Source organism: Anomalospiza imberbis, chromosome 9, assembly GCF_031753505.1.
Source record: "Anomalospiza imberbis isolate Cuckoo-Finch-1a 21T00152 chromosome 9, ASM3175350v1, whole genome shotgun sequence".
Classification (NCBI taxonomy): Eukaryota; Metazoa; Chordata; class Aves; order Passeriformes; family Viduidae; genus Anomalospiza; species Anomalospiza imberbis.
Window position 1 is genome coordinate 16519134 of NC_089689.1, and position 243793 is coordinate 16762926.

At 39.7% G+C, this 243793-nt stretch overlaps 4 protein-coding genes and 5 long non-coding RNA genes across 21 annotated transcripts in view; 3 read left to right on the plus strand and 6 right to left on the minus strand.

Annotated features, from left to right (window-relative positions):
- LOC137479433 (uncharacterized) overlaps positions 1-6475 on the plus strand; it is a 513525-nt gene extending 507050 nt beyond the window's left edge. The window contains exons 24-25 of the long non-coding RNA XR_011002245.1: positions 5423-5586; positions 6342-6475. This is a non-coding gene — a long non-coding RNA (uncharacterized lncRNA). The remainder of the gene's footprint in view (positions 1-5422; positions 5587-6341) is intronic.
- Positions 1-6891, minus strand: part of LMO4 (LIM domain only 4) — a 14967-nt gene extending 8076 nt beyond the window's left edge. Inside the window, exons 1-2 of the mRNA XM_068199881.1 lie at positions 6757-6891; positions 4225-4463 (exon numbers count right to left, since the gene is read on the minus strand). Of these exons, the coding sequence (XP_068055982.1) occupies positions 4225-4460 (236 nt within the window). The 5' untranslated portion in view covers positions 4461-4463; positions 6757-6891. The remainder of the gene's footprint in view (positions 1-4224; positions 4464-6756) is intronic.
- A 2357-nt stretch (positions 6892-9248) lies between these two features.
- LOC137479434 (uncharacterized) lies at positions 9249-19778 on the minus strand. 2 transcript variants are annotated; one of them, XR_011002248.1, is made up of 3 exons: positions 18446-19778; positions 12611-12765; positions 9249-11673 (listed from the first exon to the last, which is right to left on the minus strand). It is a non-coding gene; the product is annotated as an uncharacterized lncRNA (long non-coding RNA). The 2 variants fall into 2 exon arrangements; XR_011002247.1 differs by lacking the exon at positions 18446-19778 and having other exon boundaries at positions 12611-13557.
- A 34-nt stretch (positions 19779-19812) lies between these two features.
- Positions 19813-38754, minus strand: LOC137479435 (uncharacterized). Of its 4 annotated transcripts, none has more exons than XR_011002253.1 (4): positions 38486-38754; positions 33904-34036; positions 22082-22160; positions 19821-19910 (listed from the first exon to the last, which is right to left on the minus strand). It is a non-coding gene; the product is annotated as an uncharacterized lncRNA (long non-coding RNA). The 4 variants fall into 4 exon arrangements; XR_011002251.1 differs by lacking the exons at positions 19821-19910; positions 22082-22160 and adding exons at positions 29919-30457; positions 30856-31058 and having other exon boundaries at positions 38486-38752; XR_011002252.1 differs by lacking the exon at positions 22082-22160 and having other exon boundaries at positions 19813-19910; positions 38486-38751.
- A 12513-nt stretch (positions 38755-51267) lies between these two features.
- LOC137479445 (uncharacterized) lies at positions 51268-94138 on the minus strand. Of its 2 annotated transcripts, XR_011002261.1 has the most exons (5): positions 93416-94138; positions 75118-77823; positions 72279-72465; positions 70823-70966; positions 51268-51518 (listed from the first exon to the last, which is right to left on the minus strand). It is a non-coding gene; the product is annotated as an uncharacterized lncRNA (long non-coding RNA). The 2 variants fall into 2 exon arrangements; XR_011002260.1 differs by lacking the exon at positions 70823-70966.
- A 616-nt stretch (positions 94139-94754) lies between these two features.
- LOC137479442 (uncharacterized) lies at positions 94755-103096 on the plus strand. The gene is made up of 2 exons (XR_011002257.1): positions 94755-99401; positions 99741-103096. It is a non-coding gene; the product is annotated as an uncharacterized lncRNA (long non-coding RNA).
- Positions 103097-107966: 4870 nt separating this feature from the next.
- Positions 107967-181656, minus strand: HS2ST1 (heparan sulfate 2-O-sulfotransferase 1). Of its 4 annotated transcripts, none has more exons than XM_068199892.1 (8): positions 181276-181648; positions 124765-125003; positions 118707-118792; positions 115009-115147; positions 111519-111616; positions 110769-110858; positions 110279-110436; positions 107967-108783 (listed from the first exon to the last, which is right to left on the minus strand). In XM_068199892.1, exons 1-8 carry the CDS (start codon positions 181397-181399, stop codon positions 108557-108559), a joined length of 1161 nt encoding a protein of 386 aa, XP_068055993.1. In that variant the 5' UTR covers positions 181400-181648; the 3' UTR covers positions 107967-108556. The 4 variants fall into 4 exon arrangements, 3 of the variants coding, with proteins under 3 accessions (XP_068055993.1, XP_068055996.1, XP_068055997.1); XR_011002256.1 differs by having other exon boundaries at positions 108553-108783; positions 110769-110893; positions 181276-181655; XM_068199895.1 differs by lacking the exon at positions 110769-110858 and having other exon boundaries at positions 181276-181638.
- Positions 181657-182022: 366 nt separating this feature from the next.
- SELENOF (selenoprotein F) lies at positions 182023-206108 on the plus strand. The gene is made up of 5 exons (XM_068199897.1): positions 182023-182347; positions 184779-184946; positions 195769-195832; positions 203415-203464; positions 205118-206108. The coding sequence occupies exons 1-5, from the start codon at positions 182183-182185 to the stop codon at positions 205247-205249; spliced, it is 579 nt and encodes a 192-aa protein (XP_068055998.1). The 5' UTR covers positions 182023-182182; the 3' UTR covers positions 205250-206108.
- A 13745-nt stretch (positions 206109-219853) lies between these two features.
- Positions 219854-242333, minus strand: SH3GLB1 (SH3 domain containing GRB2 like, endophilin B1). Of its 5 annotated transcripts, none has more exons than XM_068199887.1 (11): positions 242064-242333; positions 239102-239243; positions 236417-236545; positions 234630-234763; positions 234155-234247; positions 232018-232104; positions 230601-230624; positions 226612-226701; positions 226040-226140; positions 220844-221075; positions 219854-220326 (listed from the first exon to the last, which is right to left on the minus strand). In XM_068199887.1, the coding sequence occupies exons 1-11, from the start codon at positions 242133-242135 to the stop codon at positions 220219-220221; spliced, it is 1212 nt and encodes a 403-aa protein (XP_068055988.1). In that variant the 5' UTR covers positions 242136-242333; the 3' UTR covers positions 219854-220218. The 5 variants fall into 5 exon arrangements, with proteins under 5 accessions (XP_068055988.1, XP_068055989.1, XP_068055992.1 ...); XM_068199888.1 differs by having other exon boundaries at positions 232066-232104; positions 242064-242332; XM_068199891.1 differs by lacking the exon at positions 242064-242333 and adding an exon at positions 241426-241574.
- Between the last annotated feature and the right edge of the window lie 1460 nt (positions 242334-243793).

Here is a 243793-nt window from a genome sequence, read left to right on the forward strand (position 1 = left end):
ATCGGTCTCAGACTGGACTTTAATGGGCTCTTTTCTCTTTAACTGCAGCAATGGGTAGAGATACCCCAGGTCAGGCTAATTAAAGCCAGGGGACTCTTTAATTGTGATGACAGAATTGGTTTCAGTTTCCTCTTTGGGTCCTCAGTCCAAGAAGGTCATTAATATTTCAACATTTGGGCAATGCAATCAATCACAAACATCAAGAGGTTCCCTTTACGGACAAGGCAGCTCTTCTACACTTAGCAGCATTTTACTGAGCCACCTTAAATTAACTACTGTGTGGTTCCAACGCAGCATTCCCCGCACCCCCAAATGCTTCTAGTTTTTTTTTTTTTTGCTGGTGGGGTTTTTTTCAGAACTTTCTGTAGGAGAGTGGGAATGAAAGCAGCAAGAAATCTTCTCAACCTAGTTTCCCATCTTGCTGCTCAAAATTCAGAATCAGCAGAAACACGTCTTTAGCAACTTGTACTAACAAAGTAAGGTTCCACTGCTTTCCAAAATCGTGGAGACAGATTTAAGCACTCCGATTCTTGCATAACATGGTGCACATTTGTGTCCACATACATATATCCAAGCCCTAGCAAAGAGAAATGCACATCCAGACCTACTGATCCAGAAGGAATCAGTGTTTTTGTACATTCCTCACATTTAATCTAAATTCTGCACCAGCTATATTAAATGTAACAAAGAAAGGCAACACAAAAATTATGCCTGAAGCCAAGTCCATTAAAGGTACTTCAGAATAACTAGAGACCCAAGCACCTTAAAAGCACCAGAAGCTATTGATACTTAAAAGGGGGGCTGTGCATAATGGCAAGTGCTGCATTAGAGAAGAGGAAGAAAAAAAAAGGGAAAAAAAAAACCAGCCAAATTACGCTTGGTTAATTCAGAGTAACAGATCTGCCCCCAAGTGAATTGGAGGCCTTGAATTAATTCTGTTATGACAAATCAAGATAAACGTTCCCCCTAAATTGCATGCGATTTAATTAATTTTTGAGATCCTGTTTTTTTTTTTTTTCCTAGCTAATAGTTCACATGCTCCTGTGCTGTCATTGTGCTTGAGTGGGCAGACTTCAAAGTGATATTAAATAACCAACTATTAGATTTACCTAGCACGTCCTATTGGAAAAGTGCCATTTAATTACCTAGCCTGTTCAATTAAAGGGACAGCATTCCCTGAATATAGCAGCTTGCCGCTGATTACCAGGGAAATGAACTGCTGCCCGGCGGCCCCCTCCCCGGAGCGGCCTCACTGCGGCGCGGCGGCTCCGGCCGCCCGCCGCCCCCGGGGCTGCGCCCCCGCCGCGCTGCGCGGAGCGGCCGCCCGGGGAGGGGCGCCGGGCGCTGCCCCTTTAAAAGGCGCCCGGGCACTCGTCCCCTCTCCCTCTTCCCCACCACTCCCTGCTCTCTCTTAGAGGCCAATTTTGTTAATTAAATGTTTTGTTTGCGACGCGGCTCTCATTCATTTCGGACACGTCATTCCGAGCAGATCTAAGCCAGCGACCAGATCTCATTAGATAAAACCCATCAGAACTAAGAGAAAATGGAGGAGACACTAATTAAAGCTTTTAATTGTGCGGATTCGCTGCCACGCTGCTGCTTTATCTGGCATCTCAAGGTTGGGAGGGCTGCGCTCCACTCCTCTCCCTGAGCGCGTTGCTCGCCGTGGGGAGGGAGGGGAACGGACCGGGGTTTTCACCTCCCTCTTTTCCCAGGAACCCTGGCCTTCAATAAAAGCTGCAGCTGTAGCTCTACGGCCAATTTGTTTTCGGGCTTTGGGGGGGAGAGGGAGGGAAAGGGGAGCGTTGTGTTGTTTAAACAACAACAAAAAACCCTACATATAGCCTGAGACAGCTAAAAAGCTCATTAATATATGGCCCTGTGGTCTTGGCCCGAAGGAGTCAAGTCCTTTTCACCTGGCGCCTGCCGGGCCAATCAATCTTCTTTCCCATCTTGCCAGTGGTGTCCAGCGTGCCCTGCATCTCCGGCTGAGAACCGTGCCCGTGGCTCCTGCCTGGGGAAGAGAATGCGCCACCGCAAAAGCCCGCCGGAAAACGAAGAGGGGAGAAGGATGGTAGAGAGGAACCGGAGAGACTCGCTGTCAGAGTGGCATTGCCTCCACAACCAAATGTAACCATTTCAAACACGACAAGGGCGAGGGCTTCGCTCGAGCCAGCCTGACCCATGAAGGAAGCCTGCAAAGTCCACTTCCAGCAGGAAAGCTCCAAGTTAACTCAGCCCTGGCAACACCAGGCCATCCTACCCCACCTTGAGTGTACAGTGTCCAGTTCAAGTTTCAGCAAGCATCTGTCAGAGTTATTTTTGCAAGTCAAATTACACAGATCTAAAGAGAAGTCAGGCGACAGGACAAGGAGATCAATTCAAACCTCTCATCTGATAAAGCATCCTATTCATAATTGCCTACATTAAAATAAACGAGTATTAATTTTTGGCAACACAAAACCAGAGGACTGCGATAAGCTTGCCTGAACTTGCCTCTGGGACACAGTGGACACATCTTCTCTTTTTAATTAGTAGCAATCAGACATGAGGGTTTGTTTGATGGTGTTGGTCGAGTGATGAATCTGTACTATTCAGTGCATCTTAACAGTAGTGTCAATTTTTCCACTTCAAACAAGACTCTTTCCCTAACACTGTTCTGCTCTATTTAATTACTATTCTGCCAGACTTAAGCTTGCTGCTTAGGACGATGACCAAAAAGCACCATTGTGCACCCACAGTGTACTGATTTTTTACCATCTCTCTCTAAAAATACCTCTGAAATACCAAAGCTAAGGCTTCAATTCCTCAGACACAGGACAGGACCCATTTCATGTACTTAACTACATGAAGCCACAACCACGTACCGGGTCAGAAACAGCGCTATCGGAGCAACCAAATCTTAACTCTATCCTCTTAACTAGGAGGTCCCTGTGCACAATCTGCATCTTCTCAAACCTAAGTTTTACAACGTAACCAAACTTGTAACATTTGATGGCTGCTTTTGGTAGTTTTTTTTTTCCTTCAGAAAGGAGAAATGTGGAGCTTCTTGGCCATCAGAAAGAAGGGAAATCCTGGGTTAACTCTTGACATTTACTATTAATGAGGAGCCAGAAGCGTTTAAACAGAACACAATTTGTTTTAACTAAGCATTTCTGTGATGCTGGGAAGGTATGGGGCTTTTTTGTTGTTTTTTTTAATTACTGAATGTTGAAACAGAACACCTCCTTGAAGCATTCATGTGCATCAGTCTATCAAACCATTTACTCAAATTAAATGTGTAATCCTTCAAAATGCCTCCTTTTAAATTAATGAGTTTAAGTAGCTTGAGTTCACCTGAAAAGATCGTACGGACACCTGACCTCATGAATTCTATTAATTATATTGGAAACTTGTTGGAAGGGATACTCTGCATAATCTTACTGTACCCCAACAGATGTGAGATTAGTGAGGCTTAGTTCCCCCTACCCAAATCTGTGGCATTTAAAGCAAACAGCTTCAAAAGAGGAAGAGATAAGAAATAAAGAGCAAGAGCATATACCTCCTCTGCTATCTCCTGCATTGTCTACACTGGAAGTTCAGAGAAATATCGGTTCAAAGCTTCTCTGTAACAATGCTGAGACAAACATCATACCACTGGTTTTTTGCTATAAGTAGAATCCGTGGCCCTCCAACTGATGGTTAATCAGCTCTTTCACAAGGAAAACAGAGAATGAGTCATTCTGTTTCCACTCAAAGGAGTTTAAAGGTGCTTATGTAAATATCATAATTAATCAGATACTAAAGGCAGGCATTTCATTATTTAGCACCTCTGCCACAGCCTTATTTAAGCCCTACGATTTTAACATTTACTGTTCAGATATGCACACTTCTCCTTCAACACTACAACAAAGCAGATTAATTTAGCCTCTCTGATTGCTGTTTATTTTTAGTTAGGACTTGTTTTGTGCTGACAAACCACTTTAAAGTTACAGTCGTCGTTCAGCCCCCCCCCACTCTTTCCTCCACTTGGCAGTCGTAACTCGCCCTGGGCGAGGTGCTAACATCCGCACCCGCACGTCTCTCCCTCCCAGTGAAGGAGCCATCCTGAGCCAGCCCACCCCTCTGCCCTGCAGACACCCACCACGAGGAATAAAGGCGGGGGCGGGGGGGAAAGAGAAAAATGGAGAAAAAGGCAGGAGGAAAGGGGGAAAGCTATCTTCACCAGCCTGGCGGTCGCCTCACCTGATGTAGTCGTTTCTGCAGAGAATCATCCCGCTCTTGGTGTAGCAGGAGGTGCCGATGTCCCCCAGCTGGGCCTGGCAGCAGGAGCACTTGAGGCAGCGGCTGTGCCAGTAGCTGTCCATGGCGTAGAGCAGGAAGCGGTCGGCGATCTTCCCCCCGCAGCCGGCGCACCTCTTCCAGGAGAGGGAGCCCGCCGAGACCGGGGGCGGCTGCGCGCTGCCGCCGGGGTTCACCATGGCCTGCGCGGAGAGAGGGGCGGGGGCGGGTCAGCGCCGGGACAGGACAGGACGGGCCGGGGCGGCAGCGCGGGGCCAGCGCCGTCCGGGCCCTGCGGGGGCAGCAGCAGCGGCGGCCGGGCCGCGGGGCAGGGCCGCGGGGCAGGGCCGCGGGGCAGGGCCGCGGGGCAGGGCCGCGGGGCAGGGCCGCGGCCGCGCAGCTGGCGGGAAGCGGCAGGCGCGGGGGGCAGAGCGAGCGCAACCCGCCGCCCCCCCGCTCCGGGCTTGTGCAGCTGCAGCTCACAAGTCAGGAACAGTCCCGGGGTTTGTTTTGCTTATGAAAAAAAGTGTGTGAAGAGTGGGGAGGGGGGGGAAAGTTGTGAAACTGGTTTTTCAGTCTAGGAGAGGCTCTGCAGGCTCGGGGCGGTAACGAGGGGCTCCGGACTAGCCCTCGAGGCCTTGGGATTTTATTTTCTGTAGTTTTATTTTGGAGAACTAAAAGCACCCCAGCTTGAGGACACTGGCCCGAATAATAGATCATTGAACTTTAGGACGCCTGTTAACTTCCTACACAAACATACTCAACTTTTGTCTCTCTAATCTGCCCTCGATCAGCAGTTTAAATGCTAAAGCTTTGTTACTAAAAAAAAAAAAAAAAAAGAAAAAAAAAGAAAAAAAAGGTTTACCGACCCTAGGAAAGCAGTAGAGTAATGAAGTGCATCGCTCCGGCTGCGGTTACTCTGGCCGCCCCCGAAACTGCTACTAAGGGCATTTTTCACTTTCTAATAAATGCTTTATGAAAGCAGGACAACCGAGAGATAATATAGGAATCAATTCATAAAGCTTACTCTAAACCGATTAATTTGTTGCCTTCAATCCAGGGTCCAATAAACTCCCGGTGTTCCTCTAGTCACTTATACTATAAAAAGATCAAGTTATTTACTGCCAATTAAGCAGCATGTTTTGTCTTTGTCCTTTGTAAGCCGTATGTGCTCATGCCGAGGCATCTGGCTATCTGCTAAGGACCTTCAGACTGATACGTCCAGAGCAGCGAGGACGAACTTTTCCTGACACTGGCCCAACTCGGCTGCAGGAGGAGAACTGAGGCCGATTTAAACACACATTTCCTCAGAAAGAGTACCTGGAGGTATGTCCAGTGACCGCACAATAAACCAGGAGAACTGCACCAATTAAGCTGTAACAAAAACCCCGAGACTTTGGAAAGAAAACCACTCTAAAAGCCATTAGCATTGCATTTATCCGAACGCATCGTGTACCTTTATGTAAATTGATTTCTGATGCATTTGTTCAAGGAATTGCCTTTTGTTACAGTTTCCAGCTACAGCCTAATGAATCTGCATTTCCTGCTCCGAGTCTTTAAACGGTTTTCCTATGCTTTAAATCACTTCGGATCTCTTAAAAGAAAGGAAAAGGCTCCATGCCACCACCTTAACCTGTCTTTGTCGAAGACAAATATGTATAAATATAAAATGGGAAACGTTACACTGAGAAAACCATCCAGTAACCCCATTAAGCTAAAGCTCTTAAGGACAAGCAATACCTTAATGCTGATTAAATCTAAAAAGATGAATCAAGAGGACTGACCAGAAAGTGACTCCCTTGATAACTAAGGACGGGCCCTCATCAAGTTTCATTTAGAGTTGAGGGGGGAAAGCTTTTAACTTAAATAGGCTTACTCTAGTAATTACAGAGCCAAGCAATTTTGGTCCTGGGATAGGAGTCAGTGAAATAGAAAGCAGAGCTAGAAGCTAGAGGCAAAATGCCCCCCTTTTAACAGCGTCTCTGGTGCTTTTTTAATGGAGACCAAGGGAGGGACAAGCGGAGAGGTGGAAATTTGTAGTACAAAAATGGATGCTTAATTCATGTCTTGGTTTTAATTAGGTGATTCACCGATTTTCTCCTGGATTGAAACAAAAGACTGTGTGTGGGGCAGGAAGGGAACCGGAGAGGAGAGAAATAGAGAGCTCACTTTGATCTTTTCTGCCACTGTTTCAGAACAGTGTTTACTACTGGGGAAGCGGGTGCCCCAGCCTCCCCCCCCACCTCCCCCCCGTCCCCTTCATTCACAGCCGAGGCAGGCAGAGCCCTTTCCCGGCGGCAGCAGGGAAGGGGGGTAAGGGAAGGCGCTCCAGCGGCGGCCGCCGCCAGGCTTTGTACGGGGGGCCGCGACAATGCCCGGGGTCCGCGGCGCCCCGCTCCGCACCCCTCCGCCCGGCGGGCAGCGGGACGGCGGCGGCGGGCGGGCACCGCGCACACGAACGCTGCGAGACGCGGGGGAGCGACCGGCACTTCTTACCTGCTTCCCCTCTATATTGCAAAAGGCCGGGGAGCGCCGCTCGGGGTGCCTGAAGAGGTCTTCTTGCAAAGAAATAAGCACAGCGCTTGCCCTCTCGCCGGCTGGAGGGAGCCCCCCGCCCGGCAAGGGGCAGCCCAGGCTGGAAAAATATAGATATTGCTATGAGAGGCGTCTGCCCGGGTCCTTCCTCCAGCTCCCGCTTCCCGGGAGGGGAGCTGCAGAGCTCGGTCCCCGCCGCTGAGCTGCACACGCAGGGCGCCGCCGCCGCTCGATGCTGCAATCGCCGGGCAAGTTTGGCAATGTGGCTTCACTTTGTGCCGCTTCCCCCCCGCTCCCCCACCTCCGCCCCCTCTCCGGGCTGCGGCGGCTCCCGAGCCTCCCGCGGCGCGGAGTCGGCCGGCCGCGGCCCGCCGGAGCGCCTCAGCAGAGCGGGCGGGAGCCAGCGAGTTTGAGCGGGGCCGGGCGCGGAGCTGCTGCCGGGATCCTGCGGCGGCGGCGCTGGCGGGGCGCGGGGGGCGGCCCTTGTGCCCGTCTAAGCGTGAGGCTGCAAGTGCGTGTGTGCCCGCACGGTGCGCGTGTGCCCGCTGCCCTCACACATGTGTTACTGACAGAGCAGAATCCCAACTACACTCCGGCTCGGCGCCCTCGTCAGCCCGCCGCAGCCAATCCGCCCCCGGCTTGTTCAGGCGGAATAATAAAACCTGCCAATCCCCGGGAAGACAAAGGAATGAGTGAGAGGGGAGGAAAAAAAAAAAAAAAAAAAAAAAAAGAGCGAGAGGAAGGGAGGGGGCGAGGAGGAGGAGGGGAATGGAGAGGAAGGAGGGAGTCAGGTGGGCAGCGCTGGCCGCACCGTCCGCCCGGGCGCTGAGGGGAGGCGCGCGGCCGTGAGGGCACCGTCCATCCCGCCTCGCCCCTCCCGCCAGCTCCCCGCCACCAGTTGAGAAACTTGGCGGCGAGGGGTCATCCCGGCTGTCCCCGTGGGCAGGCCCGCTCCTCCCGGGGAGCGATGTCCGTCGGAGTCCTTCCCGGCTGCTGGGCGCTTCCCCCGCCACCGCGGCCCTGGCGGGCTGGGGGAGGTGCCGAGGGGAGGCGCGGCCGCAGCAGTCGCTGCTTGCCGCCTTCGTGGCGCCCCCCGCTGCCGCGTCCGGCCCCGGTGCCCGCACCCCGTTCTGGGATCCCGCGCTGGGGCGGGGAGTGGCGACGACGAGCCGTGCCCGGCTCGCCCTGCGAGCGGAGGGGACATGTCGAGCCGCCGACTGTCACCTTCCCTGCGGGAGCTGCGCTGCGGGACTCAGGCGGCCACGGCCCGCGGTGGCCGCCCCAGCGGAGGTTTCGGTGGGTTAAGCAGCCGCAGTTGGCGGCACCGCTCGTCAGCAGGGCAGACAGCTGCATTTCTGAGGGAGAAGCCCTCAGATGCCCTCAGATTTGACGGGGATGACGGCAAATCGGAAGAAGTAATCTTTAGTGGGGACGCTTAAAACTATGAAAAACCCATTAGATATTAACTGCACGCCTGCGAGGCCTAAGTGCGGCACACAGGATAAGCACAGCCGCGAATCGCTGAACACACCCCCGGAATAACAAAGTGCTCCTAAGTGCGGGTGCTGTCCGCGGCGCAGCTCCGCGCCCCGCGGTGCCCGGCACAGGGGACACACACCTCGCTGTCACTCCGCGCACCGCTCGCGGCGGCGGAGCCCCCTCAGTGGCACATTGCCGGGATCTGTTAAAGGACAGAAAAACTTCGTAGCAGGAGTTTCTCGATTCCAGACCGCTGACGTAAGCAGCAGCCAATGCAGCGCTCGCCGGACGGCAGCAGCGCTCGGGCCCCGCTCGACGTGAGCCGCGGGCAGGGCAGGGCGGCCCTGTCAAGTACGTGGTGATGGCAGCGTGACCGAGCTACGAGCTCCGTGAGCCCCCCCGATGTCCGAGACAACAAAATATTTTAAACCTGCCCCTGCCGGCGGCTAACGCAGACGCGGTGCCCCGCACAGCTACACGGACCTCTTCCCGGGAGCACCTCCTGACGAGTAAGCGCCCCGGCGCAGGAATGCTGCCCGCCCGGCCGCCCGGGGAGAGCCTGGCGCTGAGCCCGGTCCGGCAGTCGCAGCCCAGGTGTGCTTTATCCACATCGCCACCTGTGGGTCTCCCGCAGCCCTGCAGCCCCGGCCTGGGCTGGGCACGGAGCCGTCTGCCCGCAATCATTTAGAATTGAAAGGAAAATCGTCTACGTGGGAGAAATGTATTTGGGAAAGCGTAGGATAGCGAAGATACATTTTGCTTATAATTATATAGAAAATAAAATATCGACATTTGAATGGCACCACAGGTATGATTTAAACACGGGAGAAAATTCTGTTTCTATGTTTCTCCATAGACTGGGATACGTTCAGAGTCTGTTTAAAGCAGACTTGGGAGCTCATGGAAAGCTTCCACAGGGAAAGGGGAGAGGACCAGTGTTATGGTAATTTTTTATTTTTTTTTTAGCATAGGTCTGAAATATATCATCTGGATGTAATCTCCATGTACATATTACATTTAAACGTACTCAGCAGTTTTAAATTTGTTATGTAGGATCTGGTACAATTTAAAATATATAAAGCAACAAGGCATGCTACAGATAATCAACAATCACTGATATTTTAGCTCTCTGACAGTTAAGAGCACAAGAACAGAGCAAATGCCAAGCTCAAATAAAATTTACATTGTCTAATTATCTAAGCCTGTAATGGCTGGAAGCTACCAAATTCAGACTCTGGGAGAGCCATTAGGACCTCTCCTTATTGGAAAAGATATTCTACCAAGAAACTCTGCCATAGGCACTAAAATGTTTACTAGTCTTAAAAATGAGAGTGATACAAAAACCAGGAATTACCTTCTCAAGGAGCAGAGTTTTAAATGGCTTAATGATGTCTTCCAAATTGCATTACAATGTTCATATCTTTTTCTGAAATCTGATCATCACTAATTTTTGTGATTAATTTTAACAGAGGAAACCTTAACTGAGAGCATTTTGCAGAGCAATATTTTTCTAATTTTTCTTTTGTGCAGCATCTGCTGTTGCTGTGCTGTCATCTTCGTTATGTTTTTCATTGTCTATGTGCCATAATGTAATTAGTTAGTTCAACATCATCTGTGCTATTAGATGAGATGTTTCTATGGTAAGTTAACATAGTTCTGTGTAATTGGTAGATTTCAGCAGTAGGCATGAATGTATCCATCAACTTTAGGTCGATTTGAGTCCACAAGATTTAAATTCACTTGGCATACGTTATCCTAGAAGACTGTTAATTTTGGCTGAATGGATAAAAAACACAATGCAGAAGAAAATCTGGCTGCTTATATTGCGGTACTGTTGGAGTCAGGGAAGGGAAAGCATAAAATTGCTGGCTCAGTAGTTGCAATCTGAATGTCTGGAAAATGTTACAGCCTGGAATCCAAATAATTCTTAAACCTAGATGTGCCCCTAAGATACCAGGTAGTCCAGAATTCATCAGAGTTATCTCTCCATTCAGGAAAAGAGTCTTGGTTCTCTCCTTAAATACCGCATTCTTATGGGACCTCTAGGTTCTCTCCCTGAATAGTGCATACCTAAGGGACTTTCTTTTCCTTTTCTCATTAGAGAGAAATGTTGAGTCTGCTGCTTTGAGGTCTTCCATGCGGCACTTTGCTAATCCGTGTGTCTTGCAAGCTACACCTTTTGAACAAACAAACTTCTAAAACAAACCTTCTGATCCCAGTCTATCCAGAAAAAGCGATGAAAAATCAACAGCCATTCCTTACTTTAAAGTAAGGCATCCTTTTACTCACATAGGATCTTCTGGTTCAGGCCTCAATCAATTTAAAAATGTGACTGGATTAAGTATTTAAGTTGGATATCCAGTGATATGGCAGTCACATCCTGGCAGAAGCTGGGAAGAATCCTGGATGGCTTCATTTTTAGCATTCTTTTCTGAGCAGTAGGCAGTACTGTTTGCCCAAAAGAGTAAGATAAGTTACATTTAGAAATATGTGTATAGATTTTAACTTGCTTATAAATATATGAGTAACTTTATTTACAGGAACCCAGAACCATGGGAGGTAATTAGTAAGCACAGTTTGCTTAGGTAAGGGCTTGCAAGACCCTTTTATCATCACTGTATCTATAACTTAGGACAGGAGCCAAATAATATAAATGTCAGTAATTACAGATATATATTTATATTAACAATAAAGTCCACTTTTGGAAGAGCTAAGCTGTATTTGTAATGATGTCATATGGCTGAAATTACGTTCACCAATTTGTCCTGAGCACATTCCTGTCAGGAGAAATTGACACACTACCACAAGCCATCAGTAGCAGCAAGTCCTGCAAGTGGGCTCTGTGACTACAGGCAAGATACCAAACTTTGAATTTACATATAATTTTTGTTCAAAATTAGAACTCTTGAAAGGCCTCTTGAACATGTGTATGTAATAACAAGTTCACTACATTAAAAAAAACTGGAAATGCTATGTGAATTTTGAAAGAGGGCTTTACATTCCATAGTCTATAGGCATTTTTTAGGCAAATCAGTTAACATTGATTTGCTACTCTTAAACATATACTGACAACTAATTTTTGTGGTGACATATCTGTAGTGATATTTTGGCTCAAATATGAATATTTTTATCATTCATATGTCTCCATCTTTAACAGGGAAAAAAGTCCTTTGACAAACACCTAATATAAGCTCATATAGAACTTACCTTTTGGAGTAAAAAAAATGTTTACTTCACAAATACTTTTATAGGACTGGCATTAATATGTTACCTCTTTTCACTAGTCACTATAACAAATTGAAGGGTGGGACAGCACAATTTGGTGCTGTTTGTAAGGCCCAAATTATGGGTAAAAGTAGTCACCAAGCTACTTTAAATTTACAGTACAAAAAAGATCAACTGGAAAGGAATTAAAAAAAAAATCTGACTCAATCAGCTGACCAAAATGCACTTACCTAATGCAGAGGTACATGTTTATAACACTATCATTTATGCAATGTGTTGCAATGAAAAATGAAAACTTAACTCTAGCTTGTATTATCTAATTAATTAGCCAAGTAACTTTAAATATGCAGAAAAAATTAGTATATTATCCCTGAGTGAATAAATAGCATGTTTAATATTTTTTCATGGTGTTGTCCACACAAAATACCTTTATAATTGCTTTGAAATTATTTTCAAAGATGTGTGTCCAGTAGCAAATCCTGTGTAATTAGAATATCTGAGTGTATCCAGGAAATTAATTATTTACATGTAGCTCATTGCAGTGGAGAAGTATGTCTGATATCTTTATGAAGTTCTCATGATCTCTGAACAATGCTGTAATGTACAGAAAGGTCCATGACCAATGTTTTCTGCCTATTTTGATCCTATCCACAGAGAAGATGTCTGGCTTGGGCTGCAGGAAGCAGTGCAGGAACATTTGAACAAGCTGTTTCCTCTATAGGTCTTCAGGGGACGTTCTCAACCTAGAACTTCACAAGGTCTTGTGTGATACATCATTAATGGGAAGTCATAGGTTTAGCTAATCCATTTAAATGTTTGTGGTGACTGCTTCTGGTGGAAATTTGACACTGGGCGTTGTTTCAAAAAGCGGAGAGAAAGCAAGGTCCGGGCTGAGCACTGACACACACACATCACAGAGATCCCCTGTTGAAGTTGTCTTTTTAATTTCAGGGCTACCAGCAATGGCATGAGAAAATGGAGGGTTACAAAAATGAAGAGGAAGAGCAGCCTGGTGACTTCTGTCTGGCAGAAATGCCTCTATCGTATTTGATTTGAAATTTACATAGATGCCTGCAGTTATGACACAACTGTCACTTTAAGTTCACTTAACTGGACATGAAACAATAATGACAAACAATCAGAATGACAGTTCTCCTGTTCTGCAGTGAGGTTCTTCGTATCTCAATTCTGCAACATTTCTTCTGTTCACTCCACCAGACAAATGTGTTTCTGTTACTATGATTTCTCTGGCTTGGTGCAGCATTGCTAAAAGGAAGAAGGAGAGTTTCTAAGCTTTCTATTTAGTTTTTCAGCCATACCATTATGAAAGAAAGAGTTTCTTATTAACAGTTTTTAACATTAACTCTTTAATAGCAACCTTCCTGATCTAATCCATTATTTAAAAACATTATATTGCATAAGAATATTACATTATTTTTCATATAAAAATATAGCTTTCTACTCTTAGGTTATTTTTCATAACTGGAGGAACTACTATACTCCATGACCATAACTCTTTTTATCATTCTTCTGTGATTCAGTAGCTTTTCCTGTCTTATAAACAATCTTACAATTAAGAGCTAATGTTAATGGAATAGATTGTTGTCATAGGATAATGGTTTCCTGCTGCTAGATAAATGCTGTGGCAATGCTAGGACATTTATTGAAAGTAATAGTGAAGACAAAGCTAAGAGATTTATTTTTCAAGCAGGTGCCACAGATCCAGTGACACCATTCTGTTAAAATTGTTTTATTTCTATTTCACTAAGAGACTGATGAAGATGGAAGCATTTTGCCTGATGTATGCAAGTGCAGCAAAGTGACAGTGGCTCATTTCACTGTAACTGAATAAGCTGTATTGCACTTGGCTTGGGAAGAGATTTATTGTGTGGCTCATCCAATCCAAAAACAGTTTATCCATTAACTACGGCTTTCAAATAGGTTGTATTTCCATGAACAAGATGGGGCTTGATGCTTTCTTTTATAGAAAGAGTTATACAGGGTTCACAGAAAAGGAGGAAAGTGGGGCCCTTTGGTGCTTGTTCCACCAGTCATTCCAGAAGCTCCCCCCTTTCCTCCGTACCACAGGCATGGCAGGCTGGGGAGAGTGAACCTGTCTATAGTGTGCTCCCCTCCTTCTAAATCAGTGGTTCCTTGTCTCCCTTCTGCATTGGAGGGTGTTGTCTCAGTGTTAGCAATTCAGAAATAGCAGCATTGCTCTTACCAGCACTGCTGTGCAGAGGGTGGACAGGAAAGTTTTTGTGTAGTCTAGTGTTTCCTTTGTCTTTGCATTCACAGGATCTCAAGGTTTTGGAAAATATGCCGTCTTCCTTTTCCATGACTTTCAAAATTACTCACCCCTGAATTCTCCAACAGAGAACTGTGAAAAGCAGAGCTTGTAGAGCTTCATAGGCCCTCCATGTGCTCTTGTGGAATTGTAATAAAACACCTTGATTGCCCCAAATATACAGCTCCTACAAAACTGGAGTCAGTTGTCAGGAAGTACATGGAATCCATTCAATTCAATGAGCTTTCTCTGGGCAGATATGCCCTAATTGCCTGACTTAGGCTTCAACAAATCCTTTGTCTTTTCTTTTGAACTGTGGAGCAGCTATTCCAAGTGGCAGTGCTGTAGCTATGACAGCTTGAGGATATTCCACAAATAATAAAAAACATGATCCCTTCCTACAAACTCTGATCATTCTGAAGCATCTTTAAAGTTGTGTTGTAAAACAGTGTAATGACTTTATATAACCATAAAGTCCCTGCTAGGGTTTCCTTAAGAAACAAACTAATTTTACTTTTAAGGCCCACGGACCTTGACATCAAACCGGCAATTCACTGCTGCAAGGACTTACTACTCTCTGTAGCTGCTGAAAGCACAGTTCTGAATTAACTTCTACGACCAGAGCTTGAAGGCAGTAAACAACTTTAACCTTTTCTTGACCCCAGACACATCTCACAAACAGGAGTTCAGTAAATACAAAAATTTCACTTTAATCCATGTGCAGATATTCTGAGAACTACTTCATTCTTACATTTCTGAGTTTTAAAAAAATGTTTATACCAACAAGTGGGCAAATGTTACAGTACTTGTTCCAAAGGGCCATCAGGTAAGGTTTATAGAGAAAAACGGAAATAGGAGAGACCTGCAATTGTGACAGAATCAACCCTTGCAGCTGTGAGGTCTGTTGGGTCATCTGCAGAGCACACAGTGCAGAGCTCCAGCAAATACATATTCTTCCAACTAAATCTCCATAGCAGCCGATCTGCTCGTGACTTCTGGTATCCATCTCCTATCTGAAGTTTAGGATTCACAGGAATGACCTAGGAGATGGAGAATTTCCACATCTTTAAATCACCGGAGTCATTTACTTAAGTACCTTTAAGGATGTGACTGTACGCATTGTAAAGGCTTATGATTTTATTAAAATATTTGGTGTACCTGTTTAAAATTCCAACTCTGGAGTCGTGGTCTAAATAGAAATCTGCTTTCAACTTTTTTAGTAGGAATTTTGAGTCTTCCTGGTTAGGCAAAACATTAGTTCTTAAAGATCAACCAGAGACAAATGAAAATAATTTGTTTCCCATTTAGTATTTTATTTTTTTTAAATATTCTCCATTTCATCTAATAAATAGTGAGGAGTCATGACTTCTGGATTTTTGGGATTGCTAGTACAGTAATCATATGTCCTATCACCACGTACCGAATCTGCCCAAGAAATCCTCCTCAATTTAAGGAATTATTAAACCTATTTTGATAGGTTTCTCCACCTCACATGGGACTGCACACAATCAATCAGTATTTCATTTCCATACCCCATACTGCTCCCCCAAGAGAGCCAGAATTCCCCATGTCAGTTATCCTATCCTAAGGCAGATCCCCAGCCTCTTGCAGCTCTTTGAACTAAGGAGGCTGGGTATATCCCACCTGGATCTGGCCCAGATGCTTGATTTCTATTGCATGAGGTGATTAATTATGTGGTTTCTTTCTGTTTGTCTGATAGAAGCTGAGGTAAGAGAATGATGGTTGCTTAGTGCACTGTTATTAAAAAGCTGCTTTTGATAGCCCTGAACAGGCTTGAGCTGTGTGCTACAACTAATCATAAAGCTGCTTGCTTGGAAATGTAATGCTTGTTAATAGTACACTGTACTTTTATAAGTAAACGAAATTTTGATTGGCTGGAGTTTAACTATAATCAGTAATTAAGGGTCAGCCATCCAGTAAACTCATTAGTTTACACCAATTACATTTGGTATAGTAACTAATGATTTCAGGGATCAAGCCATTTATTTCTAAGCTTTCAAAGTATAATTATTGTGTAAATCAGATAGAGTGTAAATCTTTTCCATACGTTTTGGTTGGTAATTGAGAAATAAAATGGTTTCCAAATGTATTCTCTGTCCAGTTTTTGTTCTGCAGTAGATCTCTCTGGGGACTCTTTAAAGTATATGGAAAAGGTGATGTCAACAGAAGTGTACGCTGGGCAAACTGAAACAGGATTAATTAATAGACATGAAAGAGAGAAGCCAGCCCCTTGCAAATAATGGTCCAGGTCTCAACTTGGACATTGCACCTTAAAATGATAGTTTACCATCTTAAGCGTGAGTCACACAGATTGACAAGTATTCAAAATAGAAGAGAATTAAAAGTCCTTTATGTTTAATGTATAAAGGCCTTTCCAATATGCAGTCTTTAAGATGGTGTAATCTCTGGAGCATTTTGCTTTGAAGTTTAATATGTAGCTCCTCACATCCACAGAACATTTTCAACACGTTAAACAAATTAGTCTCTGGTTACAGAAGTTTTTAGATATTTACAAGTTGCCGTTTAACTAAATTTAATATGTGCCAGCGAAGTTGCTCATGCACTTGTTCATTTAGAAAAATGCACTTTTGGAATGATTAATAAATAAACCAGCCTTTCCTATGCCTTCAACTTTGGTGTTTATTTGAAAGCAATTTACTTTAAAAAGACATTAATATCCCTAGAATTATTATTAGAGTAATTGCTTTTACTCTTCTTGGAACACACATTTTTTCTCATTTCCCTTCAGCTCAGACAGCTTTTGACTCAGATATAAACTTCCTATTATTATTCCCCACTCCCCACCCCAAAAATGAAGAATAGGAATTATACACTTTTCACTAAGGAATAATTAATTTGTCTCAAGTATTAGAACAGAGAATTGTAGAATGACTTTGAATGGTAGTCTCTAAGGCATAGCATTGTTTGTTCTCTTCAGTCTTTAATGAGCTTTAGTAAATGGCCAGGAAAAATTACCTTCTTTCTGTAATATGAGAGAAGCGAAGAATGAAGGAAGCTATAGAGTCTCGAGGAGAAAGGAGCAGCCACACACACACACACACCCCCTGTACCACATCATTTCTAATGGTTAGTGTTCTTCTTTGGAACTGAGCACTAGAGCTCTAGTTTTCCATTACGGTTAAAACATATAATGTCACTAATATTTCTGTAGGAGAGAAAATTCCTGGATGTCTCCCACACACTGACAGTATCTGGCTTATATTGGGGGACAACTGCCTATAGCTGAGTTCTGGAAGTCATTCTGGCTTTCTCTGTTTTGGCATTGATTTTGTATTTTAAGACTCTTTAGCCTATTTTTATTGTATTTCCACCTTTAAAAGCGATTTGCCTTGTAATGCTCCAGCGTGCTGCCCTGTCTTTTAATAGAGTTCTTTTCCCTCCACCACATATTTGCTGCCACTCCTGTCCAGAATGGTAACTGAGGCAGCACTGGCAGGTGTGTTTCAGCTACAGCTACAAAGCTGCCACCATGGGTAACAGTGCAGGAGCACACTTCCCTCCCCTCTCCAGTCTCCACACGGCCTCACTACCCAGTCCCGTGTCAAATCAGTGGTGCTGAGGCAGCTGCATGCCTGCTCTGGGGTATGAGGGAACTGACCCATGGCAGCCAAGTGAGCTCAGCACAGTTCTAAAAGGATCTTGTTGAGCAGGGTCTTTCTCCAGTCCATCCTGTTGGAGCCGTTCCAGCTCGTATGGAATAATTAAATGGATTAAATTGATTGTTCTGTGTGGTTGCTCTCAAAGCATTTCTGACAGCAAGAAACCTGGGGTTTGCTACTGTCTTCCAGGGAATACCTCCATACTTGCATTTAAGTATTGACTGGGGCAGGCCCTGGCAGACGTGGCTTCCCCAGCCAGGTGAGTGTCTCCACTACAAGACTGAAAAGTCAAGCTCAAGCATTCCCACTCGAAAAAAGGACTCAGGTCACCCTCCTCACAGAAGAGTTGATAATCTCTTGGGTAGGGTGGAAATTCAAGGGGCAAGAGATTCAAGTTCAAACTGCCTCAGGCAGAGCCCAAATAGAAATCTCCCATATCCTGGCTGAACTGCACCAGGAGGCTGAACCACAAAGCTCAGGAGAGTAAGATGGGCACAGGAGCAAGGAGGAGAGACGTGCAAAAGGCGACAGTGCTGTCATTATTATTGTGTGAGAAAAGCCTGGCACAGGTGTGCAGTTCCTAGAAAGCGGCAGAGCAAGCGTGGTAAGTAAGCAGAGCAACACACAGCGTTACAACACCTTAGCCTGATTGTGGCTTTGGATAATGGGAGGTGCTCTCATGGCAGACATCAGATCGCTGACTAGAGCTCAGGGTCACGAGGGATGTGAAGAGAGATGATGAAAGTGGGGAGAGCTGCCTGGACCCATCCCAGACATTCAGGGAAAAGATAAAAGTAAAAAGTGGCTGCCAAAGTAAAAATAATTTCCACCATGGGCTCTCTTCAGTGCAATTGTTGGAGAAGAATAAATGGAGAAAGATGGTTGAAAGATAGATAGGAGACAGTGAGAAAGGGACTAGTAAGTGAGGCAGAAATGTTGGAAAGAAGACAAAGAGGAAGAAACATTAGAGAGCAACAGGAGGATTGGACAAAGAAAATGGAAAAAAAGCATTACTTACCAAGACACTTCACCTCTCATTGCTTCGATCTGCTGGCAATAAAATAATAGCAGTAAGAGAATCACAGAGCATTGCAGTGACTTTGAACTCCATATATATTTAGGAGACACTTACATGTCCTGTTGATTGGAATTGTGTTAAAAAGAGAGCAGGAAAATTTAAGAAAATGTTTTGACAAGTCTAAATCAGGGCTATCAGGAGGAAAAAAAGGAACAGGACTTACATGTTTAATTTTTTTATGTGTAACCAAATATTAAAATCTACACCCAGAATACTAATGCTTCTTAATAGTAGAAAAAAATTGAGCTTTTGTCAGACCAAAAAGAACACATGGTTTAAGGCATACAGCCACTTTCTTCAGTAACAACCCACTGTACCTCCTATAATTTATTTCTCCCAAGATTCATTTGAACATCTGCAGTATCATTATTTGAGTTTGTTATACTATTAGCTTTAAAATTTTATAAGCCATACAGTAGGATAGGTGACAAGTTGAAAAGTTAAGGAGGGTTAATTTAAAAGTTTTGAAGCAAAGCTATTTTTTGAGTTATATAAGTAAAAAAAAAGTATCTGAATCCAAACTTCCATGGTTACATTTAAGTAACTCAGAAACTGCTGAAAGGATTTTCTTCTAACTTCACTCCACACAAATCCCTCTGGGCTAAGACCAAGCATGAGAATTTAACTCAAAAGGTGATTGTTGTCTGAAGGGAGTTTTCTTTTTCCTTTTTTGTTCCCTCCTCTCATTTTGCTTGTTTTATTTTCAATGTTCTGGAAAAAAATAAATATCACTAAAAAAAAAAGTAAGGGTCTGGAGTGTAACTGTTTCATGTCCATTTTATCATTATAGTAAGAAAACTTCTGTGTGTAAAACTACCTTTTCATTAAAAGCAGGCCTCCTGCTTTGCCTTCAGCCCTTCTAGCAGTCCTGGTACCCACCTCTAGTGAGCATTTGATAATGCTGTAACTGCTGGCTGAACAGAGAAGCATCAAGCTGTACTCTCAGCCCCATCTGCAGCTCCTCTGCATGCCTCAGCAGCTCTGAGCAGCTCTGATACTGAGGATTCTCCCTAACAGAAGTCTTCTGAGAGCAGACAATCAGCAGCTCTGCAGCACTCTTCCCCTTGCTCCCCATCCCCAGTTCATGGGAGGTGAAGCATGCTCTGTACCTGCACACTGACCTAAACCACGTCTCCATTTCTCGCTGCTCTAAGATTTGGAAGGCAAGAAAGGCAGCTGGCAATCAGGCTTTTCTCACTCACTGTTAATTTGGGGCACCTGGCACTGTTATTAAGCCTTCCCCTTTACAGTTGCAACCAAGGGACCCACCTCCCAGTTTTGTGGCTAAAATAACCTCTGTAAAGAAAAAAACCTGAACAAAATTGGAAATTTCTATTTTCTTTTTGAAAGGCCTGAAGTCAGTTGTCTTTCATAGCAACATCATGGGTCCTGGTAACCTGATTATCTGGATTTAAAAAAAAAAAAAAAAAAGGCAGTGGATTTTTTTTTTTCTCCTTTTCATTTCAACTCTCTCCCACATTTTGGTTTCTACAAATTGTCCCAGGGCAGACAAAAGCCTTTCCCTCCCCCTTCTACCAGGCTTGTTTCTGATTCTCTGGCAGCACATCCCAGTTACTCACTCATTTGTTTGTTTGTTTTTCCATTTGCAACTTTTGCCCCCTCCAAAGAGCTGGCTTGCCTAGGGAAATTACAGTAACTTATTTCAAATGCATTCAGAAAGGCATTTTAATTGTTTCTTTTCATTTAGAGCAGCATCCACATTTGGAATTTGTGAAAAACTGAAGGGGAATGTTTAGAATGTATTTGCTACAATAATTCACCACATTTAAGCCAGGCAACTCAGATATATGCAGAATCAGCTTCCCTTGCCTCTTCCATATACATGACCTGGATTAAAAGCTGCTTTGGGCAAGGACTAACTCACTGTTTGTTGCCCTAACACAATGTGGCAATACTGTAACACCTAGGGATTTGTTTCAGGAGATCGTGATTTTGGAACCAAAATGCATGTTTCCTGATGACTGCTAACAGTGAACAGTGGGAAATATAGGGAAATATGGGCACACGGAGATATATCAGGAATCCATAGTCTTAGATTCACTTTTTTGTTTTAATTTTGGGGTAGTCTACTGTGGCAAAACAAAGAGGCCTTTGAGTTGGTATCAGGATGTGGTAGCCTGAAGAGGGATAAGCACCTCCTGAAAGCTTGCAGCTGTACCACCCTACAGGCACAGGCAAATTTTGGCAAATGTTGGAAAAAACAGAGAAACTTTTAAAAACAAATCACAACATTTAAGCAATCAGAAAGCTTTTCCATTCATAAATGTCCCATCTACTCTACACTACCAAATTCTGGGTATCATTTTTCAGTCAGCAATTGGCATTCAGCACTTTTAGCTGTCTGCTGCTATCTCATTCACACAGCTTTTTCATTGCAGGTCAATATTATCTGACTAGGTTCAGATTAAATCTTAATACACTGTTCATCTGAAAAACACCAACTCCAAGCACATTGAAAAACTGCAAACATAAACAGTATAGTTTTCATGGATGAGAATTTATTAAAATGTTTTCCAAATGGAAGAGTAGAAGGAAAAAGAGGAATGTGAAGTTATGATCACAGGAGAGAATGCCTCTTTTTTCAGCCAGGATTTTAGGTAAAAGCAAGAACGAATGTGGCAAAAAGAAGAAAGGTTTGTCTCCTCACTGCTGCTTCTCTAGCAAAGATGATTTTCACATCAGCCATGGTAAAATTAGACAGAGGAATAGCAGATCTGAATATTGTATGGGAAGATGTGAAATGAGGAAGAGTTCAGTGCAGTTCAAGGATGGCAAAGTATAATGAAGGCAAATGGAAAGTAAGAGCTGAAACTGGAAGAGATGAACTGAAGGAGCCTAATATGAAGACCCAAGTTTAATTAATAAAGACAGGCAGAGCAAGCTGAACAGAGAAGACTCATTTAAAATGTCAAAATATATCTTTAGTTCTGGCAGCTAAAGTAAAAATAAAGGCAACATCTGTAGAAAAAACACGAAAATTGAGGGGTGCAAGATTGGGTTCAGGATGGGAGTGCTGCGAAAACCTGAGACTATAGGAAAGCTCCTCTCAGAGATGACAGCACTGTTTCTAGTGCTTATTGCTGTCTTCCAAGAACCCAACATACTGCTCCATTAGCAAAAGGGATCACAAATCACCTAATCTGTTTAAGCTTAGGCAGCCAGAGTCATTTCACCTGGTGATGAACATGGATATGAGCTAACCAGGCTGGCTTTACTTGTAGTGCATTAGGGAATGCTTGCTTGGCCTCTTCTGATGGCAGAGATATGGGGAGGGACCAGAGCAAGCAGCAAAATGTGGTGTGGTTTTCAGCTAGTAAAGGTGTCTAAAGGCACTGGTGAAGATATTTGTTTGGACTAAGTGAACACATAAACATGAAGACTGGAACCAATACAATCTTAAGGTTGAATAAAACTCAAGGAAAAAGTTATCATCAGCAATACAGAGAGCATGAAAATATAATCTTTCTACATCTCACTGATATGAGTAAGGAACACTTGCATCAAGTGAATTAATTGGTAGAGTTAGGAAGCACACAAAAAACTAAGTTTCCATACCAATAATTTACTCCTACCAGAGTGGTTCTGTACTTCAAGGTAGGTAGATCATGGGAAGTTTGTTTCACTTCAGCTATTCCTACAACAATTCAAAGAGAGAACAAGAATTTTTGTTCTAAAAGTGGAGAGATTTTAGAAACATTAAAATAACATATTAAACTGAAGCATGGAAATATTCTCAGTAGTCACCCCTGTGTTGATCCCTATAATTAGAGCTGAGAATCACAAATACACGTGTTTTTGAGAGGCCACCCCTTCTGTATTTTTAGGGGGTCTGAAGCTCTAAAACTTTTGCCATTAACTTCATCTTCCATGTTATCATTTATATTGAGGCCCTTAATATCTGACTCAGTAGGCCTTATGTTGTTTAGTTTTCCACCATTTATCTCCTTATTTTGGCTGCCTGTCACTCACATTCCTGTAAAATTCAGCTGAAACCAGTAGTTCTTGTTACTGGTACTTTGCATTGCAAAAATTAAGCAGTAGAATTTGCAATACAAGTCGTTCACAGAACATTCTTATACAGCACATAATTTGCCAACAGCTAAATTAATCTTGCTTCACAATGTGAGGCTGTGTACATGTGGTTTCTGATACAAAAGGCTCCAGTGAAATCAACAGTATGGGCATCATATTAACTCAGAACCAGCTTCTTCAGGTCCATGAAGCTTAGTCCTGTGCCTGCTAATTTAAGAGCTCAAAGGTAAGCAAGAATCTCAGCTCTCCTTTTTAAACAGTGTGAAGTTTCAATCCAATTTACCTTGCGTAGATGAAAACATAAATCAGTAGCTGCTCTCCACTGCACATACTAATTTAATGAGCTGGGGCTCTGACCACATGTGTGTACATGGGAACCTGAGGACCTTTCCCTCTATACTGCATTAGGTTTGGATACATGCCAAGGAACTGTCTATAAGCTCAAGGGAATGGGAAAGGCAGTCGGGCCACCAGTCAGCACCAGGGTCTAAAACAAGGGTATGACATAACAAGTCAGGGGTCAAGCACCATCCACAACCTCCAGCTGATGATCAGTTGAAGACATTCAAGAGCTGCTGCAAGTAGCACCAGAGCCCAGACAGCAGCCCCAAAACGTATCTCAGGACAATGTCTAGGGTCACCACAGCTCAGCTGGAAAGGGCTGGGTCCAGTACAACACAGAAGGTCTGGAAAGAAGAGGGTGACACAACGGTTTCCTCAGACCTACATTTTGGCTCATTGCCTAAGGTACTACAAAACAAAGCACATTTGGGTTTTTTTCCTAGTAGGTCTTCAAAAAAGGTGTGCAAAGACAACTCTGTCAGAATGCAAAACGAAAGAGGATAAATATTCATGCACAGCCACCAAGTCTGCTCTGGCACCATTCACACTGTGTGACTTTAGTTGACCTGACAAGACTGTGACCTGAAATACAGACTCCAAGACAGCAACTCCTGTCTCCTCTCTGTCTTGTCCCAAAGACCACTGACCCAGAGGGATGAAGCCTTGCATTTATCATTCGCAGACCTCCATGCATCTGAGTCCATTCACAAACAGCTCCCTTCTGCAGTTCTAGTCTGAACCAATTGTCTTCACACACTTGTCCAGGCAACAACTCATTCAGTCCCAAACTGTTCTTTCAGACATGCAAAACAGTGAAAATAGACTTCTCTGAGGAGATGTTCCTGAGCAGATAATCTTAAAAACATGACTACCAATGTCAGGTGTCTTTGGCTTCACAGAGAAAATCAAGGTAACACCAGGAAAAAGCAAAATAAAGGCAATGGATATGGGTACAGCATAGAAAACCAAAATGCTGCTGGAACATCAATTCATCATACAAAAGCAGAGATTGCAAGGCACATTCAGATAAGGCGAGTACTGGTCACCTCTGGTTATGCTTACACTCCTCTCTCTGCCACAAGAAGAATGAAATCAATGTCAGATTTTTGCTTAGGTGTCAAAGGAAAAACAAAATTATATTAACCATCTCTGAGAATGTGAACAACAGAATTAGTAATTTATGCCTGAAATTAATTTAAAATCATGTTTATCTTAGCTTATCAAATCATACTTACTAAAGAGAAAAAATTAGAAGTTCTGTGACGTGAGAACAAGTTACACTGGGAATGGAATGTCAGGACATCCCCAGCCTGTGGGATGGTTTGGGAGGGCCATCTGCTATCAACATCTAGGAAACCTACTTTTGGTGGAAAGTTTCCTTGCAGCCTCTGTCTTTGTTAGAGTAACAGATTTTGGCTCTTATTGCTCTGGTTCTATCCATAACTTTAGTTCAGAGTGCCTCAAATCTAGGCCTTGTGAGGACCAAAGCTCAGTGCCCTCTAAAAGGGGGTAGTCCTCTACGCTGGGGTGTCTTGATGGCATCATGCTGAAATCAAAATAACTTCACACAGGGCACAGGAATCCCTGCTGCCAGATCCCAGACCACAGTACAAATAACACTTGTCTAGAAAATACACACAGGTTTTCTGCCTTAAAGAAAAGCCAGCAGAAGCAATTTGATTGTATTTCTCTCTTAGCTACATGAGAGTTTAATTTATTTTTGCATATTTTCATATGCAAAGTCACACTGGACCCAACAGTGCAAGTATCCCCTTCATTCTGTTGGCAGTTTCTTATTAGAAATGTTAGCAGAACGTAAACACAATGCACAGGAAGGTTTGCTGCAGAGTAATGAGGTTTCAATACCACACCACATCATATCGACAATGCAGAAATATTTTAACAGGTTAAAAATATTTTTAGTAATTACAAAGAAACTGAAAGAAAAAACATTCACCTTAAGCTGACAACATACATTTTTTACAGAAAGAGACAAGACATGAGACCATGAAAACTGTACAGACACAAATATTTGAGATGTATCTGAAAGGCAGAAAAACATATTAAAATGATCGTTGATTGAGCAACATGGAAAAATTTTTCTCAGCAGGAAAAAACAGATTTTTACAGGTCTCTGAGAAAGCAGAACAGACGCTGTGTGACATTACATAACACTTTCACCTGAAATTTTACAGCCACGTCTAGATATTGATGACTGTCTCTTTTGATATAGCTACTATTGCTTTTTTTTTTTTTTTTTTTTTTTTTTTTTTACAGATAGAGAAATTAGGTTTCCAGAATGACCAACAGACTTTACTAGGGTCAAACAGTAAGTCAGGGACAAAGACAGAAACAGACTAGTTCTTCCCAATCTTATTCTCAGTCTACCCCATTAACAGACTGTACAACCATGAAAAACGATCTCTTCCCTGTGAAAAGGTAGATTTTGCAAGGAAGATAACAAGTTCCACCCGTCTCTCCAGCTGATACTAGCAATAGTGAAAATTTCATTCTGCAGAAAAACTGCCGATGCAGCACTTGTAAAAAACCTCCAAATTCATGTGCAGATCAGAAACTGCCGGAGCGCTTTCAACAGCTGCAGCTACCACACACTTGCAGAGAGTCATTTGAACTCATCAGATCTGACTCTGGGACAGACAGCAAAGCGCAGATGGCTCGGCTGTACACAAAGCCCTCCAGCCTCACGTGGGATGAGGCACGGCGTGGTTGGGGCCCCGCAGATTTTCGGGGCGCCAGGTTACGATGGGAGAGCCCAGTGCCGCAGCCCCAGCGGCCGCCCGGGGCCGACAGGACACACACACGTGCAAGCGTTTAAATAGTTGTTATTGGGGACTACACGAAAGCCTACAATAGACATTTTGCCCTGGGATGTTTTCACTGCTCTGTTGCAAAAAAAGCAATAAAAATATGTGCTAGTCTGAGGGCTCTTTTTCGCTTAACCAGCCCCTTTATTATTGCCCAGCCTCTCTCAGTACATATACCCTCTCTCCTGACAAGCCTGTACTGTTCCTAAGGGCAAAGCTCGTGTCTCAGGCAGGGGTTCCCGACACATTTTCACGTGCCTGCCTTCACTACAGGTCAGACCGCGATGGATTTGAGGGCGCCTGTCCACAGGCCGGTACAACGCCGACCCTTCAGCCGGACCAGGTAGCTGACCTCAAGCGCAGCCTGGCTGCCCAGGGTGGGAGCGAGCTGCGCCAGCCCCACCGCCCCGCCCGTGCCGCTGGGAGCACCCACAGCAAAAGGGCTTTCAGCAGCGCCGGCCGTCCACATCCCGGCACAAACCAGCTGGAGGAAGCTTGGAAAGCCCGGCCTTTTTATTCTCCAGAATTAAGACTTTGATTAGCTGCTGGCACAAGACCAAAACTCCATCTGAAATGCTTTAGACAACCCATCTGCACTGGGTTTGGGAGTCTGAGGAGCGCATGCTGTGGCCCGCTCCTCACCCGTGCCAGGCGAAAACAAGGGGGAAAGCAGGGGCTGAGGAGCTGGCAGGGGAGGGGCGCCCAGGGGCAGCGGGAGCGCTCTGGCCCCGCACCCCGGCGCCTCATGCCGCCCCTGCGGGCTGCCCGCCCGCCCGCGCGGGGCCTGGCCACCGGGGGGCCCGCAGCCCCTGTGCCTGGGGGAGCCTGGCCTCCGCTCCTCCTGCACCCGACCGTGGCTGCGGGTCCTTCCCTCCCCTTGCCCTCCCAGACCCCTGTGGTTCTTCGTGAGCACCTCACGATGAATTCCATAATTATTCAGCTCTTACTACCAACACCAAAATACATCGCTCAGAGTAAGTTAGCCGAGATTCATTAGAATGAGACATCTAGTAGGCACATGTGCTTTATTAGCCTCTTACACCAATAGTTTTAATTAGGTACATATTTCACAACTCTGAAGCTGCTCGAGTGAAGGGCTCCTTTTATCTCTTTTATTTACAGTAACAAGCTATCAAACAAATACCACCATAATTAAACTCGGATAAAAAAAAAAAAAATCACTAATGGTGACCTACTCAAGCGTTAGGTTTGGTAAACTTTGCATTTTCAATTGATGAAGGAAACACCCTGCGGCCGGACACGGCGCCGGGGCGGGTGTCCCTGGCTCCGGCCCTGCCTCCATGTCACCTTCAGGTGGAGAGGAGAGCGCTGCCTCGGGTAGAGACCGCGGGGATGAGAAAAGTGATTAAAATCCAGAACGTTGCTAAATTATTAATGAGGAATTTAAATGATGTTATAAAAGAGGGAAATACAGGAGAAAATGTTACACATTCATGGAATTTTTACTCATGCATAATAATAAGTTGAAAACACTTTCGTTATAATGCTTCCGACATCGCAGGGCAGCCAGGGGGGTGGGCGCGCTGCGTTTCTCGGGCCCGCCCGCCCTCACGCCACTCGGCGAGCAAGGGCGCCACCTGGCGGACGCTGCGGCGAACGGCGCCCGCCGCTGCCTGGCGTGCGGCCGGCGATGGCGGGGCCGGCGATGGCGGGGCCGGCGATGGCGGGGCCGGCGATGGCGGGGCCGGCGATGGCGGGGCCGGCGATGGCGGGGCCGGCGATGGCGGGGCCGGCGATGGCGGGGCCGCCGCCCGCCCGGGGCCGCGGTGGGCTCTGCCCCGTCCCCGGGGACTCGGCTCCGGCCCCGGCCCCGGGCCGCCGTCGCGGGGGGCAGCGGACGTGGCTGCGGCAGTCCCGTGGCGGGCGTTGCTCCCGCGGCGGCACCCTGCGTTATTTGCTTTCTCACCTGCGGCGCAGACAGGTTTTCACTTCACACGTGTTGGCAGAGCCCGCCTGCTTGGGGGGAGCAGCTTGTCTGCATCCATTCAGCCGCCTTGTCAGACTCTGGGGCTAATGCTGCCTATGCTGTAAATAAATGAATAAATAAATACAATAGTGCAGGGAATAGGCACATGAAAGAGCCCTTTTGTTCCCCCTGCATTCCCGGGGCCCACCTGCTCCTGGGCAGCAGAGTGGGCTGCTTGAGCCCACCAGCCGTGCCAGGGGCTGTGGACACCTATCCAAAACCTCACCAAGCCGCCTCCTCAGGAGCAACAGCAGCAGCTGGGACACGGCCAACAAAAGGTTTCCCCACGGCAAAGCTGCAAGTGCCGCGTAGCCCAGAGAGCTGTGTTTGTGTCACATGTCTATACGGGCTTTTCTGTAAAGACTTACCACACTGTCTCTCGAGAGTCCCCACACCATGGTGCAGTTTGCCTCACCTAAAAGTGTCCCGTGACACTTGAGGGCCTCATCTTTAAAGACCTATTTAAGGTTTTACACAACCAGGCAGGTGTTTTTATCACCACAAGTCCTAATTATCATTTTCCTCTTCTATGGCAGGGGAAGAAACCTGCAAGCTCACAAAACTGGAGCACAACCTTAGTCACAAAATCTCTCAGACCCGCATGTCCCTCTGGATGAATTCCTTGGGGACATCCTGTACTTCCAGGTGCCTTTAAGTCTGATCAAGCTGGTTTTGGTAGCTCTGCAAAGCAGAGAGCCACCAGCTGATTATAGTGGAAGCAAATAAGGCAAGAACAATCCCAGGCCATTCTGGGCTGTAAGGTCTATACAAATCCTGGAAGTCCTGGTGAATGCTAACTGGCAGCGAGCACCAATTACTGAGTAATGGGCTCTCCACATGCTCCTTTACTTAATAAGTAGACACAGCCTGCACTCACTTTTGGAGCTCAGTTGTCTCTGGTTGTAACACTGAGTGAATGCTTTACAGAGGGCCAATCTCACAGTGACTAAAGCTCAGATTGTTATAGCAAAGTCTCAACCAAAAGAAATTGCCATGCTCTTCCCAATTGGAGCAGATGAAATAAAGGCTCTTGGGCATAGTTCCTACACAGGAGCCTGCCAGAGCCTAAAAATTGCAACATGCTGTGACTCTAAAACAAATGTGTCCTGGAGAGATACCCAGGCTAATTCTGAGGGAGTTAAATTTGCCTGGACGAAACTTTTCATTAGCACAGTGTTATTTCTACCAGTGCTCCAGCCACTTGTGTTCCCTTTGCCTATGTCACTGCACAGAGTACATTTGCTATTGTGAGCTGTGGATGGCAGCCATAGGGGTCCCTCTGGGCAAAGCAATGACATTCAGTCCTGAAAAAAAATTGTGCTTTCTTTCCTTTTTTCCTCCCTATGAAATCTCAATTGACCATATTCTCATTATTCCTTTGCCTGGACAACACTATGTAAAATTTCTGCTAAATTTTGGGCACTATGGCCCCTTCACATTTTCTGTCACAGGACAGCCTAGACTTTAGCCAGATGGAGATGCAAACCAGGTTTCACTGAATGCTCAAGCACCACATTTTCTCCCTAGATCTTCAAAGGAATATGCTGAAGAGAAGATAACAGAGAAGATGTCTGTGAAATCATGGTGCAAAAAGAAGTTACTGCCAAATAATCCTAAAGCATCTGAGATCATTTCCACAAAGAAAGCAGCAGGGACTCCTAAAACACAGTTTGTATACATCCTTATTAGGAATGTGACACCATTACTATCACAGCTAACACTATGAAAGACTGCTGAAATGTTCAAAGGAACTTTGGTAGATTTATTTTTTTTCTTAGGGAAACAGAAGTTATCACTAAAGGCCTTATAAAAGGTAGGAAACTTTGACAACCTTAAGTCTCTGCAGGCAGCAATTACATGCAAAAGGTTGCCCCCAGTTTATATCCCTTAGCTGTTTTACATTTTTGACACTGAAAGGAGGGTGTTTGTAGTCAAGTAGTTAGCATCATGTTGTTGTTTAATGAAACCAGCTGCTTAAGTGTAATGCCATGGCTGAGACTTTTTTACATGTAAGCAAGACAGTGGATTCAGAACCATGGTTTTGCAGCAGCCACGATTTTCACCCCATGTATTATGGACTATCTGACAGTATTATAGACAAGGAGCCATCTCTGTGTGTGCCAGAAGTGAGAAACCAGCCACTGCACTGAAGCCCGGCTGAAGTTTTAGGTGTCCCAAAAGACACATTAAATTCCAATGTCATGGATTTATTACCATACATTTAATTGATGTGGCCATTTTTATCTGAAATTAGTTTTGTCCTAATTTTGTATGTAATGTGCAACACAGTGAGGTAATGATGACTGTCCCATACACATATTTTAGTTCTATGCTATAACATCCTGTTAAATATAGTTACGAGGATGGACTTTCCTTTGCTTTTAATTCTGAAGTGCATACAGGAGGTGGAAATAGAACTCACTGACTGCACTAGTTCATTGTGTGAGCCAGGCAGCCAATACAGATGTGGAACTCCATATTCATGCCTCAGCATGGGTATCTCTTCTGTATCACACCTGCAGGCATTTATATGATCACACACTGAAATAAATGCAGCATGTGTGCGTGTGTAGAGCTGCACCTGTACATATAATGAGACATTCAAACAAATACACCAAGTTTTGTTGCAATCCTACTTGACAACATTCTTGTCTGTTTTGTCCTGCATGTTCTGTGTTCTGTAGCCTTATTCCTGCAGCTGCTGAATCTTTTTCTGGTCTGGACTGGACTGTCCTATATACCCACCTGCCTCTGTCATCCCAGGGGAAAAACCCTCCTACTTTGTCAGTTGCTTACCATTTTCATTCTAAAGACTAAATTCTGTGAACCCTCTGCCTATCCAATTTCTGCTAAGCTTGAAGTAGCTGGAAATGAAACTGGGTACAGAAGGCAATTTCCACACCCTTTGGGTTGGCTTATTTGCCTGCTTCATAAAGATCATGTGGGCTTTTCCTATAGGGCAGCTATTGACTGGCAAGACCTGCTCTGGCACAGAAATATTACACATCCTGGGATTGGTTTTGAGAGCTCTTTTGTGTCCTCTTTGAAAGGACTCAAACACAAACCTCATGGGGTTTGTGCAGTGTTGAGCCTAGTATTTAGTATAGTAAAAATATTATTACATCAAAGAGCACAAGGAACACAGACATTGTTCTCTCCATTTTTCAGAGGAGGAAACTGAGCCAAGGTATCCAAGTAAGCTGCCCAAGAAAGCATCAATTAGGCTAAATGTTGGAACATCCCTTCTTACATGGAATTTCAAGCTGTGAAGTAATTTAAAGCTCCTTAAGACTGAACATGTGCCTGCCAGAAAGGTTAGACATCACATCATTGGTAGTAACTTAGACTACAAGAGAAAACACAAAGAAAATGAAACCATTATTGCTATGCAAAAGTTCTGAAGCCACTGGATGGTGACTTAGAAATAAATGTTTGGACGTTGTGTTGTAGCTCCACTCCACCATCAAGACTTGAAGTCTGAATATCTGTATATATTTTAAGGAAACAGGAATATTAAGAAATATAAGTTGCTTCTTAATATTTCACAGGCAGACTCAGCATTTCCTAATGGCAAGTGTAGGAGAAAGTGCTACTTATTCTTTAGGCCAAGGGATTGTGAATAGAGGAACAAATTCCCCTCTGATTTTTTTTTTTTTTGCCTCATAACTGACTAAATCAATCAGTCAATCATTCCATGCCTTAGTTAACACATCTATATCACAGATAACATCTCAAAGTATTTCCTTTTTCCAAAGGGGAGGGCCCCTCTTTGCCCAGTTACTGATTCTGTTTTCCCTTCCCTTCTGACAGATGCTGTGGTGAAAGAAAGATTTGTTTTATGACATTTACTGCATTTGTTGTGCTGACATCACAGAGTCAATGAGAACAAGTATTTATACTTCTATTATGCCTTCATTGAATTGAACAAGGTGTTCAACAGGACATTTTAATTATAATCCCACTTCTAACAGCATGAGTAAAGGTGTTTAAAAAACACAATCAAGCATGAAATAGAACAGTAAACATGCCATTTCAATTACAAAATTATGTATAAGCACATCCTTGCACAGCATAACATTTGAAGACTGCAAGAGATGCTAAAATCCTCACTGAAACCCTGGGAGGTATTGTACACAGGATTGAAGGAGCCAAAATACTCCTTCCTCACACTCTGTAAATTCACACTGAATATTTGATTCCAGAGAGAAATTAATAAAGCCTCAAACTGGCAATTTTTGTGAAGATTTCCATAGAGAAAAAGTAACCTTGAGCCTTTTATTCCCATTGCACTGTCATGTCAAACACCTTTTCTGTTTGCAGAGCTCTTTTTCACTTCCCAGCCCAACAGTGCTCGAATTGAAAAGAAAATGTCCTGTCAGATCCTTGCACTGTTATCTAGCCCACCTACTTGTACCAGTAAAATGCTCTCCAGCAGGAGTGTTGTGTAACAGAGGAAATAGTATTTCATGTTTATAGTTACATGTGAGCCTCCAGAAACTTCTGGACATCTGTGCCCCTCTGGGCACAGGAGGATACTGAGTTGCCCTGCAAAATACTGTAAATCCCCAGGCTGCCCCTGATGTACTGTGACTTCACCTAGTCCCTGGTCCAGGAAACTGATGCAATACACTGTTTTACAGTGGATCTTCAGGGAACTTTGTTTCCAAAGCTGCACCCTGGAAACAGCTGGGAAGCTGCCTTCTGGTTGCACAGACACTCACTCCAGAAGCTTCTAGTGAGCATATATGATGTTCAGTTTGGCAAATTCCACCCTCTCTCTCCCTTCAAGTGAATCAACACACACTGCTTAGAATAATACAACCAGGCTGTCACAGAAGCCTGACAGCTGTGACAGGCTGCTGTAACTCAGATCTTTTCAACATTCTAAACAAAAGAGAATGTTGATGCTTCCAGTGGTTAGGCCGGGGGACAGGACAGGGAGGCCAGTTCTGTCCAAAGTCTTGGGGTGACTGAGACACCGTGTGGAGAGAAGCGTGCAGAAAAAAGGCTGCTGAGGTGGGAAGATAAAGGTCAGGGGCAGATTTCCCAGCTTTCTGCAGCCAGATGAGGACGTGGACACTGCTAGGTGTGACTTTTCCCTGTCCTTCAGGTAAACTCTTCTCTCCGAAGCAGCCGAACAATGCCCTCCTGTTTCTCCACACAGCCCCAGTGAGGAGAAAATTGGAACAACTTGCATTTCTGCCATGCAGATTAGACTTAAACCAATGCTGTATGCATTAAGCTCACAAAGACATCTGGAAATCATAATGTGAAATCTGGTGCTATCTCATGATCTGGAGCATTATCTTTTCCACAAACTGTACTGTTCTGTTTAATAGACTATGTGCTTGTCCATGGTATAGACTCGTCTAGAAAATTTGACCTGAAAATTACTCCATTATTGTAATTTGATATTACTACCTTTCTCAAAAAAATTGTGGTCATTTAAAGGACCCTGTAAATACAGTCAATAATTAGGTGTGGTATGTAAGTATCAATATTCAATAAGCTGCCAAATATGTATGTAAAAGCATTTAATTGACAAGAAACTGTATTGGCATCTTTAGGTATTTAATAGCACAGACAGCATTAAAAGTTTGACTGTCATCCCTTTTTTGAAATACAATTTGTTATTCTTTCATTAGCCTTTGAGAACTGAAGGAAAAACTCAGCGTATTTTTTCCATTTCTGGAAGAGCCTGTCTTAAAATGCCAGAGCACCTCATTAGTGGAAGCCTTGGTTAGCTTGTAGATAGCTGGCAGAGGTGTTTTGTTGTGCTTGTTTCCACTTCATTTTTCTCGGCTATTACGAGTAACTAGAAGTAAAAGCACAGTTTTCATTGCCTTTAATGGGAGCAGAATCTGCTTTTACTTCATGGCTATTTTCCATTCTTCTCCTGGCACTACACAGAAATGCATGTGAGGTGAGATGCAGTAGAGAGGTGACTTGGTGGTGAGGGTTCCAAAAGCCAACACTAAATGCAGATAACATATTTTTTTACTAGTTATGCACATCTACAGGCCCTATATGGAGAAGTCATTAACCAAGATTTAAATTTGGGAAATACAGGAAATATAGAGGAACCTAAAATTAAAGATGCACATTTAACATCTCTCTACTTAAAGCAAGTCAGCAAATGAGGCAAAGCTGTGAAGTTCATTAATACTAGAAGAAATGAACATGAGTCCTACCTGATTCCTGAAGCTTTCCCTTGAATGTACCATTTTTGTTAGAGGACAGTTGTGCTGCTTCTTCTCTCTTTCAGAACGGCTGGACCCAGTTCAGGTCCTCCCCAGCTTCTGGATAAATTGAGAATATCTACAACTACATCTACAACTGAACAAACACACAGAAGGTTTTAAATAATTTTCTTACCACCAGATATAACTCAGGGCATAATTATAAATTGGGATCATAACTAGTTTGTCCTGAATAGTTATGAGAGGTAACGATGCATGGGAAGGAAACATCTCATTGATGAAGAGAACATAATTGTCAGGGTCAATTTTAGAAAGCCACATGTTTTATCTATACATTCAATACAAAAACAAGCATAAAGCTTGGCATTTGAAAGGTCAGATTTTAAATTGAAGGCATTGTTCAAACATCTTCCCTTGCAATGAGAAGCAGAAACAGCTTTGGCAAAGCAGCCTAAGTCTTCCCATTCTGGCTCTCTTGTGCACAAGGGAACTGGACTCAAGAGCAATCTCAGGGCTGGTCTGTCTGTGCCTGTGTCCTGTAGGCATTTGTTTCTCTTCCCCAGGGATGAGTATGCCCAAAGGGTGAAACCTGTGCAGGATGAGTTCCTGACCATTGCTGCTGGGCATTGCTGAGGCCCAGAGCCTGGACCATGGTCACCATGTACTGCTGCAGGGCTGGGCACCTGGAGCACCAGGCAAGGCCACAGATGACAGGGCGAAGAGGGGTGACATCGACTCATCAGCAAGACCAAGAGGTGTCAAGACCTTGCAGGAACAAAGGCAGAGGGGAGTGGAAAGGAATTAGCTGAGAGATGATACAACTGCTCTGCAGAGCACAGCCACCACAGGAACTGTAATCACAGAAGAAACAGAGTGTCTGTCTGAAACACTATTTCTGCTTTTTTTTGTGTGTAAATATAGGAACTATGACTTCATGTCTCGCACTTCGAGAGATGTACTCTTGGGCTTGTTTTCTTCCATATCAGAGCTCTGAGAAATCCAAAATGTGTCTCTCTATTTCAGTTCTGGCTGGGGGTTAATCTCTAGAAACAAGTAATGTAACATTTCCATCTATCTTTTCTACTCTTTTGGCAGTTTTAATTATACTAATATGCTATGACAATTTAAACAAGACACATCTCAGCTTCTGGCCTGCTCTGTAATGGTTCAGCTGCTACATGTGCTCCAGCATATTTTGCTCAGACAGGCTGCTACTGGAGGCAAGGGGGAGGCAGAATAGTGCCCTTCTGTCATGAGAGGTTTCACTGCACTGATCATTGTATGTTTGACAGATTCTTTGTCAATGTCAAGTGTCTTTTGTGGTTAAGCCCAGTAAAGCTAAAACAAAAGGTCTCCTAGATATTAGATATATAGTGACATTACTGAATTCACTTGGAGGCAGTAATTTTTTGTCAGCCTATGAAAAGAAAAATGGAGCTAATGGCAAAACAAAAGGAAGATGCTGGCATGCCTTTTTAGCTATTTTTGTTTATGTCAGACATTGTGATTGACATCTGGCCCAGAACACCCCTTCAACCATTGAGCCTGGTGTCATGAAATAGAACAAAGGGAAACTGCCAGCCAAGAAAACACCACTGGCTCAGAAAGCATTGCTTTTTGTTTATTTTCTCTTAAGTGTTTCATTTTCAGTAATCAGTATTGTTACACAAAAGTAGTTCACGCACATACACCCCCCAATTACTACTTGGACTTTTAAGTTTCCTTCATGTTTGCTTTTTTCCTGCTTGCTTGAATGGCAACAGAATGCTGGTTTGGTTGGATGACAGTCTGTCATAACAGTGATGTTTGAGGTTAGTGAAAACTGACGTGAAAAATACAATCCGCTGGCCTTTAACCGAAATAGCAGCTCTGGTTTTTGTGGACTTGGCAGGCAGCATTTTTAAACCCCTTTCACGGTGAAGGCAGTTACAACATGTTTTTCTCTCTATCAAGCAGTTCCATCATGAAGTACATTATCTACATCTGTTGTCATATCAGGATATTGCCTTTGAAGAGCAGTCTGCTGTTTCTTATATGGGCACTGCTCTTTTGAAGTGTCCTAAAAGGGTTAAGGTAATTTTATGGCCATTCTCCAGGGCCAGGACAAATACAGTGCTTTAAAATTTGTTTAAGAGTGATTTTAGGGAAATACCAGAGAGCAGAATAGGTCCTGCAGACACAACACCAAGGAATCTTTGTCACCATTGTTCTGCAAGTGCTGTAGAATTCCAGAGACCCAGTCAAAATTATGTACTGGCAGGAAGAAATTATTCCTTAAATTTCTAACTCCATCTTGAAAGTATGATGCTGAACATAATAGCAAAATAAGACTTTTCACAAGATGACAGCAAGACAATCCACCAGCCACTTCCCTCCATACACTTATATGCTGAAATTGTATCATATTATTTACCCTAATAAAAAACTGCCTTAATCACTTTAAAAAATTCTATGGAAGTTGGCCCGTGAATACATCACATGTGCCAGAGTTAAACATTCTTGCCCGATTTTAACAGAGTGCCCTTCAGGAACACTGGGGTATATTCTCCTGTAGAAGCAGACACTTAACTCCCCTCAGCATTAACAGCAGATATGCTTACACTTTGAGTGGAGAATTTCTCTCTGTCTCTTTGCACACTGCTCTAAGAAGAACTTTGAAGAAATTGAGAAAAACAGAGAGCACAGTATATTAATTTTAAGGAGATGAAAGCAGTACATGTCATTCCTAAATTTCATGGAAAATGCACCGTTAGTAACAAAGATGAGTAGAAAATTTCAAAATCATTCTGAGCAGCATTAAAATCAGTCTTCCCTGATTTTCTGTTTTCCCCTTCTTTTCAAAGCACATACATTAAACTCATTTTATGCTTATAATGTATATAATGATTCTAGACAACATAAGAAGGACACTGGGATTCTTCCTATTTCAACGTATAAAGTGGCAAGCCAATTTATGCAGCTTAAACCATTGCTAAAGAAGATGTATCAAAAATTGCCTGTGATCATTACAAATAACAGCCTGAAATGTTCACAAGAAGCTGTTTGCTTATCATATTTTCATTAAAACATCTTTTCACCTGATTTTCTTTTCCCATGCCTGTAACCTGCATTGTAATCAGTCTTATTAACTGAGAACATAAATATGATTTATTATGGTCTGATAATGGAAGCTACATGGACCAAGAGAAGGGATATATTGTCCTTTGATAAAATGGCTCTTTTCTCTCAAATAGAGCTCTATCATGAGAGCATGCAGAATGTAGTGAGTGATTATTTCCTGAGGGTGAATGATGGCAGAACCCTACAGAAAATCTTCTTGTTGGCCATGACAGCCTCCGAGTGTCCCCAAATCTCACTGAGTTTGACAACCTGCGGACACTTTTGATGAACTGTATTCTTCTGTCAGAGACAGCCTGTCTGGGAGGAGAAAAGGGAACCTTTATCGTCTGATCTGCTATTATTGTCTTGATCTTTTATAAGCAATCTCTAATGCACATGAATATAATATCCTTTCACAGAAGTGCCAAACATAATAGAAATGTAGTTAAAGGACCCTTTTCCCGGTTATGTAAATGTCCTAAGACCATAATTAGAAAAGATGGGTTGTGAATGATAGCAGCAAGGAAAGGGTAATCAAAATGTTTTAACATTATCTTTCTGTTTTAAAGACCAAAATCTGTGATAAATAGCATTTGTGGTAGATATGGGGAACCAGCTTGTGCTGAAGCTTTTACCTAAAAAGAAAATAGTTTTGAGTGTAAAACTGTTATATTTTCATAAAGCACGTAAATGGCAGCTGGTCTTAAGCCAGGAATGATTACTGGCAGATATGACTTAAAGAAAATGAGTATTCCACTCAAAATCCCTCCATGGCTGTTACAGAAAGAACAAAGCGTTATTATGTTGTGTATTTGAACAAAGGGGTGTTCAAGACTAACTAAGTTAGCCAACAAATCTGTCTTTTATCTACATCCAGAAGAACAAGCATACCCAAATCTTTTTCAATTAACAGCTGTACACATTAGCAAAACACCCGTCTTTCTCAGCTCAAGCAGTCTGGCTTACTTATCAGAAAAAATGAACTGCTTTGGGGGGAAGGTTTCCAAGTTCCCCAGCAAAAGCAAGATACTTGATTTTTCATTAACCTTTTGACATCTGGAGCTGGGATGTCCCAATATTAACTACTAATGGTCTTCTGCATTACCAGTTGGTGTTGAGAGAAGTCCCAATTGTCAGAGTCAAAAGGTTAATCAGCAATTTCACACCGGTGATGTGGTCAGAGTTCACATGTTACTGCCTAAACAGGAGGAAGAAGAAAATAAAGTCATTAACAGAAAATTTCATCCCAATATTATTAAATTTCTCTTGGTTTTTTTTGTTTTTTTTTTTTTTTTTTTTTTTTTTTTTTTTTTTTTTTTTTGCTAGAAAATATTTCATGATCTGTTTACTAAATATTCTGACTTTTCAGAAGATTTTGCAAACCTTTGCTGGGAAGTCCAGGTCCAAATATGTGACCAACTTCTTTGGTTTATTCTATTTTTCAAAAGGAAAAAAAAAGTAAAATTTTACTTACTCACCAAGAACTCAGTCCAAACCAGTGTGAGAGAAAAGTCTTGTGTCTGTAACCCATGGAGATTTTGGTAAATCTCTCCAAATGGCCTAATTCAGCCTGAAAGTTGTGTTCTCTCTGCTGGAAGTAAAGACATCTGATTGTCCATTCAGGGTGAATTTCATAGTGCAGATGCTGTATCAGAGATAAAGAACACTGGAGAGCAAAAGCCAGAGTGTAGACTTTTCCCTCCTACTCCTCTTTCTGTTTTGATTGTAGAAAATAAGTCAACAGCAGCATTCCCTTAACAAATATGGACAGCAATATTATTTAATGAGAAAGTACCCACATAAACAGCCAGACCAGTACCTCAGCTGGTGTCACTTTACCATAGCATATCATAGGCTCAAGAATTCTCCTATACATAGAAAAACCAGATTATTTTCTAAAACAAAATATAAAATATCACTGAAAATATTACAGCTTCGTATTTGCTAACAATAACAATGTTCACTCAAAATTACTTCTTATTTGCCCTGCTGTTATCTGAAATTGTTAACCATTGCTTGTCCTGTGTTTAGCCCTGATCAAAAACCTTCTGGTATCACCATATTTATCAGGCGAGTTCTATGGTCTTGAGACATTATATCTTTTTTCCTGTGTCCAAGACAAATAAGTAATGAATCTTGCTCAAAACAACCACCTTCATCCTAGATATTTTCTGCATCAGATAGTTCCTCTCATCTCTTTTCCTGGTTCCAACAGAATCTATAGATAAAATCTTTCCTCTCTTGATTACTTCAGTTTAAATGGAGACAGGATTTTATCCTAGAATATTCTGAAGAAATACCAGTCTTTCCAAGTGCCCTATTGCTGTCCACCAATTAGGTGCTTATGGAGCCTGAGTGTCCTTGTACATCATCCTAGTCCTCACCTGCATACTTGGCTGCATATGTTTATGCAATTAGAAATGGTGAAAATCTAATAAAATTAGGACAAACCTGAGTGAGCTATAATTCTGTTTAATCTCTCAAACTGGATTGTTGAAAACTTGCTGAATTCCCTAAGCCTCTCTCAGGTGCCAATGAGTGAGTCAATATCATACCAAAGATCTCACAGCATAGCAGACATAAATTCTACTTCCAGAATCTCATACACACCCTCAAATAATGAATCTAATGTCTCTAAAGTACTGCCAGAGGAAAAAAAAAAAAGCAGTTTCCTCCAATTACCAGCATTGTACTCAGTGGCCCAGAGTGCAAAAAAAAGAACACAAGGTACATTTGTGTGGGGAAGGTCACTTTAAAGGCCTGTGCCTTCTTATACTGTATATGTACTGGAGCAGTCCAAGTGTCCTGCCTGCAAGGGAGTTCCACTGACATTAGCATACTGAACATGATGGGAGAATGAAAGTTTGTTTCATCTCAATCTGATGCTTCTCCAGACTTTGCTTTTAAAAGTCTTTTTTGCACTTTGTTTTATAGAGAGACAGTAACTGGTGGCTTGCATGGAAATAATCACCAGTCTAGAATAATCCCAGATCACTTCAGAAGTGTGACTTTGGTTGAAATAAGAAGAAATTTTCCTTGCATGGGAGAACAGAATTATTTAGAGTTGAAGCACAGTAGATCAATTAATAACTCTGTTCTTGGAAGAAAGACCCCAAGCTCTTTTAACTCAAGTTGTGAGGGCTTTGCGTTTGTATCTAAGCCAAACTAGGTATTTGTTGCAGAATGGAGCTGTTCAGTATGAGGAGGAAATGGCAGGTTTTGTGGCATTGGGTCCATAGGTCAGAAGAAAATGTTGTCTGCAGATCAACCAGTTCCTTTTCCCTTTTTTCCCCTCTATATTAATTTTCCTCATAGACTTAATTTCCAAATTTGTGTCTTGTTTGCTCTTTGAGATCATAGAGAATTTTGGTGAGGAGGTGACCAGGTCAGAAACTGGTTTTCCATGACCACACAACTGAGGTACTTCTCCCACTCAGGCATTATGGGATGCTGAGGTCATAGAAAATAGAACTGGAAGGGTCATCCAATAGCTGGCAGCATTCTCCAGATTTTTGACTACTCTGTCATAGAAATACTCCAGTGATAGGTACTTCATCATCACTCCAGTCAATTATCCCAACAGATAGCTCTCCTTTCCTAAGTGACAAATACAGTCTAACTGTGAGACGGACCGATTGCTTTTTTGGGCGTTATATGTTTTGCTCAAATTCAACTTACATGTATTTATGCCTTTCACCTTGTTTATTTATTTATTTCTGTCCCTGTTACCAGTCCTTCACCATTTTTTACTTTATATTTTTCCTTTACATTTTTTACTTTACAAGGTGGACTTTTTCCATACTATCTTACCATTTCTACATTAAGCCACTCTCTTTCTTTTTTGTCTTCTGAACTACATGCTCATTACCCTTGCATTTCTTTTCTTCTTTGTGTTGTTTCAAACCCATGAAAAACAAATTTTCTCATGCCAGCAGCCTCACTACAGAGACCTATCCCTTGACATCTCCCAGAAGGCAGCTAAAATGCCACACTTTTATTCATTGCATCAGAGCCACTTTCCTTAAACAATGAGGAATTAAACAGATGTAGTCAAATTCAGGTCTAAAGGTGATGTTCTTGAGATATGACTGAAGAAAGCTTTGGGAAGCGCACAAAGTGCTCTGAACACACATATGAAGAAGCAGGCATCACACAGCCTCCAAAGAGAGAAATCAGAACTCATGGCAGATATGGGAAACAGATGCTTGCTTCCTGCTGGCTGGTAAGGTGTTTCATGTACAAAATGAGTTACAGCACAGATCTGGACCTGCAGGTTCCAGAGCACCAAAAGACTTTGTATCAAATTTATGCCAGATAAAGTACCACCAAAAAGAGTTAAGACGCAGCATCACCATAGGCATCAAATTGTTTTACTATGGTTGCCTCAAGTCAGGCCCCTTGCAATATTGTAAGGTATAGGTAGTACAGAAGTCCAGTACTGTCCCTGGGGCACTGAAGGCTGCTTAGTCTGACAGATATTTGGAGATACCAAGGTAATGTCCAAAATTCAGAGCAGGTCAAGCACCAGTATTTCTTAAAAAGAAAAAAACCCAAAACTGTTTCAACTTATTCTTTCAAATTTTGACAGAAAATTATTAAAGAGGTGACTATGCTATGTTTCTGCTATGGCAGGAAGCAGTATGGTAAATAAATGGGAGGACTAAGGAAACTTACTGCATGCTTACAAAAGGAAAACAAGTTTGTTTTCCTGCATGTTTCATAGTGAATTGTTGCAACAATGTAAATTTTTAGAACTGCAGTATTTTCCTATCTGCTTTGACCAGGATCTGTGCCTGAGAGGGCTGAATGCAGTGGTCTGAAGCAAGACTATTGAGGTCACCTGAAAGAGGAACAGTTTGCATTAGCACTCAAGATGCACAGCAATCAGGCTGCGCCTCTCCTTGGAAGGTCCACACACAAAGCAGGGAAACTAAACTTGGACTTGGGAGGTAGAGGTTCTTTGTTCCCTGCATGTCTCAAACAACGTTTCCTCTCTCCAAGACTCATTTCTTCCCCAAAATAGGGACTGACAGCTTCCTGTCTTCTCTCTCTCTGGGCTGGTGGCTCTTCCAGCTAGTGGCTGTTCCTGATTATGGGTAGGTCTGATGACTATGTGTCTGACTTCCAGGAGGCCTCTGGACACTTCTGTATTATATTTGATAATGAAGCCTCCTGTCTTATCCAATCAAGACAAAAAAAGAAAGTCAGACCAGAGAAAACTGTCTCAGCACAAAATGGCAGCCTCAGTGCAGCAAAGTCAGAGCCATTAGCTATTGACTACTATAGAAATACTGAAACTGCATCAGGGATTTCTTTCTTTAATTGCTATTTAGGGATTTAAATGAGATTTTTAAAAAGAGAGAAAGACAGAATGTTTAGTCTACAATCACTCTTTGCTGCCAATACAAGCTATCATATAAATTACTTAGACACTTTTAAAAATACATTATTTACTCAATAACCCATAATGGGTCCAGAGCTCCTTTTACACGCTATTATAGAAGTACATAATTGCTGAATTTTCAAATGGATATTTCTTCTAGGCAATAGTCTGTAATGGCTCCTTCAAAGCTCTTAGGCTTTTATCATATGAGGGCCTAAGTAGAAAATGTTTAGTTCACTGATCATTGACCTAATAGAGAGCAACAGCTTCTCTGGAACAACTATTGTCTGTTGGGGCAGATGATGTATGAATGACATTTTAAAAAATTCTTGGAAGTATGTGCTAGGGAAAAATTACTGTTCTGTACAAAGCAAATACTGCTGATGAGCTTCTCAGAATTCTTTTGTTTGGTTCTGCTTGGTTTAGTTTTTTATTTGCTGTGTGAGCCCAAGCGCAAAAGAAAAGAGTTGGTTTTGTGTATGAAATGCAAACTCAGTCTAGGACCCATTCAGAGCAATGAGAGACATTTTGATGTTCTCAGAGATCATTCAGCCCAATTAAAAGTTGTCTCAAATGAAAATGCAATGTAAGAAGCTGAAATCTGAAATTAGAGAAGTAAGAGATGCTGCAGTGGGGCAAATCACATTTCTTAAAGTCATGCTGAACACAGTAAACACACAGGCCTATCCTGAGCTTGATCTAGAAAGGAAGTAGGCAACTTGACACATTTTCAGCACTATTGCTATGAATCTCACAATCACTGAGCTGCTGTTCTCTTCTTACATTTAGCTTTGAAGTCTGCTGCTTCCGTTTCACACACCAAGAAAGGTTCAGGTTCCTAAAAGCTTGGTGTAAGAGAGCACATTTTCTCTTCCTACACACTTTGGGCAGTAAAACCCTTGGTATTACTGGCAAATAAATGTCAACTGGCTCTAAGTACAGGACCAGCAGGGATGAATGTGAGCTGGGGGCATTTAGGCAGAGACCCTCAGAGATGCTGAAGGACACTTCCAGCTGTGAGCCTGATGAGCTAGGGGAGAGCTCCTTGCTGGGTGGCACAGCTCCTCAAGGGCTTGGGGCAATGGGATATGCAGCTCACCAAAGAAGGCTACTGAATAACCTGCTTAGGAGCTGGGTATGATCTGGGTATGGCACTGTGTGCCATCAAACCAGACCAACTATCCCCAGCACAGCACTGTTTTGTATGTGATCTGACATCAGAAGCACTCCTATGCTTTTTATCATTGGATTTCTCCAGCCTGGTAAGGCTGCCTGGGACTCCTAGTATTCTAGCATGATTAACACAAAAAAATACAGTCGCTGGCAATTCTAATAGTTCCTTCTGTTTGATGCATCTGATCGAAGAGAAACTGAAATCACAGACCAATATGCACCCAGGCTGCACCAGTTAGCCTCATCATGCAAATGAGGCACACTTGCAGGTGAACTTATTAGAGATCAAATAGTTTTAGGCACTGCGGATAATGAAGGCAGAGCGTTCATGTTGCAACAGTCAGAGCTGGAATTTAATCATGTTGTTGATACCTACTGCAGCAGTGAATAAACACAGAAACAGCCACAAAAATAAAACTCTTAGAATGAAAGGATGATATAAACCAGACAAATAATAAGAATAAAAAACACACAAACCAAGGAGCACAGTGGTTTTTGAGAAGGAAAAATCTTGCTTGTTATGTCTGGAAAGACTTTGAGCCCTGCTTTTTCAGCTAAGCAGTTGGATAAGTGGGTGTTGCAAGAAAAAGCTGATGGGGTGTCACTGTCTGTTCCAAGAGTTAAATGGCTCCTACCTTTGGAGATGGCCCTGCAAGGAGAAAGAGGAATGCCAAGCAGCACAATGCTTGAAATCAATGAGAGGGTGAAACATAGCCCACACTGGGAAGCAGCATCTACTAGGAAAGAATTAAGAACGAAACAGAGAAATAGCCTCCTGGGATGGAATTTATAACAGAGGTTACACAACTGACAGGCTGGATTAGCAATTTGGTAGACATTAAGAATAAATACATTTTGCAGAGGCATTAGCCCCTTCTGTCTCAATAACCCCTCACATGCACTTACCATCCTTTATGCAAACATCTGGAGAGACCCTGAGAAGGCTCACTAAGGTTTGCTCATTTTAAGAAGAAAAGATGAGACCCAGCAGGTAAAACCTGCAAATGGGAAACATTTGAATTCCTTTTGGCAGACAGAAATGGATAAAAATACAGCTTGGCATTTCTTCTAATACCACTTGGTAGTAGAAGAGCTCCAGAGATATCAACAGGAAGCCCTAGAGGTTAGAGGGAATGACGTAACCATATGTGACATAATGCTTGTTGTAGAGATTTCCTGGAACTGATTAGTGCCATTCATGATAACAGCAGCCAGCAGGAGTGTGAGGACTGGGTGAAGGCCCAGGCAGCATTCAGGTATTGGATATTTTTCATTCTCTTTTAAGGCAATGTCTGGTCTCTCTTGTTTCAGATGCATAACAGAATATCTATGTGGAATTCCCATGCAGCTGTCTGGGAAGACTTGGAAGCAGCACACTTACCAACAATGTGCAGCTACTCCCACACAAAGGGCCGCAGAGAGAGAACTGTAGAGGTGGAAGGACAACGAATACTCTGGGCTCCTCCTTCCTCTAGAATGTCCTCCCTTCCGTTCCTCTCTTATTCTCAGAAAGATAAGGTGCAGTCAGGTCATCCTCATCAGGATATTGGTTTATGCCTAGTCTATATAGAAATGCTATGAAGTGCCATCTGTATTTAACAGGAGGCCTCTGATCTGTGTGAGTGGGTGGAAACTGATAGTGAGTGACATGGATGCTGACAATGGCACACAAACTCCACGACACTCTTAAAACTTTTAATTGCATTTTAAAGTAATGTAACAAGGCAATGTTTAATGAGTACTTTGTTAAAGAAATTCTGACTTTCTAAGCTAATTAAAGAGAAGGGAGGGTTACTGCACTAGGGCAAGAAATCCAGGCTGCTGGATGTCTATACTGTAGCAACATGTAATTCAGATTCAATTGGCAGCTTTGCAAATCTCCAGCCAGCCAGAATGAATGATTACTTTTTTTTCTGATGGGCAAATAAATTATTATTATCATCATAATGATTATGTTAATAGAAAAAAAAGTAAAGGATAGGCAATACTGGGCTGGTAAATTTTGCCAGGGCTGGTAAATTTTCGTGACACTTTTTGCAAAGCTGTCATATGGCTGGCTTAGATGAAACTGGAAGGCTTTATGTGGATAACATTTAACTTTAAACATTCTTCATGGAAACTTACACGGCACATAATTTACATATTCAATACCAGTGACAATTTACTTCTCCCATCTGAGCAGGGCTTTCAACTATGCCACTTGAACTAAATTAATAAACAGTAATTAGAGAATGTTGTGCGAGCGAGCTGTTGATGTTGAGAAGATTCTAATCAACACCTTCTTTTAAGGGCCAATTAAAGCTGAATGTATGCAATATAAACATCTTCTTGTATTTAGACATGAACTGGTGAACAAGGTAAAAAATAAAAATCAGAACAATTACAGCAGGTTAGAGATGATCCAATGGAAAGATGAAGCTTCATTAATAGTGAAAACAGCAGTAATTTCTGAAAACCAATGGCCACCTTCCATGGAGAAGCACTGACAACTTGTACAAGTTAATTCTTACCTCAATGAACCACTGTCAGGCTTTTCTCTGAAAGCAGCTCTGTAGCTGCCTCCAATTTCTACTGCAGTATTCCCCTGTCTGTAAGACAGCCCTGCATCTAAAGTGAGTCCAGAGCTGCAGTAGAAAGAAGGCCTCCCTGGGGGAGACAGTAAAGGTGAATATAACCACCCCATTACTGCTACCTCATAGCAGAGAGAGGCTCCCTGGAAGGTGATCTGGGGAAGAATTTGCACAGCACAGCCCTCAGCAGCACTGCTGCTAGGAATACAAACACAAGCATGAGCCTGGGTGAGATGTAAACTGCCCCACATTTTCTCAATTCTATTACTGGGAAACAGGAACAGTTAGAAACAGTTCCTGAAAGGTGAACTTAAGACAACCCTTGTTTCCAAAATTCCATGAAAAGGGAAGACCATCTTTGACTTAAACAGAGAGGATCCTTAGTGTACCAAAAGGGAGCCTGCAGTAGCAACCGAGACTTGTGTATCAGCACTATGAACTGTCAGTAAGTTAAAAAAATGCATAACTTCACCCAAACCACAGCTCACTGCTTCCTAAAGCACATCTTTTAAAAAATTGTCTAAGCTGGTGCAATGAAGCACATACAGAATTTGTCCTCCAAGTTAGAAGATATAACAGGCTAATAAAGGTAAGGGAAACATCTGTTCCAATACTGCACCAGTATCATTTGGAGAAAATGACTACATCACTTATGGCCATTTGGTATCCAGAAACAATACCACAGTAATAGGATGTTGTCACCTCAGGCTCTACTGAAATCTACAGGAATTTTACTTGTTTAAGAATATAGGATTAAGCACATGATCAGTGTTTCTTTCCTTTGAAAATAAACATTTCCACTTACCATTTCTATAGTGGTGTGAGATCATTATCTTATGACAGTGTTTCGTTCCACTGGCATTATCTCCTAATTAGCTATATTAAAATATATGTAAGGGGGTGAAGGTGGTGAGTGGGCTTGTAAACCTGGCAGGTCTGATGTGTTCTTACAAGCTCTGCTAATCCCAAACATTGAAAATATATTAGTAAAATCAGACTAGCACTTCAAAGAACAACACAGCAAAAGCCTCATGTCTTGAACCCTGTAAGTTCAGCATGCATCAGAAGGGCTCTTACACCCAGAACAAAGCCCTTGGGCAGGGGAGGGGAGCAGGAGCAGGAGCAGGGAGAAGTGAGGAGCAGCATGCCAAATGGGAAATCAGCCCTGGGAAGAGAGCACCACTGAAAGGCTGATAACCTCTACAGTGTGGTCAGCCTTACATTACAGTAGTATCATTACCTAAGGTGTTTGGTGTAAGACTTGGGGACTTCTGAAAAGCCAAGCACAGAGAAGTTTACTATGGATGAAAAGATACAAGAGAAAATATCTAACAAACTGTGTTCAATATCCTCTGCACTTTCTCCATAGCCTGAGAGATTATTGCATTTATAGGCACAAAATCATAAAAGCTTCCTCCAAGATGCTTCATAATATATGAGCAGGTCTTGGGGGGTCTCAGTTGTGGAATGGTAAGAATGAGGAACGAGGGTGTTCTGGTAAGCTGGATTCATTTTTTTTCTCAAGAGGTAGGCTAAATTCCTAACAAACTCTCTTTGCAACAGAAGAAACCAGGACACATATGTTTATGACAGGTCATTTTGGAGGTACTCAGACACATGCAGGAAGCACCCCCTCGGCAACAGTATTCTTCTAGCCAGCAGAGCCAAAAACTACAATTTGTTTCTGTTTCTAAGTTGTTTTTAAAACTCAATTCAGTAGATGTGTTGGTGATTTTCAGGGTATTCTGAAGGAGCAAAGTAAATGTTTGAAGAATGCTGATAGTATGAGACAGGCTCTAAACAGGCATTTACTCCAATGTCTGCAGATCAGTTCAATATGCAGCATGCATTATTACTTTTTTCTGATCAGATGGAACTTCTAGGCCCAAATCTGCTTCCAATAACCATGGTCCATCTGTAACTTCACAGCAAACAAGGAGGTGCAGAGGGAAAAACTCATGTAAGTAGGAAGAGAATGAGTCTACATTAATGTGCTCTGTAGATTTTTGTTTTCCATTGAAAGTTTTCTCTTGCCTAGCATCAATTTATAGAATAAATTGGGTTGGAAGGGATTTTAAACATTATTTAGTCCAAACCCCTCTGCAAGGGGCAGGGACACCTTCCATAAGAGCTGGTTGCTCAAAGACCTGCCCAACCTGGCCAACTTCAGTCCTTTTTTCACACCTCTTCGACTCCATTTGGTGAATAAATTAAATTAAATTCCTTACTTGTTCTTAATACTTTTTAAATGCAAGCCAAACCTCTTTGCTTTTCATACCTGGACATCTACATTTTTAGAAATGCTGTTGGATAATTTCCCTCTCTTTCATAGGCTGGTGCTTTGACCTATATGCACCCTGTGCACTCCCTAAGGCTCATGCATAACTGCAATGGACGATTAGTCCAGCTAAGTCTCCAGCAATTTCAATGGCTTATGCAAGAATAGATGGGGCACAATATGTAATTTCAGCTTTTTTTGTAAGGCTTTTCAATCTTTCTATGAACTAAATCATTTTATCAGTTTCATTCTCTCTTTCTTTCTTTTTTTTTTTAATTTGTCCCATTAAACTACAGAACTGGAACATATTCATGAATAGTTTCTTTCTGCTTTAACTCAAGGAGTTCCTGACATAACAAAAACTGGTAATTAACTGGCTCGAAGACTTTTACAATAGCTGCTTTAAGTAAGTCCTACTATGCAGCACTTGGAGCACTGATTCCCCACTGCTGATACCACTGCAATGTGCCCTGTGTTAAAGCTTTGCTACTCCACCTCAGCAACAATTCTTGGCTGGTTCCATCGCTTCTCTCCTGCTCAGAAACACCAAAGTCCTCCCACACTTCTTTGCATGGAAAAGGCTACTGAGCTCCTCCATGATGATGCCCTGCTCTCTATCCACTTGGCTCTGTGACACTTCCTTAAACACTCCATTATCAGAGGGCCCCTTGCCACCAGCACAAGGACCAAGTGGCAGGACTCCAGAGGCTGAGCACAGCCTGGCCTCCTCTCCTAGCTATTGTCACAGCTGCTGTGTGCTGTTGGCACAGATGCATTTTGGCACACTTTGGCAGTCCCTATGACCTGCTCCTGCCTCACACCCTACTTAGATCAGGAAGGGCTCTTCCTGATGGAAGAATCAGGCTTCAGTTTTTCAGGTGTCACTCAGCAGTGTGTGGTTCGTAGCTGCTGTTGCATGTTGGCTCTAAACATAGCCAGTTTTGCTTACTCATGCTTATCTCCCCTGGTTACAGTACATGCTGTCTCTGATGAAAATATTACTCTGAGGAATATTTGGCTCCACTATACATTTATGCTCCCTGCTAACTAGCCCAAGCCTTATTGTTTCAGTTCCTAATATTTTGCATCATTTGTAGAGCCAGCAATACATTCTGTAAAGAGCATGAAAGAAAACTTTAATATATATCTTTCCCCAGTGCTGCAGACAGATCGGTTCACTGTGGAACAATTACGTGTGTTAGCCTATATTTCTTGTAAAATCAAATCATGTAAGGACATCTCAACCAGAGCAAGCCATAAAGCTAGATGAGGAAAGAAAAAAAAATCTCCAAATATGTACAGCTTAAGTTATAAAACTATAAGAAAATAAAGCAAAATTGAAAAGGGCAAAGGAGACAACATGTAAACAAAACTTTTATACACTGTGTAATACAGAGTGCATGTCATTTTGACATTCTGATGTCATGGGCTGCCAATATAGTTCAGAAAAGAAAGAGATATCTCCAGAATTATGGTAATGCTGCTCTCACATCAAAGCTGGTTACAAGATATATGTTTGTGGTTGCTCAGTCTAACTGCCTGCTTGGAAACTAAGCAAGGAGAAATAATATCCTGAATAATTGTATTTAAAGTGTCCAGAAAGATCATGAATCTTCAGAACTACCTATGGAAATGCAACCCTTTTAGTGGGAGCCCACAACCACACCCCTCCGTGCAATGAGTGCCTCATGGCAGCTGAAAGTCCCCCAGATCTGCTGCACTCAGGCCTTCTGTAGGATGTCAAGGAAGCAATTGTAACACATCACTAAGTTGATTTTTTACCTTTGAAAAATCTCCTCCTTAACACAAATACTCTATTACTGTCAGCTGAACACTTTTAACTTTTGAATTAATATTATTTTTCAGAGGTCAGACATGTGACAGTAACAAAAGCCTTTTGCCAAACCATGTATTTCAGGTCTGCATCTGAATTTCCCCAGAGCCTGGTACTGTTTAAATGCAAGTAACTGCCTCTGGCTCATGGCTAATGCAAAACTTCTGTCCTCTGGAGTCCTCCAAGGCTCTGCTCATGGCTTCCTTCCCCACACAGGCATGGGGAGACACATCCACCCACTGCCCTCTCTCACAGTACGATCTGCTTAGCAGGACAGTCAGAATGTAGGAATGATGGCAGTCATTTTCCCTCCCATTTTGTCCCCAGCCCAAAGACTGCCACGTATTTTGGTGGAGCTTTAGATGGTAGCCACGTGGTTTGTGAGGAGTCATAACGCCACCAAGGGCCTCAGCTGCCAGGCTGCCCTGGCACCACCATTGTGGCTGCTGGTCTGCCTAGCGCTCGTGGGATGGTGGAGTGAAGCAAAAGCCTCTGGGAAGAGGGATAGTGGCTGCCCACTCACACAGGTGGGCTCTTACTCCGCTCCAGAGATGGTGTAGTTTATATTACATTGCAATTAATTAATTTTATATTGCATTGCAATTTGTATGAAATACCAAACCAGCACTCTGTACAGTAACTTTTGGTGGTTATACAGAATGTACAGCATGTACAGAAGTATTTCAGGAAGCACAATTTCTGGAGACACATGCAGCTAAAGATGCCTAGGCTCTGCTTTTTTGCTAGAAACAAGTAACATTCCTGCCCCACCACTCCAGTCCCACCACTCCAGCAGCTGTTGTCAGTTTCAATGAGTTTTGGGACAGGTCTGGTCTGTGAGTGGTTCCACAGCCCAGTTCCCCTGATAAGGGGAGTCACAGATTTCTGCAGTACAGTTTCACAGCAAGCCTGCTGTCACAAAATTAACTATTAACAATACCAAGTAATATTGCATAAGCACTGACATTAACTTTCCCCAAGCAATAATGCTATAAATCCTCCTCTGCTGTGAACTGCTGAGAGGATTTGAGGGACACAGTCCCCCTCTCCAGACCTACGTCCAATGGTACATGGCAATTCCTGTGATTTTTTTCTCTCTGTCTCTCAGCACAGGTGGGGTCCAGATCTTCTGTCTGTTAAATTTTATTTTCCAGCCTGCATAGTAATTCAGATAGTGTTTTGGTTCACTTGGCTGGCACAGAGTATTTTCACCACATCCTTGTCTCTTCAGACAAAAAACATCTTTTCTAACTGCTGGCAGAGCCAAACCTAGTGAATAAGAAGGAACAGTAGTTAAGGCATAATAAATAAAGCCACCCTGAAGAAATACCTACACAAAGCAAGACGAATGGGCATCAACTACCTGGACAGTGTTGCTGCTAAACAAGGCAGGAATAAATCAGACATGTCATGAGCACTAGGATACCTGACAAACGGAATGGCGTTTCTTGAAACCGTAGTTTTATCTCTGCTTATTTGGATCAAACACTTGTAATAGTTGTGGATTAATTTCCTTCCCATAGTCAAAACAATAAAAGCCAGGCACCATTTTATTAATTTCCAAACCAGTGTCAGATAAGCAGAATTGCATTTAAAAAAGTAAACACCCTGCCATAGAATTGGAGGATAGGTAAGCGTTTGGGGTTTTTTTTCCTGTGTCTATAAAAGGAGGAGGGTTTTAACATTATGAATAGATTTCATTTTGTAAGTTGTGCTACAAAGCACTGATAAGGCCACGGGAAAGCAGCAGAGATTGAGGCAGAGCAGGAAGAAATACCACCCATATTAGGAGACAGCCACTTACTTAGTGGCTCCCATTTGAATAAAGATGCCATTGTTCAGCCAGAAGAATGCACATATTCACAGGCCCTGCACAGAATAGCTCAGTGTATCTAGAACTCCAGAAGTGTCCAAATTACAGCCGCGGGGCCAAAACTGCCCTTGAGTCTTTCTGAAGAATGACCCTCTGCTTAATTAATCAGTGCTTTAACTGTGAGTGATCCCAGGACACACTTTTCTCAGGCCTTTTTCTTAGCCCTGCTTGTTCAGAACAAACCTTTAAATGTTTTCTGAGTGATTTTTGACCATTTTTTCCCCTTTCAAGATTATTATTTCCTGTTTTACTGTGAAAGCTCATTAGAAACGAAGACTAGAATCTAGATGATCTCAGTCCAGTTTACTTGGATAGGAAATGACTGACTCGGGATGCAGAGACACTGGCTCCCTTTCAAGGCCTCCCACAAAAGATTAAGTCCACAGACTCCCAGAATATTGCAACTGCAATTTTCATTCCATATATTAAGTGTACAGACTCCCAAAATATTGCTACTGCAATTTTCTATCCATATAACACATAAGAGTTATAGCAGGGCTGATGAGTGTGTAAGTGCCATTCTGTTAGTCATATTTGATCCCATTGCCATAACTCCAGCTGTTGTGCTGTGTGGGATCTACCAAGATCTCTTTCCCATTTACTCTACACATGACAAGTTTGAATTTTCAGCACTGAGTACTCTTTGCTGTCACAGGCCAGGTTGTCTGGATTCTCTAAAGCTTTTTCTTTCTTATCTGGAACAAACCAGAAATTTGATAGCAACTAGAAATGCATGAAGGCAATGAAAATCATTGTGCAAAATTTATCTCCAAATGGTACTCCACCTTGTCCACCTGGCTTTCATGAGAAAATTCCTATTCTAACTGAAATTAAACAAGGAAAGGCAAATGTTTTGCTTAAAATGAAAACAGCAGCATCTTTTTTTAAACAGTGATCTTTATGGTGAAAACTAAATTAATTTTTACCATATTTATAAACTTGTAACAAAATATACAAACTAAAAAATGTTAAGACTTTAAAAAACTTAGCATGAATGTTTTGAAAAGCTATAGTGATAATATAATCTGCAGCTGGGGAAGCTGGAGCCATACTGTTTGATAGGCCCTATCTTATGATATCCAATATTAAGCTAAGTAAAATGATATGACCGGATGTCCTAACTAAATTTAGTAGTCTGGTGAATTGCCACTCTACTAAATTTAGTCGGCCCATAATGGGCATTGAATATCTACAGTCTAAATGATAAAATCTGTCTTGCTTTTTTAGGCTTCCAGCAAATGCACAATATACTATGTTGCACTATTAAGAAATAAGCAAATCTGCAAGGGAAAGCATGAGAAGGGGGAAACCAAGACCTTAAGGAACAGAGAAGGAATGAGGGTGTGTCAATCCACATCCTCATGCTCAACATTATCCAACAGCAGATGAGGGCCATGGGTGCTCCCTGGATATGTGACCGGAAGGAGAGGAGGACAAGGAGGTGGTTCAAGAGGAGGAGGAGAAAGAGTTTCTAGGCATCCTAATCCTCTCCACCATAAAACTGCCTCTCCAAATGTAACTTTGTGTTAGAGCCATGGGAAGAAGATTGGTTACAAACGGTAGCTGGGCTCTCTGAGCCGTGCTGCTCTTACAGAACATATGCTGGCTCTGGTTTCATACCATTCCTTTTGCACTTTCCATTCTGGGCTCTGCAATCCTGATGGTAGACAGGGAAGTATAGCTCCACATAGATTTCCATGTATCTGTGAGCCAGCTTTACAGCTATGAAAACTACTAAGTCACTTTTCTCAAAACCATATTTGAGGTGTTACACATTTCCTGCTGTTTAGGGGGATTTCTTCTCAGTCCATGTGTGTTGTGACCTCTCTACTGGTGTGAAACCATGTAGGACACATTTTTTTATTAAATTTGAAGTATAACAAGGCTAGAAGCTTTTAAAAAAATCTGCTATTCACAAGTAGAAAATAGTAATTTGACATGAAAAGGAATCACCATAATATTATTCTTAAAAAGAGTTACATTCTTCTGTCCTAATATAAAAATCTATTGGATGTCCCATACAATGCAGTGATGCTTTTTAATAACAGACAAGAAATAGTGCCCTTGTCCTCACTTCAGTTCCCAGTGCAGCAACAAAGACACAGACATGATATTCAGGAGGTTCTGCAGACCTAGCAGAAGGTTGAATATCATAAACTGTAAGTGAGCTTTGATCCCCTCCTTAGAACAGGCAAATTTAACCTGTCTGAAGTTCTGTAAGCATCATTCTCTGCAAGAAGCAATTTTATTGATCATAGCTGGGTGTACATGTTCAACAGTCAGAGACTGACTTTAAAGAATAATATATTTCAAAATCATCAGTATAGAAACTCATTAGTTTCTTAACCATTCACACTAAAATGGGAACAAATAGCACCTTGGAAAATGCTTTTTCCTTTTGGCAGGGGAGGATGGGAATCTTCTAAAGTAATAGCTGAGAAGTAGGTATGAAAAAAAGATCATTACAGCTATTGTGTCTGTGTTCTATATCCACAGAATATAGATATAGACACAGTGTTGTATAAACAAGAGAAAGGAGAAGGGCAGGGTCTCAAAATTCAGAGAATTTTGTTAATTTGTGGTGTTCAAATTTTCAGTCAGAATTTGCCCCCTTTCAAGATTTTAAAGTCTGAGTTCCCAGTAAATGGTTGTGGCAAATGAGATCACTGTCTCTGAGTTCCCTCAGAACTTCTGGAAATGTTTGCCATTTGACCCCAGTTGCATTTGGAGGTTGTGTAGGGCTCAAACACACAGGACTATCACAGATACCATGAAGTGCAACCCTACCAATGCCTCCATTGAAGTGCCAGCCCACCCCTGCCTCAGAGGGGCTGTCACAGAGGAAACTTATCAGCCACCTAGCCACAGTACCTAAATACATCAGGAACCAGGGTGTCCTAGTTCTGCTGCTCACACCGTAACTTGTTTTTCTTTTTATAATTATGTCTTAATCATTCTTTATGCTGAAATAATCATAACATATTTACAACCAGACTCTATTTTAATTTTTGTCTTCAGATCACTTTCTATGTGGCCTCATACTGCCATTCTCAGCCCAAATGACACCCTTCCTATCAAAGCCAATTTGGATTTATTTTCTCAAACACAAGTTTGCAAGGTATCTCTGTCAAATGATTTACTCAAGCTCAGATGTTGCAAATAGATCTGCTGGTGTAAAGAGGCAAAGCAGCAATTCTGGATCTGACCCAGCAGGTATTGGGTTTCTCATTGGTGTATTTTGAAACTCTATAATGATACATCATTTGTGTAGCATGGTTTCATAACCCAAAAAATGTGATGCTTGGCTTCATAACCCAACAGACATGTTTCTTGCCTGCTCATTCTAGTTGTGCTTCTTGTTTTGAGTACAGATGAATACTTACTGGCAGGTAATCACTGGCATCCTTTTTCCAAACATCATTAGCTTTTTTTGAGGCTGTTGTTGCTTTTTTTTTTCCCCTGATATGACTTTTTCTTCATCTGACATGGGTAAATATTTGGAAAAATCCATTAGCTTCTCATTGTTCTTTAGATGAGTTTCATCTAGACTTGCTCATTTACACATATTCATGTTTTACAAGTTCTTTCCCCCTCACTTTTTAATCAAACCCCTGTTTTCACAAGGCCTCCACTTCTTCCTAATTGTCAGTCCTTATTATTTTTGTTCAGGACTGATTTTTTTTCTTTAAAAAAAAGCAGCTGTGATGCTCATCCATTTTAAAATCATAATTAACTTCATCTCCTTCCTCATTTGCTAATGGGCCTATTTTCTCTCCAGTATTTCCTTTTCCCCTGGTAGACTCATAAAGTCTCTCTTGTTTCTCTTATTCCCTTTGGCTAACTTTAACTCATTCTGCCTTAAGCTGGGGAAAGGGAGACCTTCACAACATAGAGCTCAGAACTTCCACACCATTTCATACTTTGAAAGTCTTTTGCAGACATCAACTCATTAAATCTCATAACATGCCAGTGAGGTAGAGAAGTATTTATAGCTTTATTTTGGTAAGGAAAGGGAAGGGGAGGTCTTGCATAATTGATGCTGACTCCAGAGGCGCTGCTCCAAGGGCCAAAACCTCTGTCCATGTGTCCAGGCAAGCAGACAATGAAGCCTGGTGGTGGGCACAGCACCATCAACAGCTAAGCTGGAAAGCTGAGCTCAGGGGAGTAAGCAAAAACCTTGCTTTCAGCTGCCTTTATTTCAGTTTAATTTTTAGGTGAAGATTCCACAGAGGTTACACACCTGAGTTTCAGTTCAGTTCTGCTGGTCAGATGTTCCTCCACAATATAAGTACCTCTGACCAAAAAACACCAAGGGTGAAAGCAGTGCAACTGTATGCCTAGAGGATATTTTTTGAAAAGTTGTCACTTATGCAAGTGTCTGACAAACCTCTTTGCTCTTTGATAGCCATTACTTTTAGAAAAACAATTTTAAACCATATGCTCAAGGTGCTTGGATTAAGATTTAACTAACCCATTTTACACAGGGGCATATGATGGGCTAGGTTTATTTTTGCATGCAAATATGCCTTTCCTGTAATTTCCTTTAGTTTCGTTATACCCACACAGCACTGTGAGTACAGGATTTTCACAGTGTTTCTTAGCATGTGGTCCATGGATCACTGGTGGGCTACAAGAAATCAGGAAGTGGTATATGAAACAACTGCACAATTTCCAAGGAAGACCAAGAGCCTAAGCCATACAAGCACGTTCCACAGTGAGCAAACAAAGTGAAGGGGGTGGAATCAAATTAAAAAATGAACAATCAAACCTACATGAATTTTTTGTTGGTTTGCAAATGAAAAGCATTGTGGCTAGGCACACAACAAAGCCTGGGGATATTTTTGTCATGATCTTAAACAGTGGTGAAACAATGCTTTGTATGTCTGGAAATCTATAAAGTTAAATGATTTTCATGAGACTCTTCTCCTAAGCTGATGTCAGCAACATCTTCATCACCCTTGCTTGCACAGTGGTGCATCGCAACACTGCTCCCTGGAGTTTATTGCAATCCTGCCCCCTGCAATTGCTGACCACGGGGATCCTTACTGAGCCCTCTGAGGAGTCCTCTCCCCTCCCATTCTGTCCACACTGCCCTCTTTGCCCACCATGCCTCTCTTTCACAGGCACAGCCCCTGCCCAGGGGCTTCCAGAGGGCAAAGCTGGTGCCATGCTGCAATTTATGGGGCTGTCAACCCCATAAATGAGGTACAGACCTGTGATCTTCCTCTCTCTGGGGGACTTCCCAGGGTGGAAAGTGAGATGTGATGGTCTAGTTCCTTCACCTCCAGTGCCTTTTGAAGAAAATGGACCACTTTAGGTCCTGGATCTCCATTTGTATTCGTGTGTGTGTGTAGGGGAAAGCATGGGAAGCATCCAACCCATAAAAGTGACTTGCAGGAGAGGCTCAGCACATAGTCTGCTTAATAGCACTCCCAAATTGTGCTGGCTAACTACCCAGTTCCGATGTTTATGGAGGTTTCTTTCTGAAGGCTGAAAGTTTGCATCTGTGCTTCTAGTTCAAGTCCTCTCACAAATTTGAACAAAGAGCTTGTAAAGTTCTGCATCTTCCAAATTGCCCCATATAAGTTACTACTGAAACCACATCCAAATGGCTCCCCCCCCGGCCCCCGCCGTACCTTCCACAGAAATGACCTAAACTTTGTCAGGTTCACATGTCCCTAGAGATGATCTCATTTCACTGCTTCAAAAGAGCTTTGGTCTGCACAGCCTGTAGCAGCAAATTTACACTTCAAAAAGCAGACAGCTTTTTCCACATCTTATTCACTTAATGGGTGAGAATGTAAAATTAGTTCCGTTGCTGATGAGGACCTTGAGCCAAATGAAAAGTGTTCATTTGTCAGCACAGACTTACAGCCTAAAACATGATTATATAGGTAATCCAATAATGGATTTTGATGCTGAGCATTTATTTATATACAGAATGTCTTGTTATCTGTTGATAATCAGGCTCTGCAATTTACTCTCTTTTGTGTCATTAGCCATAGCAACATCTTCCAGACATATTACATTTGTGTGTCAACATACAAACACACATAAAATCTTCCTGACCAAAATGCAGTCTTTGCCTATTTTCCTTGAAAGAACACTGGAATTCGAGCTTTTTGTAGTTTAAAATATTAGTAGGAAATGAATCATTTTTGACTGAGAACCTCTCTGCATCTTAGAAGTCTTAATAGATTAAAATTTGAAACATAAATTTTGTTTCCTTATTTATAACATCATATGAACTGATTTATCCCTTTTTTGCCTGATATGAGTGCCAGTACCTAATTATTTCAGGTATAAATTTGTATACCTTACATGGTCCCTGTCCTAAAGTATTCCATGTCCTAACATCAGAGGCTATATTAGACTTTGCTAACTATGTGAACACCATTATTTGATGGCTGAACAGATCCACCTTTTATAGAAAAGTAAGTAAAACATGTTAAGGTCAATATCAGGCATTGATCCTACATCAGGTACATTAAAATCAATCAGAATATCAGAAAGCTGTTTGTGTATCCTTTTTCAGCTTTCTGACTAATTGCTGTTGCTACCTGATACTCCTGCAATTGTGTGTATGGCTGTAGCTATCTAACACTGTAGTTAGTACTTGGATAGTTTACTACTCATTTAAATACAGAATACATAAAATTCAAATATTTAAAATGGGGAGACATTTTAATAGCTATGCTACAGTAACAGTCACCAGATATTAAAAAAAAAAAAAAAAAAAAGTCTGTGGGAAAGTAAAATCACTCCAGTATTAAACTGGGAGTTAATTGCAAATGTGGGGCACACCTGCAAACTCTGTGAACAATCCTACAACACCACACAAAGCAATTTCTGTGCTAAAGGATAGCTCTGCCTGCAGAAACACCCAGGAACACCTCTGGAGGTTGGATGAAGTCTTTTCTAAATTTGGCAGTCAGGAACAATTTAAAAGTAAAGTCATTAAGTAAAATTTACCTCAAAGGATACTGCAAATCAAGGATGCAGGTGAGACGATGTATGAGCCAAACTCGAGCTGTGCCACTGCCTCTCCTCGAAGCAGAATCAGGCCTCCCTGTGTGCTTTTGTTTAGCTGAAATTTAGTCTACAATAAATACTTATATATTGCTGCAACATGATGTTTTATTGGGCTGCACTAGTTTACTAAAAACAGCAGGCTGGTAATAGCAGTGCTTGTGGTTCTGCCTGTAATTCATTTGTGGATGGTAATGCACAGGGAGAGATATGATACAAGATAATAAGGCAAATTAAAAAAACTACTAAACTCAGTACTGGCAATATACAGTATATTAGGACCATGTTCAGACAGGCTGATTCTTTGGATTTTTTTTTTTTTTGTTTTACCTCAGCAAGGTAATTCATTAGATATTCGCTTGGGCAAAGAATAAATGAATATAGCATACATTATATCCTCACTTTAGTTGCAGAAACAAATCTTTCCTGTACCTGCCAATGTAATCTTCAGATTTTTGTTATATAAAGCACCTCAAGAAAAATGCACCTTGGTAAGATTTACACTTTATTACTCTAATGATTCCACAAACACTGCCACAATGTGATGAAAGGCAAAGCAGTCCTGATCTGATTGAGAGCTAATAAAAATCAGTACTGAAAACTGAAAATAGCACCCTTATCATCTTTCTTTCATTTAGACCTGATTACTAGGGGATTATAATGCAATCACAGCTATGTGTGAGAGGTAGCTATGGGAACCAGTTTTAACTGTTTATCTAGCCAAAGATCTTAATTTAAGTTTGAACACTCTGATTCATTTATATGTAAGACACCAAGGAGACAAAATGCAGAAGAAACAGATGCTCACTTGTTCTTTCCATTTAACTTCATAAGCTACCAGCCAATTTGTCTTTCAGGGACAAAATTAATTTTTGATGACAATGTGAGCAAGTAATAAACTAGGAGTTCCTGTCCTGGGAAACTTGTTAAGGCCATGTAATGTTCTGGAGTTATTTAGAAAAAACAATTTGCTCATAGACTTGCAGGGACATCTGTAACAGAGTTTTCTTTGTCCCTGTGCTGTTACTCATTTCTGGGGGCTTTATGACACCTTTTCCAGAGTCTGATTTGAAAAAGTTCAAAAGGAAATATATTGCCCATTATTTCTTTCCTTTGGGGTATTTTCTTTTTCTTAGTCTGTTCCTTTTCTTTCCCCTTCATATTCACAAATCATGCAAACCTCAACCCACTTGCTTTGCTACTTTCACACAGCCAGGGAAAGCAACCACCAGGCAGGAGACCTTCAAAATTAATCAAAAATTATCTGAGGAAAAGAGCTTGTTGGCAATTTTGAGGTAAGTACACACCTGAAAACGTGTGACAGAGCACTATGAAAAAGTCTGTGGCACATTTAGGTGGAAGGAGCTTTGCCCATTAATGCTGTAAACTCTTTCACGTTACTGTCATGAGTAGGGGAAAAAGATATCAAAATGAGGCAGGGAGAGAGCAAAAGAGAGAGAGGTATCTCCCTAAGAGCTGGCATTTTCAATATGGGCTCTGTGTACATGCTCCTGCATCACTTAACCAAAATGTTCTCCATCTTTCAGTATCTTTGCCGGTACTATTTCCCCATTTCAGTATTTATTTCGCATGTACAACTCTTTACTCTGGTAATACTTTTCTATCATTTGGCTCATTTACTGGGGTTTTATCCTCACCTGGCAGGCCCTCCACATCTCAGGTTTTCTCTTAGGTAAATTCCTACAGTGTAATGTCTATCCATTAGCACATTTAAAATCGCTTCTTCTCCTGTGCTTAACACTCATTTATAACTTATGTGCTTCACATGAAATGTTCCTTTTTCAGCAGTTCTTTTGAAGAAAGTTTAAAGTAAGTTGCAAAATGTTTCTTTTTCATCTAAACAGGGAAATGAATTTAAGAAAGGAAGAGAAGAGCCTGAAGGTTTAGCTCTTTCAAAATTTAAACAGAATTCAAAATACTGTTGGAACACATCTGTCAGAGAAAGCATAAGAGCACCTGCATTTTAAGAATGAATCTCATCCCTAACTCCCTCTTTGATAATAGCTTGCATGAACAGCACCTTTAAACCACATCAATCCCAGATGCTTTCCATCCATCCAGTTATTATTTCCCTTGGCATTGAAGTGCAGCTACCTCTAGACTGAAGCTTCTCAGTGATGTGCAGCCTACTGTACAGCACCAGGGCTCACAACAAGAAGTCATTAAAACTATTCAGTTGAAATTATAAAACAAGGGGAATTTTAAACAAGAAATTCAAACCCCAGCTTGGCCAGGATAATGCATAGAAGAGTGTTAACTCTTTATTTAAAGGCCAGATGGTTTCAAACACAAATAATAAGAATGAACTTTGGATAGGAAAAAACCCCTAAGAATTCAATGAAAGTTATAAACTATCATGGCTCTGTATTTACACAGCAGGATCTCACCAGCTCCCTGCTTCAGCATACATGGCTCTGTACCTGCAGTGAGCAGTGCATCACAGCTCAGCTGTTTCCCACTGCTCTGCTTTGCCTTCAGTTAGTTTTCAGTGATCAAGACAGCGCTTCCAGACACAGCCACCCAAGTGTGGTGGCTTGGCCATTAGCACCAATCAGGGTGTCACTGGTAAGGACCACTGCAAACTTCTGATCAGTAGCACCCATAGAAAATTTAATTTCATTGCTTAAAAAGCTATTTCTTTTCCATCTTTGCCACATAGCTTTGAAGGCTTTTATGCAAAGGCAGGATACACACTGAGGCCACACAGATGAAAACAGAGCATTGACTCATGTTTCAAGAACACAGAGTAAGTAAAGTTCACACACTTTAGAAAAAAAAAAAACCCACAACACTTTGCAAATTAAATTAGTGCTTGGGAGAGATGAGATCAGTCAGTGCTCTGGCATCCCCTTTCACATGGATCTGCAGCAGGGACATAAGAGCAGAGCAGTGTTCCTTTAGGGGGATGCTGATGAAATTTCCCACCAAGACACTTCACAGGTTTAGAACATATTGATTAGCAAGGCAAATTTAATAAAAAAGAAGGTAAGGATATAAAAGAAAGACACTGTTGAGAAGGTTTGAGTGGGGGAAGTTTGACTGGTTATTTGTAGAGCTTTGTGACAACTCTGAAAATTCTTGTCCTGCTGGGCAGCCAAAGAGTCACATTGAGGAAAAAATCCAATTGGTTTTCTGGGCTGCAGGTATAGGAAAGAGATGGCTGAGGTAGGCCTACAGTTTACCAAATATTAATCCTCCACAAAACAAAAATGTTAGTTAGCATATAATTAAGGTAGAAATTAGCCTTAGGTTGAAAAAATCCTAAACCAATACTGTAGATTAGTCATAAAGTACAAATGTTGGAAAAATTGAACATTTCAGTCCCCTTCACCAGTTCCTCAGAATCCCTGGCAAACTGACTCAGTAAGAGCAATTTAAGGTGGAGAAGTGCATAAAGGAGAGGGGTGGAGTGTTGGGCTGGGACAATTTTGGGAAACCTGTTCTACAGAATCACATCTGCCACTTTATTTCCTGTGAAAGTCTGAGACCTGACAACACCACAGTGCAGAATTTCTTAGCTATATCTTTTGAAAACTTGCAGATCAGGAAGACATTAGTAGAACAATTAAAACCTTGGCATCTAAATAACTCTATAAAGTATTTCCAAAACCAAACAGATATTTTCCACTCTTCCACAAAACTCAATATAATGTAACTTATTACACATTTTAATGCAGAAAGTCTTACATAACTTGTCTCCATTTCAATAAAGCTGTAAATTTGAGGTCTGTATATATGACACACAATTTTGATGAAATAAAGAAGGGGGAATAGCATAGCTGGGCTGGAGTCACATGAGTTAGAGAAAAGAGAGATTCCACAGGCCTCTTTAAAAAGCTCTCATCACAAAGTGAACCTATAACATTGCCTTTATGGTACTGAGCCCATAAGCCCAGAAGATGACAAGCTTGTTTAGGGTGGGAGATGTTGAAGCAGAATGCCTGTGCCTTGGCCTAGTTTAGTGTTTTACAGATTGTAACCACCATATTCCTGCAAAAACAGAAGCAACATGAGCTCTCTCAGCAGTGCACTAGGGTCTAAACTGACAACAGGAGAAGGAAATGTTTCTTTTAGCTCTAAAAATTAGTGCAAAAAGCATATGTGAGCTACATGCGAGCTGTGTCACTAATATCTCAGTCTTCAGTGAAATGATCCCAGGCTGGTTCACCTCTGATCTTGGAGGGCATCAGTTTTCAGAAGATCAACAAGTCAGCAGATGCTCATCCTTTCTGCAATGCCTCATTAGAAACCAAATCTTTGTTTCATGGTGCATAAAGGCTGTGAAACTTATGAAGCTCAGAAATCTCAAGGACTACAAAATAAACCCACTCCTGTGCAGTGCTAGTACAGGAAATTCCAGTGTGAGGGAATGCAGCCTCTGTCCAACATACCACAACTAGCAGAAGAATGTGGCTTCCCAGGAAAAAAACTTTTAACTGGTTCCCAATGGGCTTGGGAATAAGTTGACTTCATGTTACAGTAACAAGTCCATTGGTCCATTCAGCCATGGATGTATTTCAGCTGGCCTTGCTGTGAGAGTAGCAGAGCCATGGTGGACAGCCTGCTACATGTCCCACATGGGCCTGCGAGACCAGGCCCATGGGACACATCAAAAGGGTGATTTGTTTTTCCTGATGAGCTCAGGGGAGGCAGGCAGTACTGTGAAAGTCTCTCCCTTTGTGGGAAATTAGAACTACCCTGAGGCTACCCCCTTCTCTCCCTCCTTGTGAAGTCAGTAAAAACGATCAATACCTAACATATTAATTTAACTAAGTAGGAAGTACAAATTGAAGCATATCCTGTATAATGAGAAATGGTCTTCAGTGTCTTCTGCAGTTGGCAAGCAGTTATCACACATGATATTGTCTGTACCTGTGCAATAGTAGCCTGACTACTGAGACCTAAGACCCAAACCATGGACACCATACATGGCCTTCAGAGATAACTGTTCTGGAAATTTTGGGGGTAAAAAAAGAGAAAAGATGAGAATTGGACTCTGAACCTGGCACAGTTCTAATAATGACAGCTTAGAGCCTGCCACTCTCATTTTTCCTCTGATAAACAGGTGGCAAGAGAATGCAAAAGATGCAAACATAGGTCTGAGAGTCCCTCTAAAGTGGTCCAAGCACAGTGGCTCCGTGCCCAGAGGCACTGCAGGGTTGGTGGCAGAGCGTGAATTGAGGTGCAGGTCCCAGAGTCTGCCTTTTCCTTCCCTTCCCCTCCAGTTCTACCTGCCTCTGTGGCACAGGCCAGGGACAGCATGGATGCACCTGGTGCTTTGAATTTGTTACTTGCAATAGTTCCTTACAATGATGTGCCAACTCAGCTGTAGTAAATGTAGTCTTTTAGATTTAATCATATTAAAAATGTTAGCCAGCTATCACAAAAGCAAAATCCCCTCCTTTCTTATACAACAGCTCTCTCCATCACCCAAGTGACAGCTAACAACCTGAGAGCAACTGTTACCAACACATGAAAGCTTGGTTGTTCCAGCTAGATGAAAGGCACCAAACCTGAGACAAATATTTTGTCAACCCTCATGGGGAATCTTGTAAAGCCATCTCCCATCCTGTAACCGCTCTGTGGTTAAATAGCAGCTCCAGTTCTCTGATGTTGCAATCCAGCACCTTTCACAGGCATTAAATTCCCTCTAAATTAATTCTAAGGGAAAAAAATGCTTTCTGCTCAGAGTTATTTCTATTGCCCAGTTATTTTATATGAATCTGATAACTAGTTTCCTGCTACAGGGGTTACATCTTGAATACTTAATGCCAATTTGGAAATTTTTTAGACAAAACAAAAATAGATCTAAAACATAACACACACAGTTTAGCTAAGTGTAGAACATTAATGCAAGGCATGATTGTAAAAACAGCAAATAAATTGGAGGAGGGGAGCAGATTCAAAGGATATCTCTCAGGGTTGGTACATGCTGTAACTGGTCATTCAGACATATCTGGTTCTGAAAGTACATTCTTTTTGGCATAAAAATCCCAGAGTTCAACAATTTAAAAAAAGTTAGAATGAAGGACAGAGTGCAGCCAAAGGATAGCGTTTAACAACCATTTCAAAATGAAATCTAAATATGCTTACATAACAGATAAATGTTGGCTTCCAGAGAAGCCTTACAATGCTTTAATTCCATCCTGGACTGGGATATATGGAATTGTTTTGAATTTCCGTAAGTGTTCAGAGCTCTCTGCTAAGCACACAAGCTGATATTTTGATTCTTATAGTAGAAGCTATTTTTGCCCTGAAGTAACTCACTGGGCTCTCTTTGGCAAGCTTCTGTTTCTCCTTTTGAGCTGCCATACAATTTTATTAATAGGACTATACAATAATTAGTCTTCTCATATTTTCATCAGCTATTGATAATTCAACTGCCCTATTTTTTGCTACATGGATTCCAGGATCTACATTTAAACAATCAGTCAGAAGTTTCTTCCCCCCATTACTTAAAATTCAGCAAACATAGGGGTTTGCATATTGGTCACAAAGTTCACTTTCATGCTGCTCCTCCATACCAAGTTCTTTGGAAGGTTTTCTTATCCTTCATAGCCAAACCAGCAGGGCTAGTCCATGACACACACACATGGCCCATCACACACACTGCATGCACACATGCAGAATACCTGTAGAATGGACAAATTAAGGCTCAACTATCCCTAACCTAAGGTATTGCAAGGAGACCTGGTGAGTTGTCTGAATGGTGCAATGAGGAAAGAGCGGGCAATTATATTGCCAGGAACAGATGAGGAAAATGCAGCCCTGAATTTGAAATGATCAGACCTAGCTAAGGTTTGCAGACTCCTGAGAAGAGTACGCAAGTACCTGATCCCAAGACACATTAGGCATCCCTCTATCTGTATTTTGTCCTTGTTCATATACAAGTAAAATGAGTTAAAAGTTCTGTAAATGGCTAAATCAATCAATGGTTGTTAACATGAAACATGTTAATGGTTGTTATCAAGAAATGCCTCTTGACTCTGTACTTGCAGCCTGGTACAGGCAGCCCATTTCTCACTGCTGGTCCCACTGCTGGCTCCAGCCTGCATGCAGCAGCTGGCAGTGCCCCATGCTCCAGCACTGAGCCTGGAGATCTGGAAACAAAGTGGCACCGGTTCCTGCGCAGGGAGGCCTGCTCAGTCACTGCTTCCATGAGCAGCACCAGCAGCTTAACATACAAATACCTCTTGAGGAAAGACAGATGCAGAGTCCTCAGGCTGGTGGGTGCAGCCTGCAGTGACCATAGGCACTGGTGATGACAACCTTTTTATGCACAGACTTACAGTACTAATTTGCAAGCAACAGATAGAAGCAGGGCTGTCGGCCAACATGTAATATTTTGTAGAGCTGATGCCATATGTCATATATTAAAAGTCTTACTTAAGCAAAACACATGGTTTAATTCTAAATACGAGGGTGTCCCAAAGAAGCCAGTTGCACCTCTCATGGTCTTCAAGAGAGCTATCCAAAGAGTTGCACAAATAGGTTTTAATTATTTTACTATAATTTTTCCTTTATGTTAGCATTCTTTTTCAGGCTGCATGTTTAAAGTTGAAGGAAATTACATGAAAAAAAAAAAACAAAACAAAAGAAAATTAAGGTAGGATTCATAGCAATGCAAGTAGGTACTTTGATTTTAAAGGCACTTAAAATTAGGGAGGAACTTGAAGGCCAAAGAAAACGTCCCATATTGCTAAACAGTTTTTGTAAGTTGTCATTGACTATGATGCTTTTAATCAAATCCATTATTGAAGGCTGTCCTCTGTCATTAAACCTAAAACCCTGTACAATGTTTTTATCTAGTCTAGCTTTCCATGGCTAGTGTATTTCAGGACAGGAGGGAGATCTTATCAAAACAGGAGAGATTAGAAAGAGCAAGCAAACATGCTTAGCAAACAGATATGAATCTGGAGAGACACTTTCTCCTGAAAAAAGCATGTCCTACAGAAATGGGTGAAAATTGGTTAAAATGGCAATTTTATAAAGTTGAAAAAACATTTGGTGTCTGCAGACTGAAAGGTGATTCCACATTCTAACTGTTCGTTGGGCAGCGGCATATGCAAACCCTTTAGTACAGCTGCCCAAGCAGTAGCCCAGGAAGAGCAGCGTTCACAACTTGGCAGCTGGATGTGGAGATAATCATGTGGATATGGGCCCTGACCTCTCTGCTAGAACAGATAATAGAACAAAAAAAAAAAAAAAAAAAAAAGAGGAAGATGGTAAGGAGATACTTGATTTCTTTGGGTCATAGTGACTTGCAGTTTGTTATCACACTTAAGTTGAACATCAACGAATTTTGGGGGTTTTGTGAATTTTTAGGGAAAATTGATAACATCGGCAGTCACATATCTCCTATTGCCACTCTCTTGGTTCCTAACACAACTAATAATCCAGACCTGATGGGCTCCTTTTCATCACTTTGAGCCAAGGTGTGGGGTAACAGAAAATGATTGCAAAAGAGAAGACACTTGCCTGGCCATAGCAGTAACCTTTTCTACAGCTGCAAACCCGCACCACAGATAGTGTGTCACCCTCGGTATTCCCTCCGCTGCCAAGGACAGTGACTTTGGCCAGATGGCTTGTTCCCTGGATGCAGGAACCTGCTCTCATCAGCCCTTGCATTCTCCTCAGTGCCAGGAAGAGGTTCCTCCACCTTTGAAAGACTGAAGTGGATACCTCATTAGGTCTTGATTATCCTCAAGCAATTGCTTAGATTTCTGCCCTATTACTGATCTGCCTTTTTTAGCAGGGGTCGTGGAATGGGCAGTGGCTGTCTTGTCTTCGTTATAATGCATGATATGAAACTTTTCAATTAAGCTTCAGATCAGGCCACAGTACTGAGACCACTTTAACGAGGGTGAGTAATGACCTTGTGCTGCACGTGATTTCTGGCACACCATCAGTTTTAATTCTTCTTGATCTTACTGTAACCCTTTGATACTTTGGATCAAGGGTTCTCTTGAAATGCTTTAAGCACATTGTAGGACTTTCAGGGAGTGTTCTGACATGGTTTCTATCCTACTTGTCTCAACATAGCCAGACTGTCACCTGTAAGTTTTCCATATAAATTCAAATTGTCAAAGATTAAAAGGGAGTTGAAAATCTGGCCTGTGTGCAGAACCGGGGAAATCTGGTGTGGGTCCCTAGAGTGAGCGAATCTGAGGAGGATTCTGCTATGAGAGCAAGGTAACCCCTTTGATGTGCCATGCCCAAGTACAGCAGTGCTATGATTAGAACAGAAAGCTACATTATACTGGAGTAGTGAATTTAATAAGAACTACTGAGAGAGAGACTTCCAGAAATATAGACTTCCCAGTTAACACCTATCTTTATGTTACCTATAGGTCAAACTAAAAATCTGTGGTTTTAAACACAGCATAGGCCCTCATCCAGTTACGCCAGTGATAGAAATCACATTGACATCAGCAGGATAAATGTCTCACCTTTGAATTAAGGACTATTTGGGCCCAGATCCAAATCCAAGCCTTGTAGCTGGAATCAATTTCCAAACAGTGTGTGCGTGGACAAAGCAGATCAACCTTGGTGATTTCTAGGTCCTTTCCCAAGCTTGAAGTCTCATTCTCTTGTGAGAAGGAACATCTAAATATAAAAGTAAACCCGGAAAGAGTTTCTAGAAGACCCTTAACTTCTCCTAGGTTTGTAGGCTCCCCACAGCTGACACAAGACTTCCATGAGCATGAGACAATAAAATAGATACAGGTTGGGTCATAAAAAACCATAACATACTTCTGATTCAAACTAATATAAAACTCATATATTGCTTTTAGATATGAATGTTTCACAACGTCTGGATGCACAAATCCTCAAAGCAGAGTTCTTTTCCACAGGAGCAATTGGTTCCTATTAACAGCACAAGACCAAACACCAGATGCCCTGAGTGGCCAGACTCAGCATCTGTGAGGGACAGAAGCAACTGCAAGCCTCAACCCAAAACCATGGGCAGTACCAAGCAACTTACCTATTGAGGAGACAGTGAGAATGGGACTGCAGCCTATGCCTTGCATAAGCATGTGGGAACCTGCACTGCTTGGCCCATAGACCTGCTCTCTCCTGTACCAGCACAGGGACAATGCTTCCTGGACTTGCCAGAGGGGTGAATTTTTAGGTAGCTCTTGTCATCTGAAGTCTTCTCTTCAGACATCCCAAAAGCTCCTTTCCTGGCTGACAGCACATCAGGGCTGTCACTCCTGAGCAGGATGATTTAAGCATAGCTGCTGACAGTCTCACAGGCTGCCTACCAACAGAGCAAGGCAGTGAGACATTCCCCTCCTGCTACAGTTTAGACAATTTCACCTTTAAAAGCAATGGACTGAGCTACTTAAAACCAAAGATTCCCTGTACTTTTTAAAAAAAGAAATCCTTTAAGCTCTTCTTACATGCAGTATGGGGGGTGGGGGGGTATCTGCAGGGGGAGCAGAGAAATCCATGTGTTTTATTGCAGTTGGATGGTACTAACAAGGAAGTGGAAAAGCTTTCAAACTTGCTCTCAGTTATTTGATATATCTAGGAGTTGATTTTTATTGATATGCCTCTAGTCACCAACAGAAATGGTTTGTCTTTCGTTACACTCTTTATAGGAGGCCTTTTTCACTGCACTTGCCTGGTGGCTTCTGCAGAGCTGGTAACATTGAGCAAAACTCATTTCCCAAACCAAGCCTATTGGATAGAAAAACATTTTTTTCCTAGGATGTAGCAAGTAGAAGACACTCTCATCTGACCCTCTCTTGGTTGCAAGGAGAGCCGATCAGCAGTACCATAAGTGTCCTACAAGAGCAGGCATTGAAGAGAGGTGAGGGAATGCAATGGATTTCACTTCAGACAAAATTATCATTGCTATATCAGGATTGACGTTTTTTTACAGTCACACCTATTAGCATGAAAAAAGGCATTGGTCATTTAACACAACCCTCTTTACTGTGAAATAGAAATACACATTCCAGCTCCTGTGACTCTTAACAAAGCTGCAAAGATCAAATCACAGCAGTGTGCTGTATCCCCATCTCAGGTCCTCTAGGCAGCAATTATAGAAAACGTTTCTGTTATTGCCACATTTCAAAGCCAGAGTATGGCCATGCTGATGTGTGGCTCTAAACCCAGTGGAGCTTGATCTATTAAATGCATAAAGGGGTCTGTGTGTCAAAGGAGTCGAGTCTAATCAGGGGACAGAAACCACAAACTTAAAAATTTGAAACTGAGATTTCTTCGGCTATTTGACCAACAATTCAGAGCACATCCATACATTTTAAATTTCACACTCTAACAGGAATACATAGCAATACTCCTTTCAGAGGTGTTGCATTGATTAATAAGCTTGTCACCAAGGATGGAAATTGCTACATAAGTGTTAAGCACTGGTTAACTAATGAAAGACAATTCTATACATTCTGGTGGAATCTAGAGAACTTCTGCAAAAATTATTAATTTCATTTGCATTTGTACTCTGTCTGACAACAGTGATCAAGCTGGTGAAAGTTATTTCAAATGTTTATGCTCCATGACTGCGGAAAAAATTAGAGAGAAAATTCTGGCTCATAAGGCAGAATCGTGCCTGCTGAAAAATCTCTAATTTCTGAAATATATAAAGAGCACAAACAACTAATTCTCTCATCAAATATGCACACACCTCAGTGATATTCATCTTAATAACTGTGCAAAGAAGGAGCAGTATTGATGAATTTAAAGTACAGAACAACATTCGGCAGGGAAATTGCTAATGCCTTCCATTTTAGTCACATGCCCTCGTTAAGGGCTCAGGCTTCCTGGCAAACTAGAGAACATCTGTTTTAGCAACCTCTAGCTCTGTTCTTCTGTGATTCACCTTCAATGCCACATCACCAATGTGAAATACTATGGACTACCTGAGACTTTATTGGCACATGGCTATGGGCACTGCTTTTGGATTCTCAGAAATCAAACTATGCTTTTCCTCAAATAAACCAATTGGATGAATCTCTGTATCTCTAAATTGTATCATCCTTTCTATGAACATTTCCTGTGACAGAGTTTGGGATTAGAAACTTAATCTTTAAACTTCTATTTCTATGCCTTTGTCATAAACCCATGTTTTTTCTTGATCAGATTTGTAAACAAACAAACAAAAGCAGCTGAGCAAGACTGGCAGCTTCTGCCTCTAGGACTTCCAGAGAAGAAGCCTGCTGAGCTTGTGAGCTAGCAGATGGTAGGCTGCAAGAATGTCAAGAACACAGTATACTTCTCTGACACTGGCCTACTCTGTGGTGAAGCAAATAATTTTACCTCCAGATCTTTGCCCTTTTTTTTTTTTCTGGGTCAATGCTGTCTCTTAACTGATTATGGTACTGCATCTCCCCGGTCAATGGGGTTCAAATGGCCCTATGTGCTGTTAGAGCATGGTTTTCTCTCTGTTTCCTTTGTTCTTGCCAACCATTTAGATATAGAGAGAGATTTATCTCTCTTTTCATTATAGTTCTATGGAAAGAAAAAGGGAAAAAAAACACTCAACACGCCTAACTTCTTGACTTATTTGTACATGTCTTTTTTGTCAAGGGATGTGCTGTGCATCTACTGTGAATTGCTGAAAATGTAAGGTAGCTATGAAACACGATGTTCTTGTGCTTACCAGCCCTTTGCCTTTAAAAGATCTGTAGCCTAAACAGGCAGCTTTAAGAACTTTCCCAGCTCAGTTGTAATCAAGATACCATCTACTTAAATAAGCATTTGTACTCCCAGTGATTTTAGGAGATGAATTACTGATCTTATTACCATAGTAAATACCCTTGAGGCAATGTACAGGCCAACAGAATATTGCTTTCTGCTGGTACAGTACCCATTTTCAGGAGAACTCTAGGAGTATTTCTAGTCATGTGGTAATAATAGAAGATTTGCTTTGACTATATTTGCCAGAAAGTCCTATTTGCAGAAGTGGCTTTTAAATCTTTGACACTGTTCATGGGAAACAGCTTGTCAGCTATGAAAATATTCCTACCAGCTCCTGTATATCAGCCTTACCACTGGGAAAAAGAGATTTTTTCAGGTGGCATAGCCCAATAGCAAACAGATAAACTTTTCAGCTGATAGGGTGAGTGGCAGAGTAGCATTACCTGGATAGGCAAAGGTGGTTTTTGCCTGCCAGCAGCAGTGCAGCCTGCGGTGCCCTTTGAGGACAGTCCCCTTTCCTTGCACAGCTCTGTGTCTGGGCAGGCAGTGGGAGCCAGAGGACAGGGAGTGATGGCGTGTGGGAGGCCTCGAGCTCAAGCATACTCCATTTATTTATCACCGAACCATCATCTGGTCAATAGGAAAAGTTGATAAAACCGTTACCTTCGGGGCTCTGTTCTCCTTGGGAATAATGAAAAGGTGAAGCTGGTTAAGGTCAGTGCACAGGAGGCCCTATTGAAGATGGGAGCAGGTTGGCCATGAATTACTGAGCATCATCTGGCATCACAGATAAGCAGAATGGGTAAGAGACTAGGCAGGCTCTACAATAAGGGATGGATTTAATTAACAATTGCAAAGAGGGAGCAGACCGTAGCATTCTGGCACGAGGACATCCTACATCTGACAGTTGCTTAAAGAGACAGGGAGCACCCTATTATAAAAAATATATTACTCCTCAATGTATTTTAAAAATTACATGAGAAACAATAACATATTGTATTACCCCTTCTCTCCAGAACTGCCTGATTACACCAGCACTGAGCACCGCAGGCTCTCTGCAGATACTCTGCACTGGGGCCCATTTAAAAACATCAGTCCAAACTTGGTTGCAAAAGTACAACACTGCTGAAGTCAGGGGGTTGTGCAGATGTAACTAAAGGCAGATGTTGATCCATATTAACTAAACTATTAAATACATCAATCTTACCCAACCATCTGACACCTTGTCCTACTTCCCAATATTTTGTTTCCCTAAAGTTTATTTAAATTCAGCCAGCTGACAATTTGCAAGCTTCTAGGCAACCCTTTTTTATAATTTCTTGCTTTCCACCCCACCTTCCCCTCCCCTTTCTCTCTCTCTCCTCCCCCAACCCCCTTCTCCTTTAAAGTTATTACTTTAATGTTAAGTCAATCTTCTAATTATTTTGAAAGTTCAGCATGATCATCACTGCACAGTTCTAGCTGTTCCTCTCTTCAGTCAGTAAAAAACAACAACAACAAAACACCTAAGGAAAGAAGCTGAAACAAACCAGAGTTCAATTCTTATTTCTTTTCACACAAGTGTTAGCAAAACAATTAACTCCTTAACTCATGGGTCTGTGTTCAAAAAAACACAGACAACCGACTTTGATGGTCCCAGCTTCAGTCCCAGTGGGTGTTTAACCACATCTCACAGATCAGTGCAGCTTCAGTGGATGGACTCTCCCTCAAGGGAGGCAAGCATGGGACATATCACTGCCAAAATGGACATATATGGAAAATAGAAAAGTACATCCCTGAACACATCTGCATGAGTAAATCACCTTTTTTCTTCATTCACCTGAATAAAGCACCACCCAGTCACTGGAAACAATAAATTGGTGGAGGGGAGGGGGGAGGTAATTGTTTACTAACCAATCTAGAGAAAAAAAGGTGCAGAGATTTCAGAGCTTCCCTGCTAGTAATGCATCTGATTTCCTCTGTTACACCAGCTTTGAGACCATACAATATTACTTACTCTGGACTTTTTCACCAATGACAAGCAAGACCCACCACTGTACTACTGCATCCTTGGCCTTCTGTAAATGTATCTGTTTACTAGAGCCCATCCTGTAGTTTTGGGTTTTTTTAATCATACTTAAAAATCAGTGCTGTAAACTATACTCTTAAAAAAAAAAAAACATGGAAAAGGTGTGACTTGAATGCATAAGAATTTTTTGAATGAATAGAGCCCTTAATATTTAGTTTTGCCTAATGAAGTAAGGCATGAATGTAAAAGGATTAGTATTCCCGTAACATTCAATTCACACACACAAAGTGTAATTCATGGAACCTGGCTTTAATTTTTTTACATATAAATAATTAATGCTGCATTTAAAGTATGTTAAAATGTTTTATTTCTTAATCAGCTAATTTGACTGAGAAACAAAGATGCCTTTATTTTCATTTTCCTTGACTAGAGTTACTGTAGTAAAAGGTCCCCTCCAGCTTTTGGCTTTTGACTCTCAAGTTTGCTGCTGCCAATTAGTTTTCTAAAGTCACTATTTTGCAAAATGTTTCTCAGTTTTTAAAAAATGTAATTGAATGTCTGTACATCACAGAGTTTCTTGTGTGCAGACACAGGGTGTTAAACATTCTTTGGGTTGACTTGGGTCAGCTTTAAAAAAATCTCAGACACTGAAACTTGAGAAGCAGTCGTGTGCTAATGTTTTCTCCACATCCTGTTAAGTATTAAGTGGTTATTTAAAATAGAGTTGTTATACTCAGCAACTGACTTAAAGTGCTTGATATAGTTTACAAGACTATTAATTAAATGAGAGCATAGCATGTGATGCACATGTATTTCCATAATCATTCACATTGGCCTATAGTTGCCCTTTAATTTTCATACTAATTAAAGTAACACATTGAACTGCAAATTGTAAATGGCTGCATTTCTCAGTAGATGTTAACACTGATGTAAGCTGAATGGCAAATAAAAAACCTCAAGATTTAAGCAGAGTGTTTTTTGACTCTGATCTATTCAAGTTTTCCTACTCATTCTATTATTGGACCATGTCCACATTTTAACAAGACTGCATTTTTTCCTGTGTTTTCAGTCCCATATTTTTCTGAGGTACAATGTGTGTATTTTTTTGTATTGTGGTGTCTGGTTAGTTGGTTTCCATCTGATACAATAGAGCAGTTATGCAGGGTTTGCTGTTACAGATTAGTGTTTTTAAGTGATGGTGGGGCTAAGGTTTGTAATCTGATGGGCAGAAAGAAAGAGAACATATTTCACCAGTGGTTTTACTTCTTACTTACATCTGAACCATTATACTCCTTGGTCGTTGCTTAAATCTTGACACAGTTGACTTGGAACTTGAAATGCAAACTGGAGGGCTGCACTTTCAGGTTGCATCAAGGAAGGGGGAGTTACTCCTTAGAACACTTACTGGGACTTGGAAAAGAGAAGAAACAGATAGGAACAATTATCCTGTGGCTCACACAGCTGCTGGCACTTTGACTTGACACATGCACTGATGGGGACCACTGCAACCACCTCAAGCAGTAGCTAGTATGTAATGGACATATGGTAATTGCTATTGAATGAGAAGTAACCTTGGATTATAGACATCCTTTAAAAGAAATCCTTGACAAAAAAAAAAAAAAAACAAAAAACTCTGTCAGGGCCAACAGCTCAAAAATTAACAACTAATCACTGCTTTCAATGTGTCCTCCATCTAATTGCTTCCATGATGAGGGAGGGTTTTTTTTCCTTTCAGAAATGAGCATTATAAAAGATTTCTTTTTAATTTAAAATGAAAAATTCCTTCACTCCCAGGTGACCTATCCAAGAGAAAAAATAATAAGCACTCGATTGCTCAGAGAGCATCAGCTCTCACACATATTGCAAAGCTGAGTGTTCATGCTTCCTTCCACCCCACCCTGCTCCCTTCCCACAGCATGTCCTATCTCCAGATCCTAACTTGGCTTGGCCCAAGATGTTATTTGTTAAAATTAACTTTCAGATCAGGCTGGAGTCAGTGTACTTGGCAAGGAGGAGAGGAAGCAAGACAGTAAAGGAGGGAATGGCTTCAGGAGGCAAAGAGGGAACCCCAAGCAGGGTTTTGGGGAGCAGAACAGGCCACAGCAGCATGGCAGCAGGACACAGAACTGAAGCCAATTTTGCCCCCCAGTTTTGTCACTGCCACCTTGAGCATTATGCTGTCCCCAAGTCCATTGTTGAGGGCCACACAAAGGTTTCTCCTCCACCTGCCCCCAGCCCCCTGGGCTGCAGTGCCAGGCAGGGCTGAGCTCCTGCTCCTGCCTTGGTGGGGGCATCCAACATGACTGTTCCCAAGACATGCTTTGTTTCAGCAAAATTCTGAAGTTCAGCTGTGGGCAATGCTGAACAGCCACGCATTGCAAAATGAATGGAGTCACGCTGAGGGAAGACTGATAGACAATGGTAATAATGTAAGACCTTTTTTTCCCCTCATAAACCAAATTTCCCATACATTTCTGGAAGATTAATTTAGATTTAGGGAGGTTTCAACTGAGATACTGGAAAAAAGACTCTAAATGCAAGGCTGGTTTCTACCTGACCTTAACTACTACATCAGCTACCACTGCTCCAGTACATTTATATATAAAATGGTCTGGCACTTCAGCTTAATTACTTAAGGACTCTACAAAAGAAAGCCTTTAGAATGTTTTAATTGCAAATTTAGTCTTTCTGAGTACACAGCAGTGGTATCATCCCTTGAATAATTAACCACATATTTAAAGAAAAAAATAAAATAACTCTCAGCTACATGGATACAGTCCTGCTTGTCTTAAGCAGATGACACTTGTAAATATATGCACATACAGAATTAAGCAGTAATTTGAGTTTGCTGGATTTTGTCTTTCCTTTGAGACTGGTGTAAATGTAACATTAGATTTATTTTCAAGTTTATCCTCAAACTCTATTGTAACAAGGAAGGGATTGTAGAGTGGGGGGAATATCCTAAAAGAAAAAGCTTGTGAAGCTTTCTGACTCCTGTGGTACAAAAGGACTGGTATGTTTCCAAGTGGGAGGTTCAGTTGACTCTTCCACTTGGACACAAATCTCTTCTCCTCTCTCATTCCTCTAACCTTCATTTGCACTCACCTACTAAATACAGCATGGACTTTCTCCTCCTCTGTTGCAGCCTGCAGATTGCCTCTGATGGGACTCTGCTGGTGAGGTGCAAGTGGGTGGTGCCAGTTGCTGGCAGGGCAGTTTGCTGTGCTGGCACTGCAGCCCCAGTGGGACCACAGAGCAACACATAATAAAAGCAGAGCTGAACAGAGCTGCTTCAGCTCAGCAGCATGCTGGCCATCCAGCAAGGGTGCTTACATAAAAGCCAAGGGCCTGGGAAGTCTTTCATCTTTCCAGAATCAAACCCTTTTTTACACACACTCATGACAGCTGGTTATAATGCACAAATTAAAACTAATTTAAAAGTTACTCTCGGGCACAATTGTCAGGCTTTCATTCAGGAAACTCTCTAAACAAGCACTTAAGTTTAAGCAGGTGCCTAAATCCCACTGAACACTGTAGGATTTATACACCTGTTTTAGTGCTTTCCTGGGCAGGGACGGCCCTCAGCACGCAGTATGTTCATCCCATGAGTCCCAAAGTCCAGGTGTCTTATTCTCATCCAGGTTTACTTGTTAGTGCCCAGGCAGCATTGGGATAACACCACTTCTAACTGATGTTTTTTATTTTAGTGCACATCCTGCTGTACTACAAACCTGCCGCAGCCCCACAGGCAGCTCTCCTGCTAATGAGCTGCAGCACAGAAATCTGAGCATGAGAGCCATCTAAGAAGGTTCAGAGACACAAACTGACACTGTGGATGGCAATGCTGTTCTTTCAAGCCATGAATAGTGCATTGAACCATTCCTTGAAGTTGCAGCTGGGGCTTTTCTTCCTGTTTTCTTCTTCTGAAGACCATCATTGCAATCAGCAGGGATAGCACTGGGAGCGCCAGAAGTCCTCTCCTACCAGAGAAGCAGAGTTTGGTGAGGGTGCACATTCATGGTAATCTCCTTTTTACAATGTACAGATGAGCCTGCTCAGTGGCAAAATTAGCATGCTGGAACTGCTCTACTCACCCTAGAGTAGCAAACTGCAGAGATGGTGGGAGGAGAAGGGAAAGGAGAACAGGAGTCTGGCGATATGACAAGTAGTGTGAAGTATTTTTTTGAGCATTAACACCGACCTAGGCAAGACATAGAGTTGAAAAGTAGCAAGTATTTTAAATGAAAACCCCACCATGTTTCCTGAACTTTGAGTCATTCTTGTTACTTAATTGAGAAACAAACCCTGAGTTTTCATTTCTCTTTCTCTCTCTCCATGCTGGCAAGAGGAGGATGGGAAAGGAAACAGAGAAATAAAGGGTCACCACTAAACTTTCTAAGGTCTTTCCTTTTGATACTGTGACTTGTTTTGGTTATTTTTTCATTACTTATTTTCACTGAAGTAGAAGGTCTCCAGGAAAGCATGAGCATTTGGTTAAAATCAAAATTAAATCTGACCTATCACTGAGGGAAAAAAACAACTGAATCTAAAGAAGACAAACTCTGTATGAGTGTGCTCACATGTTAAAGGGGGCATGTGCGAGTCAAATTGCACTGACAGACCAGCATAGGTCAGATCTGGGAAAAAAAAAAAAAAAAAAGAAAAAAAAAGGATTTTTAACAATCTTTCAGCCCTCTCTTTATTAGACCTTAATTAAATCAATGGGTCAAAGCAACAGAGGGAAAAAATAGTTCAGCTAGGGGACACTAATCAACCCCTTTCAGTGGACTGAAAAATATCTTAAGCAAGAAGTAAGCTTTAAATCAACATCTGCCTCATGTAACACATAAACATAGACATTACTGCTTAAGAAAAGAAGTATTTGTAGGACCTTTTCTTGAAAAGAAAAAACATGTATAAAAGAAAATATTGCTCATAACCACTAGGTAGATCAGTGAGCATACCTGAATACCAGGGGAATCCTTTGGGGTTTGGTTGAACAGCATCCTTACACATGTTGTGAATTTTAGGGAACGCAGAGCTGAACTGAGCAGCAGCTCCTGAATCATCGGTCGGTGCTCTTGCAATCAGACAATGACATGGCTGTGTTGACCATCAGACCTCTGAGTAGCAACCGAATCATTTAACTTGATTAATACCAAGTTTGGACTTGCCCTTCTTTTATCCCCACAAATTTCGGCTAGAAACCTGAACACTGTCTAAGACCCCACTCATATGTATGTCAGAAGGGACAAATTCAGTTACATCAATGCAACCTCAGCAGCATTAGGAAAACAAAAAGGCTTCATCCCTGTTACTGAGAGTGGCGCCTGAGCCACCATGGCCAACATGACTGACAGAGTGAATGCTGGCAAGGCTCAGCAACAGTCTGGTCCCCAAACTAGCATGTAACTCCCCTGCAAGAGCTGTACTGCAAACAGACAATGCAGAGAACATACCAAAAGAAAATGGCTAAGATGAGCATTCTGCCTTGAAGACATAAGTGATTACTTTTGAGGATATTCAGCACAAAAACACATTTCCTGATCTTCACAGAATATGTACAGTGTGCTTGCACTGCAGGAGCCAAGCCAAGTGGTGAGACTGAGCCAGCATGCAGCATGGCTGTATCCCTCTGTCCCAGCACAAGCCCAGGCGAAGGAAATATGACTCAGAGCTGGAGGTTTTTCCCCTACTCACTCCTGGCTGGGGAAGCTGAATTCCCACGTGCCTGGGTTGTGGCTGGGGTTGAGGAACGCCTCCCTGGTTCTCATCCCTCTGCTAGGTTTTGTGCAGATTGGGTCATCTTGAATACATTTCTTGTCTGGATTCAGGAAGCTTCTGTTATGGCCCCACAAAAGACAAGATAGATTTTGCCATCTTGATCTATGCTGCATTAAGAGATTATGTTATATCCTAAAGATGAAGTAGTAGTTTTAACTAAAGTATAGCAAACAGTAATGAATAAAGTCTGATTTGCAACACTTACCTATTAAATAACATATAATACTTCAAATTAGCTTAAAATTGCAAATCTGCTGGTTCAGATTTTATTGGTCATATCTGAGTAGGTAACATTACTAAGGGAATCACTTTTTACCTGAAGAGTGTTTGGAGCCACACTCCCTGTACCATTTAGCCAAGGAGAGTGGTGATCACTCCAACCATGACTGGCTCTGTGCAGTTTTCATGACAGGCTGCATCCAAGAACTACCACCAAGTTGCTATATAATATCTTGCTTATTATAATAATTATTCGTCTCTACTGCTTAAACCACTGTTGCATGAGAAAGTTAATATTTCCAAGGCTCTGGGTGGAATACCTTTCCCAGAAAACATGCTCTCAACAGGAAACCCAAACACAGTGCTAGAGAGTTATCTTAAGCAGATTTAAATAATTAAATCCAAAATTCTCAAACCACTTGCTGTTTCAAATTTATTTCTTTAATAACATGCTTGTTTCAGCAACACACTGGATTAGGGTTTCATTTATTTAAAATTTAAGGTCTGTCCCACTCTGAGTGTTATTTTAAGTATTTAGGGGAGTTTTGTGCTTGTGAAAACGAAGAGATTGTTGCATTATAAATTCATTTCCTCTGTTATTGCACAGGCCAGGCACAGTGCAGCTGTGAAAGCGCTGTAAGAGCCCCAGCAATGTCCTCAAGCTCAAAGTAGATGGCCGAGCCTTTGTTTTTGCACAAAGAGGAGCTGGTCCTTTCTTATGTCATCAGCTACAGGTACTTCCTAAGCAGCATTACTGACTCTGGGCAGCCGTGCTGAACGAAGAGAAGGCATTCAATGACAGCGATGACTATCCATGTTCCTCGAGGGCCAGCTGCCAAGAGCCATTTTTGTGCAGGACTTGCAAGAGAGGTTGAGCCCAGTGCCCACAGCCCGCACCAACCCGTGCAAGCAGCTCCTGTAGCAGGTGTTACCTCCTAAGGAAGGGCTTGGTGGCGGTTGCCATCCACACCAGCAATTTTACAAACAAGCGAGTTTCTTATGTGTTCTCCATCACCTCCAGGCATTCATATTCTTTTTAAGTACAGGAACATTAATTAGATTTTGACCACAGACCCCAGATTTGACTTACGCTGACAGGGTTTCCATTAGTGTAATCTGTAGGGGAATTCACTGTTTCAACATCTGTGTGCCTAAGGCCTATCTCACATTTACTGCCACTGCCTGAAAAGCCTCCCTTGTACGGCTGTGTGTTTCTTCATGCTCCCAATTTCACAGAAGTCATTTCAGCACCAAACGGTAATTAGCAAAGGGATGGGCCTCGGCTGACATGAATGCAATTTATTGTTTTCCACAAGGCCCTGAACAGAGCAAACAAAGAACGCAGTCTTGCTGTCTGGCGTTTTATTAACTTGTATTGTGTGATGTACCTTACTGAAGGGAGATCTCCCACTAAATGCAGCAGCGAGGAACCAGTAACATGCATGCTTTTGAAGAATATTAATTTTGGTTCAATTAGGCAAGTTTTGTAGGACCTCAGCCTCTAAAATAGGACAGCCACTTTTATAATTATCTTCTGTATTAACTTTATCACCACCCGACTTTTTACATAAATGCAACCTTTCATCTCTAAAATGCCAACACTTCTTCAATTTTGGCAACCGTACAGCATTGCTAATTATTTGCTCATTATGTGTGGTTAACTGATGAATCATTAATAAATGAATGAATGGCTAATATATTTTTATGGTAATTGGAGATATAACTGATTGCAGACTTCCTTTGCTTCTCAGAACTGCCCTGAATGAGCAGTAGCTGCCTAATTGTTTACAGATGATATTTATGCCACTGACAAGCTCTTCCTATAGCCTTGGTGTCTGAGAGGTGAGCCCTCCCTGTGCCCCACGGTGGGCATGGCGGGGTGATGCTCTCCCTCCCCTACAGGCACAGCAGATGGGCAGGCACATACATTTTGGACAGGTTTCCCAGCATCTCCCCACAATGGCTGGGAGCAGGACTACTGACACCATCCCAGTTATCGCCGGCATTCCCCAGTAACACCAGACCCTAACATGGAAATGATAACTTTCTGCAAGCACTCTCCCGCAGTCTGGGTGCCTGCAGTGAGTACCGCAGATAGGAAAGGGAAATCAGGCTCCAGTGACATTTTGTTTAACTCCATACTGTGCATTACAGTAAATGGCTTACACAACCTCTTGCTGCCAGTGCACAGTTAATGAATTCAGAGATAATTGCAGGGTTGATTTCTTTCTTTCTGCTTTTTTTTTTTATAACCTGTCTTTCCATAAATCATTCTATAGGGTGCACAGTTCCAAAACACATAATTTAAATCTGCTTGACAATTCAAATCAAAAACAAAAGAAGTAAGATGTCCAAACAAGGCTCCTTTAGCTATGCACACGCATCCTGAAGATCATGTTAAAAATGCAAAGGAGATTACCAATTCTTAATTATAATTATTTAACCAGGTGGGTAGTTTCTCTAATGAACATTTCTATGAAAACAGAATAACTAATGATGGTCTTAAAGAAGTCTTTGTCTTCCCATGTACTAATGATCACATTTATAAATATGCAGGAAGGCCCCCATGTACATTGCTAATGATAAGTAATTAAGCACCAGGCGTCAAAAGCTATAGAAAAGGGTCAGGGTAATGCAAGAGAAAATTAAAAATGCAATAAAATAAGTTGTGGAGCAAAATTAAATTTCTGGCTTCTGCAGACCTGGCTATAAAGAAATCTTTTCCCTTTCAGCATAAACCATAGCTGTTGTGGGGTATCCAAACAAAATCTTCTAAGTGCTTTCATTAGATTTTACTTGCCTCTGTGCTTGTACTCATATTAAAACCAAGTGAACCACCAGCCATTTAAAACAGACGCTATATATTCAGTAAAGCTGCAGTTTCTCTCAACGTTTATGAGAAATCACTGTGACTGAGATTATAACTATCACCAGCCTCCTCGGAAGCATTTCAGAACTTCTGATGAAAGAAAACAGGGATGTGTTAAACTTGAAACCTGGTTTTGTGATTATATTTTTAATGTGGAGGTCAACTCATGGAGGGCCTGCAATTCAATCCCTGTCAGGATCTCACCAAGACAACTCAGACCCAGGAGGCACAGAGGGCTGGCTCAAGCCCACACCTCCAGTTCAGCTGTGGAACCCATACCATAGACCATCGCAAAGCACTAAAGGCAGTTTCCAAATTAAATGCAATGGGTTGTCTTTTGTAGGAAAGACATGTTTTTCTCTCTAAATGCAAAGTTGTTAAATTAGGTAACACTGACACTCTTTCCTGAAGGCTCAGCACAGGACTGTGGGAGCCAGAAGGTCCCTATGCTCCTGCTGGCTGCCGCAGTGCCCCTTGCTGGCCTCCCACCAGCATCCCACACCATGGATCCACTCTATGGCTAATGCCCCTGCACCAAAATCCCATTTTCTGCTGCTGCAGTTCAGAGTTCAGTAAGACAACAGTCTGGGTCTGAAGGGAATAATATACTATTATTATTACTTCTCATTGAAAGCTGGATTAAACTTGTTTGTAAAATCATGGTGAGGAAACAGGAAAAAGTAGAGAGAGGGAGTGACGGAGTAGGGGGACACAAACAGGTGCCATCCCTCTACCAAGCACCTCACAAAACAGTGTTTTAGCAGCTGATGGAGCCCTGCCATGCTGCAGGGCCATGGCCTGCCCCAGGGCAGCAAATACACAAGACTTCTTGGCCTGATCTCAGGTATTACCAACAGGTTAGATTAAAGCACACACAGTCTTTGTAATTTAGAGATTGTGGACATTGTGGCACTAATTGCAAATAACACTGTGGCATTTTTTTTCAGGTGAAACCAGTGACTGTCCCAGATTTCTAGCCTTTCAGGACTTCTTTTTAAAAACAATCTTAACATTTACTTCCAAACTGACCTTTCATTGCCTCACACTGGGTATTTCCACCACCACCTTTAGCTCAGCCACAGCCCTGGCTCTCACACGAAGCACCAGGAGCATAAGCCCTGCCGGGCCAGGCGATGCTCGCTGACAAGGCTGCACGGTTTCCACTTTTATGGGCCGTGTAGCCAGCCTGCCTGCTCGAGCTGTTTCATTTTGTCTGCAGCCGAAACTCAAATAACCTGGAGTAAAGCTGTGATGGTGAGACACTGCGGTGCTAGGGAGTACACTTGGCCCTGAGAGTGGAGCATGTGCTCCTGAGTGGCGGCGGGCGGCCAAGCCCCACCTGGGGCCCAAATCCACCCTCCAGGGGTAACTTTTCCTGCAAAATACCTAAGGGGACATCTCTGAAGGAGACAGTCTTAGGGAGTTCATGACTGCCACCTTGTCCCTTGCGTTGGTGAGCCCATGCCTGGGGCCGCATTCGCTCTCCAGATGCTGTGTGGCCCCACGTGCCTCCACATGCCTGGGACAGCCTGCACCACCACAGGGCTGCTGCCATGGCCAGGGTCTGGGGGACAGGGGATGAGTGTCTGCGTTGCTGCTTGCAACCACTAAAATACAAGAGGGGTAGGAAAAGCAGGTATTGGGTTACAGTTATCTTCAATCAAAAAACTGTTTATCTTTGAAAATACATATCTGTTACTGACAAGCTCTGAAAACCACCACTCCAAGTCTGTCAGTAAAACCAAATGTTAAATGGAAAATATTTGCCAGGATTTAAAATTAGACCTACACATTACTTACAGATGTTTCAATGAAAAACACTTGAAACTCAACCACATAGAGTAATAAACCCCACAATGGTCTATTTTTTTTATGCTCCAAGTTAATTTTTATTATATAAGTAGCCATACGAAGAAGCCATTGCATACTGCTTAAATTAAATGTGGAGGAATGAAATCAGCAGTATCCCTTTACAGCATATGGTCCAGCAAATCAAATTATAAAGCTTTCCACATCTCATTAACTGCAATGAGTAGAGTGAGATTTCTAATAAGTCACTTCTTTTTCATGTGAGAGGTGAGCAGTGACTTATTGTAACTATTCTCACAGGATGACCCTTGTGCTGAAATTAAGAACTTATCTAAAATGGGAAAGGTCATTTGGTCAAGTCTGATCATAACATTTCCTCGTTATTGTTTTAGTTGGCATTGAAGCACATGCTTTCCCAGTGCATCAGCTGAAAAATGCCTTTGATAATTTCACTGACAGCAAGTAACCCACACACTGCCATTTAATGAGTTTGGGCTGGATTAGCTGACAATAAAGAATACAGTATAAATGCTTTTATAGAATGAGGTTTTCAGCAGGAAAATTTCATGCAGACGTACTTAACTAATTTATTTGCATTTACCACTAAGATGTCAGTCCAAGTACCACTCTAGTGAAAACTTCTGGTCCCCAGTTAGACAGCAGCCTCAACAATCTCTGCCTCTCCTTGGAAGGAACCTGCTCCATGCCCCCCGCTCACGGGCCACCTGTAGCCGCAGCATCAGTTGCCGTGGGCATGCCAAGGAGAGAACTGCATTCAAAGGCTGACTTCCTCCTCTGCACGGAAAATCAAATCAACATACAATTGTTCATCATGTGGCTTTGCTTTATGTGGATTCCTGATTTAGTGGCAGATCTGATTCAGGAACTGAGGCATTCCTGGCTCCCTGTCCCAGGCTCAAATCTCTAACCTGAATCCAATCTCCCTTCCGCCATCAGCCTGAAATTGTTTGCTAGAGGATATATTGACCATAAAAATACAGTACAGTGCACAATGAGAGAAACATCTCAAGACAGTGGAAAAGAGAAAGCTCAGCCAGGCCAGCTGAAACACTTGGGAGGAAAATCAACAGGCTGTTTTTAGCAATTACAAAGTTGTTGGCTGATCTGATCTAGCTGGGCAGGAAATTCCATAGTTTTTGGAAACCATTGACAAAAATGTTCTGGCAGCTCTATTCGCCATTTTGTGCTTCAAGAAGAGTCAATGCATTGTGCCCAAGAAGTTCAGTATGCAAAGCAAAATGGGAGAAAGCTTTTCAACTGAATATGAAGACACATTTTCTTCCACAGTAGCAGAAAAATCGTGTGATTTACTTGAAATCTCCTGATGTACCATTGTAATGAATGGGCAGTAGTAAGAATGTGATCATTCCTGCCAGGACATTTCACTTAGTTATTAACCTCATGGAAAAATCTGGAGGACTGTAAACCAATCCTCAAAGGATGGATTTCTTGTTTGCTCTAAAAACACTGCCTTACTTTTGTGCAGCCACTACTGAGAAGTCTGAAACCTAGCTACTGTTTAGATTAATTTAATTTCCCCTTAATGTTCATTAAATAGTAAGTTGTTAGTTTAGGGCACCTCAAGATGAATTGTTAGAGCTAATTTTTGGAAAAAGTAGTATTTGAGTGCAAAACACAGCATGCAGGGGATGTTCATGTCATTTCCTTTGGGCTATTTTAAGCATTTTAGCAACAAATCAGTTCAGAAGACCTGATGTCCTCTGGCCCATGAGTGGGGACCAGCAGGCACCTGCAGCCATTCCAAGCCCCAGGAAGAGGGGGACAAGGTCTCTGAGCACCTCCATTAGATGGCAGCCAGCCGTGGTCTTGCCTGAGTGGGTGTTAGGCCTGAGATCAGCAGCAGTGAGGAGGAGACCAGGAGAGGGAGGATGGGCACCATGAGGCTGTCTGGACCCACTGCCCCACAGCCACACTGTGAGGCACCAGCTCCACTGTCAGTCTGTGCTTTCCATGTCCCCTCTGCAACAGCAAAGCCTGTTCTCACTCTGCTTCCAAAAACATTTGCTGGGTTGGATGGTATTTTTTTTCAATTGCATATGAAAATTCAGAGGGTGGGGAAACCTTAAAAACACAAGTTGGAACAGTGACACTCAGACTGCAGAATGCTTGAAATAACAAATTTTTTTGGCAAACATGGACAACTCTCACATCTCACTAGAAGTAACTTTTGACCTCCAGACCTCAGAGAGTCAGTTTCAAAAAACGCAGCTTTGCACAACGTGCACTGAATTACTACAGTTCTCATGTGCATACAGTCGGGTAATTATGTATGCAAAAGTTTAAATTAAGGCCAGAACAGACAATGTACTTTAAAATACTCTGAGTTTAAAAAGTATATTTTGTTTTGCTGCAGTGAGTTAACCTGAATGCAACAAAGGGTTTACCAAATAAAAGCTCTGCCTCTTCCTTTGTGCAATGATTACACTGTCCAAAGTACAGTCCTTGACAACCCCAGTAATACACCACTGCCTTTAGCATCTGATGAAGATCCACTGCAGAAGGAGGACAGTGCATTTTGGCACAGTTGCAGTGAAAAAGGATCTCATTTAAGAGGGCATTTGCAACTCTCCACTGGGTTCATCTGATGCTCTTGATAGTGCCTAATTACTACATTTATCTAACCACATAGCGACATCCTGGGTATATGGGAAAAAACCTGGGAAAAGCCAAAGTGATGATACACTTAAGCAGAGCACCCTGCAGCTGTTCTGGAGGGATTTTCAAAATATGGGGCAAGCCCTTAGAAACTTGTAATTCCTACTTTGAAAACTTGGACAGGCTGGTCTGCATGAAGGTTCAGGGTGTATGGTGCAGAAATGAGGTCACCCTCCCAGGCTCATTAGACCCACGACTAAGCAAAGCTATCACTTTTCAAACACCAAATGTGGGAAAGTGCTATCAGCATTTCCATGCATGTTTTACTTTAAATAGTTGCTACTTGCTCATCCTTCTCTTAGCTGAAAATTACCTACATACCTAAATGCATACACTTGTTATGTGCCTGTATATATTTATTTTAAAATAGCTTATGCATATATAACACAGAGACACAAAAGTTCTCTGATGCTTGCTCCTGGAGGGGTAATAACACAGAAATATTTAAGATGATTCAACAGTGGACGGCTCGGCAGATGTCTCCAGCATGGTGCAAGTCATTAATGTCTGCTGACTCATCATAGCAGTTAATTCGTGCCTGGCTCATGTTCCCGTCATCTCAGCAGCAATTTAGTACTTGGTGAATTTTCTCTCATCAGGAGTAAATGTTATCACAGACTTGTGATTATGTGCTATTTGAAACTGGTAGAGCTAAAGCCATGTGTGATAATAAAAGGTAATTGTTTACCTTTGAAGTTGATATCTATGGCCTTTGCGGCGCTCTGCAGGAAATTGGGCCAGTCCATGACTGCTCGGGCAGTCAGGCTGTGTCTGACACCCTCTCCAGGGCGTGAAAATGAGGTGGGTGCAAATGCAGAAGTTAAAACAAGCTAGTGGCACTTTTATAGACTTGGTTTCCCCTACTGAGTGAAGCTGAACACACTGAAGAATTCCATAAGGGAAAGGTTCCCCTTCTATTTAATGTAATGACGTTGCTGGCTAGAGTGGAGTATTCAAATTTTCTTCCAGTGGAAGGATGAGTGATGCAATACCAGCTATGTACCCATAAGCACACCTGAGCATAGGCCCAGGTGTCACAGACACAATGAAAGGCAGGGGAGCGTGTCAGCGTGGGGGTGCCCAGTGGCTCGAGGCCAGCCCTCAGCCAGCGGCACAGCCACCTGCACAGGGCTGGCTACACTGTGCAAGCAGTGCCTGAACACCTGAGGCCACCACGTCCTGGGACATGGCACAGCCAGCATCACCTCCATGTCTGGGACTTGATGCATGTCAGCTGATGGATAACCTGCAGAAGACAGCATTTTGGGTGCTTCAGGGACAATTTTTCCTTCAGCAGCCAGAAGCTGCGTGCAATTTCATGCCATCCTTAGGAAGTAGACCCCTGAGTGCCCAAACCTGGTTCTGCAGTTACTGGCCTGGCTGTGGGCAGACACAAACTGCATTTACCATGAATTCCCTGATCTAAGAAACAGAGAAAGGTGTAAATCAGGAGTACCAGTTGAAGGGATTTAGTGTTTGCAACATATGCTATTTACATACTGTTAGCTTTCACAACTCATTTTCAGTGGATTATAACTACTCCTAACAGAAACGGCCAGGGAGATGAAGAGGTCTCAACATTTTTGCCTGCTTTTCCTTTTTCCATCTTATCCTCCCAAACAATCCACATTGGAATTCATAAATAAAGACATATGCACATTTGGAGCATGTTCAGATCAATTATCCCACATAATTTTTTTGGAGCTGGGAAGAAGGTATATTGCCTAAACGGTAATGCCTATGGATCTTTAATATTAATGTGATGCTCAAGAGATAATTACTTCTCATGAACCGGAATGAGTCTGGCCAAAAAGGTTGAACACATCCAAAATTCAGCTGATTTGAGTGCAGCTAATTCTGGCTGAGTTTTTTTCCCCCCCTTCTGGACACACTGCCAGATGTAATAGAAATAAACCCCATTGAAACTGGCTGAGGATACGTATCATATTCTGATTGGTAACAGATTTGCAGATTATTGGACAGGGGACGAGAATTTACTAAAATACAAAAGTTAAAATACCATCATAGTTCAAGTATAGCCCCTCCAAAAAGAAAGTCTTTCCCAAGAGGAATCCTCACATGGAAACACAGCTTCTGCCCTGGCAGAGGGTCCCAGAAGGAAGAGAAAGGAAACCATTTACTGCAACCCTGCCCATGGACAAATGCAAGAAAACTCTGGTGCCAATATGATGGAAATGGACTTTTGGAAAAAGAAGAAAATATTAGGTTTGGATTGAATTACAACCTAGAAGTGTCAGGCCTGTGGTAGGATGCTTAGTGGGTAACACATAGAGAATGGCAAGATTCAAAGCCTGAGTTAAAAAAAGCTGCCTCCATCACTTTACAGAGGGAAAAGCACCTCTGTCTCTTGTATGGGAAGGGTATGAGAGCAATTGCATACCTGCCCTGCAAAACAACACTGAGCCCAGCTGACACAAGCACAATTGATTCCTACAGCCTGGAGAACTGCTCCTCTGCATGGGACTGCCTTCCAGAAAGCTGCCCAAAACAGGGCTGGTGAATAAGGAAAGCAGCTCCTGGGCAGCCCAGCTCTGCCCTGGCTCCTCCATCCTGCTGCAGATGAGTCACGGACAGAGCCGGAAAGGAAGTAAATGCAAACACATGGCAGTCAAAATGGCTTTCACAGAAAAGAAAACATTGGGCTGGAGCTGCTGTGGGTGTGCAGCATGGAGCTGGCCCTTGTGGGATGGGCATCTCTCGGTGTGCAGCTTTGTGCAGCCATCTGCCATGGCAGAGGCAGCTACCAACATTTCCTGACTTGCTAAAGCTGTTCGCCAAGGTCAGGTTAAATATATAATTTCTTCATAACTGAGTTTTAAATGTTTAATTTACATGGTTCTGTTTGACATAAAAAAGCCTGGAAGATGGAAAAAGAGGCGGCAGAGCAAAGGATAAAGCCAGCAACCCTGGATATAGCAGGAGTGGAGGGACATAAGGGGGAAAATCTCTCTGGAAAGAATACATCTGTCTACTTCTAGTATTAAATGCAAACATACACTTAAACATATAGGTTACACATTCAAATCTGGAAATACCATATATTTATCCTGTGCCACTTTTATTTCACTTCCTCATACAAGGACTGTTTAATGGCTTTTAAATGCACTATCATGTCCTCACCTCTCCATAGCACCTCCTTGCAAAGGCAGGTGACAGATGAACTGTGGTGTAGCAAATCCCTCCTGCAGGAACCCCCTTTTCTTTGCTCTGGAGGAAGGATTTTGGCTGTGCTTTTTTTACGGCTGGTACTTCTCCTCAAGAAGTACCCCTGCAGCTGCTCTTGTTGAGCTTTGTGCTCTAACAGGAGTGTAAAAGAATCTATAGAACACCCCCATCATTTTTATTTTGGTGGTCTGAAAGCACTTTCTGAATAAATTAGAGGCAAAAGACAACTACATTTTAAAGAAAAGGTCCCAAAATTTGACAATGGGAGAAAAAAGTACTCTCCTGGCAAACTTTGTCTACTCTTGCACCTAGAATGATGTGACTTTTTATAAACCATGTGCCAGTACTGCAGCTTCCTAAAAAGTTTACCTCTAAGCACAGTCAACATAATGATTTTTACTGGTCTCCTCTACCAACACAGTCTGGACCTTGCTATGTGTTCTTGGGCCTTATTCCTTTTACCATCCGGGAAGACCTTTCCAACAAAGAAAGGTCAACACAATGTATCTCCAAAGTCAGAGAAAACACTCATGATTAAAGATGCTCACAGATAAGGGCCATGACTTTTTAAATGCCTGAGTGACAAAATAATTCAACCCATTAATATTACTACTACAAAATTGAGAGTATTTCAGTAGTTCTCGCCAGAAATACTATTCACGTGTATCACGGATCTCGGGTTCTTACTTTCCAATGAATTCTCACATGCATGTCAGGTGTACAGGCATAAGAGAACAGCCAGCCATGGCATGTTTTGTCAGCATGAGGTGAGATGCTCCACTCAGCTTTTGCATAACTATCCAGCCATGATTTTAAGTATTCAATTCTACTTGTATGACTTCTTAAAATTCCCTGCAATATAATTTTACTGATGGGAATGCAGAAAGATAATTGCTTTTAGAGAAAAGTTTCTTTTTTGTTTCATATTCATCTGGCTTCCATAAATAGAACAGGAGACCTTGAACAACAGCAATATGCATTCATGTGTCTCTAGCTATTTATTTACAAAGCTAGACCTTGACAAATCTAATTTGTTCAATAAAATTATAAAGTATGCACAATAATTCATTTAGACAAAAAGGCTTGAAAAGGAATGTCACTGGGAGCGTGTCTCATCACTGGAAGTGATCAGCTGATTCCTGAAGAATTGGCAGGTGCTCTCCTTTTGGAAAGCAGCAGCGAGGTAGTACTTAGGAGAGGAAAAAAGTGAGGTAGGAATCAGAGTAGTTCTTTATTCAGACAATAATTATACAAATTAGATCCATGAAAGCCAGAGAATGACTGTGCCTTGAACCCTGTCTGTGTGCATAGAACAATGGAAAAATTAATAATTAAATCTATTACATATGCTCAAAACTCAGCACAAAAGATACTTCACTAGCTCAAACAATTCTGAATTTTCATTTGAATAAAGCTTTCACACTTTTTTTTCTCATTATATATATGTATTATATCTTAAATTTAATAGCTTATTTTGTTGCCTTTATGCTTTAAATTAATAAGGCACTAATGTTGAATAGCATTAGCATGCTTTACAGTCATTACTTGGGGGGGCAAAAAAATCCCAAGTTTCCTAGTGGTGAAATATCTATTTGCCCATAACTTCCTGTCTCTCATAACCTCTGCTAGCATAGCTTGAAACTTTGTGCTGCTTTTCGTACCAGAAGACTTGTTTATATGTTCTGGCTGTGGCTGGGGCAGGATCTGAAGGTAACACTATTCCGTTAAGTTTGCACAAACAGTTCAGGAACAGACTGAAATCTTTTCAGCCAGTTAAAGCAATTAGCAGCCAGATACACCGACCCAATGCTATTTCCTTTGTAAGAAATAATTTAGCCTCAGAAACACAGATGGCTCAGTGAGTTCTGACCCAGAATTATTTTCCTTTGGCCGGGCGGGGGGACGCAGGCACACGGGGGGGCTGGTGGGGGCGCAGAGCAGGGCGGCGGCTGAAAGACCAGCTGACTTCACCCCTTCGCAGCTGGAAATAAGGACTGGCTGCAGCATCTGAATGCCGAGGGTGGAGGGAAGAGGATATGGGGGAGAGAAACCACTGAGAGACTTCAGATGTAAAAATTACTGAGAGTTCCTCCAAAGTCCTCTTCCTAGATGGAGGCTGACTCCAGGCCCTCACAGCCTACAGCCCACGCAGGCCCTCCGACGGCTGCCAAGTCAAATAACACTAATTGCATTACAGATTGCAAGCAGAATTCGCTGTTCTTTTCAACTAAACCCAAGACTTTCCATTTCCACGTTGTTTGGGGAATTTAAGTGGTGTGCATATTCCTACTGCCAGCCAGGATATGGGGTTAGGAAAGGGGTGGCAATCGCTCACTCAGAGACCAAAAGCAGATCTGTAAACTTGAGAAACCAGAGAGAGTAACTGAAGGAGCAGGCTAGAGACTGACAGCTGTGGGAACAGGAGCCTTGGTGGAGGCTGGCTGCCCCTCACACACCCTGGGTAGTGCAGCCCGACGGGGGCGGCTGGACCCTGCTCCAGTGTGGGGAGTGCAGCGCCACAGGGGCCCACAAACCTCCTGCTCTCCAACACGGGGCACCCACACCCACGCTCCCTGTGCCACTACTATGGGAGGCATCTGTGGGGTCATCCTGCAGGGGACACTGAGCTTAGCCCTCATCCATCCTCCAGAAACAGGAATGTGGGACGAGCAGTGCTGAGGCTGCTCCCTGAGCACCAGTGGGGAAACAACCCATCTCAGGGGGCACAACCACAGCTAGTGGTGCTTCCCCTAGCAGTACATAGGGGAGCGACTTTCAGCATCACAGCATAAAATACTCTCACTTCTCCATAACTTTTGGAGTAAATTTTAAAAGGTTTAAAAACCTCTGTAGGAAAACCAGATGCCCATATTTAACTTAAAAACTTTACGTCATCCTATTATTTCCTCAGAAATATGTAATACAGAAATGCATGCATGTGTCCTGTCTCTTTTTGCTTAGTTGCACATCGCATTCAAAACCCCTAACACTACTCAGTATTAAAGTACTTTGTAATTATTAGGATGGCTCCCATTGTCTGGCAGCCTTCAAAGAGAAATGAACTCCAATTTTTGGAGTGAACAGAAATTCTGACAAACCCTCCCGTCAGTCATTGAACACGGGAAGACTCCAATCCTCTTGAAAACCTCCTCAGGATTGCTCACCCCACTCCATCAGCTGCAATGCAATACACATTTCACACTGCAGCATCCTTTTCAGTGGCATTTCAGCTGAACAGAGATGTTAGACTGTCGCGCTTATTTAAGCGGAAGGGTTATCACCGTTCCTCCACACAATACTATATAGCTCAAAGGTGCCATAAGAAGCCCCAGAAATATGCCAAAAAGGTTTGTGAAAATAAACAACGTAAATTTGCTCCTTTAAGGATCATCATGACAAATTTACCGCGAGGCTGAAGAGATAAAATGCAGCACTTTAAATACCTAAACTAATCAATAGAGAGAGCCAAGCATGCAATCCATTTTCTGAGAAGGGCAACCTTTTAAGGTTAATTCTTCATTCATATAAATACAATGCCAGGGTCATTATTTAACTTGAAGCAGCCCTTCATTAAACTATAATATTGGGCTGAATTTAGCACTAAAATGAGCCAGCCCAAGCAGCCGCCGTTCTGCGAACGCGGGCCGAGCGCGGGAAGGCCGCGTGAGGGCCGCGCTGTGGCGGCGGAGCTGCGGCCCGCGCGGCATGCCCGCTCCTCGGGCGCCATCTAGCGGCGGCTGGGGCTGGGGCTGGGGCTAGGGCTAGGGCTAGGGCTAGGGCTAGGGCTAGGGGCTAGGGCTAGGGCTAGGGCTAGGGCTAGGGCTAGGGCTAGGGGCTAGGGGCTAGGGCTAGGGCTAGGGCTAGGGCTAGGGGCTAGGGCTAGGGGCTAGGGGCTAGGGCTAGGGCTAGGGGCTAGGGCTAGGGGCTAGGGCTAGGGGCTAGGGGCTAGGGGCTAGGGCTAGGGGCTAGGGACTAGGGCTAGGGTTAGCGTTAGGATCAGGTTTAGGGTCATGGTCAGGCCCTTGGGGTTAGGGTTAGGCCCTTAGGGTCTGAACGTTTCCGAACGTTTCCAGGGATGGTGATTCTACCACTTCAGAGCCTCACCAAGACTGAATGCAGCAGCTACTAGTTTATCTGTCCTCAGATTCAACTGAGAACATCATCTGGTTAAAGACTAGGCTTTTTCATGATAAAAGTGATAAAAAGCACAAATGATCTTTCTGATTACCTGCCATGTCCTTGCGACTGTGCGGCTGCCTCCTCCTAACAGGGCCAGGGGGACAGCGAGCGGCCTGCACGGAGCAGTTTGCGCAGCCAGCTCTGCCCGCGGGCGTGCGCTCCCGCTGCAGCTCCGCAGGGACACAGCTCCTGCTGCTGCCCGGCCTCGGGCGGCCGCCTCTGAGTCCCTGTTTGCACAGGGGGTCTGAGCGGGGAGGCCAGGGCCACATCCTGCCCAGACACCACTCTCCAGGGCTCTCTGGCAGCACAGGACTTCAGTCACTTGTTGGCCAGATCATTCCATATGTGAGTGCCAACAAAACAAATTTCCTGTCAGACCTTGAGGGAAGCCACTGATCTTGCCATGCCTCATTTTCTCCCTTTATAAACCAGAGCTAAATACTTCTTTTAACTGTATAATAGTACTATAAAAATCCAGTGCTGTTTCCATTTCTGACTATCCCTCCTTTTGTAACACATTATCTAATTTCTGTCCCGTAATAAACTCAACTGCTACTCCATCACCCTTCCAATATTGCTTGAAGAAGGAAACAAAGCCTCTGTGACTAAACCAGTAAGCTTTTCTCTCACCTTTCTCTCCAACATTGTCCACTGTGATCTAAGTGACACTGGGGAGCACTGGTGTCATCACCATCTGCTGAGGTGCAGCACCCATATGGGGACAGATACAACCATCCCCATAGTCCTGGGACAGACACTGCTTTGGCAGCCACTGGCCCGCCACACAGTTGTGTTCATGCACAGTCAACTTCACAAGGAAAAGGATTAGCAGCGCTTCTGGTCAAAGCAAAGGAGATAGCACGAGTTCAAAATGACTTTCCCGTGACCACACAGGAAATCTGCAGTGAGATGGAGGGCATGACCAGAGACTTGTGACCACGGCTCATGCTGGGCACGGCAAGGGGCCATCTCTTCAGCAGTGGTGGAAAGGCACATGCACATCCTTCTGAGATATTGATACAGAGTAAACTTAATGCCTTTCCTTGGCATAACCTATCTGCAATGTGCTGCTACTGGCCTAAGAGGTGAATTAAAAGTGAACTCTCTCTCAGCACTTGCAATGGATTTCTTTGCTTTGTACTTCATTTCTCATAAGCAGAGCATTACTTAAATCTACTGAACTGAATTTTAAAAAGAAAATAAATCCTTGTGACTATTAGAAAACAAACAAACAAACAAACAAACCCAAACATGAAACAGGTCTTCTGCCTTTTGTGAGAATCATCTGCAACACACAGCCATGGAGGGTCTGTCCCCTGTGTGTACCAAGCGCTGGTGGCAGCCAGCAGCAGTTCCAGGCAGGAACTGATTTCACCGGTTTCCCAAAGGTAAGTGCATTAGCACAGATCGCTGCCTAAGACAACAGAGGGCAAACACAGGAGACACACATCTTCAACAAGAGGGCCAAAGGTGGCAGCACAGCCATGGGATTCTGCTGGGTTGGCGGGGTGGGGATGGCTCAGAAGTGAGGGTAATGGCAGCACGTTCCTGGTGAGCACCACAGATGTCATGTGCCCTGGACACAAAGATTCTTCCATCCCCATAAAAACTGAAAAAACTTATTTTGAAGGGCAGGGGGAGGGGAGCAGAGAGATGTAGAAACAAATGGGTTCAAACAAAGTTTTATGAGGAGAGCTGGAGTGCACTCAGCCTGTAAAACAGCCCATGGTGTGTCAGGACACCACTGGGCAAAGGTACTTCATGATGGTGTATAATCAGGTTTTATGAGAGGGACACCACTGTCAACAGGTGATTGAATGGCTTTTTGCATGATGGACCTTGCCAGGGATCAGCAGGGGGAAGGACAGAGACGGCCATTTACCTTGACATGCTTCTTCCACACAAGCCAAACTAATTGCACACGTCAAAAGGAAAAGGCAATGCATGGCTTTCATCCGCTCCTGATAACGATCAGATAGGGCTCTTCCTGTCTTCTCCAGCAGCCCTTCCTCCAGCATAGCATGCAGAGGAGGAACAAAATACAGCTTTGAAGGTCAGGTAATGGCCTAATTAAAGCAGAATTCCAACTCCAACGCTGTGGCCCTGCCCTTTTAAAGCACAGCACTGGGTCAGGCTGTCAGTTGTGGTTTAGTGCACTGGTGCTGTTAGCACACCCCTAGTAATATGCTCTTTGGCTTAACGCAGGTCATTTGACAAGGAGGTTTCTAAATAATTGCAGCACGTGCAAAAAGACGTGTTAATTTTAAAGCAGTTATTGTCCTGTGAAGGGTGCCTACCCCCAGCCCTGCTGGAGATGGGGAGTTTTCAGAGGCCATGAGAGCAGGTTTCCCCTACAAAAACCAAGGAATAGAGTGGGCAGTCAGGGATGGGGACGTTGCTATAGAGGCTTTTGCAGCAATAGTCGGGCAGAGTTTAAATCTGTTACTTGCCTAGAGTTCCAAAAAAGCGTGCAGTAGTCCTGCAAGTATGGAAAGCCCTAGGAGCTCTGCTCTCTAAAACAATGTTCTACCCCTCAATTTGCACAGGCATGTATTTATGGCCCACTGGTGTTTCTTTGGAGTGTAGGGGGAGGTTATATTCCTTTTGACAGCATTACTGCATGGCAAGGGCACAGGTGCTCTTGGGCTCGTTTTCAGTTAGACATAGGCCTGAATGTATAGTGAAAAGTGAAAAGAGTTTTTTGGCATAATCTCAATCCAGTATCTTCATGCTTTCATTTTGTATGACTAGTCCTTGCTAGGGCAGGGAAAGATGCTTGCTTTCTTTTTCAAAATTAAGTAAAATAACCTTTTTTTACCCTGTTAAATATTAATAGAGTTTGGGCAAGAGAGATGTTGGTCTGGGAACAAAAGTGCACAAGTTCTATATAATATGCTACTTTCTGTGTCTCCCCAATTCCTTCCACCAGCTGCATACTTCAGCACAAGGCTAGCTCAAGACAAGGCTCTGAAACACCACTGTTCCCAACAGCTACAGCTGTCCAAAAGGATCAGATCACCGTCTCTGATATTTTTCTCATTATTTTTTAAAGTGGTTAATATAGCAGGTAAACAAAGAAGCTAATTGTGACATTTCTTTTCAAATCTTCAGAAGCAAGAATCAGACCTGAAGGGAGAAAAGCAGGTGCAATTGCTGCTCTGTAATCCACTAACACTGTCAGCACAGCTAGCTTTTCCTGTTCTGACTCTTTTCCAAATCAGTCAAACAGGTTAGTTGCAACTTTCAGAACACAGTTGTATGTTGCTTTATTTCCCACTTCAGGGCCTAGGATTAATTCTGGAGTCCCAAATAACAGTATCTTGTTTCCTGATACGGCCAACAACAGCAAGTTTGAGGTATTTATAACTCATGAGCAGTGCTGCAAATACAGTGGTCCCCTGACACCTACACCTGTTTTTTGACCCTTCATGGTGCCTGAAACATGACAGGCAAGTACAAAAATTAAATTCCGTATTAAGACATAAATTATTACTTTATTATATTAAAATGCAGAGGTTAGTACCCATTAATTGGGAACATTAGTCATGCCAAGGTAGAAAGCTATACAGGAAGAAGATTAAAGAAACGACCTAAGAGCAGCCTGTGCAGGGCTCAGGAGGTCTGAATTCCCGACTCCTCCACAACGTTCTTGCCTAGCTGTAGGCAATTCACATATATCAACACCAGTGCTATATTTGCAGACACCACACTCTTGGCTTAGGAGTGCAGTGAAAAACCCAATCTTGCTGTTATCTCAGCACACATCAGTATCAAAACAGCTCAGCAGGCAGACCCACCAGGTGTAGGCCTCCTTCCTCTGAACTGTTCCAGGCTGCTGTACCTGACAGCCGGCAGCAGCGTTCTCACTGCCAGCAGAGAGGGGAGTCCAGCGCGCCATTCCCTCCCGGGCACAGGGCAGCCCTGGGGAGGCACTGCCTGCCATGCTGCAGCTGGGCGAGGCTGCTCAGGCAGCAGCAGCAGCAATCAGAAGATGCAGCTTCTCAAGACAGGTAAACCCCACCAGAGTTTCAGTGCCTTACTTCTGACACAGGACAACAGTACCAGATTTTCTAACCAAAACATTGTAAAGGGTAAGGGGACTTTATTCAATACTATCCAGTAATAAACAGATATTCTGGCAGCCACATGGCAATACCAACACAGGCTTCCCTTGGATCTGCAGCACTACTGCTTTATGTGCCAATAAAAACATTTCTGTGCAGTAATACTAACACAGCTCTTTATCTAATTGATCTACAAAGAACAAACATCTATAACTGCCCCAAAATAGGTAAAGAACGTGCTTACCTGATGGAGGGACTTTTCTCCGCTGGACAGATGATGATGACAACAGGTGCCCAGAGATGAGTGGAAACATGAAATGTGCCAGATGCAGCAGTTCACCTCTGGCACCTGTGTTTGTCTACTTGCTTTGCACGTGCAGGGTGAAACATCTGTCTCTGATGAGTAACTGTGGGGAAGTTACTTAAACTTCTCAGTTATGCTCTGTGTCATCTAAAAGACTGGAAAATCAAAATTCCTAAAACCTGACACCAATATCTCACAACTAACCTTTCTCCTGCCTTCAACAGGCAAGTCTTCAGCCAGCAGTCAGTTTTTACCATCTCTTGGATATTCTTCACAGGAATTGGAGACATCAGCAAATGCTAATAAATCTCATTATTTGATGCATTTATTGAGAGTTGATGCATCAGCAGATGAAGCCTAGAAACCAATCTGCAGAACCCTAAGAAACACTCCTCATCTGAAAGGACATTCAGAGAGTGGAATTCTATCAGTTTTGAAGTGATGTGAGTAAGGATTTGTACCAGCTTTAGGCAGGGTGAAACTTTGCTTTGTTTTTAATTTACATTGCTTAAATTTTGTTTCTCAAAAATCCTTTACGATTCTGTTGATGGCCTGTTTTTTGTGGTGGCAACATCACATGAAAACCAGCTATTTATTCCTTGAGGGTTCTCCCTGCCCCCACCTGACTTGGGAAGAACAGCAGTATGGGGTTTTTTGATTTATATGGAAAGAGGAAACCACCCTGGGCAAAAAGTCTACAGTCAGCAGAAGCAGCACTTTTTCTTCAAAGACTTAGACACTAGGCTCCCAAATGATTAATGTTTCTAATTCACATTTTTCTTGCAGATGTGATTACAGAAGAGAATATGAAGAGGAAATGATTTTTTAAAAAACTGTTAGAAATGTATATATGTATTTTCATAACAAGGCATGAAACAGCAGAAACCAATTTTCTGGCTGGTTTTAAAATAAAAAAGTCAACAATTACAAACTCAGATGCCAGAGTGTTGTGATGTTAATACCTTGTCACAAAACTAGATATTATGTTTTCCTAGAAAGCTACAATACTTGCCCAACCTGAAAGAAAACCACCCAAGAACAATTTATTATGTAACTACATATTAACATAAATAGCTAAAGTCAGGCTCCACACTTGACAAATGGACAAATACTGTCAAATACCACAACATTTAGTTTGCATTGCTTTTAGTTATGGAGTATCACAGACTTCAAGAAATTTTAGAACATCCGGTATGGCTGTTGTACCCAGGTCCCCATTTTCTAGTCTTCTGTAGTACCTTTGGAACTAGACAGGAAGACTTCCAGTCTTCCGTCATTATTTGAATTTGGATAAACATAATGAGATTGGCATGGGAGAGAGTCTAGTTTGGATTTTTAACACATCATTTCCATGCATATGATAAAGGACAAGAAAGAGTTTAAATTACCACACACAAACCAGACATGAAATGATGCAATTAATTTGAACAATCATCTGTGAATATCTATGATAAACCATGAAGACATCAGGGATTCTCTCTCCTCTCTCAGTCACAAGTTACACAATTGCCTTGGAAAACACTGTTGTCAAAGGAGCAACAAGCTTTGACATCAGGATCTTTAATTGCAGAAAACTCTTATAAACTTGTTTCCTAGGTACTTGAACTGAGTACAGCCCCAGCTGTACTCAGATGCTGAGAGACACGAAGAAGCTGGGTTTTGAAAGCACATCTATGCATCTGCCTGTGCCTCTGACTACTTACAAGGTTTTCAACCTTGTCTTCAAAAGCTGCCTTTGGCCTTGTAATTCACTCCTCATTTTTCTTGAACATTCCTGGTTGGATGAGTTGGGGAGGAGAGAGTATAGAACCAAAGATAGACATAAGCTTACTGCAAAGCTTTGCTCAATAAAACCTGACTGCAGCCTGATTCTCATCTTGTCAGGCACTTTTCCTGCACAAAGTATAAAAAAAAGAAAAATATCCCCCCCCAGGTTAAGTATCCTCGCCAGATACATGGGGTAGATGTATCCAAACTGTCCTGTGCGCTGTCAGCAGCGCACACGAGCTAATGCAGCACAACATGTGAGTGCTGCCCCCACACGCAGGACAGGGACCTCCACTGCCACCAGGCTCTCAAAGGTGACCCTGAGTAAATACCAAGTTTGATAAACTCCATACTGGAGTGTGATCTCATGTCCCACAACAATACCTGCAAGATAAGACTTGTCCTTTTGAAGGCTTGTGAAGGAACAAAAACTAGCACACTATCTCACAGAACCAGCTGAGAAAATGGAGAGACTGAACACAGATGTCATACACTCATACATATTTTTCCACACACTTGGGGGATAAAAAAATAAAAGGACATTGACAAAGAATGTTTGCTGGTGTGGGGAGGGCACTGACACATTCCTGTTTTGCTCTGTTTTAAGGGGAAAACTCCCTGTTTGTCTTACAAAAAACCCCTCAAAGACCTTATTGAAAAGTTTTGTGGAAAACATTTACAGCCATTTTTGCTGACAGTAAAACTCATGTTTCCAACCATCTCTCTGAAGTAGCCTTTAGTATTAACAGATGTCTTGTTGGAATCTGCCTGAGCCAGTGAACTCATTCTGAATGGACAAAAAAAAGCGCAGCATTTTTGCTTCACATAATCTGAACATTAAGTTGCTTTCTCCCAGACTTTATGGATTTGACTTCTATCATGCAATTATTATTTTATCTTCAAGAAGCAAAGACCTCAGATGCAGAGCACATGAGCCTACCAGTCAATGTAATTTACTTTTCCAGATCTATAGCTTAGCTGTAAGTAGTACTGCAGCAAAGTGCGGGAAGTCGGTATATGGTCTGGGTTATAAATAGGAGCCATTTCATTTGGTGGTGTACAGGCCTTGCTTATAATAGCAGCAGCCTCGATGGCTGCAGCTTTAAGTTCATTAATTCAGTCAGGAGAAAGCACTGAAGACCCTAAGCAGATAATTAGGCCAAAGACAGCCATCATAGCTGTTAATTTACACAATTACTGCAATATTTAGTGGTCTATATTTCTGCCTGTACTTTCCTCTATTCTTTACAGACTGTCTTCACAGATATAAATACACTCCTCCTTCCCTATCGACTGCTTTGCATGATGTTTGCCCATATTTACATCCATTGTTACACACTGCTGTGAGGCAGTCTTGACAAAGCCAGCCTGTAACTGCACAAGTTTCTAGCATTCCTTCTCCTCTTGCCAATTCTCCAAGTCATACAACATTTTTAAAGTTATTAAATTCTAAATAAAGGAGATTAAGGATTCCAAATTCTATTCTGTGCTAAAAACAGCAATCAATAATTGTCAAGACAGTAATAGTGCCTTTAGGCCCTCTAGGCCATTATTCTCTACACTAGCTTTTCTCTTTTTTTGGTAAAGAGACAGTTTATAATTTTTTCCAGTAACTGCTGCATCAAACTCAGAGTTCTGGTAGAGTTAGAGCATTCAAATTATCATACCAAATTAGGTATGTTTCTCTTTCAAAAGAGAACAAGGTTTTCCATTATTAGTACTGAAACTATGTTTGAAATAACACATATATGTATACAAAACAGCAGTGAATAATTTCTTAAAACATCAGAGGAATGCAATACCTGTATACTTGAACTATAACCACAATTCCCAAGAATCACCATTTTAACCTAGTTTGTTCCCAGATTTTAATTTTTTTCAACAGGAAGATTATTCTCTGTGCAATTATTTTGACAGTCATATTTATTACGAAAGGTTAATGTCTCTGCAGCAAATACGAGAATGGATTCAGGATCACCCTTGTAAGTGTGCAGAAAAGGGGGAGAGAATGTTTATCACAGTATTTTCCATTTTTATGAGGATGCAGTTGGTATTATGACAAGGTTAAAGGTCTCAAAGCCTTCATTTTTAGGCCACAGGTGTTCTTTGTAGAGGTTTTTTTTTAATAAAGAAAATTATTAGTCTTTTAAATTAGCTCTTATTGAAAGTTACCACATCTGTGTTATGTGGTGATGGAAGCTGGGGGAGGAGGTCATAGCAGGGGACTTGTGCTTGAAGAAAACATCTGGGTATTGCTTTGACATTCACTAGGAACTTTTTTTATTTTATTAAAAAGTAAGGAAATTATATTGAAATCAACTGCAAGATGCAAACAATAAATAAAATGAAAATACAGGATCTGAAAAAAAATAAAATTGGTTGGAACAAAAACCACCTTTCCCTTCTATTCCTCCCCTCCCATGAATTCCAACTGCTGAGATTTATTACATGGGCAAATGGCAGCATCAGTTAAAAAATGGCTCAACCCATACCTACCACATGCACTAGTCATTCTGTCTTTCAGAGGAGGAGCTGCTGTCATTTTAAATAAAGCTTTTTGTTGTATTGCAACTTATTTTGGCTGTCATTCTATTTACTACATCCTAAGGTACAGTGACCTTAGGAAGTCCTCTACATAGGCATTTTTTTCCTCCACTTCCCCCAGCTGATAAAAGCAGAGACACTTTGTTTCCTGTGCACAATTATACCTATCACTTCCATTCACAGGAGCAAGGAAAAGTCTATTTTCAGCAAAAGGGGGATTTAAAAGCCATCAAAATCCTCAAGTGGAAGTTGCTGAGTAATTCCATGATGGTTCTTAATTGTTAAGGCTGGTAATTACATATTTAGGAACTACTGCATTAAGAAACTTGGCAGGGTGAGATGATGTTCAGCTCCATAGCACACACAGCTATATGGCAGTGGTTACAGTATGCCTCAGAAATCCTAAACAGCAGCATACCCATGCTCACTGTGTTTTCTTGTTCTAAGTCCTTGTTTACAAATGCAAATGACACTTCTAGTCTACTCAAGTTCTTACACCACTCTCAGCACTGCAGTAACTGAGGGTGTTCCCATACCACAGCAATTGCTTGGTCATTTGTTTCCTCAGGCAGGGAAGCACAAAGGTATAAATCCTCTTTTTTAATGCCAGTTTTCTGTTCTTACAAATCTTGGCTTTTGTATCAGGAACCTTTCAATGACACCTTCAAGCACAGTGTATAACCCCTACAAACTTAAAACATATCTGGTCACAAAGACCACGCAAGTTCTGAGGGCCTCTAAATATATTTGGTTATAGCTGTATGAAATGATTACAGACGAGCTACACTCCAGCTTGCCTCTCCCCTCCAAAATCACAATAGCTGCCAATAAAGTTCACAATACTGTATAGCAACATGCTCCAGAAAAAAAGCATTCAATGTGAATGTGACATGCAAATATTAAGACAGGACACCAGACTTCTTTTCTTTCCCCTTCCCAATGGGTGTTTTATTTTATAGCATTTGCATTAGGTAATCAACTGAAACACTTAAACAACAGAAAGCTGGCAGCACAGTGAGGAAAAATGGAGATTATTTCTCAAACAGCTGTGACAAAATTGTTTCAAGTTGGAATAGTATTGCACAAATGAATCAATTTACGGAGGGTGAGTGGGAGCAAGCATCTTCAACATGGATTGTGAGGAAAAAAGGCACTATTTAGCTGTGTGTGTGTTTAAAAATAAAAAGGTCATGAAGCACAATCCATGTTTTTCAAAATTACATTCAGTACTGCTTTAGAAATGCTCACAAACCTGTCTCTTTTGCAGAAGCTACGGAAATCTGCTGATGTAAGTATCAGACAGTACAAGTGTATGAACATTTATAATTATGCTCCAGAAAAGTCTCAGGAAGAGAGGCTCTTTCTATAAATACTGCTGCAAAGGTTACACAGTTGCATAGGCTTACAGTAAAGGAAGCATCCATCCAACTAAGCAGCCTTAAACTTTCTTTAAATTTAATCTCTAGTAGTCATAAAACATGCTCTAATTTTGAAGAGCTAGATTGGCAGTGCACTTCAATCAGGCTTTTCCATTGACTGCTTAAGCAGCACAGTTCAGACAGTGTCATCCACACACCTTTTTGTCACATACACCTTTAAGTATACATATACACATCAAGCCAGGTAAGCTTAATGGAAAACTTTAACAGAAGTGTAAAAGAAAATAACTGAATTTTTCCCCAATATAAGATAGAATTACTCTGAGATCATCAATAAGCGAAAGTTTATTCCGGTAATGTAAAAATAGCTAGGTATCTTCAGAAAAACTAAATACCCAGAAAAGGCATTTCAAATGATGAGGATGGGCTGGTTCTCCATCTCCTACATTGTATAGCTATAAATTTTAATGTGTGATTGAAAATGAAGCCATGATCAGCATACCAATAAAAGAGAGACTGCTAGAAAATCTACCCAGAACAAGCAGGAATGTGCACAGAGGACATTCTGCATCCTAGCCTTGGGTCTGCTTATAGATGCACTAACAAAATAAAAGTGAAATTCTTGTGTGGCTGCAGAATTATTAAGGGAAGGAGCTAAAACCACTGTTGCTCTCCCACCAGCACTGCCCAGAGTATCACAAATGCCCCAGGCATACTGTGGGCATGGCTGCGTAGTCACCTGCACAGCAGGACCTCGCGTCTCGTGCTGACATCAAGAGTTTCAACAGGGCTAAAGTTCTGCACAAAATCTGGGTGGGACTTTTGTACAGAAAGTACAGACCAGTGTAACAAAATCTACTCTCAACTATATGTACATATATGAGCATTTCAGCACTTTTCAAATGAACTTAGCCCTGCAAAAAGCCAATCTCACTCCTCTACAGAGAGTACAGTGACTCCAATTAAAAGATCTGTGTTCAGGAGGCTGCATAATAGTTTACTGATCATACAACCTGCAAAAAACAAAAATTCACATATTGCTGCTTTCCTCTGAGTCATGAAGGGAAAATAAATGAGATAGATCATATTTATATACTGTAAAATATTTTTAATGGCAACAACTTGGATTGTTTCTGTTTCCAAACAGAAGACAAATAGAACAGATTATTAAAAACCTGTAAAGCTCCTTTTCTTAAACTGTCTTTTAGGAAATCCAATTTGATAGTTCTAAATTCAAATTATTCTAAGTTCACAGTTGTCCTTAATGGTTGCACTAGATATACAAGTAGACAGTCTTGGTTCCTTCTGTGTTCTACAGATGATCACATTTTCTGAGTACATCTGAAATTAGTACCGCTCCAATTGTTGTTAGCATTTCTAAAAAATATTCCTAAAATTCTTGTTTGTCTCAACCTTCACAGTTCACAGCAAAGAACAGGAAATGATATCTGATTAAATAATATGTGTTATCTTACATGAACTATGAAAAATATATTCTCTTTTAAAAGTAAAAAAAATTGCATTGTTTTATTGGTTTTGTTATTGGAGTCTTGTAATTAAGAAATTCAAAACCCTGGAAGGAAAAAAAAGAAACATAACTTTCAAAACTGCTTATAGAATAGAAGAAGTTTCTGTAGACCCTACTAAAATCAGTAGTTTTGTCTATTGTTTTCTTGTCAACATTTGTCTACATACCTACTTAGATGAATATTTTGCATTTTCACTTAGCAAGCTCTTCAGCCCTCTTAGAGGTGCTCTGCTGAAAATTCTGAAGGAGATTCAAGAAGATAAACTAATCTGAATTAGAACAACATAGTAAAAAAATCTAATATAAAACTATCACTGAGCGGAAATCTTTCCTGGGATTGTAAATATTTATTTTACTTTGAAAAAAAGTGTCTGCTTTTTCAATGAAAACTTTTAGATCTCCATTAACTACTTTTTGTGTATGACTCCTCAGTTCCTTTCAATGCCTTCATGTGTGACCTAACACATCCTATATCCAAACATGTTGGCATTACTATTGATGTCAACAGACAAGAACAAGAACAGGAAGTCTTATGCATGGTTCATGCTATATAAATGGTAACTTATGAGAAGGAACTTCCCTGATTATTTGGGAAGAACAAAGAGAAATCTATTTTTAAAATCAGAGGGGAAAAATCTAAAAAAACAAAGAAACTGCAAGATGTACTTGATAGTCTCTCATTATCCCCTCTGTAATTGGGCTGTTACTTTTGGCTGCAGACATCCAGTTCACAGACCATTTTCCATTTCCTTTGTTTTCATTACAAGAACAAGCTGGTTAAAGAAACTCCACTCAGTAATTTTAAACTAAACCTTCAGCATCATACCTTAAGAATTGAAACCTTTCCCACCATTCCTTTCTTTGTCTCCTCAGTGCCTTCCCAATCAAATCCTTCTAAGAAAAGGCAGGTGGAAGTTGTGTAAATACTCGTCTCTTTAAGAAAATTCAATAGGAAAAATTCTTGCAGTGCTCCACGGCCATTTGCTATATAATGCAGTGGCCCCAAACATCTGTTCTCAAATTTCAATTTACCTCATTTGCCAGGTGTTTCACATTGTTAGTAATTGCAACTCACAAATTTACAACAGTCATGTAAGGCAGTTACATAAATACAATTATGTCAATCAAGTTCACTGCAACTTTCCCAACCAGACTGCATATGGCAATTTTCATCCTGTTCTCTTACCCTAATAAAAAGATGAAGACTACTTTTCTGTAAAGAGAATCCCTGGAAAACATTCTGGTATTGAAGTCAGAGAGGTCACTGAAGTGTGTTTCAGCAATGTCCAACAGTTAACTCAACCAGGAAGTAGATGTGATGTTTTTCACTTCACACATAACAGAACCGGTGCAAAAAACCCCACTTTAAACTAGTTACTTTAAACCTTTTGGTCCAAATACATAAAATAAGCAGTATTTACAGCATTTTACTCGTTTTGTAAATGCAATGCTTTAAAACACATTATAAAGCACCTCAGTAAAAATATTCTACAGATAAAAGTACTGAAGTAGTAGGAAAACCCTAGCCATACCACAGCTCACTAGGAGAGTCATAATATGGATTCACCAATACCTCCATTTACAATTATTACAAAGAATCCATGGAGAAACTTACAGAATTTACAATTTTATACCACTGCATAAGGATCAACTAGAACTGCAGACAATACCAAATTTCTTTCCCAACCTCAGTCAGTGGTGGTGGTGATCAAAAAAAACAAAAAATAAAAATCCCACTGCTCCGATTCTTTAACTTTTTACAATATTAATGTGAAAATGACATTTGAACACTAATGAGTAGTTGTAATTTTTTAATAAAACCACATATATAAATATGGGCAATTCCAGCAGCAGCAGCATTTCTCAGCAGAACATGATTAACCATCCCAATTAGTATCATGTGACATGATTCACTAAAACAAAGCACAGATGTCAACCAGTTATTAGGACTACTCATACTGTATACAACCAAAATTTCCATGTTGAAAGCTGGGGAAAAATTATTTCCTCTTCACAGAAGTATAAATGAAAATAAATTGCTCTGAAAATTAAAAAGAGCATCAACAGAAGTGGTTTTTTTTTTTGATTGTTTATATTTTCAAATAGAACTGCTGTGTATTAATTGCTCTGAATTACAGTGTAGATTTCTTCAGGTTAAGGATATTGACTCCCACTGAAAATATTAGTTAGATAAAAGAAATGAAGCCTTTGCTTCTGGATTACCAACACAGCTATATCCAAAGCCCTGGAGGTGATCCACAACCCACTTTTCTCGTATAAAGAAATGTCTTGGAGGGCTACAAGCATTCTAGTTTCCATGGCTGAGGACTAAGATGATGATGTGGCCAAAGATTTAGGTCCATAAATCTAACAGTATAGCATTCTTAGTTTGATTTAGGGTAAATCTTTTCATAGAAAAAGTTTTGAGCCAGAATATACAATTCTCCATCTTTTTCCCGAACTGCATGTGCTCTGACAAACTGAAATTGCTCCAGTGCAAATTCATAGAACTCATTCTCCATTTTCCAGATTTCAGACTGCTGTAGCTTGGCAATAGTTTCTTTTGTAGGCAGTTTTTTCTCAGTTGTTTTCCTAAGATGCGACTTCTTTCCTAAATGCAAAATGAAAGCAGTAACTTCACTTTCAAATTCATGTGCTCAAAAATGTTTACAGTCCTTTGTTATTTACAGAGATTTTATACTCTCAGTGTGTTGACACACTGCAGTAGAAGGAGCAGGCTTTAATCCAAAATTTATTAACACAACATGCAGAGTTGGAAAACTGCAGCCTCTCTCACTAAATGTTTATGAATTTTGCATCCACTCTTTCAGTTCTTCCTGTTTGCTCTAATAAACCCAGGGAATGAACATTCATTTAAGGAATTAGATTACTCCATAATATATAATCTACCTGGAGCAAAACTGATCTTTCAAAATTAAATTATTTAGATGTTAATCTGATATCAAATGTTAAGAATTTTAGAAACTGCAGAGACTTCTTTCATAGAATCTTAGAAACATTTAGGTTGGAAAAGACATTTAAGGTCCTCAAGTCCAACCACAAACCTAACACTGCCAAGTCCCAGTCAGCCATGTCCCTGAGTGACACACCTACATGTCTTTTAAATACCTCCACCACTTCTACACATCTTTTAAATACCTCCTGGGAAGGTTATATTCAACTCAGACTACCAAAAACCTTCCTGTTCTGGTGTAGCTCTCTGTAGCTCTCCATAAAAGAGAAAAAAAATCTTGTTTTCTCATTATTTCAATTGTCTGTTTCTAATCAAAATATAATCTCTACTAATAGCATTTAAATCATTATTCTCCCATCTTAATAGGATACTATAGTCTTATCACAGATGATACATAAGCCACATCCCTGTTGCAGAGTTTCTGAGACAAAGATGACCAAAATGATGACCAGATTTTCCCTACGGAGTGCTGTTGCTTTGTAATTAACTTGTTAATACTGTATATCTAGGCTCTGTACATCAGATCCTTTTTTCTCCTCTATTTGCAGTTAGAAGTCCTGCTAAGATAGATCTTTTCTTCATTATAAATTGCATGGCCAGCCCTAGAAACTGAGCTACATCTCATAGCTAGGAGCCCAGGAAGGTAAACATCTACTTGGGTCTCTGCATCCCTCAGGCTTTATTGCTCAGCAAACCAGGCTGCATTGAGCACAGTTAATTTCAGCAGGGCTTCTGAGGAAATGGAAATCTGCCACATCAGCCACTTTAAAAAAACTGAAGCCACTGTAAAACCTTAAAAAAAATTTCTGTTACAAACACATCACAATGTTACATGCAATATACCTATACACCCACCTTTACCCCAGCCATAAATATTTATCATTTGTGTAAGGCAGAAGGATACTTGGACTAGCATCACCCCCAAGAGAGAGAAAGAGAGTGAGAGAAAGAGAGAGAGAGAGAGAAAGAAAGAACTGAAAATCTTCGAAAAGGAGTTTCTTCTTTAGGAGCATCATCCAGCTGAGAGGCAAACCTGGCAGAGACTCAAAACTATTCATCTAGATCTAAAGAATTTACACTAAAAAAGGCAGTAAGTGGATGAAAAATCCATGGAAATCAACTATTTTAATACCTGTCCGGTACAGTTCTGTGGCACCCCTGAAGAACCGGGGCAAAGCTGCCTCCAATAACATGATAAAGTCTTCAAGCTCTTCAGTAACTCCCACTAGGAAGTATTCATTAATCAGATTGTATTTGGCTTGTTCCAAAGCCCATCTGCTTCCCACATTCCTAAAATGACAGAGAACAATTATATCAAGTTCTGATGTCAGCCAACAATCTTTAGTCCCTAGATGGAGATTACTTCACAACAGGACATTTGTGTAGGAAAGGCAAGACTTATTCTAAGTTATAACTATTCCTAACTTCATTTCTCTTTCCAGTTCCTCTTACCTAAAAATGTGACTCCTCTACTTGTAAAATAGTCTAAACAAAAATACCCAGTGTGTGTGTATATGATTAATGTTTCTATTCAAGCAATTTTTCGAGGATTTACACTATCTCAACATTAATACTCTCTCTCTACTTTCACATTAGATACCAGAAATCTGGCAAGAACATACCTTCCCTTTTGCACCTTCTTTCTTTCTTTCTTTCTTTCTTTCTCTGCTTCTCCACATGGCCAAAGAGTAGACAGGTCTGAACAACAGGCACTGAAAGAGGAGCTCCCAAGTGGCCATTTACTTTGCTTGTGTTTGAATGAACAAAACCTTTGACAAATAATTGCCCTTGCTATCACTCAGAGTCTTTCAAAAACTCTATGGGATTTTTTTTGGTTTTTTTTTTTTTTTTGCTAAAGAGTTTTTTTAAATCTTTGCCATTATTATAAAATATTTTGCATTGACAGATGGACACTATTTGCTTTTGTTTCAGTTTCTGCTAAGTAGCATTGACTACTAGATATCTGTTAAATGTTTAAAAGCATAAATTTATCCTGATCTCAATTATTGTGTACTCCCCAGGAATTTTACGAGCTTGAACTAAAATATCTCCATTCTAAAAAAAGGACACTTTAGTCTGACATAAGAGAAAAATGTCAAGACTCTAAATCTGCAAAAATGATTTTTAAAATTGAAAACATGTTTTCCCTCACAGTACTGCTGACACTGTATTGTAACATACTGCTAGTTTAAAGAACTGCAAAAGTGTTTCTGTAAATCCATCTTCAACAGAAAATACATTACTCAAGTATCCACTGCTTCACTCTGTTCAGTCCCTCACACTTCTATCAACTGGACTACATATTGTAATTTGTTAAAGCTGAGATTTCAGCACTGATGTACTTGACGAACAAGCCACATTTATCTCCCTACCAGCATTCTGAGCTGTGGCCACAGAAGAATGGAATTTGAAGCCAAAGTTTCTCTGGAGCACAGTCGGAACCTCCAGCTGCCACACATTCATCAAAGGTCTGGAACAAAGACAAAATTGAGCTGAGCTTTAAAATCTCATGTATGTATCAAACATCTCAAACTGGTTAGCTGTTAAATGTAGTGGGGACAGAAAAACACATATATGATGGTCTAGAAAAAAAAATTCAAGCCTTGCTTTCACAGTGTTATTAGGATGATCTACTGTCTCAGCTAAATAGTACTTGGACAGTCCTTCATGGTTACAACTAATGAACAATTGATCTTACCTGATACATTGATATACCTTTGATATAACTTTAGCAAAGGCTATTTGTCAAAACTAGCAAGAATAGTCAATAAGTGTTGGTATAATTATTTTCCCCTATAAATGAAGTCACTAAAGATACAGCATCAAATGCCATAAGGAATTGTGTGATCCTGCAACAGCTGGATCTTTTTTAACACAGAACATTGTGCATTTTGTGTTTTAGATAAACAAGCTTCTAATACATTTGAATAACGACAAATAACTGCCATTTCAGAGGCTAATTTTGTTTTGGCAATCAAAAGAACTGAAAAGAAGTTGTTCACAGCATAACAGAATATTCCATACAATGTTACTCTCTATCTGGATATACAGCTGTAGTAACAGAATTTCAACTGCAGTAACACAGTTACAATAGGAACTCCATTAGTACTGGAAGGGATTTGTAAATGCTTTACTGTGTCACCATAAAGGAAGTATTTATGATATTTCTAATCAAGATATAAGGCCTGTATTTAAAAAAATAATAGATCCCATAGACAACTTTTGAGATTCCTTCTTCAGTATAATTACAAGTTTCTGTTCAAAACAACTATGTAAAAACACATTTGTGTAACTGTTTGGGGTTAAGAACAACATAATTTGCTTCTATTTTGAGGTAAAGTTTATGAGATAATCTGAAAAAATTATTGATACTATGCCAAAGCAGGGAGTAAATTGTGGTGCCTTAGTTCACACTGAAGTCTGAGTTTAGAATAGCTTGTACATGTCTCATATCATAGATAAAAATGCAGCTGAAGTAGGGAAACAAGACATTGGCATGCTTTCCCTAGCATAGTTCTCTAGGGAAATTCTGCACTCATCTATTGTTAAATGCACCTCCTAAATTATGAATGTTTATACTAAAAACGAACTGGCATCTGTGCAAAGAAAGATTTCTTTGCTTATACCTGCAGGTTATTTTACAATTAATAAGCAAGAGGAAGCAAGCCATTTTCTAAGTAAGCTGAAATAGGACAGACTTCCTTCCCCACTTCCTCTTATGCACCTACCTTGGCTGCTCCATCCAGAAATTTTATTATAATAAACCCTTGCCTCTACAGACTCTGCATTTGGAGCCAAGCTAACTATGACTGCAAGCACAGGGATACAGAAAACAACCTAGTTTAGAATTCTTCTATATAAATGCCATGGCATGGACTAGGAGGGGACAGGAGTATAAAATACATTGAGATTCCTTTCCACTAATAAAGGAACCACTGAGTTTCACTAGAGGTAATTTCTGATCTTCCCTACTTTTCAACTGAAGAGCTTTTCATTCATCTACTGTAACACATACTAGAATAAATACACTGCAATTGGCTCAATCCATTTTTGAGCTTACTGAATTTTATAACTAATGCATGGAAAACTTACCTCATCTATACATGGACAGCTCCCCAGGGACACTATGGAAAAATAGTACTACCTGATTTACATGAAAGAAGCCAGAAGCTTGATATAGTAAATCAATTTCACTTCAAATGAACTTGAAATGCTTACAGAACATGTTAAATCTGTACAAAAACAACTAAGTCTCTCAGACCTAAAGAAAGGGGTATCTTAGTGACAAAATGTAAAAAGCACCTTTAACAGAAAAGCATTAAATTAATAATGCAATGCATTACAAGCATTATAAACAGAAATGCATATGACCTTTCTCCCAGCAAATCACAGCTTACAGTGCAGTCTACCAAGCAGCAACACTAAGGGTTTTTGGCATGTTTCCCAGTGACTACTGAACCAGGTTGTTTGGATTATAATTCAAAATTAAAATAAACACTGTTAAATTTCACTCTTTTTAATAAGTTGTATTTCCTAGAAACAGCTCAGACTTAGCAGCATGCTCAGCTTTCCAAGTGACTGATCTCCAGCAGGAAAAAGGAAGACAGGCTACAAAAGATGAGATCCTATCTCTCTTTTTTTAAATGCCTTTATGATATCATATCACATCACCTGTTCATCTGTTTAGCCAGTTCTATAAAGACAATTTTTAAGCTTAATTACAATTTATTCTTGAAGCTTTCCTTTTCCTACGCTGCTGTGCTTCAGGATACCCGGACAAACTGAAATGCAGTAAACTGAAGATGGCGCTAAAGCCTAAATAACAGAGGACCAGTTAGTTCCCAACTGGAAAGGAAAGAGGAATGGTTTGCTCCCAATAGTTAAAAAGCATTATTTGAATGGGGGCAGCACACAAAACGATTACTCACGATTATTAGTTATTATGGTGTTTATAGACTAAGCTGTGTATTTTGTGTGACTTTTGCTTGTTTTTTCAGTGTCTCTTGGTACCCACACAGCACTACACTAAATTGTCAATGTTAGAGAAAAACAGCATCAGCTTAAGAAAATATCATCACTGAAACTGTATAAAGTGTTTGGCTTTGTAAAGTACAAAAATTCATTACATTTTATAGGATTCCACACTGTTCAAGCTACAGTTTTGTAAACCATACTCATATATTAATACCCTGCTTTTCTTCCCAATATAAGAAAAATCCAAACCAACATGCCCAGAAAGGTCATACTACAAACCATCACAGTGGATGCATAGATTCTGTCTGGAACAAATCCATTATGGAGCCTGAATGATGTTACATCCTGAAACTGTGTTAGTAGTCAATGTTTGAATGTGCTAACATGAACTTGTCTACAGCCACCTAAGACATGAGGAGGAAGTACAGAAATTTATGTGTCATACTCCACAGTTTCCAAAAAGACACTGCAATGTTTACATTAAAAAAAAAAATAAACTGGGTTGCTAATTATATGAAAATAATCAACAAAGCCAAAGCATCAGCAGTTCTACAGCTTTTGCTGAAAAAATATGTCTCAGTCATCAAAAAAAAAAGACATAGCCTTCTTACACAGAAGGATAAGCCTAATCTGATAATTATAATTCTGGATACCTAAACAATTTAAAAAAATATTTTATTTAATTTTTTAACAAATTGCAATATACAGTGAATTTATAAGAGTACGGAGAACCTACCAATGTCATGGACAGGAAATGGAGAATGTAACTTAAAAAGCCACCACTATCACCAAGGCTGATAAAAAACGATTTGGCTTTTATCAGGGCATTTTTAAAATTGCTTTCAAATTCATTTTACTAAGTTCAGCATATTATTAGGTGTACTTTACCTTTTTATCCCCCTGCTTTCGCCTCCGTAGCCCTGGTCTGTAATCATCTCCGAAGCGCAGAAAGTAATAATAAGAAACTAGGCGTTCTATAGGATCTCTTATGACATTTATGTAAATTGGTTTCTTTTTAACACCAAATCTAAAGTAAAAGAGGAAAAAACATCTTTCAAAGGACAAATCAAAGCTTCTCATCTAATACGTAAAAGCCTGTCTTTATTGCTACAACTGAAATCCATATACAGAATACGTGATACTGAGAGGAAGTTTAATGATCACTTCTTTTCATCCTCATATCCAGTGCATTACATGGATGTGAAAGTAAGTTCAATTTCAGTCTGCCTAAGATTATGATTTTAGGGATTTATTATTAAAGAAACAAACAAAACAGACATATTGTCACACAAATAGATACTAAAAATGTTGACACAACCATCCTGACTCTAGAAATGCCTTAACTAGTTTAGCAGCCACATACATGTTTATAATAAGTACAAGGAAGTTTGATATTGAGTTCCTGCCCTTGTGAACTGGGCTTTGCAATGCTGTGAGTGGTTTTCCTGGCAGGTCTCCAGGAAATGTTAATGTCAGAGACATTAACTCTAACAGCAGGAAGACAGAGCTCAGAGCCCATCCATTGCCTGGGTTGAATGCATACAGCTATGCTTATTAAATATAAGTCTAAGATAGAAAAGTTAATATGGTTATAGATGCTATCTAAAGATATTAAATTTTTCCATAGACGTTTACCCTAAGCAAATTTTGATACACTCCACTACAAACAGAAGCCTGATGAAATGAGGTGCTAAGCTCATACACAGGAGAAAAATTTAAACCACCAAACTATTTTGTGCAAATGCTACCTTTCAGTGATCTGTGTTCAAGTCAGCTTTTACAATACATTTCTCAGTTTTATTTTCTTTTCCATTTGAGACATGCTGTAGAAAACAATTATGGTATTCAAATATTAAAGAGTTTATATCACAATGGAAATTGCAAGAGTGTCAAGTGCCCTTAAGTAAAGCTAGAAGCTGGAAAAAAAAGTTCTGTTCCTTTGCAAACTGGGAAAGCGTTCTCTATCAAAAGAGAGCCGTTCATCCTCCTAGCTTGGCTAAAACAGAGCACTCATAGTTTTAAGATGCAGTACCATGATTTTTAAAGAGGTAAATTTTACTACCAGATACTGTGCAAATGAGGAATGTTAAGTTGAAAAGCTGAAGAACAGAAATGTAGCAAAAGCAGCAGAAAGGAGGAAGTTAGGAAAAAAACAATTAGCAGGCATTGCTTTTGCCAAAAGCAAGCACTACAGACAGAAATTGTTAAAGGCTACAGAAAGAGCAATTGATTCTCCAGTGCTGCCAGTAGAGTACCAATGATTCAGACTGGAGCACTCTAAGGCAGAATTGCTGACATCTGTCTGCATGCCAGCTCTGACTTCCCAGAGTCAGCAGAGTAGAGAGGGTGTGAATATTTCAACCATTCTGATGCAAAGTCCAGGCTTTGAACTTCAGCCTCTTTAAGCTCCAGTGAAGTGCATGAGACATGCACGTGTCCCCTTCCACAGGCTACTGCAAATGCTGAGGAAGCTGTAACAAACATTTCCATCCGGCAGCAGACCAAACCAATAAACTGCACATATGTGTGGGTTAAATGAAGATGTCCAAGTCCTTAGAAATGCTTGTGCTGGATTGTACAATAGCCTGCATTGGCACACGAGCTTGAAGAACTCATTTCAGTTCCAGCAACATAAACCTACTGGTAACATAAATTATTACTGTAACTTTATTAATAATGACAATGAATTGGCAATTGCATTGTCAAAGAACTTTTTTTTCCCAACTATTTATCAGAGAAAATAGAGACTAAGTGGATAAGAAATTTTAAAGACAAAAAGAAAAGGGAAAAAATTTAAACTTTTTTTAGCACAATTTCTACATGGATGGATTACAATAACCTGTCCTCAATACTGTGAGTTATCAATGGAATCCAGTACTTCAATTTTCAGCATATTTTAAGAGGTATTTCTGATATTTGACAGTGCACCTAAATCTGACGTCCATGTATAAGGAAGCACTGACTCTTCTGAAATATTTTACACGTCTTAACTACAAGAATGTTCATTACAAGAACATACCTCACAGCCTTAAAGGTGTGGGCCTTGCCAAGCACAACCAGCGTATTCAAGATATTATTTTAATAATGAAAACCCAAAGTATGAGAAAGCAAGCTGTTGTGGGGAAAAAAAAAAATCACTCAGGTGAAGGATAACAAACAACAAAGACAAGGATAACACAGTCCCGGAGGGAAGATGCAGATGAAAGAAATCTGTAAAATTGCTTAGATGCTTTCTAGATGTAAAATATTTTAGTTTTAAGAGTTCCAGCATCTGAAAATGTTTTCAGCTTTACAAACTAATGTATAAAATAACATTCAGATTTTCTGCACCAGAAAGCTGTTGCTCAGTTCAAGTGTTTATTAATGTTGAAGCATTTTAATTTTAAAAAGGCAGAAAGGAAACTAGTGAATTTTGATATATTTTATTTGATTGACTAATTTGTCAGTAACATTTTTTGCCTGTTACTTTTTGTAAACTTGGTGCCACTGGTCATTTTCAGCTACTACTGTAGCTTTTAGCATTTTCTGATCATGTACTATATTGGGAATCTGCACAGGTCTCTCACTTCCTCATCTAATTCTTTGTAATAAAAAGTCCAAATTAAAAATCAGTGTACATGACAGAATGAGTAATTAAAAGGAATGACTGAACAAAAGGAATTATTACATACAAAAAAGAATTTAAATAAATACTTTAATGCACAGAAACATAGAAACACTGAGTGACCATCAGCAAGAGGTAAAAGGTAAAAGTAGTGGTTACTCTCTCTTGTGCAGTCATATGTAATGAAATCTGAAAATCCCACTTTCCATTTTAAATAGTTTTCTACATGCTCCAAGTGCAAGATAAAGCACTGCCTAGTAAGCATCTTAAGCAAAACTGACTTGTCAGTTCAAGGGAAGGTTTCATAAGACTGAGCTACTGAGGATCACAGCTTTAGATCCAGAAGCAAAAATAAGACAAGAAAAGAAACATATGAAAGTGGGAATAAAAATATGATCCTGAACCTTTGAAGTCAGTGGGACGATTTTTAAGATATTTTATTTTATTTAACTTTAGAAGTAGCAGCATTTAACTCCACAATAATTATTTCAATGCTTTTTCTAGCCAAACTATCATAGACCAGAAAACTTCTTCAAAAGATAACTTTTCATATTTCGATAAAGTGTAAAGGGATACTAAGGTAGAGAAGAATTACATAACTTAAGAGGCAGGTGGTTACTCTTTATATGAAGCATTTTTGAGAACAGGTGTGTTAAACTTCTCCAAATGGGAAGCCAATCCTAAACCAGAACTGCCAGTGTTTCAGAGAAAAGCCATGATTTTCAGCAAAACAAGCTGGAATTTAGCCAAAGAACACTAATCCCAGTATATAAACGGTTTCTTTTTTAGATGAGACTCGGCTACATTTAATCATGCAAGGAAACAAGAGAAATCGGTGAAGATGAAGGCCCAGTTCTGGCCGCCTGGGAAGGCCAGGGTGCGCGCTTTGCCCGAACGGCAGTTGCGGGGCTGCGAGCGCTGGAGGGCGCCGCAGCCCGGCCGGAGCCCGTGGCGCCCCGCGGGTTCCGCCGCGGGAACGTACTTGGCGAAGTCCAGGTACGAGACGTGGCCGTGGTAAAATCCCGGCTTCATCTCCTTCCACGAAGTCACATTCTTCACAAATCGCACCTGTGAAAGTGGGCACAAAAAGCGTTTCTGTACGGCTCGTTACATTTACACCCATACACGGTGTTTCCTGGCTTTTAATCCAATAATGCATTCGATTAAAAAGTCTATTTTGAGTATTATAAAAAAATTGTGCCCCCTAAAATAGACTTTCCTGCAGCATACAGATGACTGATTTTAGGTCAGCAGAATTTAATGATAAGAAACTAACAAAGGCAGAATACGGCAATCAGAAGGACAGTCCAAGGAAACCTATCGTAAAAACATCAACAAAACAAACATTTGTATTTTTGTCAGTCCATTTTATTTGTAATTGGAAAGGAATGCAGAATTCTTTCTGTAGAAATGCAAGTACATATTTTATAGAATTGTCTGATCTGTATTCAGTCCCTCAAGTAAAAGTGTACCAGATTTACAGCATGTTCTTAGACCTATTTTACTGGGACATAAGAAACGAACCTGATGGTTCATTTCCTCCTCCATCCCAAAATGCAATGCACAAGTAATCCAGAAATGTTATAAAATGCAGGCAATGTAAATCAGATCTATAGTTTGCTATTTTGAATAGTCACCTTCAATCTAACATTTCAGTGAAAGTTTCATGCTAAAGCATGAAGTAGTCCTTCAATGTGGGCCGATAGAGCACATTTTGGCAAACCTCACAAGAACAGGAATAGCTTTACATTTCAAAGAACAAAATAAGACACGTGCCCCAAACCAGAGAGTATGATCAAATTAAGTGGGACATACAAATCCTGATAGAGCTTTGCTTTACTAGATGAACAGAGTATTTTAACATCAAAGCATGTAACTGAAAGTTATTCCAAAACTAGTGAATTGGATAATAAAGAGAGGATGATAAATTTGTTCTGCCTGAGGTGTCTGACAAAGATCTGACATTTCTGAGGCTGTGAATTAAACGATAGTGTTCTCTGCACATCTGCAATATATTTTCTGTTATACAGAGAAACAGATAACCACAAAGATTCTAAGGTGAGACAAGAGAGACAAAAAAGGAAAGTTTGAGATCTCAAGACAACACACTAACTACCATTCTGTAAGGTCAAGTGTATTTAGAGTGTCCTGAAGCATAATATTTGCTACTTATTATAACCTACCAGTTGAATATGTTAAGAGGTGAGACTGGCTGCTGCTGTTTCTTCAATTGTGCAAAACTCATGGTCTATGATTTAAGAGGTTGGTAACCTTATTTCTTTAAACACTGGCTCTTGGATTCTCAGATAACAGAAATTTGTACTACTTTTTAGTAACAGGCAACATTAATTTTTTTAGTGTACAAGTTTCACAGTCTGTGGCATTACAAAATTTAAAGCATATATGGCACATCAAAATGGTGGCAAATCTAGCTGAAAAGCACTGCACAATGTTACACAATGGTGCTTCATAAACTGCATTGGATTTCTGTCTGGTTTTGTCCATAGCACAAACTGATAATATGGGACTTTGAATCTAGTTGAACTACCTTTACCTTTACAGCTACTGAAACAAACCACAATTCCATTGACTCTATCTTTCCAAGATTAATGACAAGATATTTTCAGAGGACAGCCTCAGCTATAAATACTTCTTTACCTGGCAAAGATATTTCCTAAATACAAAATATCAATCACCCTTCCTTCCTTCACCCAAACCCCAAACTGCCATGGTTTGTTGATACAACTCTGCAAGTAAACCAGTTATGCTATTTAGGCTGTGCAGTGCAGCCCACATATTAAGGTGTACATTTACGTTTCCATGAATGAGCCTTTTGAAATCTTACATCATCTAGATTTCAGTTTCTAATAGACTTAGACTAGACAGGCTAGGAAGGTTTTATAACACACCTGTGACATTTACATCTGTCTTAAGATGGACCTGCAACATGCTGAGCCCCTGAGAACTATAGTTTTAACACCTATAACTAGCCTGCAGGCAAGAGATTATTTTTTTTCTCCGACAATTTGCAGCATTCCAAAAGCCAGAATTGTTCCAGGTCACAGACTGCCTAATGAGTCTGGATTCACACATTTTAGGTCAGAAATGAATACTGCTCACTGCTTCATACTGTTAAATATGATCAATTTTACTTTTCTTTTCAGGGCTTAGCAGGTACTGTAGCTTTCAAGAGACAGAGCAAGCTTCTGCATCTGAGCCCAATTGAATAAAATTTGAGGTGACTTTAAAAGTTCAGAGAGATGTGAATGGAATCCCTGTGAAGTTGTTTCACAGTGCTTTTATATAATCAGCTACAAAGTTGCTTCACAGCCTTCAGTAGGTGGGAAATCAGCTGAGGTTCACTGAATTAAAAAGCCAGATCAAACGTACTCCAGGGGCATAAGATGTCCTGAAAGGTAAGTTAAACACATTCAGTTTCTAGGACAGTAGGACTTTAAAACAAAGTCCTAGTGAGCCAAAAGAAGGAAAAACCCAACCAGCATACCTGGTCTGAGAAAAAGCCATGTGTGCAAACTAAAGTGATGCTGTAAGTTCTGATCTCTGTCCATTAACTGCAACCATCAGTGCCTCTTCTCTAGAGTCTGACTGCACACTCTCACATGAACTCATGCACACTCAGACACACTCACAGTCACACTCGTAGCCACATGCACACACACATGCATGTGTGCAAATGTGTGCAAGAGTGTGTGTGTGAGTGTGTCTAAGTGTATCTGACGGTGTGTGCTTGTGGCTGTGCTTGTGTCTCAGTGCAAGAATGTGTCTGAGTGTGCAAGAGTGTGTGTATGTGCTAGAGTGCAAGAATGTGTCTGAGCGTGCATGAGTGTGTCTGAGCTAGCTCTGAACCAGAGGGTCCGGAATGCTAGAAACAGGCAAGCAGCACACCTTTGGCTGCATGCCATGAGCAACCACAAGCAAGCTCAAGGCAAGGACAGTTGAGAATCAATTTTGTGAGATGGTGAAAAGATTGAGTTCAGCAGTTCAGCCACAGTACAGCCGGGATACCTGCCTTGCACTAATAGCTCTTTCTCAGAAGGAAAAATACAATTAGCACACATGCAGCACTTGTACTCAGTAGACCATCTAACTCCAAAAGAAAAATTCTTAAATGTTCACAAGCACATGACAGTACTTCCACTTCTAGCAGAGTTGCTGCAGGCTTTTCACTTGTTCCACTTCCGACAGTCACTGAAACCTGCCCTAGCAGAGGAAATAAGCACCACTAAAGCCACTATGACTGTACTGTCCTCTGAGAGACCAACTGTTTTAGAATGCACTTGGAAGCAAGATAATATATTTTCATGCTGCTCTTTTGAGAAAAATTGAGAGAGAAACTGAAGGAGAAAAAAACCCAAAAAACAGAAACCAGCAAGCTGAGGGACTAAAACACTGGATAATTGTAGCATTCATAACAGTATAGAGAATGTTCGCACACCCACTTTTTAAATAATATATCAAGAGTACATGCTGTAATGCAGAACAGTAATTTAATTTTAAGTGTCTTCAATGACAACTTCACCATACAACAAAAACAATAAAGTTTGTGTGGCTGGTATGCCATCCTGATAGCTGTAACACAGGCATTCTTGTATGGACAAAGTGTCACTGCTGAAACATGCAAGCAGCAAGTAAAACTCAACCAAACAACTACTCTTACTTAATTAAGAAAATCACACAGGTCAGAAATGCAACATGAGCAACATGGCACTCAGCTTGCTGCAAATAAAAGGCCCAGGCTGGGGAAAGAGGGGCAGCTCCCAGGATCCTGCTGCGAGAGGTGCTGCAAAAGAAAGGAGGGCTGCTGGGACAAGTTACACCTGAAACTAAAATGGGTGTTAGGAACTCTTGTCAGATTATCTCAAATCAGATACAGACTATATTTGGAGTGGATTTTAAATATCATTTTTTCATACTGCATTCAAGAAGTAAAGGTTTCACATATGGGCTGAGAACTTAGAATCTGTTACAGAATTACAGTAGTTTGGAAAAAGTACAGCAGAAAAACTGCACAAAAGAACACTCACTAATTTACAAATTTCGGCCAGGCCCAAAGCAATCTTCACCTTACTTAGGGAGATTTGCTTTAACAGACAGTATCACTAAGAGAACAATTTTGTTTCTATGATATGTTTATGTATTTTACTACTGGCACATATACACCTAATGCACCCAAATGAGTTATACTGGTGAAGGTGGCATATGAATATGTCATGCTAATCCAAGCCCACGCAGAGTCAACATCATCAGCTACCACTCAGCACCCCTGCCATCTCTTGAATTATGCATTATGACTTACAACGGCAAGGTGTTATCTCCATGTATTGAAGATGAATAATTATTTCTGCATCTTTGAACAACTATGCAATATATGAAGTTCTTCACTGTCAGCATCTCCCAGTAAATGGCCACCAAAGAACAGTATCAAGTGTCAGACTAAACTACATCATTTACCACCTTGGACAAGAGCATAGTATCAAATGAAGGTAGGACTGACAGTGTTGTGTACATGCTCAGCACAGACAGATTTTCATTTTTCAATAGATTATTATTAGAGGGAAGATAAAGAGTTACTATTTTATAAAACTAAGCCAGCAAAGATCAAATTTTATTTAAGTTCAAACATAAGTAGAAATTTAAGGTAGCCTGTGTTTAATTTATACCTATTCAATGACTAGCTCTCCTATCCTTTAGGACAGACCTCCATTTCAAGAGACATCTTGACTTAAACAGAATTTGGTGGGAAGTGCAGTACTAGGTATATCTGACTAGAGTATGATTTTTAATTAATAATTAATAGGCTTAATAAATCTTTCAAAAAATCACACTGCTCTTAGTGCACAGGTCTTTAGTACTTGTTCTGTGCAGTGGACAGGACTATTGTGATGACTACCAGATTTTATAAACAGAGTAATCATGTATGGCAGTGCCACCTTAATATATAGGAAACAATTTTACAGGAGGAAATACTCCACAGTAGCATAACTTGACTATCACAAAACAGATTCCTCTATCACCCAAGTCCATTATTTCTTCTGCACAGAGATCCCTACCTCAACCTTTCTCCCACATACAGAACTGGAAATGGAGGGCCTTTAGCATCTGCTTCCCCTGCCCCAGTCCAGCTGTGCTGCTCTGCTTCAGCCTGCAGACATGCACTTGGAGGAGCTGGAAGGCTCAGTGCTGACATGCTGCAATGCAGAGCAGCTCCTGCCTCTGCTGCATATCAACTTAAGTGATCAGCATACATCCGGCAGTAGAGAGTTCAGAAACATTTGTTTTACAGGCAGGGATGATGACAGTGATGTTTCAGATATCTAACCTGGATTCTCTGCAAGTGCACTCATGACAGCCAAGGAAATATTAATGAAAATAAACCAATAAACCTACTTCCTCACCCCAGCCTAATAAAAAACACAGCACTGAACCCTCATCATCTTTTTAAAATACTCTTTTTAAAATACAGCAGCTATGATCATTACTAGTCTGGTACTACAGTGATTTTAGTGAGAACTTTTAATGGATGCAAAGTGACCTGTCCTTTGCAGAGCAAGCTATTTACAAGCACTTTTCTGTATGTTTTTTATCACCTGTGAGACCTGACCAGCCCCAGTACCAAAGACACAAGTCTAGCCCTGACAACATGGCACAGTGCCTGCACTACTCAGAGAGCAAATTGCCTAAGACTGCATTCACTGCAGATGGAGATGGCAGGCAAGTTGTATTACACAGCCAAAACAGTTATAACAACAAAGGTCATTTCTACCCCAGTCATGCCCCGTTTTAGCTTTTTGTCCAATAAACAGACACTTACCACCTCCAGTAGCCAAGCAAAAACCTCAACCTATTAAGAAATAATATTAATTCTCTACAAAGAAAATATGAAAACATTATATTTCACTTATATTGGTATATGTGATGAAGAAGTTCAATACATCAGATCACCCAAGTTTACAAGAGCAAACTTTCTTTCCTGTGCTCTTCCCTAGTTTCATAAAGGCATCCCAAATTCAGCAGCTTACCTGGTCTTGCAGAGACATAACAGGGTTATTTTTGGTTGTATTGATATGTAGAACATGGTATTTGTTCTTTGCACAGAGATCATAGGCAATATTTGTGAAGGATGTGCTGGCAGTCTTGGGTACTCTGTTGTAAATAATCACCACATCATCTTCTTCATCCAGTGTCACATCTTGTCGGGGACCATCAACTGTATGACGTTGCTCTATTTCTCTGACTTCATGCCTTGCAATAGCCCTTTCTGTTAAGGAAGAAAAACACAGAATTTCAATGTAAGTCTCAACAGTTCTGAAGTTCAAAGCATAGAACAAAATCTGGTGAAAAGCAGTAACTCCTGAGCAATAAAGGAAACACTGGCTGAACTATGTATTTCTGACCTATCTGAACAAAACTTCATCAATAAAAATGAAGGAAAGACAGTCCAACACAGAACACAAAGCCTAGAAAACAATATGCTGAAGGAACACAGACCATACTCTGTGACTCACAATGATGTCATTGTCTTTAGAGTCACCATGTCTAAAGGGAAGTCTGTAATGCACTAGGAAAATGGTGACATCCCTGAAATATCCCACATTATTTCTATAATACCCCTAGTTAAAAATTATAATGGAAGAAGATTCTATTAATTTGAAGTTTGACAAGAATAGAAGCAAGAGGTGCTTACAAAACAGGTAATAGACTCATGTTTTTTTCTATTCCAGATAAGTATGTACTTTAGTACAATTTGTAATACAAATGTCAAAGCACTTTTTTTTCAATGCAATCATGTATTGAAAGGTATTAATAATGTATTAATAGAGATCTGCATTAATCAACAGTGTAAGCTGAAGTCGATATCACAAGAGTAACCTGTAATTCTCTGTATTGTGTTCTTTTACAGGGCACAGCTCTTTATGGATGACACACTTTTAACAGCAGCAACAGCTCTTGACTTTTTCTTCCCTTGATTCTTTAGCCCAGCTTCTTCTATTCTCTTTCACCAAATCTCTTTAATTATAACATAAAATCACTTCTAAAGCAGAATCATCAAGCTGTGAATAACCTACCCTGTAATTCCACGTAAATTGTCTTAACCCACAAACTTCCATCTGCCTGAAATGCTTAAAAGCTTAAACTCACTCACTCTCTCATATGCTCATATCTCACACCCCATAACTAAGTTACATCAGTAGGAAAACGTTTGTAGGAAATGCTTATTGAGTGTATCTCAATTTTCCACATGACATCTGTTGCTCCCCACTACATCAGTCACAGTTTTTGCTCCTTCCTTTCTCATTTGCTACCTCTCCCATCAATGCTGGAAAACGTCCTATTTTGGAAAGAGATGAGGCAACAGACTCAGGTTTCATCTCTCTGAAGATGGCTACAGAAGAATGGGGCTGGCAACTCCCCTTCCTGCCAGGTAATAGATTACAGGAAGCATTTGGTAGGGAACACAGTTAACCATGTGGCTGCCCAAGGCTACATGGATAGTGAATACCACCTAGAGAGGCTGAAATGAAACAAATTTGATTGGTATTTTCTACACCAGAGTAGAAGATGTAAGCCATATTTAATCATAGCTGCACAGAACCCCAGGGCTGATGATGCTTACGTGGAAGAGAGGCACATTTGTGAGAAAGAGATATGATTTGCAAGAGGATTGATGAGAAGCATTCTCTAATGAGGTATTTTAAACCTTGATGATTCAAGAATTAGTGTGATAAGGGCACTTTAAAGACCATACCTAAGATATAAAAGCTGCATGATTGGATGCAATAGCCTTTCTGCTAATTGCATCCAACCACCTTCAGCTTTCCATTGCAAGGGGGAAAGCAAAAACTCGGGTAAGGAGCAGACCCTTCACAAGCCTGATGTATACAGACAATCCTATTATGAAAAAAGGAGGCTTTAAATTTCAAACTAAAACAAAAACTGATCTTTAAGATGAAGCACTGAAATCACCTTTTTGAAATAACTGCAATAGTTAAAAAACAAAATCTGAAATGAAGTGAAGGATATAAACTGCTGAAGTACAAGAGGAAGCACCTAGAAGTGTCTAACCTGGTCAGCCATCCTGAGGGCCTGTTTCATTCTAGTCTAGTCATTACTGAGTAATACAGTAATGCAAATTGCAAATTTTGTAAAAGTGCACATTTTTTCCCAATCACAAACAGTTGGCAGTTTTTCCTCTGAAGTTAGGAAGCTTTTCTGCTACTTACTGAAAAGTCAGTTTAATTCTTAAAATGATGCATATCAATTTTTTATTTTTAAGGTTAGTTAATTTATTATTTGGAGAGGGGAAGAGATCCAGTAATGATAAGATGCAACTGAGAATAGTCTTTGAGATATCTATGTAATCAGAAGTTAGAGAATTAATTGATTAACTACTTCATTTGTTCTATAAAATTTAAATAATCTTGGAAGTAAAAGCCCTGTAATGGCTGCAAAATGAAAGATACTTATATGTTTTTAGAAATATGGTACAAAATGCAATGCTTTAAAGACATTTTACATGTGGAAGATAGGGAGGTGTATTTACTAAATATATCGCGTTTACCAAAAAATCTCCTTAGATGATAGCCCTGCAAATATAACTTTGATTACAAGAACCTGTCTACATATGGTTGGACTGATTTCACTGAAATCAATTCTTAGAAAATTCTAAAAATCAGGATGAGTGATTTCTTTCCTCTCAAGAGATTCAGTGAACAAAATGTCCAACAGTCTCATTGTTTTCCCTGCATTCTATTTAAACTTTGTGTTGTAGGAAAAGCATTTATGCAAAATTATTAAAAGCCAAATGCTTAAACAGGGTTAAGATCATACACTCTAAATTTCACATCACATAACTACACCCATTTTAAAAGATATGTGGCATTTAAGTAAGTGATACCTTGGAGTACAAGACAGGTTTTCATAAAACTAAAATACAGGATAATTTTAAGGCATAAAATCTTCTGTTTCACACTTTTTTATTATTTCTTGTTGAATTTCCCCGTAATACACAATATAATTGCTATACCCTTGGGATAAACTCTGTTCTGTCATCTGCAGCTCTCCTGCAAGCAAACTTTCATCAACTGCAAGGACAGTTTGCACACAGGCAGTACCAATATGATCAATGTAATACCAGTTGCCGAACTGATGATTTACCAGCATACGAATTACTTGCAGAAAATACTTAGTTGGCTGAAGTAGCTGCTTTGTAAACAATAGAACAAGTTTGTTTTCTCACCTATTTGTCTACATGTTCTTCTAAATCCACCTTCATTCTATTTCTGTAACTCAGCCTCTTGGCATGACATAAACCACAAAATATCATGGCTAGCAAGAAATTGGTTTGCCAGTCACATGCTACCAGAAAATAACATATAATGGGCAAATTATGTCTCCTCCTTCATCAGAAGTGCTAATAGCAACATTTCATCCTATGCCATCACTTCAAGGTCACTGCCCTTTCAAGTCAAAGCAGTTTTTCAACTAGCTCAAAAGTTATTAACAAGAAACACTTGGAGAGAAATGGACAGACCAAGGATCTCAACTAATAAAATCACCTGTGAAAATGCAGTGGACCCATACATACTTCTAAAAACATTTGAAAACCCAGCTGAACCATATTTACATAATTACAGAAACAAATCATCCAAATGAACAATATTTAAATAATTATAGAAACAAATGACTGGGATCATAAGCAGTTATTAGTCTACATTCCTTGCACATTCAAACAGATAAATGTCTCAGGTAAAACAAGCTTATTAGCATTTACTTCAAATCCAACTGTTAACTGCATAACTGCATACAAAATCTTCCCAAAGAAAATAGTGTGTCATGGATTCTAACAACTTAAAGATTAACGAAACCAAACATTTCAAATTCCTCACATTTTTCACAGAAGCACAAGAACCTCCGGGGATTTCTGAACAAAGAAATCTATCACAATCAGAAATTCTTCTTTACCCTCTAACTTAGCACTTACCACTCTTGATGAAAGACACATTTAGAGCCTTGCTGGCTGTCAAAATCAAGTTCAAGTAACTGGAAGAATAATTCAGAGCATACAGCTCCACTTTCACAAATGATGTTCTTTGTCCTCTACATCTATTTTCCTTCTGTATGTATCTACAGATATTATTCAGGGTCTGACCAAGTACTTGCTTTCTTTATATTTTTTTCTTAAGACTATAGTTAACATACAGCCTTATATATTTTTCTTCCAGCATTTCACTGCACAAAATATCTTAATTAAAGAATCTGTCGTGCTCTTATTGGATTGGTCTTATTGGACCAGGCATACAATGCATGTAGTACTAAGTCAACCTGTCTCTTAGTAATACATAGGACAGGTAAGGGCCTACATCTCAAAATGTCCCAGGAAGGGCAAAACTAGACAAAATCCCATGGGAAGTTAGATATCAGGTGAATTGCGTTTATAAATCAAAGTTTAGGTACCCCAACAAGCAATGTTATTTCCAGAAATAATAAGGCTTACAGCAAATACTTACCAAATCCTTTGATAAAACAGCATCCAATAAAACAGAAAAAAATAGAAGACTTAATTCCATCAAATATGAAATTTCTAGAGTTTGTAAGTGCTTTAAAACAGAAGGTGCATAGTTAAAACACATCTTCAACTCTAACTACAGCATCAATGCCATGACTGCTGAATACTGCACATAATGCTAGCTATCAAGTTAGGTAAAAATCTACAGAAGCAAAATGTTTAGGCACCATGATGTAGTATATTTAAAAATAACCATATGTCAAGCAGCTCCATAAGCTTTCCAACTTCAGATTTAACTGTTTTGCTTGACCCAAGCTTGACTTCAAGTTGAAGAGTTAGCATGAGAACAAACACAACAATCACCATTCATCTCCCAGTCACTTGCAATTCCTTGTTTCCTTGGGACAAGTAAACAGATAGCTGTAAACGATGTAATCACCCAAGGAAAAGGTTTGTGACTTTTCAGAACGCCAAAACTGTCAGTAAACTGTTATGAAGCACTGTGACTATGATAAGAGCAAAGAATAAGTTGCAAACCAGGGATTTGGTCTCTAAATAATAAACATCAGCTGAGTATATAACAGTAGGGTTTGCTGTTATTTATACTGCCTTAATATCTTAATGCAGGTCTCCAGTGTTAGCAAGAGAAGTTAATGGAACTGTTTTCTACACACATACAGTTGTCACAAGCATTTCACTATACAAATATGCATGTCACTCCTTCAAGAAAAATCCAATTCAAATAGTGAAAAAAAGCAAGATCAATATAGAGTGTCTGACTATTTAGTAAGGCAGCCTGGAGACTGGTACTTATCTATATATATTCATAATTTATATTATTACATGAGCTTTCTGCAGCCATATAATCATTTACTTTTTAAAAAGGGTATTGACTAACAAAAAAGCAAAAAGAATCACTAAACTACCTGTTAAAATAAATTAAAGGCCTATATGTAAGGACAATACAATAAGGACTCACAATTCTAGTAAGTTGCATCAGGTATAATAAAACTAATTGCTAAGACATACTGTTATTTGCAACATAAGGCACTTATACCCCTGCTTGTCTTCACACATCTTGGCTAAATTAACCTAATCTGGAAAACAAGCTATTGCCATCTGGTCTAACCGCCAAAAAAAGGAAGACAGCAAACAGCACTGCCTTCTGATCAGAGCCGCAGCTGACGTGGTTAAGGTAGAAGAAATAAACATTTTACGAGGAATCTTAGGAAGTCAGTACCAAGAATAACCCTACAAGAACTCTGTGTAGCACCAACAGATAGAGCGTGATATTTGCTGAATTGACACCGGCTATGTATAGATGAAGCATTTACAGTGATAAACATGATTTCTAACCTTAATGTTGTTATAGGAGTTTGTGTAAAACAGAAGTTTTGAAAGAAGTTTTAGAAAACCAGAAATGAGCCTGCGTGCTGCATGAGCCCCACGGTTGGTAAGTCATAACAGAATTAATTTTAATTACATTCTTAAAATACTGATTAGATAAACTCTCAATTTTTTTTTTTTTTTGTTTTCTTTATGGAAACCATTTATCTTGGTCTTAGCTTTCTTTATGGAAACCATTTATCTTGGTCTTAGCTTAATTTAAGAACTTCAGTTTAATTCTATACCTTGGCTGCTTTGTACATAAATCAGAAGTAAGTTTTATTTTTCCCTCAAAAATGTGAATTGTTAATCAAGATATTTGCTACTTCATGTAGGTAAAATATCAACATAGATTAAAAAATACTGCTTTATCTTTTTTCCAGTCTAAGGTTTGCAGCCTAAAGACCTAATCTGCAAGATCAAAAAGATAAGCATGAATAAAGATAAGCTCTAACAACATACAGACCACTTAAAAATCACGTTTCAGGAACATCAAAGCCATTTTAAGTAAATGAAAGTACAAAAGCCACCCTATTTTTAATTAAATGCTAGAAGTACAAACATGAAATTAAAACGTTTTAATTATCTCTGGAAAATTCTTTTTGCTGTATCCTTCCCCTCTTCACACTTAAGTCCTAGCTATTCTCAGGTAGAACTAGGAATAAAAATACAGGCAGTATCAAGTTGGTTCCTTTATGAATAAAATAATCACCTGCTTTAAGAAGGGGAGCCCTTCCCTTTTGACTTTCAGAGGATTCAAGGGAGCAGAGACCCTGTGCACTCAAGAAGTCCACAGAGAGAATGTTACAGCATCCTCTCAGTGAACACCCTCCCTGGCTGTACTCTGAATCTCAGCTGGACTTTCATGAGAGAAGCCCACATGAAATCCTCAATACATGTTTGAAACCATGCATTATAGAAAATTTGTGACACAACTAGCAGCAAATACAAACCTTCCAGAATCATCTTCTCTGTGCTAAGAAACAGTGGCAATCATATTTCAAATACTTGCATATCAACATCACAACTATAAATCTCTTTGCAGCAGTCATTGATTAGCAAAATCAAAATTATACAAGCAAGAGCTTGACCTCATTTCATGTCAGTGTGATATAGAGCTCCTTGTGCTTGGTAAAAACAGAAACAGTCCAGGCTAGTGATGTATACAGTAAGGTGGTTTTGTACAAAAAACTTCCCTCTGGCAGTAGAGCCAGCTGGCTCATTGCAAGCCTCTTGGTGTTAATCCTGATTTAGACTGGATTAAGCATTTTAATTAAAAGGAATTCTTTTCCTACAGGCATGAGAAATATTCTGATCTTCTCCCAGATCTTTTTTTTTGAACAAGAAGGACTATTTGATGAAAATTTGTCCAGAACAAAAGGGCAAACAATTCCTTCAACTGCATCTCAGGTAGCTGTTACAAAAAGCTAAAAACAATTCCAGCCCGCTGCTCAGTACTTTGGTCCCACAGTAGTGAGAGATACAATAGATTTGTATTCATCAATCTCTACCAATGCTTCCTAACACAATACAGCACAATTATTCATTATCAGAAGACATACCATCAGTGAACTTAGTAAAAGTCTGAACTGCCAAATGTTATGCTGGGTAAGGCAATGCCACTCAAATAAAAGACAAAAATAATTCCCCCAGTAAGTCCAGAGAAAAAGAGGAATCAGGATTCTCTTTTGGTATTTCAAATTCATTAAAAAACTCATTTTATGATGAGAAAGTTGATTTAGCTTTAGATACTGCTTTGTTAGCAGTCAGAATTCCAAAGGATACAAGGAGTTGACTGGTCTTGAGAAAAAACCAAACCATCCCAAACCAAACACTAGGAACACCCACATGTCTGGTCAGATTATCCTTTGCAGACATTAAGACTTTCAGTAGTCAGATTTTATTTTATACAAGCAAAGTAATCTGCTTCCAACAATAGTCAATAGGCTAAAATCTAGCATTAACCCATTTCTAATAAGGCTGAAACCCGCAGAGCTCTATAAGGGTATAATCCTTTTGCTACCATTGAGAGCAGAAGTGTTTTGAACTGTCAATACCAATGCAATGATGATATTTTAACTTGATTTTAAATAAATATTACACAGCACAGGTATGAATAGCAATACTAAAACTTGATTTTAAAGAAAAGGTTTCTGGAAACTTCACAGGCCAAGCCCCCAAAGGCACTGTGACACTGAGCAGTCGGTGTCCCCACCAGAGGTGCAGGTATTGGTCTGAACTCAGCTTTCCCCAGAGAAGCTGTACAGCCATAACACTTGCTTTCTATGAAAGTATGAAAACTACTGAATTAATCTAAAACATTTCCTTTCTATTCTTCACAACTCCATTCAGGAACTCGTATTCTCCTGAGGTGCTTTTGGTTTAAGTCTCCAGTGACCATTGATGATTTCTGTATATACTATTTAAATTTCCCTTGTTGTTGCATTAAGTGTCCATCCTCAAATTCCATAAGCCTCAATTACTGCTTTTGCATATATGAACAATAAGGTTCTAAAGTCCATTTCTATGTTAACAAGCTGCAACCATGTAAGGATGTATATGTATATTAATATTTGTTGGTAATTCTAATAAAGCATGTATGAAAAAACACACAAGTCTTCCCTTCTGCTATATGAAAGGGAAGTTACAACTTTAGAATTTTAAATCAGAAATATTTTAATCCAAGCCACTACTAGGGGGAGGGGCTACAAAAGTACTACTATAAACTTCTGTGGGAGGATATACTGACTGCTAGAGTTTTTCATAAGAAATGCATTATTTATCTGGGATACTGCAAAGCAAAAAATACCACTGGTGAATTCTGAGGACACATCACCTTCCAGATACATGTTAAATAGTGAAGTTGCTCTTCAGACTAAGTGAGCAGAGGGAAACTTGAAAAGGACTTCTTTGTCATGATACAGACTCTCTGGCAACATTGTTACATAAGGAATAAAATAAGTAAATTTTAAAAATAAATAAATGGAAATAAAATAATTTGAACTTTGACTGATGATACTCAGCAAATTTAATTGCAGTGGTTGAAGAGGGAACTACCCATGTGACAACAGCGCTCAGAAGACATCATATTATGGTAGGAACAATTCATACACAAGTTTGGGCAGAAAAGACGGAGGGAAAATCAAGAGGCAACAGTCCTCTATAGTATGACGTGGTGCAAAGGAAGCTCTGTGATGAGTGAACACTGAAAATGCACATACTCTCATCCTTCAACTCCTCAGTTACTGTTCTATATCTATTCCATCATTTTATCTTCTCTTCCAATTCACAGTTTATCTTTAAAAAGGCAGAAACACTGTGGCTGTATGTAAGTTGTAAACACTACTGCTCCCTTGTGCATATTAAAATAATTTCTGAAGTCTTATTACTTCTACATTCCTAGATTAAAGTAACTTCTCTTGGTTTCCAAACAGCCACCTTAAAATATTTTCACACCTCTTCTGACACCTAGTTCATACCTACTTATCTTCTTTGGAAGGCAAGGATATCTTGGGCTGACATCAATATGCAGGGTTAAAATTGACTCAGAGTAAAAATTCTCACTACGTTTCATACATCACACTATCAATGAGAAAATGGGTCATTTTTCATCAAAGGGAAATTCTGAATCTAAATTCTTGTAGATCAGGACTACACATACCTGTACACTACTAGCCTATGACCAACTGAGAAGAGAACTCTTAAGCAAGATACAGGGTGAACCGCAGTACATATGTATAGTGATTTTTTCAGCAAAACTATGTAAAATTTTAAAGAGTTTATTTTGTCCAAGTAGCTTACCCTCTGTGTTCCCAAATGTGAACATATTATCCCAATGGTAATTTGGATAAAGTAGGAGCCATTTATTCCAGAGGCTATGGAAGAGGCCCCTCTCTTATAGTCACAAGACTGCAACTACAACAGGTAGTAGAAATTTCACGTGACTTTTCATGTGGCACTTAAGAAATATCTGCAACTTCAGTCATTTTGTATGCCCCATGAACTATTTTAACCTGTTTTTCTCCAAAGTACAATTTCTGTAATATATGGACTTCTAGAAGCTGTATTTACAATTACTTACTTACAGAGTAAGTCTTATTTCAAAATCCATTTCCTGTTGAACGAAAAAGCACGGAGCTGCCACAGCTCTGTTCTGCTTTTGCGCCTTCCAGCTGTTCAGAGGGGGAGAAAGGGTTGGTTTAGGTATTGTGAGGTTTTGTTTTGAAATCACGCCTCTCAACACCTTAGAAGCAAAGGAGTTTCTCGCTGCTCCTCCCCGAGAAGGAAAGCTGACAGGGCATCAGAGCACGGCACAATCCCGTGCCAGCAGCGGGAGGCTGCCGCACCACGCTGGGACGGCACCGGGCTAACGGACACGAGCTCAACGGCTCGTCCGGCCCAGCAGAGCCGCGGGACTCACACGGGCTGGCTGCACATCTGCTGTGGATAGAAGCATTGGAGAACGATCCCTGCTTTCAGCCCACATACAAACTCATCCAGTATATTCATCAAAAACGCAGCTGAATCCAATGGCTTCCGTTTTCCAAAATGGTAAGAGACCCACTCCCTCATGACTACAAACGTGACTAGTTCCAGCTTCTGAACCTGAGATGGAATACCCCCAGCTCCTCTGCGAAGGGCCACGCTGTGCAAAGCACACAGCCACGGGAGGCAAACCATAGGAAATCAGCTTACCCACTGAAAACAGCTCTGAATTGATAACAACTGAGCTGCAAAGACCCATAGAAATTCACATTATGCCACTGAAACAACTGCAGCAAACTGTCTTGGTGAAAGGAAATTCACCATGGATATGAAACACATTCTTTTCAGGAAGTGAGAACTCTTGATAATAATTATTTAGGCTATTACAAAGCTAAACCTCACTAGGCTGAGCACCATTCTGCCTCTCGGAGGAACTTTCAGCCCAATTTGGAAGTCACAGAGAGCATCCTGGCTCATTTAACACACAATACAGCTGTCCTTAAAATAGTCCTAAACTGACAAATATTAAAATGATTTGTTATGTTAATTTTATAATTCAGATCATCATCACATGTGAAAGTAGGAAACTCTCAGGCAGTACATGTACTTTAAGATAACTTGATTGCAAAGTTTATAAAGAAAAGCAACTATAATTTACCATTTATCACAGAACAGTTTGGGTTGGAAGGGGCCTTGAAAGGTTATCTAGTCCAACTCCCCCACAATGATTTACAGTCAGTTGTGAAAAAAATCAAGACTGATGTGATGAAGAGCATGAATAACACAGGTAAGGTTTTTTTATTCTCTGCCTTGTTTTCTCACCATACAGGAACATGTGGTTCCCATTACCAAGTCCTTCCTCCCAGCTGGGAAGGGTAGAAATCTTCACTGTAAAACATATTCTGACACTTCTTTCAAAACCTAAAGTTTTAACAGTTTTATTAATTAGTTTAAATCACCTGAGTTCTCAGAATTAAAATTATATGTTACAATAAATCTAGTCACAATAAATCTAGTCACAATAAATCTAGTCGTCACTAGCTGAGAAACACACTGCAGAGATCAAAGAGGTTTGCAACTAAAAAGCATTTCAGCATTTTTCCTGTTTCTGTTGCCTACCTGAATCTAAGGATGTATTCTATTTTCTTATTTTACCATAGTAGTACAACTATGCAAACCTCTCTTTTAAAAAATACTGTGTCACTAGAAAAATGAGGCACTATCTTTGCTAATTAGTGGAAATTTTTGCATCAAGAGAGCAGTCTTTAAAATGAGTTTTGTGCCTTCAAAATTATATGAAGTACTAATTTACAAAAATAATTAGTATGTACAACAATCACTTGAAAGCCTATCTCCTGCTATAGGACATTTCCATTGGGCAGCAATCTGGACCACATTATAAGACACTATTTTACATGAACAGATGGAAATCATAAACTGATATTTAGCTACAGATTTCCTGTCAGAAACTTACATAAAAAGAAAAGAAGGAAATATGCTTAACATTTTCCATTAGCCAACATCAAATCACTGAAAAAAAACAGAGGTATCCATGTAATGCCTATGAAACAGCAACCTATTTTAATCCATATCTTTTCATGTTCCTTACATACCAGATAATCTTATTTATGCCTATGTTTTTATCCTTAGGCACACAATATAGGATCAAAACTAATAAACTACCCATGAAAGAACACAGATACATTTCAGTTACAGTTAAAATTTAAGACTTCTCAGGTTTGAATTCTTACTTTTGTCTGAAATCAGTAGAATCAATTGAAGCACTACAGAGCTTCACAGGTTTTTCAGAACTGATTATTGTATCACAGGCCAAAAATGTATTAAATTTTCCCACGATAAGCTGTAATGAACTGTCTTGGCTAAAATAGCAAACACATTGTTTATATCATGCAGATATGAAAGAAACTCAAGTCGCAAGGATTAAGGCATATAACACCAAACTACTATGAAAATAAACTGCTCCCTTCATTTACGGACAAAGTAATATCAGCTGTTGTAATCAATATGACTATGCTGAAATACAGTATTGTCTTGTATTACACTTAATCAGAACCTTCTGCTTCACTGCCACGACTTAAAAAGAGATCATCAGTTGCTGAACATGCCATCCAAGAGGAATGGGGAGTATGGGAGATAAGGTACAGCTGTCATCTGGGTCATGGGAGCTGTATTTCACAACTGACAAAATTGATAACTTCAGCTACCTGGAAACTAAAAAAATCTCCAAAATATTATTTCATAAAACATCAGAACACATTAAGTACATTAAGAAGGAAACATGAATGTTTCCTTCTGCATGTAAGTCAATAGTAGCAAAAATTTTTAGTCTGCACATAGACTGAATTTGCTATTTTCTTCATGAATTTACCAATGAAAGCTTGTAATATTATTCTTCTACACGTTCAGCTTCTTTAATTTCATTTTCTTTCTGCACAAACACAATACAAGCAAAGGAACATACAGACTTCCTTCTCTTTCAATACTCTGAGAGACAAACCAACCTTCAGGATCACCGATGACCTCCAAAAGGATTTGAATATTGGAGGGCCTTACTATTAATTACTCTAGGCTAACAACAATTAGGAATTCAGGCACAACCAAGACAACATACTTAATGCCTCATTTCATGTAGTGAATCCACGAGGTCAAACTGTGTTAAACATGGGGAAGAAGGAAACTAATTGGAAAGAAAAAATAATGTTTAAGTTTGCTATCAATTAGAGTATGTTGTGCTATTCCACACTCCACTAAAGAGCCAACACTTAATCCAGAATTTCTTATTCGCATGTCAATTCACATATAGTTGCATTAAAGTTCAGAAAGTCTGTGTTATTATTTACTGAGAGCTGGGAATAGTCTACACAAAATAAACCTGGCAGCTCACAGCTATCTCAAACTTACCCTTGGGAAGGGCACCAGAATTCTGTAATATTTGTCTGGACACAGCTAATAAGCCGAGTCATTCATAATTAACAATGTTCTCCTTTAATTTACATTATGCAGCTGAGTAAGAACTTGTCTATTAACCCAAACTGGAGAGAAGGAGTCTGAAGTTTTACTGAATACCACCATTAAGACATAACCACAGTTCTAGCAAGTGAAGTTAAAATAAAAATAGCCATAAAAAAAACTCCACAAAAAAGGTGGGAAACCATCTTAAGGAATAGAAAAGTATACCCCTGTACACTGCAATGAAAGAACACCAGGCACTCTTGATGGTTAACCAGATGCACTTGAGGTAAATAAGGAGTGCTACTTTCAAACAAACAAACAAACAAAAAAATCCAACAGTTTCAAAAGCTTTATAGTTTTTTTAGGTATCTTTTAATAGACTTGAATGGGAACATTCTGAGGCCAGAAAGCAGTGAGCAGCCTGAGGATCCCATCTTCCAACCATTAGGCTTATGCAATCTACTGCCTCAGCCTTTTTTATATGGCTGCTTTATCAAAGAATAAACACAAATATTTGTTTATAAAGCCGCAGGAATTGGAGGGGAATGGACATGTGGCTTTCTCTATCAGAAGAATGATAGTCTTCATCTATCTTTTTATATGTAAGGCAGTTGAGCTAACATTAGGTCTTGTCCTAATGGATTTTGTTTTAGTATCTTCCAGCTCAGAGGTAATACAACATGACATACAAAAGGCTTGTGAACAGGCTGAGAACACTGGGGACATCACTTCAGCTCCCCTTAAACTCCCTCCAAGCACAAACTTCTGCTCTACAGAACATACCTATTATTATAAAACTACTCAAGGTATTTCTTTGTCCATTTATTAGAGACTGAATAGGAACCAAGAATACAGAGCCACTGGTCTACTCAGAGAAGGTTTACTAGCATGCAGCAATACATTCAAGTGAGGAATCAGAGGATCTTCCAATACACTTGGTATTTGTGCTGGCAGCCACAAATAACAGTAAACAAGTTTTTTAATTGCAGACCTGTGAACTAAAGGGGAAGAATATATCATCCAATTCCTTTCTTCTCAAAGCTCTGCCACTGGGAAGACAGAGCACTTACTTCTTGTAGGGGAAAAAGGACCTGGTACTCAATTGCAGTACACCCTATAAAAAATCCCAAATAAAAAAAACCCCACCCAAAGTAACTCCCTGCCACCAACACCAAAAACTGCTGATCAGTACATGATTATGCCAAGTACTTTGTAATGAAGTTCACAGTTATGAGTTTCCAGCTATGACGGCCCTACTTGCGTTCTGTTCACAGCTATCAGGGTCTTCTCAAACACACCTTGTCACCTCTCACTGGTGTCATTTTAAGCACCAAGCCTGCAGCTGTTCAGTTTCCTGTGTCAAATCTCCCTAGTACTTCCTAAACCCTCTGAAGCTCCTACTCGTCTGTCTTAAACACACCCAAATGTTAAGATGCCCACATACAAGTTGCTGTTGCCTAGTTTCCATTAACAACTACAAATAAAGTAACAGGAGTAAAGCTAAACACTTAAGAATAGAAACACTATTATTCTGATCTAAGAAAATCCACATTTATCAATTGATGCAGAAACAGTCTCCAGATTAAGTCAACAGCAGTTGAAAGACACCTCCCCCAGGTCAATCACACCTATAGAAAGTAAACAAAAATTATTTTTTTATTTCAGGTAAGAGTTTTGTTCTAGTTTGCATTTCACAAATTCTATCCCTTAGCCAAAATTTGCTACCTCAACCTTGTTAAAGTTTATTCTGCTTTAAAACCCAGAAGGAAAATTAAACCCCTTCAAGCTGTCCCCTATCCCCTGCCTCCTTCTGATAGTGGAGGAAACACTGGGAGAAATTATAAGATGCAGTCACAATTTACTGAAAAACTGCAATAACCACAACAATATTAATAAAAGTGGGTTCACCACAGAACAACCAAAAACGCTTCCTGAAGACAGCACCTAGTGTGGTTTGCCAAAAGCAAAATGGTGACTGGCCCCGTGCTGGGCCGGCAGTAATGGGAAAACAAAGGCTTAACTTCCCCCAGCCCCAAAACAGCAGGAAGAACCAGGTGGGACCCAACATGGCTCTGAACAAGTCAGCTGAGGCCTCTCCCGGGCCGGACTTTGTGGAGCGGGACTGGAACATTCAGTGTTCCAGTGTTCCGGCTGCGGCTCCAGCAGCTGCAGCTCGGGCCTCAGGCGGCTCCTCTGGGCTCCATGCCGGCCTCTCCCTTTTCCCTTGCTGGGAGCCACATCTTGGGCTTGCCAGCGCTGCCTTTCAGCACCAAACCACAAAACCTGCAGCTCAGAGGAACAGGAGGAGGAGGCACCAGTAGTGGAGAGTGGCTTGGTCCACCAGGCTGACCCTGTGCCAGCAGAGCCCTCCCTCGAACCTGACCTTTCTGCTTCCAGCTGCCTCCTGCAGACACCACACCCGCGGTGGTACGGAATTGAACGGCACTAGAAACTCCAGCCCTTTTCTCTATACCACAATAATGTTTCACCAAGTATTTACCTCTGGTAATCCATATACACTACCTGAAAAAAATCTCACTTTCACCCTAAAGAAGCTGTGAACACTAGACAAACAGAAATCACTTGGAAGCATTTCTTCTCAAGCCCTCTTATATATGTCAAAGTCTAGATAATCACTGCACTATGGCAAATAAACTATTTGGGTTTGTTTCAGTGGCATTTGTTTTCTGCTCCATGCTGTATTTTTAGAGATTTATCTCTCAATCCAAGTTAGTCATATGCAATTTTATACCTATATTTTGCTACAGAAAAAAAAGAAAAAAAGAGAATAAAACATTGATATAGCAAGATGCAGATGACTAATATACAGACTAGGTGCTTGAAACAGCTTCTACTTCAATCATCATTTCCCTATTCAACTATTCTGTAAAATGAAACCAACCCTTGACTGACAAAAAATACAAAAATGTCAAATTATAGGAGTTTTTCAAGTTCCAGACATGTAATATTCTGCTGCTCGTACTGGTGGTCTATAATTATGCAACACAGATATAGCATACTTATGCAAATTAAACTTACACTAAGGGATCAATTTCTCCATCCTTGAAGAGCAGAGACCCAGCAGAAGATCTTATAGCACCAAAATCAGAACTTTGTGTGGAAAAAAATTTGTCAGTAAAAAAAATAAAATATGCTCATGTATATTTGAAAGAACATTTTCAGGACACTAGAATTCTGATTTGAAATTGAAAATAATCACTCTTCTGTCTCTCACAGGGAGAGCCTATTGTCAATATCTATTTTGGAAGCAACTATTATATATCAGCTTGCAATGCTCTTCCTGGCACTGAATGAATGCAAAGGTTCACAACAGTAAACTGTTAATTCATGCCCCTTCAGAAAGAATCGGGACAATTAAAACATTGCTCTTCCTTCTCAAAACAAAGCACACCATCACATTCTCATCATATAACTTCAACTAATACGTACACTTTGTACACCAGTCAAACTCTCTATAAAATCAAACCCAGTAATAATCCTTATGAAGCTGGTAATTAAACTTGTGCTTTACTACAAGAGCTGTCTGCTTCCTTCGATGTATTTGTAGAAGAGGTGATAACAGATGTCTCCTGCTTTTGTTTAGCTTTCCTAAAATTCCAGATGCCAGTGCAATATGTGTCAACTCCTTTGGCCTCTCAGTTACTGTAAAAAAGAGCTCAGGTAGACACACAGCAGAGCCTGAGAAGGACCATCCCTTAAGAGGAATGAGGAATGGGCCATGTGGCTGCTCCTCCTCAGTCCTACCCCCCATCTTAGCTTCCTGTCACAAACCTATCTCCATCAGTGGCTTAAGCCAGTATGGTAAACCACAAAAAGGTGACTGTTTTCAACAGAGACACAGCAAAGAACTGAAGGAAACCAAGGACTGATGCACATTTTCCATGGCTGTATTGAAATATAACACAATTCACCTCCGCGGGACAAAGGCTGATTCTCAGTTTGATCCTCTTATGATTTTTCCTTTACCTGGAAAGCAATGCTAGACATTCTGGGAGAAAGGCATTTTGTCTAAATTCTCTGATGCTATGGAAATGTCATAGTCATCAAGAAGAAAAGGATGGAATGGTAAAATTCAGACCACTATTTGTTTTGCATAAAGGCAGTTGAAAGAAAAATTGGTAGTTTCTCAGTAAATTCATAGGCTTTAATCAAACAATTCACAGGAATAAAGTCACTATATACAGATGAATATTACAAAGAGAAAGCAAGTTATCATTGTTTTGCTATTACTGGTATCAGTTCTTTTTTTCCCCTGCTGTTGTCCTACAGCTGTACACACAGACATGCTATTTATCCAAAAGAAAATTAATTGTGCAAGGTTACTGCAGAATAAAGGGTGCAGTCCAATGGTCTGAGTTTTAACACTAATAACAGATGGCTTACCTCAGTCAGAAGCTCATAAAAAACTGGTTTCTACCTGTGTGAACCAAGTTCAGGGACAGATTTGCTTCATACAGTCTGCATATGAATTTTATGACAATTGAACCCTGGGAGACAGTTAGGAGTACTGCATTAACTGAACCCACAGGAATGGCACTGAAATTTCAAAGCAGGCCCAGCAGTACCGTTATGGGCACAGTCAGTGCAAAGGGATAAAAGGATAAAATATGCTGTCACAGAAACAGGAAAGTGATCCTTTGGGGTTTTTTTAGTCCTCTTTTTCCTATAGTCTCATCTTTCTCACTTTTCCATTCTACCTCCCTGTGCTCTGACACATCATCTTTTGGCCAAAACATTCCATGGGAGCCAATACACATTTCTCTTACCACAAGACCTCCTCCTGATTCCAGAAAGGTGAATGCTAACTTTTGGGCAGTCAATTAATGAAACCAAGAAATATACGACATTCTTGGAACATGAAGAGAAAAAACCCAACCAAAACACAAAAAACCTAACCTACCATAAAAAAAACCCCACCAAAATTACATAGCCAGTACAGGTTGCCCGTGACTGACATTTTAATTAAGAGTGTCACAAATTATTTACTTATGCCTCCTTCCATAATTTTTAATATAAAATACCATTATAAGGAACAGAAGCAGTAAACAAATGAGGTTTGTCATCACCTTGCCTAAAAATAACTATTTCTACCTTTATATGTATATTTCTCTGTTCCTCTTCAGCTTTAAGCTGACTGGGTTTCTACTTTAACAATGGAGAGAGGAAACAAAGCAACACAAAACGAACAAAAAACCTGCTTCCTTTAGGATGCAAGCCAAAAATCTTCAATGATCTTTATAAGCACCTGTTACTTTTTGGTTCCAAAGAAAAAGTGGTACCAAACCAGCAGAAGAGAATTATGACTCCATGAACAGCTAAAAATGGATCCTCTAAATTAAAAAGGTTGAGAAACATTAGGGAAAGTTCAGGTAAGATTTATGTCACAAGACCTAGCAAAAGAAATGAGTTATAAAATGTCAATCTATAAAACACTGTAAAAGAACATTTAATACAGAACTTGTAGTAGGGATAGTTAACATCAGTTTTCATCATGACAGCAGCTTGCTGTTTAAACTAGTTGTTAAATTTGCGTTAGACGTGCACACAGTAAAAATTAAATAAGACCTGCCCTTTTCCAAATGTTAAGAACAAGTACTTGATTAACATTATGTAAATGCATTCCTATTTTGATCATGACCAAGCAGAAAATGCTCATTAAGATGCAAACACAATATGCTGAGAAACTGTCAGTCCACCTCTTCTGCAAATACATTAACACAAATTTCTATGACAATAAATACATGTAGATCTGAAGCTTAATGCGGGATGAAATGATGGAAACATTCACATTTTGAGTGGTTTTAAATGTGTAACTTTAATACACTGCTACATAAAGTTTCATGACAAGGGATGGCCTGATTTATATTTTGTGAAGCAGCATATTTGATAAGATAGAACTTTTTGGCTGTTCCCCACTAACACTACTAACTTAGTCAAAAGTTTGTAAAACATTCCAATAAAAACTCCTGCATATTTACATTTTTACACACTGTAAAACTACTATTGCTAGAGTTTAGTCCAATGTTTACTCTGCACTGGAAATGAATGTTTATTAGTGAATATGCTTATTAAGATTAAATAGACAATGTACTTTTTCATAGCTTTAAATGAACATTAAAAGAAGAGAATGCCAGTTGCAGAACAGGTATTTCAAAGTAGCAGAAAAATAAGTACAGGTTTTTGTTTGAAGTTGGTTCTTGTAAAAATCTTCATAGATGTGATCAGAGAAGCCATTTACCACATCAAAGGAATCTACATGAACACTTTTTAAAGCAGCTCCACAAGGATGGCACGAAGTTTTCATGTTTAGCCAACATAAAGCAGTGGTTCCTTCCCTGTTCCTTCCTCCAGCTACCCTCCCAGATTCCACAACTGGGGGAATAATCAGAGGGAATGTACTTGAGCTCAGACCTCAACTGTAGTATCACAGTTCTCTGTAGCCCTGACACAAAAGAGCAGCTAATATTTCAAGAAGGGTGTCCTGAAATCTTATTCAAGTTTGTTTCTCAGAAGAAAGACTTCAGCTGCACACCAGAATGCACATTTTATTTTCTACTTCTTCAACAGAATGTTTTGTCAAATAGCTAGATAGGATTTATTTTGCTGCAGCATCACCTTATGCCCTACTCTGATACTAATGCAGTTTTCTAATATGCCTTAAATTACCTGTTTGGGCACTTGACACTGAGGTAGCTGTAGCAAAAGGACATTCTGTGTTAGGTTTGAATCTTGCATACTGCAGAGGGTCAAGATAGCAATGAATTATCTACTCAGTGTAGATAATTCAATTACATTATTGCATTATTACATTATTGCATTGCATACCTTATCAAAATCTGTTTAACCAATGTCCTTTGAGAATGACAATAGACATACAACTATCAGGAAAATAAAAATCAGCCATTAAAAGCTTACCTTTCCCTACTCATTTCTCTGGTGTGTATCAAATGACACAAAATTATATACCTGGGGGTCAAAAAACAGATGAGCAAGTATCCACTTCCTGCAGTATCAGGTCTGACAACAAATGACACTTCCCAAACTAATTACAGTTTAAGAGAATTGTGTTTAGTTAAACCTAACTGTTGTAATTTGGCCCGTTGAGAAAAAAAGGATAGCTGCTTTTCAGAGTATATTAGAATGGGACCAAGCTGCCAGTAACTCTATAAAGACACAGAAAGATTGTTACATATCTGTTCATGAAGGCTACTCCACTAAGCATGAATTTCATTCAACAAAATTTTAGATTTAAATTATCACACTTACCTTACCTAGACATCTTGTAGTCTGCCCTGAGAGTAAGGCCCAAGATATCAGTGATGCCATCCTATGCTGCAATTAGACATTATCCATTTATCTCAATTATGTGAGAATTCATCCTCATATTTTAATTCCACCAACATGGTTTCCATGTGGAAAAATGGAGTAGCAGACTACCTCAAATACACAGTTGTGACTGTACACATACCAAATTCACTTACTTTGATGTATTTTTCTGAGAGCCCCTTGAGACATGCAAGCTCTGCAAGGTCTGGCACTGTGTGATGTTAATTGCTCTTCATCAGTGTTATGGTTGACACTGGTGCAATGCCAGCGCCTCCATGAAAATGTACTTTCCCAAATAATTGCTGTGAGATGTGATCAGGAACAGAGCAGAGCAGTCCCAAGCTTAATAACAAAAGAAAAAAACTTTATATAAACTACTACTACTATAAAAAACACAGACACTAAATCTAGGATGAAGACTCTCCAAAACACTCCTCCTCCTCCCACCTAATTTCTAAACAAACCTACAGTCAAACACCACCCAGGATTCCTGATCAATGTGCCACCCTTCAGATAATCAATACTCAGTCCCTCAAAGGAGACAGAAGACTCTCTTGCACCACAGACTCCCCCAGGAAACACAGTTGCCACCCTTGTGTTTCCATGTCACACATGGCAACCGCCCGGAGAAAATCTGCCAGTGTGACACTTTCTTTTCCATGTCACAGTGCTCTCACCACTGTGCATGGACAGACTGCTCATAGGGTTCCTTTAAGGATGCTTTACCACGCACCAAAAGAAACAACAGTTCAGCATCTCATCCTGGGACTACAGTCCCCCCATTTTCTTCCTCCCCTGGGGCTAAGGGTCTCAAGAACAGAGATCTTCTTCTTCTTGAAGACAGAGGGCATCACTACAAACTCTTCAGCTTTATTCTGTTCTCTCCATTCCTCTGTTGGTAGTCACTGAAACAGGTCTCTTGGCCCACCACTGCATCCCCCTAAAATGCAGTCTCTGTTGCAGGAGAATTTGATTCAGTCTATGGCTAAAAAGGAAAGTCCAGCCACAAGCCACTCCATCATCTCCTCTCACTCAAAAATTTCTTCTTCTAACATCTCAGATCCCAGACTGTCTCACTGTACTTCAAATCGAGGAGGAGTAATATTTTACAAAGCCTTCATTTCCCAGGAAAGGGTTAAAAGTTCAGACTCCCTGGATGGCTGAAATCTCTGCTCAGAAGCCAATTCCCAAGGCCAAGGCTGCGCACCTCCCCCCTTTCTCCTTCTTCTCTGCAGGCAAAGTTACAGGCACCGTCTGGACTCTCTTGTCTCTTCCCTCGGGGGGGATGACAAAGGCATCTTCACTTCTCTCCACCCTTCTGTCCACAGGAGTGGCTTGGTTCCAGTCCTTCTACCCCTCGGCTCACCTCGACCAGGCCACACAGCTTCCCTTCCCCCACCCAGCCCATGGCTGGGCGAAGGAGATCTGCACTGCACTCTGACCAGAACTAAAGAGAGAGCTCCCCTGGGAGTTCTTGCTTTTAACCCCCTGAGTTCTCAGAGGCATGTCTATACCTTCAGTGGTCACCCCAAGTGCCAATATCCAAACCTGACCACTGATTAGTTTGACCCAACTTCCTGAAAAAAATCACTTCCATGTCAAACCACGACAGTCAGTCGTGATTCAATAAAGTAGGTGAAAGAAGCACTGGCAGATCCATTTAAGATATGTGCTTCCCCTCCCCTCCAATACAAGTACTAATTATATAATGACTTTTGTAGGTATTTTTAATTGGGAAGTATACGACTGTTAGAGATGAACATTCTCTTTATCAGTAAATTTATTTCACTTTTTAAAAGAAGAAGCTTTATTTCCCTGAAAGAAATCCTTGTCAGGTGAAAGTCACGCCAAAATTCCAAAGGAAAATGTCAGCAGCACTATTAGCCTCATTAACAGATGCAGTGCTAAGTAAGAACCTGGCTATATTCCTCAGCCTGTTTCATGGACAGCAACTAGTTTTGAAGAGGTAGGTTTGCTGGCTTTTATAAGCATCCATTTTGTTAGACTTAAGCTCATTATTGCTTGGGTTTTCAACTTTGATACTTGATGTTAAAACTGATCCTAAAAACACTGCAGTCACTTCTTTGTGCTTTTGGAGATGAAAACAATTTTTTTTGCATCTTGCAGTTTACATGCCTGATAATATGATCTGTTCTACCACATATATATTGTGATTTTTCTTCTTGGAGGCATTGAATAAAATCATATTCTAAACATTAGATACATTTTTTTAAAATACACCCACATACCACTGTACATTCCCCTTCACAAAATTAAGAACTGAATTAAGAGCGTTAATAAAAACTGTAAAACATGTTGAATACTGACCACACTTTATCATCAATCAGGTTTCTCCTGCTTACTAGAATAAGAAACCATCAATCTGTAATCTCTTTTATCCAATGAATTATACAATACTAACTAATCAGACTCTCATAAAATGAAATCATAGAAGTTTAGGTTCTGGAACTACATGGTCTCTCTCAAACTATGTATTTCATCACTCAAGATATTCCAGGGTCTAGTGATAGGAAGATAACCCCCTCCTGTTCCCAGCTTCCATATTCACTACAGTGCCTTAGAAGCTGTGTAACCCTTCAGCTTTCTCAAACAATTACTGCTCTAAGAACATGATAATCTAACTCACTGTTTTGACACTACATGACCCAAAAGTAGATTTTTATCCTAATATTTCACATTTAGAGGAACATACCAGTTTATGACCAGTTTCCCAATTTTCAGGTTTTTCTGCAATCCTGATAGCAAACATTTACAAGTAGGAATCAACAGGCCCACTGCAGACCCAATCAATGAGATGAAGGACTATAATTTATCTGCTTGAGAATCATCTTCTATACCTGGCATTCTGCACATAATTACTCAATTGTTGTTTAAAACAAATACAGCATTACTGGAATGAATGCCATTAATCAGCAGGCAGCCTCTGCCTATACAAATCAGCCCCACTTGACTTCTAAGTACAATACACTAATTATTTATATTAATTTTTTATTAAGAATTTAATGGTATTATAATGCACCATACCAACAAATCAGCACAACTAATATAGTTGGAAATACCACTATAAACTCTACTGAATTTCTCTGGCAGCAAAAAAGAAGCTGAGCTGGTAAAGTCAATGTAAAAACCAGGCCTTAGTTCACCACTATTCTCATGAGGAAATATTGTTATGACTAGTTTACTGTACATTTTCAAGTAACAGAAAATACCCCATGGAAAACAGCAAGTGTTTTAGTGCAGGCCTATTGATGCACTGAAGAGCCTGTAAATGTATTCTGGAATTTCATTAAAGATTATAGTAAAACAAAAGGTCTCTCTTCTCATCTCATTTTGTGCAAGAGCCACAGAATTTAACTTTATAATCCAAAACTCTATTAAGAATTTAAGTGTTACTCCACAGCAAATATGATCTGAATGTTTTTATTCATATCTTCTTCCCTCACATCAATAGAAACAAACATATTTCCATTTATGTTCAATAATAAATTTTAAAAACTTTTTTCCACTTTTTCTAGGCAAATCAATTGTGAATGTGTCAGCAGGAAAAGCTGACATTCTAGTCAGAGAAAGTGAGAGAAAGCTGCAATAGGAGTCAGAAGTAAGAGGCCACTCATCTATTTGCAGCAAATATCCAGAGTATCTCTTTCATAGATATGTTCGAATCTAATTACTCTGCAGTGGCCAAGCCGTTCCTTACCAGGGACTTCCTGCTCACCACTGCAGTAGAATGATATTTATAGCCATAAACTGGAGTTGCTTCTTTCTTCCTTGTTTTCCATTACATTTTAGGTTTTTTTTTTTTCCTCAGAAAAATAATTTCTTTCAACAGTTGCTCTGTTTCCCATATTGTTTCTTACCAATAGATACATCAGAAATGTTTCTGTGTTACAAGATGCGATAGAGAACTTTTTTCAATGTACTTTCTCTGGAGACTGAGGGAATCAGCTCATATGATTTTAAAAACAATAGTCCGTAATGTGACAGCTAAAGAAAATGCAGAGAAATAATGATAAAAATGTAGCAAGCTTCAGCCAAGGGAAGGTAAAGGTCAGGGACGTTCCCATTATCAACATATTAAAGGTGAAGATTAAACCAAAAGCACTGTCCTACAAATGCAGACACTATTTGCATCAGGCTATTTTTCACAATTTCTGTATCTTCATTCTTGTAACCAAATGTTGAGGGCCATTCTTTGCTGTCATTACCCTAAATAGATGAAAACTGAGTAGCATTTGACTGCAAGCACAGAGGAAAACTTGAGTTAAGTAAAGGACACATTAAAACATCTTCAGGACAGCTAGGGCCAGTAATGAATAACATTTACATTTTACCAGTAAAATACATTTACGATCCAGATGAACATACAGCAGTCAGCAGCATCCTTTTACAGGTCAGTGGGTTTTCTATAGAGCCAGTGTGAAGAAATATTTCTAAAGTACCTCCTCAAATACACTTGTCTAAATCTGTATGTCCAACTGCACAAGTAAGCTGTCAGGCCATAAATAAAGCAGACTATTTGGCAAGCTATTTATTTATTTCCTCAGACACTGTTTATACTGTTGCATTTCCTTCTGAAGTGCTACAGCTGTAAAGGTATTTCAGGCTATGTATGTAAGGAAGTACAACTCAAAATATCAACAGTTAAATTGGCTGTTCTGTTCTTCTACTGGCAGTCTCAGTATTCATAGACCTTACGAAATTTTGAAGCCTGAGAAAAGACTGACATCTGGTTTGAGGGTCTTGGCAGTGGGATGGGGAGAGTGTGTGTGGTGGTGAAAGCAAGTGTGCATAAAGAATCCATGAATATAATTTTAAGTAATGCAAGCAGCATCAGATACAATCCCCTATGCTCTTCTATTTTTATTGCTGTTAAACTGAAGGCTTTTTTATTAATAAGTGCGGAACTTCAAATATTTTCAGAGGCTTAAAAAACAGTATGATTCTAATCATAAGTATCTGCAAGAGATTACCAGCTGCATGATGCAAAAAAACAACCAAGGAAATTCTGTTCGAGCTAGAAAAATGATGGAAGAGATCTCAGTAAGCAAGGAGGCTAAAAAAGTTATGAATCCACAGAGACAGTTCAGGTCCACCTATCAAGACTTAGAAACAGTAAGATTCAGGCTCTCATGAATTAAGTAGGCTGCTAGTGTGCCCAGATATATTTCAGTATATGCTCCATAAAGTCAGTCTTCAGGTATATAAAATGTCAGATAGTCAAATATGTAGCAATTCCAAAATAAAACTTGTAAATAATGCAAAATACAGAGCATGTTAGTCTAGCAAGCCCAATTACAACCAGTTTCACTTGAAAATGCTGACTGGAGCAAAATGTCAGATATAAAGTATGTAAAGAAAAAGTGTGCTATAGTAATCAAGTCTAAAGATGACAAAGATGGATGCCTGCAGTTTTGTTCAAATCCTTAAAGAAAAGCTGCAATCACTTGGCCAGCTGGAGACAAATATATTTTCCTAGCTACCCAGGCTATCTAAAGAACAAGCAGTAAATATCTCATCACTCAGACTGCAGTGCACCTTTCCAAGTGAAGTCCTTAGGCCTCCAAGTAAGCAGCCCAACTAATTCCTAAAACCACTGAACCTTTTCCCCAAAACCATCACTGTCCTTAGTGAAGCTGAAGTGCATGCCAGGCAGCCTTCCAGCTCCCTATCTTTTTCAGATACTGGGAAGAGAAAGAATGTTCATCCAACAGCTGGACAGGAAAGCTTTAGTAGAGCATCTTTACTGACTTCCCACAGAAGATGGAAGATGCAGCTGTGATAATGCAGCAAAATGTATGAAATCATTCCACAGATGAGGAAACAGGGACTATGGAATAACCCACATCTAACACTGGAGTGAAAACATTGTAGCTCAGTTTAGGCTTTTTCCTGAGTCCTGAACTGCAATCTTACAGCTTTCATGAGGTCTAGAATCCAGTGACTAACAATGTGACAACTTCAGACAAAGGACAGTTAGAAATAAACACCAATCCAATCCTTGGTACTTTTCTATCCCCTCTACTTACCACCCTTTACTCTTCACCAGAACTCCTATACCATACACACCTTCTATAATGCTCTCCTTAGTTCAATTCTACTGGGCGGTGAAGGGGAATCTGATCTTACAGAACATTCATGCCTAAAATACTTTCACGATTTATTTTTTAATCTTCTGTAAGATCAACTTTGTAATTTCCTGTTCCAATGTCCAGAAGCAATACTTCAGCAGCCAGCTTCTATGTCCAAATATTTATTTTCAGAGAAATAAAGGAGTGAAACAGAAAAAAACCAACCACCAATATACCGATATTAATGCAATATCCACATTCTCCGTGGCTCTTTCAGTTCTTATACCTCTGAGTACCAGTTTTGGTACATGGTAAAACAAGTCTGATTCACTTTACCTCTCTATCCCATAAAGATTATACAGATTTGGAACAAGCATCAAGGGAAGGAGTAGTGGGGTCTGCCTAAGTCAGCATTGCTGCCAGAAATAATGAATGTCAAAGAACGTCCCTAAGACATCTAGAACATTGAGGAATGAATAAGTAATAGGTCTGAATTTTAGCCTGCTTTTCAAAAAAGCAGCATTCTTCTCAAATCCTCTTCTCCTTCACTGTAACATTAAATATAACTTAAAGGATACCTGGAAACAGAATATAGCAAAGTTAAGATATCTTAACAAAACTAATTAAAAACAAGCCAAACCAAACAAAACACAACTGTGCCCCCAAGCCCGAAAAAAAATCAAACAAAATCCAAAGGCATGAATTAAAATAAAATTCTTGTGCATTTCAGTGTAACTCAACTTTCAGGAAAAAACCTTACCAAAAACTGAAAACTATTTCATTACATAAGTGACAAACATTTTAATGGAAATACAAGCAAATTTCATTTCTGTATTTCAAGATTTTTGTAACATTACTTCCTAAAATTAGAAAAACTAAACCAGAAACATATAGTTAAAGGAATTTTGCAAGCTACTTATAGAAAAAAAAGCTTTTTTCAGTTTTCCAGAAAGGGAGGAGAGCCCAGTTAGACAATACATTCACCACTATACCCCAGGAGTTTAATTCTTAGACCTCTGTATCTAAGAGAGAAACATCTAATCCTGTACTAGCTGACTACTAATGGCTCAGTTTCCAATTCAGCAAGATAATTAAGCAAGTGAGTATTTCCACTCAATTGTACAAGACTAGTCACAGTTTAAATTGTTACTGGAAATCTTAAAATTCTGGGGTTTCTTTTTCACTTTTTTCAGGGGTACGACTTTTGTTAAATCTTGTATGACAGAGAGGATCACATATCCTGTACATCAAATAATGCTAGTAACAACAAAAAAAATGTGTTAAGACCCTTTTAGGAATACACTGTAGAAAAGTTAAAGAATTTGCTTGTAAAATTAGTATAATTTTGTCCATCACTAACAAAGCAGACACTGATGTTCGATGTGTTTGCACAAAATAAACAAAACCACCAATTTCTTGTCATAAATACTGATTATGTAAAGACAAAAATCCACAAATATAACACTCAGAAGAGCTATACCTTTGTCTGTTAAACATGTCAGTCAGCACCTGCTGATTCACTGAAGAGAAAACTAGACTTGAAAAATTATGTAACTTAACTCCTTACTAATGAAGAAAATCATCAGATTATATCTGCCTAACCCTACTTTGCAGCCAGATATTTCAATAGAAATTTAACTGGGTTGTTTTCCTTGGGTCCTAAACTCATATTCACCTAAAAAGCTCTACAGTTCTTCACTGCTCACCTCTATCAGCTGTTACTCACTTCTCTGGAAAAATCATGTTTAAGGTTTACAAGCAGCCTTAAGGAAAGTCAGGTGAGTTAGGTCTTATTAGTCTCCATCAGATGATTAAACTAGGAGCCTAAAACAGATGAGGAAGCATGTACATAATCATTTTCTGCCAAAGTAAAACAGCAAGGGTAGCAACCCCCAGCTGAGCAGCAGCAGCATCTTCTTTAATCCCAGCTAGGTCCAGAGAGGGACCCCTGTCCCAGGCCTTCGCCTTAGCTACATAAGCACCCAAAGACTGTTGATTTTACAGTCCACAAAGTCCTGGCCAGGAGTCTCAGACTGATAAAACGTCAAAGGGCATAAAGAGAAGCAATGTGTGTCCTTGCTTAAGGAAGACTGCATCTTGTCATTACTCATCCATCCCTTCTGAGCATGTAATCATATGTATTTAATCACTAACTTTCTCAGGGCAGAGCTTTCATTCCCCATTTTCCTAATCACAGCTGTAAAGCTACAACTGTCTTGTGTTTTACTCCATATTCAGCAGACTTTGTATTCTGTTTTTAATGGCAGAGCTTCTCAGTGACACCTACCTACATATACAAAGCCCTAGAATTTCACCCTGTGTGAAAACTGAAAATTTAAAATAGCAATGCAGTTCAAAGTAAAGAGCATCTGGTTAATTTATAAGGCACTTGTGATACTTACATATCTATTACTTCCTCTCCTCTGTCTCCACATGATTACACCTCATTGCAATAGCAAAAACCCTTTCATGACAGGGTTCTAGCTCCTTTGGCTAGTTGCCCACATTAGAACATCTACCCCTGTTACAGTAACTGCAGCTAGGAGATATCCCTATCCTACACAAACATGCTGCAAAATCCTAAATACACTAGAGTGTGTAGGAATCAGTATTATAGCCAGTAATACTCCATATTTCTTAAGAGCTATGTCATGCACAACTAGGAAAATTACACTGAGATTTAAGCTACACTTAAATAATCTACCTGACAAGTACCTTTTTGTCATACTACTACTCCCAAGATTTAAGCTATTTTCTTGTCTTTATTCTGTATTAAATTAGGAAATAGTTTTTTCACCACACACCAAAAGTAACTTTCAGATCTCAAATTCCTTTTGTCACCTTTTCTGCTCAAAGCTTTCATACATCACTTTGAGATCTCTTCAGATGCAAACCATTCTGTAATTCCATAATTCTATTACATCTAGAACAATAGAGAATCTAGACACTTAAGCCATCAGCAACAGATCTAATCTCCATGAAAATACCTGCACAATCTGAAAAGGTCATTAGGGAAATGTGTCCTAAACTGAATTAAATATAAAAAATATTTCTTACAACTTCTGAAGTCAAAAAGCCACCCAAAACTAACTGAACACATCACAGTAAGCAAGCAACTCTGTTTCATATTCACCCAAACTCCTATTTACTAAATTGCATCAAGGGAGAAAATATAATCACAGTGAATTGATTATGCAATTATGATATGATTATGTTTCATTTTCCCTCTTGGTACAATTTGGTAAATGTATGTTTATACAAATGTTAAGCAATATTCTGCAGGTAATGCAAGTTACACTTATATTTTAGTGGGAATATCACCAAAAAGCAAGAGCCATGAGTGCACATTAATGCCTTAGTATAGCAGATTATTTCAAATATACATGACTGTGAGATTGGAGACACTGTCTAGATTATTACTACGACAACTTACAAATTAATAGAAGCACAAACTTACTGTGTATGGTACATATTTTATAAGCCAGAAATGTAATAACAAAGGAAGACCACAGAAGTGGACATGAAAGGATGAGCTGGGTTGCATTTTTAGTAGTAACAAATACACAAAAATTGTTTTGTTAATAAGTTGGTCTGGTGTACTTTTAGACTTAAATGCCTGTTTTCCTCATCTCTTTGCTTCTAAAACCATAGATTTGTAAAGTCCTAAACCAGAAATTAAAAAGATATATGACATCAAGTCATACATCATAGAATAGCATGAAGTCTGAAAAGCACACTTCATATTTTCAACTTCTGCTCTGAAAGGAAGGGGAAATAATCTGCCAGATAATTTTCAGGATAACTGTTTTGCAATATCCTCCTTTCCAAATACTATTAATAGGAATCTGTTACTTGCTTACAAGTTCCTCTTTCCCCTGCTAATTAAAACCACATTCTAGACTAGTCAAGGAAGGCTTAAACACTCCTCAGACAAACTGTGCTCATCTTCACCCCTTTCTCCCGTTTCTTCCTTGGATAGTCCTTATTTAAACTGATACAACACAATAGCAGAGCTATGAATCCTTATGTTTTTTATGAAGGGGATCCCATGTCACAGCACAATGTGTTCCTAAGTGATCCCAACTTTACTCCTAGAGCAATTAGTTTCAATGGTTTAAGTAATATCACAGACTCACAGAGATGTTTGGGTTGGAAAGCACCTTAACGATTATTTAGGTACTACCCCCAGCCATGGACAGGGACAGCTTCCACTAAACCACGCCACTCAAAGTTCCATCCAGTGTGATTTCAAAGCACTAGTAGTTTTGAGTTTTTGCCCACAAAGTTCAAAGCTTCATTCAGTGTTCTCCACCAGGACATAAACTCACATGGCATAAGGTTATGGTCAAGATAGTGCATTATTTAGATGGTGACCACCACTAGAAAACAACTCACAAAGCAAAAAGTTGATCTTGATTGATCTAGACTATTGTTAGAAAACTCACAATTTATCACTGCATTAAATATTTCATTGTCCAAGCTTAGCTACAGGAAGGCCCAGGCTAATCTTGCCAAGATCAAATTGCTATTTGAAATCAGCATTAGATAATATAAGTATTCTAAAATATTTCAAAGTATCTGTCCCATTCAGACTTCCAAATTCCAAAATAGAACTGGCATGCTTGTACCGATTATACCAGCCAATAATGAAGCAGTTAACCTACATCTGTGTAAAGGATTCTTTTCAGCAAAAAGCCAAAGATTACAACATTTCTTTTTCCAGCCAGCTTCCACCAACGTGCAGCATTCACTATCTAAGTCTGTGTATTAGTATTTTATTTTTCAATGGTTCACCTAACCTTGACTTGCTTTAAAACTAATGAATCAGATGATCACCAGATTTCTGCTCAGGACTGAAGCTTGATGGACTTTACTGGAAGAATTCTTATAAAGTTCCACACAATAAAAAAAATATCTGTTCCTAGTAGTAATGTACCAAGCACTGTAACCCCACTGTACAATGTGGTGGTTGGCAGAACTACATCAATACCAGCAACTTGATGTGTGAATGTCAGTTCTAAATAAGATTCTAAATTGCAACTACTTAGATAACCAATAAATATGTTTGCATTATAAAACTACAGAAGAGAAAGCCTTTGTATTCCATTTATCTTTCAGTTTACAATGAAGAATACAGGTCTGGAATTCAGACATCCTGCATTTTTAAACCTCTAATGAACAAAAACATAGCTTGAATTTAAATTGTTTCGTCCAGACTTCACTAATGCTGATTAGAAAGATAAAGATTCTAAATTGTAAAATAATTCCTCATGTTAAATAACACCCTGAATGAGGATGTGGAAGGTTTAAGAGCTGTTCTCATTCACATTCTCCCCCAGAAAAAATAACTTTTTGGAATGTCTGAAAGCATTGGCAATTGAACACTGGAGTTGTTAAACAGTTGTATTTCCATAATTATAAATACCCAACCATCCCAAACCATCCCCTAACCCCCTCAAAAAAAAGGCCCCACAAAAATCATAGAAGGTATGGAAGTCTTACAGGTACAAAGAGCACTGGGATACATACAATACATACATACCATACAATCTGATATGCTGGAGTAGCGGTTTGTAGAGAAACACTTCAGAAGAGGGAAAATGCTGCACATACAGAACCCCAGGGACAGAAGGTTCAACCCAAGACAATAACTCAGGCCTATCTATGCTTTCAGTACTTAAATCCAATGCTAACGGTTTTGTCAATGCCAATAACTTCCTTCTTAGCAACCCCTCTCACTTGTGAATTAGGCTGGGTAAGAGGATTTGTCTCTTACTAATCAATGTTTTACCATTTAACAGAGATCTTTAAATTCTATGTTTAAAGATTACTTTCAATGGATGTTTATCAATTATGCATTGTTTGCTAAAACACAAGATAAGATATTCTCAAAAGACTTTTAGTCTGCAAAACAGAACCTGGAAACCAGTCATGAAAAGTCCATTTTGAAATCTAGCAAAACTGAAAACAAAGAATAGAAAAAATTATGCTCTTTTATAAAAGAATCTGCAGAATTGTGACGGATGATGGAGCCTGCACAATCTAAAACCCTGCATTGCTCAGAAAACCTACAACTTTGCTGTGATGTGGTCTTATATACTTTACAGGAATTGAAGAATTTCACCTGGACTTGCAGGTAAAGAAAAATTGAAGTGAACGATCATATTTTCCAGTGTTCTGCTTCTGAAAATGGTATTTAAGAATTCTGCTTTGGTGACATTTATGTTCAGCCTGTGATACATTTGTAGCACTTAAGGAACCAGAAGAAAAATGTTTCATTTGGGTGGCACTTTTTCCAAGAGTGCCATCTACAAATTCGATTTCCAAACTTGATGCATGAGCCAAGACATCAATGACAGATATTATTCTGACGTATATTTGGTTGTTTTAAGTAATAAAAAAAAAAAATTAACCGTAAATCCATTTGCCAGGAAATACAGCTCCATTTTTATATATGTCCCCAAAAGCAACGTCACTTAAAAAGCCAACTCAGAACTGCTATGGCAATCTTCACCTATTTATTACTTATTATATGAAGAGGGTGCCCTCATGACTAACACAAAGCACTAGATTCAAGAACAGGGTTAAGTGGCACTGTCCACAAACATTTTTCAAGTTGTGGAAGCAGAAGAAAATTTGCTGCTAGGCTTTGCTAGTATTTTAATGATTTTCCTGTTTTTCCATTAATAGAGCTTTATTTATGAATTCATATTGTATTTGGAAATTCCTGACCGGTGAAATCTAGTCAGACACTTTACATGCCCATGCCCTGTGAAGTCCTTCTTTCCCTCCATCCCTAATCCGCTCAAACAAGCAGTCAGTGATAGAACTGCCTGGATGTGTCTGAGTGCCCAATCCAAAGCCTGATGATCGCGTACGGTGCCGTTCCTTCTGCTGGGACTGTGCTTCTGCTGCAGCCTGAAGTTCATGTCCAGCCTTGAAGAGTACCAGTGCAAATGGCTCCATGAGCTGGTGCAAAGTCCCTTCTACCATCTGTGCCACGCAGCTCCACCTCGGGCAGATTGGAAGGTCAGGCCCAAGAGGCAGAGAATCAGTTAAACCAAGACAGCAAAATCTGGGAATATGAATCAGAGCTCTTTTATGAAGGAGAGGCACTGGATTTCTAAACACTTATCTTCCATCCACTGTGCTAACATTGACTGCCAACCACCACCAGCTCAGCTCTCATGTGGATTTATAACAGCACATTTGGAAAGGCTAAGTCATATCACCAGGGGATTAAATTTTCTTGAATTAGTATTCCAGAAATATGATGATCAAACTCCATTACTGGCACTGAGATTAATATAGAGAAGCCAGAGCAGAAGAAAGGAACAGTTCTATTATTATATAGGCTGTCCTGTAGAAAAGGTTTGAACTATTCAAATCAAAGTAATGGCAACAAGTCACAGTAATGGGTTTATAGAAAGTTCAATTACATTTTTAAGAGTTTTCATGAATTAAAAGTGTTACTTTTTAATTGGGGGGGTGGGGCCCTATGTGGTATCTTATAGCATCATTATTATCCTCCCTTTTTAAGTAATAGGGCTTTTATCTGGTTTTAAATTAGAAAACAGGTAATCTAAACATATTTTGATTAAATTGGAAACTAGCCAAAAAATGACTGGAAATATTTGCTTCAATAGGGTAAAATAAAGCTTCTCTGCTGGGTAGCCTGGAGGAAGGAAAATGACTTGCAGACAGATTTGCTTAATCCACATTTTGCTTATCTCTATGTCTGGATACTCAAAATAGGGTAAAATATTAACTAATGTCATAAAATTTCTGTTCCCTTATCAATCCAAAATCCAAACAAAATAGGAGTTAAGCACAATAAATACACCAGTGCAACCTTGTGTTTATACAGAACTCGCCATAGTTAGGATATTGGTTCACTTGCTTTCAGTATCTTTACCACCTGTGATCAAGATTTACTTTTCCTATTTTGTGACATGAACAATTAACATCAGAGAGAAGAAAAATTAAATTTCCACCTGACACGACCAAAATATAGTGGCACTAGAGCTGAAAAGTTGAATAGCCAAATTTTTCTAGTAATCAACATCAGAGAGTCTTTGCACAGAAAGAGTCTGGCTATAAGTATTCATACAAACAGTTCTCATCAGCAAAAGCCACAGGTCAAAGCCCTCATCATTCCTCATCCACAACATTAAAGACAGAAATCCTCCCATCTTCCATTTAAAATTCCTCTTTGCCAAGGTTGCATTACTTCTTAGTTTGCTATTCCCATCTGCAACATGTCAGACAACTCAATTAGATATCACAAAAACACTCTACTCCCATCAGTGTGTTTTGTAGGCAGAAGCTGGGAACAAGTGACACTCTTAAGTTCTAAGTGGATACAAACATAAATAGCACCTCCCTGTAGATCTATATGTAGATCCCAAAGCATCCCAGGAGTCAGGTTCCCAGACTCTGAACTTTCACTGTGCATGACTGCTGTCTTTATGAAAAGAACTCTTTGGCTCAGCTACAGTTGTCATGGAGACAGCAACTTTGATTTTTACATCTTTAGTGTATGTGATATTTCAGCCATATGTTGCATACATTTAAGTTCTCTACCTATTCCTACTCTTTAAAACTGTGAGAAGTAAGACAAACTGAATGATTTCAACATTAAAGTAAAATCCAAGCCACATACTTCTCATTGTAGAGAAACATGCATACAATCTAGAATAACTACTAATTTAAGATACTATAAACATATTTGGTCAATGTTTTTTTCCTCTTGTCCAAGCAGTTCCATTTATGACAAGATTTCACCTGAAAAATTAAGGCTTCATTCTTCTGATAAAGCCATAAGATGGGCTTAATTTTGTTCATTAACACAGCAAACTGTTTGTTGTGCTTTAGTCCTGCATTAATAGTATCTGACAGAGGTTCCAATTCCAATCACTCCAGGGGTACTGCTGGGCAGACATCAGACTTTCCAATATCCCAACTGGTTTGCCTGTGTCTCTCTAAACTCAGACCAGCATGGTCCTTTACCACACCTTAGGAGGCACAGTAAATGCAGTCTCAGCCTCACAGAGTGGTGATTGCTACAGTAAACATCAGATACACATGCTCATGTAAAAAACACTCTCAAATACCCAGTGACAAAGGACTGAGCTATGGTCTGGACTCCAGCAAAACAAAAAACCTAAAAATTACAAAATACTGCTTAACTTTAATAAAACAGTTACATAAATAAAGCAGTGCAACTGCTCTCACATTTGGCATTACAACCGTGATTGGCTGTGCTTCCACATTTTCAATTTCACAAAAAAATGAACAGAAGTATAAGCTGCTCTACTTCAACATTCAACAAATCTACATAGGCAACCAAAGGGACAAAGTGCATCCACTTCTATCTCTCAGGGTCCTCAATACAGAGTGACAATTTCAGTCCAAGCAAAGAGCACTCCAACAATATTTCTTCATAAAAAAAGAGAGCACTTTATAACAAGCTGGTAATTGTTTTCTAAGCTGCATCCAAGCTCTTAACTTTAAAGCTAGGAACACAGATACCTCATCAAAAATTCTAAAAGTTTACATCTGGAGCAGCAATAGACAGCAACTTGCTTTGCCATGGGAACAATTCTTAAAATTTAAAAGAGCTCACTTCTCAAATATAAATATAAATATAAATATAAATATAAATATAAATATTAGTGTAAAGCAGGTGCTACAATACATAACTTGTTTGCAATGTAGAGATACTACCACAAGGGTTTCCAGTCTCTAGTGTGAGACAATACCAGTTATGGAATAGAAATACAAGCTACAAATGACTCCATCTCCAGCTTAAGCACATCACAAAAAAAATCAAAACACTGAGGCAGAAAAGTAACTTGCTCTCCTCTCAAGAAGAAATTACATTTCAAATATTTAATGTAGTCAAACATTAGTAGTCAATCAGAAGTATGACCGGTCAAGTACAAAATCTAAAAAGCCTCAGTACTTTCTCAAGGAAAAATAAGGGAAACAGTTTTCCTTATGGCAATATGAAGAAAAAAAGCAAAACCTGAGAGATAAAAGTGTGAACTGCTTTCTCTTCCACTGCAAGAAATAAAGAAACATGTTATCTTAACATGTTATTTATTCCACCAGGACACGAAGAATGTAAATCATCCCTCATCCTAAAACGTGTTCTATCACGTCTCATACCGCTGTAATACTGGGAATTTTGCAGTGTTTCAAGTAAATACATTCACACACATTTAAACACACTCCAAATGCTACTTAGACCTTTACAATTAAGATCTGGGTTTCTTCCTGCTTTGCCTTCCATAAAGAAATCCTTCCCAATCCCTGAGTATCATGTGGACAAACCTGAAAACAACTCAAAAATAAAAGCAGCATGGTTGAACAAATATGGCTCCATGCCAGTTAAAATATAGCTTGGACTGGAACTAGAAACTCCACATTAAATATATTCACAGTGTTTGATAGATTTGTTTGGTAGATGCTAGATTTTCCTACCAGTAAAATAAATCATTAAAAACTGCAAGTATCAACTCTTCCAAGAGTTTGGGGGTTTTAGCTATACTATTATCTTCATATTATAAAAGCTCTGTATCTTAATTACAAAATAAGTTACTACTATCTAGCAAATAAATTGAAGGCAAATCTTTGTTGTCATTTTTAGTTTGGAGATAATATGATAAATTCCTTGCTTGCAATTTCATATAATGCTGCTGTTATCAGAGCCCTATCTGCTATTTGATTTCAGTAAAAACTGGGAAATGTCAGAATGTGGCATCTTGCTAAAACAACCAGCCACTTCAGCCATATCTGCAGCTGCAGAAGCAATCACAAACAGGATCCACTGATGGGTCAAGGAGGGCAAAACAGAGGAAAAACAATGAAGTGCATGGCAGGGAGGAGCCTGCTGCTGAAACATTCCATACATTTTTTGTTCACATTTTAAAGTGGTTGGTGGAAAACTATGAGGGTGCAGAAGTGCCATAAAATGATTCAAGAATCAGAAAGGTACTTTACAATGAGAGGCTTAGGGAATTCAATGAGTTTAGTTTTTCAGAGAAGTTGAGAAGTGAGGATATAAGTACCTTCACAGGGGAAAAATACTGCAGGGTGGTGAGGAGGGAATACAGAGAACACTGTAAGATCCAGCAGCTTTAATATGAGACCAACCATATCCAAATTTTAAGACACTGTGGCTTTATTTCAAAATACTGAAAGGTTCCAAATGAACAAGGAAAATGTTCCCTTTCTTGATGACATTTTCAAAGCAAGACTACATGCCTTCCTGGAAGAAAAGGATTGACAAAACTTTTCCTAGATCCGTCTTGAAATTTAAGGGACTAATGATAAACAAAAGTCTTTCTATGCCTTCAGAAGAGGCAAAAGCTATAAATCAACACAATGCTGAAGAGTTGTCAGGCATACCCTGAAAAGGATGAACGGGGACATTAAGGGACACATGGTATTTTAAGGGAAGTGTCCTGGTGCATATATTACCTAAAGGGCTTTACTGGTTCAGACCAAGGTTCTAATATCCTGTTTCTGACAAAGGCCAACTGATATCTGGAGAAGAAAAAAACAGGTCAAGCACAAGGTTCTATGCTCCTGATACTTAACATCACCCACCTACTGGCAACTTAGAACATTAAGGAATTTTCAGATTAATGATTTTTCTACCCCTAGGTTCTTCTAAGCATTTCAGTTATCATTTCATGCTGTGGCATTGTGTTCTACAGTTCACCAGTTTGTTTCAGCATTTTTGAGGCTATCAAGCAATAGTTAATATTTGATTGTTTCCTACTAGTTGTATAATAGGGATTCCTTGCTCACTTTATCCATAGTTACAGGCTCCTATCATTCCTTTCCTGAGATATTTTCCCAAGTCTGGCGACCCTTGGTCTTCTTTATCATTCCCCATATAGAGAGAGGCTTCATTTCTTTAATTATTCTCAGCAGTCGCAGATCTTTTCCAAGTCTGCTATAACCTTTTCCATGATTAAGGGCAAGAAAGGCCAACACAGCAGAACTGCTGCACCCAATAGAAAACAAAATATTCTCCTGTGGTTCGTAATTTGTTTTTTAACATGCAATTTTGACCATTGTTGAGAATGGCTCAGCAGTTTCCATAGAGATAACTTCTGTAACCCCAAGAACTCCTGCCTCAGTGAGGATAGCCAATTCAGAATTTAACATATGTAAATCTGGGATTGTTTTTCTCTTAATACATTTAGATATGACAAGTTTCACCTGCCATTACCCAGTCACTTGGTATTGTGAGATTCTTCCCCTGAAAAGCTCATTATCACCAAACAATGCACAATAATCTCTAAACAAATAGGAAAGTACACATCACAAGTTCAAACTATGAATTAATGTTCAGTAAAATATACGAGTAACAATTCACATAACAGTCTTCAAAAGATCCAGATTTTTTCCTAGCTAATTAACAACCAAGAAACACTTCTAAAAAACATTACCAATCTCATTCAGCTACCAATCAGCCCTCTCTCTAAAGCATTAGAAGGAGCAGAAATCAGATGTAAATAAGGAGATACCTGCAGAGGTCACATTATGTGGTCATTTTTAAAAAGCCCACACAGCCTCAACACTCAATGACCTAAACTCTGCTATTCAAAATACATTAAAACTGTTCCCAAACAATAGCACTTTTTTTTGGTTGGGTTTTTAAACAGACTTCTTTAGAATTTAAGTTTAAACATGCATATACACTTGAATAAAATGCAAAAGCATTCCCTGGGTACCGCTGTACCTAGTGTGACTATATTAGAAACTTAAGAAATCTAATTTCAGAAGGATACTCCAGATAATCAGTTTCACTATTAACAACTGTCTACTCCTCACAAGTCACCAAATCCCCCAGATTTAAACCAACCCTACCAAGTGGCTTTACTGACGACTGGTCAAGCAATGGGGGTTTTTTTACAGCTGAAAACTATAGCTAGAAAAACTTTTACTCTGTAATGTTACAATTTTGAGACCATACAGTTTCAGTCAGCGTGGCAGCAACATTGTCCTCCTCAGTGAAAGTGCTGTGAAACCATACAATAACAATTTATTTTGGGATGAACACAGCAACAGCACAAAGGCAATGGGAAAGGAGAGGAATATAAATTCACTGTCCAGTTCCTAACTCATTTCAGTAAAGCTGTGCCTAAGTTGCCTTTATAATTTGTATGCAATGATACATCTGTTTAGTGTTTTATGTTCTCCTGATAACACCACTTTCTGCAAATATTTATGATACACAAGAGTGCATCATCCTGAATTCATTTTGTTCCCAACCATTTGTGAAATTATTAATCAACTGTTTTTTGTGTGCATTGGATAAGAAACAACCATTCTGCACATTTAAAGTTTTCAGAACTTCAAGCAGAGTTTTTCATAATGGGCTTTCTGTTTGTCTGTTTGATTGGAGGCCCATTTTCCTAGCATAAATTTCACTACAGTAGAATTTAAAAACATGGTTCATGCAGACATGACTACAATTATATTATTTGTTGATTTAATGTTCAATTTATATTGTGTAGTTTCCAAAACAGAAAAATTTGTTCAGAGACTAAATTTAACAGGCTCTAAATTACTTGGACCTAGTGAGTTCCTATTCTTCCCTAAAGCCAAGCTTGCACAGACTCTTGGCATCTTTCAGTTGTCTATCCTCAGCCTGCAGGTTATGTCTAAAAATACAGTAATTGTATTACTGCATATACAGTGCTGTGTTTGAGTGCCCAGGCCAAATTAGCTTAAGATGGTATTTGTAACTGAAACTCATTTCCTCTGAGGGATTACAAACACTCTGTCCTGTTCTGAAGCAACAGGTTTATGACAGTAGAGTTAAGAGGACAAGTGAGACTGGAAAGCATCAAAAATTCTATATTGTTATTCTGACCTTCTGTACTTCCTCTGTTTTCAGAACCAGACTTTGAAAAAAATCACCCTAACCCTTTTTTAATGTTTTCTTATGAAATTTTTCACCCTCGTTTTTTTTTTCAGAAAGAGGGAAAAGTTCTCTCATTAATTTTAAGTCCTGACTTCATTAAACTTACAATGTTTTTGGAGTAGCAGTAAGGCTTTGCAACAACCCCAACATAGTTATCATGGGGAACAATTAATACACAGCAGCTTTTCATTTCATCATCTGGCAAACAGAGCAAGAGAGAAGGAGAAATTGTCTCTTGTTGTGAGATAAGTTTCTTATATTTATCATTACTGAGAAACCTAAAGTTGCACTAACAAAACAGTGTTCATTAGTTGCCCTGTGATAAGTGGAGCACCAGACCAAAAAGAAATCACAAAAATTTGTATTCATTCATACAGGATTATTCAGTATCTTTCCTCTCCCGTCACTTTATTCTGAAGCAAGCTGGCAGTATGCTTCCATGAATCATGTCTACAAAGGTCTGCTATTCATTCACACAAATGTCAGCTGAGTATTCCATTTGCAGTATCTCATAAGGGGTTTTTAGTGAAGTCCCTCCCTGACTGGTCCACAAATTCCAGTAACAGAAATACTGCAGCAAGATTCCCACTTAAACATAAGGCCATATATTGTCATTAGAAAAGGAACACCGTTAAAATATTATCAATTTCAGTTCTGTGGTTTCAGATCAATACAGCAAGTCTTCAACAAAGAAATAAAACTCCTTGAAAGACTACATCTCATATTTGCACAGGGGGGATAAAAAATATGGGAAAAAAATCAATATATGAGAGGTTGTTTTCAAGAATGTTATGAAATACTATCATCTTACAAGCAATTTTACATGCCTTTTCTGTTACCAGCAACATTTACTGTATGCTGCTCTCCTAAGCTGATTTTATTTTACTTACTGCTGAGTAAGTGGCATTCAAGTTGCTCACAGGAAAAAGCCATGGAAGTGTCAAAAGGAGGTTAAATTCTTGAAATAGCCAGTGAGCTCCTAAGACTGACAGACTACTGCTTATTTGAGGAGTAGAATAATATGCGTAACATATTTGTCCATATACAAATTAAAAACTGGAAAGTCTTTAACAGCATGACTTGATTATGAGGTAGTGTGCAGAAATTATACACTGTCCCTAAAACAGTCATCCATCTTCTCAACATATGCTCTCCTCTGAAATAATAGTTTAATAAGCTTACTTCCAATTAATATAAAAAGTACCTAACTCCATAAAGGTTTCATTTCAATGCATACTGAACATAATTTATTAAATAATTAACAATCCATATGGACTAATAACTAAAAATATGTCATTAAATCATTTAAGCCAAACTATAAAGATTCTCTCAGCACAAGGATGACTACAGGACTTCAAGGGAAGAAATTTCTCCTTATTTCATGTGAAGCAGAACAAATGATACAGAAAGAAGACCTGTAAATCTCTACTTGTAGTCACTTCAGGACAACACACATCATGAACAGACTCACGCTTAAACCTACATCATAAATGCGGCACTTCAGAAAAGTAAGTGAGCTGTGGATCAAAAGCTGGTCAGAACAGGCTTAGAGAAGCCAAGTCCATGACCCCAGAGAGGCTGCAGTGGCCTGAGTAAGCATCCTGGCTCATTCAAACCCAATTCATGGAGCTTTAACAGGGTAAGGGAGACAAAGCAGTTCTCTCGCCAGTGGCACAAGGATAGCAATACAGTTTATTCTCCATAGCAACATGTATCAAATTTTGTGAAGAATTACCAATTTTAAACTCAAATATAAATACAAGCAGTAGCTTTTAGTACATATACAAGTTTGTAATGTCACATACCTGCAATGCACTTGTGAAGGACATGGATCAAACACAAACTGTACTGTTTCTGTATTAGGATGGCTCTTTTGGGTATTTTAAAAATACAAAGACTTTATCATTTCCATACACACACATAAGCTGATCAGCTACATCCTTGTGACTGCACAGAGAGGAGAGTAGAGGCAGAAGAGCTACTGAAGGCTTCCATGCTTGATGGCCTATAGTGACCCACAGCATTAGCAGCAACCTCCTACCATCACATCATTGCTTTTCTTGCTGTGAATCATGCCAAGGCCCACAGCCCCAGCCATCCTCCTGCTTCACATACAGACTATGTAAAACATGGGAAAATTACTCTGCCCAACAGACTCTGTTTTATTTGATTGTTACTCCATGTTAAAGGCTGCCCTTTACAGTCTGTAAAAGTTGTCCTGTTCAGTCAGTGGTTCACAAATTAACCTGTAAAATGGCAAAAAGCTCAATAAAATTGTTCTTACTTATAGCATCATACCAAGGCTCACAAAGCATAAAAAGCAAAATTTCAACAAAACACACAAACAAAGACATGTGCACTTTGTTGATCCAGTGGTTGTCAGACCACTCAAGGCAAGAAATCTTAAATTTTCATTAGAAAATGTCACGTCAGCAGTTGGCATTCGCAAATGTTCTTCTTGGATGCCATGTTAAAAAACCCAGAAATAACGCACGCCCCCTGAACACAACCCCAAGAACAAACACCAAACCAAACAGTCATTTTTACACCAACACAAAGTTTAGCTCTTTATCAACTAATCATAAAAGACAGTGTCACTGCATAGTTTCATTCCAACTATTAGAAAATAAAACCCCCTAGTCACAAGACTGCCACGAGAATCTGCAATATGTGCATTTACCACATACAACTGTCAAGTACAAGACATTTACACTGACATTTTCTGGTCACAACAATCCCTTTATTTAAAGAAAAACAACAAAAAGAAAAAGTATTCTAAATTCACCTGAAATAAGCCTGTAGATCAAACAAGCCCACCTCAAAATCAAATTCAGAATACCAAGAATCCTGTTAATGCTTTAACTACTACCCCATACAAAATGTCAGTCTGATTCTAGTTTGGAAACACAACTGCTTCATGTAACAAACACTCTGTGATGAGTACTGGAGGCTACAGTGACAGAATGCTTAGTGAGTACTGAAGTGCAATTTAGTTAGGATGATTCTTTTACATCAGGCTATTTTTTATTAAAAAAAAATATCAAAGCCTAACCAACTTTTACCTTTATAAGATCACTACTGCTGTCGAGGAGTAATAAAATAATATCACTAAGATATGTAATGATTGTAATGAGCTTAGTCATAGTTTGGAAAAGAGCAAACTTACTTGTTTTCTAAATAAATTGTTAAACAGCTACACTTACCAAGAATGCTTTTGGCAAGTAATTGATATGCTCTTTGACACTCGCTAACAATTCTTGGATGACAGACCTCCTAAAAACTTTGCATTTGGTAATTATTTAAAAATTATTAAAATTATTTACTCCATTGTTCAAGGAACATTGCAATACTTTTAGATAACTTTGACCATGCACTTAGCTCAAACAGGAAGCAGTGATAACTTAAGAATATAATTATCCTCAAACCATTAAGTTCTTTCTACCTACAAATTTCCCCAAACCAAGATCCTTTGCTCTGAAACCAAACTGAACACTCAAAACCTCTATGAGGGTCTCCCCGGGACAAAGAGACACAGACAACTCATTAGCAAACACCACGTTCTCACATTCCATCTTGGACAGCATGCAGTTGTTTAAAATCAAATCCCCATACAGATTACATACCACAGGAAAATTATGAAGGATGCAACTGAAATTACACAATAGAACAAGATTAGACAAATTTGAAATCAATGCATTTTGATTCTTAAACATCAGAGGCTTTTTAGCTCCTCAAATTCATTGCAACAAGGTTTTGACCAAATGAAAAAGAACATTCCCTTTTTATGGTTTAACACTTCTACTTAGTTAACTGTTATCCACTGGTAAAACTTTAAACTACCTGGTAGTTCTGCCTGATGTCTATTTCTACGGACTAGGCCTTTTTCTGTAGAGAAGCTAACTTAGGTTCCTATTTAATTGTGGAACCTGTTACAGCAAAGGTTGAAGGATTTTAATAGAATTTGCAGAGTTTGTATACAAGCAATTCCATCAAGGCCAGAAAACTCATTGAACTCAATTCCTGGATATCCGAGAAGATGTTAATATATGCTTCTTTTGCATAGTAATTATCTCTAGAGTGCCATATCATGATTATATTTACATTCAAATACTTTATATATTAAGTAAAAGAAATGTAGGAACAATCACAACAATCACTTTATTTCATATTCCTGCTGCTATATGAATACTTGACAGATTTTGTTGCTTAAGTGTCATGTCAGACATTCAGCAGGTTCTCATATTTAAAAAGCATATTATTTGTTATTTTTATTTCCACAGTGTTTTAAGATAAACAATGAGAAGAAGCAAGTCTAAAAAAAGTTTGCCATTTTCCTAGATTCATTCTTGAAAACTAAAATTTCAATCTCACTTAACATTTAAAACCTTTTCTCATTATTTCCATCAAAACAACTATCTTGTATGAATATTTTATAGCACCAGTTTAAGAAATTTGTCACATATCATTACTTACTTAGTATGTGTTTTCAACTGCAACCTTGACACAAGCTTCCATCCCCACGGCATGCACATATTTAAAACCTCCACAAAATCACTACTAATGCTCCTTAGTCACTCAGTTTCCAAGGGCTTTTCATTATGGATTAAAACAAGGAAAAAAAACTTGTTTTAATTTCAATATCTACATTCTTCCTTCACACATTTTTTTTCTTTAAAATTGGTATGTGAATAATTTATAATCTATTTCTCTTTCTTAATTCTCCTATTAAGACTGCCTTGCCATCTGCACTATGCAATCACACTTAAGTAGGCACAAAAATCAGTACAAATAATGCTTTGGGTTGCTCCAGCAACCACAAATGTTTAGAAAAATGCCGCCACAAGCATAGCAGCAAGACCGTATTTTTCAGAGTATGGTTTGGAAAGCACAGACAGGAAAACCAGAAGAGGATACATTTAAATGTTTGGCTGTTTGATTTATCATTTCTTTGTGCTAAACCAATACCTCACTTTTATGCTGATTTTTCGTATCAGAAAGGAAAGAAGGGTTTAATGGTATTGTAGAGGGTAAATGACCAAGCAATAGAAATCAGAAGCAAGTGCATTTTCAGAGTGTTAAACTAGTGAAGCCAGCCTTGAAATAAGCATATTCCGCAATACTCACTGGCTTTTTGTTGGGATCAGAAGGACTGTGGGCAGCTCAGAAATAACAAAAGTTGCACTGATCCTCACATACACGACCTTTCTTCTTCTCCTACCCTCTCCTACCCTCTGATACTAGTCAGGCTTAGTCCATAAGCCTGACTAGTATCCTGTACCATATTTTTCCTGGTTTGGACAAAGGGGTGGCTGACCCTTCCTGTCCAGAAGCAAACATATGCCATCTCTGCAGCCCAAGGCCCAAAGCATTACACACAACTGACATCAAGAGTGCTTTAACTTCATGCTCCAAGCTCCGATTCCTGCTGGTGGAGGAGCTGGGCACAGCTCTGGTTGCTACCCTGGTCATCACTGGGGTGATATTCTCCCACTAGAGCGCCAGGCACACTGCTGGGAGAGCACTTCACACATCATCTGCTAACTTCAATAGCTATTCTGTGACTTCTCCAGTCCTCTTATGCCCCTAAAAAGAAATTTTACTTCATCAACCATTCCAAAATCTTCCCTCAAAATGCAAAAGTTTTTAATAAAAGCAGCTCCAACTGAATTCTGTGTAGAAGGTTTTACATAACACTAGCTGCATTGGCCATTGAATAGTTTCAAAGATAAAATTCAAGCTTGTACCAGACATGACAGGTCATCAACACTGCTGTGTTTAAGTGTAAGCTTAGACAGGTATTTCTGGTCATTTAGCCTGTGCTTTTGGCTCAGAATGCATGTTTGTGGGGCAGTTCAAGGACTAGAATGAATATTACTAGTCCAACTAGAAAGTAAGGCATTGTGGCACTTTTAGCCCAAACCAGGTAGACTAGTGCATACACATTCAACACAGACAATAAGCCCTTGTTTACAGGTATAAATCAAGCAATATGCTAGAAATTTTATAGCGTGGTTTTTTTTGCTTGATCAAACAAAAATATTAAAGACACTCCTGCTGAAGTTAACTTTAAACCTAAAGAGGCTCTGAGAAACACCAGAGCAAGTTCTGCCCTCACTCAAATCGAGAGCAACAGTGCAATTAGCACATTGGATAATAATGTGGACAGCAAAGGGAGAGACACCCAGAAAAATTTTTTTAAAATATTTGTTTTGATAAAAATAGAAAGACAGTAAATTTAAAAAATTTACTACTAAAAAATTCCTACTAAATGCTTATACACCAAAAGGCCATTTGTATGACAGGAAGTCTTCAATCAGCAAATACACATCTACTCTTGAAATGCTGTCTTTCAAAGTGAAATGGAGCTCAAAAACACACTCAGTCCAATCCCACTATACACAGTCTGAAGTCATCAAATTGGACATGAAGACCTAATCACTTCATCATAAAACAGCAAACTATTTATTAAGTATTTATCTTCAAAAGCTTGCCTTGTTAGCAGAATCAACAAACTTAATAGAAAATAGCTACTCTGACTAAAAATCTATTAAAACAGTGTAAATTCTTCTCAGATAAGGAGGAAGTCTTTGTAAGGGTCTTTTGTTTGGTTTAAATTTAAAAAAAGGTGGGGGAAGTGGGGGGGAAGAGGGGCAAACTCTAAGGCATTTAATATTCCCAAAGGCGCTAACTTGATTACAGGAAAACATTTTAGTGCTATGGTCATCTCCGTTCATAGGATAATGTATCAAGAATATTATTATATTCCAGATATTTTGCCAGGAAAATAACTTTTCACAATTTTTAAGAGTGCAGACTGCTGAAAGTTTACTGACAAGTCAGATGCTGAAAAGCCTTGGCTCTGAAGTTCTCACTGGGAGTGCAGCTGAAATAAGATTTTACCAATGAAACACTTCACTCAACAGCAGCATACAAAAAACCTAACATTATGGCTTTGTTTCAAAAAATTCAGATCCTCATGCAAGCTATTTTGTGTGCCACATACAAAACCACATCTTCAGAAAGTGATCATACAGTTGCACTCAAGTGTTTTGGTCAGGAGACAGGGTATAGGGTTTTTGTCCTTCAGCTTGGGAATAACACCCTGGGAGATCTTAGTTTTACTGCAAACAATGGAAGGACATGGCTGGACTTAGCTTTTGTAAATATTAATGCCCTTTTCCTGAAAGAATAAAAACTTTCGAATTACACAGTACAAAAAAAATCTGCTCCCCAGTTTACGTCTGTCACTCAAATGCTGAAGGAGCCAAAATCGTAGTGCTTTGTTTCATTATGAAGGCAATTTTTAATCTATTTAATGTGTCAGAATAAGAGTCTATCATTTTCACATCCTATCTTTTGACTTTCACTCTAAATTTCTAAATCCTTCTTAGAATTAGTGAAATCCTTTGCTTAGAATGAATGATCAATACCAACTCTAATATAATCAATTCTTGATTAAGATTTTGTATGTTAAAATCCATTACAAATTCCATGTTTTGCAAAAAGTGACTTCTCATTCTTCCCTAGCTCTCCATAGAATTAATGCAAAGAAATGGAAATATCTCAACGAAAATACAGATATGCTATTCATGCAATCATCCTGAATATGTTCAACAATAATATATCCAGAAAAAAAGATAACAGAAATACTGAAAGAGGAAAGATACACAGGGAAAAGATTCAAGGGGGAAAAATAATTAAACTGGATTTCCTCCTTCATTTTGCGAAAGTGAGATGCATAAGCATAATCTGTCCAATTGCTTGCCTTTTTGCACCTTTTCAAAGTGAAATGCAATGCTATTGCCTTTCAATCTGCTGTGCCAGAAAGATCAATCCTATATTACAACATGGGGAAAATATAGACAATCAGGGTGAGGAATATATACATAGATCATATTTATATTTCAAAGGATTATATGTATGATAAATTTATATATTTCATACTCTTTCTCACCTATGTATTTTTTATATATTAGAAAAAAAGAAGAAGAAATAAGATCGTCTGAGAGAAAAGCAACTACAGAAGTAAATGGAGAATATATGCATTTTAATTTAAGGAACCTAAGAACCCATCCCCACACTCTTTACAGCTTTACAGCAATTATGCACAAGGTTTGCATAAACACTTCAAAATCATCAAAAGCTGTTTTATCAAAACAGCACTTAAGTTTTACATATGTTTCACCACAAATCAGTATTCAGAATTAAACAGCAAACTGATGAAAAAAAAAGGATGTCAGCTGTCATTTTAAACTCTAACCAGATATAGGAAGTGGACATGAAGAAGGAAGACAAAGACTGGGCCAAAGTGATAGAAAGGTTCTTTCCAAATACCCCTTGTAATTTAATTATCTTATTAATTCTTTCACTGTCCTGGACTTTTAGCTACTCATGATGAATTTTATCAGTACCAGAAAACTTGAATAATAATTATTATTACAGTAACGTTATTGAAACCACTATGACACAAGGATATTGCAAAGTAAGGACAGCAATAATATGCTGAGTACTAGAGACAATAAAAAGACACGTGGATGCAGCTGGGTTCTCTGCAGACACATCTGTAAACAATACCTGTATGGTAAAAGTATGCACTTAATTTATAGCCATAAAAAGTTTAACTATAGCAATGAAATAATCCCTTGGTAACAAACAGACACTCAATATGAAGCCAGTCCCTGACACTCAGAGGCACATCCTGCAGTAACACTGGTGTCCTGATTGTCAGCATATTCCCGACACAGAGCCATACAAATCTGTGCCACAGGAATGCCGCCTTGAGTATTGGCACTTGGTATCTTCAGGGAAGTGCCTGGGCATACCAACTATAATCAGCATTTGAAGTTATTCTGATAAAGGTAATTACTGATAGGAATGCCAAATGGAGGGACTTGAGTTCTCCAGAACTTAAAAGGTCAAGTGGTGAGGAGCTGGGGGGTGAATAAAGAACCAGCTGGGCCAATTCCAGCAGGGAAAGAGGTTTGCTTTTCTCTCCTAAATGGGTGAAGTCTTCTCTGAATGCCACAGTTCTCAAGATGCTGGGCTTTGAACACAACTTCACAGAGCGACGGGTTTTCAGGGGAGTGGGCGATCCAACACAATGGATGGGCTTGAGCATCACATGAAGCTGAGGGTTTGAAAAAGATACTGCCTATCCCCCAGACTGCAGCTAAGAGTCTGCACATATTTATGAAAGGCTGCAGCCAGCTGGCCAAATTTCAGATACCTCTCTCAACACTGGAGTCCTTTCACTCAGTCTTTTATCTTTTATTTCCAGTTGAAAAAATAATGCAAATACATGTACTAGTTCAGCTATTTTTCTGCAGCATGGAATTCTCATTATGCTTGCCAGCTTAGTATTTCAGATACATAAACAGATTTCAAGCAAAGCTCTTACCACTAGTTTAATACTGCTTTGACAAGGTTTAAATACACTTTAGTTAGGAAAACTACAGACTGCACACAGTGTTACACAAAAAGACTGTCTTTTGATCCATTGAAGTGATAATACATGGAGGATTCCACATGCAAAAGCCATATATTTCCTACAGAGAAGCAAGAACTTGAGAGAAGGTGCTCATTACTAGAAGACAAGACCAGTCTGGCCAGAATAAGTCTAGCAGTGAGTGACTCATGGTTGCCAGTCAGTAGATAAGGAAATTACTTCTTCATGAACTGCTCAAACGTCCCTAACTTCAATAGCCAGGGGCAACACAAATCTATGCAAAGAAAACAAAAACAGCTTCAAATATGTCAGTTTTCTGAAATACGAAAGAAAAAAAATGTCTACAATTTTTTTCACTTGACATGTATACAGAACCATAGAATGGCTTGGGTTGGAAGGGACTTCAAAGATTATTTAGTTCCAACACCCCCACCATGGGCAGGAACACCTCTCACTAGAGCAGGTTGCTCAGAGAGGTGTCGAACCTGTCCTTACAACTCCGAGGGATGGGGCATCCTCAACTTCCCTTGGCAACAATGATGAACTGGAAAGCAATGGTTTCATCTGTTATATTAAATCCAAGGTCTGTGTAGTTCACAAGGTCTCTTTTGGACAGGTAGCGCATATATATACATACATATACACACTAGCCTCCAGTGAGAGCTAAGGAAAAGACAGGAACTTCCAACCATTGGATTTTAGAGGTATACTGCAGATATGAAAATTTTACTTACTTTTGCCATGTTCAGAAGTAGAAAATAGGCAAGAAAAACAAAGTGAGCACTGGCTGGCATGCCATTATGCTATAATGCTGTTGTTTCAGTTGCTTTAGCACAGAGTAAATAAAGGCATCAAATGTAGTTTTTTTTCTGATTTCCAGTCGTGTTACCACTTCTCCTTTTAGAGCGCTAAGCACAGTAGAAAAGTCTGACAAGTATTTCAGTATTAAAATAACCCAATCTATCTTCCTAAGTAAAAAAACAATGATATGGAAGAACAGCATGCAGAACTCCTTTGAACACTTTATCCTGAAGTTGCCAGCCTCGAATTCACAGCTGAGCTACCTCACAGCTATCCTTACCAATTTTTAATACTGCATTAATTCACAATGAAGAACAAAGTACTCACATTCCTTTGACTGTCCCACAAGCCTTTTCTGTCCTAAAGAGGTGGCTGCAAATATGTCTCTTTTCCAGAATTTCCATGGAGAATGGTATTGTAGTTCTATGTGCTCTTCAACTTAAATTTGTCCCTCACTAAGTAACATAGGTATGTAGTGGCTCAAATCTGACCTTTTTCAATAGAGAACCCAGAAAGATAGAGTGCCTTACCTGGTGATTACTTCATCCACTGCCCATGGCTGGAGGGACTGGAGGTGCTTTATCTGTTTTCTCGAGTCCACTTAATCTTTCACAATTGCCCTCAAAATATCTCTAACAAAATATCCCCCTGCCAGATCACCAATTTTCCAAGTTACTTCACTAAAAGCACAATGCCTGCAAAGTAGGTCCAACAATATTGTAGTTTCTCACATGCAGTCTTTCAGAAGGGGAAAGATATTTTAGAAAGTTATGCCTCTTATTGCCACTGTTAGAACCAGCTGTTGGGGAACCAGCAAACAGGGGTGAGATCAAGTCACAGGCCCCATCAGCAAGTCTGAGCTGCCTTGATGTGTGCTTGGGAATGTGCACAGTTCTGTACTAGTCAAAGTTCAGACATTACCAATTTCACAGAAAATAGAACACCAACAGCTGCAACATTTATTCCCCAAAAAGCTATAAAGAAATATAAAAACCACAAACAACAGCATAAATAAAAAGCAGAACAAAAATTATACAATTGCTCAATAACACAGTTTTCAATGGGAAGTACAATTGTAGTATGAGAGTAGTTTAAAATTTATTCTGAGACCATCTGGGACAACCAAAGGCATGGTGAAAGGGAGCAGTAAGAGGGAACCAAGTGAAAAAGTGTGATAAAACCAACAAGACAAAGTGGAAGAAAGTTCCACTGGATGGGGATAGACTAAAGAAGCAGCATTACAATTCTTATTTCAGGAAACCGAGTATACAATAAAACATCTTCTGAAGGAATGCCTTGGGCTTCTCAGCAGCAAATAATAACTACTGTGTAACAGGGCAATATTTAGAAAAAATCTAGGAAATTATTTGCATAGCTGTGTGTGGCCAGACCTGTCAACAATCACAAACTCCTTTTTATAATGTTCTGTGTCCCTCTTTATGAATGCTCAATTACAAAAATAACAATACGCTAAGGAACCATGCATGCTATACTAGAACAGACAACTTAATATGTTGTCTGAGGTATTTTCCAACAACATGCAAAATGCAGGCCTACCAACAGGTGATTGTTTATTTCTAAATAAAGGAAACATGAAATGCCTATAATTTCATCATCCCAAAGTCTTTTATGTCCATAAAGCATAAGACTTAATCATTGTGAAGTTAAATTCTTTAACTTAAGGGAACAGTGGTTTATTAGGCACACAGTGATACTACCCCAGCAAGGGTCACATACACTAGGAAACTACCTTAATTTCTTTTCTTTTTTTAATCAGGCAATAAATCAATTAAATTGTCTTTCCTGGGTTAATGAAAAGAACCTTAGCCTTTCAAATTATTTAAGTCTTTTTAAACAACAACAACAAAAAAAATAGTAATAATTTCTTTTAAATGACAGACTTCTACACTCTGGATTCAAGGTGCTGAATTAACAGATATGAGCCATTATTTTATTTATCACTTAACAGAAGAAACACTCCCACATTACAGCTATGAAGTTTTTCAACATGGTCTGAAGCAGGTTCAATCCTTGCTTTCTGTTATGGTATATTCTGTTTCTCAGACAAAGCCTTTTTCCAATGCAATACGGAAACATCACTAAAGTGCCAGAAAGCAGCATTATTGTTTCATTTCCTCCCCACTAAAGAGCAATCCTTCTCCATCTCCTATCCTCACTTTCTCTCATCAATCCTACAGACTTCAATCCTCAGATGAGACACTGTCTTCTCCCACTTCCCTGGCCAAACCTGAAGTGCATCTACTGCTTGGTGCTGTAAAACACTATTATTTAAACAGAAGAACTAGAACACTTAAGAACTTAGCTCTTCTTCTCCCCACCAATAGATTACAAAATCTTGTGGAGGGAAAAGAAGATGGACTACATCCAGCTGGATCATTTTTTGATCCAACTCACCACAAATACTAATGACAATGCAGGAGACGGCATGGCATACATTAAACATGTTAAATGCTAGGTCAATTTATCCCAAAGGCAGAGCTGCACTCCAAAACCCAAAAGGGGCAGCCAGACATTACTTCTGTTCTCCTGTTCCAGGAACAACAGTGAAACCTCAACATTTGCCTTTCATGTGCAATATTCTCTATTAGGGCTGTGCATTCCTAGAGCTAACGGGCACATACCTACACCAGGCTTAAATAAAAACATTAAAGTTCTCACTGACAATTAGGGAGAGCTTAGTCTGGAGAGCATGCTAATTTATCATGTAAACCTGAAAATAATATGAAAAATTAATAGCTATAGGTAGACATCTCACAAAAAATGTATTTCAAATTGTTTACACTCTGCTTGTGATCTCACCACTACAAACTACTCCTACAGAGCTGCAAAGAAGTTAATATTTTGATTTACCTTTTGTAATTAGGAAGTTATTTTTCATATGAAAAAGCCCACAGGTTCATAAATACCCTTTTAAAGGATCATAGCAATTTTGTCACAAAAAGCAGCAGCCCCATTTGTGATGGTAATTTGTTTACATGTCCTCTACTTCTCAAATAAGCAGCCTGACAGGGTGACCAAGCTTACCCATTAAAGTCCTACAGAAAAAAAGAGGTTCCTATTCTTTTTTCACCCTGAAACACACTCCAATTTCACTTTATAGGCAAGATATTTTATGTTATTAAACTGAAATTAAGGCCCCCAATTGTTCTCACTACAGAATTTGGAGTTGCTCATATGTGAAGGATTTGGAAAAAGCCCTTTCGGTCTGAAAGTACAGTTGAACATTTTTAGAACTGCTGATAAGACTGCACAATTATTTTGCTATCAAATCTGAGGTAATCTGGTTTTCCTAGCCGATGCCTAACTCTTACAAGAACTTTCCAAGATGACGGTTTATCACATGATATATCAATGCAAACACATGGCATAGCTCCAAACCCAGTCCACAAACACCGTGTAACAAGACTTCTGACATAAAGCACCCACTGAAACACAACAGAAAGAGCTACTTTGTCCTTACCCTCAAATCATAGTATCACTCCACACACACCCACACCATTCTTTTAGGGGACAAGGAGGAAAATTGGCATTCAAGTGCATTAGGCCAATTAAATACTTCGATCTGGAAAAAAACATTTTCCATAATGCAGCTCAGGAGAAATCTAACCAATCATGATGGTAAAAAAACAGCCGTAATGAAATCTTAATATTTGCTAGTCATAAAATGCATACCAGACATGTGATAAGGGAGACATTCAGACAGCTAGAAGCTTTTTAACAAAGCATACTCTCACACTAAAAACTGGAATCTGAATTCAAAGCTGCTGCAGAAAGTTCTCTTCTCCTTCCTTCCACAAGTTTTGGAGAGCCACCAGTAAGTTGCACACAAAGCAAATCTTTCCATCTTACTTTTAAGAAACTTCACAATAGTTTTCCCTTCTCCTCAAGAAAAACAATCAGATTAGATTCTTGTCCCAAAGCAGTTTGAATATTTAGTCCTCTAAATATGTAGGTTAAACATGTCCATTGCATGTATATTAGGGAGGAAGAAGTTTTACCAGCAAAATTCTTTATTCTCTCACACATTATGTTATTCGTTTCATGCCAGGAGGTAGATTTCACTAAAGTAACACACACTGTCAGTAACAGAAGCATTGAAGCCATGGCTATGAACCACTTTAAAGCAGACGTATACAAAGTACCACTGAACCTTCAGCACTGTGGCAACACTTGCTTGCTTTATCTTCCAATTTCATTGATTTTCTTCTTCAAATGTTTGTTTACAGTTATTGAGACCCTGCAAAAAAATGCCTCGATTATAATTTATAAGAACTTTCAGTTGAAAAGTATGCAGAGTAAGGGCCTCCCTCAAATCAACCAGTGCAATTTCCAGGGTCCTAATCACTAATATGCAGTTCAGAGAGAATGGAGTGGAAAAGAAATGCTGTGAAGTAAAATCCCAATGGCATTCATACAACTCAACATTAAGTTATGTGGACTCTGTTAAAAACTCATTGTTAAAGTTCCCATGTCACTCAAATCCACTTCTGCTGTTAACACCAGAAGGAACACGATATGCACTTTTCTTCCTACAAACTTCAATTTACACTATTAACTACTATTAATAATGTAAATATTTTAGCATAGTTAAATAATAGGAGAAAGCAAATCAACAATGTTTGCAAATCAGTTCCTTATCTTGTATACACCAGAAGTCTCTGTGCTCTGTTTTCACAACTCCAAGGCACCACAAACTAGGTTGAGAATGGTATTTTTTCACATCTAGGAGACCCTTAATTAAGCAATGTAAAATCTTTACAAGTTTTGCAGCCTTATGTAGAACAGGAAAAGTAGTAAGGTGTTACCTATTAGGCAGATATTACTCTAAAAATATCCTTTTAGGCAGGAAAAGTAGAAGAAATTTTACACAAGAGGTTTCTATTTCGCAGCTATTCACTGAAGTACAGCTCAGTGACGGTCTAGGAAATCACTAACTACACTCAGTAAATGCAGAAAATAACATCCTACATTAAATGAGTGGTAAACAAATTACCCATTTGTCACTAAGAGCAAAATCTTTAGTTTTCTTTTCTTTACACCGTGCTTTCCATTACAGCGCCAAGCGTTAGTAAAACGTCTGAATCAGAAATCAGATGTGAAGAAGATGGTAATTCGCTGCAGCAGCAGCGGAACCAGCCCCAGCTCGGGCACCACGGCTGCTGCTCTCCTCCCTCGCCAGGTGCCTGAGGAGGCACAGGCAGGCCGGCCGCTGCTGCCCACGGCCGTGAGCACCGCGGCTCTCACAAAACCCGTTCGGACACGGCAGACACGTCCGTCCTCCCAGCACTGACCTCTCACAGGTCTCCTGATCTCGCAGGACAAGCGGACGAACTCAGAGGCCACGGCTGCCGCGGACAGCCCCTCCTGCAGAGCGCCCGGCCCGCACCGACCCGGTCCCGCGGCGCTGGGGCACGGCAGCGCACGGAGCCGGAGGAGCAGCGCCCGCCGGGGTTCCTCCGGCCCGGCCGCGCTCCCTCAGCCCCGGCGCTGCCGCCCCCCGCGCCTCGCCCGGCCGCGCCCGCCGCCGCTCACCCAGCTTGCCGCGGGACTCCTCCAGCTTCTGGATCTGGTTCTCCAGGAACAGCACGGCCACGCCGAAGACCAGCACCGCCAGCAGCTGCAACTTGGGCGGCAGCATAATCCTGAGCAGCCCCATGAGCAGCAGCAGCAGCGCCGCCCGCCCGGGATCACGACATAACGCGGGGCCCGGCCCGCGGGGGCCGGCGGGAGCCGCGGGGACGGCGCGGGCGAGAAGGGACGGAGGGAGCGCGGCCGGGGGCGCGGACAGGGCCCGGCGCCGCCGCTCTCACATCGCCGCGCGCGCGGCCCGCAGCGCCCGCCCCGCCCGCGCGGCCCGGCCCCCGCCGCGCCCCGCCCGCCCTGCGCGCGCTGCTCGGCAACCGAACGCCCGGCCGCGCGCCCGCCCCCGCCCCTGCCGCCGCCGGGCCCCGCCGTGGGCCCCGCCCCGCGCCCCGCCATTGGGCGGCGCTGCCGCGGCCCCGCCCCTCGCGCGGTCCGATTGGCCCGGCGCGGGAATCGCTCCGCCTCCCCCGCCGCTCTGAGCCGCCGGAGCGGCGCGATGTCCCGCCTACATGCGTCCCCTCCTGATTGGAAGGCGCTGCTTGGAGTCCCGCCCATCCGCCCAATCTCATTGGGCACAGGCACCGCTGCCCGCGGGGAACGCGCAATACTATTGGTCGGTCCGGCTGTCAGTCACCGGGCTGGGGGCCGAGGTGCCGGTTGGCAGTTCCCGAGAAAGGGGAAGGGGCTTTATTCGGGGTGGTGTCCGCAATGCCCGACCAGCGTTGGGGAACGGCAGTTCCTCCAGCCTCGCTGCGAAGCACTGCTCTGAACAGACTAAAATCTCTTTGCTCTAGAATTCCAGAAGATATTCTGCTTGCAGTTTCCGCTTGCAGTGCCGGGGGCTGGGAGCAAGTCTATGCTCTCCCGCATCAGGCGCTGTGTCGGTCACCCGCCGTGGGTGAGGTCCTTCCGCGGCCCCCGGCGGCGCTGGCAGGGGCGCTCCGGCACCAAGATGGCGGCGGCGGCCGAGCCGGGGGCGCTGGGGCGGCGCTGGCTCTGCTGGCTCCTGGGGCTGCAGGCGGTGAGAGCCGATCCGGCGCGTTCGCGCTCGGGGCTGAGCGCGGCTGCAGTTCCTGAGAGAAAGAACGGGTGTTAGGGTGGGGAAGGCGGCGTAAGACGTGTCCCGGGGCTGGAGGCGCGGGCGCCGCCTCCCGCTCCTGCAGCCGTGGCCGCCTCTTTTGCTTTCCATATTGGAGATTGGTCTGTATTTTTGCCCTCTTCCTAAAATAGTTTGTATTGGTGCTGCCTTTTGGTGTGAAAACAAAGCAGCAGTGTAGCGTGTATTTGGAGCCAAAGCTTTTAAGGAGAAAACGCTGATGAAATGAGGCACAGCAGTTACTAAGTGTCCGAAGTTTTCTTATTCTGATGGGAGTTTGCTTTTAGAAGTGTGAGGGGTTTTATCCAGTGCCAGTCAGAGACTTTTATTATGATTAGTGATTTATTGTTTCAGGAAAATATGATAGTTAGGATACTAAAAATTGAGTAAAAATATTAGGGATAGAGACTTTCTTCGATTTATTTTTTCCTTTACCTCTGTGTACTTTTATTCTCAAGGTGTTTTGAGCTTGTTACGTAACCAAAACTGCTTGAGTGAGGACTTATCATATAACAGAGCCTTTACTTGCTGTCATGCACTGTTAGTGTTTTGCTTGGTTCTTTCTCACACACACAACCCAAAAAAAGTCCACAGGAGATTCTTGGCCTTACTTTCATGGATTGTTGAGGGATCTGCTGGACAAAGGTGTCAGGAGAAAGGCTGCTGGAAGCAAAGTGACAATGCCATAGCCCTGTTACTGCTCCAAGGGGAACACATGCAGCAGTGACAGTGAAGTGAAAAGATGACAGTAAAGCATCAAAGGACTGGATGGCAAGCAGCAAAGTGCAAGAAAATGGTTTTAGTTACTAGCCTCATTAATTTAATAAGTGAGCCATAATTAAAATGTAGCTTCGGCAGGGTTTGGAATGCTCCCTGGGGTTTTTATACTACTGTGTCATTGTTGTATTTCCCATTCCCAGTGTTCCTCAGAAAACATAAATGCTTGAAAATGGTAAATACTCAATACTTTGAAAACTAATTGCCTTAGTAAAAATCCTGAAAAAAGACTAAGTTATTCCAGTAGACTAGGGTTCTGTTGTCATACAGTACCATGTAGGAAGAAGAAAAATAGCTTTCTTCCTGATAAAATAGTGATTTCAGAGTAGCTTTTTTGTGTATTATACTTCTCTGTTCATGCTTTAACTCTTACTTTTTTAGCACATATAGAGAAATAGAATAAGGAGGCACCTACTATATTTTCTACCAATCCTCAATCCATATTATTTTTCATCTGTCACAAAAGTGACGTGTCTTTCCTTCAGCTGCAGGATGGCCACTTCAGCACAGGAAATGCGTTTTGTCTCTGCCTAACTTGGGTGTGCTGCATGGATTAGATGGCATGTGAATGTGAGGAGAAGTCTGTTTTGCTGAATGACAAACTTGGTTTTTCTTCTGTACTTTTCTGTTTGGCCCAGCATAGTTCTTCTGAGTCTTGGCCTGTCATCATCCAGTTGGGTTTGCTGGTGCCCTGTCACTCAGCTCTGGGCACAGTGGTGCTCTTTGTTTCACTGGTGCTTTGGATGTACTGGATTTTGCCTGGGGTCTTTTACCCAGACTGAAAAGCATCTGGGAAAGCCACCTTCTATCTCTCCCTTCCTTATTTCCTCTCTCACTTTTTCCCCTCCAAAGCAAGCAGCTGGAAGGGAAGGTTTTAAGCCAATGTGTAAAAAAGTGGGAATGTGAATTTGCTACAGGAAAGGTATTGGGGGGCTGGGGTGAGCCCAGAGAAGGACAGTGGAGCTGGGGAAGGGTCTGGAGCACAGGTTCTGTGAGGAGCAGCTGGGGGAGCTCATCCAGGAGAAAAGGAGGTTAAGGGGAACTTACCAGTCTCTACATCTGCCTGAAAGGAGAGTGTAGCCTGGCGGGGGTCAGCCTCTTCTCCCAGGTAGCAAGAGAGAAGAACCATCACTTCCTGGCTGTGTTTTTCCTGAGCTTAGCTGTTACATTATTTTCCATGAGTGTTTTCAGTGATCCAGAACTTACTGAAATGCTTTTTGAAGAGGAGGCTTTGGACAGCTGTAACCATGTGCATTTCAGCTGATTCATTACCTTTGGGTTTTCTTCTTAATTTGAAGTTAGCAATAGGAAAGCAGTAGAGCTATCAGAAGTGAATATAAATTAATTTGGGCAGGTCTGATACCTTGAAATGTACATAGTATGAGTGTCTGGAATTCCCTGGTAGGTTAAGACCCTCCTTCTCAATGGGGTGGTGTTTTGAACCCTTGGGCTGACCATTTAGGCATTACTGTAAAACAGTCACAAGAGACCAACTTGTTCATTCTAATCATTACAGCGTGTAAAGGCATCTTTAAAAGAAATAAATTAATACTAAGTGTAACATTGTATTGACTTTCAGGTAAGTGTTTATGGAGCACAGTTGTCGTCAGAAGCTTGCAGAGAGCTGGGCTTCTCCAGTAACTTGCTGTGCAGTTCTTGCAACCTTCTCGGGCAGTTCAATCTGAATCAGTTGGATCCGTTCTGCAGGGAGTGCTGCCAAGAAGAAGCTCAGCTGGAAACTAGAAAGGTGAGTTTTGGACCACATCCCTTGTGGAATAATTTAACATGTCATGTTTATGAAACTTTTATTAAAAAAAATACATGAGAATCTGAGTTATCCCCTCCAGAGGAAAACACACCATTTATTCATAGCCCAATATGCATCTACAGGGTCTAGGTTTGCAGACTTGCCGTACTGCTGTAAAATAATGCCCCTGTACCAACAGGGGAATCTTTGGTTCTTTGGCAGCCCTTCTGTGGTGTGACATGACCTTATTTGGGAACTGTATCCAGCTTCTTTTAAAAGGAAGATCTATGGGATTGGAAGAGGGCAGAAGAGGATGAGGAGAGTGGTGCTTGATCACAGCTCCTGCTTAGTCACTGACCCATAGCACAATGGCCAGGATAGCTGAGTTCAGGCCCAGGCAACAAAAGGCTGCTGCAGCCTCCAGGTCAGCTCCTGGAGTGGCACAAACCTGATAGAAACAGGACTGCTCAATTCCATCCTGCAGCAGTGAGAACTGCTGGGTATTTTGGGAATGATCTCTCTAAGAGCTCATGCTGTGCTTCAATCTGTTTAAGGCAAAACCTTTCCTTTATCTGTAGTAAATAAATATCTGTGCTCCTTAAGGTATGTTACCAATGAAGAATTGTTAGAATACATGTTTTCTAATATGTGATAATTCATGAGTGTTCTAGAATATAGTGAGGACAAATTAATCATCAAGAAAGTAGAGGTTTCAAGGATGAGAGGTGCTGAGATTATTTTTAATGGCTAGGAGATAGTGAAATAACTGACATAATGAAATTAATGATGAAATCTAGCAGGTTTTTCCTGTCAGTTAAATTCAGCCTAATATTTAAAAAATAAAGTCTTCCTTTAATTTTTAATAAAACCACTGATTACTGTGTTAGGCACAATATATTAAGTATCAAGAAGCATATGTTTGAGATTGGCAGAGAATTCATAGTTTAATTAGTAGTTTCCTAATATTGACAGACTTTAAGTTGTAAATTTTGTGCATTAACAAAGTAATATTTCAATGCAATCCTTATGGGACTTGATATGTAAGGCTTTTTCTTTGCTAGATATATGAACCTTATAAAGGAATGTTTGTCTCTGGGGAAAGCTCCAGTTCTTTTACATGTGTATGCATATATATATAAATATGTACATATCTATACATATGCATGCACAAAACCCGGAGTTTCAGAATGAAGTCTAAGGAAGTGTACTAACAGGGAGTACAGAAGAGAAAGGGTCTCCAGCATGCTCAGGTACAGTTGTGCTGGCAGCAGCAGCAAGGCTTTGTGTCCTTGTGTAAAGAGAGGATGCTTTCATTTGCTCAGGTAATATTCTTAGAGTTTTGCTTCTGTGCATAAGTTGTCGCAGAAGGACTTATGGAGCAGGACAATTTCTGTTGTCTTTTGATGGGAAAATAATCTAGAGGAGCTATGTTGCATTTCTGTCAATGTAACTTCTGAGAAAAATATCTTAACAATTTCTCAGTAACATACTTAAGGATGTAAGTTAGTTTGTACTGTAAACATTGCATTAATAAAAGTTGGATCAAATAACAGAAATTAAATTAATAGATAGTATTCTTAATTTCCTGAATCAGACCTAGATTTCATTGTGTGGATAATTACACTTTCTATGTAAGGATAAGCAAATGCCATTTTGTGGTCAGGACTTCACATTGTAAATATTATTAGTCTGAAAACTTTTTTATTTTAGTCATGATCAATGAAGTAAAATAAATAGCACAGAGCTAGACAGGGTCTCAAGGGTGTTTGACAAATTCCTTCATAGTGGACCAGATTTCCTTGTGTATTCACAGGAAGCAAGACATTGTATCTTATAAGTTGTTGGTTTTTAATCTATTTGTGTTTTACCCAGTTTCCTATTCTGCTTGGGCTTTGTAGTAAATGTGAACAATGTAGATTTTGATTATTACTTTATCTTTCCTTATTTCTGTGATATTTCTGAAGAAATGTAATACAAATGATATTTGAGATTTGGAGCTAATATGGTAAGCATCAGCTTGAAGTATAGGAGTGATTACGATAGTATTTTCATACATTTTCATATCTGAGTTTGAATGCAGGCTTTCCATATTGTGTGCATGAATGGAAATATTGGATTGTTCTAACATTATGATTTATTATAGCATCATTTCTCATTTTCTTATGAATGCTGTTTCAGGAAGTGGAAATTTTTTATACTGGTACTACTGCTTGGAAATGTTTATTTCAGACTTGGTGATTGTTGGGAGGTTTTACATTTGTTTTAAACTCATACTCAGTAACTTCTCTTGAAGACTAGCCAGTGGAAAATTAGTGTTTGGAGGCTGTTAATATTACCTTACCAGATTGTATTCAGAATCATCACATGTTGAGTTGACTTGTGTTTTAACGTAATGCTGGTTGTAACAGATGTCTATAATTGAGCTTGAGATTTTATTATTGCATAAAAATTAACAATATTTTTAGTTGCTTCTTGCTAAACAAGAATTTTCATGCTAGGTATGTAGACTCTGAAAACTGAATGCTACCTTTTGCTGTAGTTTTTGCTTTTTCCCATTTTTTTCCCATTACCAAAGAAATCTTCTTTCTAGTGAAAATTTGATAGGAAAGAGTGAATGAATATTGAAAGTTCTTAAAGGCTTTTTTTCCTACCCTTCTTGCTTGTAGAATTTTTCATCTTACCCTGAGATGCAGGGTTTCAGAGTAAGATGTTTGACTTTCTGATTAGCAGCCTGACATGTTGCTGAGCTCCAGAGCAGGGGTGCTCTGGGTTTTGCTGAAGCTGTGACTCTGTGCTTGAACATCCTCCAAGTACAGGAACCGCCCTGCTCTGAGCCACGATCCCAGTGTGTGACGCAGCTCGCTCCTTACCCGAGCAGGGGCTGCTTCCCAGGAGGTGCCACAGCACACTGGTTGTCTGTGCAACAAACAGCCTTGGCAGCTACTGGGCTTCCAGGACATGCTTCAGGATTTTAATTTTATTGTCTTTGCCGCCATGTGGCAAATACTAGAAATAGGGAAGGCAAGAGTTAATTTACTGCATGACTTGTGCCTGAGTTCTAAATGAGAATTTAAAATTAAAAGTAATAGCACATCTATCTGAGAATTTTTACATAATTGGTGCTTTTCACAAATGGTCTGTGACAAATCCTCAGGCCTAAAAATATTTCATGCTGCATAGTATCAGTGCAACCTCAAATGAGATGTTTACAGATTTGAACAGTTTCATAGCCTTGAAAGAAGTGTATTTACTAATCCTGCTCTTGTTATTGGTCCAGTAGTTTGTGAATTGACATTGTGGAAAATAGCTGTGAGATATTCTTGTTACACAAAATTTGTTTTGCTCTGAACTTCTGCTGACACCTGTCCAGTGAAATATTTTAATTATTTCATAATTGGACTGTGGGTAAAATGAAAATTGTTTTGGTTATTTTCTCCTCCTCTAGAGATTTTGCATGCAGTCTCTCACTAATTCAGAAGCCAGCTTAAACAGTATTGCTTTAGACAGCTGCAAGTTTTAAGCCTCAGTCTGTCAGATGCAGAGTACTGCTGGTGTGTAAAACAGAGAAGGATGAAATGGAGGTGAAGCTAACTGTGCGTGAAATTGTAGTAGCAGGAGAGATTGTCCATATTTTGCAGTAGCTGAAAATAGCTGCACTCCATCTGCAGCTTCACATAGGCTGTGTGATCATTTCAGACATAGCTATAAGCATATTCTGTTAATTGTATTTATAATCTTAGATTTATCTCAACAATATATGTGTGTCAAAATCCAAATTGATTTTAAAAATCAACTCTGTGATAAAATTTGCAATACATTAAAGTTTTTAGTTGCACTGTGCAGGATTGCTACAACCCATAAAAGTTATCAATATATCTAAACGGAGCTTTGAAAACTGTATTTTCCTCACTAATATGTGTTGAACTTTAGCATTTTAAATTTCTACTGTCAAGTCCTTGTCATATTGTAATGTTAAGGTGTTTGGTGACTTAGAAAACATGACACCAGGTGTTAATGACTAGATGCTTCTATTAAAAAAAACCAACAAAACAAATTGAAAGCTTTCTTAAGACTCCAGTCTTTTACACGTGTAGAATTCTTAAATGTGCTCTCATGAATTATAAGGAGGAATAAGGTGACATTCTTGTTCAGACTTACTTTTTAAAACTCAAAAAATAGTTTATAAAACTCACAATAAGTGCTGGAAGTAGAATAACTTGAAGTGCTTTTAATGCTTCTGGCTACTCCTGTGTGACCCAATTTACATTCAATTTTCAGGTTTGTTTTTTTTTTTCTTTTCATTACACTAATTAGAGTGCTATGCTCAAATTGCTGCTGACTGCTTTCTTGTTCTGCCAGAGGCTTTTAACATGAATAGGTCTACTCTCATTGGAACTTCTGGTTTTCAACTCAATGGTTAAAAACAGAGAACTACTTAGTTCTTTGTTTGACATCTCAGAGATGTAAAGTAAGTGTAAGTAATATCAATACTTAATTACTTGCTTACTTAATTAGAATTTTAGTTTATTTCTTCCAGCTGTTTGTCAAAACCCTCATCTTTTTCTGTCTTTTGATGTGCCCTGTAAAGTCTCTTGAATACTTTGTAAAAAATCAAATTCTGTTTTTACCTAACTGTAAACTGTAACTTCCTTATTTCTAACATGTTACACAAAAATGGTTCAAATTAACTGGTTTTCTAGCAAGTGTGACTTCAACAATAGTGTGATCCAGTGACAGCATATTTTATTTGACATTCAAGTAAATAATCAGAACTTTGTAATTAAGACTAATATGTCATATGATCTCCTTTCAAAGTCTGCTTTTAACTAAGTGTCCCATACAATTCATAGAGGAATGATTTTATGGGCTATATTGATAGGGAAGTTAGGGGATCTGAGATCATACTGTTCTCTCTAATTGAGAAAGTCTCTTACCAGTACTGTTGCTTCAAAATATTATTCACAACCATTCCTTGTATTAAAAATGTGCTGTAATGGATGTCCTTCTCAAGAACTTTACCATGTACCCTCTTTCCCTTCCCTCTGTACATGATGTTATAGCAATGAAAATTAATGTTGACAAGAAGTAGTCCTAGATAAGGAAGGTGCAGCTAACTAGTCAATGCCTAAGACAGAAATTTACTGCCTTTTGTTTGGTTCAGATTCACCAAGTGTTAATCTTTGTCAGATAAACTAAGATAAAATACATTATGTGTCTGTAACAGGGTAAGCCTTACCCATGGAAGAGAGCTATCTGATCTTATCAGTGAAAAAAAAAAAGGTTAGGGAAACTATAAACGTGAATTTGCTAAATGTGAGGTTCACTTGTTGATGTGCATCTGTGCTGGTCAATGGAATAGCTTTAGCTAAATGAGGCTGACCTTCATCTAGATAAAGCACTGGCATTTGACTCTACATTTGTTGAAGAAACTTCAAAAAGTAAGAGTCTCAAAATTCATGAAATGTGCAAGGTCAAATAAATATTTCATGAGATCTGTTCTCACTGTTTTCTTTGCAACTCTAAAATGCTTTATTTTTTAACAAAAGCACAGACTGGAGAATAAAAGAGACGTTCAGGGATTTTACTTCTAGAGGTAAGTAGGTGCTTAAATAGTCAGATTGTATAGTCCAGAATTGAAACTTGACCTGTTAACTTCCTGTCTGTATTCCTTCGTTTGCACAATTCTGACTAGGTCCAAGTGAGAGCCTGTACACAGGAGCCCTTTTTCTGCCACCCTTTTCTATTCCACTCAAACTGGGTATTCACACCACCTAATCCAAGCGACAGCTCCAGAGGTCTAAAGGTGGTGGTTGCTCAGCTTCTCCATTTTCTCTCTCACCCTTGTGGCAGATCTCTTGCTCACATGAATTTAACACCAAACACTGCAGAGACCAAAGTTAATAAAAACAGGCTGCCAAGAGCAGAAGCTGGTTTGGAACTTTCCAGTGGTTATTGAATTTAAACAGCACAAATGTTTATAGAATCCTGCAAGAAGGGTATCATTTAACACCAAAAGTAGGGGTGGATGATAAATTTCCTTTATGCTGAAGAATGGAATAGTAATGCACAACTATATTTTGTATGTACAGAATAAAGAGTCTCCTTTGAGTCTCCTACTCAAAGCAGATCTCAAAGTTCTCAGGATCTCCAAGAATGCACATGATACAGTCTTCCTTAGTAAATTCCTCAGTGCTTGAACACCATCATTGTGACTTTTCTTCACCCTTACATTCAGTCAGAATTTCCTTCCCCACAAATAAATGAGAGCTTAGATTCTGCCCAGCTTTGTCCAGAGCAATTTGCCTGTAGTACATATCACTAATCACAGGAGTAGCACTGGTTCACATAACTGGTTTTTGACTGTTAGACTCTGTTTCCACACTCTTATTTAGAGTTAGGCATCTCCCTTCACAGGATAATGAGCTGTCAGTGGGAGAAGTTGCTTTGTTGCTAAATTTACTGATGACATCAGTTCAGAATGATGTGTGTGTGTAGCAATGACTTTCTTGGCTTGATGTATTATAGAGCAGTAATTCATAATGTTCCTGGCAGTGAGGCTTTCTGGCTGCTCCCTGTTAACCCACAGATTCTTACTCATGTTCTGCCTCCAGGAAAAGGAAAGACAAGGGATTTTGAAAACCTTGAGTTGTCCATATAAGTGCATTCTCTCCCACAGAAAATATTTTATAGTTTGTATCTCAGTGTATATTCTTTTGAAGTTTTCTAGTTTAGAAGACTGTCTTTCTAGTAAAAGTCACAAATGAACTGCTAGTTAGAAGAGTTTAGGAAAAAAGCAAAAGAAACTTTCAACAAAATCTCTTTTTGTTATAAATGTCTTGGAAGAATAAATATTAATTAACCTGATTTGCTTTGTATGTGTGTGGATGGAACACAGTAAAAATTAACTTGCATGCTTTCATAAGAGATCATTTACCCTATTTTTCAACAGTACCATTTTGCCTATACTAAGGAACTTTGGCCATTAAGAATAATGTCTATATTTTTCCTGAAGTTTTTTGAAGTCGACAGATGAGGAGCTGTCTTTTGCAGACTTGCTTATATCATAATATGGAATTAAAATTACAGTGAATTTCATAAAAATAGTCTTTACATTGGAAAGAGAGTTGTTACTAAATATTGAGAGGGAAGATAATCTTGTACCTGAGGCAAGTGAAAATTCTAGAGGTTTAGCTGTAGTTGTAAGTTTGCTTTTCTGTTTATTCTTAGAACTTAACTGTATTTTTGAAACTGTTTGATATTAGGGGAGGACAGTATGCACATATTGGAGAGAATCCAGATACCATAAAGTAGCTCTTTGCCCCTTTTGTGGCTCTGCCGTAACAGCCTGTTTCATTTCATGTTTTAAGACATGCTGGTACTGTCAGCTGATTACAAACAGCTGTGCAAATCCAGCCTGAATGACACTTTGTAACCTGTGTCAGGCAGGGTCACCTCGCATTTATAATTAGAAGAAAGCAGTGTGCAAAATATAAATGTCATAGAGGTAAAATTAGGTATAACTTGCTGTATTTTATTTAACTTTTTTGTCACCTTTGATCTAACAGAGTTTTATTACAATCAAGGAGCAATTTCTGTTCAATACCACTTTTTGCAGTTCAGTTTGGTCTGAATTCCTCTTTGGTTGTAAACATTAATGGTTATGTAGCATGAATATCACTTTTCTTCTGGAGTCTTCACCATGAGTAACTGTGATAACAATACTATATCAATGTATAAATGAAGCACTGCTGGAATTGTGTCTTGCAGAAATTGCTTCAATTCTCTCCCTAATAGCAGGTGAAATGTTTTCTTTCATATGAGTTTAAGTTCCTTATTTTTACAATGCATATTTTTAACTACCACAATTCTTATGCAAAAATGTGTTATTCTGATATAATTAGCATTCTCCATAGTTAAAGCAGGCATGACCAATAATGTGGTTTGTCTCTTTTCATTTGTGAAGAGCCATCCTGATTTCATCAGAATGGACTGTTACAAGAGTTTCAGATGCTTTCCAAAAACTTTTGAAATAAACTCAAGTTGATGCTTTGGAAAAGATGAGGGAAAAGTTCAGATATTGTAACAGTAACTTTAGAAAACATGCTATTAGAATGTTATTAAAAAAGCTGTTCTTTTTATAGATGCAGACATGAATGAGCACTTGTTTCGGATGTTAGCATGGACACCAGTAATAGTTTAGAATGTCTTTATTTCATTGCTTCTAGTACTAAACTCACTTTCATGAGCACTAAAACAAGTGAAGCATTACTTTAAAATGAACTAACTCATGAGTTAAGCATTGTGTAATGAACTGTCTCAAGATGTTTGTGTGCCTCCATGTAATACATGTCATTCTTACTAATACTTGAACACAGTGACTGCCTTCACAAGGAAATTTGGAGAACATCTGCTCTGGACACAATGAGATGGTAGATATTAACAACTAGGCTTTTGTGGTGGGCTAAGTGATGCAAATAAACCTGGGTTTTTTGCAAAAGACACCTTTGTTTAGAGTTATAAATGAAGCCAGTTGATTCTTCTTTTTTCCTGGTCTAGCCATCGAGAAAGCAGCTGTTATTCCTATCATGAATCAAAACCTTTTTGTATGAGAACATTTGGGTTTCAATTACGGCAGAATTACAAGCTCAAAATTTAGATATCAATGATTGAGCTGTTTTCTTTGTTAAATTTCTGTAAGATATTGGACAGGAGTTACAAACTGGGAGTAGTGAGGTGTTACAAAATGTCTTACATACTGTAGATTCCTACAGTGATATTGTTCCATAAAAATTCGTGTTTGGACGGAAAATTACTAAGAATAATTTGCAGTAATAAGACTTCAAAAATGTTCATTTTACTGTTGTCCTAAATTTGAGTGTACTTAGCTTGTGATAGACTTACATAAAATAGTTAATTAACTAGATAGAAGGCTATTTATTCTTTTGTCGACTTTGTTATACTGACTTCTTGATAGAAAAATGCAGATAGCTGTCAGTATCAGAGAAATCAGTATAAATGTTTAGTGGATTAGTGTGTATGCAAAGGAATATCTAAATCTAGGATTGCTGATAGAACTGTTGAATTTTTTTTTTAATTACAAAGAGACAAGGTAAGTGAAGTTTTCCTCCATCTTTGTAATTACTTCATGTTTTAATTCCATAGAAATTTTAATTATGCAAACTAGTATCTGAGCTGTTTATCACTGCCTTTTTTAATTAAAACATTGGGTGGTGAAAAAGCTTTTAAAAAGTCTAGTATTTATGATCTCTTGAGTATTGTTTCATAGTATTTCTGGGTTTTAACAGTCAAATATTTTATCTTAAATACAATGTTTAGTTGAAAATGTACCTGTAGTTAAGCAAATTTCTGAGATGCTGTTCTGAACAGGTAATGCAGTGTAATTCTCTTTGCAGTTTGCCATGGAAGTAATGATTATTGATTAGTTCACGCCAGAGAGAAGTTGTGATTTCCCTGCAAATGATTAGATTATTTCCTATGTTCTAATTCATAGTATTTAAGCAAATACTGAGTTGGCCCTGAATCAGAATTTGAATATTCAGAAATGAACACGTATTTTTGGCTGTCTATAATGCCTCCATTCAATAGGTGGCAGAATATTAATAAAATTGTCTTGGACATTTCTGTTATATCATGTGTAGTTTGGTTTTTCAGAGGGGTTCATGAATGTTAGTTTTAATTACTTGTGTTCACAGTTCATATTTTAAGTGAAACATGAGTTTATGTAATTTCAGTAAGGTTATATTTTCTATGCTCAGACTTGCACAATTGTTATGAAAACATTGTCTAAAAGAACATTGAAGCACGGGTTTTAATTGTCTATCAAAGGTAATGAATTAAATTAAAAATTCTTTAAGCTCATTCTGTCTGCTTATCTATAAACATTGGGTTTTAAGGCTTAGAAGGATGTGATTTGGTATCTAGTATTATATATATATAGTATACATACTATGTGTAATATTAGAATGCCTTACTTTGAAGTATAAAGTTCTATTTTAGTAGCTGGAAAATCTTGTTAATTTATTTAAGATTCATCAAACTATAGAATCATTTGCATGTTGCAAAAAGAATCACAAAATACTCTAAAAATATGACAGTATGCAAGACAATTAGGTGAACAGTTTTTAAGTTTAGATATTATATAAAATTGAAATTAACTTATATTTTAAGGAGACTGAATCTGAGTATCTTGCACAGCTGACAGAAGTGATTGACATCTAAGTGCAAGTATCAAAGTTAGCCCAGCCTGTACATATTATTTCACCTAAGGCCCGTTAATGTCATCTGTCCTCTTTCTGTAAACACAATGAACTAAAATCAACCAGTAGCTCAAATGGGAAATTTAAAGTCACTGCCTTATCTTTATTATAAGTATTTCACTGACCAAGTTAGGTTTAAAGTGGAAAATAAAATTTCATTTAATGAGATTTTGTTAGTATCTTTGGGAAGGAAGAAATAGTTTTCCTATTACTAACCCATAATTCCTATTGTAACATGTCCAGTTGCATTTTTTAAATGAAACTTTGCTTGCATCAACAGTATATCTCATGATCTTTTTTTTGTTGTTTTTACATTTTTAGTATAATTAATGAAAATTACCATGAATCCCAAGTGAATGGTCAGTTGTTGCATAATCAGAGACAGATCTGGAACTGTGATTCTGTCCAGGTCCTTACTTGTAATTAGCATCAACGGAGTAGCATATTGTCTCCTCAGAGAAAAATAGTTCAACAGATAACACACTATAAATAAACAAGTAATTTAGATTACTTTTGTCATTAACAGCTTCTATTTATTATTACAGCTTTATGCAGGAGCTGTCCTAGAAGTATGTGGATGAAAATTGGGAAGGTTCCCTCAAGTCCAGGGTAAGTAAAGCCACTGGTATATATTTCAAACATGAAATACTGTCACAGCTGAATGACAGAAGGTGCTTTCAAGTACATTACAAGTAGTCATAAATGCAGTATATTGTATCAGTAAAGTTGCATTGACCTGAAACTCCTAGAACTGATCTCCAGTAACTGATAGATTAAATTATATTGTGCACTTACAGAACAATTTTATTTTCACAGATCCTGCAATATAATTGTTTTATCAGTGGATAATGGCAGTCAACTAACAGGAATGGAATACAGTAGTGCAAAAGGAAAATCAGTACCATCAGTGTCTGGTGGGAGGAAGCTGCAGGAAAAGAATCTGTGTGAATTTTCAAACTGGACTTTTATTGTAAATTAGGGAGGAGCTTAGGTACTAGCAGTACTATGGTTATTTTGGGTTTTTTTTCCTGTAATGAGGACCATAATATTCTGCTCCCTAACGCTGTACTTTGGACATAGTTGGATACAAGTACTAATCTAGCTTTATAGTTTAAAATTGCACAAACAGCATGTCTCCATCTACTGTGGGAAGTATTAATACCTCCCTGTTTGAAGGCTGGCTGACAAACAGTGGGGAAAAAAAGTTTTAAACATGTTTCAATTTACATAAGTTGTACTGCATTATATCCTTTCCTGCCACCTCTGCCCACACAGTTGAGTTGAATGACAAGGCCAGAACTCTCTTCTCTTTTCCACTGTATAAAATGTCCGAATAAGAATTCTTTAAATGACTTGTCATACTTGAGGGGCATGAGGAGATTATCTTCATTAGTGCAGGAGTCCATATTATCTCCGTGACCATTCAAATTTAGCAAACATAAAAACATTCTCTACTGTTGTTGCCCATTCACTGAGCTGCTTTATGGTTCTGGATTTGTAACAGTTAAGTGCTCATTTGAGCCATAGGTTTGATGGAAAAGGTTAACCTGTTAGCCTGACTCTAGCCTGCATTGTGTCCTCAGTTATCTTCATGTGTTAGTCCTTGAAGGGAATGGCCCTCAAGTCCTGCAGTGTGCACACTTTGAAACATGTTCCAAAGACTTGGAATGGTGCAAAAGGAAAAACTTGAATATTGTGACTAGTGTTTTTTCCTTTCAATTCTTGGTTATCTAAACCTCCTCAAATATTTACATTCCATTTATCATATAGGTTACTTTTTAAAGTGGCTGGATACATTTCATTGTTTTTTAAAAAGGATCTCTGTTCTGACCACCAGTTTTGATCTGGTACAGTAAGAATTAAAAAAGGACTGAGTAGTGCACTTAAATTTCTTTTTTTTGTTTTCATCACCAATTTCTGCAGCTACTCAATCTAAACTTATTTAACCAAATCTACAGCTAGGGTATTAGAAGAGATTGGAAGATGGGATATGTATTAGAAGCATACTTAGAAATTGTTAAAAGCAGTAGAATATATTCTTTCAGCTGGTATTTGTATTTACTAGTATTAATCTCAGAATACCCAGATTTTCTCCTTTATTTTAACTTCTACCAGAAACAGTTTATAGTGTCTCCATCTTAAGACATTTGCATTCAAGAAGTGTTTTTATTTCAGCTTTTCACTTGGACGTTTGCTATGGAAGTTAGATTGCCTTAAGGTCATGCTGCTGCTTTTGAAGCATTTTCTTTGTAGGCTTCATTCAACTGTGTATCCTGTCACTGACAATGTCTCATCACAAATAACTGAATCCTTTCCCATAGCTTCTGTGAGGGCTTTGTCAGAGTTTGTTTAGATGTGTTTGGTTTTTCTCCCCAGAATATACACAAAGTTAATTGCAGGACTTTACATGGATTAGTGTATGTTACTACTGTATTCTGAGATTAATAACTGTGTAGTCTTGACCTCTAAGTACCTGTGTAAATTGTTTTGTTACTTGGCTTAGTCCCACAGACTTGATGTTTCTCAGGCTACATCTGGATTATGTTTTATTTGGCTAAGGGATGAGCAGTGTTGTTTCATCGTTTTTCTGTTGTGGTTGGATTTTTATTATGGGATTCACATATTAAAGTAGTTAAGGATTGAAATCAGTTGAAGTAATAAAGGTTTGTAAAAGTTACACAGTTGGAAGAAGCTGTGGGTTGCTTGGTCCTTCTCTGTCAAAGTTTCTTTCAAAACTACTAGTTATATAATCTTCAGCTATAAACAGTTGCTCAATCCACCTGTGTGCCTGAAATGTGAGAATCATTACATATGGAATATATTTGTATATACTAGGAAAGCAAAGGAGTGAGAAGTGATGATAAAAATCTAGTCCTCAGAAAGAGAATGGAAAAGTCTGGTCTTCAGCAAGATTATCTCAATCTTGAACTGGATGTTAATGTTTGTAGTGCCACACCAAACCACTAAATTTGGCATTTGTGAATGTGGCCAAGGATGTCTGTTAGGTTTCCCAGTTTCTTGTGATAAATCTGATAACAGACCACATTTCTGCATGCCTCCTTTAAATTCAGTACTGAAATATTCTTACAGATAAATTTCCCTTAAAACTAAAGTGCTTTATTATAAATGCTGTACTCTAAAATTAATTTCTGTGTTACATATATTTTGAAATTGTTCTGTATAAAATTGTTTTTAAATATTTGTCATTTAAAAGCACTCCATCAAAGTAGAATATTCAAAATCTAAGTGACAAGATTCATAGATGGAGCAATATCTTAATATACCAGGTAACACAATGACAGTTTTTGGCAGACATCCATAAAACTGAGGCTCTGGAATAGAATAATGAATTAGCTGGGTCAGTGATTAATCTTGCATATTTGTTTTAAGTTGACTTTTCAGTGGCAGCTGTGTTCTGTTCACCATGAGATAGATCAGTGTTTAGACTCCTACATTCTCTCCAGTTTGTTTAAAAAACTGAATTAGACAGGGTTTTTTCATTGAACATTCCTTTCATATTTCTCTCCATTCTTTTTCTTTTCTCCATAAAATAATTCTCACCTCTCCTTGTGAGTTAAGAAATGGACATGCTCCCAGCAAATCTATTCTAGAAATAAGGTCCTTAATCCTTGAACTGATGCAGTGTGCAGCTACATTAAATACTCTGACTTCAGAGTCAATCAGCACTATTATGTCACCTAACTTCTCCAAGTGTTAAGGGAATTCTTTTAGCTACTAAAATGTAATTTCTTATGGGATTGTATTATATGAGGTAAGATCCCTCATTTCCTAGTTATTTTAATCTGCAATTCATACGTACTGACAAAAGAAAATTATATTAACCTTAAGTCTTGCACAGATAAAAGCATTGCTAAAAGTCTTGCTAAGAAATACGGCTATTGTGGTGGGAGACACGCATTGCTTTATCGTACTCTTTTGAGAATAGATGACGCACAAATTAAAACAATACTTCCCTTCAGACTGAGAAATGTCTCTTGCCCAACTGCTTATACAAAGTACCCTGTCTTTGGGATTTTTTGAAGTTTCTTCATCAAGTTGATTGGAGCTCTGTCTTGGATTTATTTCTGAAAGCATGTGGTGCTTTTTGTAAAATCATGAACAGCTGCATTGTAACTTGATTAAGAGACTACAAATAGTAGTTATTGATGTGCCATGTGAATTCTTAAATTTAAATTTTTATCTCAGACTGAGGTCCCCTAAAGGTACAGAGCTATAGTCATTAAAATGTAAATAAATGCTTGTTGTGTGCTGTAGTTCAGTCTTTTTGCTTGGCTTTCATGATAACTTTTGAAGCAGACTCATACCATCTTCAAAACTGCAGAGCATGTATTTGTCCCCAAAACAAATGTCTGAGGGAAGACATTAATGCTTTTGTCTTGCCCAGTGATTTACGTATTCACATTTCTAGCAAATATTTCCAATTTTCTTAGCAATGCTTTACCATTGGTGGCATTATTGAATGTTGGAATTTCTTGTCTTCATAAAATGTCCATCTCTTAATCTACCTTTTGTTTGGTTTCCTTTCCTTTTTCATGGATTTAACACTTGATAATTGGCAATGCTTCAAAAAAATGTCTTTTAATTCAAGTTCATTACGGTACAAAATTGTCAAGTCTGTATGGTCAAGTCCTTGTGCCTTTTTTATGTAAAATTTTGCAACATTACGCACAAATTTGTGTCTCCAGTAAAATTTCTTACTTTCAAACAGCTCGTGTCTAATAATTCATGGCCAAGCAAGCAGACTACCCTTTAGCTTATCTGAAGTAATATTACACTCGCTTTCTGTTTATTCAAGTTAACTCAGAACAACTGTTTGTTCTGCTTGGGGAGAGGTTTCATGTCCATTTTGGGTCAGGAAGTTCTCTTATGCTGTGTCCTGCTGCACCACAGAGAATAGTGCAGGTGTGTGTGCATATACACAGACTTGCCCTGTTGGCCACAGTGATTCTGAGCCTCCTGCAGTCTCCACTTAGGACTCTGGGATTTAACTCCAACAAACTAGTTTTCACAGACTTTGTTACACCTCTATGTTTTGTATCAAAACAAATGGGCATTATAACAATAGCAGTGAGTTTCCATTCTGCTGTGTTTGTAAGTAAAGGCTGCTTTTAGGTCTTTAAAAGCACTGTTCAGTGTGGGCCAGGCTTTAAAATGCTCATACACACTTGATCCTTCTCTGACCCTGTAGTTGTAGTTGATTGTGGAGCAATCCTCTCTGCTCTTCAGGAACACCTCAGGAGTGCCTTCCAACAGAAGTGCTTTGGTACTGCTCATCATTTACTGGAGCATAAGGTGAAGTGGTTTTGCAAAGGTGTCTGGAGAACAGCTCTGACTTCTGGACTGGGGTTTAATTCACCAGAATACGGTGTCATGGCACCGAGCTCAGGGTTCATCTTACAGAAGTCACCGTGGAAAATGCCTCTCCATCTCATCCACAGATAGCTTAGAGAAAGGTTTGTTTCTCTGTGGTGTGTAATTTTTAAAGCTGCTACAGAGAGAAGAAAATGGGGAGATAGCTTGAATAGGATTTAGTATTAAACACCAAACTACTAAACAATGGTGTATAGATGATGTGCAGATACCATTTATAGATAGAACCATAAGAAGCAATTTTGGTGTCAGGGTATAGAGGGGAAACTGTTGGAGCAGTGTGAAGGTGGAGCATATGCACTGTATCACATGTTAAGCAAGCAGTCATGTGTCCCTAAATGTGCACTGTAGCTGCATCTGACTTCCTAACCCCATCATTTCAAAGGCTGGTAATTCAACTCAAGGACTGATTTTGTGGAAAGGAAAAAAAAGTGTTTGATGGGATAATCTGTGTTTTTAATGCATGTCAGTATTTGAGTTTCTCATTTTAGCTTCCAAAATTCAGAATATACAAATTAAGTTATTTGTGCATTGAGTGTTTTTATTTGTTGCATTGCAATTCAAGTGAGTGATGCAGAAAGTCACTATGATCAGCATTAGAAATAAATATGCCATAACAGAAACTAATTTTGTTCCAGCTGTCTAAAATTTCAGGAAAAGCATTCTGTAGTGCTTCAGCTTTTAGAAGATTTAGACATTTGACATTGATACAAGTGTGTAATAGCTACTTTTAATGTGGCAGAATGTAATGCTGCCTATAGAATACTTTCTTCTTCGACCTACTGCTGTTTCTTCTTTATGTGAGCTTGTTCCGTCCAACACTGCAGCCAGAGAACAGCCTCTCGTGTCCAAATAAGCTTTCAAGTAACAAATCCTCACACCTGTTCCAAGCTTGAAGTGCTGTAACCTGAGGTTCCTCCCAAAGGCATTTTTTTATTACAATCAAGTTCCAGAGTTCAGATTTGCTTCAGAAACTTTATCCATTTTACTGTGCTCTCTTACCATTTTGCAATTAGTCACCCACTGTACTGACTGCTTCTTACAACCTTCTTTTCATATAAAGCTCTAGAGACTGGTTTCAGCTTTAGATTTAAGTTGAAGAAAAATGTGGAAAAAATCCTCCAGAAACACTTTCAACAGTCTACGGCCTTAACAAATAATAAGAAATGTCTTTGCTGCTGTTTTTGCACATTACTTTTGATGACAACCAAGACAACATGTCACAAGAGCATGGGAAACACTGAAGTTGAAAATATGTCTTTGAGTTTAAATCAGAATCAAACTGCAGTATGTGTGCAAGTACTGGTTATTTTGTGCTATTTGAAATAATTGTTATACATAGCTTGCAATGACATTAGTGTGTAGTCTGTAGAAAGAATAAAGCCAATTTGAATGAGACAACTCATTTTCTTCAGGGGCCTGGTACATCTGGCAGCCCCATGGGCCGTTGGTATTTTTTTAACTTGTTCATATTGTGTAGTTGTTGGTGCGGCAAGTAGTGTACATGATTTTTATCTGCACTAGGAGCTTGGTGAAAGAGGGAAGAAAGTTAAGTGCCACTCTGTATAACCATGCTGAGAAAGTGTTAAGGTAACTGCCTGCAGTAATGTAAAGATAGGTATAAAGATGCCAGGGGATATCTCTGCAATTACTGAGGAAAGCACTACACTTTGTCAAGCAGTATGAAACATTAGTCCTGAGGTTGCACTCATCTCCATGCACCAGCTGGATGCACTGCAATTTGTGAGAGATTCATTGTTGTCTAACCTTGAAAAAGCAGCTTTAACATGCAGCTGGCACCCTGGTAGGAGTCAGTCTGTACTGATAGGGTTCATCACTTGGGGAGATGCTACTGACATACTACAGGAGCATCCTGAATCCACTTAATGTCAATATAGATACTAAATTCAGCTTTTAGCATGTGAAAAGGAAGAATGAGAACTGTTATTTTCTAAATAAATTTTAAATATTTCTAGAACTCAGGCATTCATTAGGGTGAAATGCTAGGAAGTAGGGGATTATGCTCATACTTTGTCCTGAAATACTTCATATTGTCTTTTCAGAGTTAAGGTTAATGCAAGGTCTGGGCTGCTGTTAATGCCTGCTGACAGGTGCTGCAGGTGAGGAGTGGTGCAGCAGCCCACCTCAGACCTGGTCTTCTCTCCATGTAGCTGCCTGACAGCCCTTAGAGCCTTGATACCGACTGCCTTCAGGAGTGTCAAGAGGAAATACAAGCTTGCTTCCTGTTTTTAGCTTTGTTTTCTTGCTGGTTTTCAACACATAATCTCAGAGAGCTCTGCAAGACAAGATTGACTGTCTTGTTCAGCAGAATAACACCTCTCCCACAGCTTCCTGCGTGCCCTGTCCCCCGCAGAGCTGCAGCGTGTGGGGAGTGTGCTGATGAGATGGGTGTCACGTTCAGCCTCCCTGACAAAGCTGATCCTCAGCCAGATTTCGATCGCTCCGACGCTTTTCCTCCCATTTGCGTAGCAGCAGCGTATGGCAGTCTGCTGAAGGCTGTCAGTTGTGCGTGCAGATAAACTGCCTTACACTGTTGCACTAGTGTTCAAGGAAATTCCAAGCAGACAGAATTCCTGTTTGCATTACTAGCAAAAATAGGTGTTTCTTTGGCATAATAAGTTTAGTATTATTAATTTTGTGACGGTACTAAGATTTTAACATTAAAATATCTTCTAAAGCATAATTCAAAAACAATAATTTGGGGAATACTAGTTTGACATAAGTCTACTTTATGCAAGTAGAGGAGAATTTGATTTTCTTTCTTTTCTCCAAACTGTAGCTTTTGTCAGGAGTGATAAGCCAAAACTCTTCAGGGGACTGCAAATCAAGGTAAGTAGTAGCCTAACTTTTTTGTTTGTGATGTTACGAAGAACTGTGTTTGGTGGAGACAGTCCTGTGGAGTCTTCCCTATTTGCTGATCAAGTAATCCTTTAGTAGAGGACATATATTTGCATTGCCAGAGTGAATTTTTACAAGTTCCTGCTAGTAATATTGATTTGTTTACTGCTCAGTAACTGGTAGTAATTCTTTGGTGGTGGTGAGGTTCTGGTTTATTTTATTGTTGTTTGGTTGGTTTTAATCCAAGAAAAAATTATTATTATTATAGCAGATGGGAAAGTAATCTGAGGAATGTTTATATTCTGTTCTTACTTTATAGATATCTTGGATTTACTCAAGCTATTCTGTCATAGTTTCTCCTGTTTTGTTCTCCCGTAGTTTTCTTATGGAGCTGCCATTTCCATACATTCAGTGATTCTTGGATTTTTCTTCTCAGAATTCCTTTGCTGTGTTCTATTGTGCTGTTTTTTCTCCATATACTTCAGACATCCAGCTTTTTAAAAATGCATATACTGAATGGTGTTTCTTATGACTTGCATATATGCAAAGTTGCATAAGCTGCACTGCCTAAAACTCCAACAATTCTTTGATTTCAAGCTCTAATCTAAGACTTCACTTTCCTCTTAAAATCCTGTGTGAACTTCAAGTGTACTTCAAAGATACACATCCTGATTCTCACATCTTGTGCTGCCATCTCTGTTGCCCAAATGGCACCATCTGGAATCATTTCATAGCTATGCATGGCTGCAATAAGTGATTTGTCTTCTCAGCAGCAGATTCTATGTAAAACAGATTTCCTCTGTCTGTCTCAAGCATTCATGTCTCTGTGTCCTTCAGTTTCTTTCAAAAGCTTTTTGTCCTTCTGTACGTCTGACTGTTTCTCTTTTTTTTTTTAACTTGGTAGATTTATTGAACATCAAAGCAGTATAGACTACAATTGGTATCAACTATTAGCAGAAAAAAAATGTGCAAATGAATCTGTTTATTTTCACAGGACTTTTGGAAAACTCAGTAGAGGTGCCACTAGCTTCATTAAGTCAAACCAACTAGGTTAGCTCAGCTGAGCAAAGTAGAATACTCCTGGGGAAATCTTTCCATAAACTTTAATGGTCAGAGCTTTCTGATATTGTTAAAAGCTTTTATTTGCATTGCTTAATTTGGAACTTAGTGAGTTTGAGAAGTGCTGAAGAATTATGTTACCAACTAAGCATAGTAGGCACAGATAAAACACAGCAAGAAAGAATGTGATTACATCAGAAATTGATAGTAGAACTTCGACCTGTTAAAGTGACTCAGAATTTCTAAAATGGTAAAAAGGCTGTGGATCATATAAGAAAAATCATTCATCATCAAAAATCTAGCTTTGGTAACTTAAAAAAAATTGGAGTAAATACCTTCCTTCAAAGCCAGGCCAATGGCAGTGCCCCTCTGCACTTGCATTAACTGCTGTGGTGCACCAAAGAGAACAAGGAGACGTTTCTGACTGACCCCCACCCCCCTTCAACTGACTTGTTCCTCCACTTTCCTCTCTCTGACATTAAATGCAAGTCAGAACTGATTTAAATCACTTGAGAGCAGGGGCAGTGTTAGAATGGAGAATGCATTTGCCAACCAAGGTAACTGACTTTCCTCCTTTCCCCCCAGTATGTGCGTGGTTCTGACCCTGTACTAAAGCTGCTGGACGACAGTGGGAACATTGCAGAAGAACTGAGCATCCTCAAGTGGAATACAGATAGTGTGGAAGAATTTCTAAGTGAAAAATTAGAACGCCTATAAATCATTGCTTTCTGTCCTCTTTCCTTTTCATATTTTGTCACGGTAGTCTTCTCAGATGAAGTGCACTACAATTGAAGAAACATTCCAGCATCTGTATTAATTTTAAAATATCTGTTGTGCTGTACTAAACATCTTGTAATTAGAAAGGAAGCTTCAGCACACATATCTGACAAGTTGACAAACAATAGCTTGTCTTAACATTATTATTTCAGCTCTTAATGCATTTATCACTAAGAATGCTTTGTTTCAAATTTAATTATGCAAATCTCAGTTTGTTATAATCAGGTCTGTTTTTACAAATGCTCTTAAAACTGAAGAGCTTCAAATAATAGAAATGATTTCCATGCTTTTTGTCTGCTGCTCTTTCTTAAGGAAGTTAGAACCAAATGCAATCTCCCAAAGAAACTTGGCTACTAATGCCCATTTTTATTTGTATTTGAACTGTCCTTTTATAGAAGCCTTGTTTACAGTGAGTACCTAATTCACAGGTTTGAAAACTGATGGAGGAACTCATGCTCTGATAATGTGAAACATTTAGTAAGTACACTTTAGTGAAGACTACATAGAAAACCCCTGAGGTGTATGAAGTCAGATGTTAGGTGTGCTTTACATCAAGTGTTTTGCTTCAGAAAACATGAGCTATAACTCTTTGAAAAGCTTTCCTTCCAACTTTCGGAAGTTTATTGGAAGTTTGTTTATGAAATTAATTTAGAAACTGTTCTTTTAAAATGTATATTATTCTCAGTTGAAACTTATGTGAACAGGGAATATAGACAGTATGTATGGTAATGAGTCAAATCCATTAAGACTTGTTGGGTTTTTTCCACTTAGAGTCAATAAATATGGTAATCAAGAATAATGTGGGGTTGTTTTTTTTTGAAGTCTAATTAGCAAATAAGTGTTTGCTGTAATTGATTCATGCTCACCAGATTTGGGTTGGATGGGTGTTATGCTATGACCTGAAGTGATACACAGTTTTTGTCTTCATATATAATTTTATAGCTAAAAAAAAATTCTCTCTAATTTACAGACTTTATTCCCAGCTTTTGAGAAGAAATCATCAGCTTCATAGCAGAGCAATAAACCTGAGACTGAGACCATACTGAAGTATCAGAAGTAGTGCCGTAAGGTGATTCTTCAGGCATAGCATTTGGAATTTTTGTTCCTAAAATATTCTCATAAACTCATAGAGTATGTGCAGCTGACTCCTATTCTTGTGAATATGATCCTGATCTTCCAGATGACTCAGTGTGAGACAGCTACAATAGTGGTTACCACTGTCTTGAAGAAACATCATCTGTACATAAAATGCACAAATCTTTGCAGCTTCTGCTGACTTACCAGAGTCAAACGTGGATTTGTTCTTGGGACACATGATGTGTTAGTCAGCAGATGAGCTATAACCAAAACATGTGGCATGACAACCCTGTATCCCAGTAGTAAAAATATGCTGCCATCCACTGGTCTTTTAATATACTGACTGTATCCAATACTTACCATTTCTGTGTTTGCCAGCAAGGGATTTCAGTTTCTGTATTGATGACTTCTTAACACATTGTTTTAGCAGAATGTTTTTAACCTTGTTCTTTTCTCCAGCTTTAGGTACTCGTCACCATTCCTCGGTGAGATTGTTTGCTTCATTTGATATCTATCAAATACTTCTCTTTGCTTTCCTCATTTCTTTCCGCTTCCTCCTTAACATGACAGCCAGTGGCTTTCTGACCTTCAGCCTCCCTTTTATTTCCATGTCTTCCTACTGCCCACCCAGTACTTCTACACCAGATCCTTCAGGGCTGTTCTTACTTGTCTTTCAGAGAAGCAAGGAACCTGGGATGACCTGGGATGACCTTCCCAGAGTGGAGAAGGATGACAGGCTAAAGAACTTCCCCTCCAGCATAACTGACTTTTACAACGAAGTCCCAGTGCTGTTTCTGACCTTTTCCAGTACTGGTTCTCAAGTATTTCTATTAAGGACACTGGAGCTAAGCCTTTCTCCCAGTTTCCGCCTAGGTTCCTGATTTCCTCATTCCTATTCCACAGACTAATCTGGCCTTGGATTCATATTCCCATAGTTTAAAAGCATGCACAAGGCACATTCCTGGAATTCTGTATATTTAGGGACATGTTCAGAGTTCTCCCTGATTCTGTTACTGGGCTGCTGAGCCCTGATCCTACTCAGTCTGCAGCTTTTAGCAAAAGCTAATTACCTGCACTTCCTGACCTGTTGGCTGTGCTCTGTGCAGCGCTAAAGTGTGGAATTCATACTGTCCTGCCTTTATTCTTTCTCATTCTGTCCTTTAGATGATATTCGGGTTCTTGGCTCTACAGACCTGTTAGGAACATTTAACATTCTGGCATAAATGAGCTGGGCTTTGTGCTAAAAGAGGCAATTAGAATGGGGAATAATTTCTTTTGGAAATTTTTAAGTTTCTATTTATTGGTGAGAGGTTTTTTCCTCCAGTCTGCAGCTGTGAAAATTCATAGAGCTCAAAAGGTTATTTTGGTTTGTGGCAATTAACCACGCAGAATACAAGGTTGAAAGCTCCAGTTTAAAAAGGAAGTGATTCATTTTTACTTATAGCCATGATAAGCACCCAGTACTTCATGAAAGGCATTCACTCAGACTTATGTAAGAATTATTTAATCTTATATAATGCTCTTGTTGTGCCAAATCTTCAGAGTTAATGAAAGGACAAATAAAAGCAGCAAGCATGCTTGACTGATTTGAAACATGAACTGTCCATCTACTACTTCTAAGAAGGAAAAAAGGCAATCTTTTTGCAGGAGAGAATATCTGTGCTTTTAAGAAAAAAGTGAGTTGTATACTTCATTTTACCCATATATATGATATGTAGTGGAACTTGAAGCATAGTGTACAAGCCACTTGGAAGGGTTTCCTGGGTACTTGCTTAGTCATAGATTCCTGTAATGTGAACCTGAATAACATGATTGTAGCAAGCAAAAATCCTGTTTCAGAGCTAAGAGAAACCTTCCAGCAGACATTAAAATCATGGGAAGAAAGCAAGTATTCTACTCCGTACATGTTTTATTGTTTCAGACACATGCTCAGCTGTGTCTCCACAGTGGAGTCTTGCTAATGCTTTATTCAATTATCTGTATCAGTCACACAGATCTGTATCAAGTTTTATGACCTGTCATTTCTGAACTCCAGGGCCCCCTGTGCCACACGCATCCCTGGGAACCTGGCCAGGACTTCCTCACACAGGACACTTGGCCTCCCTGTGGAGGGGCACCACACACAGCAAGACCCAAGGGCATTGGCCAAGTGCCACTTTTGACCTTTGCTTGCTGAAGGGACTACGACAAAAAAGATCCACAACCTGATTTTCCTGGTTGCATGGAGTAGTCAGAGGTGTGTCACTGGCCATGTGATAGTACCCTCATGACCCCTCAGCTCAGTCTGGACCTCTGACCTCAGAGCAGCATCTCCCTCTGGAGCTGGCACTGGTTCCCCATTCCTGTCACACCAGAGGCGACAGCCCACCAGAACAGCAAATGCAGAGAAGCTAAACCAAAACAGAGCTTTTACTTCCTAATCCTGGTGGCAACGATTCAGGTTTCCCGAAGAAAAGCATGGCAGCTGTCACCAGCCCTCAAAACAGATTTGTCAGGCCAAGAAATAAGCCTTACAGATCATTTGTGCATCACTGGAACAAAAGGCAGATCCTGCCATCAGGCAATGCACTTAGTGCTGTCAAACAAACAGGGGACATGTGACACCCCACCCACCCGAAGAGCTGAGTGTAGGTGTGAAGGGAGAGCACAGCTGTTCTCCAGGCTCTGCTGCTCAGACATCCTGACTGCCCCCACTCCTGCCTCAGCACTGACCTCTGCAGAGGGACCAATCTTCACTGCAGAGGGGGGGCACCAGTGTCAGGATTGCACTGAAGTGTTTTCCTAAGGGATCTGAGACACAATCATCTCAGGAAGCAGGTGTAAGAGTGGGCTTTTCTTACTTTATATCTTTTGAATAAAATAAGGTGAGTTTCCTATGTTCACACCTGTGCACAGGTCCAGCTCTATCCAGCTGTAGCCTCCCTGGCTCACCCTTTCCCTAGTTTGCTGACAGATTCTTCACCATGAAACTATTTGATTGCCATTTACCATTGTAATAGCTAGGTATTTCCATAAATTATTTTTGTGTAAGTGAAACACGGCCCTGGGCCTAACATAAGCAGTGCTGCTGTTTGCCATTCATGCAGGTATAAGGACTGGAAGGTCAAAGAATTTCATAATTCTAAGAGCATTTGTTACCCTATTTCTCAGCTTTTCTGGCACTTTGCCCCAGCCATGTCTTGCTCAGGATGGGAACGTGGTGACAAGGACCGGCTCTGTTCTCAGCAGAATACAGGCTGCCAGCTGCTGCTTGTCCTACACAGGCCATGCCAGGGCTCTGCTCTCACAGGCTCTCTGAGCCTGAGTGTGTTTGGTTTTAAGATACACATAGTCTTGTCTCCCTCTAGGTGCACAGTTTGTGGTAATTGGGAATGAGCTACAGCTGTGAGAAGCAGGTGAACAGCATTGAAAGCAATGAGCCATGGAGTGCCCAGGTGCACTGACCAACCACCAAAGGGAACAGAGGGCATGCAGGTGCAGTGCATGAACATGAGGGGTATAAAAGGTTGGGACAAAGAACAAGAAGGGCAGACACTTGCAGTCTTCTGAAATGATGTGGCATTACTCTGTATATCATGGCTGTCTCAATTGTGACATGCCACTTTTTAACATATTTATTCATTTAAATTGCAAGGAATTCAACAAGGAGTACCACTTACACACTGTAAATCTGTATTCAGTGAGAAATTTTACCCGTTTTATTTTGCATCTTTGGTTACAAAATCAGAGGGACAGCATCACTTCATCAATTCACCCCATGTTGAGCACTAAGTTGAAACCTGGACTAGAGAAAAGAGTCATGTGAACCATGAAGATCACACGTGTGTGACAGATACCATGTCTGCCCCACAGCAGCACCATTACAGACAATTTCCATGGGTTATTGTGATGCCAGTGTTGGTGTATAAACCGCATTGAAACAGAGCCTGAAAATCTCTGGATGAACTTCTGTGGCAGAGTAAAGAAATTTCATCGCCCAGGTAAGAATTGCTGTCATTAGGACATAGATTCCACATGTAGAAAGGCCCTGCAGTGAAGTGTCTGAGTGACAAGTGAGTGGTAAGCGAATGACAAGTTCCCTGTTACCAATCTCCTCTTGCTCAGGCACTGAGCAACATCCAGAAGTCCCACCCTAATGGACAAGGCTCCATGTGGCATTGGAGCACAGTGTGAAGATGCCGGCATTTTAAGTGGGTTTCCAGTGCATTAGTTGTGATAATAGTCTTTGAGGAGAAGGGAGGCTCTTTGCCTATGTGCAGAAAGCCAAGGCTTGTGAGACAAGTAGTTGTGATTTTTCTTAAAGCAGCATCATTACAAGAATGACTTAAAAACTCAGGTAAAAACCTTCAGCTAAGCTCAGAATGCTGTGAGACTTTCTGAAGAGTTTTCATTGCTTTGGTGTCTCTGACCTCCAGTCTACACACAAGTGTGGCACAGAGGGGGAGGTGTACAGAGCAAAAGAGCTGGTGCTGAAAATCCAACATTATAGGATAGCACATTCCTGATGCTTTCCTAGGAAACATCTCCCACTTTCATGTCACAATAAAGGAATCTGGACTGCCTACTAAGAACACAGTGACACAAACCAATGCACACTGAGCAAGGACAGTGTGAGGTTCACATCAAAAGCACACAAAACACTGATGCAGGCAATCAAACTCCCAACTGCACAGTCCAAGACTCCCTTCCCTGAGCCCAGACATTTGACAAAGAATCTTGCCTGATCCCTTCAGGTGTACATTTAAGGAAAGACACGATTGTTCAGGATCATACCGTGAGGATTTAAAAGTATAATTAGCATATTTGTTACTGATATTTGCTGCAGGATTGATTGGATGATAAACAACAACAGTAATCGCCATTGAGACTCGACACTTGGCAGCAGGGCCAGAGTGGCTAAAATAACACTGTTCTCCACTTATTTTTCTCCAGATGGTTACTGCTGCAAGGCAGTTAGCATTTAATTCCACCTTACAAATATACATAATCTGGAGGTACAACTATCCCACTCACAAAGGCACATTTAAAAGGTCTGCTGGACTCAGACTGGTAGTGCTGTCCCTTACAAGTGCAAAGAGATATCAGTGTTTTAAACTAGAGAAAATAAAGGTTAGCTTCAAAATATACAGGATTTTGCATAAGCTGAGAGCAGTTCAGTGGAGTGCAGACACTAATGCCACTGCTGCAGTCCTCTGCAGCCAGAGAAGCAATAGGGCTAGAAAAGGGGCTGTTGGGCCAGAAAGTGTCTGGCAGTGTGCAGTCTAGGCAGAGCTGCTGTCTAGGCAAGTCTCCTACACAGCGATCAAAGTCACTGTGAGAATTAAATGAAGCTTCCTGCACACCTGCTCAAAAGTCATTTGGCACCAAACCTTAAATAGCTCTCCAGCCAACTGTACAATGTTTTAAAGACAGTGGGCTTCCAATCTAGCCCACCACACTTGCCCAAGAACTCACACACAAAGCCTCCCCTCCTCTCCCAACAGTCTCCTTATTTATGCCAAATTTAGCTGAACACTATTTATCCTTAAATATAATTTAAAAGAGGAGAGAAGAAATATGTGTGATCTACACTTTTTTACAGGATTTACATAATCATTGAAAAGCTTTAGTTCCTTCCCTTGTTACCAGTGATTTCTCCAAGCTTCTCAGCATATTGGTGAACACATGCTACCTAATGGCCCCAGTTGGGATTGCAACTGGAACCACAGGGTTTCTGCTGCATCCTGACAGCTGGGAATTTTGGTTTTCTAATCAGTAATTTCCCACTACATATAGCCCTACAACCTCTTACCTGCTTGCTCATGAATATTGGCAGGGTTTGACAGGGTTCTTTCCAGCCTGTCAGGAAAGAAGAATCTGCCCACCTAAGAGAAGGTGTCCTGTGGCACATGTGGGGCAGGGAAACTTCAGGCTGTGGTCATGAGCAGTGCAGCAGCTCTGGAGGCAGGACTGGCCTGAGGTCAGCCAAGGTGACCTGCAAAAGCCTTAGGGAAGCCACGGTAACTTCACCTGATGCACTACAGTCACTGTATGCTGCTTTGGAGTGAAATACTGTTGCCTCCCTAAGTATCTTAATATTAAAATCCAAAGATCTTAAAAAAGCTAGAAAGCTGTGAATTGTCAAAGAAAAGAAAATCCTTATTAAGCTGACACTAGCAGTGATTCTATTAGCACAGAGCAAAAATGTCTGACCTGATCCAGGTTGGACTCTGTCTATTTCTGTATTCCCTTGAGTAGCTGCCAGACCTTCTCACAACTGGTGCTAAATAAAACAATAGAGCAAAATGAAAGTTTGGGAAAATTATAAAGTAATATTATGGTCTCTTTTCATTCCAACAAGCAAGAAAGAATTCTATCTAAAGTAATTTTTTCTTCTTGCTATTAATAGAAAAGGTGAGCAGAGCCCTTGAGAGTTCATGTCCGAGCCAGCCTTTACAGGAGGATATGATTAAGGCACCAGCCATCAGGAAAACAGCACCCTCAATCACCAGATCACTAAGATGCTGTGGATGAATCATCCCCCATTTCTGTGCTGCACACTCTCCCAGGTAAACAGAGACAATGACACTCACCTTTGTGAGGGAAGTTTATGATCAGCAATATGGAGGCATTACAGTGAAAATAATGAACAGTTTCCCTGTACAAGGAACAGGATTAGAGACCTAGAAATTCTTCTAGATGCTCAGTACTCCCAATGGAGAAAAACCATTGCTTTTCCCATTGGAAGGCATATAAAAGTTGATGTGGGGAAACATGAAATTAAGCCTCAGTGACATGTGTCCTTCCCTTTTCCAAAGATAGATAAAATATAACTACTCAATATCGCCAAAAAGGGGATTTGAACATTTTCAAGACTTCTAACATACAGAACCTCCCTGTTTTTTTGAGACTCCCAATGTATACAAATATCACTGTTGAGCATCTAAAATTAAAATCAATTTAATTCAGAAGTAAAACTGGAAGATTTCTTGTTTCAAATGTTTCTCTGTATGAACAATTTCCTCCTTCATTACTCCATTTCCAGTACTTCTGTCTATAACTGTGAAAAGACATTTTAAAGCTTTAATTAATTTTGCAGTTCCAAACAGCTTTTCTTAATTGCTCATGTCAAACATCTATTCCATGTATTTAAAAATTTTTAAAACAATTCTGTGCTGTCAGGAGGACAAAGTTTAGATTATTAATTGCATGAAAGCTCCCCATACTAATGTATTTCCTGTCGTTCACTTCTGGCAGGAAACTATTTTAAAAAGGCATAACATTCACACAGTAGTTCAGTGTTTGCCTTCATGGTACATTTTCTTGTCATTCCCCCAGCTAAGGTACAGAATTCATCAAGTTACCCAGCTTGGAGGGGTTTCTCACCCCCAGATGCCACCCTGAATGCTCCGTGTCACGGCTCAATGGTAAGGGCAGCAGCACAGAAGACAACTGAGGCTGTCTGCCAGCTTGACTGATGTTCTTTGCATCTTCACCAAACACAAACTTGCATGGCCAAACTAACAAGCTTGCAGTGTACTGCCTTGTACTTCCATTAATAGCTGTGTGATTAATTGGTTACAGCCCATTATATTAGAACAAACACAGCCAGGAATTCTGCTTAAAGAAAATGAATCAGGATTGGGCTGGAGGCCGAGTTTAGCAAGGATTTTCATCAGTTCATAAATTCTTAAGGTGAATGACATGGAAGGAAAAAAAAACAGTTTCAAGGAGGTCTGAGATACAGGGATTCAACACCAGCCTCACAGGACTCAGTACTATAGCCTAAGTAAATACATACCTTTGGCAATCCATGGAAAATAAGGCAGCCTAATCCTGCAGTCCTTGTTTAGACAGGACTTGCAGCCATAGTGCCAGAAAGGCAGTGACTGTAATTTCCCATCACCTCTTATAGGGTACAAACTCTCATAGAAGTTCTTGTTACACAGGATTCCAGAACTTTATTTATGGCTTATGGGGCTTCATAGCCCTATTCCCTTTCCCAGAAGTATTTATTTCAGACCACATGACTACCTGACCCTCTGGAAGACCAGCTTTGTATTGGGATAGGGGAAGCCACAAAAATAACTACTGATAAGGCATTTAAACACTAAATCCTTTTGCTCTAAGTCTCATGTGGAGTTGCATGGTAAGGAAATTACGAGAGGGATTAAAAGGCAGCATGTTGCACTGCAGAATTTCACACAGCTTCACTACCTTCCATGGACCATTTCAGTCTACATTTTTGGAGAATTGAAAATGTATGCTCAAGTATTTTATACTGAATACATATGGGAATATTTATGTCTTTTCATTCTAGGTGGAAGCATAAAGATTACTTACGGGACTCCTGCCAGAAATTTGAGTCAGAGAAATAATATGATGGTTTTTGAATAAAGAACATTTGCTTCATAAGCCTTTCATCTTTGTGGATTGTCACAAGTGCCTTTCTGACTACAACAATGAAATGGTGAATTCTTGGGCCTTCTAAAATGCAAGCAGGAAGAAGCAGCCTATTGCTGTTGCCCTACAACTTCACAGGACTGCAGTACCTGGCTAAAGCCCAGACCAAAGATCCTTTTCACAATGTCAGCTTCCAAGGTAGGATGAGGCACAGTTCAGCTATTCCAATCAATACTGATGATATTATGTGGACACAAGTACCGATTTTTTTTACAGTGAATAATACCTTTGATCCTGAAATCCCAGACAAGGTGTGTACACAGCACAGATATAGCCAGCACAAGTCCCGACAAGCTTTACATTGGTTCTTCTGTTTTTTGAGTTGCAATATATTCTTGGTATGTTGTAACAATCAGAAAGCCCACGTCAGTTTCTTGTAAAATGTGAAGCATCTTTACTGTACAAAATACAAGACAAGGCCAATCCTGCCCAGTTTGCTTTTTAAAGTCATCATGTATAAATCCCTGGCTATGATGTCACCTGCATGAGTAAAGAGAGACTATCAGTAGGCTACCAGGTTTGTTCAGCCCTCACCAAAGCTGACAGGAGCCCTTTAACTTACAGCAAACTAAGCCTGAAGTAAGTTTTTTCTCTGTTTGACCTACAGACCTGTTTACATATAGGAGACTATATCCTGCACCAGTGGAGAATTTTGTACACACTGCAAGAAGAAATTTATCAGTCCCATATCTCTGATTGGTATATGTGCCCTCTGTAAAAAATCTCCAACAGACAGTACTCAGGCTTTCTTCCAATACTGGACTCTTTAGGAATCAGCAATTCCTGCCTTCTGAAGCTACTCATTTACTGCTAAATACTTGAGTTCATTTTTGGGGGGGAAGTATTCTGAAAGCCTTGATGGCCAGTTTCATAGCAAGAGTCAGCCTTGGGAATAAGCTAAAAAAGGAAGATAAACAAAATATAAATTCAAGGCATCTCTATATTCAATACCTCCAGATATAAAGAAAATCAGGAGAATTATTTTAAGACAAATGAGATGGTGTGGTCAGACTAATTCCTAATAGCCGAGATGTTGGCCACCGCTGATCTAAAAACATGCCTCTCATTTAGTTCTGTTCAATATATTATATCTTAAATGTATCTTTCAGTGATTACTGGCATTATGCTATAAAGGTCATACACAAAGGAGAGTTCTTGTCATATTAAACCTCAAATTTTAGCATGGTATCTTAATAATGGAAAATATAATGACTCCGAAGAAAACCAAACCCTCACAAAGCAACCCATATCCCCAGTGGGTTCTGCTGGGGTACCTTCATAGTGCTTTGTATTTGATAGCACTGGTACTGGTACTTGCTTGAGTCAGCACAAATCTCAAATGCCTGTGCTTGAAAGGGAACATCATTATGCCTTTGTGGTGTTGTCAAGTCAAAAAGCCAGACAGAGAGACTGCTGACAGCAGAAACTTGTTACAAAAACCAAGCAATAAACATCATTGTTTTCTGGCAAAAGTAGCTACATATGTTGTACTTCCTATGTTTATTTTGTGGCATGACTAATTGAGACAATAAGAAAAAGCATTGTCATGGAATGTTAAAATGATAATTGATCTTTAAAGTGGCTCTGTGTATGCACTGGTACCACTCTTAAGGGTGAGCAAAAACCATTTGTCAAACTCCCAGACTGAACTTTGATGAAGCTGCTTGGTAGAAAGCATGCTTTTAGGAGGAGACTGAATAGCCCAGACATAACACATGAAACCCCACATTCTACACAGTTACACTCGAGTTGCCTGTAGTTCACTGAATTTTTGCATTACTAGTTATTTTGAACCACTATAGAAGCAAATTAACTTATTTTCTATATGTTATCACACCCAGGCTCCTAGAATATACTTCAGGTAACTCTTGCACATTTTTTCAAAGACTGAGTTCACATCCAAGAGGCCATTATTCAGTGCTGATAATCAAATATTTAATCTCATTTAACCTAACGATTTACAATTAATTCCGAGATTCAACTCTAAATGTGTTATTGATATCAGAACCGAAACAGTTTTAATGTTACCTTTTTCCCTGGGCAGATTTAAAAGTGAAACTGTCATATGTGTTTCTTCTACTGAGAACAACACAGCAAAATGCAATTATGAAGATGCCATTTGTGGCCAAATTTAGGGCTCAACTGTACAGCTACCTGAATGAAAAGAAAAAAATCAAGTTACAACTACCAGATGTAAAAATTTAATCTAGATCACTCTTATCACTCTGCCAATGTTTTGTTCCAGAATATACCTATACATTTCAGAAGACTAATTAGTTTGGGGCACAGCTCTACGCTAAGTTCAATATCTTTGCACAGTCACACACTCCACAGGTATTTCTTTCCACCTTCCCACACATATTTGTCTCAATTAGACACTACATACTGAAGGGTTTACCTGTGGCCAAAATTTCTGTATGGGAGAGAATTTTGATCCAAGACACACTACTACTCTAGGAAGAAAGAGAAGTAACAAAAAGTTATTAAAACTTCACGGTTTGCAAGAGGTCTAAATCAGAATTTCTGTTCAGAATCAGTAAGAGTTAGTTTTCAAGCCTGGCCTGGCTAGGAAAGCATTGAAACCAGCAGTTACGGCAGAAACTATATAAAATTAGTATGTAGTTTATTAATTTACTGGCACTAATGATGTTGTATATTATCCCATATGCTATAAAAATTGATAAGCTGTGATGAAGACTCACTCAGGTTTGTTACAGAATATAAATATGATGACTATTCTACTTGAAACTGTTCAAAATCTTAGCATAATTAGAATGAAGTAAAATGCCAGTGAATACAGGAAAAAAATGCATATATTGAACAGCCATGGAAGTACTTATCCCCTGCCTGCACATATCCTTAGGTATCAATTCTGAATGCACTTACCTTGCCAAACCAGTTATTAAACGTAAGGTAATATATATTCTGTATATTTTTCTGTGTTTGAAATCTGATTTCATAAATGTCTACAACTTTCACATCGGATTTTTCTGGTCTGCTTTACCTTTTCTCCTTTCTTTCAACCAATAAAGCTTGTTCTAAGAAAACAGGAAATTAACCAAAGAAATAAGAGACCCAAAGCCAAAATCAACTACTTTTGTATTTGTTGCAAAATCACTGAGTCAGCAAACAAAACCAAAAACTCTCAGTTAATTTCTGCTTGAAAGTTGCCAACAAAGTGACATGCAAAGGTTGAGTTTTGGTACTCCCTGCAGTAAAGTTATATTCAGTGCAATACAAGTGCAAACAAGCACTGTTCTGCCAGCTCCCCTTTTCAGGGGTACAACAGGGACTCTCACAATAGGTGAGTTTAAGAAAACAGTAACAAGTTTCTTTACTTAAATTACTAAAACAGTAACAAGTTTTTTACTTAAAGTAAACAAAACCAGGGAGAACTGAAAATACAGTTTTTCAGGTGGAGGGTCAACTTCAATTTCTCTCACACACAGCTTAAGCTGTTCACACATAACAAAAATTTTGACTACTGCTAAATGTTGCCTTCACATAGCTGTACTACTCAGATTTCACTAAATCTCCATCATCACTTAACATGCTGTTCTGTAACATTTTATTGCACTTAAATACAAATAGTCCAGTATAGCAGAGTAATTTTTTAAATTATCTTGAATATTCTAAAAATTAAGTCAAATGAACAATGTTGATTTGAATTTAAACACATTTGATCACAGTTCACATTAGAGAGGACTGCAGATCATCACTGTGGTGAAATGGCTTTTTACTTCTAAACTGTAGGGTCTTATCTTCCTATGAATTTTATTTATTACATCATGAATGATTCATGGTTATTTCCACTTCAGCACTAACTATTATTATTGTTCTCTCTAATATTTGCATTTAATAGACAGAAAAAATCTAGGATTTTCTTGGTAGTAACCCCAAGAGATGAACCAATATGATATATTTTTCCTTCTGCACTCTAAAAATGAAAGAGAGTAGTTCTAGAAGTGAAATTCAAAATAAAAATTATCACTTTTTAATTAAATAGCCATAACACCTAAATTAATGTAGTTTTATCCATCCCACTGAAGTAATTTTTATTGCTGAATGTTTCATCACTACATGCTTACAGTGACAATGTTAAAAATTTGTTAAGGAAATGTCATTGCAAACAAAGTTGCTGATCAGAAGCAGTTTGCTCAGCACTGGTACCAGTGTTCCCTGAGAGCTAAAGTGGACTTCTGGTCATGTTGCATTATCTGCAAGAAGAAGAATTTCCTTCTCAATGGAGGGAGTTTCCTTCTACAAGTCCAACCCAATTAACTAACTATACTGAAACTAAAGGTAAAAGAAAGAAAGATTCCCCTCAACTACACTTTTAAAATCTTTTTACAGCCTTAAAAATCTCCTACTTATGAAACACTAAATGGTGCAGTGTTTAGGAAAATGTTATTTTATTTACAAATTATACTACCTTTCATAAAGGCATTTTTAGATTCAAAACATTTTTTCCTTCCTGCATTGAAAGGAGATTCTCTTGCAAAGCAAAATGCCAAACACTAATTGAATCCAATTAGAACATGACAATAAACTGTTGGATAAGAATTGGGGATGCAGAATTTCACTACAACCTATAATCTGAACAAGTGTACGCTCATCTATACAACTACTTAAATGTAGGGAGACAGTGCATATTTGGTTAGCAAAATGCAGTGCTTAATTTAACATAAAGGCCGATTTGCAGTTGAAAGAATTTTTATAATTACTAATCAAACTGAATTAGTCTCTTTTCTAGAAAGCAATTAAAGGAAAAAAATATAAGGCAAGGTTAAAAACGAGTCAGAATATATGTCCCTACTTTGTGTCAATCCACCTAGGTGCAGCTTAAAATCTCAGCATACTGGGAACTTGCCTTAAGTTTTCAGAGGTGACTAAATGCACAAGACATTCAGCAGAAGCCACGTGTGCCTCAGCACATCTGAGCTCCACGAGCGTTGGGAACAGAACCACATGGTTTATGTTTCATGTTTGGTTTTGGTTATTCAAATAACGTGCATTACACATGCATCAGTTCACAGTAAGTTTATTTTATGTGAAGAAAAGCTTTGCCATTAATGAAAAATTTCAGTAGAAAACAGTACCTCCTGCTTTCAATCTAGATTACTCAAAAGTAGAAGCTTGTATTAGTGAAAACTTCAGTAGAAACAAATCTGTAGGAAACGTTCTTGGCACATGAAGTAAAAGCTTTAAACACATTAAGTTTGAATAGAGTATTGACCGTGCAACCATGCTGGCAGAAAAGCCAGTTTTTAATGGCTGGTATATGTCCCTCAAGACAATAACATGGAAGACACATAAACCTGCTTACATAACGTTAATTGTATATAAATATGGTGTTGCCATAATCGACAGTCTCTATTCAGGCCAGCCACTTAGTTTAGCAGTTCTAAATAAGTAATAGGCACTTTGCCTTTCTGACTTCCCCTTTCACCCATCAGCCAGTCTGAATCCATGCCAGGGATACTGTACACTGTTATCACCTACAAAAAGAGAAACACATTATTATAAACTTCATTTGCAGGGAAGAGTTACAGTCTATCTTCATGCGATTCCCAGTGTCTTGAAATTGAGATTAACCAGGTTAAACAGAGCACTTAATATGAGCATCCATGGAACACAATCCAATGCTCATAAAAATTATTTCACTGGTCCATGGAAAAGAATAGACACAGTATCATATTTTAAAGTACCTTTTCCCTGTTGAAATTCTATTCATTACTGTTTATTTTCTATTATGTTTTATCTTTAACTTGTGTGTCCACCCTCAGCCTTAACAGGCAGCCTAAAAGAAATTTCTGCAGACTACAAGATGGAAAGACAGATGGTGTTGATGTGCTACATCTTCACAGAAAATCCGAGCGCACAGCTTCTATCTAAGTCACTCTCTATACAAGAAAAAAGTCAGATAAAAATACTGAAGTAACGCAATCTTAACCGGGTACTCAATAACAATGCCATTTTACTTTCAAATAAATAAGGTATATAGAAAATTCTCACCTCATCTGCAAGTAGAGATAATTCACTGCTGTTTGCAGCATCATAATCATAGAGAACTCTTGCTTTTCTGCTGCCACTTGATGACTTCAGTTCACTGAGGCCTGAAGTAACCATTGAATTGCTTACTGAAGGCAATGAAGCAGAGGCTGAGGCCAAGACTGAGGGAGGAGAAACACTCTGCACAGGAGTTGTGGAAGACTGATTGTTGTTAGAGAGGAAAGTAGATGGAAAGCTGTGAGAGGGAAAAAAAAAAAAAAAGAAAATACTTCTGAGTGAATCTGTTTTACACAGGGCATTATACATGCTGCCATGCCTAAATTAGCATTCTTATTTTTATCAGGAACAAACACCAGTAGATAGCAGTAAAAGAACAGCAATGAGAGTTGTCTAACATAAATAAAGATACTTGTTCCTGATAAGTAGCATAAATCAAATCAATATAATTTAAAAGGAATACTGTCACCTTAAAAAGCCCTGGATATTTGTCTCTTAAGAAAAGGCAAAACAGAAAGCACTGTTGGTCAAACTTAATTCAGATTGCACTTTGATAAACATTTCTTTTGACAGCTCTGCCAGGAAAAGCAGCCTCCACCTCCTCCAGCTCATTCCTCAATTATGTGGTTACACAAAAATTGTGCTGATGAACCAGATCAGGGAAATATAATACAACTTAAAACCACAGCCTCCCTCTGAAAGCAAGAAAAACAACACAACTATTTTTGTAATCTAAATCAGTTCATTGATTCAGCTACATTCATGCTCTAAAGCAAAAAAACATTTTTTACACTAAAAACGAACTTATATCAACTTAAGCTCCTCATTTCTAGGTCAGGCTGCTACTTGCTCAGTGCCAGCCGTAGTGCTTGCCAGACCCTCCCATGAAGTCAATTAAATTCATTAACCTGACTGAAAAAGAGGGGAAAAAATGTATAATATCCTACTTAATGAGTTCAGTCACAAAAAAAACCCTGTTATGAGTGACAGAGCAGATACAAGGGAAAGCACAGAATAATATGACTGAAAAAATGGAAGGAGCAAAAAGGAGAGCAAAGCAGCAAGAGATTTGGGGGCAGTGGAGTAGGAAGAACGGACCAGCAATGATGAGCTCTGAGAACGTCTCATGTCCCTCTGCCCTACATTCTGGGATGCAGTCCTGTGGCAGACTAAACTCAGTTATTTAGCAGCTGATGTAACAATTCCTTTGCTGCCTTACTTGGCTCTAACACCCGTCATCTTAAGGAGTCTACCTTAAGAGTAGGTCAACAGAGGTTTTAAAAAGTGACAGAGCTGATGCAGTAAAAAAGGGCCAGCATCTAGGAGTCAGACTGAGTCATGATGACCTGGAACTGTAGTTGCATTTCCTTCCATTCTTTTGACCACTGAATTCCCACACAGAACTGCCCCCTTCAGTCCTTCTACGTGGATGCCTCTTCATTAACATCTGGGATATGGGCATATTACCTCCCCCCTCCTTTTGTGTGCCCACTCTTCTGATATAAGGAAGATCTATCCACACCACCAGCATATGAACCCACCAGAAAACAGCTTCATCTCATCCCTGCCCACCCCTGCTCCCCAGTCAGATGCTTCTGAAGGTGCAGTTCAGTGGCAACTGTACCCATGTAAATCCAGATCAGTATATTCCCATAACCATGTCTGCAGCATTATTGGTGCTCATATAAGAGGAGCTGGTTTAGCGAGCTGATGCAGGAAAAACTAAACCCATCAATGCAGCAACTAGTTTTTGGTTCATGTGACAATAAATAGTGGAACTAATACAGCTCATATCTGTAACAGCTGCAGCAGTCCTGCACACAAGGTTCCAGGTTCACACTATACTTAACCTGGTAAATGCACAATGCCACCAAACAGGGTAGACCCACTCCTGTACCTCGTTTTTGCACAGATGTTCATTCTCTATCATTTGAGTCAGATCTAGCAATCTGCTGCTTTTGATTCAACAACCTGAACTAACCAAAAATCAGGAAGCTAACTAACTTTCCATGAGAATAGCTTATTAAACACATTCATCTTGCAGTCACAATTGTATCTGACTTAAAGAAAAGAGCAGCAGTGTAATATGGAGGACAGCACTAGCCCCTTGACAGTCAGACCGAATTGCATGTAAAAATCGGGAAGACTTTGAGGAAACTGTTCTGAATTTAGGCAGCAGCTTACTACTGTGCAAAGGAGGAAGTCCCACATACCCCTGAGGCTTACCTTGACCCCACACTTGATCATAAAGAGCTGGTTCAACTCACCAAGAAGAGAAGACAACTCCATTTTTTTTTTTTCATTTGCTAGATTAGTTTTTCAAACTAGTTCATCATGTTCCCTGAACAAATCCAACAAGCAGAATAAAGGGAGCCAAAACCAGATCCCACATGTCTGTAGGTATAACTCAGCTGTGCCTCATGACGTATTTATTACATGATTAGCTGGCATTCACCCAGAGGGATTTAATTTTAAATGACAATCAGCTGTTTCTCAATATTCTTAAATGACTCTTCAATATACTGCTAAACCTGTTCTCAGTTAACACAGTAATTACCTGTAAGTCATTCTGCTCAGTTCAAAGGGTCACTGCTTTGTACAGTCAGTGGAACAGAAAGCCAAAACTTTATAACCATTCTGTCAATCAGTGGAGCATTAAGCCTCACTCCTTTTGCAAAGCCATATGTAAGGCATTTCAGTGGAAGGCTTCAGCTATACAGAGGTTGTCTGGTTCAGTGTTTTTTATTTTGAATGCTTGAATAACAGGAGTTTCACAGCTTGTAGAGTAAGATACTAGTAATAGATAATCTGAAAAAATTATGCCACAGCTTACATTTGTCTGTCAGGGAAGCTGAGAAACTTCAGAGCAAAAGCAGTAATCAGGAAGAAAAAAAGCAGCCAGAATATTTGAAAGAGATTTGCTTAGTTCATTCTGAGGAACTGAAAATAAAAAAGGGAGATATGATTTAAAGAATCAATCCAGCCTCACAGGAGGGGAAGGCAGTACCGAGATAAGCAGCTGGTGCTGCCTTGAAGAGAAACATCCATAAAAATATGTCTATTTATATAAAGAGAACTGAGTCCAAGTTTTTCCCCCACCTTCCTTACAGTTTCCTCTGGAGAGTACATCAGGAAGATCAGTTCTCAGCTTTGGAAGCAGGAGGGGGTGTATGCCCTAGATTCTGACCCAGGGAAAATATCATATCCATCTCCTCTGAGAACCAGGTTTCTTTTTAAGTAACAAACTGATCTCAGAGGCTGAATGCCTCTGGTCCATTAACAACCTCAAAATGAAACTCAGTGCTTCACAGTCCTTGGCTTTTATGTGAGAATTTTGCACAATACCATTCTTAGATGTGTGAAAAGCTGTGTTACTCAGCACAATGTGTTAACCAACACAGCACTGGCAGACCTAACCAACATCTAGCTGAGCTGCCTAAGTTGTTTATTTGGTCTCTATGTGCCCACATAACCTCAGGAGCACAGAACACAAACCCCACTCATCTACTTATTTACTGCAAGGGCTACACACCACATCCCTGTAAATGGAAGCAAGGAGCACAACCTGAGACCTGTCCCAGTGCTCTCTTATACTTCAGTGGGACTTCCTTGCACAAGGAAGGAAAGACACACCCAAGATTTAATACCATAACTATTTTAATCCACATAGGCAGAGAAACTTCATTTCACTGCTAGAGGCATTTAGAATTTTGCAAAGCTTCCATGCTTTTGGTTTTCTACCAGTCATAGTAATTTTATTAAAAATACTAATCATATCACAGCCACATAAAGACACATCCTTCTGGTTTCCTAAAGACACTATTTTCTTCAAATACACTTTTTTTATATGTGCTATAAAATTTAAATAAAAACAGCAGTTCTGGGACAAGCTATACATGCTAAAGCAGAATTTAAAGAGGAAAATATTCTTCCTTAGAATAAGGGTATTATGTTTAAGGCCTTCTGTTTGATAAATATACTAGGATAAGAATACACATTTTAAAAATATCCTCTCAAAATAGTTGTGTAAATATATTTCACTTAATTTCTAATTTAAAATTTGTTTTTCCTTTATACTGTAAATGTTTGTTTTCAAGCTTTCAATTCCATAATTTGAATTTATGTGCTACCACATTTCATAGTTGAATATCTGGACTGTATTAGATTGGGATATAACTTTAAAGATGCAGCTTTTTTGGAAGGAAATTTTAAATACTTTAAACTACAATTTAGCAGTTTAGTATTTTTCAAGATTAAAAAAAAAAAATCTTTGAGCTACACATTTAAACAAACTGAGGAAATCAAATGCCACAGGAAGTTGCAAGCCAGGAAAAGGGTAAGACTCAAGAACACTTTTGTTTTTACTTCCTTGTCAGGGAAAACATAAACAGAGATACCTCAGAGACAGCTACCTAGAACAGACACCACAGCAAAATTCTAAGTACAGACAATTCTTCAGTGCATACACTCACGTAAATAACATGATCTGTGTAACTCTAAGAAAGGGTGATTTGTGAAGAATTAGAATAGAGAAACTTTATGAAGTGTAAGTATGTAGATCTCTGTACATTCCCACCCATCACACAAAAAGGATTAAGAGCACAAACTAATGTCAGCTTCTTCTCTTACTTTAAAAATGCTAAACTCATGAAACAAGACAAATTTCTTCCTTCTACTGTGTGTGCTCTGGATGATAGGATGAAGTAGATTTCTCCCTATACAGAATCTATGCTGGCAACTCGGTTAAGAGTGGAGAACAGCGTTTCATCAGAAAATCAGATAATGACTTGTAGTGAATTAAGGGGCAACAGGAATTTATTGGAAGTGTAAAAACTTTTCCCACATTGCACAGTGGTTTAGTAGCATGAAGCATAAGACAACTGAAATACTGAGACTACAAATAAATCTCTAGAAATTTCTTTTTGCCACATTAAATGAGGTGACCAAGAGCTCACCTTCCTCAATTACACAATATATAAAATCTCAGTAGATTAACTCTCAAAAAGCTTTAGTGCTGTGTGTAGGCTTAGGGAAGTAGTTGCACTGGGTAATTACATATTAATTACCTGAGAACAGATACATTTCCTTTCAGTCCAGAATGCTTGTGTGTCCATCACTGGTCTATCAGTGTACATTTTCCTACTATTCAAAAGCATTTATTAAAACCTGAGCTTTTTCCTGAAGTTCATACAGTATTACTACCTTCCAAGTTGTTTCTGGAGATCCAACATATATTGGTAACATTGTGCATAATAGGTCATCTGAGCTTCCACAAAGTCATTGAGACAGCGGAGATGATGTGCCTGTAACACAGCAAAGAATTCAAGAGTTTAGTCTACAAGGGCACTGAGCTGCATTAGAAAGAGCAGGCACCAAGTCAGCTGCTAATGCCAATACCGGCACTTAGGGATAAACACCAGATAGGCAGAGTGCCTGGATTTACCAGGCAAACAGGATAAAATGTCACAAAAATTCACATACTTGAGTAAACATTTTTTGTGGTTTCGACACTCAATTGATCTGATTAACGGGAAGCTGGATATAAAGAATGAAAATGAAAGCTCCTGCATTCTGAAGGTTAATGGGAAAGTAAAGTTAAATTCAGTGGCTATTAAATTAGAATTAAAAAAAAAAAAACACAACCCTTGTGGTTTGATGCTTTAATACACTGAAGTGAAACCTCAGAGACCAGAGTTCCCAAGTGGTTTACTGCAGCTATCTTTAGAAGGCACCCTGATATTGACTTTCCTCCTCAACACCTTTTGTATACTCACATGTGTGCTGCTGATTCCTTCCAGCAGCAGTCTGGTAATCTCTGCTTGACGGTCAAATTCACTCTGAGTAATTCTCACCTCCTGTTCAGACTAAAAGCAAGAATGCACATCAGGTACTGGTACAGTGCTCTGTGCCACACCTGCCCACTGCAGCAGTCCCACTTGATACAGAACTGCTCATACAAATGCATGAATCACAAGCTTAGGTGTTTGAAATGGGCTTTTTCTTTGCAGATCTCTGCTAGGCAAAAACAGTAATTGCATTCTGGGTTCAGAAATGTTGAGGCTCTGTGTACACAGCAAGCAGCTTACTATCAGACACCTACCACATATGCAAAAGAAAGGCATTCCTTTGCCAGCAGTATTACCCCACCTCTCCCCATAACAAACCAAGTGTTCACCGGCACAACCACATCTGCACCAGGGGTTTTGTCAGCATACCGACAACAGCCAAGAATAATGTAATTTTTTTCTATACATAAACTTAATAAGTCTCTGATGAAATAATTCAAGGTAAATCTCACATTATTTTTGCCACGTAACTGCACAGCAATCAGCTGCACGTAAATCTTTGATGTGAAGTTTTACCAGGATGTCCCATAATTTAATGTCTTATACTGGCCACCAAACTACTACAACTATTTCTGGAGCTTGTAATCAAAGAGTCTTTGAAATAAATAAACCTGAACTATACAAAATGTTCTAACACTTTGTGCTACAATTAGAGTAAAATTTCTATTAAAATGATGTAACACAAGCTTCATATTTCAATAATTCAAATTTATTCCCTGTTAAATATAGTTCACAATGATTTTTAAGTTTTAAATTACTTCAGTCTAGCACAGCTAAAATTACTTTAGAGTACTTTTTTTGGAGGGGTAAAGAAAAAAATTACACTAAACACACATATACAGAATACGTGCTCTAAGATTCATTGCTCCAAGACAGAATGTCCCCAGCCTGGAATCTGGATTACCTCGCCTCAATGCTTGTATTAATTTAGTGCCTTGTTTCTGAAAACAAACCCAAGGGCAAAAATCTACATTAGGTCCAAGATGCAGCAATTACTATTCTCAGAAAGGAGAAATATATTTTCAGGAAAATTAATGAGGTGATACCAGTAAAACACTGGTTTCAAAAGCATTTTATGTGTTTGCAACCATTCTGCTCTTGCATTCAGCTAATGTTAATCAGTATGAAAAGTCACATGGAACCTCAGAAAGAGCACAGAATAATGACACAGTTACCAAAGAAACATTTTCCATCTGAAGTCACTGCAGCTGGAAGGGCTTACACAGTAATTAAACACTGAAGAAGCACCTAAAGAGAACTGTGTGCCTCTTACTCAAAACTGAGATAGCAGTGTTTGTATCAAGTTTCAAATTAATTAGGTCTTCAAAGTTTCTTGAGGAAAGAATCTTTGCTTGGAATTTTCTGATTAAATTTGAATTAGTATCAGTGAAATTCATCTGTCAGTCTTTGAGAGAAATATAAGAACAAACAGATGAAAAAAGCTAATCTGATAGCCAAGAGGGGAAGAAAAGCAACATCTTCATTTTCTTTTAAAAATCCATCAAAGCAATAGGTAAGTCATTTATCTGGAGAGAAATAGTTTTGTCTCTTGCTTCTCTGAAGTCAGCAGTTGCTAATGTGTTTCATCTCCCTGTTAGGTAAGTAAATACAGGAGAACAGGAACTTACAAGAAGGGGACATTTCCATCAGAATAACTGTATTTGTTTCAACAACCTTCTTGCAAATCAACTACTTTCCGTAAGAAAAGGAAAAGTAGGCAATGTGGTAACACATATTAACTTACTCAGTACAGAGTGACTTAAAATATTTTTTAAAAAGCCCAATGTAGTGGTTTTACAGAGATTTCCATTAACTGAATTACGTGATGATTTCTTTAATGAGTTTTGCCCATCCCTATTTTCAGTATTGCTAAGTGAACAGTAGCAGGACAGCGTATCTATTCTACACCTTGGGGTATAGGTGAAAACCAGCTGACTTTTAATCTGGGAAGTTTATGGCTCTTTATTGCACCTTTATTTCTGAACAGAGTGAAGAGCTCAAAAATAAGACTAAACTTCCCAGCTGCAGTTGTATTGTGTTTTTAGGATCATTAAAAGGCCTCATTAGGTATGTCTCATGAAGATTCCTCAAAATGGTACTTGCTCTGCAACTACAGAATATGACCCCAGGTTTTGAATCTGAGTATTCATATGTAAATAATCTCCCCAGATTTCACACTGGAGTAAGGACCTCTTAGAAATACTGTGCAATCCTGCAGTGAAGTGACAACACACATAAATGCATATGAAATAAAATCACTTTCCTAATGTTGTTTTACTAGACACACTTTTAGTAAAACACTGGTAGTGGATATACAGCTGTGCCTCGTATTTAATATTCTTTCTGAAATGCAGAGTTGGAGGAAGCTAAACTGAAGAAAGTTTGTCATTGCCACCATGCACACCTTTTATTCTGACTCAAAAAAACCCCAAAACTGTAATTGAGCCAGTGATGACTGGATGGTCTGAATTCTTTGCTGGGAAGCTTATATTTAGATTGAAAACATTAATGAATCTCCTCCTCCAACTCTCAAACACTGAATGACAGATTGCCTTTAAAAATGTGGATGGATTACTGCTCTGTTGGCTGTACATAATCTTGTAGTTTCTTCTCAATAGTCACTGCTATTTATATACTAAATAAAAAAGAAGACCTAAATTACATAATTTATTACAAGAGCTAAAGTTTTTTGTCTTCTTTATGCTAAAGTTAAGCATTTTGTAGTATTTCTTCTTTCCGAGACAATCTGTTAGATTTCACTACCCTAAAAATTGCTTGTCCTTGTCTCTGAAAAGCAAATAGCTTCAAGATTTGTTTTCAATACAGCAGTATTCTTTCCCTGCCATTTTCCCCCAATATAGGACCAACAAACAGGTTTTCTGCTTCCAAATGTTACTTAATTCATTAAATAATTCTCAAACTTTGGGATCAAAGTTGACCACATCCTCCTTTTACAGTTAACCCTCCTTTTACTTTAAATGCCTCCTTTCCTCTGAACTCACACTCATCCTCACCTGTGGCACCATAACTCTCAGAAAGCCGGAAGAGCAATTCCCACAACTCCCAAGATTTCACTTGAAGCTGCATATCCCAGCTTCTCCCTACACCTCCCACAGCTGCCTAGCTAGTTGTCCATTAAAAACTGTACTCCAAAGCCCCTGCTCTCCTTCTATTGACATAATTTTAATTACCCCTCCTCTACAGGAATCCATGAAGAAATCCCTCCCTCCCTGTTAGCATACCCCCCCACAGCCTGTTGCCAATGCTGGTTTGTCACAGCCAGCGAGCCTAAGAACGGCCCTTCTCAAGGCACTGCAGCAGCCACTGCCAAACACCCCATTAGCTCCTCTGAGTTTGTCCCTGGGCAAGGGACGGCATGACAGAGCAGGCTGCAACCCATCCCGAGGTTAATGCTAAGCTTACCAACTAGCTTTCAGGGCAGGTGCAGTTTTCTGATGTGCCTACTCCCTGACTTAAGCTGCTGAAGATCTAGTGACACTGGGGAGAAAGGTGAGGTGTCCCATGTCTGGGTAAAACTTGAAGATCAGTGTTTTCAGGAGAGTTTAGATTACTAACCCAAATATTTTTGAAAATTTTCAAATAAGCTTGTTCTTATGAGGCTATAATACCAGTAAATTTTGAGAGAAGTCCTGTAGTTGTCTATCATATCTTGTCCCATGAGAATCATATGGTACTGGTACTAAGTAACAGCCAGAAACAGTTTACTATAAAACAAGCCCCAGGCATTGTTTTGCCACTGAAACCTGAAAGGCCCTGGAGGGGCCCAGTGTATTCTGATGTAATGCATCAGGCTGCCAACATCAGACTGAAATCAACAACATGTAATGTCCCTTATTACAGTAGACCAGCACAAGTTATAAATTCAGAATTCTGCAATTTTAAAAGTGTTTACTTACTTTTGTCACTTCCTCAGCCCATATCTAGTCAGCATTAAGAGTGGGGGAGGAGAAAATAAAAACATACAAACTTAGACATTGGTGGTGCTCTATTACAGTATATAATCACACTTTGGCTTTTAAATACTTTCCTGTCCTCAGAACTTCACAGGGATTTGAGGAGTGCTACAAGTCAGTTGCCCAAAGCCCTTCGTACACAATGAATCTATTATGAATATGGATATGGGTAGCATTACATCTACAAAACAAGTTAGATACTGAAGAGAGTATGACTTGCAGAACTCATGTATCACAAGAATCTACATTTAACAAGCTATTACAACACAAGACATAACTACTTTAAAAAATGACACGAATCAGACAAACCAAATTACCTTAGGAGGAACTTAAATTACCTTAGTATGTTAAAATAATGGAAAACTATGGAAAGCTATTCTCATTTTTACACTGAAAGATATGAATGTTTTCTCTTGCTAATTTCATTACCAGTTTTCTATTTCACAAGCACTTTGACTGAAACCTAAATTTAACTGAAACTGCTACAGAGGTATCTTAGATTGAGTATTAGAGTAGTAGCAAGCAGCACAACAAAATCATAGAACTGCAAGGGATTTAGTCTAAAAGTTAGTTACTCCAGCTTGCTCTTTCAATTCCATCTTGCAATGTGGTTATTTTCATCTTCTTCTATTGTAAGATGATGACACGATCAGGAGTAGGAAGAAATGTGTATAAAGGTTGCAGAACCAAACTGTAACAAACAAGTTTATTTGCTCATTTTTTTATCTGATCACAGCTGAGAAATCTGGAACAATAACTGAGATGAGACCCAATATGCTGTGCAGATCCAAACCCCAACCAGAACAGGCTGGACAGCACAGCCTATGCTGTACATAACTAATTCATCCCTTTCTCTTCCACTTTCACAACTATAGTGCTAAAACCAGCTGCACTAGGGAGTCCTTGCAACAAGCTTAAGATACATTGTACTCTAAGTTAAGCCACTAACTTCTGAGACATTATTCAGTTGCAGTTCTTTGTAACATGCTGCTTGAAGAGAATAATTGCTACATATTCCTGTCTGTTTCACATAATTCACTTTTACTCATATTAAAAAGATAGGAAAACTAAATAATTCCTTTCCTCTAATAGCTGAAAATAATTTCAGAAGTGAAAAATGAACTCCTTTGTATCCTAAGTTTACATTCATAAAATCACAGAATTTATAATACTGTATCTTTCAAATTATCAGAAATAATCTGATAAAAATAACATCCAATGCTGTACTGACATAAGTGTATTTAGTGCATTACACCAATACATTTTAGAATGGAAAACATCTAAAACAAGACCAAAACAAGCTGGATAGCAAGAGGAAACATTTGACTGGAAAATGAATGAACACAGGAGGCCAACAAACCTTTAGCCATTTTACATGCAGCAAGTTGAGCATGTAAGAGACATTTACCATAATGTTATTCTCTTCAGGCTGAGAGATGTTTAGTTGCTTAAGTGTATAGATAAAAAACAAAAGCAAGTTATAAAACAGCAAATATAGCAGGTAAAGAGATTATCAGCACAAAGCACTGCAAGTTTAAGCAAAACAAGACTGTGAAGTGAATACAGATAGATAAAACAGTTTAGACTTTGATTTTAAATACTGACCTAAGCTGCTTCAGTTGTACAGTAAGCATGAGACAAGCAATTTTCAAATTATTTTTCCCAGTTATAAAAATATGTATTCACATGTAGATAAAATTTAGCCTGTCACAGAAAATAGTAAAGCATAAAAACTTGGGTCATAGCTCAATACACTTCACTAACCTATCAGTCCAGCTCTGTTTATTAGGTTTCTTCCTTTATAAATAAGGCAGCCAGCAGAATATAACCCATTTGCATCACACCTACATCCAGGTTAGTTCTCACTTCTATATTGCAGAAGATAAGGAAGAGCTGCAATTATTTCTGCTGGCATTCTACATTCTGATACTTCTTACACATGCACATTAATTTTAATTAAATTTTGACAGCAAAGTATAGGCAAAACAGTGAAGTGGTTTAGAGTTTCATGCTCTCCCAGCACTAAATTATGTGCATAAAACTGCATACTTGCTGTATGAATACTCAGGATCAAGTAGTAGCAGCAGCAATTGGCACCAAGCTCTGAATGATTGCACTGGTGATGGAATTAAAACTTCAGTATAATATATACATATATATATATATATAATTTTAATACCAGGCTCAAGGGGAACAATTCCTTATGGTCTTTTCATTGCTTTAGAAAGTAAGGTCCATACTTGCAAGTCCATACTTGTGGTCCATACACGCCACAAAGGAAGCTAATAATAAAAACACTTTTTTTTTTTAAACTTAACTCTGAACAAAGTCAAGCAAAAGAACAGTTTACTATCCAATGCTCCTCTACCCATTGCTTCAAAATTGCACTGCTTGCTAATCAAAACCTTCTCTGTTCTCCGTAGTTAGTCTTACAAATTAAGAAAACTTGACAAATAGAGAAGTGACTCTTTTTGCATAGAATTTACACAAGGAAAAATGCATGCATAGACTTAAAAATACAGATAGTTTAAAAACAGAGGGACAGTGTGCATGACATGAACTGACAAAGAAGGGCAGAACTGTCAGGTAGAGATTATGTTGGTTTTTAGATGGATCATAATCGCAAAGATGCAACGCACTTCAAAGCTCAAGATGATGTCTCTCAGATCTTTCAGGATAAATGCTCTTTCTGAAAAGCCAGTAAAATCTGTCAGTCCTTCTTCTGCCTCTCCATCATGCACACTGTCCCTGTGTATTTAAATTGACTGGATTTCTTTATTTGCACAACCCTTACTGCAGTAACCCTCACAGGAGAAATCACTTCACTGTCCATCATTAACAGCTGAACGTTTAGGGATTAAGTCAAAAAATAGCTATGAAAATACTGTAAATATATCCTGATGAAACTACATACCGTCAACAGTCCATTCCTTCACTTAGAGCATTTTAAGAGTTGAAAAAGCAGTAATCTTTTTTTTCAATTTAATCTCCTTGAATAAGCATTTTTTGAGGGAATCAGAATGGTTAAATCATGTGGGTTGAAGCGCCACACCTCTGTTTGGAGGTGTAAAATATTAAGCAATACATAAAGAGAAACCACAAATATTTTTGACATAGAGAAGTACAGATAGGTTCATCAGTTGAAAGCAAATATACACACACTTCAACATTTGCAGAGATTCAAGAACTTGTATTTATACCCATATTGGCATATCAATGTATCAATTAATTTTTGACAGTATGGACTCATCTACTATAAAACAAGAAGAGAGTAAGTAAGTCTAACTTGATGGAATATTTAAAAGACTAACACCTTGATCAGTAACTCACTTCTGTTCCCTTGTGTTCCACTAAGGCAATTCTTACAAAAGTACCTAGAAAGACAACCAGGGTAAGAAGCTAGGACTGAAAACATAACCAAGCAGTCAAGTTGAAAAATATGTAACAATAAGTCTGAAAGTTATGGACCAACTGAAAAAAAAAAAACCTCTACTTACTGCAGCTCGAGCTTCTGCAACTTTTGCCTTCTTCAGTCTGGTTTTTGCAGCATCCAAATCCAGTCTTTTATTTTGTAACAGTTTACGTTCTTTCTGAAAGTGAGTTAGGTTAGTCTGTGAGAACAGGTACACATACAAGCAAAAGACTGTCTACTTGGAAATGCTTTTAATGACGTATCATGTAAGAAAAAGTTCTTCAAGAGAGAGGCAGAATTAGATCCTAATTATTCTCATAAAGTTTATGCTCAATATGCATACTTCTCATAGAATAACAGTTACCAAACAAACATTTTCATCATTATTTTGCTTTTACCTCAGCAAAAAAACAGAAAATACTCCAAAGGCACAAATTTCACTTGATTTTTTTCTACATTACCTGGAGGAAAGTAATAATGCACCATTATCTACTACTACATTTTGAAGACTGACAGTTACAATTGGTGTGAAATTCTGAAAAATGTACAATTCAACTTACAGTAATGGTTTTGTAGTCTCCTTCAATGAAGTTTCTTAGGGGAGTGAGAAAGTTTATAGCAGAAGTTTGAATGAGTTCTCTGTCTGCTGCCCCAATTCGCTTTTGTGTTTCTCCACATTTAATGAGTGCATTTCCTGCAAAGGAAAAAATATGTTAATCATATTGTTCAGGCAGGAGGTTAACAAAACAGGTTGCTACTGTCAGGCAGGTTTAGGCCAGTAGTTTGAAAAACAATCCAATGCCATGAAAAGGGCCTTCAAAAGAAAGAAAATAATGCGCAAAAAAAAAAAAAAAAAAACAACTCAACCCCCCCACCAAAAACCACTCCAAACCCCAACATAAAAACAAACAAAAACCCCACACCAAAATAAATAATCACACAAACAAGCCAAACCATTTTTATTATGAACAATCACAGGCCAAGGCAAGGTTTCCATGAGACCACATATTATGGCAACTGCATAGTGAACACCTATTTCAGAACTGGATATCATACCTACTTATTTTAATCCAACAACTTCCTCTCCTATACAACATTCTTAACACAGGAGAAGTTGGTAGCAAGGCAAAAGCTTATTAAGATATTGGAAATAATGTGCTTTTCCTCGCCCCCATCTACTCAAACTTCTAAATATGCATTTGCACATTAACCGAGCAATACTTTGAAATTTAGCTGCAAGTTAAGTATTAAAACTGAAGTTAATGTATCAAAAGGAATTTCAACAGCCTGATACTGCATAGTTAGAATGGACACTAAGTGTTCAGAGAAGACTTTATGACACCACATGAAACCCTAACAGTCTATATGCTAACATTTTATCTTATTTGCCTGAATTCAAAAACTTCTGCAACTTAAGGGACAGTGTGCCTGTAAGTACAATTCTGTTTGATGTTAAAAAGCAAGACTTGAGACTGATCATCAGAAGGAAAGCCACAGATACATAAAATCATGTGGAAGTAAGAGAAACAAAGTTTGCCATTATTGATCTTGGCATAAGAATTCTATGAAACATTTACTTTTATTTAATTGGGTTTTCCTTTTTTGAAAAAGAACATCATTATTTACAGATATAAGAAACTCATTCTTCACAGAACAAAAGTTCTCCCTCACACAGTAATTTTGAACAAAGACTTGAAGAGAGTAAACTATCAGAGTTTGCATGCTATAATATATACAAACACCTGCATTTTTCAGTTGTCTAAATTAAATTAACAGCAGAATTTGTATCAGCAACTTAAAGAGTTTTAGAGAACATCAGAATTAGACATTTAAATTAACAGCAGTGTAAAAATATTAGATAATACCCCCAACCATCTTGTCATAGGTATGTAAATTTACTAGAGAAGGAATAAAATTTAGACCGTGTTCCACACTACTATCCTAATCAAAATATTATATATTAAGAAAAGCAGAAATACTGGACAGTTAGAAAGGTTGCTTAATACAGAAGTCAATTTCAGGTAACATTTTCACTCCAAACAACAAATAAAATCAATAAATACTGTCAAATGTGCAGATGCATTCCTTTAACAAGGAAACCAAACTCCAAATGTAGTTGCTCTGGTAAGATAATTATCCATCCATGAAGATGGATACCATTCCAACCACAAGTTTTGTTTCTAGATTTGGAGAGAAACCTCATCACTGATCTCCAAACGCTCAGTTATACAGCAAGTCAAATCAAACTGATACAAATGTCATTAAACAGTTTTATCTAGTAGAAGACAAGAAATATAATTTTATATTGTTAAAAAAGCCTATATCTATGGGTTTCTTTACTTCTTACCATAGGCTGTTCCTGGACCAAATTCATTCCCAGCATCAATCATATATTGGCCTAGTAACTCTGGGTTATTCATGCGACTTGGTGCTTTGCGGTCCAGCTTCTCGTAGACAAATTCTTCTATTCTGGCATCTAAAAATGTTTATTTGAAATAGTTACTGTCATTTAAAGCTCAACTTAGAAAAGTGAAACAAACTAACAAGAAAAAGGAACACAAAAAAAGGATTTCAAAAGCCAGCCATTAAACTCAACAAAAAGTGAACAATGTTAAGTTGGAGATCCTGTTCTTGAAAACAGGAAACTGACCATGTTCCATGTTTGCCATGCCATGTTCAAGTGCTTCCTAGAGCCATCTGGGAAAGTGAAAATTTATACTTTTCTTCTCCATTACCACAGTTATACAGCTTCAGAATTTTGATCAGAAGTCTCCACAGTAAGAGCAATAACAGAACACTTCTCCTTAAAAAAAAAAACCAGTCTTTTGTTCCCCCTCCAGAAAAAAAGACCAAAATTGTTCACTACAATTAGCAGTAGGAATTAAGTTCAACAACTACTCTAAGTTCCCTATTAAGATATTCTGAAAGTTCAATAGCCCCAGAAATTATATCCTCCTTCCCATTCCCCATGCTCCCTTGAAACACTCTGAAAGAAACCATTAAAAGTTATTAGAAAATGTTTCATTTTGCTTTCTCATATTTTCTTAGTCTGAGCAATAAAATTATCGGAAAAACTTGTCAAGACTATGTGAGCATTACTACCCATCTATCATAATACTAAGCCACAGGAAGCTTCTTAGGTGGAAAGGCCTCACACACCTAAACAGGGACTCTGTAATTGAAAAAGCAATACCCAATTTCTCGGACCAATTGCTTTCATTTCTCACCTAGCTGTCTTTATTTATACAGTCAGTAAGAACTAATTTCAGCCTCCAATAGTACAGACAACCACAAAGAAGCTTTCCAGTGAACAAACCTGCCACTTTAATACTACTTGTTAACTAGACAACTTTCAACAGCAGTGGATTAAATAACTACTCTCTCATGAAGGTCACAAAAATTAATCTAAGACAATTATGGGTACCAGCACATTCCGTGGCAGCAAGAGTGAAATTATCAAAAGTGATTTGTTTTCTTTACTCAAGCCATAATATTTACTTTTTACTAAATCACAGGAGAACTGGAAAGTAATCTAAAATTATTGGACTATTACATGAGTCTGATCTATAGGTACATTTATAAATGGGACTGAAAGTGATTTTTCCTCCCCCAGACAGGGTCACTCCATTAACAATCACCAAAAGCAGCTCTCTGCAGCATGTGATCCTTCTCCCAAGTAGGCCAGCAAACAGCTGAAGTTACATTCACAAAGATCACTGCTCAATGCTGAGTATTTTTAGCCATCAGAAAATGGACTGGAGAGCAGAACTGAAACACTACTATATATCACACTACTATATATCATCCTTCACTGAAACTTCTTCATGCACTTCCACTAGCCTCCAGTCAGTGCTTCAATATTCGAAGCTTACAAGTTTCTGATAAAGTCCAAGAGATACTACAAATACTGAATTGAATGAAAAAGACAACTATTTCCTCTGGCCTAGATAAAAGTACAAATTTGAGCTAGAATATTCTGCAAGTTCTACTGCATTCTTCCCACATGATTAGTTGGTTTATTTTTAAAATACTGTTTTTCTGAAACTAAAAGATGCAACACACTTCCAAAGTAATACTTCAAACATCTCTGTAATAAAGAATTAATCTACTTGGCAGTAGAGAAGTGTTAGCGGTGTATGATTTACCTTTACTAATAAATCCTAGCTCAGAATGTCATTACAAGGAGAATAATTGTTTTCAGTGCAGAGGTAGTAGCAGTTTTATAAAACTATAATTTGAGCAAACCCAAAGGAGATTTCAATTTTTTTCAGTAGTTCACCCACTGACTAGACACCAGGTCTTGACTTAAAATCTAGATCTATACACTAAGCAAATTCCTATAGCTCTAAACTCTAGAACAACCGTAGGATGACTCTGAAACTGATGTCCTCAACATTACTACTCAGAGCAGCAATTTCAGAAACAAATAAAACACACCATAAAACTTCATTTCTTCTGCCCATGATTTTTCTGTTACAGTGAGAGACTCAACAGTGATGAAATCATATTTGACACTTCCTTGTATTGTTTAAGTAGGGTGCTAATTCTTCAGTAATGGAATTGTTAAAGACAGGTATTTTAGTTCATCTTGCCTGCTTCAAGTGGATTTGTATTGTGCAGAGAATTTAAATAATGAAATAGTAATGAAGTTTCTTGAGCCACTGTATTTACCCCATGAAGAACTTCAGTTCTTAGAGCTACCCAAGATATCTGGAATTAGAATGGGAAATTCAATTAAACAGTAAACAATTCTAAAAACCAACCAACCTGAGACGGAGTATAGAACCAATACTACAGTTTAAAAAGCTCTGCATAAAGTTTTCCCCATTTGAAAGGTTCGGGAAGCACCAGCAATTGGCAGTGTCTCCAATTCTTACCAGCTCTTCAAAATGTACTTTCCATAACTGCAGCCTTCAAATTTTAAAACTGCTGTATTTAGTCATTACTTATGCAATAGCTATTGCAATAAATATTTACATTGGCATATCTATTAATTCAAAAGTTGAAAACAAAAACCTGAAGGGCTCCTTACTTGGATTTGGCTGCAATAATACTTCTGTTTGCTTCATTATTTTTTCTGTCCATAATTTAGTGCATTCTGCTTTGCTGAGAAGGTTCTCCAGATGAGCATCCAGTTCAGTCTTCTCTGCCTGACCAAGCTTTTCTTCTGTGAACTGCAAGTTAGTCAGATTAAAAATATTCAGTTCATAGAAACAATTTTCCTGGACAAATTTAAAGCAGTCACTTATATTAGTTTGAAGATGATGTTTTAAAAGATATAGCCATTCCCCAGTCATCAGTAAAAATCTAAGGACAAATTTGAAAGCTATTAAATTCACCAACACATCCATACTATCAGGTAAAAAAGGGGCAGACAAAGATGTAACAGGTAATTTATAACATTATGAAGAAATCCTCTGCTAAACTTGGTACTGAGAATTCTCACGTGAAGCAGCATGTCCAATTTTGCACAGTGTTCTTTAAAACAATAACTGATATGAAAGTCCAGAGGTAATAACAAAAATTAGAAGATTGCTTCAATCTTGTATATTTTGTAATTATTTGTCAATTATCCTCGTGTAAAACCTGAAGGCAAAACAGATTCCAATTGCAGCTACCTTGAATATATTGAAAAAAATGTCCTGTCCAGAGGAAACAGGACAAAAATAGGGAGTTTAAACTTCAGTAAGAAGATTTAAATTATAATTAGACATTAAGGAAATCTTCTAAAGACAAGGATTAAAAGCTAAAACAAACTTTGTTGGAAAGTTGTGAAATATATATCTTTTGGGATGGGGAGTATGTTGCTTTTTAGAATAGGACAAACCAGTGTTTGATAAACTCTTTAGATGTCCTGTTATGCCTTACAGAAACAATAAGATCACCTCTGCTCTTCTTGTCCAAGCTGTGATTTCAGTGACCATGAAGTACAATATAACTTCATTTAGCTAAATAAATCCATCAGACAATTCATTTCACTTGATACAAAATTCATGCCAAGTCTTACTAATCCACAAGCAGTTTGTTTTTCAATCCCAGACAGGGAGAAGCTACACATTTCACATCAGGGAAGCAAGCAAAGCCAGAAGTGAGGGCTTTGCCTGCGCCCTTCAGAGCAGTAGTTCCTCACAAGGATGATCCCATCCCTTGACAGCCTGCTGTTCAAAGTCAGGCATTCTCAGGAGAATCTGGCTTATGATTAAGTTGCTAACAAATTTACCAATGAGGAACGAAACAGGACTGGAAGCATTCTCACTGTCCAATTTCATTCTTAACAAGTTCTTTGGTGTTTGTTCAAGTTTGTTTCAGTAAGAAACAGAATACAGTAGAAGTAAATTGCATTGTCCAAGTTTGTTTTCATTTCTGTCACACGTAGATTAACCAACTTTGATAGCATGCACATCTTGATCAATGCTTCTGGCATTTGCAGTTCTACACAAAAGCAAAGTGCAGTAATGGGAAAGTTCAGCTGCCATATAGGGAAGAAGGGAATGTATTCATGGGTGTACTACTACTGTTTAAAGGCTTTTTAAACTATGCCAGGTGGTCTCAAATCTTTGTACAGATTATTTACAATACAGTAAAAATAGGTCTGGGATTATTTTTTTACTAATTACAGATAAGAGTATTCGTATATAAAATTATTAATATTTCCATAAATTCTCTCAGCAGTGTGAAGATTGCTAAGTTAAGACCACAATATTAGACTTGACATATACACTTAAAAGAAATCACAAGGTCCCATCACAAGATCTTGCAACTAAGGGTAAAACTGGATCTCCTTTTTTTCCCTTGTCCAACAACAAAAGAGGAAGTGGAGGCAGGAAAGGAAGTCGGTCTGGGAAGCAGGTAGATGTGGAAGAAGCCAGGAGTAGTGGGGGAAGCAAAGAAATGCCTCCAACACAAAGAGAAGCAATAATGACTGCTTTAACTTCATTTAAATTTGAACAGTATTTTTGACGAGTTTACATTTTCAGAGCTCTGCTGTGCTGCTAATCATTGGTTCTGCTTGAATATTGAGATTTAGGGCAACACATCAGACTGACCAGACCAGACAACAACGCTTAGTGCATTCCAAACCTGACTGTGACCCAGTGAGAACTCATAAGAAACCACAGTGGATTATTATATACTGCTTGGATGCCCATCTCCATACAGCAAATCTGTTCAAGTTTGATTATATAAGGAAAGAGGATTACGGCTCAAGACAAGCGCTAAGGAACAAAAGACAGTTACAGTGTGAAACCTTCCACTGCGAAGAAAGGGGAAGACTAAATCGGAAACAATGGGCTATCAAACAAGCTTAAAAACCATACTAAAGGTAGAACAAATCAAGCAGCCTAAGCAGACACGTACTGGACTTCTATGTGTCGCATCAGAGCTCGACTTTTACCGATCAGGCAGCGCTATGAACACGTTTCTAGCAGGCAGTAAACCCCAGGTGTTTATTCCAGGCGAGACACACCTTTGTCCTTTGCATGCCCAAAGTCCGGCCGTATCTCCCGGCAGTTGATGCCTGTGCATCTCGTGCTCCCGGTGCTGGCGCCTTCTCCCCTCTTTGCCCGTCTGACCTTGGCCTGTCTCACCCCCGCCAGCCCCCCGAGGCTGCTGTCGTGCAGCCTGCCTGGCGAACGCCCAGCCCGCGGCCGAAGGGGCCGGCTGGAGGAGACTTCTCGCAGCAGCCCATCGCCACCCGGCCCGGCCAATGCTCCGGCCTCGTCCCCGCCAGCACAGCCGGGCCTGGTGCTGCCTCCGAGCTGGGAGCCCGCGGCGGGCCCGGCCCCTCTCGGCCCCCGGGGCGGGGCCCAGCGCCCCGGCCAGCGCCCCGGCCAGCGCCAGGCCCAGCGGCGGCGGCGGCTCAGCGGAGCCACCCGCGGCCTCGACCCCGGCTGGGGCACCCCGGCTGGGGCACCCCGGCTGGGGCGTCCCGGCGTGGGGCCGCCCCGGCAGATCCCCGTCCCGGCGAGGGCCCGGCGGGGGAGGGCGGTTCGTACCTGCACGGCGCGGCTCAGGAAGGTGCCCGCGTCAGCCGCCAGCTTCTTCACATTGAAATCCATGATGTTCATCTTGGGCGGGGGCGCTGACTCAGCCCGGGCACCCGCGGCAGCGGCGGCGGCCGCTCCGGCCCGTCCCTGTGGGAGCCGCCGGGGGCGGTGCCGGGCCCGGCCCGGCCGCAGCGGATTGGCGGGGCCGTGGCGTCAGCCCAGGGCCCGGATCGGCCGGGTGAGCGGCGCCGGCGACCGCCCCGCCCTGGCCCCAGACTGCCCTGGCCCCGCTCCGCCTCGGCCGCCTTCCTGCGCAGCTCGGCCCCGGCTCCGGCCCCGCTCCGCCCCGGCCGCCTCCCTCCCCAGCCCCGGCCCGCCCCGCCACAGCCCCGGCCCGCCCCACGCTGGCGTGAGGGTACGGCGGGCGGGGTGGGGTGGCAGGGCTGGCCGTGGTACCTCGGCAGAATTTTCATGCCCGCTAGCCCCCGAGCGTTATCGGCGACCCCAAGGCTGCTGCTGCTTCGGGGCCGGGTCAGCCTGGCCGCCAGGCCTGGGCGAAGGAGACTCTGGGAGCCGGCCGCGGCCTTTGCCGTGTCGCTGGCAAGGCGGGCGGCGCAGGCTGAGTCCCTCGGGCGGGCGGAGGTGATCCCGGGGCACGTCTGTCCGCGCCCCACGCGTGGAAATCCCGCCGCTCGCAGGGACCGGCCTGTCCCGGGGGCTGGACCCCTCCGACACGGCTCTGGGAGGACAAGTCTCGCCCCCGTCCCTTTCCTTGTGTCCTGAGTTTAGTAAGTCAGACCTTGTCTTCATAAAAAACAGTTTTCGGATAAACTGTCAAAATGTAAGCTGAGGATGAATTTTTAAGAAAGAAGGAGTTTATTAAAAGATGTGTGGATAAACATCTACTGAGATGCAACTAGGCATTAGCACCAAAACATCACAAAGAGAGGTTTTGAAAACCTTGAGTACAGTTGCAAAACTCAATAACAGTAATCCAGCAAATCAGGAGAAAATAGTCTCTACATTTAGTAATTCCCATTATTTTAACATCTCTCATCATGATGATTTAATGTTCTAGAAGAAAAGAAAGGACCTTTGAGATGGCCAGGAATAAGAAAACATTTACATTGTGGCATCGTTGTCAGCAACTTAAGATACCCAGTATGAAAATTATCCTGGCTGTTCAGTTAAGTAATTTATTTCATAATCCAAATAGTAAGTAATGTGTGGCTGAATTTGATAAAGTCAGAGGAAATCCTATGGCATTATGACAAGAGGTGAATTCCAGAGAAGGGAAATAACTAACAATCAAAGCAATCTTGCTTACATGCTGGTCAGATTCCAGGAATTAAAACCAAAACAAAACCCAGGCTGTGTAAAGTTCCTAATGTACCAGGAATAGTATTATTCCAGGATAATAGTATCCTGCTAAGAACAGGGCCTGAAAGCTATTGTGTGTATGTGTTTCCTTTTCTTGAATCATTTTACCTTTTTCAGCTTGTATTGTCTTGCTTATACATGGATATAAATGTTTACATATAAAAGCTATATGCCAAGTTTGATTCCATTTCCTAAAATTAATGTTGCTGGTATATAGAAGTCCCAGGAGTCTCTCTTTCAAGGCCCAGTACTATATGACCTGATGAAAGCTGATTACAGTCATGTAAGTGCTGGTTACAATTCATTGTGATATCAATTTAGCGTATGTTAAAAGACATCAACATCAAAAATTTTAAATT

Excerpts from the sequence above, each read along its gene's own strand:
- SH3GLB1 (XM_068199887.1), bottom strand. The coding sequence starts at position 242,135 with ATGAACATCATGGATTTCAATGTGAAGAAGCTGGCGGCTGACGCGGGC. Across the intron at positions 234,764-236,416 it reads TGGTCCAGGAACAGCCTATG|GAAATGCACTCATTAAATGT; the intron begins GTAAGAAGTAAA and ends TTTCCTTTGCAG. Across the intron at positions 220,327-220,843 it reads TATCTCTACTTGCAGATGAG|GTGATAACAGTGTACAGTAT; the intron begins GTGAGAATTTTC and ends CTCTTTTTGTAG.
- HS2ST1 (XM_068199892.1), bottom strand. The coding sequence starts at position 181,399 with ATGGGGCTGCTCAGGATTATGCTGCCGCCCAAGTTGCAGCTGCTGGCG. Across the intron at positions 115,148-118,706 it reads TCGTACCTGGACTTCGCCAA|ATTTGGTGTTAAAAAGAAAC; the intron begins GTACGTTCCCGC and ends CTTTTACTTTAG. Across the intron at positions 108,784-110,278 it reads CACAGAACTGTACCGGACAG|GAAAGAAGTCGCATCTTAGG; the intron begins GTATTAAAATAG and ends TTTTGCATTTAG.